We start from the raw sequence: 276,360 nt of genomic DNA, 5'->3' as shown, positions 1-276,360 counted from the left end.
CGGCCTTCTGTAACCAGAATCAACATATGGGGGATGGGGCTGAGGGGCAAGGGTTGCTAGGTGGTAGGTCTTTTCCCTCTTGGGGCTTGGTGGGGGCTGAAAGTAGCAAGCCCTCCACGCCCAAGGAGAACAGCGCTGACACAACTGGGGATCAAGGGAAGAGGAAGAGAAAGGGTTCACTCTCTTGCCAGGGACTTGGTTTTTAACTTTGTTCTTTTGTAGGATTCTGAAAGAAAACCAATAAAATGCATCTAAGCCGTCATTGCTGGTATCTAAAGAATGTCTGCTCGTAGCCCGGATGCCCTCCCCCTGAATCACGGGTTGTTTCTGCAATCATTCTGTTGCAATGTCACCCGTCACTTGACCTCTGTGAAACTTCACTTTATGCTCCTAAGAGTATGAGAGTGGAAAGGGCAAATAACATCTTAGTATTAGGAAAATAGCAGTGACATCATGGATCCCATGAAAGGGTCTCCATGATCCCCCAGGGTTCTTGAACCACCCTTAGAACTTTCCTTCCTGCTCTCCTTCCCATTGGCTAGAATGCCCACCTTAGTGGGCATGAGCCAGAGCCACCATCGCAGAGTAAAGCTGAGAGTTGAGGACTGGCAAAGCACTGAAGGTTATTTAGCATTCCTGACCCTACCCACTACTTGTCAGGGCCTGTCTCTCCCCCCTCCCCCAACAGCTGGTCATTTGAAGACCAAAGATATCTTCTATGAAGTTAGAACAGTTAACCTGAGATAGAGGTGTTGGCAAAAAACTTCTTTCCTGCTATTTAAGCCTTTGCAAGGCAGTCACTATCTAAGAAATACTCCTTAGTCTTTACCAACACCTCCCATAAAATTATTTTGGGAAAAAACATGGCTCCAGTGGAAATCAGATCCAGCTCAAAATATTCCTACGGCTTACCATACTGTTCAGGGGCGCCTGGCGGACTCAGTCGGTAGAGCATGCAACTCTTGATCTTAGGGTCATGAGCTTGAGCCCCACATTGGGTGTAGAGATTACTTAAAAACAAACAAGATAGGGCGCCTGGGTGGCTCAGATGGTTAAGCGTCTGCCTTCGGCTCAGGTCATGATCCCAGGGTCCTGGGATCGAGTCCCGCATCGGGCTCCCTGCTCCTTGGGAGCCTGCTTCTCCCTCTGCTTCTCTCTCTCTCTCTCTCTCTCTCTCTCTCTCCCCACCTCTGTCGCTCATGAATAAATAAATAAAATCATTAAAAAAAAAAAAAAGACTGCAACATCCTTAAAAAAAAAAAAAAAAAAAAAAAAACAAACAAGATATTCCTATGGCTTACAGTACTATTTAGAGTGAAAAACCAAAGGTCCTCTTTATGACCTCAAGGCCTCACAAGATCTAGCCCAGTTACCTCTCTGATCTCTTCTCTGATTACTCTCCAGCAAGTACATTCTGCTCCAGCCACACTATGTCTCGGGGACTTTGCATGTGCTGTCCCCTTTGCCTGAAATGGCCTCCCTACAGATCTCTATCTCACTTGCTTCCTTATCTTCTTCAGGTTCATCTTGCCTGACTACCTACTTAAAATTACCTCACCCTATCTCCCTTCCCTGCTATATTCTTCTTCTTGAAAGCACTAATCACAATCAAACATTCTATTGTTTACTTATTAGTTGTCTCTCCTCTCTAGAGTGTCAACAACAGTGAGAAGGGTCTTTGTTTTGTTCCCCAAATCCCCAGCCCTAGGTGCTCACTAAAGGTTTATTGAATGAATGGATGTGTGTTGCTGCAGAAGCTGGGAGAATGGTAAATAGAAACTGGAACCCAAAGTAGGGTTTATGGGTGCTGTGGGGGCTCTTCTATCTCTTTATTTTTTTTTTAAAGACTTTATTCATTTGAGAGAGAGAGAGAGACAGAGAGAGCACAAGCAAGGGGAGAGGCAGAGGGAGAGGGAGAAGCAGACTCCCTGCTGAGCTGGGAGCCCGACTCTCAGGACCTGAGCTGAAGGCCGATGCTTAACCATCTGAGCCACCAGGCACCCCAACCCCTCTCTCTTTATTTTTATCCTCTGCAGTGATTCCTCCTTTCCCTCCACTCCACTGGAAGCCTGCCTTCTCCAGCAGATTTCCTTAAACTGAAACATTCGGAGGTGGAGCCCCTCCTGGCCCCTTAGAAACAACCAGAGCAAGCTGGCTTCCTGGACTTCAGAGGAAGTTCACAGCAAGGCCTTTGGCCATATAGATAGTGTTAGGTTTTACTACCACCCCATTCTCAGGGGTAGTTGTGTATCAAATATTTCTGGAGAGGACTGAAACCCTAGTGATGACAACTGATGGCCTATGGAGGAGGTGACGTCAAGGTAGGGTGGTAAACTGTGATCAAATCCTATCGCAAAATCCATGATCTACACATAACATGGACATCAACTAAAGTTAAATGATTCTTGGATCCTGAAGAACAACAGGATCCCTGACAACTATTCTGAATCCACCTCTCATCCGCCTACTGCAGGGAGCAGCGGAGGAAGGAAGGTGAGGGTCAGCAGGCAAAGATCCGTCCCTCCGCCAAGTCCCGCCCTATCTTTGGCATGACCCCGCCCACGGCCGAACACCCTTGTTGTGGCCCCGCCCCATCCGTGGACATCCCTCGGCCTTCGTCCCGCCCCCTTACTCCGTTCCTCCGTCTCTCTATGGCCAGGACCACCACTGGCCCCGCCCCTTCCGGCCTGCCCTCGCCCCCCTCCCTTCACGTCCGGCCCCGCCCACTTCGTAGGTTTCTAAAGGCGCGCGCGAATCTTGTCAGGCTCTCGGCCGCTGAGCTCCGTGTGGGACTCCGAGGCCGGCGGGTGGCAGGTGCGGGAGGAGGCTGGTCGCCACGTCGGGGCAGGCGCTGGCGTTCTGCTCCCTTTCGTCAGTTCTCGAGGCTGAGGTCAGGAACCAGAGCGGCGGCCGGCGCAGCCCCGGGGCCATGGAGTCCCGGAGCCCCGGAGCCCCGGGCATGGCGGCCTCGGAGGCGGCGCCCGCTCTGGCTGAGGACGCGGGGTCGGCGCCCTGGGCGCAGCTGGACACCCCCGCCCGGTTCCTGCTGCAGGCGCTGCAGTCGGGGCCGGAGGGGGCGCGGCGCGGCCTGGGGCTGCTGCGGGCGCTGGGCAGTCGCGGCGAGGAACCCTTCTGCTGGGACCACGTCCTAGAGGCGCTGTGCCGGGAGGAGCCCGTCGTGGAGGGCCCGGACTGTCGCCTGGAGCTGTAAGTCGTCTGGTCGCGGGGCGCCACCCCACTTTTCTGGATGAGGAGACCACGACCCGGAGAGGTTCATTAGTTCCCCACAGCCAGGCGTCCCTGTCGCGCACCCTGGGCGGGGGGCATCCAACAGGCCTTCATTGAGGACCTACTGGGTGCGGCCGGAGCGGGTAGACATAGGCCTCCCGCCGCGTGTAAATGAATAACTAGAAGCGGGTGGACTCAAATCGCTTCCGATCATATAACTTTCTTCTCTAAGGAAATCGAACTCATACCTCCAGTGTAGGGATACTTAGGTATAACCGAGTGGACACAAGGGTAAAAATACGTACATTATAAAGTATACAAAGTAGAAATTTAAAACCTGGTGACTGAACAGACATCTGATGGAGTGGGTTTATAATGTCAAATTTTCAAAGCACAGTATACATTTTAGGGCAAAATCACTTTCCTTATGGATGGTGTTCTTGATCATTTATGGTCTTTGGGGTGACTCTGAACTTTATTTCTTATTTTTTTGGCCTCTTTATGTAACTGACAATTTCTCCTCAGAGCAGAAGGGTCAGCTCTGCCATTTTCTTATTTGGTGGGCTTCCGTTACTGGTATTCAGTTTCTTTCTTTCTTTCTTTCTTTTTTTTAGATTTTATGTATTTATTTGTGAGAGACAGGGAGAGAGAGGCAGAGGGAGAAGCAGGCTCCCCACAGAGCAGGGAGCCTGATGCTGGACTTGATCCCACAAACCTGGGATCATGACCTGAGCCAAAGGCAGACGCTTAACCGACTGAGCCACCCAGGCGCCCCATGGTATTCGGTTTCTTTTCAGTCATCCTTATCAGCCGTGTATGTCCATTTAGTGAGGTTGGTTTTGTTAAAGGACATAATGCAGTATCCATAAATGCATTTAATTATCATAATTAACGAAAATATACAAAGTTTAAAAAAAAGTGAGGTGCCCCCTTCAGCCTCTAGGGGGCTGAAGAGCCGGCTTTGCACTCTTGGATACCCCTCCCTCAGAATTAGGCTGGAGACTAGACTATGAAGGTCTAGTCTTCATACGTTAAGTTGTAATGCTTAATTTCTTACGTTTTAGATAAGGAGAAATGGAAATTCTAATATTGTCTTCCCACACCCCACTTTGAATTTCTTTCAAGAAATGGATCAGGAGAGGGGCACCTGGGTGGCTCAGTCAGTTGAGCATGGGGCTCTTGATCTCTGCTCAGGTCTTGATCTCAGGGTCCTGAGTTCAAGCCCCATACTGGGCTCCAGGCTGGGCGTGGAACCTACTTAAAGAGAGAAAGAGAGAGAGAGTGCTTTCTGCATCCCCAAATTGGAGGCCATAGAAATGTTTATCCAGCTGTATGCTTTTTTCTGGACAGAATAGGAGGAGGACTTAATCTAGGGTCCCTGGTTAGAACTTTATTTCAGGATAATTGGTTTCTTTCATAATCCCATGTATTTTATCTTATATATTTAACACTTATTCTGATAAGGGGTCCATGCACACAAAAATGTTAAAAGCCTTTGAAGTAGGGTCTTCCCCACCTCTGCACTTCTCAATATCCTCTACAACAAATTGGCTATCTTTTTGATTTTTGCTTTAGTTTTCTCTCTCACTTAGTGTTTGTTGTTCACAAAGAAATAAAAGTCAGATTTTTTTCTCTTTCACACATCCCAGGTGCCCCTTGTATGTGATGACAAGCAGCCCTGCAAAATCACATAGAGAAGAGCAGAGGCGTGATGGCAGGTGGGCTCGATGTACCCGTGACTTGCTTGCCACACCAGTAAGCCTCAGGTCACACAGCCTCTGGATTCTTGCGTTGCCAGCATGGCAGACGGCTGCATTGCTCTGTCCGCAGTAGCCTGGCTAACCTCTGGACACTTATTCTTGGAGAGTTTATTCATTCAGTAGATATGCACCCAGTCCCTGTGATGGACTGACGCTGTGCTGGGCACGGGACGTGCAGAAAGGAGAGTCTGCCTCTGCCTCTCAGGAACTCAGTGGGGTGAAAGGAATGGCAAAGCTAGACAGCTGTGACCTTGTAAGTTCCAGGGCATAGCCCAGGCGAGCACGGGCTGCAGAGTAAGCACTGCACAGCATCCTGGAGTACTACTACTACTACTACTACTACTATTATTTTTGTTTTGGGTCTTGGCCCATCCCATAGCACAGTCTTTTTTTTTAAAAATTTAATTTATTGGGGCGCCTGGGGGGCTCAGTCGTTAAGCGTCTGCCTTCGGCTCAGGTCATGATCCCAGGGTCCTGGGATCGAGCCCCGCATCGGGCTCCCTGCTCAGGGGGAAGCCTGCCTCTCCCTCTCCCACTCCCCCTGCTTGTGTTCCCTCTCTCGCAGTCTCTCTCTCTCTCTCTGTCAAACAATAAAATCTTTCCAAAAAGTTTTTTTAATTTATTTATCTTTTTAAGTAAGCTCAATGTGGGGCTTGAACTCAGGACCCTGAGATCACGAGACACATGCTCTAAGGGGTGCCTGGGTGGCTCAGTCAGGGAAGCTTGTGACTTGTGATCTTGGGGTTGTGAGTTTGAGCCCCATGTTGGGTGTAGAGTTTATTTTAAATAAATAAATAAAATCTTTTTTTTTAAAGATTTTATTTTATTTATTTGATAGAGAGAGCACAAGCAAGGGGAACGGCAGGCTGAGGGCGAGGGAGAAGCAGACCCCCTGCGGAGCAGGGAGCCCGATGCGGGGCTCGATCCCAGGACCCTGGGATCATGACCTGAGCGGAAGGCAGACGCTTAACGACTGAGCCACCCAGGCACCCCTAAATAAATAAATAAAATCTTAAAAAAAAAAAAAAAGTCAGATGCTCTACTGACCAAGGCAGCCAGGGGCCCCTGGAGTATTATTTTTATATAAAGTTGGGGAAGGGACTTTTTTTTAATGTAAAACAAGGATCTTTATAGAGTAGGTTTCTTTCTTTTTTTTTTTAAGATTTTATTTATTTATTTGTTGGGAGAGAGAGAGAGAGAGAGAGCACAGCACGGGGAGGGGCAGAGGGAGAAGGAGAAGCAGACTCCCTTTTGATCAGGGAGCCTGATATGGGACTCGATCCCAGGACCCTGGGATCATGACCCGAGCCGAAGGCAGACGCTTAAGGACTGAGCCACCCAGGTGCCCCTAGAGTAGGTTTCAGTGTGAATTTTTTGAGCTGAACTAAGTGTTGAAGAGCAGAGCCTAGCACAGAATACATGAATACATGCTCAACTTTAACAAAATGGAATTGTTAAAAAAAAAAAAATGGAATTGCTCAGAGAACTTTTGGCCGTTTAGCAATAGTAAAAGGAACTCAAACTGGCTTCACCACCGCAGCAAAACATACATGCTCAGTGAAGGCCTCATGCTGACCCCCTCCGTCCCCACTGCCCTGCAGGCACCGCCTCCTAGCCGCCCTGTCTGTCCATGGCCCTCCCACCTCTAGCTCTGCCCCGGCTGTCCTCTGCTCCTTCCAGCAAGATGCTCTTAACTGCTTCTCCTCCTCCTGCTACCAGGAGGCCACTGCTGCTGCGATTGCCCCCGTTATGCCAGAGGAACCTGATGTCTCTGCTGATGGCTGTCCGGCCCTCGCTGCCCGAGAGCAGCCTGCTCCCGGTGCTGCAGATTGCACAGCAAGCGCAACAAGCCGACGCCTGGCTCCGGGCCCTGGGGCAGTTGCTGCGGAGGGACCTGAGCGCCGGGGTAGCGGTTGAGGGAGCGGGCCCCCTGTCTACACACTGCCAGAGAGAGCTCCAGGGCCTGTGCGGGCGGCTGCGCCAGGGAGGCCGGAGGCTGCAGTTAGCCCAGGCTCCCGTTCCCGACGAGGAAGAGAAGGAGGGCCAGGACTCCCCGCGGCCTGGGAAACGCAGAAAGGGGCCAGAGGAAGAGCTTGCCAGTCCTGAGGGCCAGAGGGCCCCCAAAAGGTTCCGGCGTTTGGAAAGGGAAGGGGAAGGAGGTCAGGAGGAGGAGAGACGTGAACCTGAATCTTTGGAGACCCGGGCAGCTGGAGGAGGTGCCTCACCCATCAAGAACCAGCCTGTCAGAGCCGAGCCCAGGGAGGCTGGTCAGAGTCTGGAGGAGGCTCAGGGCCTAGCCGAGAATTTGGAGTTGCCCAAAGCTGTCCAGGTACTAGAGGGGGGGAGGTTGGGTTTAGAGTGATCCTCCAGGAGTGGAGGGGTTTATCCAGGGCAAAAGCTGGTTGGGAGACTATTTCCCAACTGGGATAACTGGAGTCCACGGAGCAGGGGTGGGATTAAGGGAGTAGTCTCTGCTCCCCAGACTCTGGGGAGGGGGTGGTGAGGAAGTTAGTGGAAAGGGAGGGTCCCTTGGCCTCAGTGATCTACAACACGAGGTTAAGGGATTGCCAGGCAAGAAGAGAAGGTCCAGAGCTGTCCTGTGGAGGGTGTGGAATCGTGCCAGCCTCCAGCCAGCCAGTCCTCCCAGCCCATTAGGGTGGGTGCAGGGAGGACAAGTCTAAGCAGCTGCATTTCCACGGGCCTTGTTGACTTTGAGTTCTTAAGCACCTCTCAAGGTTTAGGCTTCGTGTTCTTGACTCTCTTGAATCATCCTTGCCTGCTAGCTCCCACTGATCCGGGGCCTTCTTGGGAGAGGGGGCTAGGATGGCCTGGGGCCACACCGTGTTGGTAGGAACTTGGCAGTGACTGGGCTCTCCTCTGCAGGACCAGGTTCCCAGGCTGCAGCAGCTACTCAAGACCTTCGGGGAGGTACCTGGCCCCCGCTCACCGTTGCCCCCCGTCCACCTGCCACCTAGACCTCAGCCCTGCCCAGGGAAGCACAGACTGTTTGGACAGCGGGGGGTTGGAGTGGGGGTCTGAGGACAGTCACTGCAGGGGCTTGTCTTGGCCCAAGGACAGATACGTCATCTAACCCCAGACAAGTCCCTCTCCTCTGGTAGCATCCAGGCTCCTCATTCACCCATGCTGCCAGACAAAGGGGTGGTCTCTGACTCGTCACCAAGGGCTCTGCCAGCACGAACATGGGATTTGCCTTTCCAGGGGTCGGAGGGCGCCCCCCCGCCTGAGCTGCAGCTTCTCCATGAATGCAGTCCTAGCCAGGTGAGTCCAGAAAGACTGCCTGGCCCTGAGGGTACATCCCCTCTCCCCAGCCTTTTTCCATTTAAGTCTGTGTTTCCTTGCCTCATATGGGAATGGGGGGAGGGGATTTTGTTGGGGTTTTTGGCCCCTTGGGTAGGGGTCACCCTGTGTGTTCTCTTTTAGCCCTTGGATATTCACCACAGGGGTAGCTTTCCCTGCCTCACCTTACCTTGGAGTGTCCTTGCCCCACCCATTCTGCTGCCAGGTCAGCTTGAGACAGCCTAGCAGGGGCAGACTGAGTGCATCTGTGTCGTCCCTCCTACTTGGCAGATGGACCTGCTCTGTGCCCAGCTGCAGCTCCCGCAGCTCTCGGACCCAGCTCTCCTGCAGCTCTGCACCTGGCTCCTGTCCATTTCACCGGATCTTAGCCTTAGCAATGCGACCGTTCTGACCAAGAGCCTCTTCCTTAGACGGGTAGGTGTGTTGCGATACACTTGGCATGCTACGGACTATGGGGGAGAGAATCTGAGCCCTCAGAAGGGTGGCGCTTCGGAGAGCAGGTTCCCAACCTTGTAAGGCGTCTGGCTAGTCGAGGCAGCCTGGGGCAAGGGAAGGGCATGGACCTCTAGGCCATCTATCCACACAGCATCAAATTCCTCCCTTGTGGGCCCCAGACCCTCCCAGAAGCTGAAGGGATTTCGGAGCTGAGGAAGGAAGTTTTGTGTCTTTTCCAATGGGGGAATCCATGTGAGTTCTAGATAAAAGAACTTCTGTTTTTTCTTTGTAACATGTATCACCATCTTAAATACATGTCTGGTAAACATTTATTAAAAGGAAGAAGAAACGAATGGATTAATATTTTCCTCCCCGTTGGCTGTAGATTCTCTCCCTGACTTCCTCAGCCTCCCGCCTGCTCATGACTGCCCTGACCTCCTTCTGTGCCAAGTATGCCTATCCTGTCTGCAGAGCCCTTCTTGGCCCCATGCTCCAGGCCCCAGGAACAGGTAATTCTGGAACCAGCCCCAGGCCTGGTAGCTCTGCCCTCTGGGTTCCCAGCACCCTTCACTCCAGGGGACCTTGGCAGTTGTGTATTCAGTCAGTAAAGATACCTTGCTTCCCTGACGATGCCCCCCTATAATGAGCCAGGCGTTCTGTTCCATCCTCTCCTGCCATCTGCCCCCAGACCCCCCCACTCTGCTGTCCCCTCCCCAGGTCCAGCTCAAACAGAGTTATTGTGTTGCCTTCTGAAGGATGAGGCCCTGGAGCCAGACATGCAGCTTCTAATGCTGGGGTGAGTGTACAGGCCCCTACTCCCAGCCCCTCTCACTGGCCCAGCCTGCTCCTGGCATTCTGGAGCTGGAGCCGCCTGGGTAGCAGGTCCTCTGCCTGAAAGATGGGCAGCGGTCCAGCAGTGACTGCAACAGTCTCTCGCTGTGGCCCGAGCCTGGCTTGTGCCTTGCCCCCGTGGGCCTGTGCAAGTTGCCATCCCGGGACCCTGCGCAGGTGGTGCCGGGTTCCAGGCTTCTGGGCCAGGTGCCTTGGGGAGCACAGGGGAGAGGCTGGTGGTCACCCGAGCATGGTTAAGAGTTCCGGCTCTGGAGCCAGGCGGACAGGATTTCGAATCTCAGCCTTGCCCTGGGTCAATTCAAACAGCTTTCTCCATGTCTCTGAGCCTCTGGTTCCTCATATGAAAGATGGGGCTGATATTTACTCGGTAGGATTTTTCTAGATGTGTTTTTCTAGATTAAATGTGATAATGCATATAGACCTCAGCACAGTAGTTGGCCCCGAGTTGGTGCTCAAAAATTGTCATTAAATTGGTGTTCGATTTGGGTATTAAAACTGGGGAGTCAAGATCCAGACACGTAGAAACAAATGAGTAGCTAAGAGCCCACTGACACTAAAGTGAACTATAAAATGCTGACTCTCACATGAGAAGGGGACAGTCAGAACAGTCACGTCAGCCACCACTGATCGAGTCCTTTCTCTGTGCTTTACAGTCATTCTCTCAGTTAGTCTTCACCCAGTGCTGTGAGGTGGGTGCCGTGGCTGCCCTAGAGACGGAAAACCTGAAGCCCAGGGCTGTTAAGGGACATGGGCCAAAGGTCACAGAGCCAGCAAGTGATAAAGCCTGGGGTCAGACTCAAGGCTGTGCAGCCAAGAGGCCACACTGCTCCCGGGTGTGACACAGTCCCTTTCCACACGGGTAGAGGACTGCCCTAGCCCGGGAAGCACGGCTGGAGTGGCCGTCCCCGTGGGCCAGGCTCTGCCGTCTAGAAAGCCTTATGGGCCTCTCACTGCACCATCACCCTCTTCCCTGGGTCACCCTCACCTTCTGTACCCACGATGCACTCTCCACTCCTGCTTGCTTTTCAGGAAACCTTGGTGCACCTTACGCCAGATCCTTCGTGGTCTGCCCCAGGAGTCTTGGGCTGTAGCCTTCCAAGCACCGAGTGTGGACTGGCTACTGTGTGGCCGCCAACATGGGTCGGCGGGTGGGGGGGTGGGGCTCTGACTATTTGCTCTGATGGCTGGGGGATCTTGGCTGTCTCCGGGGCCTTGCTCTGCCTTGGGGGTAGGAGCAGTAGATACCCAGATGTGGGCTGTCCTCAGCGGGGCCTGTGCTTTTTGTAGACAGATCTTGGAGCTGCCCTGGAAAGAGGACACTTTCTTGGTGTTGCAGTCACTGCTGGAGCGGCAGGTGAGCAGGCTGCCTTGGGGAAGGGTGGCTGAGGACGTGCCGCAGTGCTGTGGACAGGCGTGGGCCTCCTGGGTTTCTGGTCCCTCCGGGGATGGAGGCAAGCGGAACAGCTGCCCTGCAGCAAGCTGGGCTCTTGACAGTGGGTGAGTCCTAGGGCTTGAAAGGCTAGTAGCCGAGAGCGGACTGCATGGTAGAGCCCAGCTCCGCTTCTTCCTAGCTGCGTGGCCTTGGGGAGGGACTGTGTGTGTGTGTGTGTGTGTGTGTGTGTGTGTGTGTGTGTGTGTGTGTGTGTCTGTGTGTGTGTGTGAAATTTTTTATTTTTATTTTATTTTATTTTATTTTATTTTATTTTATTTTATTTTATTTTATTTTATTTATTGGGAGAGAGGGAGCAAGTGAATGCAGGAGGGAGAGGGAGAGAGAATCTGAAGCAGACTCTATGCTGAGCACGAAGCCTGACAGGGGGCTCGATCCCATAATCCTGGGATCGTGACCTGAACAGAATTAAGAGTCAGATGCTTAACTGACTGAGCCACGAGGCACCCCAAATTTAATTTTATTTTTGAATAAATAAATAATAAACATATTCACAATTTTTTAAAAAGATTTTATTTATTTATTTGAGCGAGAAAGACAGAGATAGCACGAATGGGGAGGAGAGGGAGAAGCAAACTCCCCGTGGAGCAGGGAGCCTGACGCGGGACTCGATTCCAGCTCAATCCCAAGACTTTGGGATCATGATCTGAGCCGAAGGCAGACAGTTAACCAACTGAGCCACCCAGGCTCCCCTCACAAAATTTTTTTTAAGATTTTACTTATTTACTTGAGAGAGAGAGAGAGTGCATATGTGTGGGGGGGAACGGAGGAAGAGGGAGAGCCAGAATCCCAAGCAGACTCCCCACTCAGTGCAGAGCCCTACTCGGGGCTCAACCCCATCACCCTGAGATCATGACCTGAGCCGAAACCGAGAGTCAGATGCTTAACCGACTGAGGCACCCAGGTGCCTCTATGTTCACAAATTTTAAAGCTCAAAGGATATAGTGAAAAATGCCACCCCCTCCCCGCCATCCAGACTCCCCTCTCCAGGGCTAGTCAGTGTTAGTGGGTTTCAGGGGAACTCTCCCAGAGATGCTTTTATATGCAAGAACACGTGTTTAAGTTGACTTTTTGCCTACTTTTTTACGTAGATGGCAACACACCGAGCTCAGTGCTCTGTACTTTGCTTTTTTAACTTACAGTATATTTTTGCAATTTTGCCATATGACTACCTAAAGTTCCGCCTCATTTGTTTATAACTTAGGGAGCTGACCTAACCTCTTTACACCTGAGTTTTCCCCTCTACAAAAGGGGAGTGATGATAGTATATACTACACAAGGCCGGGGTGTGGTCGAAATGGTCATTGGTGTAAAATGCTCAGAACGGTGCCTGATACATAACAAGTATTTATTAAATTATTATTAAGGAGAGCTATTGTTATTATGCTGGCAGTACCCTGGGGACTCCTTGCGCCTTTATATCTTCAACCACCAAGGGAGGCTGAGACCTGTGCGCCAGGCTTTATGTGTATTATTTCATTTAATTCTTTACCATCTTTAGCGTTAGATATCATGAGCACCATTTTTACAGATGCAGAAACTGAGGCTTTGTTTGGTTATGTGACCTGTCCAGGGTTACTTAGTTAGAAAGTGGTAGAGGTCGGAATTGAATCCAGGGCCCTTTCTTCTCTTATCTCATCTCCCAATGTGTGCAGGTGGAGATGACCCCTGAAAAGTTCAGTGTGTTGATGGAGAAGCTCTGTAAAGAGGGGCCAGTGGCCACCACATCTGTGGCCTATGCCAAGCTCATGCTGACGGTGATGACCAAGTATCAGGCCAGTGTGAGTATTGGTAGGGCCATGAGGGCTGGTCCTGCTGCTCTGAGTATGCCACGAGTGCGTACGTCTAGATGTTTGCCAGGGAAGACACCCTGAGTGTTAGCCAGGGAAACTACAAGTTCAAGCCTTGGCGGGGAACGAGACTGCTTAGGAGTTCATTCATCCAGCCCACACTGCCATGAGCCAGATGCTGTATGGGGCCCTGAGGAATCAACAGTGTCCATAACACAGTCCCTGTCCTTGACTTGACACTCTCCACCGGTGCCAGGCTAGTGAGGCGGGAGAGAGATGATAACCAGATCAGCACAGTATCTGGAAGGAGCCAGGCGAGAGGTGTGTGCGGGGCATTTGGTTGCAGAGGGGGAGGAGGCGCAACTAAACCTTGTTTGTGGTTGGGAGTTCGGACAGGCTGCTCAGCTCTGAAAGGGTGAGTGGTGGCCAAGGGCCAAGGCTGAGGAAAGGGCATTCCAGGCAAAGGAAACAGTATAAGCGATGAGCGTCCAAGGGGATCTACGGGTAGTAGCTGAGGCCTAAAAACATGAGAGTGGTTGGTGGTAGGGGTGAGGTTAGACGTCAGAATTAAAACACTGAGAGCTGATACCACAGAGCCCCTGCTACGGCTTAGGCACTGTTCGAAGCCCTTTGCTTATGTTAACTTGTGTTGGCCCAATGATAAAATACTATTATTAGCTCCATTTTATAGATGAGGAAGTTGAAACCCAGAAAGATTAAAGTGACCTGCCCAAGGTCCCATGGCCAGGCCATGCTAGCATCTTATGGAAGACCCTGTAGGTTATGATGAGGAGCATGGACTTTATCTTGATGGTCAGGTGTTCTTGGCTGTTGGCTCTTTACCTTTTTTGGGGAGTCACAGTCCCATTTGATGACTTGATGAAAGCTATAGATCCTCCCAGAAAAATGAAAATCTGAACACACATCTAATGTGCAATTTCAGGAGGCTCCTGGATCCTCTGGAGACCCTGTAGGTCCTGGAAGAAGGGCCTCCAATATGAGACATTGGTAGTTATCCCAGGGACCCGCTGAAGCTTGAGTGACTTGGTCAGATTTGCATTTTATAAAGGAGTCTCTGGCATCTATAAGGAGTGGTGACTGGAGAGAAGATACATGGCAGAGACCTGTCAGGAGGTTGTAGTGGTAGGTCAGGGAAGAAATAGCAGGCCCCATAAGGAATGTGGCAGCCACAACGGAGTATCTCTGACCCTCAGTTTTCTCATCTGTATAACAGGAGGGTTGTGCAGATTACATGAAGTTATGTTTATAAAGTGTTGCTACGTAGTAAGCATCCAATAATTGTCATCTGTTATTAGTGTGGCTGACTTAGTAAGTTGAACAGTTAATATTTGACCCCAGGTCCACTTGAACACAAAGACCTTGTATAATCATGGTGAAGTAAAAGTAATGCATTTAGATATCTCCTCCATTGTCCTGGTGTCCTGATTCCTCTCTCTTTCCTCCTAAACAGTGCCGTGGGGCAGAGGGGAAAGGGGAAAGATCGGTTGCTGGAGTCCTGATATGATTCTTCCTTCTCCCCAGATCACTGAGATCCAGAGGCTGGGCCTGGCCACAGCCCTAGAGCTCAACACCACTTTCCTGAGGAAGTCCCTGAAGGCCGCCCTGAGACATCTGGCCCCCTGACCATGCACTAAGGGACCACACTCCTGGAGCTCCCTCACCAGCTGCCTGAAGGATACTTCTGCCCTCAGCACCTCATCCTGACCCCTTGCCTGGGGGTAAAGGCTGAGCCTGGCCAACCCAGGGGTCCGCTGCCTCCCTGTTCCAGGATGCAGAGAGGACATCTTGGCCTCCCAGCCAGCAGGGAAGGTCCTGGGCTAAGCAGCCTTGATGAGCTTTATTTCCAAGGGATGCTGACTTTGGGCTCACTCCTTGTCACTTTTACTTCAGACCGTGGGGACAGAAACTTTCTGAAAAGCCTCAGTAGGGTCAAAGCAGACCTAGGTAGATGAATGATGCTTCAGGATCCCTGAGGTAACCTGTGTCCTCAGCACAAATCTCTTGCGCTCAAGTGTATGTTATGACCCTCTGTGTTCCGACTTGGATAATTTATTAAAAAGCAGTTATTTAATAAAAAGCAGGAAGTTTTAATGTTTTCTTCAAAGCAACGGCTGCCTTCCTATGAACTCTGGGTATTTGTTGAAACCCAACAGACACCACCACCACCCACCCTACTCAGTGACAAGGGGCATCTTTTTCCTGGTGAAGGTGACAAAGTTCTCAAGTTCATTCATTCAGGTTCTTGGCGATGATGTGTGATACCACTCCCCTCAGCCCTATCAGAGCTGTCTGTTAAGTGGGTGAAGTGTGCACTGACCCCTGGGGAATAGGGCCTTGAAGGTGGGTGCAGCTGTCTGGAGTTGGAGAAGGTTTGTTCATAGTAAACACTTAACTGGGTAGGTGTGATTCAATCAGCTATCAGCTACCTTCCCAGCTCTTCCCCACTGCAGGCTTCGAGGGGCCGGGAACAGAACTTTCACGACATTTCCCTTCTCACGACTTCTCTGAAACCATGAGCCCCAGAGCAAGATGATTAGGGAGAGGTCAGGAGTAAAGCCTGCTTTTGAGACCCGAAGCAGATGCGGTGGGCAGAAAAGGGTGGAGGGACAAACATGCGGGAACTGCACGCTCTCAGCGGCCATCACGCTGCGGTGCCCAGGACCAGCCTCTTAAGTGGCCGGCAGTAGCAGGCGCCAATGGGGATGTTGTCCGCGTGCCACGGGGCGCCCGGGACCGCCGCACCTCCTCGCCTTGGAGCCAGTTTAGTTGTGCAGCGCGCGGCAGCGCCCTCTAGCGGCCGCGGACGGCGGCGCTCCCCGGGATTGAGCTACCCGGCCGGGCTCGGGAGGAAGCCACAGGAAAAGGCATCTCGCGAGAACAAGAGCCTTATTTGAGCGCATGCGCGAATGCAATTCCTTCTTTTCCGGTTACTGCGGCGCGAAGAATCATGAGGTGAGTGGCGCTGGGGGAGCCATCCGCCCCCATCCGCGATTCCTGGCACCCTGGTAAGGAGGGAGACTTGCGGGCTGAATCGGGGGTGGTCTTTCCCCCTGTTTCGCTGAGGGGCATTTCTCGCCGGGCGTCGTCCTGTAGTCCCCGGCCCCCGGTAGGGTATCTCTTCCTCGGGGCTTGCTTCATTGTTGCGCCCAAATCGCCCGACGTGGTGTCCGGAATCCCCCCGGGTGGGGTGCGTCTGGAGGCCCGAGGCTTCCGACCGCGCCGAAGCCTCCAGGTGCCGAGCGCTCGTCTTGCGTCCCTCCCGCAGCAGCAAAGTCTCCCGCGACACCCTGTACGAGGCGGTGCGGGAAGTCCTGCACGGGAACCAGCGCAAGCGCCGGAAGTAAGCCCGGGCTCGGGGGGCAGGGCGGCGGCGTGGAAGCCGCGGGCGTCCGCCTGACTTTGTCGCCTTCTCTAAGGTTTTTGGAGACGGTGGAACTGCAGATCAGTCTGAAGAACTATGACCCTCAGAAGGACAAACGCTTCTCGGGCACCGTCAGGTTGGCACCGCTCTGACCCCACCCAGCCCTCCGTGCGCCCCCGTGCCCGTCGCCACCCTCCAGGCTCCTGTTGAGCTTGAGACGGGCGGGCGCGGGTGGCACGGACGCGCCTGGGTAGTTCAGACCCCCTGCCCCGGGCAGGCGTGGCTGGACGGACCCCCACCCTGGGTCTTAAAATAAGAGGGGAGGCGTGGGGAGGCCTTGGCCGAGCCCGCCGGCTAGTTTGAGAAGCTACACTAGCTGTTGGTGAATGTGGACGTTCTGGGTAAGGCTCCGTGGCTGCAGCGGTCCCAGGCCCCTTCACCTGCTTTCGGAACCCCACGCTGGGCTTGACCTGTTCTGTCCCCCAAAACGCAGGCTTAAGTCCACTCCCCGCCCCAAGTTCTCCGTATGTGTTTTGGGGGATCAGCAGCACTGTGATGAGGCCAAGGCAGTGGATATTCCCCACATGGATATTGAGGCGCTGAAGAAACTCAACAAGAATAAGAAATTAGTTAAGAAGTTGGGTGAGTGTGCCTTAGGGTGGTTTTGTATTTGGGCAGACAGTTGTCATGGGAGTGGTACAAAAGTGGCGGTACTGCCATTTGGATTTTAAAATGATGGAAGAGGGTGCAGAGAATCATGATGGAAAAAGATTGCTGTGGTGGGTTAACTTGAGTGGTAGTTTTTAACCTTTTAAAGATTCTTTTTTATATTTGCTTTGAGGATTCTTTTTAAACAGGTGAGCTCCCCTAAGTTGACCAGTCAGGTGCTGGTATGTTCTGAAATAGGATTTCTACTTGAAACCCTCTCTCTCTTTTTTTCTCCATCTTTATCCTATGTGGTGGAAGCATTTCACAGATAGGAAACTGGTACCCTGGTTGTCCTGTAACTAGGAAGTAGGCAGGCAGGATTTGAACTCAAGGAGTCTTAACCAGTGTGTGCATTTACTATTGGAACATGAGGAGAGTGGGTCAGCCTGTCAGCTTCTGACACCAGGTTTCGTGTGAATGTTGGGCCAGTAAAAGTCTAGGGGATGGAGATAAGCTGGAATGAGGAGAGGATTAAAAAGACTTGGTACGTGGAGAAGAGGAGTAGAGTGTGGTGGTTAGAGGCCACTCTCGTGGTTGGTTAACGGAACTGTTTGGAGCTTGCCTTCAGGAGGCCAGATCCTAAGCATCCAATGGCTTCTTTTTACCAGCCAAGAAGTATGACGCCTTTTTGGCCTCAGAATCTCTGATCAAGCAGATTCCACGAATCCTGGGCCCAGGCCTGAATAAGGCTGGCAAGTTCCCTTCCTTGCTGACCCACAATGAAAACATGGTGGCCAAAGTGGATGAAGTGAAGTCCACCATCAAATTCCAGATGAAGAAGGTAAGGAGGTCTGACTGGGTTACATAGGTTAAGCCATGGTGGTGGTAGGCACCACCAGTCCTGAAGTTTACCCCGATTCTCCAAATGGGAGCCCTGGTTTGCCTTTCTTTGGATATTTAGGATGTGTGACAGTCACTGGGCAGAAATGAAGTTTTTCACATAGCCCTGGTCTTCCTGGCCTGGGGTCAGAGTATTGTTCGTAGGGTCCCTGGAGGGGTGGGGAGGGATGGGCCTGTAGATGTGCCTACTCTGATTCTTTTCCATCTAGCCACCAGCCTGATTTGACTTCACTCTTCCCGCAGGTGCTGTGTCTGGCAGTGGCTGTTGGCCATGTGAAGATGACAGATGACGAGCTTGTGTACAACATCCACTTAGCAGTCAATTTCCTGGTGTCCTTGCTCAAGAAGAATTGGCAGAACGTCCGGGCTTTATACATCAAGAGCACCATGGGCAAGCCCCAGCGCCTGTACTAAGGCACAGTTCAATAAATCCTAGTGCTACCCTTACCTGTCTGCCTGTGACTAGGGAGAGGGAGGTGCTTTGTGAGCTGACACTGCATGCCATAGCACTGTGCTGGTGACGGCAGTTTCTGGCACCCACTGATGGGTGGTCACATTCTCCATACTGCAAACCCGGAAGTACATCCTACCTACCTTCAAAGCCATGTGGTCTTATTTAGATCTCTTGGATACCTTATAACGTGATGGGCTGCTAACCAGGACTGAAGCTTTTCTGAACCCTAAGGGCAGATCTGGGCTAAGACTCCAGCTTCTAGTGCTCCCACTGCTTGCTAGTGGAAAGAGGGGGGGGAGGGGGAGGGTAGGACCTTCACATTTTGAGCACATTGACTCCGTTTTCAGCAGCATGCTTAACCTATGGCCTGAAGTTGCTTCTCTAACCGTGATTTCTTTCCGTGGGCTTCTTGTTTTAGCCCTCTAAATTGTGCATTTGAGCCGTTGGTAGGGATCACAATGTTCCAAATGGAGATTGGGTTCCTAGATTCTAAAAGATGGGAGGGGGCACAACCCTGATTTGCTTGTCTGACTCTAAATTAAATACTCTATTCAGGGTAGTAACTTACTGTGAGATGCTTAGGAAAACACAAGTAGGAGACCTATAAGATAATGTAATTGCCCCTGTTTTCTAGGAGAGTTTAGCAAATGGGTAGAATCAAGCTGTGGAAACTTAGGCCCTCTCCCCTCCAGGTAGGTAGGCTCTGCCCTCTTCCTGACCTGAGGCACTTCCCTGTTGGGTGTGGGTTTTGTTTTAAGATGTATTTGAGAAGGAGCAGGGGGGGAAGGGAGAAGACTCCGCACTGAGCAGGGAGGCTGATTGAGGGATCCCAGGACCCTGGGATCATGACCTTGAGCGAAAGGCAGACTGAGCCACCCAAGTGCCTCTTCCCTGTTGGAGTTCTTGCCTCCAGCACCAATTACTGGGAAGTTGGGTTTTGGTATGGGAAATCTCTCTGATTTGATTTTAAGTTAGTAATTTTGCTTAAAGGTAAAATGATTACAACCTAATCTTGGAATGAGTCTTGAATTTGGGTTCCAGGGTTAATAGGCGTAGTTTGCTCTTTGCTCTGCTCTATTAAAGCATTAGGAGGGATAAAATATCTATGCTTGTCAGACGACGTTCCAAACGGAGGGAAAAAAAGCTGTCGTATAAAACTAGCTGGGACCCAACTTTATGACGAGAAAGTTTATGCAGAGTGAAAGTGATTGGAAGTTACTATATCAGAATGTTGGCCATGCTTGGGCGCCTGGGTGGCTCGGTTAGGCGACTGCCTTCGGTTCAGATTGTGATCCTGGAGTCCCGGGATTGGGCTCCCTGCGCAGCAGGGAGTCTGCTTCTCCCTCTGACCCTCCCCCTCCCCATGCTCTATCTCATTCTCTACCCCTCAAAATCTTAAGAAAATGTTGGCCATGCTTAACTAGGGGAGAAAAATGGGATTTTCTGAAGTTCTACGATCTTTGTAATCGTAAGAAAAACCAAGGCAAAAAGGATATTTTGATGACTAGGGGAGTGTAATCAGAAATGGCATTTGTCCGGCCTCCACAGTGTGTACGCTTGGGCTGAGAGCCACAAGGCAGAAGCCTCAAGTCCTCAAAGTTTGCTAGGCTGGGCCCCAGCTCCATGGCAAGCACCCAGTCCTGAGGGCCTCGGTGGGCAGGGGGTCTGAGCCCGAGACCAGAGAGACGTTTCTGTTCCACCAGGAGCCACGCTGTCCTGACAGCTGTGGAGCGAAGAGTTTTAGAGGCGGGTTTCTCACTTCCCATGTCTACTCAACTGTGTAGTGGGTGCAAGAAGGCTGCCCCATGATTGCCTGCGGGCAGAACCCCTCCCACTCCCTGAGTTTGAATATCCCAGTTCTCCATTCAGGAGGACTGTGAGCCTGTTGAGTGTTCTCAAAACGGTTTCCTCATCTGAAAGTGCAGATGATTGCGCCTACCTAAAAGCAGGACCACATTCAAAGCGTTACCGTGCTTTGTGCGGTGCCAGGCTCTTAGCGCTCAAAACAGCAGCTGTGAAACGGCAATCACGTGAAGCTACAGACAGACGGGTTCCAGCCCCAGCGCACAAATATCTGCTTGTCTGACTCACTTGGGTTTAGGTGCTGAGGAATGGGGAGAACAAGGTGGCTTCAAAATTAGTCACGCCTTCCTGTTTGAAATGAGCCAAGGATTAAACATTTTTTAATAGTTTTGGAAACTCGAGGGGAGGGCAAGTGGGCGTTTTACAAATACTTGGGAACTTGAGTCTTCCTGGACTATTGATTTGAGTCACGTGGATTTAAATCAGACCCATTCTATCAAGCCTTACGCACTGGGGTGGGAATCCTTAAAAATCCACTATATTAAGCAAATGCTGACTCACTGCTTTCTGCTGGGCTGTGGGGAATCTGTAGGTTCCCTGCTCTCCAGAGGCCCACAGCACCACAAGAAAGAGGAGCGGGCAGCAGAAGGGAAAGCAAAGGGAAAACGTGTGGAGGCCGGCTGATTCCACTGTGAATGAAGTTGGCTCTCTAACGAAGTCCCAGCCTCTGGGATGATTAGTCTTAAGGCTTAGTGTGCACCTGAGTTAGAATTCAGGGTTCAGCTATCTGGAGAGCCCCAGTTCTCAGGTATTTGTGCTACAGGGAAATAAAGAGCCCCTGTGAAACATCAGAATGGTGCCTAGGCCTTGAGTGTGGCGTTGACCACAAAAATGGCATTCCTCCCTCTTCCTTGGGAACCTCAGAACAGGAACAGGGCAGGAAAGACAGAACTACAGTCCCGGTCTTTGAGGTCCAGCCATCTTGGCCCTTCCGTAGAGCTTCCCACAGAACCCGGAGCAGGGGAGAGCCACTTCTAGGAGAGGGCCCTAGGCTTTGGGCTCAACAAGATTTACCTTCTTATTCTGGTTCTTTCCTTACTTTGGAACCTTGAAACTAGTCATCACCGACCTCTGGCTCTGTTACATTGGGGAGGGGGGGCGCAGTGGTGGGGCAGGGTGGAGTGGGGTCGGGGGAGACAAGCAAGGAGGCCAGCCATATTCCACTTGAGCTTTCTGCATGAGACCTACAAGATTCTAAAAGAAATTACCCGAAGGCTGTTTACTCTGGGAGAGTGAAGGCAACAATGCACGTGATGATGCCTCAAGCACCCAAATAGACTGAATTACCTGTTAGCCCAGAGATTGGATTTTGCATCCAGTCTTAGGCCTGGCACATGGTGGGTCCTTCATAAACCACTTTCTGACTCCAGGACCCCCACCTACCTGCGTGAGGGCTCCAGGCACCGTCCCCATCCCGCAAGTGACAGCCTGGGGTCCATCCAATGTTGTGGACTAAGACAAAAGGCTACCTGATGATTTAAATAGTCTACCACGTGCATGGGCTTGGGGAGTCAGGCTGACCAGATTCAAATCATGGTGTAGCCAGTGACCAGCTCGGTGAAGAGAACATTTAACTTCAGTCTGTTTCCCCATCTGCAAACCTGGATCAGAATGATCTAGAAAACAAGAGATTCTAGAGTAGGGTTGCCAGATGTAGCAAATGAAAATACAGGACGCTCATTTAAATCTGAACTTCAGACAAACAACGCATGTCACCTCCCCCTACCCCTCCCGTGGCGCCTGCAGTATGAGCACAAGCCGGCTCAGAGAGGAGAGCAGGGCTCTCCCAGGCAGACAAGAGCAGGTTGGAATCTGGCTTCCCCTGCTAGCAGCCATCCCCTTAGGAGAACACTCATCCTCCTTGAGGCTCTCTTCTCTGCTCTCGAGGATAGGACAGTGAGAACCAGTAGCAGCCATCATGAAGACTGGGGAGTTAGCAGGGGCTCCATGTCAGCAGTTGTGTGACCTTGGGCACGTCACTTCAAAGAGACAACTGAACCTAGGCCAGCACTGGGCACATTTCAGCACTCAACTCACGGCAGGAAGGGGTCAGAAAAAGGGAGTCTGCAAAGCTGTTATGGGATCTTTGAATCAGACCTATTTTGAGTGTGGGTATGGTGTGGGCCCCGCCCCAGCAGAGATGGGGGGGGGGGTGACACATCAGGACCTAACCTAGCGGGAGCACCCACACGAAGCTAATCCAACCCGGAGAGGTCTGCCACACACTAGTTACACAACTAACCCACAAACAAATAACTTTAATTTTTTTCTTTTTTTTTTTTTTTTTTTTGGAGCAGGAGCCGGGCCTTGAGGACCCCTGCCCCAGCCCCGCGCCACGTTTACAATATAACCCATCACAGCTGGATTTAAAAAATACACAAAAAAATATAATATACATTATAAAACCTAGGTTGGGTTTGGAAGTGGCCTGAGCAATATGCAAACTGTGAAGACCTTCAGGAAGCTCAGGGGCGGGCGGTGTAAGGAAGGGAAGGGGCACAGTACTTCATATGAAACTTGTCAATGCCCAGAGGCGGCTGGTAGACAGGCCAAGCTGGCTGAGGACTCTGGGTGTTGGGGAGGAGCAGCAGGGGAAAGGTGAACCTTCAGTCCCAGAACTGGCTCTGGGGAGCTGCTACTCCAGGCCTGAGAGACTGGAGGTGGACAGAAACGTAAGGGAGTGGTGCCCACCGAGGGCTCACCAAACCCAAATCTTGGGCATTTGAAAACATCAAATCCTTCTGCTACCCCTTGTCCCTGGGACACTGGTCTGCCCAGAGGCTGGGACTCCCATCTTCCTACTTGACCCTCCAAGCTATTTTGGAGCCTGCCCCTGGGGGCCTTCTCCCATCAGGAAGGTGCTGAGGGGCTCAGGCCCTGGATGTGGGCCGGAGCAGCTTGGAGGAGGCCAGCACAGGGGCTCCCGAGGCCCTGGCTGCACTGTGGGCTGACAGAGGGCACCTAACAGGTGCCAAGCACCTGCTGCTCCTCTTTTCTTGCCTGGTCAGAAGCAGCTGCTCCCCTGGGAGGAGGCCCCCAACCTGGCTGGCCCCAGCCCCCAGTACAGACAATCTCTTCCAACCCCCTGCGGCTGGCCCCCCACTCCAGGGAGGCAGTGTATACCTGGGCTCTGGGGACAGGCAGCCCCGGATGAGAATTCCAACTCTGCCCCCCTTGCATGGGTCCCTCAACTTCTCAGAGTTTCAGCCCATCATGAGACACCAAGACCCACGCTTGCCTTGCACGGTCTGAGAGAGGCGACAGGCACACAGAGGGCCTGGCACCAGGCCTGGCACACTGCAGGTGCAAGAAAAAGCGTGGGCCCCGTCTCTCCTTCTCACCCTAACCCCCAACTTGACACTCTCCTTCCTGGGGCCTCTGCACTCTCACCCCTTCGATCTCCATTCTACCCTCCCCTGCTGGCCACACATGCCTGAGCCCGAAGGGGTCAGATCCGCTCACTGGAGGCTGGGCAGAGCTGGGTGATGGTTCAGCGTCCGGGGCAGGCTGCCCCACCACAGAGCCCTCCTCTCTTCTCCCACAGTTAAAGCGCAGAACAGTGGCAGGGAGTGTGTGTGCTGGGGGTAGGTGGGGAGGCCTCCTGGGTCCAGGGCCTGAGGCCTGGTAGGCGAATGAGTCCTCAATCCAGACCTCCAGAGCGGGGGGGGGCCAGGCAGGTGTGTGGAAAAGATGCTTGTCCTGGATCCTGGTGCTGGGGGCCGACGGTGGCCTAGTCTTTGACGAGCTTGTAGACATGGTGCTGGGCCCCGTGCTCGCTGGTGGAGACTTCAAAGACGAAAGCAATGACAAGCAGGGTCTCCTGGGAGTCCCGGCTCGTGACCACCTGGGGGCCAGGCAGGAGGATGCAAGGGGTCAGGCGGCACAGGGCCACAGGGGGACAGGGGCTGAGAAGACCCTTTTCCTTTCTGGACAGCAGTCTCCTCACCTGAGCCATGGGGCTGGCCACCCCCACTTTGAGGCCCCGTGCCCCCCACGCGCCCTGCTGCCCCTTCCCCCCCACCTGCAGGATGGTGAAGTTCTCCAGGACGCTGTTCATCATGTACTTCTCTGGCAGGTGCTTCAGCTTGTGGATGAAGTTGATCATGTACTCGCACATGGGGGAGCGGTGGATGCGGTACACGAAGCGCCCATTCTCCAGCCTGGCGTACTCCGTCTGCACACAGCCGCGGGGAAGGTGTCACCCCACGTGCCTGCTCCCGGCCCCTCTGTGCCACCCTGGGCCCCCACTCACCTCTACCTTCTCCACCACCTGCTTGCCAAAGGAGCACACCTTGGTGGAGACGCTGATGGTCATGCTATCGGCCGAGCTATACTGAGAGCTGACCCCATAGAAGGCTCCGGGGCCCTCCTGGATGGTGCTGTTGAGGTCGGCCTGCAGGGGGGGTGGAGGGGGAGCCAGGGTGGCGTCAGGTGTGGGCAGAGGCCAGGGGGAGCCTTCCCGCCACGCCAAATCAGTGTTTCGCCGCAGGACCCATCCCCAGCATCCTGCCCACGGGCCACAGGGTCCCCGGTGGGCGGGGTGGGCCCAGGTGCGCTGCACATGCTGGGGAGGGGGTGGTCGGGAGCAGAGAGGGCAGCTCACCCAGAACTTGACAAGGAAGAAGGCGTTAGGGGGTCCCTTCTCATAGAGTTCCTTCAGTCCACCCTTCTTCTCAGGGAACTTGTCATAGATCTGACGCACGTCGACGGCCTCCAGCGGCGGGTCTGAGAAGGCAGGGTTCGTCTGGCCGATGTGCACAAATAGGTGTTTGCTGTACTGTGGGGAGGGCCCAGTACGGGGTCAGGGGAGCACTCAGGACACGACTGCCCTGGGGCTTCCCAAGCCCAGGCCCCTGAGCCGCGGCCCTGAACCCCAGGCTTGCGCAAACCCCCACCCCCACCCCCACCGCCAGGCACGTTACCGTGTCGGGGTCTCGCTGCACCTCCATGAAGGCCGAATACTCGAGGAGCCGCAGCCGGGAGGAGGCGATGGTGCGGTCCTGCCACACGGGCACAGAGGCAGCAGCTGGGGGGAGCGGGGTCAGGGGCTCGTAACCTGGGAGGGCGAGATGGACCCTCATCTGCATGGGCGTGTGCGCATGCTTACGTACGGAGCTGCCCCCCAGCTGCACGGCGCCACTGGGTGAACTGGAAAATGGCGCCCCTTTCGGGGAGGAACACAGGCTGGATTTTGAGCCCTCTGCCACATCCCCTTGTACAGTGTACCACCTGCACGACTGTGCAGGGTGGCCGCAGGAGCATACATGGGGGGTGGTGGTTTATGTCACTATTAATGTGTGTCCAAACAAAATACAGATGAGTAAAAAGGGAAAAATAATAATTATCCCGAATCCCAATACCTAGACAGAGTGATACTCCGTTAAGATTTTGGTATATTTCCGTAGACGAATTTTATAAATATATATCAATGTAGTATCTTCATTGGTGTGTACAACACTGTGAAAGGTAAGGGGCCTGTTCGCGGCCTTCCCAATCCCCTATAGACGCCACCCACTTCTCCCTCCCAAAGACAGGCACAGCCTTGGGCGCCTGCTCTTCTGAGCAGTGGTGCGGGTGTGGAGGGGCAGAGGGGCGGCGGCGGCGGTCTCGTGTGGGGAACTTACTGCTGAGCGTGGGCGGCAGGGGCGGCTGGATGGGGTAGGCTGGCTGTGCAAAGGGCTTGATGCTGCGGACAGGAACACAGCCTGGTTAGAGGGTCACCCCCCCAGCCCCACCTTCCACCTGGTCCCGTCACTTGGGAGTGTCATCTGGTCTCAACAGGGAGCCACCCCGCCTTTCTGCCAAAGGCCCAGAAATGCACGCCGGCAAGCAAACTCACCCACTTTGGGTTTTCTCCACATTTGAGCTTTTATGAAACCCTGCTGCATCTCACAACTGAGGTGCACGCTTCATGTGGCCTTTCAACCCCACCCTGAGAGCTGCTCATTAAACTGAGGGTGTGTCTGTGGATGAAAGTCCTCTCAGAGCCCAGGGAACCCAGCAGCCTCGACTTCCCCACGTGCCGACCCAGAGACTGACCGACAGCAACGGAGGGAGAAGTAACTGAAGGGCGGGCAGACAGACAAGTGGATGAGGAGGCTGATGAATGGACAGACGCACAGCTCTTACTGGCGCTCTCCATCCTCTATTTCTGAATTAAAACGTGCCTCAGCTGTTGCTGGCGCCTGGCTCATAGGGGAAGTCCCAGCGGCCGCCAGGGCCCAGGGTGGGAGAGGGCTGCACCTCGATACTCACTCCTGAGAGGGTCCAGGCTGCTGTCCCAGGAGAGGGGGGCTGCTCCAGAACTGCAGGGAGGGGACAAAGCCCAGCGGCCCCTCAGCACCCACCACCGCCGCCACCGCCCAGCCCCGAAGGCACTCCCTCACCTCAGCTCCCCCAACCCAGGCCCCCAGTACCCGTGAGGAAGTGGAGAAAACGCCTTGGGGCAGAGGGGAGGGCGGGCTGAACTTGTTCTGTAGGACGCTGGCGGAGACGATCTGGGCGGATGACATGGATGCCATGCTCTGGAGGGCCTTGTCCTTGGAGACCTGGTCCTGGGGAGGGGAGAGGCCGCATGGGGACGGGCCAGGTCAGAGACGGGGCTGGGGCTTGCCTCCCCTCAGGGCCCCTCCCAGGCCCTCAGGGGTCTGTTGTGTGGGCTCGGGAGAGTCTCAGCCCCTGCCTGGGCCTGTCCTCCTAAGAGGACCTCACTTCTCTGAGTCCGGTCCACGGTAAGAAATTATTTTATTCCATAACCCAGTATATACCTGAGCACTTCCCCTTATGTTGTGTGGCACGCGCTCTCCTATTTCCTAGTCTGTTTCATCAGTGGTTCTCAAAGTATGGTCCGTGGACCAACGGCACCAGCATCACTGGAAGCTTGTTAGAAATGCAAAGTCTCGGGCCCCAGCCCAGACCCACTGATTCAGAAACTCGGGGGGTGAAGCCCAGAAATCTGTCTTCACCAGCCCTCCCGGCGATTCTGATGCACGCTAAAGTTTGAGAACCACTACATCTCATTTTTAAACAATGTCAGCTGCCAACCTATTAAATTAATTTCACAATTCATAATTTGGAAATCCTGTGTTAGATGTTCTCCCCCCTCCCACATCGTCCCCCAGGGGAGGGAGGGGCAGGCTACTTACCAGGTTCATGGCCTGTGAAGGAGAGGGAAGGTAGATTAGAAAAGGCACACGTGACGGTGATGCAGGGGGGGGGGACGCGCCCTTTCACCCCTCTCCACTCAACGGCCACCTGGCTCTCGGGTCTGAGGAACCCAGGGGAGCTCAGAGGCAGCTGTGGACCCTCCCACAATCCCACTGCTACCCAGGGGGAGGGCTTCTTAGCTGGGGGTGCCCTGCAAAGGGCAGGATGAGGGAGGGCAGGCTGGAGACCTAGAGGGTGGACCACGCTGTCGCCCCTGGGGTCTGTCCGCGTCCTCTGGAGCTGTGATATAGGCACGGGGGCCTGGAGCGGGAGGCCTAGTCTGCTGCACAGCCGGGAAGCAGGTAGAAGACACGGCCTACAGGGGCCCTGAGCCCCATGCTCTGAGACCCTCAGCCGCGGAGCAGCCAAGATTGGGCATCCAGTGCAAGGGGCAGCCAGGCCCACCACCACAGCTCTGCCAGCCGATGCGCCCGTGTCTCCTCCCTGCCCACCTGAAGGCCCCGTGCAATTAACAAGCAGCAATCAGGAGGAAGGAGAAAAAGGAAAAGGAAGAAGAAGAGAGGTGGGCCCTAGTGGCCCCCAGATGGTCTTCCTCTCCCTCACTGTAGGGCTGGCTGTCCCCCTGGGCTTCTGCTTAGTCTCCAGGGGCTGTGGCCCTCTGTAGCCCGAAGCGGCCTTTGGGCTTCATGCCGCTCTTTGTGTTTGAGACACCCTCCGCCCCACCAGAGCCCTTCAGCCGCCTCTCTGCCCTGCGCTCAGAACACAGTAGGGCCAGGCCAAGTGGCAGGGGACCCCCTACCTTCAGCTTGGACTGAATCTCTCGAGATTTCCGCCTGGCTAGAACCTGCAAGTGGCTAGAGACCTGTAGAAAGAGAGAGAAAGGGAGAAAAAGAGCAGAAAGGGCAGAAGAGGCAAGAACAGAGCTTTAGCCAGAAGAGAGGCACAGTGGGGCCAGAGAGGCGGCCGCGGCAGAGGCCTGAGCCGTGCAGAGAGAGGTAGAGGCGCCGAGGAGGGACTGGAGGCCCTGGTCAGGCGCCCAACGTACCTTGATGCCAACCTGGTACTCCCGCACCTTCTTCCGAGCTAGAACCTGTATGTGGCTGGACACCTAGGGGCCGCCCCGCGCCCCGCCAGAGAGGAAAACACAGACAGTGAGGAGGCACGGCATGGGGTGGCCGGGGGCAAGGAGCATCCCAGCCCTCGTCTCTGGGAACAAATGGAAGCAAGGGGGAGCTATGGGGCCCTTGTGAACAGACATCCCTGAGCCCTGCCAATTCTCTGCTCTCTTCTTGGCCCTATTTTGATCAAGAGCCTACTAAGTAGCCTTCAGGACCACCATGTACAGTTGTATAGGTTGTTCACTGCATAAGAGGATCTAACCCAGTAAGGGCTAAACTCCAGCCCAAGCTGTGCTGCTCAAGTTATGTGCCCTGGTGCTGAGCTGCTTCTAACCCAGAGGAAGGGTATCTTTTTATTTTTCCAAAACGGGTGACTTTTTCCTGACTGATATCCTCAGAAGAGACACCTTTTCTTTTTTTTTTTTTTTTTAAGATTTCTTTATTTATTCAAGTAATCCCAACACCCAATGTGGGGCTCGAACTCACAACCCCGAGATTAAAAGTAGCATGCTCGGGGCGCCTGGGTGGCTTAAGTGTCTGCCTTCGGCCCAGGTCATGATCCCAGGCTCCTGGGATCAAGTCCTGCATCGGGCTCCTTGCTCAGCAGAGAGCCTGCTTCTCCCTCTCCCTCTGCCTGCCGCTCCCCTTGCTTGTGCTCTCTCTCTCTCACTACCTCCCTCTCTCTGTGTCAAATAAATAACTAAATAAAATCTTAAAAAAAAAAAAAGTCGCATGCTCTAGCGACTGAGCCAGCCAGGCGCCAGAGACACTTTTCTCTGATTGGCATCACCAATGGCCATAATGCCCGTGCTGGCCATCAGAGCATACATCGGGGCCAGGTCCTCTACAAAAGCGCTCCCCGCACCACTGCCTAAGTCCTCGTGTCACCCCAACAGCTTGCCAGCCTATCAGACCAGGCCTGGCCCTGTTCCTGTTCTGCTCATTCAGCTTCTTCCCCCAACATGCCTTCCTTCCCCCTGGACTAATATACGGCAGGACACACACACACACGCACGCACACACACACGCGCGCACACACACACACACACACAAGGTAGATGCTGTTAATAGCAGTTCTTCTCTAGCACATTGTCAAAGGTCTGACCCTTAAGCCTCAGAGAACCTAACTGTCCCTATTTTCCCCACGAAACAGAAGGGGACACATGGATCCCCGAGGCTGCTGCACACTCATGATCCACAGTGGCTGTGGGCTTTCTTTGCAGGTTGTTTTCCCCCCACAAAGACGCAGTTTCTTTTTCTTTTTAATCATAGACCGAAAGTTACTGTGTATGTGATGCCCCGGAGCCCCCTGCTAGTTGGTGAGGACCCAGGAGGATGTGCCCCATACCGCCTCATCGGGCACCGGAATCAGATGTCTGTCCAGCAAGATCACCCATCACTTCAGATCATGACATTTATTGAGTTGCTATGACCGTTCTCAGCATTTTACATGTACCTCCTCTGACCCTTACTAAGAAGTCAGTACTAACATTATCCCTCAAGTTACAGATGAAACCAGCACACAGAGAAGTTAAGCAGTTTATCCAAGGTCACACAGCTGGGGGATGGAGCTGGGATTTGAACCTAGGTGGCCTGACTCCCGAGCCTACTTGCTCCACCACCAAGCTACGCTCCCAGGATTCTTCTGACCCTTAGCACAGAGGACCACTGCCAAATGGCCAAGTCTGTGACAGCTGAAAGTCACATGGGACTTAATCCTAATGTAATATTTAGCTGTTTTTCCAGTATGGAAGCATCGCACTTGCTATTATTGCTGTATGTATCTGTAAAATCCCTAACACTGCATTTTTTTTTAACCAAAAGTAAAACAGAAACCCTTCCCTGTCACCTGGTTGCTCTTTGTACCACATAAAGACATGCTTTGCCCTCACAAACATAGGATGGGTCTGTCTGTCTTACCTACCTACCTACCTACCCAATTTTTCTTAAGGCTTTATTTTTTTAAGTAATCTCTACACCCAGTGTGGGGCTCAAACTCATGACCCTTAGATCAAGAGTCGTCCACTTTACCAACTGAGCCGGCCGGCACCCTGGCTTTCTGTTTATTAAGACGTAACAATAATCACAAGGGCAGCGGCACGTTCTTCTATAAGCGCTTACTCTGTTCTAAAGCGTCTTCACGTATTAGCTAATTTAATGGCCGAGGACCAGAAGCTGAGGGGCAAAGCACCCCTTGCCCGCAGGGAGGGGTGAGGGTATTTGTACCTGGAGGTTTGACTCGTCAGCCCTCCTCCTACAGTCCCAAGCACCAGGGAACAGGGCCCCTGTCTGTGGGGTTCCCCTGGGTAGCCCCAGTGCCTAGCACACAGTAGTAGCTCAAGGATTCGCTCACTGCGGGGCGCCTGGGCGGCTCAGTCGTTAAGTGACGGCCTTCGGCTCAGGTCATGATCCCAGGGTCCTGGGATCGAGCCCCGCATCGGGCTCCCTGCTCGGTGGGAAGCCTGCTTCTCCGGCTCCCACTCCCCCTACTTGTGTTCCCTCTCTCGCTGTCTCTCTCTCTCTGTCAAACAAACAAACAAATAAACAGAATTCGCTCACTGAATAAACCTGTCCCACATGAACTGGCCCCGGAAGAGAGGTTCATAAATGCCTGAGCAAATGGGGGAGGCTCCTGCTCCCACACTGAGGGGGTGGACTCAGAACCTGCCTTTGAGACGGCGGGATGGGACACGGCGCCTCTGTCATCTGCACAAATGGGGATCTGGGGAGGTGGGTGCAAGGTCCAAACCCCAGCAGACAGGGAGGCTGGGAGAGCCGAGGATCAGAAGCAGCTTCCGGTCCTCCCATCTCTGCACCCAGCCTGCCTCTCTCCCGGGCACCCTGCACGTCAGCCACCCCAACCAGCGCCCTTTCTGGGTTCCCTCCCGGGACCGGAAGCCGCCCAGTCATCTCTCCATGCTCCCACCGCCGCTGGGGACCTCCGTTCCTGCCTCTGCCCGGCCCTCCCTCATCCATGGCCCAGCTGCTCCAGGGCCAACATTCCTTGACAGATGCCACCCGCCACTCCCTGTTCTAGTTCCTTCCATGGCACCCAGCTGCCCCGAGGGGAAACCTGTCCCTCAGGCCTCGGGCCAACCTCCCTCCCTGTCCTCAGCTCTCCCCACCCCTCTCTCCACCCACCACACTGCTGACGGATGGCTCTTTCCTGCCCAGTGGGTTCAATCCTGGATCCACCACCTACCAGCTGAGTGACCTTGAGGAAGTTACTTAACTTCCCCCTGCCTCCGTGTTTTCATCTGGAAGACGGAGATAATTATTAGACCTACCTCCTGAGGTTGCTGTGAGGGATACACAGATTCATAGAACGTAAGCCCCGTGTGGGTTCCCAGGGATTCTATGTACGTCCGACTTCCTCGGCCTGCAAGAACCTCTCCCCTTTTCTCTGCCGGGCTAAGCCCCGAATTCCTCCTTAAAAACGCATCTTGGGTGTTAACCTCCTCCAGAAAGCCTTGGCAGCCCCTTCCCGCCTTGCCCTGCCGGGTCCAGCTTCGACCCCTGGCCGACAGCACACACTCACCCTTGGCTGGGCCACGCCGCCCTGCTCTGCCCTCGTGGGTCATTGCCACCGGTCGGTCGGGGCACCACTCCGGGCCGTGACCACGCCAGGCTGCAGGTGCCCACCTCTGGTCACTGAACCCAAGGCCCCGGGTGGGGTGGTGGCTGGTCGCAGAGGGCAGTGCCCCTTTCTCTACGACCGCGGGAAGAGCAGCCCGGGGAGCGTGAGGTCCCTCGGGAGAGGAAGGGGCACAGGGAGGGGCTGAAGGGGGCCGCTGAGGGAGAACGTGCCGTGGGCAGACGGCATGGAGCACGCATCCTCTCCCCACCTGTTTTCTCGTCCGAGTCTTCCCGGTCCTCAATTTAATGTAGCGTGCAATCAACTCATTTCGACCTGGAGTGGGGTGAGAGAAGGGTGAAGAGTTGGCCAAGGGGGGCACCCGGTGGCTGCAGGCCCCCCCGCCCCCCGCTGCGAAACACACAGGCCTCTCCCCCAACCCTGCTCTTCTGCCCCCTCTTCACCCCAAGGGGCACACGCAGGCAGGCAAGGGGTGGCGGGGAGCCCCAGGGCCTGGGGGGCTGCTGGTTGGGGGAGGTGTGAGTAGGGGGCAGCAGGGTGGGAGGGGACGAGGTCAGGGGGCCCAACAGGTTTCCCTGCACACAGACGGGGCAGGTGTGGCCACGGGGCAGCAGGGCAGCTGGACCGCTCACCCCTACCCCACTCCTAGCCCTACCCCTAGCCCCGGCAGCACCTCCTTCCTCCCCGTGCGTGACGCCAGTTCCAAATCTTTAAGTGTAAGTGTTCACGTGTGAGCGAGGCCCGCCGCGGGCGGCACCCGGCCCCGCACACGTCCTCATGTGAGTCTGGAAGGTGGTTTCCCAACCCAGCTATCCTTGCCATAAGGGGAGACCCTGGACAAGTCCCCTCCCCTCCCTGGCGAAATGGGCAGGAAGGACCCAGGGGTCTCCAGCACACCCCCCCCAACGGATGGCCCGTGTTGGGATGTCCCCAAGCCCAACACTGTGTCCCTGAGCCTGTCACCCTCATGTCCCAGGTTACCAGTGTCTCTCCTGCCCTGTGAGATGCTGACAGATGCTGAGCCAATACCTTCCATCCCCCCCAGGCCAGGCCCCCAGCCCCACAACCCCACAACCTCCCCAGAAGGGCCACATTCTCCAGATTCCTCTTCCATGACAGAACCGGCCCCACTGCTCCTCCCTTCCTGCCTGCCCCCCTCCACCCCACTCCCTCCGCCCTGTCTAAACATACCCTGTGGGGCTGCCCCAGCCATCTGGGAGGTAGCCGTGGGGGAAGCACCCTGGGACATCTGCCTGCCCGGTGCGCGAGGGGGCTCCGGGGCAAGGGGCGGGCGTGGCACAGTGGCTGGGGACAGGGGACACGGCAGCCCTTACCACTTGGCCCAGCTGTCTCCTTCCCGCACCCTGCCATGGTACTGGCCGCTGGGATGGGATGGGCCGAGGGCCTGCCTCACTCAGCCATAGGCTGTCAGGGAGGGTTGGAGGGAGCTGGAAAGGAGCCAGGCCCAGAAGGGTTGAGTTATCCCAAAAATGCAGCTCTGGGAGAGCCCTCTCAGGGCTGGACAAGAGGGGGACACTCCCTTCTGGAGGCAGGAGATGGGCAAGGTAGCAGAGAGCGGGCCAGGAGAGCAGGAGAGACTTGGCGGCGTGGCGGGGGGCGGGGGGGAATGGTTGAAGGGTCTGAGGAACGAAGGAGTCCCCTTGTCTCTCCAGCCCTCTTCCTAACACAGGCCCTTGTCACAGCTGGGCCTTCCCCACCCCCCCCATACCCATGCACTGGACGGAACTCGCCAGTAGGACACCCCGGGTCTCACCCCTTGGGCTTCCCCACACGTCGGGGAGGGGGGGGGGACCCTCTCCCAGGACTGGCCTGGAGCACCCAGCACTGACCCAGTTTCCTGTGTCCACTGAGTCACCCTGAAACCCGCAGGCCAGCAGGGGGAGGAGAGGAGGAGCAGACGGGGGTGTCGAGGTGTGGGCCCCAATCTGGTGGAGGGGGCAAGCCTGGCTTGTTTATGAGGAGGATCCAGACACACAGGCTCACACGCCCAGACTCGCCCGTGGCGGGCTGGCGGGCTCGCAGGACTTCGCCAAACCGGTTGGGTGAGGGGGCAGAGAGCGGGGGGCGGGGCCTGGGAGGGCCAGGCCGCCTCCCCTAGTCCCGTCCAGTGTCCCCGTGTCTCCCCACACGCACCGTACATCTTGCCCTCGTCTGACAGGATGATTTTGCGGCGGCCGCAGGGCGGGTAGATGGCCAGGGCCTCCTGGAAGCTCTGCTCGATGTCGGGGCTCCACACGCCCTCCGCGTCGTTGTCCAGCCCCTTGTCCAGGCCCTCGGGCCCGTCCTCCCGGGCCTCCCCGGGGCTGCTGCTGGCATTCCAGCTGCTGGACGCTATCGTGCTGGTTGCTCTGGGCTCTGGGCCTGAGCCCACTGGGCAGCCGGAGCCTGCGGGGCAGGCACAGACGGGTTAGGAGATCGGAGCCATCTCCCACCCAGGGGCAGGGCCTGGGGGGAGGTGGGGTATGCTTACTCAGTGCTGTGCAGCCTTAAATGAGCTACCTCACCTCTCTGAGCTTCGGTCCCATAAGATGAGGGAAAAGGTCTCCTTGAGGTCTTGAGGGTTAAAATTAAATGAGATCACGACAAAGGACCAACCACAATGCCTGGCTCATAACACTCAAGACATAGGACCGGTGGTGATCAGTAACAACAATAACACCTCATATCTACAAGGCACTTTTGTGGGCAAAAAGCACGTTCATACTCACTCAATCCCCAAAACTAAGGCAGGGAGGGCGAGGAGTGATACCCATTATTCAGATGGGACACTGAGGTTCACGGTCATGCCGCGATGAGAGGGGCAGGGGGCCTGCTGGGTGTTTCTGCAGTTTCTGCAGCTCCTCCTCCTGCCATCGGCAGCCCCCAACTGGGGACCTTCACCCTCCTCGTTCTCCCCCCAGCCTCAGCGCAACCCTGCTGAAGACCCGCTGTGGGAGGGGAAGGGCCCTGGACCTAGGAAGGGTGTGGTTTTGACTTCCCTAAAAGATAACTCCCAGGAGCACGGCCAAGGAACCTAAACATGGGGCAGGGACCGCCCCAGGAATCGCAAGGAGGGAGCGATGCTGGTTGGCAAGGGAGCAGCTGAGAAGGTGCCTGGCCCACAGCCTTGCTCAACCCCACCGGCTCCTCCATCCCACTTCCTGTTCCTGCACCTCCCGGCCCCACAGCGGCCCGTAAACCACCCACATGCCTGCCCCTGCCCTGGCCTACATCGCAGATGGGCCAGGACTCTGTAAACTCTGAGTTCCCTGCACACGCCAGGCTGGGTTATTAACTGAGACCACACCCGGCAGTCCCCCCAACACACACAGCTCCGAGGCTCATCCCTAACCCCCTTCAGCCTCAGACTCTGCATGCTCAATGTCGAGGGAGCCTCGGAGCCCAAGATGGCTAGATTCAGAGACTTTGCTCTGGTCTGCAGGGAAAGCTGGGGTGGGGTAGGGGGTAGGTAGGGTGGAGGGGGTGGGAGACCCCTCTGAAGCTGGGGAAGGGAATTCTTTCCCCTCAGACAAGAATTCCGGGCCCTAGGGTGCCTGGGTGGCTCAGTTGGTTAAGCAACTGCCTTCGGCTCAGGTCATGATCCTGGAGTCCCGGGATCGAGTCCCGCATCGGGCTCCCTGCTCAGCGGGGAGTCTGTCTCTCCCTCTGACCTTCTTCTCTCTCATGCTCTCTCTCTACCATTCTCTCTCTCTCTCTCAATAAATAAATAAAAAAAATCTTTAAAAAAAAAAAAAAAAGAATTCCGGGCCCTGCCAAACGGGTCGGGGCCCTCTGTGTGGGGCCACCTGTTTGTCTGGGGAGGCTCGAAGAGGGTCGCTAGTGGCATGGGATGGGGAGGGCCGCGGGGGCCCAAACGTCAGATGGAAACAGTCAAGGCTACTACTGTAATGAGAGCACCTGCCATATGGCAGGCCCTGTTCTGGGATTCTGTACACGTTGACTCATTTAATCCTCACAATAACCTATGCGGCAGAGACTATTATTAGTCTCACCTTATAGATGCGGAAACCAGAGAACAGAGAGGTTAAGCAACTTGTCAGACACACAGCTCGGAAGGGCTAGAGCCGGGTTCAGAGCCTGGGCAATCTGGCTTCAGTCTCCTAACCCAGGGGATGAAGCTGAGAAGCCTCACCACCTGGAGTGAGAAAGGAGGCCCAGCTGTCATGGCAACTACCCTGAGCCCGCCTAGTGGGGGTCCAGCCCAGGGGCCTCCCCTCAAGCCCAAGTGGCTGGAGCAGCTTCAAGGACACCCCCAGGGCTGTCGCCCTCGCTGTGAGGCCTCCCAGACCACGAGGAATAGCTCTCCCGCACCAGAGGGCAGCCCAGGCGAGGAGAAGCCGTGCTCCTGACCAGGGAAAAGGGGCCACACTCCTCTACTCCCAGCCCACTCTCCCCCCGCCCAGGAAGCTGTAGCCCCATCCCCTCCTTAACTCCTGAGGCCAAGTTCTTGGAATACAGATGTGAGGGGGCAGAGACTCTGGGGGCCCAGTGGCTCCCATATTGAGGTAGTTGAGATGCAGGGCCTCCCCCGAGATCCGACACTGCCCCAGGCTGTCAGAGCGGAGGCAGAAGAGGGGCTACGGTGCTCTAAGACCCCTCCCAACAGAGTCCTCAACCCATGTCCCCCCCACCCAGTCCTTTCCTGAGGTCTCCCTCAGAGCAGCAGGGGCCCTACGCCTGGGGGGCCCTGGCAGCCCCAGACTTTTCAAAGCAACTTCCCCGCCTCCCCCAAGTCCCTGCCCGCCTCCCCTCTTCCAGGCGGTGGCCCCCCCCTTCTCGGGGTGATGTCAGCCCCGCCCCGCCCCCCGCAGGAGCACTGTGGCCAAATATGGCGAACGCAGCAGTGCTTGGGAGCTGGGACAGACTGGGGGGGCGGGGCGGCGGCCCCAGGCTGGGACCGCTGGCAGCTGGGGAGGGGGAGGGGAGCCCAGGGGGCGGCTGCAAGGACGAGTCAAGGAGACTAGTGGGACCACCGTCCCTCCCCCTGGCCTGCAGGCACATGCAAGACTCACTTTCTAGGAACACTCCTGCGGGCAGAGGCACCAACACAGGGGCCCACAGGTGACCCCGCCACCCCACACAGCCATGCACAGGAGCCCACGTGTGCAGGTATGCTGTGTGGGTGCCCGGATGAGGACTTCCGTGCCCCGGGGCCCAGGCGCCCCCGTGGGCAGCGGCACCAGGCAGGGGGCTGAGCGGGGGTCCCTATCCCACTGTGGCGCTCAGGAGTCGGCGCTGGCTGCCCTGGTCTTCCCAGTTACTGCTGTGGGACGACCGAGACTGGTGCGCGCCCACCCTCTTCTCCTTAGACCCTCACACCACGGGGGACCCAGCGTGGGGGCCGCGGGCTCTTCAGGCAGCTGCCGGCTGGCCTGGGCGAATGCGGGGGTCGGGCGCCGTGCCCGGGGCAGGGCATCATCCCCGCTGTCCAGAACCTCTGTGTGCTGGGCTCTGCCGCTGAGAGGGGTGCCGGGGAGGGGGAGCCAAGTGAGGGGCGCGGGGGTGGAGCCTGGGGTGGGGTGAGGAGAGGGGGACGGACCCTGACAGGCAGGTAAGTAAACAGACAAGGGAGACAGGAGAGTCCCAGAGAAGAAGAGACAAAGCCCCCACAGAACCTTGGAGTGAGACCCAGAGAAGGAGAGATCCAGAGAGGAGGCAGGCCGGCAGAACGGGGAGGGGGGGAGGGGGGGGGGGGGAGAGAGAGAGAGTTGGATCCAGAGACGGTTGGGGCAGGAATCATGACTGACAGACCCAGACAGACAGAGACCAAGATCCGGAGAGACGGAGGCACACAGCTGAGGGAGGGGGTAAAAGGGGCAGGAAGGGGGAAGATCAATAAACTCAGAGTCAGGCAGTGGTGGCGGGGGAGCGAGAGAGCAAGAGATAGAGAGAGAGGGACAGAGAGAGAGAGAGAATGTATGTGCATATGAGCCGACAACAGAGCCCAGAGTTCAGGACAGACCTAGAAGGCAGCGGTGTCAGGGAAGCCATTGCTGGGGGCCAGGGTCAGCCACAACAGGGCCATGTCCAGGACACCCCACTCCTGTCCCATCTGTTCTGACTCTTCAAGACCACCTCCTATCTCCCTCCACAGTGGCCCGTTATTACCACAGGCTGCCCACCCCCTGCGGCCCACTCTGCCTCCACCCTCCGTCCGACCAGCCATTCCTGCTTCCCCTCTTTGAGGGCCCTCAGCCTTCTGAGGTCAGAAGGGTCCTCTGGGTGGTGGCAGGGATGGGAGCTAGGAGGCTGGGTGAGCAGGCTTTGGGGCCCGGGGTGGGGGAGATAAGGGGCCTCTCGCTGCCCACTCCCCACCCTGGGGTCAGACTGCTGGAATAACTGGCTGGACAGCTCCGGTGATGGGAGGCCAGGGCTGGGCAGCTGCAGAGGCCCTAGGCCCCCGCCCCCCACCCTCAGGCCCTGCAGCCTCCAGACCACCCGGCCCTACTCCTCCCTTCCAAGGGATAGGAGGAGACTGGCCTGACACTTGGGCTCCCCCAGCCCTCTGCCCTGGATGGGGATGCACACAAGGCCAGTCAAGGTAGGTGGGTGTCGTCCCCAAGTCCCCCTGCTACCCTCCCTTCCGAACCAGCCCCACTGGGAGGACAAACTGAGCCCAGGGACCCTCGTGGGTCTAGTGGCCAGCAGCTGTCCACCCCTGCAGGACCACAGCCCCCCAAGTGCTGTCACGTGGAGCCAGAACACCACTCAAAAGGCAGGAAGATTAGTGAAGTCAGCAGTTGCATCCCAAATCTCCCGCCCCCAAACCTGGGCTGGGCTGACCTTCGGGGGGTGGGCAGGGGGGGGCCCGAGGATGGGGAGGGCAGCTGATGAGGGCTAAGGGAACCTCCCCACCCCCTCTGCCTTTCCCTTCTTCCTTCTCACCCGCCCCCACAGCGGGGCCAGCTGTTCTCCAGCTGCCAGAGGCTCCCACCCTAGAAGTAGCCCTGCTCCGGTTGGGACTGGAGAGGGGGCAGGAGGGGGATGGTGTCTGCCTCCAGCATAAGGACCCCCGAGGGACCCTGCCAAGTGGCCACACCCTGCCAGGCTGGGGAGGGAGTACCCTCCTCCCTGGAGCAGGGTAGAGATTTGTTACAGGAGGAAGCAATTTGCAGAGCCCACTAGGAGGGAGGTGGGGAGGCCTCCTCCCCTCTCTCCCGCTTATTAATGTGCTTCCAATTTGGGAATCAGGACTCTCTGCACCCACCCACCCCCACTACTCAGGGCACAGGCTTCCTGGGGACCAGAGGGGGCAGGCCGTCCATAGCTCATCCGCACTGTCACCCCCCCCCCCCACCGCAACCAGGGTAAGGACAGAGGGAGGTAGAGTCTCGGAGCCCTCAAACCTCCGCAGAAGCAGAGAGACTTCCCTTTGCCCCTACTCTAGGACCCTGTCCTGTCTCATCTTTTTTTTTTTTTAAACTCGGTAATCTCTGTGCCCAATGTGGGACTCGAACCCACGACCCCGCGATCAAGAGTGGCACACTCCACCAACTGAGCCAGCCAGGCGTCCCTTCTCCTTTTGTCTCACTCCAGCGAAGGCCTGGTATCCAGCTTGGGGGTGGGGGGCGGCAGCCAATGGGTAACTTGGTTAGGTGGGTTTCACAGTTGTTCGCGGACGCGCCCGAGGGTCTTGCCTCAGCGGCCTGTGCCCTGGCCCCTGGTACGCTGCGTCACCCGCTGAGCTGCCACCAGTCATTCGGCCGACCCCCGCCCCCAACGACTACAAGAGTCACAGTGTCCTCTACAAACACCCAGGCTTCCTCGTGGCCCTCCCCGCTCACACACACACGCCCTTGCCCAGCCAGCGTCCCGCACACATTCATGGTGACCTGCACCCCTATCCTGTTCCTTCTTAAACTTTCTATTGTGGTAACACACACATTACATCCAACTTATCATTTTAACCATTTTTAAGCGCATCATTCAGTGCCGTTAAGTATTTTCCTCCTTTGTTTTTAACGGTTATCTTTTACACCATCCTCCGCATGGACACGCCAGGCATCAGGGTCATGGGCCCCCAAATTTGACACACAGTGTCTCCCGAGCATGCCTGGCCCAGCCCTGATGGCGGCCACCCACACTGTCCTCTGGTCTCAGCAACCGTAGAGAGTGCCCACCCACAGAGGCATCTGGGTCACACCCCACAGGTCCCCCGACGTGCGGGGCTGCACAGGCAGGGCCTGGAGCTCAGGCTCCCCCACTCGGCTTCTCACACAGCTGCTCAGCAGCGTGTCACCATGCTTTCTCCTCACACGCGCCACATACTGTCCTAGTTTTACAGTGTCATGTACAGTTGCACATGCAGCCCATCAGAGTTCCTACAAACCCGAGGCCACCTCATGTGCTGTTCACACACACACACACACACACACACACACACACGGTCACACCACAGTACCGTACGTCACGCAGAATGGCACCCGTTCTGCTTCTGACACACACAGCATCCAACAATCGCAGTGTCTCTCACACACGCAGAGCATGTGGATCCCCTCAGAGTCAGACCCAGGCTCAAGCTCCTGGTCTTTCAGAAATCATGTCCCCTGCGATGGCCACTCACACACAGACCATGTGTACAGCTTCTTTCACTCGCTCACTCACACACTCACACACACACACACACACACACACACACAGAGGACGTCACTCATGGTGGCTCCCACGTACATACAGTGTCGGTCACACACATCGGTGTTATAAAGTCACGGGCAGTGTCACAGTTTCTCTCCTGTGCAAGTCCAGCCTCACATGCAGTTACACAAACTGGTTTTAGCTGGTTCTGTCACACACGCACCCCCCCCCACATGCAGTGTCACCCACGCAGAATGTCCCACTCAGTTTCTGTCTCACACACGTCCAGCGTCACACACGGTTGCACTCTCATTTCCCTCTATCACTTCCTGTCCTTTCGGGCCTGGCAGGGAGCACAGGAAACAATCAGCACTCTAGGAAACCTCAAGGGCTGACTGTGGGGACCTGTGCAGGGACAGGGATTCTCTGGCCTCCAGCCTCCTGTGGGACCCTGCGAGGACAGGTGAAGTCCGTTCCCCTCTCGGGTTCTCCCCTGAGGGGCAGCACCTCTCCTGCAGACAAGCCCAGGCTGGCACAACACCAGGACAGAGGTGAGGGCAGGGCAAGGCCTTGAGGATGGGGCTGAGTGTGATCTGCTGACCTCTGACCACAGAGGCTCCTGCCATGGCCCCAGGGCTGCCCCAGACGCCCATGGAGACCTGGACCCCACAGGTTCTGCAGCCCCCACGTGGGAAGAGACCGTGGCCTCCTAGCTACCACCACAAAAAGTTGCAACATTTAGAGTCCTCATGGCTCCCCAGCAACCTGGGGTCTGGCACCCCAGATCCCTTCCCCACTCTCCTCACCGTGGGTGGACCCCTCCGCTCCTCATCCCTTCCTAAGTGAGGAGGTGGACAGGATTGATAGCTTCGGTTCCCTTCCAGCTTCCACACTGAGCCCTTTGGGGGGTCTGGGAGTCAGGCAGAGGGGCAGGCCATCCACGTGGGCTCTCAACACAATTCACCCCGGCCAGCCTTGCCAGACCCCCGGGCCACTTCAGAGGGCAAGTTCCCCGAGCTCCACCTGGCTTCCCTGTCCCTTGACGCCTGCTGCCTGCAACCTTTTCAGCCACACTCTCCTGGCTAACATACTCCTCAGTCGCCTCCTGGTTCGTCCTCACGTTCTTCCTTAGATCACTGATCACCCACTCACCTCTCCAGACCTCACCAGGTTCACAGTCCATAATGGAAGGAGGAAGGCCCACTGACTAGAAGACTGAGACTCTGGAAGGAGCTCAGAGACAAGGGACCCGAGAAGTCATTTATTCTGAGCAGGGAAACTGAGGCCCAAGATGACACAGGTGGTTAAAGGCCCAGCTGGGACCAGATCTCTTATTTCTTGACCTCCTCTTTGAGATGTCCCCTTCTGGTTCTAATATTTCCTCAACTGGCGGAATACAAAGGGTCCACAATCCTGAGTGTGAGGGTGGGAGCACAGAGACAGAGATATGGGGACACACACACACACACACACACACACACACACACACACACACAGCTCTGTCCTGCCAATCACTGACCATCCTACTGAGCCAGTCCCCAGCCCCAGTGCACCAATTAGCATTAATTATTGTTCCCTCCCTAGGGAGGTGGGGGAAGGCTCATGAAGTTGAGAATCCCATTGGCTCTTAGCCTCTCCCTGAGGAGGGGGCATCCAGGACCCCTGAAGTCACCCTCACCAGCCAGCCTGTTCCTGGAAGATACATCTGTCCATTCCCTGCCCACAGGGTGAGCAGGGATCCAGCAGACTGCAGAACCATGTCCTGGAATGACACCCTCCTGGGTGAGGGTCTTGGAAAAGGAGCTACAAGAATCTGGAAGGGAGGAGCACATAATCCCCCTAAATGTCCAACTTTGAGGGGACTTTGGATTTCCTCTTTGCTCCAGGCTGCCCCTGACATTCTAGCCAAGGAGGTGTCCCGGCCCCCTGCACTGGGGTGAAACATGTATGCACAGAACCAGGCCACAGGAGACAAGATACACAGAGACGCCATGGGTTCCAGCCCCTAAAGCTGTGTCCAGTTCCTACCCTCATCCCCTGCTTTCCTGGACTACAAGCCCAGGCCTGACCTGGTTCTGCCTCTACCTGGAGAGAGAGAAAGCACAGAGGGTGGTGCCCCCTGAGAAGCCCTCCCCCAAGGCCTCATTCCCTCTTGTCCAGAAAGAATCTCTGAGCCCTGGAACAGGGCAACTCTCCCAAAAAGGTGAGAGTGGGGTCTCAATGACACTGCCCTGGGGCCTGGCTAGCTGAAAACCAGATGCAGACAGGCACTCCTGGCCCTCCCTCCCCAGGCAGGAGTAAAGGGCATGACAGACAATAGTGGTGGTGGTAGTGGTGGGGACAAGCCTCCTTCAAACCCTCTAAAGTCTAAACAAGGGCTCTAAGGAAGTGTAGCGAAAATAAGGCCCCAAAGCCAGCCCTCTTTGGAGCCAGGCTCCTAGAGCCCTGGTCTGGAACTCCGAACCTCCACCCCAACAGAGGCGGCATAACTGGAAGGAGCTTAAGCCCCTGCCTCTCAGGGGGCACACGCCCAGGGCGCGCAGCTCTGCTCCCAGACACACTCCACAATCCAGCGCAGCCACAGGCACCGCGCGCTGGAGCCGGCCTGGGCGCCGGGAGGCCCGGCCCGAGGCCTGCGTGGAGCGGCGGCCGGGCCGGCTTCGAGAAGAGAGCGAGCCGGGAGTCCAAAGGGCGGCGGGGCCCGCGACTGGGAGTCCCGGGGAGAATCTTCCCGGTGGCAGGGCCCCGAAACCATGCGGCTCCCAGACCCCTGCCTCGACACCCCAAAAGCGTAAGTTGGGACAGGCGATGGCACCGGGGACAATCTCCCGGCTCCCCGACCTCCCCCGACCAACTCGTCCGGGTCGCGGGGGGGGGGGGGGGGTGGGTGGGTGGGGGTGGGAGGGGTGGGCGGGGCTTCCCGGAGAGCTTTTCCCCCCCCTTCCCTCTAAACTTCCCGGCACCCAGATCTGGGGCTCAGGCTCAAGCTGGACAATAGCTCGGGGACCCAGCCCCCCTCGAGGACCCCCCCCAAATCCAGAACCAGCCAACCAAACCACCTCTCCCAGCAGGGCCTCCTCCCGGCGTCCGCCCGGCTTACCTGGTCCGAGCTCGGGGGGGCGCTCCGGCCGGGCCGCTCCGCCGGGCCCGAAGGAGCTGAGAGGGGGGCCGGGGAAGGGGGGTCTTGGGGAGGGGGCTGGCCGGAATGTGCGGAATGAGCCGGGCTGGAGCGGGAGGCGCCGGGCGCGGAGGAGGGAGCGAGCGGGACGGAAAGTTTGTGTTGAGGAGCCGGGGCGGGGGGTGGGGGCTGAGGGGAAGGAGGGGGCGGGGCGCGCAGGGGGGCGGGCACCGGCCGGGAGGGGCGGGGCCGCGCGGGGCCGCCCCCCGTCGGCTCTCGGGCTGCCCACCCCGCGGCTTCGCGAACCGCGGCTGCTCCCGGCCTTCCCGCGCCTAGGCGCTCCCCTCCTCGCCTGCCTGTGCCACGCTCCCAACCGCTCCCTGCACGCCGGGCCTTTCTCCACCTCTCCAGGACCCCACCGCAATTTGGGGCTCAGGCCTGGGCGGGCCCGAGGGCGGAGCTCCCGCCTAGCCGGCTGGACTCCCGTCGGGGTGCCGCGTCACGAGGAGCCCCGCGGAGCCGGAGCGCACGGGCCTTGGGGCTCCCTACCCACACACCCCCCCCCACCCCAGTCCCGAGCCGCCGAGGCGGAGCGCCCTTTCGCGCCCGAGAGCCCGCCCCCAACTCCCGAGGCCCCAGACCCCGCCCCGCCCTGGCGACTGCGCCCGCCCTGCCCGGACCCGGTTTGTCTGGTTCTCCCCGAGAGGCTTGTTTCTCGAATTTCTCCCTTTCCCCTCTTCCCGGACCTCCGGGGCCCTCCCTCTCGGCCCGGGGCCCCCGCGGGGGGCGTCTCGACACCACGAGCCCGCCGAGTTTCGGTAGGACCCGCGCTGGGCGCGGGGGAGGGGACGGCGGGAGCGCCCCGGGCCTGGGCGGGAGCGGGGTTGGGGGTTGGGGAGGCAGGCCTCCAGCCCGCCCTCCGGACCTCTCCCGCGCTCCGGACCCCTCCCGCCGCCTCGTTCTCGGCACGCGCTGAAGAACCACTGCTTGCCGGGTCTGGGACGCGGCTTTATTGGGGTCTTCCTCCCGCATCACCTACCCCCTCTTCCGAGCCCGCCCCACTCCTCGATCCCGGAGGGGGTTAAAACAACACTGACTACTGCTCCTGGACAGGAAGTGACTGGGGCGCGGGGCGGGGAAGGGGGGCGGTTGGTGAAGCGGCTCAGGCTAGCTCCGCGACCAGATGTGCGGCTGCCGACTCCAGATGTTCTTCATCTCTGTGGGACCGCAGTCTGAGCTCCTCCCCTGCCTCGGCCTGTGCGGGGCTGGGGAGTGGATGGAGGTCACTCGGAGACAGTGAGGGGTCAGCCCCGGACAAGAGAGGAGTCTTCAGTGGGGGCTTTGGCGAATGGACCCTGCAAGCCTCCACTGAATCCTTTCCCCCACCCTTGGCGGGCGCCGGGGGCTGCTGGGGTCACTCGCAGGCCAGCTTCCCGTCGAAACTGGAGAGGGCGATGGCGAAGGCCTGCAGGGCGCACAGCGGGTACCGGTAATCTAGGGTGAAGGCGTCCTCGGCCACGCGCCCGAACTGCAGTACGATGTAGTCGGCTATAGACACAGACCGGTGGGGGGGGGGGGGCAAGATCTCCTGGGGTCCCAGTCCTGGCAGACAGTGACCTCAACTTTGGGAGAAGTCTCCCTCCTTTGCATTGGGGCCCTAATCCTCAGCTACCATCTCAATTATTCACCCTCCACCCATCCACCCCTTCTTATCTGGCCCAACCGGCCCCACCTGACGCTTGACCAGCCTTCTGACTTGACTGTAAGCCCCTGAGGGCAGGGATCCTGCCTTATCTTCTGCCACCCAGGGCTATGTGTAGGACAGGCACTTAAATATAGGAACCTGTCACGCTTCCCCCTGCCTCGAATCCTTTTCCAATGGCTCTGGCCTCATTCCTTCTTCCCATCCCCAGCCCCCAAGTCCCATCTTAGACTGCCAGGCTCTCTCCCTTCACTAGCCCCCCGAGTCCCTACCTTATCAAGTGGCTCCACTCAGCCCCATCCCCTCTCTGGTCCAGGTTCCCAGCCCCAGTCCCAAACACCTCCCCCAGCATCCATAGGGACAGGAAGTTGCTAAAAATACCCCTGATCTCGGCAGACCAGGCTCCACCAGAAATGTGATCTGGAGAGCAGTTTTCCAAGGCCTTGGGACAGGTGACACTGGGGACACATCCCTAGGATGGAGTGGGGGATGGAGAAGTTGCTCAGTGTCAGCCAATCCTGGGAACCCGGAGTCCCTTGGAAGGTATCTTTCCATCCCAAACTTCCTCACCCTAGTGGGAACCTCTCCCCCGGGGCCAATTAACAGGGACATTTTTACTTAATTGTGTTCTGGGCATATCTTGTTTCCCTAACTCCTTGAGGGCAGGCCTTTGACCTTACTTGAGAGAGGACAATAGAGCAGGCATTGAGAGATGCTTGATTAATATTCCCTAGCCCTGCAAGGCGGCCATCTTGAAGGGGTTGGGAGCTGGGGCCCTGGAGCCAGACCACCTGGGTTCTTGTGCCAACTCTACCTCTTACAGCTGTACTACCTTGGGCAATTTACTTAACCTCTCTATGCCTCAATTTTCTCATCTGCCAAGTAGGGACAATAATAATACCTTCCTCAGGTTTTGGAGGGGCAGGGTTGTTGCAAAGATTTAATGATTCAGTATCTGTAAAGTTCAGAGAATAGTGCCTAGCACCTAGAAAGCCCTGCGTGTCTGTGAAATAAATTTTGATGGCCAGTGGGACCTCCTGGAGCCGCTGAGAGACTTTGGGGAAGGCGCCGCCCTCTCTGAGCCTCAGCAGCCTCTTTGACCACGTAGAGGTTGGGCTATCAGTGGTTCTCAAGCTCCAGCAGATTAACTCTCCCTTCAACACAGTCTTACCCAGATATCCCAGTATCTACCCCTGGCTCTGGTCAGTGCTAGAAAGAAGGCCTGGGACAGTAACCCCCGAGACACCTGCTTGGAATACCTGAGGGTCCTGGGAACAAGCTGTCAGTGCCCCTGCAGGAGGGAGTGACTTTCCTGGATGTTCTGGCTCCAGTGAGAAAGGACAGCTTTGTGTGTGTGTGTGTGTGTGTGTGTGTGTGTGTGTGTGTGTGAAAAGAGAGAGAGAGAGGTGGTGGGGAAAGGCCTGAGGGAGGGTCAGGGTCCTGGAGGTGGTGGGGAACAGCTCGGCTTGGGCCCTCAAATACTCACGGTCATCGGCGTGGACTATTTGGAAGTTCTTGACTGAAGCTTGTGTGACTCGACCTTGGAAGTTGAGGGTGTAGGAGCCGCTGTCTTCGTTCCAAACAGGTGGCTTGTTGTGCAGCTCGATGAGGCTCTCCAGTGTTTTGTTCTGCCAGCGCACCAGCAACCCATCGCTGGCCTGGGGTGCCAAAGGGGAGTGTTAGGGAGGGGACAGTTAGGGGTGGCTGAGATATCTCAGGACCGAGGGGAAGGGGCCTGGGGACCTGTGCATGCCTTTGCGTGTGTGTGCTAGTGTGCAGCCTGGACACGGACATCCATTCGGGGCATCCTTGACCAAGGACCAAGCAGCTTGGTCTCTGTGGTATCCTTGTGGGCAGGGTGGACCTCTGTGAGAATGGGTCTCGCCATGGGACGCCAAAGTGGAGGGTTGGGAAGTAGCATCTGGCACACAGTAGGTGCTCTGTGCCCTTGGCACCCAAGGGGTCCTCGGAACAGCCACATGCTGGCACCTGATCATAAGGATGCACTAGACATGCTGTGATCGACACGGAGCTCGCAGTTGTGTTTGGGGAGACAGACAGGTAAACAGTGGTTAAAATAAGATGTCCCAGAAGAGAGTTTCTCAGAGGAAGGAGTGATGCCTATGTGATAGCGCTCTTGAGATACTTCTTTCCTGAGTTCCCTTGGCACTGGTCACATTCGTGGCTTAGAGTGAGTCTGCACAAGATCATGTCCTCCGAGAAGCCTCCCTGATCCCATGTCTGATTTAGACGTCTTAGCTCGGAGTCTCCCTCCATGACACCTGCTCTTACTGTTTCTCCCACTACACTGTAATGGGCAGAATTAGACACTTAAAGGACAGCTATTGTATTTTATTGACTGCTCTGTGCCTCAGTTTCCTTCACAACAGGGTCTTGTGAGGATTAAAGCAGTTTATAGTGCATGGCGTGTTATTCAGATCAGTTCCTGGCCCAGCGTACATGCTCAATAAATGTCGGATTGTTCTGATGGTTCCTGTTTGCTGATTTTGGATCTTCAGTGCCTGGCTTTAATGAACGACCGTAGAATGAATGGACGGTGAAATGATGAAGAGTTACCCGGAGCAGCCCTGGGGAGTTCTCACCAAGCCCAGACACACTCGGGAGGCCCTGCCTCTGGAGCATTTACGTGTTTAGTCTGGGCCTGGAAGGAGCAGCTGTGCGACCCGCGGCTCCTCGAGTCTAACAGCCTTCCGTGCCTCGAGCCCCGCGGGTTGGCCAGGCCTCTGATTATGGTGTGACTTGCCAGCATGGAAGGATGTGTGATCAGCTGACGGGTGTTATTTTTCCTTGTAAATGAGTAAAGTGACATCACTGAGGGTATGGAGCACACCAGTCATCCTGTCTGTGCAGTCCCAGGCTCACTGACCTGTGGTGCGAGCGACTGACACTGAAGGAGGCCACCTCTCCCCGGCGCATCTCTCCGTCTTACCCTAGACCTCACACACACACACACAAGCAACGTTTGCTTTTTAAAATAGAAGGCAAATCAAGTCACTCCCGAGAACCCTGCTGTGGCTTCCTGTTTCTCTGAGTACAAACCAGTTATACAGGCCCTATCTGAGACTCAACTCACCTCTTACGGCAAACCCACCGGGCATCATCCTGCCTCAGGGCATTTGCACTGGCTCTTCCCTCTGCCTGGATGCTCTTTCCCTAGATATCTGTAGGCTTGCTCCCTCACCTCCTTCATGTCTTTGCTTAAACGTCACCTTCTCAATGAGGCCCACTCCGACTTTTTCTTTCTTCCATACCACTTGTCACTTTCTAACATTCTACACAATTTACTTATTTGTCACAATTGTCTACAGTCCGTCTCCTCCGCTGGAATGTCAGCTTCAGGAGGGCAGATCTTTTTTACTCACTGATGTCTTCCAGTTGCCTAGAATAATACTCAGCACTCATACGCTGAATGTGTATAGTAAAATATACACAATATACAATTCATTCAGTGAATGAATATATGAATGGATGATTTGGCGTACACTGGGGAAAAAAAAAAAACACCTCATTGTATTGGTTTCAAGTGAATTCAATTACAAAACCCCCTGATTCATCCCATGAGTTTCCAGAATGAATTTGTGACACAGGATGATGAATGTGCCCAGGAAGTTGGGTATGGGCAACCTGAGCCCCTGTCCCTCAGCTCCCCAGGAGTGGGTCATGAATGGATCACATGGGAACAGGACCCTCAGGGGGAGGCGTCAGGGAGGTGCTGGGCTCACATTTCGCGGCCGGATGGGGACCCTCTCGTTGTCCATATTCATGCCAGGAATGATGACCGTCATGCGCCGGGGACCCCGGAAGCCCAGCACGTTGGTTTCCTGGGAGGGAGATACCTGTTAGGCCGGTCCCTGCGAAGGGGAGGGTCCTGTCGTGGGTGGGGGGGCTGGGGGGGGTGTTCTCACATAGATCACAGCTGCCAGTTCCTGCCGAAGGCTCCCCACGTTAGTGCTGCCTCCTCCACGGTGCGGGTTCTGCCCGTTGTCAAAGACGGTAAAGCGGTTGCCCAGGAGATTGGACCTGCAAGCAGGGTAGAGCTGGGGGCAAGGCTGGGGGCATTCCACAGCCCTGCTCCAAGACCCTTCCTCATAGCCAGGCAGTTTGGAGAGCTTCCTATGTCAAGGGTGTGGGTGTCTTAGGGCAGAACAAGTCTTGTCCCCTGCCCCAGGCACCCTTCATGAGGTCTTTTAGAGGCTGGATCTGGAAGGACACTAGGCAACCTTCAGATCTCAGCTCTACCTCTTACTGACCCTAGGCAGGCTGAACTCTCTGAGCCTCAACATCCCCCTCTGTAAAGTGGGCCTAATAACAGTATTTACCACTTGGTCAATAAGGGGACTACATGGATTCATATTTGGAAGTTAGAACAATGCCTGACCCATAGATAGGCCTTACATAAGTGTTTCTTAAATACATAAATATAAGAAATAAGGCCTGACTCGGGGGTCCCCCTTCCCCTTACCTCTCAGATGCGCAGTGAGGATTAGATGAGATATATGGGGAGACACAGCACGGGGGAGATGCTCGATATTTGTCTATTCATTCACTTAGTAAATGTTTTATTGAGTCGCTATTATGTACCAGGTGCTGGGAATTCAACCATGAATGAGACAGGCATGGTCCCTGTCCTCAGGGACCCTTATGACCTATGTCAAGTGAGGTCCCTGGTCCAGCAGCACGGGCATCACCTGGGGGCTTGTTAGAAATGAAGACCCTTGCCCCACACCCAGACCCACTGGGCCATTTTGACAACGCTTCCAAGTGATCTGTGCACATTCAAGTGTGGGAAGCCCTGGGGCAGGGGACATTTCTAGAGCGCCCGATGTGGTGGACACTGCCAGGCAGAGGGAGACGGAAGTGACTCGCCATGGTCTCTTGCGGCCCTGGGCCTCCCAGCCCCACCTCAGCTTCCCAATGAAATTCTCCCCTCCTCGGGACAGATTGGTGGGGTCGCTGGAGATGAGGTAATTGGCCGTCTTGCTACGTTTCCGCTTCCTGCCGGCCAGGAGGAACACCTGGGGAGAGGGGGAGACGGGTGAAGGAAGGAGGTGAGTGGGGGGAAAGGGAAGGCCTGTTGGCTTTGGACTCCGCCCGCCCCCCACCCCCACCCCCCAGTTTGGCTCTAGCTCTCCCCTTCCAGCCTGGATCCTGGCACCCGCACTCTCTCTCGCCTGCTGCCTCCCCGCTACCCACCTTCTTCTCTGTGTCCAGGTGCAGGAAGTAGGAGGGATACAAGCCCCGATCCATGCCTTTCTTGTCCCGGGTCAGCCTGCAGCGCACTGTCCGGTGCTGAGGGGCAGGCCGGAGCACAAACTCCTGGGGTTCATCCACTTCTATGGGTGGGGATGGGGCTCTCTCCTCCTTCTGAGTCGGGGCAGAGCGTGTATCAGCCCTGGAGCCCTGGCTCCCCTGCCCTCAGCAGATCCCCAGTGCCGGGACACAGGGCAGGCAGGACAACTCACCGCTTTCTGTGTGGGAAGAGAACGGACAGGCCAGCTACAGTGGGCTGGGCCCCTCGCCTCCCCCGCAGCGCAGCCGGCCCATGCTAGGCAGCTCCGTGGAGCTCGGTGCTTTATTATTATTTTGCTTCGCTTTGTGGTTAAGAGCCTGGGATCTGGAGCCAGACAGCTTGGGTTCAAATCCTGGTTCCACCGCTAACTCTGTCACGTTTAACTTGAACCACCCTGTGACTCCGTTTTCTCCTCTGAGCAATGCAGAGGTTGGGGCTGGATTCCCCGGGAGAGACCTTACTTAATTTATATATTTAACAAACACTCATAAAGTCTACCAGTGTGCCGGGCATAGCTCTAAGTATCTTCCAAATACTAACTAATTTAATTCTCTCAGGTAACTACCGAAGTAATTGTCCAATTTTACTGAAGAAGTTGAGGCTCAGAGAGGTTAAGCAACTTGCCCGAGTTCACACAGCTAGTAAGAGGTGGAACTGGGCTTAAAATGGTGCCAGAGCCAGAGCCTTAGAAAGACCTTCCTTCGTGTGGACACTGTGTCAACAGGTGAACTGAGGTGGGGCCAAAGGTATGAACTGCTGTGTTAAAGAAGTATTAGCTACTGCTATTATTACCGTGTATGGTAAATACCAATGACTGTAGTAGCCAGCCTCTTAGATGAGCCCCAGTGATCCCTGCCTCCTGGTGTTTACACCTGGTGTGGTCTCCTTCCACATCGTATCAGAGTTTGGTCTTTTTGACCAATGGAATAGAGCCCAAGTGATGGGGGGAGGGGTCACTTCTCAGGCCAGGTCATAAGAGATATTGTGGCTTCTCCTTGCTGTCTCCCTTGGGCCACTCTTGAGCCCTGGGGGAAGTAGGCTGCCATGTCATTAGACCACTCAAGCCGCCCTATGGAGAGGGCTCCAGCCAAGAACCATGACAGTGAACCATTCTAGAAGTGAATCCTGTATTTCCAACCAAGCTTTCCAAGTGACCGCAGACCCAGCTGACGTCTTGACTGCATTCTCGGAACAGACCCGGAGCCAGAAGTACCTTGCTAGGCCCCTCCTAGATTCCTGACTCGTAGAAACTAAGAAAAGAAATGTTTGTTGTTTTAAGGCACTACGTTTTGGGGGTAGTTTGTCAGACTGCGATACCGAGGTAAGACAATGAATGAATAAATAAGCTTATCTTGCTCATGGAAAAACTCCGAATCACCGTTCGGTTGCATTCCACACTAGGTGGCCTAGGCCTGACCTGGTGACTGCCCCTTTGGATCTGGTACCCTCTGCCCTCACATGTTCTATCCCTCCTAAGAGGGGGAGCCAAGATCGTAACCCCAACTTTCCCACTAGGGAAGAGAGGGGACTGCCAGCCTGGGTGTATGCTATATGAGAGCTACAAAGAATCCCTGATACGCTGCGGTTGGCCATTTTTGCCGAGGGCAGGTTTGGACTGCATGTGAGGTGAGGCTGGTGTCGGCGAGCAGGCCCTTAGCCTGCGGGCAAGGGAGCATCTCTTCTCCACTCCGGGCTGCTCCAGAAGAAACTTGGGAAACGCAAGACTATGTTTGGAATGTGATGTGGAGAAAGCCAGAGCTTATTCAAACATTTCCACGGCTGTAAATTTCTAGGGCCTACTGTATTGAAGGTGGCACTGCGGTTACATTCCGCGTGGGAGATAAGAAACTGGCCTTGAGTTTATATATCGGTATTTGGTGATGTTGGCTAATGTGAGTCAGTCCCCCCAAGACCTGACCACTCCTGAACAAACTAATAAACCCACATGGCTTAGACCCCGGCTCTGCCCTCAGGGTGATCTCTTCACTTGTGGAAACCAATTTCCCAGCAAGACTTTCATCACTTTCTCTCTCCAGTTAGGCCCCCTCTCCTGCTCACCCCAGCTTGTGCATGTTGGTGCCTGAGTCCTAGTTGTGAGGAAGAGCAATATTCAAAATAGTTAACAGCCTGTTCTGCCCCTGGAGACTGCCTGGTCTGTCCGAATGGACCCCGGTGGGCCTGGAGGAGGGTTCTGGAGGCACCTGTCTGCCAGTGTTAACTCTTCAGCTGCCGGAAGGTTGGGCCATCCCAGATTCGGTAGCAGAAAGCACTTGGGGCCCCAGACCAGTAGCGTGAAAATATTTTAACAACGCACACCGTCAGTGAGCACACTCTGCCCGCGTGTTCTCCCTCTCTGGTACAGAAGATGGGTGTCTCTTCGCGTGGCGGCTTTGTGAGCATCTCTGGCTGGGGCTGCTGGTCAGGCCGCAGAGGGGAGGGCTTGGAGCCCAGATAACATCAGGCCCGCAGGGGGCCAATCCCGGCCCTAATGACCCCTCTAGTGACCCCTCAACCGCCTTCTCTGTTCTCACAAGCCTGGTGCCCTTTGTCCTCCTATCCTGTCATCAGAGAGGGAGCCAAGATTCTAACCCCCGGGCCCCCTCTCCCCACGAGGTTCCATACTCTAGTCGCCCAAGCCCAGGCCCCTGCCCCGCTCCCTGAAGGGGCCTCGTCCCCCTTCCCCTCCGGATCCCAACCTTTTTGCCTTTTCCTTTCGCTTTGCCCTTCTGGTTGCTGTTCTTCGTCCCCACGGCTGCCACTTCCTCCTCCTCCTGGTCCTCCTTCCTCTGCTCTTCTGGGCCTTTGGAAGTGCCTGGCACGGAGGGGGTACAAGCCTGTGAATCCCTGACCCTGTGGAGCACTTCGAACACCCATGTCTTACTTGGACCCTCCCCACAACCACGGGAGAGTACTCCCATATTACTATGTTCAGAGACTCAGAAAGGCTCACGTACCTGCCTGAGGCCACACAGCTATTTAAGTGGGGAGCAAGATGCCCCTCAAGCCTTCTGACTCCAGAGCTCTCTCCTCACCCTACCCAGCACTCGGGTTCCCCACCCCCCAGGACGGCTTCTAGACGTCATGGCACCAGAGGCCACAGCCACCCACCTTTCTTCTTCGGAGTTTTCTCAGCTGGCGCTTCTTCCCCAACCAGAAACATGGCCGCTGGAGTCTTCTTTCTCACCCTGGCCGGGCTCCCTGAGGGGTCCTTGTCAGCCTCCCCAGACCCTGTGTGGGTGGATGTGCAGGAGTCACACGCCACCACACCCAGAGTCCCCTGTTCCTCCAGAGACCAGTCTCACCTTCCTTCTTCGTCTTTCTCATCTTGGGCCCCTCCCCTGCTGGCGCCTCCTTCTTCTTAATGCGCAGAGGTTTGGCTGGGGCGACAGGGCTTCCCGAGTCCCCTGGAAATGGAGGTAGGGGTTAGACAGAGAAGAGCCTGTTGGGGCTGAAGGCCACTTTCCAACCCACTCATCATTTCTTCAGTCCCCAGGGAGGCTGAAGACCTGACAAGGGCCCAGAGTCTGTCTTCTGCTCGTTGCGTTTTATTTTATTTTATTTTATTTTTAAGATTTTATTTATTTATTTGAGAGAGAGAGAGAATGAGAGAGAGAGAGAGAGAGAGAGAGAGAGCACATGAGATGGGGGAGGGTCAGAAGGAGAAGCAGATTCCCCAAAGAGCAGGGAGCCCGATGCGGGACTCCAGGATCATGACCTGAGCTGAAGGCAGTCAGTCAGTCAACTGCGCCACCCAGGTGCCCTGCTTGTTGCATTTTAATCCTGAGTCCATAAAGGGCTGGACAAACACCAGCAGCTTAATAGGCATTACAGAATGAATGAATGAATGATTGAATAAATGAATGCCGGGACTTCTAACTGAGCCTCTAATTCCTAGCTCCCACCCCATCTCCCCAGAAAACCTCCTCTGGCAGGTGCTACAGACAGCGTTCTCTCCCTCCCACAGAGGCCCAGGGTCCTAGCTACCTGTCCCCATTTAGACCAGCCTGCAGTACCTGTAGGGCGAGGTGCCCAGGGCAGAGAGCCATGATAGCATTTATGTCATTGACTGATTTTTACCGTAATGGCTTTGATACTTTTATGAAAATTATAACAATAATACATATTGAGTAAAAAACAAAAAAAACAAAAACACTAAAAACTCACTAAACTAAAATCCTCTGTCCTACCTGGCTCACAGAGCTCCCTGGACAGGCAGTGGTGGGGATGGTGGGGGGCGGGGGCAGCACATATTGATCTATGTACTTAAGGACCGTCAAGGGGAAGACACCAGAGAAAGACACCCTTGCGTCCAGGCACTGGTAACCTTCTGATGGCTCAGCTCTCGCCGATCACTGAGGCCTCCCAGCCCCTGAAGGACAGGGCTAGTTTTCCGAGTCTGTGTGGTCCCTCTGTACCTTCAACACTCACCCTTCTGAACCTGGGCCTTAGCCTTCCTCTCCTTGACCCCGGCAGAAGTCTTCTCTTTAGGAACCTTCTTGGGTGGCAGAGGGATTTTCTCTTTGTTTGCCTCTGCCTCTTCTTCCTCTTCGTGGTCCTCCTTGGATTCCTCTTCATCCTCTGTAGGGAGAAGCTCCTCATAAGGGGGGGGGCCAGCGTGGGCCCCGTTATCTGGAAGCCTGGTCCCCCCAGATTGCTGAGAAGTGGTAAATGAGGGGGGCTAGGAGGCTCCCCTTCTGGAACAGGAACAGGAACGAGAGGAGAAACACAGTTCTGGCACCTTCCTCAAACCCTGGAGGTGATTCCAAGGTGTTCGGGGGAGTGAGCTGGGGTTGGGGGAATGCGAGGGGCTTGGCAATCCTGTTCTGGGGGAAATGCCCTTCTCTGTAGGGCCCTCCCCCCCGCCCCGGGACCCTTACCTCCTCACACACTCCTGCCTGTCTTGCAGTCCCTCCACCCCTCATCACCGCACCTGCACTGTTTCTCCCCCTCAGCTTCTTCTTCTTTTTTTTTTTTTTAAGATTTTTTTATTTATTTGACACAGAAAGACACAGCGAGAGAGGGAACACAAGCAGGTGGAGCAGGAGAGGGAGAAGCAGGCTTCCCGCGGAGCAGGGAGCCCGATGCGAGGCCCGATGCGGGGCCCGATGCGGGGCCCGATCCCAGGATCCCGGGATCATGACCTGAGCCGAAGGCAGACGCTTAACGACTGAGCCACCCAGGCGCCCCTCTCCCCCTCCGCATCTTCCTGGCCTTGTCGGTTTCTGACCTCCAGCCAGACCCATCTGGGCTACCTCTGGCCCCTAGCTGTAGTTGAAGGCAAAACTCTTAACCGCTCCGTGCCTCAGTTTCCCCATCCGGAAAACGGAGTAAAGAACAAGAGAATAAAGTGGGTTGTTTTGGTTCAAAGAGAAGGCCGGAGAAAGAGAGGCTCTTTTCCCGAGTTTTCCGTCTCCCTGTCGCGGTTCCCGTGCGGGCCCTTCGCGCCTTCTCTCCAGCGCCCCCCTCCCGCCCCCTCCCCCCCCGTCCCCTCCCCCCCCCCCTCCCCCCCCCCCCCGTCCAGCTCCGGCCCCGTCTCACCGTCCACTGCGTCCGGGGCTCGCGCTACCAGGAAGGTTTCCCGCGGGTCGCGCTTGGCCTCAGGGTCCCTGAGGAACTTGGCGTAGACCGTGTGCGGCGGCCGGGCCTCCGGCGGCTTCGAAGCCGGCTCCTCCCGCGGCTTCCCCCTCCGCCCGGCTGAGCCGAGAGGCTGGGGTCAGGCAGGGCCCGACCCCCCGCTCCGACGGCGCCTGAGCCCCGGACGCTGCCCCTCTCGGGCTCCTTTCCGTGGGGGTCTCCCCTGGGCGCTCTTGCCACCTCCGACACCCCTCCCCTGGCTTTCATCCATCCCTCCCAGCCCCCAGCCCGTTCTAGCCCGGCCCGCTCCCACCCCTCCAGTTCCCCGCCCCTCGCTGTCCCCACCCCCAGGACTCCAGGATTCAGCCGCACCCCTCCCGGGCCCCTCACCCTGGGGGGCGCCCCCGGGCTCGGCCACCCGCCCGCCGCCAGGTCTCCGGGGCTTGGATCCCTTAGGGCCCGGGGACTCGGGAGCCTCCGTCTTCTTCTTCAACTTGTGCCCCTTGGCGGGTCGCTGCGGAGTGGGGGTCAAGAGTAGGGAGAGGAAGGAAAGGGGGGCTCGGAGGGCTGCCCATGACCCTCTAATCCCTTGAGCCGCCAGAAATAACCGCGGATTATCGGGAGGGGAACAGCAGCCTTCTTCTTGGGGTGGGAACGGTGACCCCTCCCATGCATCATGGCCACGTCCAAGGCCCCAAAGTCCCAATTCCTCCCGCGGACATCCCATGCCCCGAAACACCCTTTTCCTCAAAAGAAAAAAAAAAAGCAAAACTACAAGGAAGCAACCCCCCAGACAATGCCGAGGGGGGCGCGTCCCACTCTCAGATCCCCTTCCCTGCGTGGGTTTACACGCAATGGGGGGGGTTCTCCCTGCCTCTTTCCAAGCAGGGGTGACATACCTGCTTGGGGCGCTGCTGGACCTCGGGGCTCTGGCCTTCCTCTTCATGTCCGCTGAGGGTAGCAGAGCAATCAGTCTGTCTTCCTCCCCTTTTCTGCCCCTCCCCAACCCCTCCACCTGGGACCCCCCAGGGCTCAGGAAGGTTGAGGTGAGGTGGTGGGGGGGGCGCTTCCGGACCTGTCCGAGGCCCACACCTCTCGGAGGGTGTCGTCCTGCAGCGGCATGGTGCATTCGCCTATCCGCACCCCCTTCTCTGGCCACCCTGCAGCTCTAGGAGTCTCCCTGCCCTCCCCGGCTAATCCAGGCTCAACTTCACCCCACCTCCCGCTGGCTCAAGAGGGTGGCAGCACTGTGGGAGGTGCTCCTCTCCTGCCCACGACACACACCCCCCCCAGGTCCAGCCCACTGAGGGAAGAGGCTGACTCCCCAGTTCTCAGACCACCAGCGGCCTGAAGGACCCATCACTGTGCCAGCCCCACCCTCCCCCACCCAGCTTCCGGTCCGAGGTGCCAATTTGTAATTTGTCAGCGGTCAGTGGGGTGTGGGAAGAAAATATTAGATCAGATCCTGTATTTATCTTTATTTTTCATAAAAAATAAGAACTAGGGTTGACTGATATTTAGTATATATGGATTGACAGAAGCATGTGTATTATACAGTACTTTATTAAGAAACATGCCTAATTATGGGTGTACACTTAAAATTCTTTTTTTTTTTTTTTTTTTTTACTGATAGGGAACATGCTTTTTTAAAAGTTTAGAGACCAAGGATATAGTTTTGTTTTGTTTTGTTTAAATAATCTCTTAAATGCCCAAGGTGGGGCTCAAATTCATGACCCCACTCACTACCCACTCATGACCCAGAGATCAAGAGTCATGGGCTCTACCGACTGAGCCAGCCGGATGCCCCCCCCACCAAGGATATAGTGTTGATGTGATTAATATGGGAGACGTTTGGTTAAATGCTGAGGAAGCCCAGAGGAGGGGGTCTCACTCAGCTGTCCTGGAGGCTTCCTGAAAAGCCTGATCTAAAATTTAAAAGATGATGAACAGGAGTTCCACAGGCAAAAATAAAAGTGGGATGGGTTACCTAGAAAGGGAACAAGGTACAGGCCTAGAAGTTGGAAATAGCCAGGTGTGTTCAAAGGTTTAGCGCTAGGAGGCAGGCAGTCATCTTACCCATGGGTCAGCCCTGAGCCCGCGACCTGAGCTCTGTCACTTAAGGGCTGAACACCCTTGGGTGACTTACTTAGCCCCTCTGAGCCTCCGTTTCCTCATTTATAAAATGGGCTCAACCCAGTAAGGATATTGTTCAGATTCATTGAGATGAGGGGCGCCTGGGTGGCTCAGTAGGTTAAGCATCCGACTCTTGGTTTCGGCTCGGGTCGTGATCTCAGGGTCGTGAGTTCGAGCCCTGCATCCCGGCAGATTCAGCGAGATGACAGGTGGAAAAGAGCATGCAGTGGGGGGGGGGGGGGGCGTGCCTGGGTGGGTCAGTCGTTAAGCGGCTGCCTCTGGCTCAGGTCAGGATCCCAGGGTCTGGGGATCGAGCCCCGCTCCGTGGGAAGCCTGCTTCTCTCTCCCTCCCTCTCCCTCTGCTTGTGTTCCCTCCCTCGCTGTCTCTCTCTGTCAAATAAATAAATAAAATCTTAAAAAAAAAGCATGCAGTGGGCACTCAGTAATTGGTAATTAATTATGTGTCCCTTTTCACTGAACTCCCACTTCATCCCTGTCTCCTCAGCATTTACAACACCACTTGATCCCTGAGTGGGGTTCATTTTTTCAATGAGTTAATGAGCACATCTTTAATTTCACTCAATCCTCACAAGAGTCCAGTGAGATAGGCAGGGTAGAGATGGCTATCTCCATTTTGTAGACAGACAAAATGAGGCTTGGGGAGGTGACGTGAGCGCTTGGGGAGTGCTCAGGGCCAGCCAGATGGTCAGGTTGCTTGGTGTGTGAATCCAGATCTGACTCCTGTCAGAGCTTTACCCCCTAACCCTTGCATGTTTTATGCAGTCACAAGGATTAGAGATGGAGTATGAATGAAACTGTCAGGCTTTTTGTTTTTCACTTGCTTGGTCCACCTGATCCAGATTTGCCCTAATCAGTCTTCCTAAAATACCACTTCTTCAGTTGACACCTTTGCTCAAAAACATTCATTGGCTTCCTATTGCCTAAGGATCAAATTGAAATGTGCTGGGTTGGCGTTCAAGGCTCCCCCTGGTCTGCCTTTCTAACTGCAGGGCTATCCCCAGCCCTACTACTCATCCAGCCACATAGGCTTGCGTACAGCCTTTACGTTCTCTCTCCTCCATGCCTTTGCTCAAGCCTCTTCCACGAAACCTGTCCCGCCCTCAAGTCCCCATCTCCACAATTCCTCGGTCCGCATTGGCCTCTGAATGCATAGTAATAATAATAATAATAATAATAATAATAATAGCATTTATTGACCACCTACTGTATGTCAGTCTCCTTGCTCCCCTTCTCTCTCCACCCTCACAATAACGTTTATGAGGCAGACATTAGCACACTGATATCAAAGGTGGGGAAGCTCATGGCTGAGAGTTGGTCAATATTTCCAGAGCACCGACTTTGTGCCAGACAGTATACTAAGCCCTGGTCATACAGTGTGACTCTTGATCTTGGGGTCATGCGTTGGAGCCCCATGTTGGGGGTAGAGTTTACTTAATAAAAAAATACTAAAATAAGTTGAGACCTAAAGGCTTTCAGAGACTAGGAATGAGAAACTTCCAGGCATAAGGCACAGCTTATGCAAAAATTTCCAGGCAGCAAATCACTTTGCACAACGGAGCAGGGGCGCCCCTCGACCGGGCCCCAAGACCAGCCCTTTAGAGGGTTCCTGAGGATCTCAAACCCCAGGCAAATACATGACTGAGAACAGGAGGGCACCTGGGGCTCAGGGTTGATCTGACCAGGCAAACTGGAAACTGAAATATCCGCATTCTAACGGGGGGTGGGGGGTTGGGGGGGTGGCTCAGGGAATGCCTCACTTCTTGCCCCCTGTTCTCCAAACCAGAGGTGTCTGCACTGGACCGAACGTGGGCTGGGTGACGGGCCAGGTCAGAGGACACGACTTCGGAGTGTGGGCCCATGTGAACAGCAGGAGCTCTCAAGTGAAAGAAAAGATCAATTCATTTCTCAGACCTCTCCTCTCAGGTTGCATGGATGTGATAGATACTTGCATAACAAAGTGTCCATTTTAGGGATGCCTGGGTGGCTCAGTGGGTTGAGTGTCCGCCTTTGGCTCAGGTCATGATCCCTGGGTCCTGAGATCGAGTCCCACATCAGGCTCCTTGCTCCACGGGAAGCCTGCTTCTCCCTCTCCCACTCCCCCTGCTTGTGTTCCCCCTCTCACTGTGTCTCTCTCTGTCAAATAAATAAATAAAATCTTTAAAAATAAAATAAAAAAGATTTCTCTTTTTAAGTTAATTTTATTTAAAACAATTTTTTTATTCATTTATTTTAGAGAGAGAGAGAGAGAGAGCAAACAGAGGGAGGGGCAAAGGGAGGGAGGGACAGAATCTCAAGCAGACTCCATGCTGAGTGGGGAGCCTGACACGGGGCTTGATCTCATGACCCTGCGATCATGACCTGATCTGAAATCCAGAGTCTGGCGCTTAACCAACTGAGCTACCTAGGTGCCCCTAAAAAGGTGTTTTTTTGTTTTTTGTTTTTTACTTTTTTTATAGTTACTTTTTAGGAGAATGTATTCATATTTTGTATGCTTTGAATGCAATTATATATTTTTTAAAGATTTTATTTATTTATTTATTTGACAGAGAGAGAGAGCACAAGCAGGGGGAGTGGCAGAGGGAGAAGCAGGCTCCCCACCGAATAGAGAGCCGGACATGGGGCTCTATCCCAGGACCCTGAGATCACAACCTGAGCCAAAGGCAGATACTTAACTGACTGAGCCACCCAGGTGCCTGTAATTATATTTTTTAAAATCCTTTGAGAATTAATGCAGGTCCAGATCATGAGAGGAACAGAAAGTAGCAAAGTGGAACTCAGAAAAGAATGAATGGAAACTTCTAGGTCTCAGTGATGCTAGATTTGGTGAGCACGTGTGGGGAATTTAGAGACAGTATAAATAAACGGTCAGATTTGGGTCAGGCCGGGATTTAGGATTGAGCATCAAGATTTTGGTTAAAATGAGGGTTGGGGGGCGCCTGGGTGGCTCAGTTGGTTGGGCATCTGCCTTTGGCTCAGGTCATGGTCCCAGAACCCTGGGATCCAGCCCCAAGTTGGGCTCCAGTGGAGAGCCTGCTTTTCCCTCTCCCTCTACCCCTCCCCCTGCTTGTGCTCACTCTCTCTCTTTCTCTCTCTCTCTCTCTGTCAAATCAATCAATCAATCAATCAAATCTTAAAAAAAAATAAAATGAGGGTCAGTTTAGGGAATCCGATCGGGAATACAGATAACTTCTAATACCTTCTGATCTAACACCATTGCAACAGGCCTTTCTCCAAAGAAAAACAGGCTCGAGGCTCCATAATTACACCTTGTTTTGGTCTAAAAATGACAGTTCTTAGCTTGATCACTGGCATTAGTCACCAGATCCAATTCCACATGAATTTTAGCTGTTGTCTAAAATTAAATCTACTTTTTTTTTCTTTTAAGATTTTTTTTATTTATTCATTCGAGACACAGAGATACAGAGAGAGAGAGAGCAAGGGGAGAAGCAGAGGAAGGGGAAGAAGCAGGCCCCCCGCTGAGCAGGGAGCCTGATGCAGGGCTCGATCCCAGGACCCCGGGATCATGACCTGAGCCGAAGGCAGACGCTTAACCATCTGAGCCACCCAGGTGCCCCTAAATCTACTTTTTGTTTTGTTTTGTTTTTTTAAGTAGGCTCCACACCCAGCGAGGAGCCCAACACGGGCTTGAACCCACGACCCTGCGATCAAGACCTGAGCTGAGATCAAGAGTCGGGCGCTTAACCGACTGAGCCACCCAGGCGCCCCTAAAATTAAATCCACTTTAGAAGACAGGGATTCGCCATCACCACTAGCTGGGATGCTGGTAAATAGTGACTGCTACCATGCGCCAGGCACAGTTCATCCTCACAGTCTGCTTGCCTGTCTACAGCTCAGAGAAGTTAAGTGACTTGCCCAAGTAACTTGGAGCCATACCGTTGACCAAGCGCCCACTCTGTGCCCGAAATTTACTTGTGTTCTCTCTAGTCCCTGAGGAAACTTTGAAAGGTGGGCGGGCACCTCGTTTCACCTATGGCCCTGTTTTCTAGCCAGTAAAGTGGTGACAATAATTGTATGTGACATTAGGGAAGTTTGGAGAATTGAATGGACTGATACATGCAGGTGCTTAGCACAGTGCTGAGCCCAGAGCAGGTGTCCTGTTGATGTCAGCTGCGTGTCGTTTTACCTTCATTTCACAGATGAACCAAAGGGAGGCCCAAGTCTCTGAGGGGCTCAAACCCAGGGCTCCCTGGGTCAGCGTATATGGTGCAGTGGTAAAAAGAGGGGATCTTGGGAAAGTCTGAAGCAGTGGTTGAGAGCTAGAGATTTTGCCCAGAAACAGACTCAGAGTCCTGCTTCACCACCTCCCAGCTGGGTGACCTTGGGCAAGCTTGCCCTCTGGCTTCAAGTATCTTGCCCCCAGCCTCAATTTCTTGATCTGACAAGATAGATGTATACCTGGAAAGGATCCATTCAGGTGGGCTTATCAGAAACCTGGGAACCCCACTGCCTGAACGTGTGTCCAGACTCTGGCAAAAAAGAAAATGGGTCTGAGCTTTGAAATGGCCAGTTTCTGCCAGATTTACTTTTTATTTTATTTTATTACTCTTTAAAAAGGTTTATTTGTTTATTTGACAGAGAGAGAGAGACAGCAAGAGAGGGAACACAAGCAGGAGGAGTGGGAGAGGGAGAGGTCAGGACCCCGGGATCATGACCGGAGCCGAAGGCAGACGCTTAACCGACTGAGCCACCCACGAGTCCCTGCCAGCTTTATTTTGTTGAGGTTGTCTGGGGCTGCTTTCAACCACCAAGTTTCTGTTGGTGTCATGTGGCTCCTGGCAGACTGTTCCACAAGGAAGTTCCTCTCAGTGGACCCTAGACTTCCAGTGCCAGGGTCCTAGCCTTAGCCTTGCTTTTTGGATAAGGGAATGGAGGCTCAGAAAGGTTAAGTCACTGTCCTGGGTCTCACAGGTGGGCTGTGAGTGAGCAGGATGCACACCAGCCATCGGAGCTCAGAGCCCTAGAATAGCACTGCGGTGGCCCACAGAGGAGCTTCTGGATTGTTTGCTGAATGAAGCCCTAGGTGCCTACTGGGTGCTGGCTGCAGAAGCTGAAAATGGGAGTTTTTATCAGCATGGAGCTCACAGCCTGAGGGAGGAGTGTTGCTTGGGGTGGGGGGCAGAGACAATGAAACAGGGCACTGATGTCTGCTCTGGAAAGTCTAGTGTGACAATGATGTTATCGGGGGACTTCATGGCGTTTCGCAGAATCAGTGTGCCTCTGGGCTGGAATCGCTCTGCGGGTCATGCAGCGTGGCCCCCAGCAGAATCAGCAGTCCTCTTATACTCGCCGTCTCCCGCCTTTGCTTGCACACACCCAGACACAGGTTGCTCACTGCCTTCCAAAGCCACATGGGGACAGGAGAGCAGATTCACTTCTGTCCACTCACCCCCGCGCACCAGGTGCAGGAGAGCCATCGGAGAAAGGGACTGACTGACTCAAGAGACAGATGAGGGCTGGAGTCAGAGGGATGCACAGCAGGGCAGGCAGGCTGTTGTGGCACAGAATGAGGGCTCCTTCAATAACTATGCATCGAGCCCACACTGTGTGCCAGGCACTGTTCTGGGTACTCGACATATGGCAGCGAACAAAATACATTAACTCCCTGCCCTCATAATGCTGACATTCTAATCTATTATGCAGTGTGTTAGAAGGTGATACGGGGCACCTGTGTGCCTTAGTCGGTGAAGCGTCCGACTCTTGATTTTGGCTCAGGTCATGATCTCCGGGTCGTGAGATCGAGACCCACATCGGGTTCTGTGCTGGGTCCATGTGGAGATTAAGAGTCCCTCTCTCCCTCTATAAAAAAAAAAGAAAGAAAGAAAGAAAAAAGGAGGAAGGTGATACATACTGTGCAGAAAATAAAAGCAGAAAAGGGGGAGAAAGTATAAAAGTATGAGGGGAGCGAGGGTTGCATGTTACAACAGAGTGATTGGGAAAGGTATCACTGAGAAGGTGACATCTGAATAAAGATCTGAAGAGGTGACAGGTGAGCTGCATCAGTATCTCAGGGCAGAGCATTCCAGACAGATGAAACAGCAAGTGCAAAGGCCCTGAGGTAGGAATGTGCTCAGCCACATTTGAGGAACAGTAAGGCTGCAAGAGAGTGGGGAAAGGGGAGAGCAATAGACAAGATCATAGAGATACTTGGGGTGAAATGGGGGCCAGAGAGCAAGGGAATTAAGGTAACATTGGGCTCTACTTGGTGATAACCGGGGAACATTGGAGGGTTTTGAGTAAATTTTAATAAGACCACACTTATTAACATTCTGGAGGGCTGGGGAGGCAAGGAGGCCAGCAGTTCTCCAGGCAGTGACCAGGTGAGAAGGTGGGGGACATGACGGGCTACCTGGCTCATTGCATTTGGGATTAAGGGGTCAGGGTGAAATCAGGCTTTGGCGTGAGCAACTGAAGGGGTGGAGATTCCATTAACTAGGATGAGAAGGACCTTGGAGAGTCATGTGTGGGAAGTCGGGAGTCTAGTGTTGGATGTGTTCAGTTTAAAGTGCCAATTGAGGGGCACCTGGGTGGCTCAGTCAGTTAAGTGTCTGCTTTCAGCTCATGATCCTGGAGTCCCGGGATTGAGCCCCACTCAGTCTCCCCGCTTGGGGAGTCTGCTTCTGTCTCTCTCTCTCTCTCGCTCGCTCTCTCTCTCTCTCTCTCAAATAAATAAACTAAATTCTTAAAAAAAAAAATGAAGTGCCAATGGAAGGGTGCCTGGCTGGCTCAGTTGGAAGAGCATGTGACTCTTGGTCTCAAGGTCATGAGTTCGAGCCCCAGGTTGGGGGTAGAGATCACGCAAATGAATACATAAAAATTAAAAAAAAATAAAGTGCCAATTGGATGTGCACGTGTGATGTCACAGGGCAGCTGAACATAGGGTCTGGGCTAGAGAGAGAACATTAGGAGTCATCAGCCCTGCGTATCATAGTTACAGGCAAACACCTGGCTGGGATGGCTGAGGGAATGAGTGAAGATAGAACAGAGGGGTACTGAGGACTGAGCACAGGGGCACCATAATGTTAGAAGATGCCAGGAAGTGAGGGGGGAACAGCCAAGGGGCCTGAGAAGGAGAAGCCAGGGAGGGAGGAGGAAATGCCAGAGTGTGAGACGAGGAGCAAGCAACCGTGTCAGGTGCGGCTGAGAGGGAGGGCGACCATGTAATTTATTGTCCAAGCCCACACACTTGGGAGTAGAGGCGAGGCTCTTCCAAATCACACTGGAGCGACAGACATAAACCAGGGCCAGCCCTGGGTAGGTGGCAGGAATGGCCACGGTAGGTGAGCAAGGAAGCTGGTTGCTGGCCGTCCCTACCCTGGAGGTTGCTGGTGGCGTAGGCAAGGGCATTGCTGGAGGAGTGGGGTGGGGGCAGCGAAAGCCTGCTTGGAGTGAGTGGGAAGAGAGAAAATGAGGGGGGCCGGGGGAGCAGAGAAATGGGGTGGTGGTTAGTGGGGGAGCTGATTCGAGCAGGAGGTGTTTTAAGTTGGGAGAAATATTTGTAAGCTAAACGGAGAGGGAAAGTTGACAGACCCCCTAGTGGATGTAGTTTCTGGTGAGGTTGAAAGGTGGTGGGAGTTGGGGGGCCAGAGGGAGTGAGCTGGGTCAGAGAGTGGGGGGATGAGATGGAGATCCTCAGGGTCAGCGGTGACACAGTGATGATATGCTCCAGTAGTGGAGGGCAAGTTGAGGACAAGAACAGAGAGGAAAGGAGGCCAAGGGACAGAGAGGCTGGGCTGGGCACTGGAAGGGTTTACTTGGATATGGAAACCACCAAGAATTACAACAGGGACATGCAAGAGAGTCAGTGAGGCAGAACCAAATCTTCAAAGAATGGTGTAGTCTGGTGATAGGAGATTCAAAACTGCAGTCCTTCTTAGGACTAGGGAGGGACAGATAATGGTCTGGGAACATCTACTTGTCCTTCAATATGTCTTCTTCCTTAATAATAAACCTCTGATTTGTAGCTAAGCGTAAGGACACCCAGAAAAAGACATTTCCTAGCTTTCTTGCAGCCAGGTGGCCATGGGGTCAAATTCTGGCCATTGAGAGGTAAGTGGAAGTGTGCTTGCCACTGCCTCAAAGTGTTCTTTACAAGAGGGGTGCACCATTCTTGGTTATTTTTTCCTTCCCACTGGCTGGAGCTCTCGCAGCCATCTTGGACCATGAGGTAACTTTGAGAGCTATGACTGTGGAGCAACCAGCTAGGAGCCTTGATTTGAGAGAGAAAAGAAAAGAAACTCATCTTGTTTAAGTCACTGTGACATGGAGATTTTATTTAATTTTTTTTTAAGTATTTATTTGAGAGAGAGAGAGCATGAGCAGGGGAAGGATGGGGCAAGGGCAGGGGGGGAAGGGCAGAGGGACAAGCAGACTCCCAGCTAAGCACAGATGCCAGGCGCAGGGCTCAATCCTAGGACCCTGAGATCAGGACCTGAGCCAAAGTCAGATGCTTAATCGACTGAGCCATCCAGGGACCCCAACATGGAGACTGTTACTTGTAATTAAACCTAATGCTAATGGCTACAAGTGGAAAGTTACGTGTTGGTCATAGTGAAAATGACATTTAGTGCTAGTGGGTATTGGCGGGTGCTAAGAAGCTTTTGAAAGTTGTTGAACAGGATATGGGCTGACGGGAACTGGACATCCAGAAAGGCTGTAGAGATTAAGTTAGAACACACACAGGAGACAGCTGCAGTGAGGATGTATAGTTAAGACTTGGCTCAATGACAGCATCTGAAGGACTGGGTCTGGACCTCAGGTTTTAGGAAGATTGGCATTAGTTTAACCGGCAGTTTAGGGACTTGATCACGGTGACAGTCAGGTTGGGGTGAGGTTTAGGGCTGAAGTTTATATCAGGGTTGGATTTCAGGTCAGAAATAGGAAGAGTGCAAGGGTGGGCTTCGGTGTCACTGGAAGGTGTCTGGCACACTCAGAAATGGGCATGTAGGGATTCTGGGATATGGCTGGTGCTAGGGTTAGCGTTTGATGCCGTGGCTCTCAGGCGGGGCATTTAGAAATGTGGGGGCTGTTTTAAGTTGTCGCAATGACTGGGAAGGTTGCTCATGGTGTTTATTTTTGTTTATTTTATTTTATTTTAAAGATTTTATTTATTTATTAGAGAGAGTGAGCAAGCAGGGCGAGGGGCAGAGGGAGAGGGAGAAGCAGACTCCCCGCTGAGCAGGGAGCCCTACACGGGACTCAATCCCAGGACCTCTGGATCCTGACCTGAGCCGAAGGCAGACGCTTAACCGACTGAGCCACCCAGGTGCCCTATTTTATTTTATTTTTTTAAAAGATTTTATTTATTTATTTGTGAGAGAGAGAGAGCGCAAGCAGGGGAGGGGCAGAGGGAGAGGGAAAGAGAATCTCAGGCAGTCTCTGTGCGGAGTTCGGATGGAGCCTGACGTGGGGCTTGATCTCACACCCCTGAGAGACCATGACATGAGCCGAAATCGAGTCGGCTGCTTAACCGACTGAGCCCCCCTGGTGCCCCATTCATGCTGTTTAGAGGCAGGAGCTGGAGGTGATAGATGTCCTGGAACGTGGGAAACAGACACAGGGGTCCTGCCCCAAATGTCCTGCCCTCTGGGGAAACACTGAAGCAGGCAAAGCAATGTGGGGAAGAAGGGGAAGCCGAGCAGCATTAGGTTTGAATCTGCTCTGCCACGTTCTTCCCTGGGTGAATGGAAGCCCTCAGTTTCCCCGTCTATTGAATGGGATGATGATAGAGGCCTCACAGGTAATGAAGTTTGCAGATGGCCCAGCCCAGGGCTGGCCCAAGGGGAGATCAACTGGGAGAGACGGATATCCTTAGAGCTCGGGGCCAAGCTGAAGGCAAATCTTGTAAAACTGAAGCTCAGTCTGGGTTTGGGTTACTTTGCGGGCCATGGTGCCCAACCATGGCTGTAAATTGGAATCATTCAGTGTTCTTTTTTTTTTTTTAAGTTAAATTTTTTTTGGGTAATCTCTACACCCAAGATGGGGCTCGAACTCATGATCCTGAGATCAAGAGTTGCATGCTCTTCCAACTGAGCCCGCTGGGCGCCCCCATTCAGGAGTTTTTACAAAAATGCTGATGGTTGGATTTGCCTCCCAGAAATTCTGAGTTAATTAGTATGCAGTGGGGCTTGGGAAGTAGGCATTTTAAAAGTTTCTTAAGATAATCAGAGCCTTCTGTGGGGCCTGAATTTCTCACTCTTTAAATGAATCATCTTAGTCAAGTAGTGGTTCTCAATGTGGGGTCCCTGGACCAGCAGCATCAGCATGACTTGGGAACCAGCATACAGGAAATGCAAATTCTCAGAACTTACCACTGACCATCAGCAGCTGGGGCCCCGGGGGATGGGTGTGGGTAGCAATCAGGGCACACCTCTGGGGGATTCTCATGCTCACTAAAATTGGAGAACCACTGCAAAACCGCACTGTCTCCAGGAGGCCCTCAAGAAAAGACTGATGTTGCTTCACCCTTGGGCAGTTCTCCACACTTCCTGAATCATGGAGCCATGGCTCCCGAGCTGTGGATGGCAAGCTCCATGAGGTAAGGGACTTTGAACATCCTGTTCACAGCTGTCTCTCCAGGGCCTGGCCCAGAGCCCGTGTTGAGTAACTGAATGAGGAGGGAGAGAGAGAAGGATCTGTGAACAGGGAGGGGAGACAACTGCCTTTCTCTTCTTCTCTTGGTTCCGCAAAATGTGAGCCTAATGTCTTCTGTGTTTACAGATACAGATTTCTGGCACAAATGGGCGCTCAAATGCCTGCGAGGCCACCTGGCACTCAGGGGCAGAGGTGTGGGGGCGCTCCAGCCCAGGGGTGGGGGGAGGCACACCACCGGCTAGCACCTGTCCCAAGTCCGTCTGTGTGTCCCCAGTGTGGTGCTTGACAGTGGCCTGGGTGCAGTACTCAGCAGGCAATATATGACATTTGTCCTCTTTTCTTTGACTTTTTATTTTGAAATAATTTCAAACTTACACATACATTGCAAGACCCGTCTAACGCACTCTGGAACACCCTTGGCCTAAAGACCCCATCTGAGTTTTGCTAACTGCCTGCATAATGGCCTTTACGGGCCCAGGACCAGGCTTGGCATGGGTTCTTCCGTCTCCCTAGTCCTCTCCGAGCTGTGAGGGCTTGGGGGGGTGGGGTGGGGTGGGGATATTGCTATCTGTGATCCTCACTTTCAAATCCTGTGATTGGAGAGTTGCCTTCGGGACCCAACCTCTGACGTAAGAAGCCACTCCTTGAACATCAGCTCAGCTGAATCCCCAGGGGCCCTGGGGGTGAGCCAGGACTAAGAACCAACCCAAAGCCAGGCAGGACTTGGCTTGATTGGCCCTTTAACTGGCCAGCTGGGAGCATTCTCATCTCAGGCAGCCGGACCCAGGGGTTCAAAAGGTGTCCTCCAGTCTCACCCTCTCTGCTTTGCCCTGATGTGGTAGGAAAGGTGACCTCTGGTGTCTCCCCATCACATCAGTTCCCCCTGAGTGGGGACCGGACTGGCTCCACGTGGATCACCTGCTTCCCCCTCTGATGACTTGATTTCATTCAAGAGGATGGGGTACTCGGACTTGCCAGTTCGAGTCTTGGGCCCACCTGGGGGCGGAGTTCTCTGTAATTGCTAGCCCACCCCCAAGAGAAAATGGTCGTGCTAAAAGGAAAAGGAGGGGTTCTGCTACTTCTGATCAGTCCGCATGGGGAGCCGTTGTTAGAGTCAGGAATGATAATAGTCCTAGTGGTATTATAGCTGCTGGCTTAGCCGCAGTCTTTGTAACATTTATTGAGAGTTTGCTGGGTTCCGGGCACTGTGCTAAGTGCTTTATCTAGATAGCTGGCTTAATACAACCACTTTATGTGATAGATGCTACTTTCATACACGTTTTCCATATGAGGCAACTTCGCAGAGAGGCACAGTTACTCAAGGTCACACAGTGGTATGCAGCAGACCCAGGGGTCCCACATCCACAGGCCTCGCTCCAGAGGAGGTGTTGGCGCACACAGGAACACACCCTCCTCCATCCTCGGCTGGGGGCTGTCCCAAGGCGCACGTGTCCTCCAGAGCAACTGTGAGCCCCAAGGGAGCAGAACACCTCCACGCAGATTGCTTATCAGAAGTCCAGAGCCTAGAGCAAAGCCGGCAGGAGCAGAAAACAGAATGGGTGAGTTCATAGCAGTGGTTCTCCACTACAATACTTACTGGACCTTCACAAAACCCCCAGTGGTCAAGCCACACCCCAGACCAATTAACCAGTATCTCTGGGGTGGGGCTCAGGCTTCAGTATTTTTTTTTTTTTGTAAAGATTTTATTTATTTGAGAGAGAGAGAGACAGAGAGACAGAGAGAGAGCATGAGCAGAGGGCAGGGGCAGCGGGAGAAGCAGGCTTCCCGCTGAGCAGGGAGCCCAGCTGGACTGGGGACTCCATCCCAGCACCTTGGGATCATGACCTGAACTGAAGGCAGATGCTTAACCTACTGAGCCACCCAGGCGCCCCAGGCTTCAGTACTTTACAAGGCTTCCCCGGTGAGTTCAATGTCCAGCCAAGGTGAAGAACCATTAGTTTAGAGGCCTTCTGGCTTAATGGAAATAGCTGTGGGTTAAGATCTATCCGGGTTTGAGAGACTTGGCCCCATCATGGCAAGCTGTGGGACGTTGTGCCAGCCACTTAGCTTCTCTGAGCTTAATTTCCTCATGTGTGGAAGAAGATCTGTGAAAAAGACAGCATGGGGATTGTCAGGGCTTAATGAGATGTCCGTAAAGCCCATAGCACAGAGCTGGCACTCAGCTCCAACCTTACTAGTAAGGAGTGGGCAGAACAGACCAGGTCATGGCCTCTTGCAGGATCAGACCTATGCAGGACCACCCAAAAAGGCAGAGGGATGCCAACGACTCACCATCACTAGGATGAGGCTGTGGAATAGACTTTAGGGGCTTTGGGGACCCACGGACTCCAGGTTCTCCCACCTTGAGTTTCTGTCCTCACTGAGGGCCTTGAGGCTTCCAAATGGGGTGAGCCTGAGAAGGAGTGGGCAGGCTGGAGTTGGGGCAGAAAAGAGGACATGGTTGTGCAAGTGCACTGACTCAGCCCCACCACTAGGTGGCGACAGGAACCCACCCACTGGGGGAGGACACGCGCCAGGAGAGGAAGACTGAAGAGCACAATAAATACTAGAGGACTTTTTTGTTTTGTTATGTTGTGTTGTGGTTTTTTGTTTTTTTTTGTTTGTTTTTTTTTTTGAGTACTAGGTATGCTAAAGTCTCATTTTCTTTCATTTCTATTTACTTCGTGCAACAGTCCTGTGGTAGGCACCATTATCCTCCTTTAGCAGGTGAAGAAATGGAGGTGGTCCTGCTAACTGGCCACTAGGAATTAAACCCAGTCAGTCTGACTCCAGATACTAGTCTCTTAACCACTGAGGTCGTAGAAGGTCAGAGCTGCGAGGGCCTTTGGACATTCTCGGGTCTTGTGACTCCGAAACCTTTTTGATGATAAAAATGACCTGAGGCTCTTTTAGAAAAATTTCAAATTCCTGGCCCAGACCAGGCACTGAGTTAGAACGTCCCAGGAAAAGAGGCGTGGGAATATGTGTGGTTAACAAGAGTCCCTGTTTGGAAACCTGGATCTGTTCTCAGGGGAAAGTGACCTGTTGAAGGTCACATGGTCAGTCTCCTCCAAGCTCCTAATACCCTGAAATCCAAAAGCCAGGTCACCCCCTAAAAAAAATAAGACAATATACCATGTGATCCAGCAATTCCACTTCTGGGTATATCCCCAAAAGAACTGAAAGCAGGGACTTGAAGAAATATCTGAACACCCATGTTCACAGCAGCATTACTCACAATAGCTAAAAGGTGGGAGCCACCCAAGTGTCCATCAACAGAGGAATGAATAAGCAAATGTGATCTACATATACAATTAAATATTATTCCGTCTTAAAAAGGAAGGGAATTCTCTCACAGGCTATGACATGGATGAACTTTGAGGACGTTATGCTAAGTACAATAAGCCCGTCACACAGACAAAGACGGTATGATTCTACTTATATGAAGTACATAGAGGAGTCAAATTCACAGAGGCAGAAAGTAGTAAGACGGTTTCCAGGAGCTGGGGGGAGAGGGGTATGGGGAGTTCGTGCTTAACAGGTACACAGTTTGGGAGGATGAAAAGGGTTCTGGAGATGGATGGTGGTAATGGTTGCGTAATAATATATACTTAATATCATTGAACCGCACATTAAAAAATGGTTAGGATGGTTGATTTTTATGTGTATTTTACCACGGTAAAAAAAAATACTGGAAAAAAAAATGACCACAATCTGTGCCAGCCCTGGAAGGTGATAGCAAGGAGGAGCCAGAAGATAAATATGATTTCCTTTATCTTTTTTTTTAAAATTAAGTTTATTTAAGCAATCTCTACAACCAACATGGGGCTGGAACTCACGACCCTGAGACCAAGAGTCCCATGCTTTTCCAACTGAGCCAACCAGGCGCCTCAATTTCCTTTATCTTTTGAATGATTTTGTGAATAAATACTGCATGGACATTGAGGAACACTGTCAAATCACCTCTCTCTTCAAAAAGGATTGTACTGGAGCGCTTGGGCAGCTCAGTCGGTTAAGGGTAGGACTCTCGATTTCAATTCAGGTCATGATCTCAGGGTCGTGAGATTGAGCCCGGAGTGGGGCTCCATGCTGGGTGTAGAGTCTGCTTAAGATTCTCTCCCTCCCTCTCCCTCGGCCCCTCCCCTGCCTCTCTCTCAATAAAATAAAATAAAATAATAAAAAATAAAATAAAATAAAATAAAATAAAATAATAAAATAAAATAAAATAAAATAAAATAAAATAAAATAAAATAAAATAAAAAAAAATAAAATAAAATAAATAAAATAAAATAAAATAAAATAAAATAAAATAAAATAAAATAAAATAAAATAAAATATAAAATAAAATAAAATAAAATAAAATAAAATAAAAAAATAAAATAAAATAAAATAAAATAAAATAAAATAAATAAAATAAATAAAATAAAAAAGATTGTACTAAAAATGTATGAATATATTTTTTCCCAAAGTGTCACCAACTTTGGGTTTTATAATTTTCCTTGTTTTCTTTCTCTTTTTTTAATAATAAGCGTGGAGCCCAATGTGGGGCTTGAGATCAAGACCTGAGCTGAGATCAAGAGTCAGATGTTTAACCGACTGAGCCACTCAGGTGCCTCTCTCGCTCTCTCTTTTTATTTTTGGATGAGAGATGGTATTTCACTATTGTTTAAATTTGAATGAAAACTTATTAGATATTAAGTGGAAGGTCCAAAATTTACCAGTGTCATTGACAGCCTCAGAATGATTTTCCCCAAAATGTTAATTGCCAATTTATTATACTAAATAAAACAAATCCGTGTTTATTGTTAAAGTGAATCAATAAAATGACTACATCTGTGATGCAGAGGGGAAGGTGGCTCCTGCTTATTCAGGAAATCCAGGTTCTCAGATGGAGGCTCTCAAGGCAGGGGGATGGAGCTGGGGACCAAGTATGTAAAAACTCCCACTCGTTTTGCTGCACCACAAGCTCCCAGTGGCTATTATGTGACATCGAGGTCCCTCAACTTGTGGTAGGACAATGGTGAGGGAGAGGCTGAGCAGGGATGTTCCCTCGCCCCTGGCCCGCCACAGTGTCCTATAATCTCCAGGCCGATTTCTCTTCCAACTCTCTTCTCTTCCTAAAGAAGACCGATTCTTCCATGTGGGAAAAGTGGCTAAAAAATCTGTGTATGGAGGAGGAGCCTTGGTTTATTATTATTATTATTATTCGGTAGGAGATGGAGATTGAAATGAGCAGGACAGAATAGCTTCAGGGCATGAGGAATGAGGGAAGAGAGGAAAAGGGATTTTAATTAATTAGTGTAGCTGTGAACTATGTATCTGAATCCCTTTGAAGTCCTTTGAGAAGCGTGACTAAGGAATGAAATTGCTTGTTAATTACTTTAGGCTATTGGGTTATATCTTGGGTCAGATACTGTTCTGAGGCTGAACCACATGGGACTGTGTTTTCTTAGGGTTCCACCTTTATTAATGAAGACCAGGACCTGAGTTCTCAAGCCTCCAACACCCTGACCTTCCTGCCACCCACTGCCAGGGCCACACCCTGGACCCTGTCATCACCCGAAACTGCTCCACCTCCGGAATTACAATTCAGACATCCCACTCTCTGATGACGGTCTTCCCACACCCCACCTACTACCCTTTGCTCACTTTCTTCCACCACACCTCTCCTTTGACCCCACTGGGACTTCCAGCCCATCGATCCCAATTCTGCCCTCAACCATCTTTTCCCTTTCCTCTTGGTAATGGAACCTACTTTTTCCTTGGAGGAAAATTCTTTTATATACAGCTGAGACTGTCTCTACCCTCCTCAGCTCCAGGGGCAGGCATATCTGGGCAATCATATTTCAGACCCCTGGCCAACAGCAGTTGGTCATGTGATGCTGGTCAGTCCAGGGAGAGCCAACCCCAGGACTGTTGCTGAGAGTCCAGAGAAGGGGACATTTTCTTTCTGCTCAGGTGGCTCAGTGGGCAGGACATAGCCTGGACAGGCCGGGGGTCTTCCTGGGGATGAGAGCCTGCACAATAGTAAGAAAAATTGAGCAAAGAGAGGAGGTTTCTAATAATCTTGTTGGAGTATCTGGCACTAGCCATTCCTGAAACTACCTTGGGTTTTTCAGATAATGAATCAATATCTAAGATTTGTAAGTCAGGGTTGGATTGTATCACTAGAAACAGACCTGTTATAGTGCTGCTTCCACTAGCCTCTAGATCAGGGGTTCCTAAACATGGTTGCTCATCAGAATCATGTGTGGAGATTTTCTTCCCTTAAAACCTTTATGTGAAGGGGGCGCCTGGGTGGCTCAGTCAGTTAAGTGTCTGCCTTCAGCTCAGGTCATGATCCTGGAGTCCTGGGATCGAGTCCCGCATCGGGCTCCCTGCTCAACAGAGAGTCTGCTTCTCCCTCTGCTCCTTACCCCGCTTGTGCTCTCTCTCAAATAAATAAAGGAAATCTTTAAAACAAAACAAAACAAAACAAAAAACCTAAAACCTTTACACGAAGGATAACAAAGATACAGAAAAATGCATAAAACATAAATGTACAAGTTAATGCATTATTATAAAGCCAACTCCCATGTAACTTCTTCTATATAAAAAAATAGAACATTGTTAGACTCCAAAAGCCTCAGCCCCTTCCTCCGGTCAGAGGGAACCACCACCCTGACTTCTATGGCAATCACTTCCTAGCTTCCTGTGACCCTTTTCAGCCTGAGTATGCTTCCTGTTGGAGGAGGTAATCAAGAGGACATGACCATTGGTTGACCCTTGAGCTAGACTCAGGTAATCGGAGGCTCCTCATCCCCCCACGCCCCCTCCTTGGAATATGTTCTACCTGCCATTCCCATAGTGGGAGCCATTTTCAAGGACATAGTCTTGAGAGAATAAGGTGGTACTGAGACTGTCTGGATATATACTTTGAACATTTGGCAGGTGGATGTTGCCACCACAGACAAGCCTTTGTGGCCAGGGGTGGCCTCTTTCTTGGGTCTCTCCTTGCCCTCCGTAAACAGGGGCCAGTTTTCAAACTAACACTTCCCTAAACACTGTCGTGTAGTTTTGCCTGTTTTAGAGTGTTATATAAATGGAATTATTTATTAATCTTAATGAAGCCAAATTTGTCAGACTTTTCCTTTAAGGCTGGTGCTTTTGTGTCATGAAAAGAAATCTGTCACCCCCCCCAAGGTTTTCACCCTAATTATTTTCTTTCACCCTCTATCATCTTTTATAATCTTTATTGTTCTGCTCTCCATATTGAGGACAACAACCCACCTGGGATTTATTTATTTATGGTGTGAAGTAAGGGTCGTTTCGTTTTTACCTCATATGAACACCCACTCCATTTACTGAAAAGGCTCATGCACATCCTTTCAGTGCCACATGAATCACAACCCAAGTGTCCATATTGATGTCAGTCTTTTCCTCGTCTGTCTGTCCTGGTACAAATACCACCCTCTCCTCATCACTGTACTTGTATAAAAAGTCTTGATTTTCAGTAGAGCAATATTTCCATGTTGTTCTTCTTTAGGAAGCTATTCTTAGCCCTTTCATTTCCATATGTATTTTAGAATCAACCTGTCATGCTCTACAGAAAAACAAAAATACAAAAGCAAAAAAACAAAAAACAAAACCCGTGGGGATTTTTATTTGATTGCATTGAATCTGTAGATGAAAACATTGTTTAACATCGAGTCTTCCAATCTTTGTTCTCTTTTTAAGATGAACATGTCAGGCGGCACCTGGGTGACTCAGTGGATTAAGTGTCTGCCTTCAGCTCAGGTCATGATCCCAGAGTCCCAGATCAAGCCCCAGGTCTGGCTCCCCGCTCAGCAGGGAGTCTGCTTCTCCCTCTCCCTCTGCCCGCTTGTGCACGCTCTCTCTCTCTTGCTCACTCTCTCTCAAATAAATAAATAAATAAATAATATTTTTTAAAAAGATGCACATGTTAGGAAGAGAAGATATAGGATGGGGGGCACCTAAAGTAATTTCTCTTTTTTGGGGGGGGTCCTGATTTATTGAGATATAACTGACATTTAACACAAATCATGTAAGTTTAAGTGTATAGGTGTTGATTTGATGCATTTATATATTGCAAGATGATTACTACTGTAAATTAGCTGACATCTGCGTCCTGCCACATAATTACCATTTCTTTTTTGTGGTGAGAACATTTAAGATCTCCTCTTTAACTTATTTTTTTAAAGATTTTATTTTTTTTAAGATTGTATTTATTTTTGCAAGAGATTTTATATATATATGTTAAATACAGTATTATTAGCTATAATCACCATGCTGTACATTAGAGCCCTAGAATTTGTTAATCTTATAACTGGAAGTCTGTGCCCTGGAAGTTTGTCTTCCAATCCTGAAACACGGAAATATTTATATGTGTGTGTAAATATGTACTCATGTGTGCACTCACACATAAATTTGTCTACAGAATTTAACATTTTTTTAAAAGATTTTATTTATTTATTTGACAGAGAGACACAGCGAGAGCAGGAGCACAAGCAGGGGGAGTGGGAGAGGGAGAAGCAGGCTCCCTGCGGAGCAGGGAGCCCAATGTGGGGCTCGATCCCAGGACCCTGGGATCATGACCCGAGCCACCCAGGCACCCCTTATTTACAGAATTTAAAATTGTTTTCTCTATAATGCTTTTTTGCCCATCTTTTTTAGATTTATCACTAAATAATTGCTATATATATATATATATTTAAAGATTTTATTTATTTGAGAGAGAGAGCACAAGTGGGGGAAGGGGCAGAGAGAGAGGGAAAAGCAGACTCCCCGCTGAGCAGGGAGCCTGATGCGGGACTCGATCCCAGGACCCTGGGATCATGACCTGAGCCGAGGGCAGATGCTCAACTGACTGAGCCACCCAGGCACCCCAATAATTGCTATATTTTTTAATGCCATTGAAGGGGCTTAAAGTTCGGGTTCTTTGGCTCAAATTTTGGAGAGCCTGAGTAGTTCTGGGGGGGCCCAGATGTGAATTTTGAAAAAGCTGCCCAGGTGATTCTGATGGGTGGCCAGACTTGGGAACATGGATGTTGTCTGGGACTCCGCTCATTGTCTCTTTCCAGCCCTGTTCAGCCCCCTCCCCGCTCCAGCTGGCCCAGTCCCAGAGGCCTTTGGCAGCATGCAAGTCTCTCTCTGGGAGTAACCCTTGAGCCCTGCAGGTCCTACCATCTCTCTTTACTCCCATGCAGAAAGTTCCATGCACTTTCCAAAGGCGTTGTCTACACTGTGATTTCAACTTTTTAGGCTTGCATACTCCTTTAATAAATTTGAAAAACCATGTAGCCCCTCACACATTTTTTTAAAGATTTATTTATTTATTTATTTATTTGAAGCGGGGAGGGGCAGAGAGAAACTTAAGTAGACTCTGCACTGTGTGGAGTCCCACGTGGGGCTCTATCCCACGACCCTGAGATCACGACCTGAGCCAAAACCAAGAGTCGGTCCCTTAACCAATGGTGCCACCCAGATGCCCCCCTCCCACATTTTTGACATCTAATTCAGACCAACCTTACCCACCCCTGAGTCCTTCTGGTCTACCAGGCTGGCTCTTCCTTTCATCCTGTCATTCTCTGCCACCCCTGCAAGGCGGCTTCTGGTGCCTGCCTGCCACTAAAGCTGTTCTACTCAAGGTCACTCAGTCGTGAGGACAGTTTCAGTCTTTCTCTTCCCTGCCTTCCCTGCAGCATTTGGCACCCTCTCTCCCTGAGTGCCCACGACACCACACTTTCCTGGGCCACCCCCCCCCACCCCACAATGAGCTCCTTACTGTGTTGAGTGATTGAAGGGAACAAGCAGGGAGAGAGCACCTGAAAGGGAGGGTGCCTGAGTAGTTTCCTTAGCTCCAGCCTCTTTGTTTCCCACAAAGCCTCTCCCATCCCAAGACCTGCCAATCATACCCACATATACAACTTTTTCCCCCCACAATGAAGAAAATAGCATTGATCACTGTAAAACTTTAAGCTCACTGGAAAGACAAAGAAAGACATTTAAAATCACCTGAAATCCCCCTACCCTGAGAAAATTCACTATCATAATGCTGGTGCCCGTCTGTCTGCCCCCCTATGCATTTATATGCACCCACAAGTGTTAGTTTGCAGAAAGTTGGCAAAAATAGTTATTATCCTAGATGCCCTTTTTTAAAAAAAATGTTTTTCCTTATTTATTCATTTTACCTTTCCTTCCCTGGAAAATCAGTGTTACATTCTGGTGTATGTCCTTTGAGACTTTCCACTTGTTGATAGAATCACACATAAAAACACTGGAACATATACAGGATTATTTTTGTTACTATTTTTATATAAAAACGTGACCATGTTTTACATGCATCTTTTCTTCTTATTTAACTTAACCCCTAGCATCAATTAGAATAGCATTAACTTACCTCTTTTAATGTCTGTATAATATTCCACAGCATGAATGCACCATTTATTCATTCATTGCCCCATTAAAAAGCATTCCACCATACACAAAATAAACTCAACATGGATAAAGACCTAAATGTGAAACATAAAACCATAGAAATCCTAGAAGAGAGCACAGGCAGTAATTTCTCTGACATTGGCCATAGCAACATATTTCCAGTTATGTCTCCTGAGGCAAGGGGAATAAAAGCAAAAATAAGTAAGTGGAACTTCATCAAAATAAAGAGTTCTGCACAGCAAAGGAAACAATCAACAAAACTAAAAGACAAATTACTGAATGGGAGAAAATATCTGCAAACAACATATCCAATAAAAGGTTAGTATCCAACATATATAAAGAACTTATACAACTCAACACCAAAAAACCCAAATAATCCAATTAAAAAATGGGCAGAAGATATGAACAGACTTTTCTCCAAAGAAGACATCCAAGGAGTGCCTGGGGGGCTCAGTGGGTTGAGTGTCTGCCTTCGGCTGAGGTCATGATGCCAGGGTCCTGGGATAGAGCTCCACACCAGGGTCCTGGGATAGAGCTCCACATCAGGCTCCCTGCTAAGCAGGGAGCATGCTTCTCTCTCTCCCTCTGCAGCTCCCCCTGCTTGTGCTCTCTCTTTTGCTTGCTCTCTCTCTAATAAATAAATAAAATCTTAAAGAAAGGAAGACATCCAGATGGCCAACAGACACATGAAAAGATGTTCATCATCATTAATCATCAGGGAAATGCAAATCCAAACCACAATGAGATATCACCTGCACATGTCAGAATGGCTAAAATAAACACAAGAAACAACAAATGTTGGCAAGGATGTGGAGAAAGGGGAACCCTCTTACACTGCTGGTGGGAATGCAAACTGGTGCAGCTGCTGTGGAAAACAGTATGGAGGTTCCTCAAAAAATTAAAAATAGAACTACCCAAGACCCAGCAATTGCACTACTGGGTATTTATCCAAAGAATACGAAAACACTAATTTGAAAGGTTATATGCACCCCTATGTTTATAGCAGCATTGTTTACAATAGCCAGGATAAAGAAACAACCCAAGTGACCACTGACAGATGAATGGTTAAAGAAGTTGTGGTGGATACACACAATGGAATATTACTCAGCCATAAAAAGAATGAAATCTTGCCATTTGCAACAACATGGATGGAGCTAGAGAGCATAATGTTAAGTGAAATAAGTCAGTCAGAGAAAGACAAAGACCATGTAATTTCACTCATATGTGGAATTTAAAAATAAAAGAAATGAACAAAGGGAAAAAAGAGAGAGAGAGACAAACCAAAAAACAGACTCTTAACTACAGAGAAACTGATGGTTTGGGGAGGTGGGGGGGGTGGGAGAAACAGGTAAAGGGGGTGACAAGCACTAAGTAATATACAGAACGGTTGAATCACTGTTATACACCTAAAACTAATATTACACTGTATGTTAACTATAATGGAATTAAAATTAAAAACTTAATAAAAATAAAATTAAAAGCATTCCATTTATTTACCAGGTTTGTCTTGTTTTGTTTGCACCACTATGACTAATACTACAATGAATATTCTTGCATATATTCCTCCTTATGTGCCCTGGCTTTTATTTTTAAGGGGTTTTACTTTAATTCGGGTGTGAATTGCTGGATTAAAGAGTGTGCCTATTAGATACTTTTAATAGATATTTCCAGATTGTTTTCCAAAAAGACTGCAATGAAACATGTTTTCACCAGCAATAAATGAGAACAGAGCCAGCTCCCCCATTTCACCGCAAACAATAGTATCACTTGTATTTTTATTTTTGGTTATCTGTGGGGATTAAGCGATAGTATATTCTTACTTCAATTCACATTTCCCTGACAATTAGTAAGACATCTTTTTATATGCGTATTAGACACTTGGATTTGCTCTTTTGTGAACTATTTTTATCCTTTTTTTCCCAGTGGATTTTTTTAAAACATTTTATTTATTTATTTATTTATTTGAGAGAACAGAGTGAGTGAGAGAGAACATGAGTGAGGGGGGAGGGGCAGAGGCAGAGGGAGAAGCAGACTCCCCGCTGAGCAGGGAGCCCGATGCAGGGCTCGATCCCAGGACCCTGAGATCATGACCTGAGCCAAAGGCAGACACTTAACTGATTGAGCCACCCAGGTGCGCCTGGATTGTCTTTTACTTAACAGTTTGTAGGAGCTCTTTGTATAATATAGATATTAACTTGTCTCTCACATGGATTTCAAGTGGCTTCCTCTTCTATTAACACCTTTTGACTTTAGGGAAGGTGTCTTTTGCCATAAACAATTTATAGTTTTTATGTGATTAAATGTGTACATTTTCTCTCATGGCTTTTGGCTGTCTGGTCTGGTTTAAAAAGTCTTTCAGATATATATTTTATATATTTTGCATATAGTTTACATGTATGGTGTTAAGCCATCTGAAATTTATTTTTTATTTGATTACACTGAGAGGTAGGGTTTCTAGCTCATTTTCTTCCTGGTGAGAGACCTGCCGCGTCAGCATCACTTAGTATATAAAGTACATTCTTTTCTCACTGACTGGAAATTCCACCATTGTTGTACATGAAATCAAATCTGTATTGGGATCTGTTCTTATGCTCTCTTCTGTTTCCCTGAATTTTTCATCACTTTCTTGACCATTCTTGGAAATGCGTCGGCAGGAGTCAGAGTTCTGGACAAGCTGGTGCAGGACTGTTTCTGCATTGAGTGTTTATAGAGCCTTCTCTGGCCCCTGCTTTGCTCCCTGACAGCTTAGACAGCCCCTCAAGCCCGCCAGTGCTCCGCGGCAGACACCAGAACTAATCTCCTTATGCCCTTATCCCTGTTTACGTCCTGGTCAGCCTCCTCCCTGAATCTAATCCCCATCTGGCCCTGCTCCCCTTCTCTCATGCTGTCTCCCACCCCCTAACTACAGACACCCTCTCCCGAGCTTCCTTGACTTCGGGCATGGGAAGGGCCTTAGGGTTTGTCTTCTGTGAACAGTTTCCTTCCCCTCCTAGCTCTTCTGGAAAACACGCTCTCCCTGAGGACACTGCTTCCCCTACCACAAGCTCAAAGGGTGGCCGTTCTCTCTCTCGCTCCTTCTGCCCGCCCCCACCCCCAGGGCTGGGAGGTAGAGTCAGTGACCTCCTTGCTCCACTTCCAGAATATGACCCTTCCCTCTCCCCACAAAACTCTCTGCTTTAGGTCTCATGCTGTTTGACAATACTGTTGTCGCAGATGACCTACAGAGCCCTGGTCACTCTCAGACACCACTCCAGCCATAATGCTGGACGTGACGTGTTCAGGGTCCACATAGACGGTCCTTTCGATCCCCTGGCTTCTCAGTCTCCCGACTTCTTTCTACCTGCACCTGGCCTCAGCATCTCCCCCGTGGTCACAATGCGGCTTTGCTGTCACCACCCATAGGCCTCTCACCCTGGCTCTTTGCTGGCTCCACTTGAGATCCACGCTGCCGGCAGGCTCTCTCCACCCCCCCCCCCCCGCACCGGTTTTCACCTCCATTGCTTCGGGCCCCCCCCTTCGCCCAGTTTGTAGTTTGCCGTTTGGTCAGAGATGGCCTTTCTGTCGCAGTCCTGGATTTGTCCATGAGATCACTTACCTGAGACTCGGGGGGATGGGGGAATGTGTGTCACAGTTATCTATTCCTGTATGACTTAGTGGCCTAAAACAATGACCGTTTTCTTTGCTCATGATTCTGTGGGTCAGTGATTTGGCTCTGCTCAGTGGGGTGATTCTTTTGCTGGTCACCCCTGGGGTCATTCATGCTGTGGCGGTCCTCTGGTGGCATGGCCGCGGCTGGAGGAATGCCCCAGGACAGCGGGCCTGTTGGTACTGGCCATCATCTGGGACTGGCTCTGTGCGTGGCCTCTTGTTCCCCAAGAGGTCCACCCTGGCCCCTTCCCCTGGCAGCTCAGGGCAGCAGGAGAGGGGTAGTGGAAGCAGCAAGCCTCGGGGGATCTGGCCTCAGAGCACCCACAAAATCGTGTCTGCTATCTTCTGTTGGTCACAGCACATCACAAGGCCAATCCAGATTTGGGGGAGTTGCAGTAAAGTCATATTGCAAAGGGGTGTGCGTACAGAGAGTGGAGGGACATGTGGCCGTTTTATTCTGCAATCTACCACACTATGTTAGCTTGGGCAGCTGGGAGAGGAGTTAGCAGCTTGCTTGGCTGATTGACTAAACCTTGCACTCCATGATGGCCTCCATTCAGTGAGGTTGAGCTGGAATCATGTAGAAGGAATCTGAAAGTATAGGAAGGGGGAAAAAGGGAATGGATTTGTCACACGTGACCCACACATCCCCTCCTCACACACTGCAGCTCCTAAGAAGTCCCAGAGGACACACCTGCCATGAAGGTGCCAGGAATACAGTAGCAGGGGGAGGACCAGCATCCTCAAGGAGCCCGTGCTGGCTGTTTTCTGTTAACCAGGAGTAGTGGGGGTAAGACCCACCCCTGAGATGGGCTCCCACATTTCAGTAGGAAAGCTGGAGTCCTGGACGAGGAGAGGCCAAGTGGCAGCATTCGGCCCCCAGAGACATACTGGGCACCAGAGAATGGCAACTGGGACGTTTCGCCCTGTATGGGTTCTGACGGTGGCTAATTGGCTATGGTGTCCCTAGGAATAAAATAAATGGGCAGCCTATTAAAATATTTCTTGATCTTTAGAGCAGAAACATGACAGGTCAGGTAGCCAGAAACCTGACTTAGTTTCCACAGTGATGGTCACAGTCTGGAGCTAAGGCAGATCATTGACTCAGAGCCCCTGGGTTGAACTGAGCCGGCGTCCTCTTGAGACAGGATCTTGCAAAACCCCATAAGCATGCAGTATAAATCTCTGAAGCTTTCCTCAAAGGGCTCTGCAGCCATTTACTAAGGTAACTGTGTCTTGGGGAAAGGGACATTCTCAGACTCTTTGGAGATGACTAGATGCTGGCTTTGAGTGGTCATTAATTCCTGGGAACCAAAAGAGCCAGAAGGGGCTTAAATGGAATTTTGACTCATGTCTAAATCACAGTGAGCCAAGCAAGACCACTGACCTTTCCTGTCGTTATTTCCTTGGTTTTCTGAATGATTGCTTGGCCAGTGACAGAATCCTCACATTGGCTCTCAGAACCATGGACTAAAGGCTATTATGGTTTGAAGGACCACAGGAAGGATCCCAGAACTTTGCCTCCCTACTCAGATAGTAAACAAAAAGCCATGTTGCATACTTGAGGAAGCTGCAGGGATGATGCTACTTATGGTTTCTTTTCTTTTCTTTCTTTCTTTTCTCTCTTTCTTTGAGGGGGGGAAGGCCACAGGGAGAGAGAGAATCTCAAGCAGATTCCACACTGAGGACAGAGCCCGACATGGGGCTTGATCTCACGACCCTGAGATCATGACCTGAGCTGAAATCAAGAGTCGGATGCTCAACCGACTGAGCCACCCATCAGGCTCCCTGAAGATGCTACTTATGACACACCCCCATTTATCTCACCTGTTTGGCTTGTGCATCCTCAGAAAGGATGAATACTTACCATCTACATCAGCGTGGATGGAACTGGAGGGTATTATGCTGAGTGAAATAAGTCAACCAGAGAAAGACAATTATCATATGGTTTCACTTATATGTGGAACATAAGAAATGGGGCAGAGGACTGTAGGGGAAGGGAGGGAAAACAGAATGGGAAGTCATCAGAGAGAGAAAAACCATGAGAGACTCTTGGCTATGGGAAACAGACTGAGGATTGCTGGAGGGGAGCTGGGTGTGGGGGGATGTGGTAACTGCGTGATGGGCATTAAGGAGGGCATGTGATGTGATGAGCACTGGGTGTTATATGCAACTGATGAATTATTGAACTCTACATCTGAAACTAATGATGCACTGTATGTTGGCTAATTGAATTTAAATTAAAAAAATTTTAAAAAGATGAATGTTGCATACCTTGTACTGCCCATGCCTAAAAGTGAGGCCCAATGCTTTGTGGGTCCTTTTGGATTTGGGAGGCATTATGCTTTGAATTGCATTTCTCAAAAAGATACATTGATGTCCTAACCCCCAACACCTCAGAATGTGACCTCATTTGGAAATAGGGTCTTTGCAGATGTAATCAAGTTAAAATTAAGGCCATTAGGGTGGGCCCTAACTTAACATGACTATTTTTTTTAAAGATTTATTTATTTATTTGAGAGAGAGTGAGTGAGAGCATGAGTGGGGGGAGGGGCAGAGGGAGAGGGAGAGAGAATCTCCAGCAGACTGCCCGCTGAGCGCGGAGCCCAACTCGGGGATTGATCCCACAACCCATGAGATCACGACCTGAGCCAAAATCATGAATCGGACACTCAGCTGAATGAGCCACCTAGGCGCGCCCCCCCGCCCCATGACAGGTGTTTATATAAGACGAAAATGTGAAAACACAGACACACAGGGAGAACATTATGTTCTGGCAGAGATAGAGATTACAGTGATGTGTCTATAAGCCAAGGAACACCAAGGTTGGCTGGGAACCACCAGAAGCTGGGAGAAAGGCTTGGGATAGATCCTCCCCTAGACCGTTTGAGAGAGTATGACCCTGCTGACACCTTGGTTTCAGACTTCCACCCTCTAGAACTGTAAGAAAATACATTTCTGTGGTTTTAAGCCCTTTGTGTTTGTGATAATCTGTTACAGTGGCCCTAGGAAACAAACATAGGAAGCAGCATATATCACATGTGAGTGCGCAACTCTGACCCATTCACTGAGTTTTGAGTGGGTTCCATGGAGGGGCAGTGCAAGTGGCCCCATCACTTGGGTCTTATGACCCAAGGGGTCGAACGACAGTTGAAGTATCTATGGCAGATAGGAGCCACTGGGAAGCCCTAAAGAAGAGTTTCAGCCCACACATAGAAGCTTTTGGAGCAGTTCCATGCCCTCGTCTGCAGAGAACTCCTTTCCTTTTGACTTAGCTCCAAGCTTGCTACTAGGCGTTGGTAGAGACCATGGGACATCACATGGCCATATAATCTGAGGTGCCTATTAGATACTGGGTATTATCTGACCCGCCAAGTTATAAGGCAGACATCTTGAAATATTGGGGTTCATCTTACAGGATGAACTGCTTTGAAGAAACACCCAGAATAGACAGATCTAGAAATCAAAGGGTGGGAGTGTAAGTAGTTCCTGTCATAATTACATCTCATAATCTATTCATACATTGTTTGCTTCCTATTCCTGCAACTCTGAGCTCTGCTGGTTTAAAAGTCATGATTCCTGGTAGAGGAATGCTTCCACCATGAGGCACAAGGTTGAGTTCATTGATCTGGAACCTGACACTGCCTGGTCATTTGGTGCTCCTCATGGCACTGAACCAACAGGCAAAGGAAGTGTCTACTCTACTTGCTGGAATGATCGAATCTGATAACCAAGGAAAAATAGGGTCACTATTACACAATGAGGTCAGAACTATGTCTAGAATCTGGGGTGTTCTCTGGGGTGTCTCTTAGTATTTTTACATGCCCAAGTAGAAGTTAATGGAAAACAACAACATAACAACACAAGATAGGACCCCTGAGAATTCATATCCTTTGAGAATTAAATAAAGTCTTACTCCATCAAATAAAGAATTCAGTCAACTGAGGTGCTAGCTCAAGGCAAAGAGAACATGGAGTGGAGAAGGGAAGAAAGAAGTGATTAAGATCACTTGTGGTGAATCACAAAAACAAGAATGTATGAGTTGGGTACACTTTCTTGCTTGCGTGTTAGGCGCAGACATACATGCATACAATCAGTTTTCAAGGGCCGTCATAACAAAGCTGCAGGCTGGCTGCCTTAAAAAAAAAAAAAAAAAAAACAATAGAAATCTAGTCTCTCACCGTTCGGAAGGTGGAAGTCTGAAATCAAGGTATAGGCAGGATCGTGTTCTCTCAAAGGCTCTAGGGAAGGAAGCTTTCTTGCCCCTTCCGGCTTTTGGTAGCTCCCGGCAGTTCTTGGCGTGCCTTGGGCTTGTAGACCCATCACTTCAATCTTTGCCCCCTGCCAGAACATGGTATTCTCCCCGGGTCTGTATCTTCACAAGACATTTTCCTCTTCTCGTAAGAACATGTCATTTTAGATTGGGCCCCATCCTAATAATCTCACCTTAATTTGAATACATTTGTAAAGACCAGATTTCTAAATGAGGTCCCATTCTAAGATACTTTTCCCTCTTTCTTTGACTGCCCTTTTTAGTTTATATAAAGATTGCAATGGGTGGTTAATCTTACCGTTTAGTCTGTAGGCTATAGAAGAGTCAGCTGGAACTGTGCTTGCCTCTAGGGGTAATTAATGTCATCTAGAGATGGCTGTAGGGACTCTGTATATCCTATCCCCTTTTGAGGGAAAGGGTGAGAGGGTCTTCATTTTCTGAAGGATGGTCGCATCTATCGTGTTAGCATAAGGCTGTTTAGTTGTTACACAGAAGTTCAAATACAGGTAGTGGGGTGGATATGGATGCTGGGTAGGGGAAAGGGTGGATCCGTGTGGATCGTCACTGTCTTTCCCCGGCTCATCCACCCTTCCATATTTCGCTCGGACTTGCTGGAGCAGGAACTCTTCTGCGTTTCTCCTCTGTCAGTTGGCTTCCTGCGCACTTCTGCCAGCAGGGGGCACTAGAGGAAGACCCGAGAGCCAGAGCTGGGCGTGGCCGGCGCTCGTCTTGGGCCCCATCTGCTCTGCACCAGCAACCGGCACATCACCCCGGGCAGCAATAGTTGGCTTCAGCCCCCAGCTTGATTTGGGAGGCCCAGTTCCGGCCTCTCCATAGCCCCTTGGTATATACGCCCCGTGACACAGCATCTCTCCTCGGCAGTCTGAGCCCCAGTTCTGGGAGGCTCCTCCCCTGAGCTGTCCAGATGGTAGCACAGCTGGACACCGCCTCTCCTCAGAGGTCAGACCCTCACTTCCAAAAGGTCCCCCCACCCCACCCCTGCTCCAAGCTTATCGGATCTTCCTGTTGCTCCCTCACCTCTTCCAATGGGCATTACTTTCTGGAGTAACACATCGTCTGTAGGACCTCAGTGTCCCATGTTTGCTTTTCTACCTCTTTTGCATTCTCTCTCTTAAAATAACTAGTGAAGTATCTGTTTTCTTGGCTGGACTCTGATAGGGATGATTTCTAAATAAGGTGAGGGAGGAGATATCAACTTTTTTGTTTGAAAATCAGACGTCAAGGACCCTGATTTATAAATTTTTGCATACCCACAGGACTGAATGAGGACCCCTACAAATATTCAGTAAATGGTGGAGTAATGAATAATGAATGAATCGATGTGTCTATAAAAGATATCCATGTCCTGGGGCACCTGAGTGGCTCAGTTGGTTGGGCATCCTGATTTTGGCTCAGGTCATGATCTCTGGGTCTTGAGATCAAACCTGGGGCCGGCTCCCGGCTCAGCCAAGAGTCTGCTTGGGATTCTCTCTCTCTCTCTCCCTCTCTCTCTGCCCCTCTCCATCACGCCGGTGCGTGCTCTCTCTCTCAGATAATAAATAAATAAATAAATAAATAAATAAATAAATCTTAAAAAAAAAAAAGATTCATGTCCTAAACTGTGGAGCCTGTGAATGTTTCCTTCTACAGGGTAAAAAAAAAGGGGGGGTTCTTTGCAGATATGATGATTAAAGATTTTGAACTGGGGAGATTATCCTAGATTATTGGGGTTGCTCTAAATGCAAACACCTGTATATTCTTATAAGAGGGATGCGAAGACGATTCGGTAGAGAGAGGAAAAGGTGATGTGCAGTTGGAGCAAAGGCAGATTTTAAGAGGCTGGCCTGGAAGATTGGCGCGATAAGCCAAGGAGAGCTGGCAGCCCCTGGCACCTGGCAGGGACATGAAACAGAGTCTCCTCTAGAGCCTCTGGAACTGTAGGAGAGTGAGTTTCTGTCTTTTTACACCATCTGGTTGTGGAAATTTGTTACAGCAGCCCCAGGAAACGAATCCGTGAATGTTGGATTGGATCCAATTGTTCTTTGGGGCACAGAATGCAAAAAGCCACTGCCGAGGCATTTAGAGCAAGGATGAAAGAAGAGGGAGAGACACAGAGCCGCAGAAGGACATGGGAGAGGACTTTCCTAAGGAAAAAAGTCCTTCTCGTGTCACATCCCAGTGGCTTAATCAGACATGTCAGTGTCCTGTCTTTGTTCCATCTGGACCCCTCATTTTCAACTCTCTGATTTATTTCATATTCTAACCCACCTACTCCCTAAAAGGATTTGAAGGGGTTTACTGTAAAAGATAGCTCTAAGTAAATGTAAAATGAGAAGAACTGAAATCACATTATAGGCATCATCATTCATTCATTCATTCATTCTTCAATCTTGGACTCATTTAAAATATTCTACACACCAAATTAATCTTCTCAGCACTGTGCTTGATTTGATAAAGATGTTCCTTATGAGGCAGGATCAAGATAGACAGAAAGTATGAAAATAGAATGAACCTAAGCAGCTTGCTGTTTGGGCTCAGCATGGCTAAGAAACAGGGTTATGGGCCAAACATCAGCCTGCCCATGTTCTAGTCCCCACTGTGCTGCTTGTCTGTCTACTGGGTCTCAGTTTCCTCTGATAGCCTGGGTACCTGAGTGACTATATGGAAGAAGTCTGGCTGTTCACCTGCTTAGTACTCTTACATTACACACAAAGAAATTTCTATTGTGTAAGCCTTATGGATTTCGGGGTCTGTTTGTGGTAGCCGCTGGCCTGTCTTATTAATATAACATTCTCGGGCCATAGGTTCATCAGTTACTGGAGATAGGATGCACTGCCGATGGGGCCTGTAATACTGGGACATAAGAAATATATATGTGATCTTCCTCCTGTTTCCTCTTCCTCCTTTAATTTCCTAAGAGGTAAGAACAATAGGAGCATCATTTGTTATAATATTTAGTCTTCTCTCCTTGGTTCCCTGAAAGGACTCCAGAGCTATAAAGGCAAAAAGGAGTGTCTTATTATTCGTAACAAACCCCTTCAATCACACCTGACTTTATGTTAAGGAGGTGACTTTTGGAAAGCCTCTAAGGATGGGGGGCTGGTTGCCGGGGGAACCAACCGCTGATTAGAGGACTGGAACTTTCAGTCCATCCCCTTGACCTGGGGGAGGGGCTAGAGATTGAGGTCAATCACCAGTGGCCCATAATTTAATCAATCATGCCTTTGTTATGCAGCCTCCATAAAAACCCAAAAGGGTGGGGGCTCAGAGAGCTTCCTGGTTGGTGAATGAATTGGAGGTGCTGGAAGAGAGGTGCTCTAAGAGGCCATGGAAGCTCCACACCCCTTCCTGCTGTGCCCTGCCCTATGCATCTCTCCCACCTGGCTGTTCTTGAGTTATATGCTTTTATAATAAACTTGCCGTCTAGTAAGTATATGTTTTCCCGAGTTCCATAGGCCACTCTAGCAAATTAAACTGGGGGGCGGGGCGGTTATGGGAGCTTCTGGTTTATAGTCCATTGGTCAGAATATAAATGACACCCGGGACTTCCGGTTGGTGTCTGATGTTGGGGTGGGGAGTAGTCTTGTAGACTGAGCCTTAACCTGGGGCATCTGATGCTATCTCTAGGGAGATAGTGTCGGAATTGAGTTAAACTATAGGACACCCAGCTCCTGTCTCAGAATTCCTCGATGTGTGGAAAACACCCACACTCTGTTATCAGAAGCGGTGTTTTTAACAGAGTAGTGTGAGTAGCAGAAGAAACACAGGAGCGAGGCGCCTGGGTGGCTCAGTCGTTAAGCGTCTGCCTTTGGCTCAGGTCACCCGCATCGGGCTCTCTGCTCAGTGGGAAGCCTGCTTCTCCCTTTTCCCCACTCCCCCTGCCTGTGTTCCCTCTCTCTCTGTCAAATAAGTAAATAAAATCTTAAAAAAAAGAAGAAGAAAAAAGACAGGAGGAAGTGAGTTTTTCCTTTACTTTGAGTCATTTTGGCTTAGAGCAGGGCTAGACAAGTCACTGAGCCAAATCCAGCCTGCCATCTGTTTTTGTTTTTGTTTTTGTTTTGGTTAGTGTTGTTGTTCCTTTATTTTTCTTTTAAAATTACTTATTTATTTTTTTTTAATAATCTCTATACTCAATGACAGGCCTGAACTCATGACCCCAAGATCAAGAGTCACATGCTCTTTGGACTGAGCCAACCAGGTGCCCCTTTTTTGTTTTTGTTTTTAAATTCAATTTTATTTTTTAAATAGATTTTATAAGCACATGGTAGAACATTCAAAAGATAAAAATAAATATACCTTTGAAAGTAATTTCCTCTTTTCCTATCCCCAGCTACTCTGTTTCTCTCCTTAGATGCAGCCATTGTTACTGGTGGACTCTTGTCGTCTGCTAGAGATGTTGAGATTTTGTGCATCTGAGTGTGTATTGCCTAATCCAAGGTCATTACAATTCACCTGTACGTTTTCTTCTATAACTCAGTTCCATAGTTTTAGCTGCCATGTTTAGGTCTTTGATCCATTTTGAGTTAATTTTTTAAAAATGATTTTATTTATTTGACAGAGAAAGAGAGAGCAAGTGTGCACAAGCACGGGGAGAGGGAGAGGGAGAAGCAGACTCCACGCTGAGCAGGGAGCCAAACACCGGGCTCTAACCCAGGATCCCGAGATCATGACCCAGGCCGAAGGCAGACACTTAACCGATTGAGCCATGCAGGTGCCCCAAGTCTTGCACTTTTTTCACTAAATTTACTCCTAAGTATTTTATCCTTTCTGATGCTTTTGTGAATGGAATTGTTTTCTTAATTTCATTTTCATTTTTGGATTGTTCATTGCTAAGTGTATAGAAATACAACGTGTTCATAAGGGATGTTGGTGTGTAGTTGTCTTTTCTTGTAGTGTCTTGTTTGGATTTGGTATCAGGGTTATGCTGGCCCCAGAATGAGGTAGGAAGTACTCCCTGATCAATTTTTTGGAGAAGTATGCAAAGGATTGGTATTAGTTCTTGTTTAAATGTTTGCTAGAGGGGCGCCTGGGTGGCTCAGTCAGTTGAGCAGCTGCCTTCGGCTCGGGTCATGATCCCATGGTTCTGGGATCGGGCCCCACATCGGGCTCCATGCTCAGCGGGAAGCCTGCTTCTCCCCTGCCTGCTGTTCCCCCTGCTTGGGCTTGCTCTCTGTCTCTCTGTCTCTCTGCCTCTTGCTCTCTCTGTGTCAAATAAATAAATAATAATTTTAAAAAAATGTTTGCTAGAATTTACCAGTGAAGTATCAGACCCAGGACTTTTCTTTGTTGGGAGATATTTTTTTAGATATGATTTACTTATTACAACATTGTATTGGTTTTAGGTGTCCAACATAATCATTTGATTTATGTGTATATTGTGAAATCATTACCATCATTAGTTTAGTATCACCACACATTACAAATTTTTTTCTTGTGATGAGAACTTTTAAGATTTATTCCTAGTGCCTTTCAAATATACAATTCAGTACTGTTAACTATAGTCATCAAGCTGTACTTGAATCCCCAAGACCTGTTTATCTTATAGATGGAAGTCTGTACCTATTGACCCCCTTCATCAATTTCACTCATCCCCCGGCCCCAGCCTGTAGCAACCACCAATCTCTTCTCTATCACTATGGGCTTGTTTGTCTTTTAGATTCTCTATATAAGTAAGGTCATATAGCATTTGTCTTTCCCTATCTGATCTATTTGACTTAGCATAATGTTCTCAAGGTTGATCAGTGTTGTTACAAATGGCAAGATTTCCTTCTTTTACATGGCTGAATAATATTCCAGTGTGTGTGTGTGTGTGCATGAACTTATTTACTTATATATATGCTAAACTCGTACACACACACGGAATTTTTAAAAAATATTTATTTGAGGGTGCCTGGGTGGCTCAGTTGGTTAAGCCTCTGCCTTTGGCTCAGGTCATGATCCCAGGGTCCCGGGATCGAGTTCCACATCGGGCTCCCTGCTCAGCAGGGAGTCTGCTTCTCCCTCTGACCCTCTTCCCTCTCGTGAGCTCTATCTTTCATTCTCTCTCTCTCAAATAAATAAATAAAATCTTTAAAAAAATATTTATTTGAGAGAGAGAGTGCAAGCGAGCCAGAGAGTAGAAGCAGGGGGAGCAGCAGAGGGAGAGGGAGAAGCAGGCTCCCCGCTGAGCAGGGAGCCCGATGTGGGACTAGATCCCAGGACCTTGGGATCATGACCTGAGCTGAAGGCAGTTGGTTAACCAACTGAGCCACCAGATGCCCCAACACCAAATATATTTTTTTAATATTTTATTTATTAATTTGAGAGAGAGAGAGAGAGAGAGAGCGAGAAAGCACACACATCGGGGAGAGAGAGAAGCAGGCTCCCCGTTGAGCAGGTAGCCCGATGAGGGACTCGATCCCAGGACCTTGGGATCATGACCTGAGCCAAAGGCAGCCGCTTAACCCACTGAGCCACCCAGGCACCCCTAACACCAAATATTTTTTAAAAAGATTTTATTTTTCAGTAATCTCTACACCCATCAGGGAGCTTGAACTCACAACCCTGAGATCAAAAGTTGCATGCTCCATGGACTGAGCCAGCCAGGTGCCCCCCTCTCCATATTTTATTTATTCATTCATTTTTCAGTGGACACTTAGGTTGCTTCCATGTCTTGGGTATTGCAAATAATGCTGCAGTGAATACGAGACAGAGATTTTCTCTCCTTTGGGTAAATACCCAGGAGTAGAATTTGCTGGATCATAGTAGTTCTACTTAATTTGGGGGGGGATCCCCATACTGTTTTTCTTTTTTCTTTTTCTTAAGATTTTATTTATTTGTCAGAGGGAGAGAGAGAGAGAGAGAGTGATCAAGCGCAAGCAGGGGGAGTGGCAGGCAGAGGGAGAAGCAGGCTCCCCGCTGAGCAAGGAGCCCGATGCGGGACTGGATCCCAGGACTCTGGGATCATGACCTGAGCCAAAGGCAGATGCTTAACAGACTGAGCCACCTAGTCCCGCATAGTGTTTTTCATAGTGGGTGTACAAATTTACATTCCCAACAACAGTGCACGAGGTTTCTCTTTTCTCTCCATCCTCATCAACACATATTCTCTCAACTTTTTGATAATAGTCATTATGATGGGTGTGAGGTGCTATCTCTTTGTGATTTTGATTTGCATTTCCCTGATGATGAGTGATGTCAAGCATCTTTTCATATATCTGTTGTACATCTATCTGTCTTCTTTGGAAAAAGTGTGTTCAGAGCCCCTGCCCATTTTTCAATTGGATTGTTTGGGGTTTTTGCTATTGAGCTATATGAGTCCTTTACATATTTTGGGTATTAGCCCACTTAGCACATATACGATTTGCAAACATTTTCTCCCATTTGGTAGGTTGCCTTTTCATTTCGTTGATGTTTTCTTTGCTGTGCAGTCACGTTTTAGGTTGTTATAGTCCCATTTAGTTTGTTTCTTCTTTTATTGCTTTTGTTTTTGGTTTCAAATTCCAAAAATAATTTTGAGACCAATGTCAGAGAGGGTTTCCTCTATTTTTTCTTCTAGTATTTTTATGGTTTCAGGTCTTACATTCAAGTCTTTAATCCATTTTGAGTTAATTTTTGTGCCTGGTGTAAGATAGTGGTCTAGTTTCATTTTTTGCATGTGGCCGTCCAGTGTGCCCAGCACCATTTATTGAAGAGACTGTCCTTTCTCCATTGTATATTCTAGCACCTTTGCACACCTATGTGTTAGTTTATATCTAGGCTCTCTGTTTTGCTTCATTGATCTAAGTGTGTGTTTCTGTGCCAATACCATACTGTTTTGACTGCTATAGCTTTGTAATGTAGTTTGAAATCCAGGACTGTGATACCTACAGCTTTGTTCTTTCTCAAGTTTGCTTTGGCTATTTGGGGTCTTGTGTGGTTCCATACAAATTTTTGGGTTGTTTGTTATATTTCTGTGAAAAATGCCATTGGAATTTTGATAGGGATTATGTTGAACCTGCAGATTGCTTTGGCTAGTATGGACATTTTAACAACATTTTTCCATTCCAAGAGCATTGGATATCTTTCTATTTATTTGTGAGTTCATCAGTGTCTTAGTTTTCAAAGTACAGGTCTTTTACCTTCTTGGTTAAATCTATTTCTCAGTATTTTATAATTTTTTGACACAATTATAAATGGCATTGTTCTCATAGTTTTTCCTTCTGGTAGCTCATTATTAGATGTAGAAATGCAAGAAATTTTTGTATATTGATTTTGTATCTTGAAAGTTTACTGTATTTGTTTATTCTGGGTTTTTGTTCTGGTGGCATCTTTAGGGTATTTTTATATCATGTCATCTGCAAATGGTGACAGTTTTACTTCTTCCTTTCTGATTTGGTTGCCTTTTATTTATTTTTCTTTACCTAATTGCTCTGGCTCCCCACTCAGAATTTGCTTGTCTCTCTTCCCTTGCTTCTCCCCCTGTTCACGTGCTCTCTGTCTCTCAAATAAATGAATAAATAAAATCTTAAAAACAAAAGTTTGATTATAATGTGTCTTGGTATGGGTCTCTTAGAGTTCATCTTATTTGGAATTCATTGAGCTTTTTGGATGTTTATGTTCTGCATTTCATTAAATTTAGGAAGTTTTCATCCATTATTTCTTCTAATATTCTCTTTGCCCCTTTCTCTCTCTTCTGGACTGTCATGTTGTGTATGTTGGTCTACTTGATGGTGTCCCATAGGTCCCTTAGGCTTTGTTCATCTTTCTTTCTGTTCCTTGGCCTCAATAATTTCCATTGTCCTGTCTTAAAGTTCACTGATTCTTTCTTCTACTTTGAATCTATCTAGTGTATTTTTCATTTCCATTACTGTCCTTTTCCAGTCCAGAATTTTCTTTTTTATTTCTTTTTAAGTTTTCTATCTTTTTATTGATGTTTATATATTATTTTCTTGATTTTCTCCATATGTTCCTTGAGTTCTTTGAGCATCTATAAGAAAGTTATTTTAAAATCATTGTGGTATATTTGCCACCAGAACTTTTTCAGGGAAAAATTCTGTTGAATTCTTATTTTTTTGAATGGACCATACTTTGCTGTTTCTTTGTATGCCTTTGGATTTTTTTGTTGTTGAATACTGGCCATTTGAATCAAATACTGTGCTATTAATTCTGGAAATCAGTACCCTTTCCCCTTTCCAGGGTTTGATATTTTTGCTACTGTTTTTATTGTTTTTTTCTGATTGTTGTAGGCTGTCACTGTGCTGCTGATCACCCTTAGTGTCCTCTCAGGTCCTTTTTCAGCCTATCCCTGGGCATTTTTGGTCACTTTCTTTCTTTCTTTCTTTCTTTCTTTTTTTCTTTCTTTCTTTCTTTCTTTCTTTCTTTCTTTCTTTCTTTCTTTCTTTCTTTCTATCTTTCTTTCTTTCTTTCTTTCTTTCTTAAGATTTTATTTATTTATTTGACAGAGAGGGAGAGAGAACAGGCAGGGGGGTGGCAGGCAGAGGGAGAAGCAGACTCCCCAACTGAGTGGGGAGCCTGATGTGTGACTAGATCCCGGGACCCTGGGATCATGACCCAAGCCAAAGGCAGACATTTAACTAACTGAGCCGCCCAGGCACCCCTCTAATTTTCCCTGTATATGCAATTGTTTGAAAGTCCTAATCTTTAAAATCTGCTCCCAAAGGGAGAAATAGTGAAACATAAGGGATAAGGGGAAAGTGTGTTGGCCCTTTAAATATTCTTGGCAGTCACCTGACCTAGAGAGGGAGGGGCTTGCACAATTGGGGGAGATGTAGCAACAATGGCTGTCTGCCTCTTTGTCCGTACTTCTATAATCAGAAGGAGCAATCATCAGTTAGTACATAGATACCTCTATTTGGAGGATAGGGTCCTTTTTGCCCTCCCTAGCTTCCACAGGTCTTGTGCAGCTGCTCAAGATAATCTGTACAGCTTCCAGCCACGTGACTGTGGGAAAGAGATAGGTAGCTGTGATAAGAGCTGAAATTTAATGAAATTAACTGCAATTTGTCATCCATATCTTTTCCTGTAAGTTGCTAGCCTTCCATAGATTCCAGAGTTCCAAAATGTTACATCAGACAGTTCGGCCAATGCAATTGTTGTGTATGTAGGGAGACCTATTCCTGGTGCTTTCTACTCTGCCCCATATTCTCCAGAATCCTCTTGAGTTTTTAGTGCTTTAATTTGCCCCTAGGGCCATCTCCTACTCTCCCACTCTGAAGTAACTTTGGAAACTAACAGACTGCATTCACAGTGGAAACCAGCAACATGGCAGCCATTGAAGGGAGAAGAATGTGGGTAGAGCTACTTCTCATCCTCATTCTCACAGGATTATCATTATTTGACCAGTCGAGTGACTCCTTGGAAGACCCCACCTCTACGGCTATCTGTATTTGACCTGATTCAGAGTTCACCCAATGCATAAAGCCTTTTCCTGGTGCAGGTTGTGGTGAGTGTGTTTGTTAAAAAAAAAAAAAAAAAATATATATATATATATACACACATGTATATATACATATACATATATATATATAGGCAATTAAAAAAAAACACTTTGTGGCTTCCTGAGGCACTGGACAGTGGTTGGAACACATGATAGGTGATCTAGAAATATTAATAGGCAAAGCTGGGAAGTGAGATGTCTATAGGGGTCTTGAAAAGCTCTGAGATATTCCTGGGAATCTGGAAGGCCACATGCATTTATTTGTAGGATTGTGAGCATACCCAAAGCTAAATGCATGCTAAGGAAACACCTCAGAAGGTCCTAAACTCCCACCTTTGTCTGACTTTGAGTCTTCATGTAAGGAGGCAGTAACAGCTAAGGCAGAATTGTCAGCTGCCGGGTTGATTTTTGAAGCCATGCCCTGATTTTAACATGGAACTCCTTGACAAAGGCTGGGAGACTTGTTGATTTCGTGTGATTAAGAAAATCTCTGTGCAATCATTTGCTGACCAATAAGCTAACCAAGAAGTGACTTCAGTGGCCACATACAACAAAGAACACAGACTTTACATCATCAGTTCAGAAACATCACCTAACAAACAACAACAACCTCAACAAACAATTATAACAAACTGTAGGGGAGGGCGAGAATCTGATTTCCAGAATTGCCACATTACACTATTGAACATGTCCATTTTTCAATAAAAAATTATGAGACATGGAAAGTAACAAGCAAGTATGGCCCATATACAGAACAAAAGCAATCATTAGAGATCATTCCTGAAGTTCAGACATTGAACCTACTGGAAAAAAAAAGACTTCACATAGATTATTTTATATATGATTAAAGAACTGAAGAAAACCATTTCTAAAGCTCTGAATGAAGGGTGGGAGAAATGGGTGAAGGGGGTCAGAGGATACAAACTTCCGGTTATGAAGTAAGTCATGGGATGTAATGTACAGCATGGAGACTATAGTTAATGCTGTGTCACGTATTTGAAAATTGCTGACAGGGCAGATCTTAAAAGTTCTTATCAGAAGATGAATGATGGAGAGGGTGGTGTATATATACAGTGGGATATTACTCAGCCATAAAAAAGAACGAAATCTTGCCATTTGCAACGACATGGATGGAGCTAGTGAGTGTTATGCTAAGCAAAATAAGCCAGTCAGAAAAAGGCAAATGCCATATGATTTCACTCATATGTGGAATTTAAGAAACAAAACCAACTAGCAAAGGGAAAAAGAGAGAGAGAGAGAGAGAGGCAAACTAAGAAACAGACTCTTTTTTTTTTTTAAGATTTTATTTATTTGACAGAGAGACAAAGCGAGAGAGGGAACACAAGCAGGGGGAGTGGGAGAGGGAGAAGCAGGCTTCCCGTGGAGCAGGGAGCCCGATGCGGGGCTCGATCCCAGGACCCTGGGATCATGACCTGAGCCGAAGGCAGACGCTTAATGACTAAGCCACCCAGGCGCCCCCAAGAAACAGACTCTTAACTATAGAGAACTGATGGTTACCAGAGGGGAGGTGGGGGTGGGGGCATGGATGAAACAGGTGATGGGGATTAAGGAGTTCACTTGTGATGAGCACCAGGTGATGTATGGAAGTGTTGAATCACTATATTGTGCACCTGAAACTAATATTACACTGTATGTTAACTAACTGGAATTTGAATAAAAGCATTAAAAAAAAGTTCTTATTACAAGGAAAAATTGTAACTACGTATGGGGACAGATGTTACCTGGACTTAATGTCTACATTCTGGGAGCTTCCATGCACCCTCCAGTCTTGCCACTTTCCTGGCATCTCCACATGTTCATTTCTCTACATGGTTGTGATTGACTAAGTCACTGGTCATTGGCTGATTCAACCTCCAGCCCCTCTACCTTCCCTGGAGGTCGGGGGTGTGATGGAAAGTTCCAACCCTCTAATCACATGGCTGGTCTTCCTGGCAACCAGCCCCTGTCCTCAAGTGGGGTCCAAAAATCACTGCTGTTAAAAACAAGACACTCAGCTTAACTTTATGGCTCTGAAGCATTTTCAGGAACTGTGGATGAAGACCAAATATATCTGAGAAATATATTTTGGTTACCTGAATGACCAAATATGTATTTTTAATAAATCATTATATGGCAGTCAATATTAATCTGAACTCTATTATATATTACGATATTAATTGTAATCCCTATGGCAACCACTAAGTAAATAATATATATATTTTATATATATAATGAGAATCAAAATGTTATATATATTCATTTTAATTCATATATATGGGAATTAAAATGTTACATTAGAAAACTGTTATTTAACACAAATAGGCAGTGATAGAGGAATAGAGAAAAAGTCAAGATGTCAAGACATCAAGACATACAGAGAACAAAGAGCAATATGTAAATCCTATCTTATTTGTAATTATATTAAGTGTAAATAGATTAGGCAGTCAAGTTGAAAGAGATTGGCAGAATGAATTTGAAAACATGTTTTAACTAAAAGCTGTCTATAAGAGACTCACTTTAGATGCAAAGACACAAATAAGTTGAAGATAAATGGATGGGAAGAAGCTATATCATGCAAATAAAAAAACAAAAAAGGGTTGGAGTGGCTCTGCAAATATCAGCCAAAAGAGACTTTAGGACAAAAATTAGAGATAAGAATGTTATTTTATAAATGATAAATGGGTCAATTGATCAAGAAAACAAAATAATTATAAACATATATGTCTCAGAGCCTCAATATACATGAAGCAAAACCTGACAGAATTGAAGGGAGAAATAGCCAATTCAACAACAATAGTTGGAAACATCAACATCCCACTTTCAATAATGGATAGAACAACTGGATAGAAGATCAATGTGGAAATAGAAGACTTGAACAACAATATAAACCATCTAGACCCAACAGATCTTTCTCAAACAAGCCATCCAAGAATAGCAGAACACACATTATTCTCAAGTGTAATGGAACATTCTCTGGGATTGACCATATGTTAGGTCATAAGACAAGCCTCAATAAATTTAAAATGTGAAACCATACAGAGTATGTTCTGACCACAATGGAATGAAATCAGAAATTAATACCAGAAGGAAATTTGGAAGATTCACAAATATGTGGAAATTAAAAAACATAATCCTAAATAACCCATGAGTCAAAGAAGACATCACATGGGAAATTAGAAAATACTCTGAGGTAAATGAAAACAAAAATGCAAAATGCCAAAGCATCCTTCCAGAATGCAGTGAAAGTGATGCTGAGAGGGAGATTTATAGCTGTGAGTGCCTATAGGAAAAAAGAAAGATCTCAAATCCATAACCTAACTTTCTACCCTAAGAAACTATAAAAAGAAGATCAAGCAAAACCCAAAACAAGCAGAAGGATTAAAATAATAAGGATTAGAATGAAAGTCAATAAAATAGAGACTAGAAAAACAAGAAAGAAAATCAAGGCAACCAAAAGTTGCGTTTTAAAAAGATCAACAAAATTGACGAGGCTAATTTCTGCAAACATGCTATTTCAATTATCTATTGCTGCATTACAAACTACCCCAAAACACTGACTTAAAAGAGACAAGCATTTATTTGCCCCCAATTCTATATTCTAGACAGGGTTTAGGGGCCATGATGCAGCTCTGCTCCACATGGTAAGTAATCCAGAAGCTCAGCCGGGGCTGTCCCTTCCAAGATGGCCCACTCCCAAGGCTGGTCGTCGGTGCTGACTGTTGGCTGGGGCTGTAGATCCCTTGAAAGTGGGCCTTTCCCTGTGACAACTCAGGCTTCCTTACAGCACAGCAACGGGGTTCCAAGGAGTGTTTCAAAGAGTAAAGGTGGAAATGGCAGATCTCTTAAAGACCAGCCTTGAACGTCACATAGAATCACTGGCGACACATTCTGTTGATCAAAACATGTCTCCGAGCCCCTGATGGAAAGGGAGGGGAATAGATTTGACTCTGTGGGAAGAGTGGCAAAGAAACTGGAGGCACCTTTAATCCACTACATATGGCTCACCTGTGTGATTCCTCACTCAGCCCTTCTTCGGTTGTTCATTAGGACTCAAGCAGACGCAGGGAGGTTCTTGCTACCAGCCTGTGATCTGTTCCAGCTGCTGCAAACAAGAGATTTTGTTTTTGCACCAGAGGGCGTGCTCCTCACTCTCAAGGCATGTATTTTGCTGCTTCTCACATTTGCAAGTGTGCGTATGACAGTGTGAAACGAGGTTGCATGGGACAGAGAGATCACAAACACACTCTGGAGCCACATGGCCTAGGTTTGAATTCTGCCTCTGCCATCTATACTGTGTGACCTGGGACTGTCAATCTTCCTGAGCCTCAGCTTCACTGTAAAATGCTGTGTAAGTATTTGCTACTGCTGTGTTATTACTATTAGTTTTTTAAGATTGTACTTATTTATTTGAGAGAAAGAGAGAGCATGAGCGGAGGGGAAAGGCAGAGGGAGAGGGACAAGCTGGCTCCCCGTGATGCAGGGAGCCCGAAGCAGGGCTCGATCCCAGGACCCTGAGATCATGACCTGAGCTGAAGGCAGATCCTTCACCAACTGAGCCACCCAGGCATCCCTGTGTTATTAATATTACAAAGGCATCCTCTGCCATCTTTCTTTAATCCCTTTGCTTGATTGCTGCTGCTTTTTGTGCTCCCTCTGTTGTACCTCAGGATTTCAGGTGGCTCCCAGGTTCATTGGCAAAGGACGTTATGTTTCTCTATCTCCTTTTCCATGTTGCTCCTAGGTGAGTTCTCTCTTTTAAAAAAATAAAATAAATATAGTTGACATACATTATTACATTAGTTTCAGGTGCACAACGTGGTGATTCAACATTTATATATGTTACGAAACAATCACCATGATAAATCTAGTTATCTATCACCCTACAAAGTTATTACAGGCTTATCTTGGAGATATGGGTTCAGTTCACAATAGAGCAAATATCCCAATAAAGCAAGCCAAATGAATTTTTTTGGTTTCCCAGTGTCTATAAAAGTTATGTTTACAATATACTGTAGTCTTGTAAGCACACAGTAACATTGTGTCTAACAAAATCTACATGCTTTAAATAAAAAAAATACTTTATTGCCAAAAAATGAAAACCAGCATATGAGATTTCAGCAGGTTGTAATCTTTTTGCTGGGGCAGGTCCTGCTTCCAAGTTGATGGCTGCCAACTGATAAGGGTGGTGGTGGCTGGAGGCTGGGGTGGCTGTTGTCTTAAAACAACAATGAAGTTTCTCGCACTGATGGACTCTCCCTTTCATGAACAGTTTTTCTGTAGTAGCCAATGCTGTTTGATAGCATTTTACCTACAGGAGAACTTCAGAACTCCTTTAAAATCAGAGTCTGTCCTCTCACATCCTGCTGCTGCTTTATCAACTACGTTCACGGAATATTCTAAATCCTTTGGTATCATTTCAACAATGGAGTCTCTTCACAGCACCTTCACCAGGAGTAGATTCCATCTCAAGAAACCACTTTCTTTGCTCGTCCGTAAGAAGCAACTCCTCGTCCGTTCAAGTTAGATCACAAGGTTGCAGCAACTCAGTCCCAACTTCAGACTCCACTTCTGATTCTAGTTCTCTTGCTATTTCCACCACATCTGCTGGTACTTCCTCCTCTGAAGTCTTGAATCCCTCATAGTCCTCCGTGAGGGTTGGAATCAACTTCTTCCAAACTCTTGTTCATGTTGTTATTTTGATCTCTTAGCATGAACCATAAATGTTCTTAATGGCATCTAGAATGGCGAATCCTTTCCAGAAGGTTTTCAATGGACTTTGCCCAGATCCATCAGAGGAATTGCTAGCAGGCAGCTCTAGCCTTATGAAGTGTATTTCTTAAATAGTAAGACTTGCAAGTTAAAATGACTCTTTGATCCATGGTCTGTGGAATGGGTGTTGTGTTAGCAGCATGAAAACATTCATCTCATTGTCCATCTCCATCAGAGCTCTTGGGTGACAAGGGACACTGTCAATGCACAGTCATATTTTGAAAGGAATCTTTTCTTAGCAGTAGATCCCAACAGTGGGCTTAAAATGTATCATTAAACCATGTTGGAAACAGATGTGCTCTCACCCAGGCTTTATTGTTCTATTTATAGTGCACAGGCAGAGTTGAGGTAGCATAATTCTTAAAGGCCCTTAAAGGATTTTCAGAATGGTCATTGAACACTGGCTTCAACTTTAAGTCACCAGCTGCCCCTAACCAGAGAGTCACTCTGTCCTTTGAAACTTGGAAGCCAGGCACTGACCTCTCTAACTATGAAAGTCCTAGATGGCATTTTCTTCCAATAGAAGGCTGTTTCATCTTACACTGAATATCTGTTGTTTCATGTAGCCCCCACCACGGATGATCTGAGCAAGATCTCCTGGAGAACTCGCTGCAGCTTCTCCACCAGCACCTGCTGCTCCCCCTTGCACTTTTGTGTTAATGAGATGGCTTCTTTCCTTAACCCTCATGAACCCACCTCTGCTCGCTTCACACTTTTCTCCTGCGGCTTCCCCACCTCTCTCAGCCTTCAGAGAATTGAAGAGAGCAAGGACCTTGCTCTGAGACAGGCTTTGGCTTAAGGGAAGGTTGTGACTGGCTTGTTCTTCTATCCAGACCACTCAAACGTTCTCCATATCAGCAGTAAGGCTGTTTCGCTTTCTTGTCATGCGTGCGTTCACTGGAGTAGAACTTTTAATTGCCTTTAAGAACTTTTCCTTTGCATTCACATCTTGGCTAACTGGTTCTAGAGGCCTAGCTTTTGGCCTGTTTCGGCTTTTGACATGCCTTCCTCACTAAGCTTAATCTTTGCTAGCTTTCCACTTAAAGTAAGGAACATGTGACTCTTCCTTTCATTTGAAACCTACGAGGCCTTTGTAGGGTTAGTAATTGGCCGAACTTCAATATTGTTGTGTCTCTGGGAATAGGGAGGCCCGAGGAGAGGGACTAGCTGGTTGGCACTCAAAACCCACACAGTTTGGGTTACGTTTCTCATCTTCCTTCGGTGAGCACAGTTGGTGGGGCCCCCAAACAGTTATAATAGTCACATCAGAGATCACTGATTACAGATCATCCTAACAAATACAAGGAAAAAGTTTGAAATCTTCTGAGAATTACCAAAATTGACAGAGACAGAACAGCAACACATGTTGTTGGAAAAATGGCACCAATAAACAAACCAGAAAATCAGAAAACCCTGATAACTACAGACACCAAAGTAGGAGAAAGGAGAAGGCCTGGGGACCAGATGATCTAGTGGTGAGAGGCCTCAAGCCAAGCTGTGTCTCTGTTTTTATTGTGAGTTTAATCAATACACCACATGCAAGGCAAGGAGTTCATGAAGTACATGGCCACTACGGGCGCCTGTATTTTAAACATTTACTCCCTAGATGAGAACCTTGAGCCACAGTAAGAATCTGGCCGCTTTCAGCCAAAAAGCTTCAAAGGAGGCCCAGCGTTCCAGGCACTCATCCTTTGCTTTTCAATTAGTCTCTTCCAGGGAGGCATATACAAGTCAGGTTTTATCTATCCAGGTACTGAATCGCCACATCATCCCAGGACCCTGAGATCATGACCCGAGCTGAAGGCAGACCTCAACTGACTGAGCGACCCAGGCACCCGTATTTGTATTATCTTTAATTTCCTTCATCCTTGTCTTTGGAGTTTACAGAGTACTGGTCTTTTCTCTGCTTTTCCCTCTGCCCCTCACCCTGCTCATGCTCTCTCAAATAAAAAGAAATCTTAGAAAAATAAATAAAATTTGAAAAAAAATAAGATTTTATTTATTTGAGAGCGAGAGGGAGAGAGCATGAGTGGGGGTAGGCAGAAGGAGAAGCAGGCTCCCCGCTGAGCAGGGAGCCCGACACAGGGCTCGATCCTAGGGTCCTGAGATCATGACCTGAACCAAAGGCAGACACCTAACCAACTGAGCCACCCAGGCACCCCGATGGGATTGTTTTCTTAATTTCTTTTTCTGCTACTTCAATGATTATGTAGAAATGCAACAGATTTCTGTGTATTAATTTTGTATCCTGCAACTTTTCTGAATTCATTCATTAGTTCTAATAGTTTTTTTGGTGGAGTGTTTAATGTTTTCTGTATATAGTATCATGTCATCTGCAAATAGTGACAGTTTTACTTCTTTACCAATGGATTCCTTTTGCTTCTTTTTGTTGTCTGATTGCTGCAACTAAAATTCCAATATTTTGAATAAAAGTGGTGAGAATTGATATCCTTGTTTAGTTCCTAATTTTAGAGGAAAAACTTTCAGCTTTTCACCATTGAGTATGATGTTAGCTGTGGGTTTGTCTGTATAGCGTTTATTATGTTGAGATATGTGCCCTTGATACCCATTTTTTTTTGAGTTTTTATCATAAATGGATGTTGAGTTTTGTCAAATGCTTTCTTCTGCATTTATTGAGATAATCTTATGATTTTTATTCTTCATGTTATTCAGTGTATCCTGTTGTTTGATTAGCAGATATGGAACCGTCCTTGCATCCTTGGAATAAATCTTACCTGATCATGGTGTATGACCCTTTAAATATATTTTTGAATTTGGTTTGCTAATATTTTGTTGAGGACTTTGGCATCTATGGTCATCAAGGGTATTGACCTGTAATTTTCTTCTTATCTGATGTCTTTGGTTTTAGTGTCTGGAAATTCTAGCCTCATAGAATGAATTTGGAAGCATTCTTTCACAGTGTTTTTGGAATAGTTTGAGGATGGGTATTAATTCTTCTTTAAATGTTTGGTAGAATCCACCTGTAAAGCCATCTGGTCCTGGACTTTTATTTGTTATGAGTTTTTTGATTACCAGTTCAATTTCATTACTAGTAATTGGTGCATTTAGATTTTCTATTTCTTCCTGATTCTGTCTTGGAAGATCATATATTTCTAGGAATTTATCCATTTCTTTTAAGTTGTCCAATTTGTTGGTGTGTAATTGTTCATAGTGGTCTCTTATAATCCTTTGTATTTCTGTGGGGTTGGTTGTAACTTCTCTTTCTTTTCTGATTTTACTTATTTGGGCCCTCTGTCTTTTTTTTCTTAAAGAATCTGGCTAAAGGTTTATCAGTATTTTCAAAGAACAAGCTCTTAGTTTATACTTCCTCTCTTTTACTAACTTTAGGCTTTTTTCCCTTCTTTTTCTAGTTCCTTTAGATGTAAGGTTTTCTTGCTTCATGAGTTTGGCTTGTGCCGTAAACTTCCCCCTTAGAACTGCTTTAGCTGTGTGTCAAAGATTTGGAACTGTCGTGTTTCCATCCTTTCTTGTCTCCAGGTATTTTTTTATTTCCTCTTCGATTTCTTCTTTGACCTGTTGGTTGTTTTGTAGCATGTTGATTAGCCTCCACATGTTTGTTTCTTCTCCACCCCCCCTTTTTTTTTCTTATAATTGATTTCTAGTTTCCTACTGCTGTGGTCAGAAAAGATGCTTGCTGTGATTTCAAACTTTTTAAATTTATTAAGACTTGTCTTTTGGCCTAACGTGATTTGTCATGAAAAATGTTCCACGTGCAATTGAAAAGAATGTGTCTATTCCTTTGTTTTTGGATGGAATGTCAGTATATATCTATTAAGTCCATCTGGTCTAATGTGTCATTGAAAGCCACTGTTTACTTACTGGTTTTCTGTCTGGATGATCTATCCATTGATGTAAGCAGTGTATCCCCTACTATTATTGTATTATTATTAATTTCTCTTTTTATGTTTTTTAATATTTGCTTTTTATATTTAGGTCCTCCTATGTTGCGTATATAGATTTTTTGGGGGTGTATAAGTATTTACAATTATTCTATCTTCTTGTTGGGTTGATATCTTTAGTAGTATGTAATGCCCTTTTTTGTCTCCTGTTACAGTCTTTGCTTTAAAGTCTATTTTGTCTGGGGCGCCTGGGTGGCTCAGATGGTTAAGCATCTGCCTTCGGCTCAGGTCATGATCCCAGGGTCCTGGGATCGAGTCCCGCATCAGGCTCCCTGCTCCTTGGGAGCCTGCTTCTCCCTCTGCCTCTCTCTCTCTCTCTCTCTCTCTCTCTCTGTCTCTCATGAATAAATAAATAAAATCTTAAGGTCTATTTTGTCTGATATAAGTATTTCTACCCCACCTTTCTTTTTCCATTTGTATGAATATATTTTTCCATCCTTTTACTTTTAGTTTATGTGTCTTTAGGTCTGCAGTGAGTATCTTGTAGGCAACATATAAATGGGTCTTATTTTTATCTATTCAGTCACTCTATGTCTATTGATTGGAGTATTTAGTCCATTTATATTTAAAGTAATTATCAACAGGCATGTACTTATTACCATTTTGTCCATTGTTTTCTGTTTTTTCTCCTCTTGATCTCTTCCCTTGTGATTTGATAACTGTCTTTGGTATTATGTCTGGATTCCTTTCTCTTTATTTTGTTGTTTATCTGTTGTAAGTTTTTGGGTTTTGGTTACCATGAGGTTCATATATAACGTCTTATGTATGTAGCAGTATTTTAAGTTGATGGTCACTTCAGTTTAAATACGTTTTATTTTTTTTAAAGATTTTTTAAAAGATTTATTTATTTGACAGAGAGAGACACAGCAAGAGAGGGAACACAGCAGGAGGAGTGGGAGAGGGAGAAGCAGGCTTCCCACTGAGCAGGGAGCCCGATGCGGGGCTCGATCCCAGGACCCTGGGATCATGCCCTGAGCCGAAGGCAGACGCTCAACAACAGCCACCCAGGCGCCCTGGTTTAAATACGTTTTAAAGCACATTTTTACTCCCCAGCTCTATGTTTTAAGTATATGATATCATATTTTATATGTTTTTATTTTGTATATCACTTATTATTGCAGATATTGTTGATTTTACTACTTTTGTTTTTTAACCTTCATACTATCTTTGTAAGTAGTGAATCCATTACCTTTACCATATGTTTGCTTTTACCAGTGAGATTTCTCCTTTCATAATTTTTTTACTTTGAGCTATGACCTTTTCTTTTCCACTTGAAGAGGTCCCTTTATCATTTCTTATAAGGTCGGCTTTGTGGATGAACTTCCTTAACTTTTGTTGTTTGGGAAACTTTTCCCTTCAGTTCTGAATAATAACCTTGACAAGCAGGGTATTCTTAGTTGTAGATTTTTTTCCTTTTAGCACTTTGAATATATCTACTGGCTATAAAATTTCTGCTGAAGAATCAGCTGCTACTCTTATGGGTGTTTCCTTGTATGTAACTAGTTGCTTTTCTGTTGCTTGTTTTTTTTTAAGATTTTATTTATTTATTTATTTAGAAAGCATGAGTGGGGAGAGGGACAGAGGGGAGAGAAAGAGAGAATCTCAGACTCCATGCTGAGTGTGGAGCCCAATACAGAACTCAGTCTCATGACCCTAAGATCATGACCTGAGCTGAAATCAAGAGGCAGATGCTTAGCCAACTGAGCCACCCAGGCAGTCCCCTTTCTGCTGCTGTTTTTAAGAATCTTTGGTTTTAATTTTTGACGTTTTTAAAATTTAAATTCAACTAGCCAACATATAGTACATCATTAGTTTCAGATGTAGTGTTCAGTAATTCATCAGTTGCTGTAACACCCCGTGCTCAACTGTATAGTCAACTAATTCTTTTTTTTTTTTTTTAAGATTTTATTTGACAGAGAGATATAGTGAGAGCAGGAACACAAGCAGGGGGAGTGGGAGAGGGAGAAGCAGGCTTCCTGTGGAGCAGGGAGCCCGATGTGGGGCTCGATCCCAGGACCCCGGGATCATGACCTGAGCCAAAGGCAGACGCCTAGCAACTAAGCCACCCAGGTGCCCCTATAGTCAACTAATTCTTGACATTTAAATTATTATGTGTCTTGGTGTGGACATCATTTTGGGGGCTCTCTGTGATTCATGAACTTGGATTACTATTTCCATTTCCAGGTTAGGGAATTTTTCAGCTATTATTTCTTCAAATACATTGTCTTCCTCCCATTCTCTTTCTTCTTCTCTTGGGACACCTGAAATGTGAATGTTATGTTGTCCCAAAGGACGCTTATTACCCTCCTCATTTTAAAAAAAATTCTTTTTGCTATTTTGCTTGAATGATTTTCAGTACCCTGTGTTCCAGATCCCTATTCTGTTCTTCTGCATCATCTAATCTACTATTGATTCCCTCTACTGTATTTTTCATTTCAGTTATTGTATTCTTTAATGCTGATTTGTTCCTTTTTATATTTTCTCTCTTTGACAGTTTTCACTTTGTTCATAATTCTCCTGAGTTTGGTGAGCATTTTTATGACCATTACTTTGAACTCTTTATCAGGTAGCTTGCTTATCTCCATTTTATTTAGTTCTTTTTTATAAAAAAAAAATTATTCTTTCATTTAAAACATATTTCTGTTTCCTCATTTTGCCTGTGTTCTGTGTTTGTTTCTATGTATTAAATAGACCAGGTATGTCTACTGGTCTTTAAGGAGTGGCCTTATTTGGAAGGCATCCTGTGGGATTCAGAATGCAATACTCCTGGTTACAAGAACCAGGCTTTCCAGAGGTGTCCCTGTGTGGGCTGAGGTGTGACTGCTGCCAGCACGCTGGGGTGGGGCTGCTGCAGCCTGGCTGGCTTTAAGGACCACCTGTGACTCTTACAGTTGCACTGGTGGGTGGTGCTTGTCCTTCCCTGGGGCAGGGACCACTTTGGTGGTGCACCTGTCCTGACCATCTTCTGGGTTTGGCAGGGCAGCAGCTGCTTTGGTGGAACACGGTTCCTGGCTATGGCTGTTTCGTGGGTGTAGTGGATCAGTAGCTGCTGCAGTGGGGCTCTGGTCATTACTGAGGCCATCTGCTGGGTGTGTCAGGATATGATCTTCTTTGCAGGAAAGGGACTGCTTGGATGCGTGTGATAGGCAGGGTGTGTCTACAGGAGAACACTTGGGTGGAGTGAGTCCACAGGAGAGGGAGCAGTGCTAGTAATATAGATGGAGAGTGTTAGAACAAGCATCCACTGGCATCAGCCAGCTAGGCGGAAGGATGGCAAGAAAAATGTTTCCCACTAGTGCTTCTGTTCCTGGGGAAAGTTCCTACAGCTCCCTGTCCCTCTGGTATATACCCTAAGATTATTCAGTAAATCTCCTTCCCATTTGTCCTGGGCACTTTTCAAACTGCTGCTTCTGCAGTCCTGGAATGAGTGTTTCTGTGTGGGCCCCTTAAGAGTGGTTTCTGTTTCCTGTAGCCCTCTGGCTTTCCTGGAGTTAAGCCCTGCTGATTTTTCAAAGCTAGATGTTATGGGGGCTCATCTTCTCGTGCAGGTCCTCAGGGTTGGTGGTGGGGAGATGAGCTGAGGTTCCTCATGCTCCACCATCTTGATCAGGATCTCCAGTGCTTTTCTTACATATGATGTCTTGCTTCCATTTATTTCCACCTTCATTCAGTTAACAGCTTGCAAAGCAAATCATTGTAAACATCTGGGAAGTGGGACCAGAGGTTGGCATGTTCTTCAGTCCCCTGTTGCCTGCATACGGGCCAGATGCCTACTCCTTTCCCTCAGCTCACTGGTGATGTGACTGGACTGTGCTTATGGGAGTTTTGAGAGGAGGGAGGAAAATGGTCTTTTTATTCTACTATGGTTGAACCAGTCCAACAAAACAATTTTGAAGAAGAATAAAACTAAGCTTGCTCCACCAGCTATCAAGACTTACTATCAGGCTGTGGTAATTAAAACCATGACACACACACACACACACACACACACACACACACACACACACACACACACACACACACACACACACACACTGGATTGACAGCCTAGAAAGAAATCTAAGGCTGTGGTAATTAAAACCATGACACACACACACACACACACACACACACACACACACACACACACACACACACACACACACACACACACACACACACACACACACACACACACACACACACACACACACACACACACACACTGGATTGACAGCCTAGAAAGAAATCTAACACATATAGGAGTTTGACTGTGACTGAGGTGCCATTACAAACCATGAAGGAAAGGATGGACTAAGCAATAAATGCTACTGAAAAGCTAATGTTAGATCCTTACCTCACATCACACAAAATACATTTTAGGATTAAATACCACATGTTCACCTCTCCCCTACTCTAAAGCTCCTCTAAAATGACAGTAAAGGAATTTTTCTTTTTTTAGAGAGACAGAGAGGAGAGAGAGTGGGGAGTGAGAGAGAGAGAGAATCTTAAGCAGGCTCCACACCCAGGGTGGAGCCCAACATGGTGCTCAATCTCATGACCCTGAGATCATGACCTGAGCTGAAATCAAGAGCTGGACACTTAACCAACTGAGCCACCCAGGTGCCCCAGCAGTGAAGGAATTTTTAAAAGCATAAACCCAAAAGGATGAAGAGATGGAAAGTGGATGGCTGAATGGTAGCTGAATTAGCAACAGAGAAAGGTGCACCTACATTTGTGGAGATTTAAGCCAGGAAGAAGAAAGGAGGTTTGGAACACAGAACTCCGGGGAGGCTAAGAAATTTGAAGTGGCAGTTGTTTCTGAAGGGGGTGATTCAGCATGGGGCCAAGAGAAGGATTAGATGAGAGTTTTTAAGAGACCACCCCATCCCCCAGTGCAGCCAGGCAGCTGTCCCTCCTCCTTCCAGGGAGAAAACTGGACCCTTGTTTGTCAAGGTTGTGCCATACCTGCTCTGGACTTGGTGGATGGAGGCAACCTCAGAGCCAGCTGAGGATGGAGGGCAGTAACAGTTTTGAGGAGATGGGATGTACCAAGTGCTGACATCAGGGCCCTTGCCTCATTTAGCTCTGAGAACAGGGACAGCTGGACTTCCACTCCCCAAATAGGAAGTGGGAAAATCCTTCCCTGGAGAAATGGACCAGCTCAAGAGGAAAGAGCTGTAGAGACTTCCATATAGGGGTTCCCAACAGTCTTTCATATGAAAAGATGCTCTGCCTCACCTGTAATCAGGAAAATGCAAATCAAAACAAAAATGCAGGGTGCCTGGTTGGCTCAGTCGGTTGAGCGTCCGACTCTTGATTTTGGCTCAGGTTGTGAATTCAGGGTCGTGGGACCGAGCCCCTTGTTGGGCTCTGCGCTGGGTGGGGAGTCTGCTTGAGATTCTCTTTCTCCCTCTCCCTCTGCCCCTCCCCCTGCTCATGCTCAATAAATAATAAACAAATAAACAAATAAATCTTTTAAAAAATGAGATATAATGTCCCATAAGATGGGCAAACATTAAGGCGTGCTAAAACCAAATGTTGGAAATATTTAGGGAAACCTGAACTTGTACACACACTAGTGGGTGGATCAACTTAGTACAACTACTTGGGAAGCTGTTCATTAATACCTAGTAAAGTTGCAGGTGCCCATAACCTATACAAACTTTCAGTGTGGATACAGAAAGGCAGGAACACAAGGCTATGCTTTGTGGCAGTTTGTAATATCAAAACCATGGAAACAACCTAATCTGCTCCAGGAATGGGAATAAATAAATACATAGTTTACACCAGGGGGTAGTATGAGAGTTAAAATCATGTAGGGGAGAAAAAAAAAAAAATAAATGAAATCATGTAGGGGAGGAAAAATTTTCCCTTTCTTTCTAGGTTCTTTGGCTGGTCTCATTAATTTGACATAAGGCAGATTAACAGGATAAAAACCAATTTCATTTCGTATGTATGGAAGCTTCATAAAAATATGAGTCAAAGAAATGACCAAAGCAGAAAGCTTTTATGCCTTTCAGACAAAGAAACAATAAATTTGTCTAGAATTGACTGAACAGATTAGTTTGGGTTGGGGCAGTAAATTGATGAAGTAAGACAATTTGTATAGCCCTTCTTAGCCCTTATTTTCCAGTATCTGCTAATGAATGCCTTCTACCCTCCTGGTGCAGGAAGGGCACCTTCCTTCCTTCCTTCCTTCCTTCCCTCCTTCCCTTCCTTCCCTTCCCTTCCCTTCCTTCCTTCCTTCCTTCCTTCCTTCCTTCCTTCCTTCCTTCCTTCCTTCCTTTCTCTCTCTCTCTCTTTCATTCTTTTAGATTTGAAAAATTTATTTGTCAGAGAGACAGAACACACATGCACAAGCAGGGGCAGCCTCAGGCAGAGGGAGAGGGAGAAGCAGGCTCCCATGGAGCAGGGAGCCTGATGTGGGGGTTGATCCCAGGACCCTGGGACCATGACCTGAGCAAATGCAGACGCTTAACAACTGAGCCACCCAGGCGTCCCTAAAAGTATAATTTTCCACCAGGTTCTTAACTGGAAGCATAGGTAATGCTTCTGACTTAAGCAGGAAAGGATTCATGGGAGGATACTGAGGGGTTGACTGAGTCTCCAAGAGAAGCCGGAGAAGCAGGGTCCAGAACTGAAGCCTGTGGCAGCAGCTGAGCCTCAGGTGCCCTCGTGGGCACTGCCCTCACTGTCGGGGCGGGGGTGGGTCCCAGATCCCAGGGTCCCATCCTGCCCCTAGCTGCAAGCCTGCAGGCCAGCTGGGAGGGTGGAAAGCTGGTCCTTTAGCCTTTATGGTGGGGGGGGACTCTTCCTCCTCCTTGGAGGGGGTTTCCAACACTGAGCCACCAAAAGAATGACAAATGGCCACATCCCTATCTTTCGCATACAACTTAAAAACACCCAAAACCATAGCCTCGGTTGTTTGGAGGTAAAGATTCAGTGAAAGTCAGAAATTATTGGTGGGGTTGGAGTTGGTTAACTCCAGGGTAATAGGTGCCTCTGAGGAAAAGATATGGGCCTTCAGTTGGATCTGAGGCTTTTTTTTTAAGGATTTTGTTTATTTATTTGAGAGAGAGAGAGAGGGAGAGTGAGCAAGCATGAGCAGGGGGAGGGGCAGAGGCAGAAGCAGAAGAGGGAGCCCAATGTGGGGCTTGATCCCAGGACCCCAAGATCATGACCTAAGCCCAAGGCAGACGCTCAACCAACTGAGCCACCCAGGTGCCCCAAAATATTTTATTTCTTAAAACTAAAACCTCTGAAGCAAAGATGGTAAAGATGTTAAAACCTGTTTATGCTTGATGGTGGGTTACAGGGACATTATTATTTTCCACACTCATCTGTATGTTACAAATATTTTCTAATTAAAGTGACTTCAATAAATTAAAAGTACATGTCGACAACTCAGGTCTCTTGCAGAGGTCTCCCCATATATAACTGTTGAAATGCAAATGCACCCTGCACCTGCAATGGGGAGTGGACAGTTTTGCTCGTTAGCACCCACCTACGTTACTGTGTTTCCCTCGAGGGGGTGTAGCCTCCTCCCCTGAGAGCTGGCAAGCCTGCTCGGTGGAAATTGTGAGGCCGAGTAAGGCTTGGCCTCGTGCTCTTCACTGGGAAGGAGTGATTCATGTCATGACTGAAATCCTCGGCCCTAGATTATGCCTCCCAAGGAATTATCTGGTTTGGAAGATTTGAGACAAACCTGAAGGGAGAACAAAAGTCTCAGAAAAGTTGGAAAGATTTTGGAAAAAAAAAAATTTCAGACACTGATTCTACTCTGGCCGTAGAAGTGAGTTAATATGTCTTTTTCTACATGTAATTTTTTAAAAATTGAGTTATAATGGACATATAACATTGTACAAGTTTCAGGTGTCCATTCCAGTGGATTTAATACCTTTATATTTTGCAATATGATTACCACCATAGTGTTAGCTGACACCTCTATCACATCACATAATTATCCTGTGTGTGTGTGTGTGTGTGTGTGTGTGTGTGTGTGTAGTGAAGACATTTATGATCCAGTCTCTTACTCGAATTTGAATTTGAAGTACATCATACAGTATTGTTGACTATAATCACTATGCTGTGCATTCGATCTCCAAAACTTACTCATCTTCTGGTTGTAAATATGTACTTTTTAACATCTCCGTGACTCTACCCTCCCCCCCAGGCCCTGGTAATCACCGTTCTACCCTGTTTCTATAAATTTGACTTTTTAAAATTCCACATGAGTGAGATCATACAACATTTGTCTTTCTTTATCTGACTTATCTCACTTAGCATAAAGCCCTCAAGGTCCGTCCATGTTGTTGCAAATGGCAGGCTCTTCTTTCTTATAGCTGAATAATATTCTATAGTGTATGTATACCCCATCATCTTTATCCGTTTATCCATTGATAGACCCTTAGGTTGTTTCCATGTCTTGGTTATTGTGAATAATGCTGCATCCAAAAATAATTTTTAATAACAGGAAATCAATTTATTCCTGTCCCTCCCCACCCAAGTAAATAGTTAGCAAATATGTAAAGACTATGGGCTTGAAAGGACACCAAATTGTTAGCCTGCCAGCATTATCATCTGTCCTAATTTGGTCTTTAACATAGTTTCTAGACTATAATGTGAGCTTAAGAAGTGTTAGCTATTATTCCTCAACAGCAAAAAAGCAAATAACCGGAATTAAAAATGGACAAAGGACTCAGATAGACATTTCTCCAGAGATGATACACAAAAGGCTAGCAAGCACATGGAAAAATGCTCAACATCCCTCATCATCTGGGAAATGCAATCTCAAAACCACAATGAGACATCACCTCACACACATTAGGATGGCTACTAATCAAAACCACAGAAAATGACAAATCTTGGCGAGGATTGGAACCCTTACTGTTGGAGGGAATGCAAACTGGTGCAGCCTCAATGAAAAACAGTATAATAATTCCTCAAAAAATTAAAACTAGAGTTACCATATGATCCAGCGAACCCACTGCTGGGTCTGTATTCAAAAAAAATTGAAAGAGAATTGCAAAGAGATATTTGCACACCCATGTCCATAGCAGCTTTGCTCACAATCGCCAAAAGGTAGAAGCAACAAAAGTGTCCATCGATGGATGAATAGATAAACAAAATGTGGTTGAGGCATACAATGGAGTATTATTCAGCTTTCAAAAGGAAGGAAATTCTGACATCTGCTACAACATGGAAGAAGCTGGAGAACATTTTGCTAAGTGAAATAAGCCAGACACAAAGAGATAAATGCTGCATGGTTCTGGGTGTATGGGGTATGTAGAGTAGTCAAATTTATAGAAGCAGAAAGTGGAATGGTGGTTGCCAGGGCCTGGGGGAGGGGAATGGAGAGTTGTTGGCTGATGGGTATAGAGCTTGCGTGCAAGATGAAAAAGTTCTTGGGGCGCCTGGTTGGCTCAGTAGGTTAAGCGCCTGACTCTTGATTTTGGCTCAGGTCATGATCTCAGGGTCGTGAGATTGAGCCCCGTGTGGGGCTCTGCACTGGGTGTGGAGCCTGCTTAAGATTCCCGCCCCTGCCCCTGCCCCTCCCTGCAACTCGCATGCGTACATGTGCACACGCTCGCTCGCTCTCTCAAAAAAAGAAAATAGACCCAAGGGCGTAGCTATTCCCTGCTCCCCAGACTTCTGCTCGGAGCACGTTTTAAGAGAAGGCACTATGCTAAGGAGAAGTTTGATTCTGCCCACAAGATGGGGCCCAGGGCAAGAAGGCTGGTGTGGCTCAGGGTGGGACTGGGAGTATTCCACATCAGGGCACGTTTTGCAGCCCAGAGGCCCTGAAAGGAGCATGGAGAGGGAACGGTGGTCAGCCTGGGGGAGCACGGCAGAAGGGCATGTGCCTATAGTGGGTCTGGACGTCAGCTGTGGGGTGAGCCCTGGCTGGACTTGGCCTCTACCCAGGCTCTGCATGAACAGGAAAGCTGGAGAGGCAGAATTAAGCCTCCCACTCTTTCCCCCAGGTTTTGAAGGTATCAGTAGCGGATGGCAGATGCTCCGCAGTGGTCCAGCCTCATTTCCTCTTGTGAGCTGCTCAAGCGCAAGGGGCCCTCTCTTCCCCTCGGTATCTCCTGCACGTGGAACAGTACCCAGACGGGCCATAAATGTTGGGGGCTGGCAGCTGGGCTGACAAGGGAACCAGGGCGAGGGGGGCTGGTCCTCTAAATATTTCTAAGGGAAACACTCCATATTTTTTCTTTCTTTTTTTTTATTGTGTTAAAGTACTCATAACATAAAATTTACCATCTTAATCATATTAAAGTATACACTTCAGTGACATTAAATACATCCACATTGTACAGCCAGCGCCACCATCCATCCCCTAAGTCCTTTTTGTTTTTTAAAGATTTTTAAAAAATTTTATTTATTAGAGAGAGAGAGAGCACAGCAGGGGGAGTGGCAGAGGGAGAGGGAGAAGCTGAGCAGGGAGCCCGGGATCATGACTTGAGCGGAAGGCAGACGCTTAACCGACTGAGCCACCCAGTAAGTCTTTTTATCTTGTAAATTGAAACTCTAAAACCTACTAACCAACAACTCCCCATCTCCCCTCACCCCAGCCCTTGGCAACCACCATTACAACTTCTGTCTTTATGATTTTGACTACTCTAGATGCCTCATATAAATAAAATCATACAGTATTTGTCTTTTTGTGACTGGCTTGTCTCCCTTCACATAATGTCCTCAACTTTTATCCATGTAGGAGTATATGTCAGGATTTCCTTCCTTTGTTAAGGTTGAATAACATCCCGTTGTGTGTAGAGACCACATTTTGCTTACCCATTCATTTACCAATGGGTGCTTGGGTTGCTTCCATGTGTTCACTCTTTTGAATAATGCTGCTGTGAACTTGGGTGTACAAATCTCTCTTCAAGATTCTGCTTTCAGTTCTTTTGGGGTTATACCTGCAAGTGGGATCCCTGGATCATATGGTAGCTCTACTTTTGATTTTTTGAGGAACCGCCCTCCTGTTTTCCACAGTGGCTGCCCTGTTTTATATTCCTACCAATAGTGTTTTATATTCCCACCAACAGTGGGAATATCCCCGCCAACACTGTTTTCCATTGTTGTTGTTTTCTTAAATTGTAGCCATCCTAATGGGTGTAAGGTGGTATCTGGTGGTTGTGATTTATATTTCCCTATATAAAGATGCTGAGCATCTTTTCATGCATTTCATGGCCGTCTGTGTATTATCTCTGGGGCAATGTCTGTTCAATTCCTTTGCCTATTTAAAAAAAATATTTCTTTATTTGACAGAGAGAGAGCACACAAGCAGGAGGAGTGGCAGGCAGAGGGAGAGGGAGAAGCAGTCTTCCCGCCAAGCATGGAGCCTGACATGGGGCTTGATCCCAGGACCCAGGGATCATGACCAGAGCTGAAGGCAGATGCTTAACTGACTGAGCCACCCAGGTGCCCCAACCTATTTTTTTTTAATATTTTATTTATTCATTTGAGAGAGAGAGTGAGAGAGGGAGAGAGAGCATGAGCAGGGGGAGGGGCAGAGGCAGAGGGAGAAGCAGGCTCCCCTGACGTGGGCCTTGATCCCAGGACCTGGAGATCAGGACCTGAGCTGAAGGCAGACCCTTAACCATCTGAGCCACCCAGGCGCCCCTCCTTTGCCTATTTTAAGTCAGTTGCTTGTTTTTTTCTTGTTTTTGTCGTCGAGTTTTGGGAGTTCTCTATATAGTCTGGATATTAATCCCTTACAGAGTTATGATTTGCAAATACCTTCTCCTGTTCTGTGAGTCGCCTTTCCAATCTGTTTATAGTGTGTTTTTTTCCTTAATTTTTCTTCTCCCCCCGTTTGTATTGAGATATAATTAACACACAGCACTGTGTAAGTTTAAGGTGTACAGCTGATGACTTTCACATAATGTGAAGTGATTGCCACCGTAAGTTTTGCTAACACCCATTATCTCATATAGATTAAAAAAAAATATTCCTTTTCCTTGTGATGAGAACTCTTAGGAACTACTCTTTTAACAACTTCCGAATATACCATACAGCAGTGGTACCTGGAATCATCATGTGGTGCATTACATCCCTAGGACTGATTGATCTTTTAATTGGAAGTTTGTGCCTTCTGACCACTTTCATCCACTTTCCCCATCCCTGCCTCTGCTAACCACAAATCCGATCTCTTTTTCTATGATTTGGTTTTTTGGTTTGTGTTTGTTTTTAAGATTCCACATATAAGAGAGATGATACAGTGTTTGTCTTTTTCTGACTTATTTCACTTTCTCAAGGTTCATCTGTGTTGTCACAATGGCAGGAGTTCCTTCTTTTTTAATGTCTGAATAATATTCCACTGTGTGTGTGTGTGTGTGTGTGTGTGTGTGTGTACATACTATTTTTTTATTGATGGACACTTAAGTTCTTTTCATGTCTTGGCTATTGTAAATAATGCAATGAACATGGGGGTGCACATGTCTCTTTGATGTAGTGTTATCATTTCCTTAAGATATATTTCTAGAGGTGATATTGCTGGATCATATAGTAGTACTATTTTAAATGTTTCTGGGCAACCTCCATATTTTTCTCCATACTGGCCACACCAATTTACAATCCCATCAACAGTACAGAAGGGTTCCCTTGTCTCCAAATCCTTGCCAGTGTTTGCTATCTCTTATCTTTTTGATGACAGCCATTCTAACAATCTCATTATAGTTTTGACTTGCATTTCTTTGATAATAGGAATGTTGAGCACCTTTTCTTGGTACTTGTTGGCTATTTATATGTCTTCTTTGAAAAAGTGTCTATTCAGGTCCTTTGCTAATTTTTAACTGGATTATTTTTTTGTTTGGGGTTTGTGGTTTTTGGTGGGTTTTTGTTGTTTTGCTATTGAGTTGTATGAGTTCTTTTTATATTTTGGATGTTAACCCTTTATTAGAGACATAATTTGCAAATATTTTTTCTCATTCCGTAGGTTGTAGTTTCATTTTGTTGATAATTTCTTTTGCTGTGCAGAAGCTTTTTGGTTTGATGTAGTCCCACTTGTTGATTTTTCATTTGTTGCTTGTGCTTTAAGTGTCATATCCAAAAAATCATTGCCAAGATCCATGTCAAGGAGCTTCTTTTCTGTGTTTTCTAACAAGAGATTTATGGTTTCTGATCTGACATTTAAGTCTTTGATTCATTTCATTGTGAGTGCTATGAGACAGGGGTCTAATTTCACTCTTTTCCTTGGGAATATGCAATTTTATTGAAGAGACTGTGTCTTCTCCACTGAGTGTTCTTGGCTCCCTTGTCAAATATTAGTTGACCATATAATGCGTGGATTTATTTCTGGGCTCTTGATCCTGTCCCATTGGTATATGTGTGTATTTCATGCCAGTACCACCCTGTTTTGATTACTATAACTTTATAATATAACTTGAAATCCAGAAGTGTGATGCTCCAGCTTTGTTCTTCATCAGGATTGTTTTGGCTATTGGGGGTCTTTTGTGGTTCCATATACATTTTAGGATTGTTATTTATATACATCTGTAAAAAAAATGCTATTGGAATCTTGATAGGGATTGCATTGAATCTATAAACAACTTGGGTAGTACAGACATTTTAATGAGATTAATTCTTTTTGAGAGACCAAAATATTTTTAAAATTTTTAAAATTTTAATTGAAATGTAGTTGACATACAGTATATTAGTTTCAGGTGTACAACGTAATTATTTGACATTCTATACATTACGAAATGCTCACCATAATAAGTGTGGTTACTGTCTGTCCCCATACAAAGTTATTGCAATATCACTGACTGTATTCACTATGATTTTCATCCCTGTGACTTATTTATTTCATAACTGGAAGTTGGTACCTCTTAATTTCTTCATCTATTTTTCCCATTCCTCCCACACCCCACCCCTCCAGCAACCATCAGCTCTCTGAATTAATGAGTCTGTTTCTGTTTTTTTGTTAGTTTTTTAATTCTATATTTAAGCGAAATCACATGGTATTTGTCTTTCTCTGACTTACTTCACTTAGTATAATACCTTTGGGTCCATCCAGGTTGTCACAAATGGCAAGCTTTCATTTTTTATAGCTGAGTTATATTCCATTGTGTGTGTGTGTGTGTGTATATATAACTTCTTTATCCATTCATTTCTCAGTGGACACTAGGTTGCTTCCATATCTCGGCTACTGTAAATAATACTGCAGTACACATAGGGGGCATATGTCTCTTTGGATTGGTGTTTTTGTTTTCTTTGAGTAAATACGCAGAAGTAGAATTACTGGATTATATGATATTTGTTTTTAATTTTTTGAGGAAACATCATACGTTTTCCCTAGTGGCTACGCCAATTTACATTCCCCCTAACAGAGCATGAGGGTTCCCTTTTCTCCACATCCTTGCCAGCACTTGTTATTTCTTGTCTTTGTGATGATAGCCTTTCTGACGGGTGTGAGGTGAGCGCTCATTGTGATTTTGATTTGCATCTCCCTAGTGGTTAGTGATGTTGAGCATCTTTTCATGTGTCTCTTGGCCATCTGTCTGGCTTTTTGGAAAAATGTCTACTTAGGCCCTTAGCCCATTTTTAAAAATTTTTTAAATTTTTAAAAAAGGTTTTATTTATTTGAGAGAGAGCTAGAGAGAGAGAGTGTGCACAACAGCAGGGAGCGTGACACAGGGCTCAATCCCAGGACCCTGGGATCATGACTTGAGCCAAAGGCAGATGCTTAACCGACTGTGCCACCCAGGTGGCCCCCCCATTTTTTAATTGGATTGATTTTTAATTGGATTGATTTTTTTTGTTGCGTTATATTAGTTATTTATATATTTTGGATATTAAATCTTATTAGGTATGATATTTGCAAATTCTCATGTTCAGTAGGTAGATTTTGTTTTGTTGATGGTTTCCTTCACTGTGCAAAAGCTTTTTAGTTTGATGTAATCCCAATTGTTTATTTTTGCTTTTGTTGCCCTTGCTGGAAAAGACAGGTCCAAAGTTACACTGCTAAGACTGATGTCAAAGAGCTTACTGCTGCGGCACCCGGGTAGCTCAGTCGGTTAAGTGGCTGACTCTTGGTTTCAGCTCAGGTCATGATCTCAGGGTCTTGAGCCCCTCGTCAGGCTCCCTACTCAGTGGGGAGTCTGCTTCTTTCCCTCTCCCTCTGCCCCCTCCACCGCTCGTTCTCTCTCTCTCTCAAATAAATTAAATAAATCTTAAAAAAAAAAAAAGAGTTTACTGCCTATGTTTTTTGTTTTTGTTTTTTTTTTTAGTTTTAAGGTTTCAGGTTTTACATTAACCCATTTTGAGTTTATTTTTGTATATAATGTAAGAAAGTGGTCTAATTTCATGCTTTTTCATGTAACTGTCCAGTTTCCCCATCACCATTTATCAAAAAGACTCTTTTCCCCATTGTATGTTCTTGCCTCCTTTGTCATAGATTAATTGCCCATATAAGTGTGGGTTCTTTATTCTGTTCCACTGATGTTTGTGTCTGTTTTTCTGTCAGTACCATATACTGTTTTGGTTACTATAACTACGTTGTAGTATAGTTTGAAATGTGGGATGTGATACCTGCAGCTTTGTTTTTTCTCAAGATTGCTTGCATATTCAGGGTCTCTTGTGGTTCCATACAAATTTTAGGATTGTTATTTTTACTTCTGTAAATAAATGCCATTGGAATCTTGATAGGGATTGCATTGACTCTAGATGGCTTAGGTCGTGTGGACATTTTAATGATGTTAATCCTTCCAATCCATGAACCCAGGATACCTTTCCATTTATTTGTGTCTTCTTCAATTTCTTTTCTCAACATCTTACAGTTTTCGGTGTACAGATCTTCTATCTCCTTGATTAAATTTATTCATAAGAATTTATTGTTTTTGGACTATTGTAAATGGGATTGTTTTCATTTTTCTTTCATTTTTAAATTCTATTTAATTAACATATAGTGTATTATTAGTTTCAGGGGTAGAATTTAGTGATTCATCAGTTGCACAGAACATCCAGCGCTCATCACATCACATGCCCATCACCCACTTACCCCATCCCCCACCCCCCTCCCCTCCAGCAACCCTCAGTTTGTTTCCTATAGTTAAGAGTCTCTTATGGTTGGTCTTCCTCTCTCTGTTTTCATCTTATTTTATTTTTCCTTCCCTTCCCCTATGTTCATCTGGTTTGTTTCTTAAATTTCACATGAGTGAAATCATATAGGACTTGTCTTTCTCTGACTGACTTATTTCACTTAGTATAATACCCTCTAGTTCCAAATCATTGCAAATGGCAAGATTTCATTCTTTTTGTTGGCTGAGTGATATTCCATTATATATGTATACACACACACACACTTCTTTATCCATTAAGCTGTGGATGGATACCTGTTTTTTTCTTATTAAGATAATTTGTTGTTAGTGTATAGAAACACTATTGATTTTTTTAAGATTTTTTATTTATTTATTTGAGAGAGAGAATGAGAGATAGAGATCACGAGAGGGAAGAGGGTCAGAGGGAGAAGCAGACTCCCTGCTGAGCAAGGAGCCCGATGTGGGACTCGATCCTGGGACTCCAGGATCATGACCTGAGCCGAAGGCAGTCGCTTAACCAACTGAGCCACCCAGGCGCCCCTATTGATTTTTTTTTTATGTTAATCTTGTGTCCTGCAACTTTACTGAATTAGTTGATTAGATCTAACAGTTTTTGGTGGAGTCTTGAGGGTTTTTTATATATAAAATCATGCCATCTGCAAACAGAGACAATTTTACTTTTTCCTTTCCAATTCTAATGCCTTTTTCCTTTTTCTTTTTTAAAAAATTTTATCTACTTATTTGAGAGAGAGAGAGAGAGAACACATGAGCTGGTGGGGAGGCAGGAGAGGGACAAGCAGACTCCATGCTGAGCAGGGAGCCTGTCGTGGGCCTTGATCCCAGGACCCTGGGATCATGACCTGAGCTGAAGGCAGATGCTTAATTGACTGAGCCACCCAGGTGCTTGCTTTTTTCCTTTTTCTTGTCTGATTGCCCTGGCCAGGACTTCCAGTACTATGTTGAATAGGAGTGGTGAGAGTGGAACTCTGTCTTATTCTTTTATTTTCCCCAAAGTAAAAAATTATTTTATTATTTTATTTTTATTTTTTATTATTATGTTAATCACCATACATTACATCATTAGTTTTTGATGTAGTGTTCCATGATTCATTGTTTGTGCATAACACCCAGTGCTCCACGCAGAACGTGCCCTCTTTAATACCCATCACCAGGCTAACCCATCCCCCCACCCCCTCCCCTCTAGAACCCTCAGTTTGTTTTTCAGAGTCCATCGTCTCTCATGGTTCGTCTCCCCCTCCGACTTCTCCCCCTTCATTCTTCCCCTCCTGCTATCTTCTTCTTCTTTTTTTTTTTAACATATAATGTATTATTGAACTCTGTCTTATTCTTGATCTTAAAGAAAAAGCAGTCAACCTTTCACTATTAAGTATGTTAGCTGTGGGTTTTTCATATATGGCTTTTTATTAGGTTGAGGTACTTTCCTCCTATACCTAAGTTGTAGAGTTTATCATGAAAGGATGTTGAATTTTGTCAAATGCTTTTTCTGTGTCTATCATTCTATTAATGTGATGTATCACATTGATTGATTTGTGTATGTTGAACCATTCTTGCATCCTGGGGTAAATTCCAGTTGATTATGGTGAGTGACCTTTTTAATGTGCTGCTTAATTTGATTTGCTAATATTGTTTTGAATATTTTTGTGTCTATGTTCATTGGGAATATTGGCCTGTAGTTTTCTTTTTTTTTTTTTTTTAAAGATTTTGTTTATTTATTTGACAGAGAGAGACACAACGAGAAAGGGAACACAAGCAGGGGGAGTGGGAGAAGGAGAAGCAGGCTTCCCACGGAGCGGGGAGCCTGATGCGGGGCTCGATCCCAGGACCCCGGGATCATGACCTGAGCCAAAGGGAGACGCTTAACGACTGAGCCACCCAGGCACTCCTGTAGTTTTCTTTTCTTGTAGTGGCCTTGTCTGGCTTTGGTATCACAATAATGCTGGCTTTGTAAAATGAATTTGGGAGTGTTACTTCCTCTTTGGTTTTTTTTTTTTTTTTTTTGGAAGAGTTGAGAAGGATTGTTGTTAATTTTTCTTAAACGTTTGGTAGAATTCACCAGTGAAGCCACGTGGTCCTGATCTTTAATCGGGAGATTTTTGATTACTGAGGAATTTCCTTACTCGTAATTGATCTGTACTGATTTTCTATTTCTTCTTGATTCAGTTTTGGCAGATTGTATATTTCTAGGAAGTTACTCATTTCTTCTAGGTTGTCCAATTTGTTGGCCTATAATTTTCATAGTAATCTCTTATGATCCTTTGTATTTCTGTAGAATTGGTAGTAATGTCCTCGTGTTCACTTCTGATATTTGTAGTTTGAGTCTTCTCTCCTTTTTAAAGTCTTATCTTGCTGAATGTTTGTCAACTTTGTTTATATTTAAAGATAAATAAGTTTTGGTTTCATTGATTTTTTTGGTATTGTTTTTCTATTGTCTATTTCATTTATCCCTGCTCTCATCTTTATTATTTCCCTACTTCTGCTAGCTTTGGTTTTAGTTTCTTGTTTTTTGATATGTGTTTATAGCTATAAATATTTTGAGTACCACTTTCATTGTGTCCCAAAAGCTTTGGTATGTTGTGTTTTCATTTTCATTCATCTCTAAGTATTTCTCATTTCCCTTGTGATTTCTTTGATTTCTGGGTTGTTTAAAAGTGTGTTTTTTCCACAGTTTTGTGAATTTCCCAGTTTTCTTTGTTATTTCTTTTTTTTAAGACTTTATTTATTTATTCGAGAGAGAGAGGACTCACAAGCATGTGCATGAGCAGGGGAAAAGCAGAGGGAGAGGAAGAAGCAGGCTCCCCGCTGAGCAGGGAGCTGGTTGTGGGACTTGATTCCAGGACCTGAGCCGAAGGCAGACGTGTAACCGACTGAGCCTCTCAGGTGCCCCTTGTTATTGATTTTGGTTAGAGAAAGTACTTTCTATGACATTTATTGTTTTAAATTTATTGAGACTTAATTTGTGGCCTAATATGTAGTCTATCCTGGAGAATGTTCCATGTGCACTTGAGAGGAATTCATATCCTGTTGTTGGGTGGATTCTGAATGTATGTGTTAGATCTAGATGGTTTATTGTGTTAAGTCCTTTTTTCCTTATTTTTTTTTTGTCTGGTTGTTCTATCCATTCTTGTGAGTGGGGTATTGAAGTCTTTAACTGTTAACGAGAACGTCTGTTTTTGCTTCACATATTTTGATGGTCTCTCATTAGGCACAAAACTTTTATAGTTGTTATATCTTTTTTTTTAAGATTTATTTATTTATTTTAGAGACAGAGTGGGGAGAGGTTCAAAGGGAGAGGGAGAATCTTCAAGCAGGCTACCTGCTGAGCATGGAGCCCAGTGTGGGGCTCGATCTCACAATTCTGAGATCATGACCTGAGCCGAAATTGAGAGTTGGATGCTTAACCCACTGAGCCACCCGGGCGCCCCTAGTTGTTAGATTTTCTTGATATAGTGAAACTTCTATATAATGTCCTTCTTTGTCTCTTATAATCTTTTTTTTATTTTAAGTCTATTTTTTCCTAGTATTAGTATAGCCCTCTTGCTCTTTTTTGGTTATTATTTGCATGGAATATAGTTTTCCATCCTTTCATTTTCAACCTGTTTTTTTCTCTGGATTTCAAGCGAGTTTCTTGTTGGCAGCATATAGTTGCATCATGTGTTTTCATCCACTCTGCCAATCTCTGTCTTTTGATTGAGGAGTTTAATTCATTTCCATTTAAAGTGATTCCTGATAAGGATGGACTTACTTATCATTGTGCTGTTTGTTTTCTATATGCCTTATAGCTTTTCTGCCTTTTATTTCTTCAATTCCTGTTTTCTTTTGTGTTTGATTTTTTGCTGTTTGAAGAGATTTTATTTATTTATTTGAGAGAGAGCGAGCAGGGGGGAGGAGCGGAGGGGGAGGGGGGGAAAGAATCTCATGCAGACTCTGTGCTGAGTGCGGAGCCCCACAGGGGGCTTGATCCCACAACCCTGAGATCATGACCTGAGCTGAAACAAGAGTCGGACACCCAACTGACTAAGCCATCCAGGCCCCCGATTTTTTTCTTTTTGTAGTGAAATATTCAAATTTCTGACTTCCTCTTTTGTAGATTCCATAGCTATTTTCTTTTTGGTTACTGCGGGGATTACATCTAACATGAAGTTATAATATTCTAACTTGAATGTATAGCAGCTTAACTTCAGTAACATGCAAAAATTGCTCCATTAGAGCTCCGTCCCCAACCCTTCTGGCTGTTGATGCCACAAATTACGTTACATTTAAATTAATTAAAATTACATCTTTATACACTGTGTGCCCCAACACATAAAGTAATCATTCCTTTAAGTGTATTAGTCTCCCAAATTATGTGGAAAACAAGATTTGGAGTTACATACCAAAGTTACGGTAATACAAACTTTTATATTAATAATTGTTTTCTCTCTTTAAATGTATTATTCTCTTAAATCATGTAGAAAACAAAAAGTACTGTCACTAACCACTGTTATAATAATACTAGCTTTTAAGTATATTTACTTTTAATGAGAACTGTACTTCACATGGGTCATGGTATTGTGTCCTTTCATTTCACCTTGCTGGGATTCTCTTGAGCCTATCTTTCAAGGCAGGTCTCAGTGATCACCAGCTCCCCCAGCTTTTGTTTATCTGTGAATATCTCAATTTCTCCTTCATTTTTGAAAGACAGTTTTGCCAGAGACAGGACCCTTCATTGACTTTTTTCTTCTTTGTCCACTTTGAATATATTGGCCAAATGTCTTCTGGCCTCCAAATTTTCTGATGAGAAATCTGCAGATAATCTTATTGAGTCTCCCTTGTATGTGATGATTTGCTTCTCTTGCTGTTTTCAAGATTCGCTCTTTGTCTTTTGCTTTTGAAAGAATGATTATAATGTGTCTAGCTGTGGGTCCCTTTGAGTTCATCTAACTTAGAATTGGTTGAAATTTGTGGATTTTTATGTTCGTGTGTTGCACTAGATTTAGGAAGTTTTCTTCTAAATTTAGGAAGTCATGATTTCTTCTACAATTCTCTTTGTCCCCCTTTCTCTCTCTCCTCCTTCTAGGACTCCAGTGATATGTATATTGGTCCCCCTGATGGTGTCCCACAGGTCGATTACACTCTGTCTGCTTTTCTTCAATCCTTTTTCTTTCTGTCCCTCAGCCTTGATCATTTCCATTGCCCTATCTTAAAGTTTGTGAATTCTTTCTTCTGCCTGCTCAACTCTGCCTTTGCATCTGTCTAGTGCATTTTTCATGTCAATTATTGTGCTTCTTTATGCCAAAATTTTTGTTTTATGTTTCCTCTTTATTGATATTTCCATTTTTGTTCAGTTTTCTTGACTTTCTCCACATCTTCCTTTAATTTTTTGAGCATCTTGAAAACTGTTTCAAAGTCTTTGTGTAATATAGCTTCCATTGTTTTTCAGGACAGATTCTGTTGATTTTTTTTCCTTTGAATGGACCAGATGTTCCTGTTTTTTTGTATGCCTTGTGGTTTTTTTTTTTATTGAACACTAGCATTTGAATCTAATAATGTGGTATTAACTCTGGAAATCAGTTTCTCCCCCTTCCCCAGTATTTGCTGCTTGTTATTGGTTTTATGTTTAATTGTTGTAGGCTGTCTCTGTGCTGAGGATCAAACTGAGTGGCAAATGTAATGTCTTTTTAAGGTCTTTTCTGAGCCTTTCCCTAGGCATGTGCTGTCACTTGCTAATTGCCCCCAAAATGCACACTTGTTTCTGAATGTTCTAGTCTTTAATGACTGCTTCTCAAAAGGGGAAAAGGGGAAAAATGAAGAGGGTGGGCAAAAAGGTTGCTGACCCTTTAAATCTCCCTGGAAGTCACTTTAGCCAGAGTGGAAAGAGCTTGCAAAAATGGGGGGTAGGTGAAACGATGCTGCCCACCTCTTTGCACCTCAGTGATCACAAGCAGGAATCAGCAGAGTGTGATCCCCAATATTCAGGGACAGAGTGCTTTTTGCTGTGGAGGCTGCTCCAGAAAAACCTGCAGAGCTGCCTGCTTGGCTGGCAGTGGTGGATGGATAAACTGCTATGGTGCTAAGACTTGAAATTGAGTGAAATTGACTACAACTTACCACATGCTTTCCTTAGTTCGTTGCCTTTGGTCTTCAACAGACCCCAGAGTTGCAAAATAGTGTGGGGAGAGATTCCTGGTGCTTCCTACTCTGCCATCTTCCCAGAATCTTCCTCCATTTGATCTGTTCAAGCTGAACTCGAGTTATCAGTGTGACTGGAGGTAGATTTAAAATCAGCATAGCCTGAATATCACAGACCTATTTTGCACTTATGCCCCCCACCCCCTGGCTCTACTCAAGTTGCTGCTGGTTCACCACTTCAAGGAATTCTACACCAAAATCAGGTTGTAGGAATTGCTAGGAAACCATGTGGTTCTGGCCTCCACATTATCAAGACAAGTAACAGGAATGAAGGGCCACTGAGATCGAGGGGTGGGGCTGCTTTATGAAAAAGGACAGGAAACCAATTTATTGAGCATCTACTGTGTGCTACATTGGCAATGGTGTACTAGGTGCTGAGATGGTGAGGAGTCAAGGAATAAGTGAGTTCCTGGATCCTTCAGTGGTGGTCACGTGAATATTGTGTGTCCAGGCCAATGTCACTTTTAGGAAGACTTTGGTGTCTGTAAGAGGGTGAGAGTATACATGTAGGCTAAAATTTTTAGGCTGATGGGATCAGCAATTCTGTGTGAAAAGGTAGCTGTGAGCAGACATCAGGTAAGTTAGTAGAGCAACTAGAATTGGACATGGCATCCCCAAATACCAATCATTGGCTCCTTGTTCTTCCCACCTTACCTCCTTGGTCAGATATTTTTGAAGAGATAATTTTAAAGCCAAGTCACAGCAAGGAGTTATCTTATGAAAACACATGATCCAAAGCAGACCCAGGCCAGAAATACTACCTAAAGAAAGGCTTAGACACTTAGTGTATTTGTAATGTGTCAATGAAGCCCAGTTTGAAATACATTCCTTCCTTGCATAGTTTTGGGTAGGGACCACATGATCTTGTAAGAGAACTGGAAGGTGGAAACAGTGCAGCATATTCTTTTTATATTTGGAAGGCCTGTGGGGGTAGGGGGTTTAAGTTCCTGGCAGAGCAAAGCACTCGGTGACTAGTAATCAGCACCAGTGTTAGCCTGTGGCTGCAGGACAGCTCTTCCTATGCACTATTCTTAGCAGCTGATACCTCCCCTACCCTTGTCCATGCCTGGCCATCACTGAAGATTTTACTATTTGGCCTTGATTATGTTAAAAAGGTGTGGTCCTGCCAAGCATGAATATTTAAGTGTCTGCTCATAATGAGCAGAGTGGAAAGGAAAACCTTTTGCCTTTTCTTGCTCCAACCGGACTCCAAGGTGGTGGGCTGTGAGGTTCTAATACCTAGAGAAGAGAATCTGAAAAAGAAGAACCCAAATGCCGAAATTCCTTCCCTCAACCCAGAGCATTTTTTTTTTTAATGGTTTACACAGAGTTTTATTCCGGTAACTTACTACAGTGGGGGATCAGATGGAGGATGTTCCACGGCAGCTACATAGTTATTCTTTGCAAGGTCCAGACCTTAGTTCACAGATTTTACAGAGTGAGGGGACATGCTGAAGGGCACTGTAGTGAGACTAGAGTGTTCATATGCACCTCAGAGGGCTTACATGGACCTGACAGCTAACTCTGAATTAGATCTTGTGGTACCACCTGTGTATTAGGAAGGAAAAGATGATGGTCTCTAACATTCATGGGAGGCCAAAACAAGCCTCCCCCCAACCTGGCCTTGGTGGGCATTTCTAAGGGATGTTATTAACCTCCAAGGGACCTGGAACACACAGCCCCAAGAGAGGTTTCTGAGCAAACATGAACAAGAGGGAGGGCTAAAGATGAAGTCAGTATTGTCAGTACTCCTATCCCAGATCATTGAAAATACTTGTAAAATATCATTTTAGTAACTGTAGAATACGCCCCGGATTGTAATGCTTCATTATATCCAATCCCCTTTTATGTACATTGGCTTCCTAGTAACATCTTATGACTAAATATTTACATACATCTTAAATTACTTCCTTAGAATAAATTACCAGCAGAATTTCTGGAGCTGGATAAAGGGCATTTTACCCATACACTTAATTTTTTTTTAATCTTGAATAATTTTAGATTTATAGAAGAGCTGCAAAGATAGTATGGAAAGTTCTGTGTACCCTTTGGCCAGCTTCACCGGAGCATTCTTTAAAAAAGCAAAACATGCCCATCCTTTACATACTAGCACACTTCCCGTATTTTTACTCCAAAGTAGAATTATGAGGCCTATGGCTCTGCTGCCATTTCGGGTTTACCAAATGCTTGGGGATTTTGAAGAACTACCAATAGCCCATTCTGGTGGTCAAGAGATCACGCTGCAGACTAGAAAAAGACCTACTTTAGAACGGGGTGAGGGCATCTGTTGACCTGGATGACTGTGGGCGGCGACTTCATCCTTCCGGGTCCTACCCCATTTGGTTCCTCCAGGAATTCCTGTGCTGGGGACTATGCTCTGGTTGTCCCATCTATAGGTAGCGGCTAGCCCCAACGGGATGCTGACAAAGATCCTCCTGGGAGTTACCTTCTGCGATGTCCCTTTTCGTCAGTGTATTACTAAGGTCACACATGTACATGATGTGCAATTATAGATTGAGATTGAGATAAATTATGCAAACAGCCGTGACGAAATCATTGAGCCTTCTCGGTAACCTGTCCCTACCTCCCCTCCAAATGTCAGCCACTTGTGAGAAAAATACAAAAGGAAGCACTGAGTAAGGGTCCCTGAAAACTTTCACAAGCCATGAGACAATGTCCTTTTACATACACTTTTGTCAGTCATTGCTATTCAAATACGTAAGCAGCCAGTTGATGGAAATAATATACAGCTAGGTCAGGGGATTCGGAGTTTTGGGATTTTGACTAAACAGCTCAAATTCAATGTATTTTGTCATGAATGTCGGTGAGTATCCCAGGGTTGCCAGTTTCAGAGAATATATCCTAAGGCACCATGCCAAAAAGGCTGAACAAGTATGGACAAAGCTCTTCACTGATACTCCTCATGCTCTGGAGTGGACACAGGCTGCCTTGAATTACCCAAGGTCACAAATTTACAGCTGGGAAACTTTCTCTGGCTACCCTTAATACCCCTAGTATGATCGTTATTTATTTGCTTAGGAAAAAAACATGCAAATAAAGGGCATTATTTCATCACCAGATAACTTAGCTGCAAAGGGGTAGGAGAATCCAAACCTGGAGATGAAGCAAGACATTTAGAGGGAATAAAAGGTAAAGTGTCTGGAGCCTGCACTGGCCGGTGTGCAGATGCCAGTAGTAAGTCCTACTAGAGGCTCGCCACCAGCCCAGATCCGTGTCACCTTTCTTTTCCAGTATATGTGGCCTGTCCTTAAGGCCTTCAGGGTATGTAACCATGAGTATCTGATGAAATATGCTACTTAAGAAAGAGAAAATGAGGGTGCCTGGGTGGCTCAGTTGGTTAAGCGACTGCCTTTGGCTCAGGTCATGATCCTGGAGTCCTGGGATTGAGTCCCACATCGGGCTCCCTGCTCAGCAGGGAGTCTGCTTCTCCCTCTGCCCCTCCCCCCCATGTGCTCTCTCTCTCATTCTCTCTCTCAAATAAATAAAATCTTAAAAAAAAAAAAAAGAAAATGCATGCTGAACCCAGGATGTCACCTGCCACGTGCTTATGTTTTACGTATTTACCAGAGGGCACAATTCAATCTCTTCATTTCCCAAACTGAACCTACCTTACAGTGAAAATGGTGGAATACCCACTGGCTGATGAGAAAACAAATTCCTCTTGTTTTTCTGATGATTTGGTTCATCCGAACAAAGGTGCATCATTCCTTTACCCCAATGCTGACTTCAAGCTGTGCCTCACAGCGAGGAGGACAATACCGTCTCCAGCCAATTTTCTGAGGTTGCATTTCTTCAGCTTGGCCCCCACCCTAGTTTTCCAGCCAAAACAACTTTTCCTGAGGACTATTTAAGCAAAACCCAAGAATAATGGGAAATCACATTTGGTTGTTTATTTAAGGAACACAAAAAAGTGCATCTGAATGACTTTTTTTTTTAAAACCAAGTTTTTAATTCATCATATGCTGCCTCAGCACTCCAAATGCAGTCTGAAAGGTGGTTCAAAGACCTCTGCTGGTTTCTAGACAAATTAAGATTACTGAATTTGACACGAGACTACATGAAGTTTCTTCTCCTCGAGTGGTGACGGGCACCTCACCACGGTGTGCTCAGAACCACCCGCACACCCCAGGCCTCCCCCCGCCCCCCGCGCGCTCTTGTCCGCTCCCCCCGCCCCGCCTGCCCGGGGAACCCACAACACACACCTGGGACACGACTGGCTGGGATAATCTAAGGTTTGGAATTTTTTTTTTGTTACCAGCAAAAAGCTAACTGGCCTTTTTAGGATCAAATCTCAGTATTGGCCTCATTGGAGTCATGCTCTAGTCAACAGAGCTACAAATACTAAAGAGTCAAGCAAACAAAGCAAAATCAACTTCTGCTTTTCATGTTTCCTAGGTGAGATTGGGGCTTTTTAAAGAAATCTCACGAAAAAAGACAAAAATGAGAAAAGGATTCTAGTTGTCAGAGGAGAAACAATTTAATTCCATTTGTTTCACAGAGAAGAAAACTGGTATAAATGGAAAGGATTTTATTTTTAGGTTTTGATGTGGGTCCTAACCTAACAATGAAAATGTTTTGCTAAAACCACCGTAAAAGTAAAAAACTAGTAACTGCCAGTGTTCTTTAGGATTTTACAAAGTGAGATGTTCCAGGCTGGAGCTACTGTTTCCTTCGGTTGCAAACACGTGCCCACAAGTGCTTCTCAGGCCGTGGGGAGAGAAAGCCACGCGCAGTCTCGCTTACCCGTAAGGACCAAGATTCCGCTACGTGTATGTATTTTAAGACTTGCCCTGATTCAATGCCCCGGGACTGGAGCTTTTAGGCGAGATGTGCCTGCACAGGAAGCGGTTTTCAATTCTTTTTCACAGCTCACACCAGAACGAAGAAGCCATCGGCAGGAGAAGAAAGCTACTGTGTGCCAAACCTGGGAGGACACCCTTCGTGTACAAGAACACCACCTTATTTTTTCAACTCTACAGATACTGTTTTTAAAAATCAAGCTACTTAGTAGTAAAAAGTCAAATTTTTTTTTGCATGATAGAGGAGTGTAAATAAAGTTTCATAAACCAGTATACATGTTTATGAGCCAGTAATTTTTAAAAGACAAAAAAAAAAAAAAAAAAAAACAACCCTGTGTGGATCCTAAATGGATATGTAAATGAATCCACTCCAGGTCAGCGATATTATAAGAACCAGTCTTAAATTCTTAATAGCAAGGGTTAGAATGGAAATAAGAAACGGAACAGAAGGAAGGCTAGCAGGCACTACTGTACTCAACATTACTTCCTACAAGGGACAGAGCAGGGGAAGGGCACAATTCTGATCGCTTTTTTCACATTTCAGCATCTCAGAACTTCATCAAAAGCAGGGGAAGGCTAATCTAGAAACTCCCTCTGCTCATTATCATTGCTGAAGAGCGTTTTGGGAAGGACAGACTCCCTCCTCCAGGGCCAGGCTGGGTGCAGGAGAGACCCGTTCTCCCAAGCAGGCTGGCTTGGGGGGGCGCGTGGCTAAGTCAGCAAGCAAGTGACCTCTGAGGTTCTGGCTTCCGAGTCTGGGCTGCTGAGGGCCTGAGGGGCTTCGAGACCCCTCTCCCCATGGGTTCTGTTGGGTAAAAACGCTAGCACTTCAGTCATTTAAAATACAAAATCTCCTCCTCCTCTCCCCACCCAACTGTAGGAAAGGAGAAAGTCATTAGGCATTTATTTTTAGGTTTCTGCGGTGCTACTGAAGTTCAATCAGATGTAAAACCTAACAGACAGCCCCAAATTATCAGGATTATCTCAAGGGACCCTGAATTAGATACTAAAAGTTGACAGAAACTGCAATGAGCTGGCCTTAGCTGTTGGCTCAGGCTTGCCACGCCAACAGTCATTTCCGTTTTGTCCCACCTGGAGGGGTCCCACGCCACCCCCTCAAGGAGAGCGCTGGGCAGCAGCAGGGTGGCTGTTTTCTGGGAAGCTACTGGTTTTGCCATTTGCTTCCAGACTCACACAGACTCTAGCAAACTTGACATTAAACACTGGTTAGTCCTGAGTTGGGTGAAAGCCCGTGAAGGAGGGGCCAAGTTCATCAGGGCTCTTCCCTCCTTTGCGTGGGGTCATACGTGGCCTCCAGCTTTTTCTTCCATCGCTTGACCTTCTGTTTCTTTTTCATTGGTGACCCCTTCTAAAGTCTTCTTGCCCATGGCTTTACTGGCCTCTTCCTGAGGAAGAGATAAGAAATCAAGAGGGTCAGAGGAAAAAAGAACTGAAACATTCACACAATCCCTGGCTCCTCCTGACTGTCGGCTGGGTCTTAGGCAGGAGGGCATTACGAGGACTCCCCCGGGCCGGCCTGACTGGGTAAGTGAGGGCAGTGCTGCCAACAGTGAAGAGTGGGGAGCTTTCACTTTCCGTCGGTGAGCAGGATTACCTTGCCACAGGGAGGGCCGAGACAAGAGGGCTGGGGAGTGGAGGGTGAACTCAGGACCAGAAGACAACTCTGCTGGAAGGGAGAGGCTGATGAAATAAAGAGCACGGTGTGGGGGCATTCCCATCACCACCCATTTCCCAGGAACATGGCAAGTCTCAACAAAGAAATATTATCTGAAAAAATACTTGATGTGTTTGATTTTTAAAAACCAGCAAACTTTAGTATGTCTCTAGGGAACTTACTTTTCTCTTCTCTTCCATGGACATGTCAGTGCCTCATAGCTCTGTACGTCTGGCGAGTAGAACAGCCCTATTCTACTTCTGGATCCAAACCAGCCTCAGATTGGATCAGAAATCATTCTGCCCATTCTTATTCCTCTTGGGTTGTCTACCTGCCCTGTGCCCTATGCTTAGCCTTCTTGACACAAAAATCAAAGGCGCAAGGTTAGTTTTTGATGTACCTAAGGGCAAGGTGGTTCGGTGCATACCTTTGCATCCTGCTCTGCAAACTTCTTGAACATGTTGGCGTATATCCTGCGATCCCGCTCGTTGTGCTCCTTAGCCTTCTTCTGGCACATGGAGATCTGCAGTCGTGCAGCCTTATTCTGGGGATTAACTTCCAGCACTTTCTCAAAGTCGCCCTTGGCCGACTCAAACTCGTTCATGAGCAGCTGGGCTTCCCCCCTCCTGTACAAGCCCTTCTCGTTGGCACTGTCTAGTCCAAGGGCCTAGGGACAGATGGTCTACATTTTAGAAAGCATGAATACAACTTGTGGACATTTCAAAGAAATTCATTATTTAAATAACTTACCAAAGCTTTCTGGCCAAGGTGACTGGAGAAAGTGTATTGAAGAGATGAGGCTCAAGGTAATTAAATACTATTGATCAAAATACAACTAACTATACCTAAGTGAACTTCAGTGTTTAATGCAATTTCTATAAAGATCCCAAGGGGTCTTAGCAGGGGCCTCTTGAGAAGTTCATTTTAAAAATTCAATGGAAGAAGTAAATGGCCAGAATGGCTGAGAAAATTTTGGGAAAAAAAATGAAAGGGAACTTGACCTACCACAGGAAAAGAAAACACTACGAAACCACTGAAGTTAAAAGTTTGATTGCTAGTCTGTGGGCAAATACAGTTCAGTGGAACAAAGCATTCAGAAACAGATTCATGGGTATGTATATAAAAAGATTTAACAGGAACAAAGATGGGGAAGTAAATCAGGGAAAGGATTAAGTCTGCAATAAATTGGGGCCGAGACTGGCTATGAACATGGAAAATAAGAATTAAACTTTTATCTCATATCAAAACACAAAATATTCTAGGCCAACTATACTTACATGCAACCTCCCCTATCAAAATATAACAGGGTTATTTTTAATTAGTTTTTTAAAAAGCACACCTAGTTAGAGTAGGTTTTGCAAATACTGAACAGAATTATTTTTCAGATTCGACAGAGTAAGTATTAAAACTTTCCTTACAAGTGAGAACAAGGTTCTTATTGCCAAAGGTTAACAGTAATTATGTACAGACTGCCTCAATTAATTTAAATCAGATAATCTAGTTGAAGGATGTTAATAGGCAATTCACAGAAGAAATGCAAATGGCTAATAATGAAAGGATGTACGATTTCTTTAGTAACCAAGAAATAAAAATGAAAAGAATTTTTTGTTGCCAATAATAATGAGAAAGAAACACGGATAATATTCAATAATCCTAATTTTTGACTGTTATTTCCATACCTGGAAATTTAGCCTGTGGAAACAATCCCAAAAGTATATAGAAGTGGCCTGTATATATCCTCTATGTAAGCAGTTGCAAGTCTGTCATATACTTCAGTCCTGAAAGGCTTAAGTCTGTTCTTACTACATCGAACCTGAGGAGTTATTATGTCCAATCCAATACCAAATACCATAGTACCATAGATTTAAGGAAGGTCATGGATGGTAAGAACTTTTTTTTTTTTTTTTAAAGTAGGCTTCATGCCCAGTGTGGAGCCCAATGTGGGGCTTGAACTCATGACCCTGAGATCAAGACCTGAGCTGAGATCGGGAGTTAGACACTTAACTCACTGAGCCACCCAGGCACCCCAATTTTAACAAAACTTACTCATAACGTATTTATAGTCTATGCATCAGAAAAGCCTCACTGGGGGATGCCTGGGTGGCTCAGTCAGTGAAGCATCTGATTGTTGATTTAGGCTCAGGCCATGATCTCAGGGTTGTGGGATTGAGCCCCATGTCAGGCTCCTCGCTCAGTGGCGACTCTGCTGGAGATTCTCTCTCTGCCCCTCCCCTCCCCTACTCTCTTGTGTGCGTGTGCACTCTCTCCCTCTAAAAGAAATAAATCTTAAAAAAAACAAATCTGACTGTAATCACAATCTTTCTGAATTTCCCAATTCATAATGAAAAACAAATAATCCCAAGTAAACAAATGAATGTAACAAAGCAAAATGAAAAGCCCTCCACCCCTTGGCTAAGATGAAGTAAAAGACGACCAAGTATGAAGATGGAGAAAAAGATCTGGAACATCTAAAGTCCAGTCCACACGCACACACTCTTTACCTTATCACAGCATTCCACAGCTTTGGTGTATTCTCTAAGCTTCAGGTAACACATGGCCAGGTTCAGGAAGGCAGCAAGCAGAAACGACTCAGAAGCTTTAGACTCCTTTTCTGATAAGCCATATTCCATCTCTAACCAGGATACGATCTTCCCATATTGAATCACTGCCTGCATGTACTTGCCTCCCTGGGAGAAAAAAAGCTAGTCATTATTTCTTGTACAGGCTCTGGAGGGGAGTACAAAAGAAATGTGAGCTCAGGCCTCCCTGAGGAAACCAAATCCTCCAAATGAAACAATCCCCTCATGCTAACCATGGTATTTGATCACTTCTTTTTGCTCTTAGGAGGTGGCCATCCAGGCCCCTCTTTCGTCCTCTCTGCAGTGCCAGCGGCCTCTGAACTGGTTCAGGGCAGCGCACTATACAATGCTGTCCTCTAGCACGTGCCACCTCACCCTTTTCAGAGGGGACAGTTCTTCTGGCAGGAGGGCGTCAAGGCTTCGGGTTACAATCTTTGGTGCTAGGATTTATCAGACTTTCAAAAGGCTGGTGAGTAGTTTTAGACTCTATCACTAGTTTACTTGAAGGGGAAGTTACTTTTCCCTTTTCTCCTGACCATCAGCACTCCACAGTAGAGACTAAGTGCTGGCAAGCGCCAGTCGCAAACACGGCAAATCTTAGTTATCTAAAGCAGGAGTTGCCAAACTTCTGTAACGGGGCAGATAATAAACATTTTAGGCTTTGCAGGCCAAACAATCTCTGTTGCAACTCGGTCAACAGTAGTGCAAAAGCAGCTATAGACAGTATATAAATACGCTTGATCCCTGAAAAACACAGGGGTTGGGGGTGTGACTCCCCGTGCAGTTGAAGAGCTGCGTATAACTTATTTTTAAATGATTTACTTATTTTTTCATTTTTTTCATCATAACAAGTACACTCTTTCATCCCCAGCACCTGTTTGCCCCATCCTCTCCCTTCCCACCCCTCTAGTAACTATCAGTTTGTTCTCTACAGTTAAGTCTGTTTCTTGGTTTTTCTCCCCCCGCTTCCTCATTTGTTTTGTTTCTTAAATTCCACATGAGTGAAATCATATGGTATTTGTCTTTCTCTGACAGACTTATTTCACTTAGCATTACACTGCCTAGCTCCATCCATGTTGTTGCAAATGGCAAGATTTCACTCTTTTTATGGATGAATAACATTCTATTATATATTTACACCATATCTTCTTTATCCATCATGTGTTTGATGAACACTCGGGCTGCTTCCATATCTTAGCTATTGTAAATAATGATGCAATTAACATAGGGGTGCATGTATCCCTTTGATTTAGTGTTTTTGTATTTTTTGGGTAAATACCCACTAGCATGATTATTGGATCCTAGCGCAGTTCTACTTTTAACTTTTTGAGGAAGCTCTATACTGGTTTTCACAGTAGCTGCATGAGTTTGCATTCCCACCAACAGTGCAAGAGGGTCCCTTTTTCTCTGCGTCCTCGCCAACATCTGTTGTTTCTTGTGTTGTTGATTTTAGCCATTCTGACAGGTGTGAGGTGATATCTCATTGTGGTTTTGATTTGCATTTCCCTGATGATGAGTGTGTGTATAGCTTCTGACTCCCCCAAAACTTAAGTCTACTGTTGACTGGAAGTCTTATTGATAACAGACAATTGATCAACACATTTTACCTGTTATTTGTATTCTATATGGTATTCTTACTATAAAGTAAGCTTGAAACAAGAAAATGTTATTCAGAAAACCATAAGAAAAAATACTTTTACGATATTGTACAGCATTTATTGAGGAAAAAAAAAAGTCTGTATGTAATTGGACCGATACAGTTCAAGCCCATGTTGTTCAAGGGTTGCTTGTAAATGTGTGTGGCTGTGTCCTGGTAGAATCTTACTAAAACAGGGTGAAGTTTGCTGACCTCTGATCTACAATGTTTCCATACACAGTTGAATAGCATACAACATAAATAACTATAAAACATAAATCACATAGATGTCAGCCAGCTAACTATATGAGAAGTATCTTTTTATCATATTTTCGCTCTAACCTGATAAGTAGAATTTTAACAATTATGACTAACAACTGTGTAGTTAATTCATGTGAATTAACTATATATATACACTCCACACAAGAAACTATGGGGCTGAGACAATGTGTTTATCGGCATTTTAAGATGAAAGAAGTGACAGCTGGTAAATACATAAATAAAATGGGAGTCCAGGTGAGGAATCTCCTCTGAAGGATTTGACAATAAGACTGAAAACAGAGGACACATCCTACTAGATGGCAGAATTGTAGCCAGATCCCTGAAGATATTAGATCCAATGTCCAACCCAGGAACAGTGTTAAGATCACGTCACTAGGACTTAACACAGTCAAAGCAGTGTATACACCTCAATGTAGAGGTGTTTCCCCACATGCACTCCAAAGGTCACCCAATGACTAAGAAGAGAGAAACCCAGACCAGATCTATGAGAATGTTCCTGTTACAAAAGACCTCAAGTGGCTGGCGCAAGAAAGGAGCTCCACTTGTAGAAAGAAGCCCTACTGCTGGTTTTTGGTGATGAGGATGGGGCAGACCTGTTCCAAGTGGAAGGCCTAAGTCTGAATGAAAGGAAAGCTACATCCCCCCACTGAACATCCTGCATCACAAATGACTTGTTTAGGGAAGAGAAGACTTATAGAACTCACAGGTTCTGCGACAGAAGGGCAGTAAAGAAATTTCTGCAGTGTTTTGAGGGAAAGCGTACTAAAATCAAAGTCTATTATCCTCTCTGCCTCAGAAATTTGTGATACAGTTACTTATAAGAATATGAAATCCAGGCCCTTTTATAACAAACACTGACAGTTTTGAGGAAATTATATTGTGCGTGCTATGGACTGAACTGTGTGTCCCCTGTGCCCCCAATTCATATGGTGAAGGCCTGACTCCAATGTGATGATATTTGGAAATGGGGCCTTTGGGAAATAATCAGGTTTAGATGGGGTCCTAAGGGTGGAGCCCTCATGATGGACTTAATCGATTCCCTTTTAAGAGACCAGAGAATTTCCTCTCTCTCTCCCCTGCCGCAAGCACCTAGAACAGGTCAAGGACACAGCAAGAACACAGCCATCTGGAACCCAAGGACAGTACTCTCACAAGACACCAACCCTGCTGGCACCTTGATCTTAGACTTCCAGTCTCCAGAACCGTGAGAAATAAACTCCTGTTGTTTACATCACCCAGTCCTGGAGATGTTATTATGGCAGCCCAAGGTAATGGAGACAACAGAGCCTGAGGCCCATTACTCCTTTTTGAGGCACTACAAAAAAGAAAGTCCTCAAGAGTTTCAGGGTTTGTCATTTCTTTCTTTCCCTGTCTTTTCTCTTGCTGGATGGTGAGCAATTTGAGGACAGGAATCATGTCTTATCCCTTTGGAATATCCAACGATACATAGCACAAAGAAGCCCTTAGTGAAGGTTTGCTGAAGAAATATTAAAGTCAAAGATACAACTATGGAATCAAAACTTTATCATTGGGAGAAATTGAGAAGTGGGTAGAAACGAAAGGTATCATTTTATTTAGATTAGGTAAGGAGACAGGTATTTTCTCTGTTCTGCCTAGTTGCTTCTTCTTCCTTCTTCTCAAATGTACCTGTTACCTTTTCTGTATATCTCCTAATGTACTGTTATAGGGAAAGAAAAAAGCCAGGGAGGACAATGACCCAGATCTTATAATAATGGTAAGTTCTGGGGCGCCTGGGTGGCTCAGCTGGTTAAGCATCTGCCTTTGGCTCAGGTTGTGATCCTAGGGTCCTGGGATCGAGCCCCACGTTGGGCTCCCTGCTCAGCCGGGGAGCCTGATTCTCCCTTTGCCCGTCCCCTTGCTTGTGCTCTCTCCTGTTCTTTCTCTCAAATGAATAAAAAATAATAATAATAATGGTAGCTTCTAAATAATCAGAATGGTGGAGGGCTATGGTTTCAAAAAACAAGCAAACACAAAAAGGACAACAGACTTTGTAATAGTTCCTTTACATTTATGCAGCATTTTAATTTCTTGAAAACTCTTTCATCTGTATCATAATTTTATTTAGAGCTCAACTTCCAATGAACAGAAATCTTGTTTTGTGGTATTTCTGCTTCTAATGTACTAAAACAAGAGTTTTCAGCTGGGCGTGATTCTGCTCCCTGGGTGCATCTGGCAATGTTTCAAGACTTTTTTTTCGTTGTCACAACTGCAAGGAGTATACGTGCTACTGGCATCTAGTGGGCACAAGCCAGGGCTGCCGCTACACATCCTATAATGCGCAGGACAGCCTCTCACCAAAGGGGAACTACACAGCCCCCGATGTCAATAGTGCCACGGCTGAGAAATCCTGTACTAAATGAACAAAGGGAGGAGAAAGAAGGCAGGGTGGACACTTCCTTAGGAGTTTTTTTTAAAACCTAAAATCCTAGAGTTATGGATGACTTGTTTCTAAATTACAGCATTGGTTTCTTGGTTCAGCAAAGTCAAAACACGGCAAAGCCTGGTTTGTCTGAAAGGGGTTCGGTGGTTGACCGATGATCCTTAACTAGCTTGCTCGAGAAATACTTTTTTCTCAAGGAGCACAAGGGGGAGCGAGAGCCCCGTATCACTGCAGCGTCCTCAGACTTCTTAGCACTCCGTCTCTAAGTCAGAAAAGAGAAACACTAACCAAGTACCATAGTTAATGCTCCTGTCCTGCAGAATACTATCAGCTCTGAGGGCAAAAATCAGGTCTGTTTAATTGGCCTGCACAATGCCTGGCATCATGGTATGTTGTTCTCTGTTAATTATTTTCAGAGCCAAATGGAAAGAGTCTTCTGCCTTTCTTCTCTTTAGTGTTCAGAGGTTGATATGAGGAGTTTACAATCTAAACAGCAAAATGATTCCCATTTTAAAACGGAGTACGATTCAACCCTTTACTAAGCGGAGAATTTACCCACTTATGTGTGAACCAAACCCGCAGGTCAATGAAAATGGAGCTGTAATGTACAAGATGGCATGAAGTGTAGATTTTTACTTCACCCCATCTCTGCTCTCACCCACACATCTGGACTCTGTGCATGTGCTCAATGTGCCAAGTCAAACACTCTGGAAAGATGAGGCCTGGGAGGGCAGAGTGGCAGATTGAAACCTGCCCTGAAATTTTAAAAGGGGATGTGTACAGGAAACTATCTACCTACCATTTTGAAGTCTTACATCTAAAACTAGGATCACTGCTGGGATCTTTTACCTACAATTATGAAGGTGCCTCCAGGGAAGTCTCTAGTAGTACAGAATGTTCAGAGACATTCTGGGAGAAAAGTCTTAGGTCAGGGGCTTTGAACCTTACATTAATTTTCCCCCAACAGACTAATGTTTTGACAGATTTTGTCTATCAAATTGCATGTTAAAAATAATATGTTCCATATGTGTGACTGCTGATCCAGATTTTACCCAAAGATCAGTAATTTTAAGAGGGTTCATAATATTATGAAATACAGAAATCACTACTGCAATTGTGATGCTTAGATGCGACAAAGTTAAGTAACTGTATTAGACATGGAAGCACGGCTTTCTGCTACTGATCACTAATTCTGGCCATCTCTCTCTACATGTGTTCAGGACACAGATATATGACATGTGGCTCTACCACATTACTTCATTACCAATAATGTTCCCTAAAGTTCTGAGTCATTAGCAACCAATTAGAGCTTCTGAAGAGCTGAGCTGTTTTACTACACAGAGTTGATATAATTCTAGTCAAATGCCAAAAGCCCCAACTACCCCCCCATCACCAAACTATTAATATTCTATTTAGAAGTTTGGGAAATAAAATACAGTAAGGAATTTTACAGACTCCAGGTATATAGGAAACACATTTAGGACGTGTCCTGAGGGATTTTACAAAAAATATTTTATTCTAGCATATTGTGTATTTGAGTCTACAAATAACTCCTGTGGAATCTTACTTGAATAGCTTAGAAGTATCCAATATATTTCAGTTAGAATTAAAAAAAAAATCAAACTTGCTCTCAAGAGTTTTGAAACTCACAGAACTTTAGGGCTGGAAAGAAATTTGGGTATCATCTAATCTAACTCCTTTTTTTTTTTTTAAGATTTTATTTATTTGTCAGAGAGAATGCACAAGCAGGGGGAGCGGCAGAGGGAGAAGCAGGCTCCCCACTGAACAAGGAGCCCAGTGCAGGACTTGATCCCAGGACCCTGGGATCATGACCTGAGCCAAAGGCAGACGCTTAACCGACCAAGCCACCCAGGCGTCTCATCATCACTTTTTTAAGATTTTATTTATTTGAGAGAGAGAAAGTAAGCAAGGAGAGGAGTAGAAAGAGAGGGATAAGCAGACTCCCCGATGAGCACAGAGCCTGACACAGAGATCGAGCCCGTGACCCTGAGATCACAACCTGAGCTGATATCAAAGAGATGCCCAATCGACTGAACCATCCAGGCACCCCTAACTCCATCACCTTTCACACACAAAAGTAAACTCTTTGCACGTTACACAGCTTTAAACCATTTGGAGCCATAAAGCCTGGTTTTCCCAATTTGGAGCTCATTCCACTATTCCCCAAAGCTTTCTGGTGATCCACACATATTACTTTAGTATATATGATAGTTATAAATAAATATAAATAATTATGTATTATCTATACCAACAGATTTCAAATGTGTTTAGCTATAACCCACAGCAAGAAATGTTTTCAATTATGATCCAGTACCCACTGACACACAACTGAACAGATTTTATGAAACAAAAGTTATCTTTACTACATAATGCAATACATTTCCACTGAATTGGTATCATGACCCAATAATGCGTCCGTTCTCACAGTCTGAAAAACCACCACCACACATGTTGTCCCCTGGCTGTGTGAATTCTGTTTTGATTATATAGTCTTACATAATTCTCTAGCTGTTTCATGGGGGCTAACACGGCTTCCCCTCCCTCCAGACAAGGTTGTCCGTGCAATAGCAAGTCCCACAGCAGATGCTCCATAAAGACTTGCTGAAGGACATTTATGCATCACTGTTTTAGACTGTTGAAAACATCATCCAAATTTTGTTCATGGATGGCAGTGGCAAGAAGAAAAACAAGAAACCTTGACAAAACTCCATTCTTTCGCTCTCTTTCTAAATCCTTTCTGCTGGACACGGAGAAGGTACTTGGTTGGGGGCGGGTAAGCAATAGGCAGAACATTCTGATTAGAACTGAATAAAGTGCTGTTTTTCTCTTATATCTGGGGCTTTAAGATCTAAGTGAGGAAGTAACACATTCCTAGATGTAACAAGAAAGGGCTTTAGAGAAGCAATCAATAACAAATATCATTCAGGAGTTTCTCAAGATTCCTCATAAAATCAAGTGTGGCAGGGATCATCTTGGCCACTAGAAGAAATGAATTTTCTCCTCCTGTCGGGTTTCTTCTGGAATCTGTGCAAGTTCTCTTTCCTTTTGTCATGTGCCTTAGTGACTTGATTGAGACAGTGGAAAGGAAAATGATGTGAAACTTATCTCCACAAATTCTCACTTGCTAACAATTATCCTATCCATTCTTTGTTTCATTCCACAAACGCTTGTTGAGTGCCAACTACGTACCAAGCAAGATGCCTTAGGTTTGGGTGATACGGTGGTGGGTGGGCAAGCCAGACCTGGCCTGCCTTTATGGAGAGTTACAATCTAGAGTAGAATGTGTAAAAGAGGCATCTGTATTCTTTTTGTCACATTAATCCATTCTTTCTCACCATTTCTAATACTGAAAATGACAGACCTGTAAAAATTCAGACTTACTCTTACCCAAAAGGGTGCTGATATAATTCAGAGGAGGGAATATCAGCACAATTCAGTGACAACTTGAATAAATTCTTTGAGATAGAAAAGACTGTACAAGGACTCACACACCTTGAAGTACACAGTTCCCTTCTCTTTAACAATGGCAGCCTGCTCCAATTTTTCTTTGGTGTCCATCTCCCAGGATTCTTTGGCCTGTTGTGTAAATTTGTAACAAGGGTTAGATGAACAGAGAAGGAAAAAGCATCAGCAAATGCATGTAAGAACACACAGCAGCTACTTCTAGGATACCCAAGCCTCAAAACGCACTGGCTTTTAAAACTGTGCGCCAGTGCCCATTCATTGCTAGGCTAGAACTCACCTTCCATGATGACCAAGCTGCAGTTTGACCCGTGCTGCCCAAGAAGGAAGAGCAGGCAAAAACACAGTAAGGAGCCTAAGCTGTGGTGTGCTGTTAAAGAGCGCATCTTCGGAGTTATGAGGTGAGGACACACAACAAAACCCCGTGTCCCTCATCTCCCTCCCGCAAACTTCACCAGTAAACTACCATTACAATTTCAGCAAGTTGTTTCTCTCAAGCCTCAGTGTTTCAAATTCTAAAATGGGAACACTACTGTAGTCAAGTCACAGCTTGACAGTATATTCACAAAGAATTTTTTAAATGCCGGGTCACGTCGTCCCTTCTCTACTGAAACAACTAAAGCTTCCAAAACTGTGTCAACTTGCAGATGGATACCTGGGGGATTTCAAGTAAAACATAACTGGGAGGGTAAAGCTGATGCAGAAATATTTCAAAGGATTTCATGATCATTTGCTGTTTTGTATAGTGTATATTATTACTCTCCACCATTAGAGATAGGAATCCAGAGACAACTGCACTTTTGGGATGAATAGCTGGACTTAAAGGGAGCATCAAGCGTCAACAGAACAATCTGGGATCCTTAGGGAAAATGACAGTGGCTGTGTCAGTGCTACTTCCTACACAGGAATTACAAAACTTCAGTGGGTAACTGTAAAATTCTCTCTATTCAAAAAACAATTAGTGATGTATTCCCGCTGCCACCCGCCCCACCGAGTGAATAATGAGAGTTACCAGTCTTTCTGGCAACCCTATGTTGCTTCTAACAATTTAGCTCTATTATTTAAAAATCTAGTAACAAGGGCCCTCTGCATTTTTTATACAGAGTTCAGCCTTTATGGAGTATAAATATATTCTTAATACTACGAGGCGGAGAATTCAAATGTTGCTTCCGACAACATCCCACTTTCACATGGTTTCAAATAGAGAGCAGTGTTTCCTGGAACACGGTCTCAGCAAGAAGCACGCGCCGGCTCCTCACAGCACACAACAGTGGGAATGTGCCGTAAGAGGCATCGTCCACTGAGCTGTGGATTACTTGATTAAAATGGAAATAGGAAAGCCAAAGGTCTAAGTAACCATATGCTAAAGATGATTTTCTCTCTCTTTAATAAAAAAAAACCATTGTGCTATGAAGGCAGCTTTGGAGGATCAGAGCTGAGCTGGCAGGCCTTCAGCAGAGGTAACTGAACAAAACGCGATGGTCATGACAAGAGCGTAATATGTTTGTTTGGGGGAACATGGAGTACGAGGCGTATGGTCAGGAACGTCACTGTTGGGGGAGAAGCCCGAAGCAGTCCTGCCCTGACTTTCCTGGCCCAAAGTTACAGCCCCACAGGACAATGATTTCCTTACTAAGTCTAATAAAATATAAACAGTCGCATCCAGTCTACAGCTTAATGTATAGAACATGGAGGTAGCTCTGCGGGAATAAAAAAAGGCATACAGAATGCAGTTCTTGAAGTTCTCCGGGGAGAGTGGGGCCTTGGTGATGCAGAGGTGATGTGATGGCATGCCTAGCACAGACATCCGCTTCGTGTGTGTCTGGTGAAGCTGCTGCTCGGAGCCTCCAGAAGGAGGCCTGAGACAGAAACATGCTCCAGGAGGGATGCTGCTTCTGGAACCCAAGGCAACTGACAAGCTCTCTCTTTTTTAGGCTTGGACAGGTAGGAAAAGAAAAGGCCAGAGGTCAGCAGGTTTGTCTCTTGTATCTCTTGTCACAGAGCCTGGTGGCCCACGAAGCCTTGCATTTTGGATCATAACTTCCTCTTCGGGCTCCTGGGTGGCTCAGTTGGTTGGGCGACTGACTGCCTTCAGCTCAGGTCATGATCCTGGAGTCCCGGGATTGAGTCCCACATTGGGTTTCCTGCTCAGCGGGGAGTCTGCTTCTCCCTCTGACCCTCTTCCCTCTCGTGCTTTCTATCTGTCATTCTCTCTCTCTCTCAAATAAATAAATAAAATCTTAAAAAAAAAATAACTTCCTCTCCATGACTCCAAGAAGGGTACGATCCATTCAGCATCGGAAAACTGCGCCCCACTCCCCCAAGGAGCTGCTTGGCAGAACGTGAACCTTTTTGTCTTCAACCCAGGAAAGAAAGTACAGAAAGAACAAGTCTAGGAACAAATAAGGGAATAAGCCTTGGATTCTACCCAAAAAAGTTAAAAAAAAAAAAAAAAAAAAAGGCTGACATGTAGGAACAAAATAAGAACACCAAGCTCCTTAGTGGTGTATCAGCTGTGCGCTATCAGCTCTCCCATACTCGGGGAGCAGTGTCAAAGACAAGAGACAAACTTCGTCCTGAAAAGCACAACATATGAATAAATACCATCTATCCACACCACCTAATAATATAAGAGAGTCATTTACAGGAAGTGGATGCTGAAGAAATCTACCATGATTGCAGAGAAGTTGGTATTTTCTCACCTTTTCGAAGCTCTTAAGTGTCACTTCATATATAAGCTCAGCATTAGGTTCAATGCCAAATTTAGGCTTCCCTGCCTCTCCAAAACCATATCTGAAATGGAGAGTAAGAAAACAAAACTTTAAAAGAACTGATGTATTTCCAGGCACTTCCTTTGGCATTCTGAGGCGTCACGTTAGCACAGAGCTCACGTCTGCACACTACACACATCAGGGACCCTGAAGACAAACCAGCTGTGGATCAGAAGCTATAGTGCCAAGTATCACTGATCACTGCTGTGGCTTTAAAGGAACACGGCTAGATTTCATTTTCTGTTCTCCTTCACCATCATATGTAATGTTAACACCTGTACTCCTTGGGAAAGCTTGCTTGATGGGATTTTAAATGTCATTGCCTTTTTCTCTGCTTGATGTAGTACCTAGTTCTTTCTATAAAATAGCCATTGTTTGGTCATCAGGACTTTGCCTTGAAGCCTTATCAGCAGGACAGAAACGAGAGGCACCGTGACTGCTACAGCGCTGTTTATTAGCGGCTCCATTTTAATACGCTTTTAACTTTAAAGTGCAGTCTCCTTCCAGTAGTATCACTTGCAGTCAGATAAATGGGGGGTGGGGGTGGGGAAGGCTCACACATCAGGAAGGAAATTCATCCTCCCAATATTTCTGCAAGACACTTAAAAAGCACACGGGAACACACAAATGAGAGAACAAATACATCATCGAAAAGAACAGCCCTAGCAAGCTCTAACACCTCATCCAGAGACATGCTCTCGGAGCTCTGTGGCTATCACACTGTCAACTCTACACCTGTTAGCCAAAACTTACTGAAGAAAATGACTGAGAGTATATAAATTGTTTTTCTCTTTTTATTTTCTTTCAGATCACTGAAGGTCTTTAAACAAACCCAGAGCATTCAAGAAGCACACATCTCCTAGAATGGAAGTTCCGGTGGTGGTTTGTCTGTCTGGTCCAATGGTTTCCCAGCATTCATTTCACCCAGCATATTATGAAAGTGTTCACTGGAATATATTCTGTTCCCATCTGTTTCAAGGCCAAACTACTCTTGAGTATGTGGAATGGTACTGCAAGATAACTTAGTAAACCCAAACTTTCAGGCTATGGGTTGAAGGATGCCAAAAACAGGTAGATGCTACACTACCTCCCATTTTCCCTGGGGGCAAAACAACTAGAAGAGGGAACACTCCTATCCTGCTGCTTACACCACTTTCTTTACCCCATGCCTGAACTTTTCAGGAAGAAAATGCTTACTCACCTCCACTATTACACAAGAAAATGAAAGCTGGAGCCAGAGAGAGGCACCGAGATACAAAGAGAGTCGGTAGGAATGGGGTGTGGTAGTTTTAATAGCAGGGCAAAAGGTATCTTCAGCAAAGAAATCAAAGAGGACATAATTACCAGTGGCTGATTTTAGGCAGTCATGACTAGTTTTCTACTTCAAGCTGTTAGACTTACAGATCTCCTATTTGGTTTCTACCATCTGGTAAATAACGGAACATTCCTTTTTTTTTTTTTTTAAAGATTTTATTTATTTATTTGAGAGAGAGACAGAGATAGTGAGAAGAGAGCACAAGCAGGGAGCCTGATGCGGGGCTCGATCCCAGGACCCTGAGCCGAAGGCAGACGCTTAATGACTGAGCCACCGAGGCGCCCCAATAACAGAACATTCCTTAACTGTTGGGAACTAGGTAGGTAGGTGAGTTCTTGCTGATCATGTTTACTGACAGCATGTGGTATTTGGAGCCCTGTGCTAAACAGGTACAAACCCAATAGATGGTCTGACACTTGCCTTAGGCCAGTGACTCTCGGCAGGGGTGATTTTAATCCACCCCCCAAGAGGGACATTTGGTAATGTCTAGAGATTTGGGATTTGCCACAACCACCGGGGTGCTACCAGAATTTAGTGGGTAGAACATCCTATAACGCACAGAAGAGCCCCCACAATCAAGAAATATCTGGCCCAAAATGTCGACAGTGCTGAGGATAAGACAAGCTGCCTTAGAGGAACTCATGAATCAAAGTCCCAAGGCTAGGGGTGGAGGATGTAGAGTGTTCAAATGAAGAGACGCTGTCAAGATTTATGTGGAGCATACCATCCTGGGGAGGCGTAAGACCACACCAAACTGTTTTGGGAGCACCTAGCCTGACTTCCAAGTTATACAGAGAGTTGTCTGACTTATGCTAGAATGGCCTGGGCAAGGAAGGACCCAGGACACACAAATTCATCTGACTGAAAAGAATGCCACAAATGGAATTCCAGGACTTAGCCCAGCGACAAACTGGGCTACAGGAACAGAAGGTATCTGGTATTAATGTTCTGGATTTAACAGTTGCCTGCAGACAGCAGAGATACAAAACGTGACTATTAATGACCATTAAGGCTTTATGCGCATACAAGAAGTACTTGTACCACAAGTGCTTACCAACTGCTTCATTTTTACAGATGAAGAAACTGAGGCTCAGAGAGACTCTCTCTTCCACAGAGTCACACAAAGAGGCAGCAGCAGAGTCAGGATTTAAATTCAGACTCTGTGTCCCCAGAAAACTGTTTATTTTTTAACCTGAACTGCCTCATTTAATTATACATTATGGCTCTTGGCAGCCTGTGTTTTTGTCTCGGGTTGGTACAGGACAGAAACATAAGGAAAGGGAGGAAAAAAATTATAACTAGCCATACCTTACCTAAAATGAACACAATATAAAAGTATTAAACAGTATTAAACACAATATAAAAGATACTGTTCTGTTGGGAAGAAAGAAAAATTGATTCTGTGGAAGTGTTTTATGAATTTATTATGAAAACATCCTACCAAGGTGTCTGTCAGAGTCACAGAGGTGTGCCCTGAACATCTTCTAGAGAATGAAATGCGGATGACGCAAGAGAACTATAGAGCGTGAATGTGCGGCAGCCACAGTTACAGCGAAACTCAGATGCAGTATTCTGTGGTGTGTGGGGATCTGAGCAAGACAGGCAAACCCACTGAAGGCAATCACATGCACCTGGTGTGGGGATGTCTACCTGTATGGATAGTATTACACAGTGCACGTATGGATAGCCTCACACTGCAGAGTGTGCACTTTATATAACTCCGCAACACACTAACCAGTATCTTGAAGAGAAAAGAACATGTTTCTAACTGTGCTGAATTATTTCTATGAAGCGTATGAAAAAAACTTTCATACCTAGAAACTTTTGAAAACTTGCTTACTTTTATGACTGAAAAGATCTGAAAAATCTACCCTATGTTAAAACAGGGTTTCCTTTTTCTTGTGGTCTGAGGGTAAAATGGAATAGAAAAATAGTCACCACAGTAGCAATAACAGCTAACACACTGAGAGTTTATATGTGTCAGGCACTCTGCAAAGTGCCACTTTATGTGCATTACCCCATTCAGACCTCCACAACTTTATGCGGTAGATCTTGTTATCCCCATTTTACGGAAGGGGAAACTGAGGCTTGCACAAGTGGACACAGCTGGTAAGGTACATAGTGGGGGGTATTAACCATTAATGACACAACAAACAATTTAAATGTGCAAGGAACTATTTGCACGAATAAATGTAAGGATGATTTCTGTACCTCTTTGCCATTAAACTTGATACAGCTGCCCGCCCTGTTAGCTAGCTCAAAATATAATGAACTGATTCATATAATCTATGCTTGCACATATGCAGAATTATCCTCAAGGAGCTTAAATCTGAAAGCACACAATGGACATAAATACCACTCTCTTTATCTGAGTCTAGAACTATAATTTTAGAAAGCTGGAGTAAAAATAATTAGATATTACCTGGATATGGAGGAGACAGCCTTCTCTACGCTCTACTCAAGTAAAAAATAGTTCCTTCTAGAATGAGAGAAATAAGTTCACCTGAGGGTAAATGTAAATAAAACACACTAAAACAGGAATATAGTAGTGGAAAAAGGATGACAGAGAAAAAGAAGGTATGAAATAAAAGGTGCCTCCATGAAGGCTCTAAAAGGGGTCAAGGTGTAGAGCATTTGTAGGCCTGGCCAAACCCTCACTTGGGGAATAGAATTAGGGCTCACGTATGAGGGCAAAGGTGAATATGCCATTGGATTACTCCCGAGGCTCCACAAAGGCAAGCAACTGTACAAAAGGCTGACTGTACCTATGGGTAAGTGCAGGCCATCCAGATTCTCAAGAACTCAGAATCCTAGGAACTGAAATCCAAGGAGCCAGAGAGGGAGGAGACTCCAGATAAGCAGATGCACTTTCATGCAAACAGAATCAAAACACCCTGGTTTCTCTCAAGGGTCCATGTCTCAAGATAGAAGGGTCAGATTCGTGGTATAATTTTAGGTCTAAAAATAATACCAAACATGTTTTCACAAGAAAGACTGTTAGTGTCTGATAGTTCTAAGCTGGGAAGTGCTAATGGATATCCTTATGATGGGAAAAATTTAGGCAAAAATGAGTCATCTCCGCTGCCTTTAGATCCAGGAAGAATATTTTTTTTTTCAGAGACTCTGTATAAGAACAGGTGGCACAAATTCAAGTGGTAATAAATCATCCAAATGTTTCTTCTACTTCCAACCCTCACATGTTTTACTGCCTTCCACCTAATTTAGAGAAAAGGAAAAGAGGGGGGCAGGAGAATCAGGTGAGACAGACCAACAGCTTCCTGTCTTGGCAATATGGCAGGCAAAACAAATAAATGGCAAAACTTACCTGTCAGTCCTATCCTTGACACACAATAATCAAGTAAACAGGCTCACAGATCTTTGTGATATTATATGGCCCATTAATTCACTCCACGACTAACTGTAGCCTGATTTAATTGTTTCCACTGTTAGCATTAACTTCATTGAAAACACTAAAATGTTGACTGAAAAAGCAAGTGTATACCTGTTCTTTTTTTTAATTGAAGTATAGTTGAGTACAATGTTATATCAGTTTCAGGCATATAGCACAGTGATTTGACAATTCTACATATTACCCTATGCTCACCAAGATAAATACAGTCATCATCCATTAGCATGTAATATTAGCACAATATTATTTACTATATTCTCTATGCTGTACCTTCCATCTCTGTGACTTATTTTATAACCATAAGTTTGTACCTCTTAGTTCCCCCTTCGCCTACTTCACCTACCCCCCCACAAACCCTCTGGTAACCACCAGTTTGTTCTCTGTATTTATGATTCTGTTTCTGTTTTGTTTGTTTTTTTTTTTAGATTCCACATATAAGTGAAGTCATATGGTATTTTTCTCAGTCTGACTTTTCTCACTTAGCGTAATGCCCTCTAGATCCATCCATGTTGTCACAAATATAAAACACTGATGAAAGAAACTGAAGAGGACACAAATGGAAAGATATACCATGCCTATGGATTGGAAGTATTAATATTGTTAAAATATCCATACTACCCAAAGCAATCTATAGAGTCAATGCAATCTCCATCAAGATACCAATAGTATTTTTCACAGAACTAGAACAATTAATCTTAAAATTTATAAGGAACCACATAAGACCCTGCATAGCCAAAGCAATCTTGAGAAAGAAGAACAAAGGTGAAGGCAGCACACTCCCAGACTTCAAGATACACTACAAAACTGCAGTAATCCAAACAGTATGATACTGGCACAAAACAGACACAGAGGTCAATGGAACAAGACAGACAGCCCAGAAATAAATCCACACTTATTTGGTCAATTAATCTATGCCAGAGGAGGCAAGACTATATAATGGGGAGAAGATGGTCTCTTCAGTAAATGGTGTGGGGAAAACTGAAGAGCTACATGCAAAAGAATGAAAGTAGACCACCTTCTTATCTCTCTCTCTCTCTTTCACACACACACACACACACACACACACCTCTCTCTCTCTCTTTCACACACACACACACACACACACACACACACACACACACACACACACACACACACACACACACACACACACATCCCTGTCCTTTAGATCACTGCGTACTGACTGGTATGCTGCTTACCGTGGTCCAAGATATAAAATACATTGTTCTTCCCGTTGCATTTTCTCCAGGGCTTTGTCAATTCCAATTGGAATGTCATGGTCTTCTCCTTCCCCAACAATGAATACCACATCTCTGCAATCAAACATCCTTCCATCATAGCGGCCTTCCAGGTGGACTGAGGGAGAGGAGACAGGTCAGTCAATAAGGCTGTTCGGCAGGACTGGCTAATTTAGAGAAGTGATAAATGATTATGTCCCCTTTCTCATTTCATCTAGAGACACATGGGGTATGTCCTGTTGACACTTTGTCTACCCAGTCTGAAAATTTAAGAGCAATCTTATTTCTAAGTTTATACTTGTAATTACCAGCAACTGTATCAATAAGATAGCTTGTGGGGCGGGGGGGCAACTGGGTGGCTCAGTCTGTTAAGGGTCCAACTCTTGATTTCGGCTCAGGTCATGGTCTCAGGGTTCTGGGATGGAGCCCGACGGTAAGTCAGCTTGAGGATTCCCTCTCGCCCTCTCCCTCTGCCCCCCACCCACACTCCAAAATAAATAAATAAATCTTTAAAAAAAAATAGATAGCTTAGTGGACAATAAAACAAAGCAGAAACACAGGTTTAATTTAAACCTACTACATGGCAGAGATTTCCTCACCTGTAACACAGGATCAAGATAGTTAATAGATAATTATCAAGGTGCCACAAATTTAAGTTCAAGTATATAATGACTTAAACATTTATAGCTACATTTTGACTTCAGATGCTTGGGAAAAAAACAATGAAATGACTATTTCCCCAAAGATAAACAAAGGTTAACTGAATAAAGAAGTGCTTTTTTCTTAAGAGTCCTAATCTCATTCACAAATATATTTGAGTAAAACCGGAAAACCCACAGCCGACATCATCAATAACTGTATCAGAGCTATACCCCTTAGTGCAGGGATAACTGTAAAGTGTGACGGAATCATTAGTCTACTATAATTTCACAAATCAAATTATTTAGCCATCTCTTCTGAAATGTTAAGAGGTCAATTTCTTGGGGCCTTATTTCCTATTCCACTTAAACTCACTCAGCTCATTCCCAGGGTTATTTCATATTAGATAAGGAGCTTTTGTTTCTTCAAGACAAAATAGGAAAAATGCATATAGATATGTATATTTTTCTTGATCCATTACTTTTTTTTTAGGATAAGCAACTCTCTGAATCATTCCAACTATTTTTCATATGGAAGATATTCATCTTCTTCCATTTGGGTCTTTGACTCAGTAAGAAAAACGGATGGCTCACGCAATAGCACAGCAGTCACCAAGCAATGTAATAACTGGTCTTTCCTAAGAATATTCTTTATTCTAACTTCTGTAATGTAATGGCCTAGATTCAAATGTAACAATTTCCTAAAATGCTTCTTTTCTAACACCAGTTTCTCTAACTTTAACTTGTTTTAGAGAGACAAAAATTACTCATTCTGTTATACTTGTTTCATGAGACAATTATTAGTTTCCAAACACAAATTCAATTCCAACTTACTCTACTTTTGAATTACACGATCTCAAAGGTCCTCTGAAGCTCTACAATTCTATGAATCTATGACCCAGTGATACAGTTCTCGATATAGACCAGAAACCAGCTTGAAAACTAATTCCTGCAGTTAATTATTTGATCAGGTTACCTTTAAGCCCAGGCCTGAAAAATTAGAGAAACCCTGAAAAGTAAACAGCGGTGGTATAGACATCAAGAGCCACAATGTCACATGGACATTTATACTTTAAAGCTCTCTATCCTGGGGCGCCTGGGTGGCTCAGTCGGCTAAGCGTCTGCCTTCAGCTCAGGTCATGATCCCAGGATCCTGGGATCAAGCCCCACACTGGGCTCGCTGCTCAGCAGGGAGCCTGCTTCTCCCTCCCGCTCTGCCTGCTGCTATGCCTCCTTGTGATCTCTTTCTCTCTGTCAAATAAATAAAATCTTAAAAAAAAAAAAATAAAGCTCTCTATCCTTTTCTGATTTACTAGGATTGAGACCATCCTGATGTGCTTCCATCGAAGATACAGGATTGGTGTCCAAGAAGCTTGGGCCAAATTAGAGAGAGGCATGACTCTCTAAACAAGGGCAAGAAATACACTGGCTCTCAGGGTACAGTTGATACACAGGAATTTTGCTCTATGCCCCATAGTCATAAATGTAGATGATCCTATTACAGTCACTTTTGGAATGCTTTAGATAAAATAAAAATCAGCTGATAGCACATTGAAAATTCTTTTGAATTAGAAAATTTTTTCAGATTTTTAAAAAAATTTATTTATTTGACAGAGAGAGGGACAGTGAGAGAGGGAACACAAGCAGGGGGAGTAGGAGAGGGAGAAGCAGACTTCCCACTGAACAGGGAGCCCGATGCGGGGCTCAATCCTAGGACCCTGGGATCATGACCTGAGCCGAAGGCAGATGCTTAATGACTTAGCCACTCAGGTGCCCCAGAAAATATTTTCAAAGTAAGTTCAGCTTCATTATTTTCAGAAACATCTAGAGAGGTTCTGCAGGGTGTCTAAGGCTTAAGATATTTTTACTAAAATAAATAAAAGCTGATATTGCTAAAGGAATTGAGAGTTCTGAAAAGTTTATGCTCTTAAATATTTTAAAATCTGCCCAAGAAATTTGATGTAGACTAATGCGATGATACTTTCATGAAGAAAAAAAAAACTGCTGAGCAAAGTGAATTTCAGCTCATGAACTGAGGAATATTCTCAAGTATTGAGACTTACTATCCTAGTACTTCACAACTCAGCTGACAGATTCTTCTCTCTGAGGTTTATTGTTAGAAGTATCTTCCTCCCTAAAGGAGAGTACATTTAGTCGGGGAGGAAACTATCAGTACATTCATTGTGGTTTTTGGTTGATCAAGTTTGAATGTGTTTTCAAAACAGGAAATCCAGAGACTCTGCAAAGGATTCCTGCCTGTGTGTCAGTTTCCTAGGCTAGTTTTCAGCTTGATTCATATACTTGATGTTAAAATTATATAAATAATTTCAGAAGTTCTCTTTACATGGGACAACCCATCATATTAGGGGGAAAAAGATTGGCTACTAATAAATGTGTTAGGAAAGAGAAGTGAAGCAAGAAAGCCAACAAAAGGGTTCAAATTATAAGGAAGGCAAGCAAACGATAACGAAAGAGGCTGGTGTTAAGACAGACAGTAAATGACAGAACTAGTGTTTATGGCTATCTGGTAGGAAGGTAAAAATCTGCAATAACTCTCGTACTTACTACTTTATATATGGACTAATCTTTTTTCCTGGTAAATCTAACTCTTCTAACTTGGACCTGAACACTACCTACAGTACCATCAAATCTTCAACTGATACATGCACACACACATACACACCAGTTCATACGTACCTATAAAACCACCGCCTTTTCATCTGGAACGTCAGAGTAAGAGAAGGCATCACAGGCACAGAGTATATAGCCCATTGATTCTTTACATCTACAAGTAGCAAAGGCTATCTCTCTGCTAACTGGTTTCTAAACTCGGAACACTGGTGTGACAAGTTCTACGAGACTGCTGACAAGAGCTCACACACCACCCTGGAGCCACAGAAACCCCACGACCACCACAGCAGGGGCCCCCTTCTTGGTGACAGATGCAAACATGCCTGGCTCCTACAGGTCCAGGGCTCAGGGTTTTTTTTTTTTTTTTTTTTAATTGTCTCAACAATCGATACCAAAGAAAACCGTGGCAACTCTGGCTAAGGAAGACCTGTGGTTGCTTTTGACCTTGCATCTCTTAGTGCAAATACTCACTTAATAAATATTTAATAATAACCATCATGACTCACTGGGAGCTCGGCCTCTAGGGCTCAGGAGGTCTGTTGCTAATTCCAACCAGCATGATTTACGGGAAGTAAATGATCTATGACGTGCCCAAAGAGAATAAAAGTACATACAGGATGCTTCTACTTAGGGCTTTTTTGGTAGAGGAAAAAAAAAAAAAACACAGAAAGGAACAACATTTTCTCTTGACTTAAAGTCTATGTAACTTGGAGGGGGGAGGTCCTCCAAACACCATGAAGTCAAACCAAATGAAATTACCCGAGCTTTGCTGCGCAATCCGAGTGTAACCACATCAAGTAAGCCGGGTCTGCTGCAAAACATCACTTAAACTGGAGCTCTGACTTATTGTTCTCTTACTGCCCTAGAGCAATTTTGTTTTGAAGAGCACAGAACACCCTGTTCTGAATGTGGCTGGCACATGAACTCGATGTGCTGACAGCAATTTGTACTCCGATTAAAATAGGGGGGAAAAGGAAAGAGAGTGTACTGCAGTAACAAAAACCGGAATGCAAGAACCCAAAAACTGTAGAATTTGTATTTTAGGAAGCAAAACTGAGAAGGAGGCTCCATAACCCTAAAAAAAGTGCCATAAATGCTCCAGCCTAAAGACGTTAGCTCTGTTAAGTGTCTGTTTTTCCCTTTTCTAATTATAGTAGCTGGTGTCTGATAGCTTTGCACTCATTCCCAAAACAATTACTGGGTCATGGGGATCTGAATGGGAATGTTGTAACGGCATTACTACTAGACAAGACCAGTCATTTGGCCAGAGAAAACCAGGTTTTGACAGGTTACTCCCACATGGCAAGGGTTTTTTCTGCGGCCTAATTCATGCCAAATGAGTTTCTCTCTGCCTGCCTAATAGAGCAGAATATCCAAGAGACAGCGGATTCTTAATGACCCCCTGAAAAGGCAAATCAGGAAACAGAGATGGATTTCTAAAATCAGGAGAGGCATATTAATCACCGATTAGAAGAGAAACTGTCCCCATCAAGCAGGGTGGTCAAATTCCCCCCAACCAGCATCCTTCCTCCTCTGCAGCACTTCATACCGTGAGAGGTGACCAAATGCCACTGTGCAACTGCTGACAGAACCGAGGGGCAGACGCTGAGGGCGGGCATGCGCCCTGGCTACTTGACTAGAATTCATGCAAATGGATGACAGATGATAGGTCTTAGTCTCAACAGGAAGCAAACGCACAGCAATAAATTCTACACCAACACAAGTCCGCATCACTCCTCTCTTTACACCCGGTGAGCACTTTAGTCAGACCTGGATTCCAGTCCCCTTCTGCCACTTACCAGCTGTGGCTTTGGGCAAGGTCATCTAAATGATCTGAAGCTCAGTCGCCTCATCCACAAAAGAGGGAAAACAATACTAGCTAACTAGTAGTTGCGGAGAGGATTAAATCAGGGCCCGAATGAAAGCTTTGAGCCCAGCACCCGGCATTCGTTCACTCTGTCAGGGTATCTACTATGTGAGGACACTGTGATATGTGTGGATACACAGAGATGAACTCAATGGAAGTTAGCTATGATTATCTGCCTGCAATCAGTGGTAAATTATACCAGATTAAACATGTTTTAGAACTCTGGTTGAAGAAACCACTTAGTGCTCCACAGAGAGCACTGTCGCAGTATGAATAAAACTCAGAGTAGGGAGGCAAAGGCAATGTCTTACCCTTCTTTTGTACATCACAGTGCCTAACACACAGTTCAAGGCCAGAAAGTAAATTTTATTTAACAATTAATTTGGGGTGCCTGGGTGGCTCAGTTGGTTAAGCGACTGCCTTCGGCTCAGGTCATGATCCTGGAGTCCCGGGATCGAGTCCCACATCGGGCTCCCTGCTCAGCAGGGAGTCTGCTTCTCCCTCTGACCCTCTTCCCTCTCGTGCTATCTCTCATTCTCTTTCTCTCAAATAAATAAATAAAATCTTTAAAAAAAAAGTTAATTTGAAAACAGGGCATTAAGGAAAATGGTAGTAATTTTCACTCATTTATGGGAATTTTCCTTTTGAATATTAGTCAGTACTATTTTTAATAAATTCCAAGAGCTATTTAAATTTTTTACTGATATGGAGCTTCTGTCTTTTAATACTATTTTAAAATAAATGATGCATTGGCTGGATTTTTTTAAATAACAAAAAGGAGTATTTTCTACTAAGATTTTACTCTACTTGAAGACTTGAAGCTGCCTTTTTAGAAGGAGCTACATAAATTCAAGATATTTGAAAGAATAAAGAATAAAGGCCATTTTAGACCAAGTGCCACACTATATTACTTTGTGAAAACGTATAATAAAGTGGTTTCAAGAATTTGCTCTCTCTTACTAGACAAAATTTACCAGGACATTCACAAATAATTCAAAAGCATGTAAAAAACAAAACCAAAAAAACCTCATAGTTCTATCAGATCTCAACATGGGCATACCTGAAATCATTCCTCTATTTCCAATTTTTGGTACCATTTGGTTTTTGATATTTATTTACTGACAGAAAGAGAGAGAGAGAATGAGCATGTGAGGGAGGGGGGATGGTGATGGAGAGGCAGAGGGAGAGGGGGAGAAGGAATCTCAAGCAGTCTCCATGCCCAGCGTGAGCCTGATGCAGGGCTCACTCACATCACCATGAGATCATGACATGAGCCGAAATCAAGAGTAGGACACTTAATCGACTGAGCCACCCAGGCACCCCAAGAAAATCATTTTCGACAATTTTGCCTCCCCTCTCCATTTCCCATCTGCACCGCATTGTGTTAAAATGACCCAGAACCTAGTTCCAGATTGTTAAACTATTATTACTTTTAACATTATAGTTTTGCCGTATCTGGGATCTGTCAAGATAAATGCATCCAACTTCACTGACACATTATGGAAATTACTTTTTTGCTCACTAATGTTGCTTATGCCTTGAAGTCTTCACTTCTTGGCTTTATTTTTTGTGATATTTTAGTATATCCTACAGTATTTTTTTCAAAAAGGGCATGAGTCTGCATATTCCAAAAAGTTGATTTGGTTCTTTTACTTAAAGGTATGAACAGAGTATACAACTCCAGGTTCAAAATACTCATAGTCGCAATGCTCAGAGCATTGTCATGTAGTATTTAGTGTCATGAATAAGTCTGATGTCATTCTGATTCTCATTCCTTTGCATAGAGCTTGTTCCTCCGTGGAAAAGTTCAAAATTTTCTTTTAAGTTGTGGAATTAAGAAATTTCACCAGAATGTATCTAGGTGAAAAAGCACTGTTTACTGCTGTAGGCCCCTCTCAACTGGCCCTTTCAACTCCTAGGGCTCTTCTATCTTCTCTAGGAAATTTCTTCTATCACATGTTTGATTAGATTCAATTGGTCTATCTTTGATTTTTCAATCCTATCTTCTTTCTTCCACCTTTCATATCTTTGGGTTTTCTTGCTCTATGTTCTGAGAGATCCTAGACTACCTTTCTTTTATCACCAATTCAGAATTCTGGGACTGCCCATTTTGCCTTTCAACCCTTCCTCTGAGTTCCAATTTTGACAATAATTTTCTTAATTTCCAGAAACTTTATCTTCATTTTCCTTTTTCAGAGAAGCTGGTTTTTTGACTTGTGAATTTAATGTCCTGTTAAGTATCTCTGAAGATAGTAATAAGTATTTTATTTTTTAAAAAAAGATTTTTAATTTATTTGAGAGAGAGTGTGTGTGCGTGTTCGCATGGGGGTGGGGGGAGGAGGAGCAGAGGGAGAGGGACAAACAGACCTCTGTGCTGAGTACTGAGCCCAACATGGGGCTTGATTCCAGGACCCTGAGATCATGGCCTAAGCTGAAATCAAGAGTTGGACGCTTAACTGACTGAGCCACCCAGGCGGCCCAGTAATAATAAATATTTTAAAAGTTCTCTTCTATTTCTTCTTAGTCTATCTTGGTACTTCTTTTTCTCATGGGTACTTGCTGATGTTTCTTTGTTATCTGGTCATATTATAAAGGAAGGATGCAGAAAGATCAAATGATTGTCGATAACTGGCAGTTTTTCTAAGTGATTAGATATATTTCCATGGTAGGCTTTTCCCCAAAGGGGTGGGCTGATTGTGGAAATCTATGGGTGGAGATTCCAGAAATATTTACCAAGCATTTACTATGAGCAGAGCACAATGTGCCCATGGAGGCTGGGGATACCTTTCCCCAGTGGTGATATATGAAAAAGTCTTACTTCAGGAGCAAAACACTTGAGTCTATTTACTAATGTGCAGAGCTATTTCACTTTTCTTCCCCTTCAAATCTGCTTTAAACATTCAAAGATACTTTATGTCCTCATTCTCTAGTGCAAGTCCTAACACATGGAGTCTTCTGAGGCAGATCCCTATTTTATTTTAAGAAATCCAGCCTTACCGACTTTAGCCCGGGAGCAAAGACACAGCCAGACCCTAGAGTAATTCTCAATCCTTGGTTGCAAATTAGAATCACCCAGGGAGTTTAAAAATGTGTGCCTAGAGTTCCAGCCTGTGACATTTAAGATTCTTATTTAATTGGTCTGGGCATCAGGATTTTAAAAGCTCCCCAGGTAATTCTAAATTCAGCCAAAGTTGAGTACTACTACTAAAGCTTACTGCCCCAGCTGTTCCATATTGTTTTAAAACAACCCTGATGATTGCCCCATAGCCTGCTTTGGCTCCCTTGTACCAGCTGACTGTGAGCTTAGAGTTCTGCCCAAGTTTGTTGAGAAGAATGGTATGTACCTCTGCAGAGATCTTCTCTACACCTGTTTTGAGTTGGGTTTCCTGAGTCTAGTTTCCATCAGTCCAATTTTATCTTCCAGATAAATTTATATATTCCAGAAATTCTTCATAATTTCTGATCCACTTCTTGTATTCTCCCTATTTTCCAACACGACTGTGGATTTTTTTTTTTTTTTAAGATTTTATTTATTTGACAGAGAGATAGAGAGCACAAGTAGGCAGAGCGCAGGCAGAGGGAAAGGGAGAAGCAGGCTCCCCCGTGGAGCAGGGAACCCAATGTGGGGCAGGGAACCCAATGTGGGGCTCGATCCCAGGACCCTAAGATCATGACCTGAGCTGAAGGCAGACGCTTAACCAAACGAGCAAAGTAGGCACCCCCGACTATGGATTTCTTACCCTTTTTAAAAATCATTCTCTAAACCCCTTGCCCATGTCTTAAGAATTCAGAGGGATCTGGATAGGGAAGGGAGGTGAGAAGGAAGGGTATTCCACCAAACAATCCTGCAGATGGCTCTGCTGAAATGTTCATCTTTGAAAACACTGACGAATGTCTGCATTTTTTGCGTTTAAATGTGGTTGAAGGCACTGTGAGGCAAGAGAGCCACATACAGCCAGCATTTTGATGTGTCTAAGCACTGAAGTTAACAAATCAAAAAATGGGAAAGACAGGGGACTTGGGGAAGGAGGAGCAGTAGCCATTTAGAGCCTTATGTCAGTCAGATTAGATTTCTAAGAAAGCAAAGCTTAAAGGTAACAATGTAGCTACTGCTGGTAACTGAATTATCAGTCATCATCCCAATGTCAATTAGACTACCTTAGAGCACTGTGACTTTTTTTTTAATGGAAAAAGAACAAACTTGAATAAAACTTACAAGATGGTCATCTTAAATGATCTAAGAAAAAGCACACTGGAACAGAATCTAAAAATTGATCAAATTATTAGGATCCTGACAGAGGGTGGCTCAGTCAGTTAAGCGTCTGCCTTCAGCTCAGGTCATGATCCCAGGGTCCTGGGATCCAGCCCTGAGTTGGGCTCCCAGCTCAGCGGTGCTTCGCCCTTTCCCTCTGCCCCCTTGCCCCCCCCAACCCCGGCTTGTGCTCTCTCTCACTCTCTTTCTCTAATAAATAAAATCTTTAAAAAAATTCTTTGAGGAAGAATAAATCCTGTCAACTAATGTAAGTTTTCTCCTCTTCCACATACAAAATAATTAAAAGGAAGCAAAAGATCACAATTCAGTAAAAGCCTTTGGTTTCAGTCCATCAATTTATTATTCAAAAACCAAACAAATATCTTGGAGAAACAGTATTTAGATACAATTAGTATTAAGAAGCTATAGAATTACTTTGAAGACTGTTAACAACAAAGACAAATTAATCATGGGTTCTAGGTCAACCCTGGTAGAGCCAAAAGGATTTGCTGATGACCTGAATGTAGGATATAAGATAAAGAGTCAAGGATTTCCTTCCTTAAATCTGTTTTCAGGAAGCAAATTATATAAGTGGAATACAGAAGGCAGAAAAAAGAAATTAAATGTCCTGTACTAGGCACCTTTCTACATTTAACTGTCACAACAACCTATTGTGTGGGTGTAAAAGATTATTATTCCTGTTTTACAGATGACAAATCTGGATGCCCAAGGTAGTCAAGTAACTTGTCTAAAGTCATAAGAATATCAAGTAGTGATTCTAAGATTCAAAATCCAAGTCTATCACTTCCAAAGCCTGTGTGCCCCTCCCCTGACTACTCATTGTATCTTTACACAGAAGTGACAGGCACTCTGTAACTCCTGTGTCTCTAATGATATATTATACGATGGATCATCATTGTCTCCTATTCTCTTCCACTGCAGAACTGGCTTTAGTTCTGGGATTTCTTCCTGGCTTTGAATCTAAGTGTACAGGTGATGCTATCAGAAAAGGCAAACTGGTAAAGACCAAGAAGACTTCCAAAATAATAAGGTGATTGTGGTTTCGGACAGAGACCACTTTTAAGTCAACTCTCTGTCTTCCTCCCACACACGGTGAACTTGTTTCAAAAAGGGAAAGCAGGACACCTTACCCTTGATAAGTAAAAATACATTTTTATAAAACTGATTTGTTCCAGAAAAAAACAAAAAGGGCTTTTGGGAGAAAAAGTAAAAATAAACCATTTACTCTAAAATTTCCCAAGAAAGTACAATCCTAGCAAGATGAGAGACAAAAATCAGTCATTATCCTTTCGTAAGATATTTGGAAACAGGAAACGTAAAATGAGATAAAGAATTATTCAAATATTTTTAAAAATCCACTGATAGTATGTTAAGGGAAGGGGATATAAGAGAAAAAATACAGGTACCTGTTCATTTCTGCAGAAGAAATACAAGAAGTATAAGCCAGGAACTAATGTGACTGGTGACGGATGAAAGTAGGTAGGAAGGAAGGTGGAAATGGGAACACGTTAGTACAGATGAGGGGGGGGAAACACTTCTGTGTATATCTTTTTGTATAGTTTGGAATCATGGTAATGTTTCATCCACCCCAAACACAAATAAATAGTTAACATCAACCAGTGTGTGTGGAACACAAACATAACAAATGAACGAACTGCATTATAAAGGAATAGCATAACTACACTGAAGGGAGTGAGGAAAAAGAACTAACCTAAGTTGGAAAGCAGTGTTTTCGATGTATGCTCTAAGGCTCATGACTAAAGGAACTATAAACAAATATTTCCTATATTTAGCAAGTTTGTTTTTCACAGGGTGTGGGTTAGCAATTCTAAAACTACTTTCTCTACAAACTACAATTAAGCAAATAAATATATTGTGGATAATGAGAGTGAGGTTTCTCACTGCTGGAGAAAGCAGTTTTAAATAAGCAAAGGGAGAAGGTAAGAATGAATCTGTGGTGTTGGACTGGAACTGGAAGTGTTAGTATGTACTCATAGTTTGTAATATATATACACAGACTAATAAAGAATACATATAGTTGTGTATATATGCATATTGAGGCACATATATTTCCTAGCTCTGTCTGCTTAAGAGGTTCTAGAAGCAATAACATTCCATAGTGTGAGTATACCTAGCACCCGGATCTTGCTTTTTAAATACCATTCTCTAATAAAACAAATCAGAGCTCCTTGGAGAAATGACTGATTCCAGTTCCGGGGCAAGGAAGTTACAAAATGAGCCTAGAGCATCTTGTACCAAAAGTAAGGAAGTACTGGGGCGCCTGGGTGGCTCAGTTGGTTAAGTCTCCAACTGTTGGTTTCAGCTAGGGTCATGGTCTCGGGGTTGTGGGACTGAGCCCTGGGTTGGGCTCCGCATTCAGCATGGAGTCGGCTTGGGATTATCTCCCTCTGCCCCACCCCCTTGCTTGCTCTCTCTAAAATAAATAAAATCTTTTTTAAAAATAATTTTTGAAAAGACTTTATTTATTCACTTAGAGAGAGAGAGAATGAGTCAGGGGAGAGGTAGAAGCAGACTTCCCACTGAGCAGGAAGCCTGACATGGGGCTCAATCCCAGGACCCGGAGAGCATGACCTGAGCTGAAGGTAGACGCTTAACCATCTGAGGCGTCCAGGCGCCCCATAAGTAAAATCTTAAAAAAAAAAAAAAAGTAGGGAAGTGCTTAAAAACCAAAGGAGGTACGTTGAAAAGAACCTTCTAATGGCCAAACTTGGGACAATTTGAGCAACAAATAAGAATAGCAATGAAGGGGCGCCTGGGTGGCTCAGTCGTTAAGCGTCTGCCTTCAGCTCAGGTCATGATCCCAGGGTCCTGGGATCGAGCCCCGCATCGGGCTCCCTGCTCCGCAGGAAGTCTGCTTCTCCCTCTCCCACTCCCCCTGTTTGTGTTCCCTCTCTCGCTGTCTCTCTCTCTGTCAAATAAATAAATAAAATCTTTAAAAAAAAAAAAAAAAAGAATAGCAAAGAGGGCGCCTGGGTGGCTCAGTCATTGAGCGTCTACCTTTGGCTCAGGTCATGATTCCAGGGTCCTGGGATCAAGCCCCACATCGGGCTCCCTGCTCAGTGGGAAGCCTGTTTCTCCCTCTCCCACTCTCCCTGCTTGTGTTCCTTCTCTTGCTTTGTCTCTCTGTGTCAAATAAATAAATAAACTTAAAAAAAAACTTTTAAAAAAGAATAGCAATGAATAATAACCTACAGAATAAAATAAATTCCTATGAGTCCATACTATTATAAATAACTGAATAAATAGGGGAGGAGAGGCAGCTCTTCCTCATAGCAGAATTCCAATTAAATTGTAGAAGAACAATGGAAATAGAAAATCACCATTAGGCAAATACTACAGTAATAACTGCTGCATACAAAAATCATTCATGGAAAAAAAAATCATTCATGGACACTAAAATCAGCATGTGAAGGTGTGATGTAAAAGAAGATCTCTGCATGGTCTTCTAGTAGTTCTCTCCCAATGAGATACTTAGTAAGGCAAAAATAGGAACTTTACAAAGGAGAAACATAGCAGACCCCAAATTAACCAAGGCACCCAAGTTAATATCATCACTATCATGTACCTCCTGATAATGATGAACTGAGAAGGGCACATCACCACTTATGTGGTATTTTTCAAAAAATGTGTAACTTCAGTTTAATGAAACAAACCCAAATTGAAGTAAATTCTATAACCAGCCAGCTGTCTTCAAAAGTGTTAAAGTCATGAAAATCACAGAAAGACTGATCAACTGTCACAGACTGGAGAGACTACTATTAGAGGGACTAAATACAATGGTGGATCCTGAATCTGACCAAGGACCAGAAAAAGAACATCAGTGTGGGAACTGATGAAACTCACATAAAATCTGCAAAACAGTTAATAGTATTGCACCAAGGTCAATTTCCTGGCTTTGACAGAGGTACTGTGTTGAGGGAAGATGTGAACATTAGGGGAAGCTGGGTGAAGCATATAAGAGAATTCTCTGTACTAGTTTCACAGTTTGTAAGTTGAAAATTATTTTAAAACAGAAAGCTCCCACTGAAATACTAGATAATAAAGACTCCCACTGAAACTACTACTAAAAGCAAGATCTGATTTAATTTAGCCTGCCCCAAAGTTAACTCCGCAGTGGTGGCTTTGTGGCACTGTCTATAATTGGGAAAAAATCTTCCTTTTGTTTTGGTTGCCAAAAACCTCCAGTTTAAAAATACACATTATAAATTGCTGAATTTCAGGAGCTACTATATCATAGGGAAAAAAATATTTCTGTAAATGTTTGAAAATTTTCATAATAAAAAATTAAAATGTATGTTCTAGATAACCTTTTACGTACTTGCCAAAGATAATTTTCTATCATCCCTGTAACTTTCATAAACATTTAGAATTCTGTCATGGAATGTTCAGGGCTAGTAGGACCTTAGAAATCAATACATCTACCCCTGTGTCACTGGAAAGGAAGAAACTTAACACCCAGAGAGGCAACGGCTAGGTAGAGTCAGCTGAAGCCAGAATCCTCGTCCTCACTCCTGGTCTAGGTATTTCTCCAACATCTGAGTTCCTCTTCATTTATTCCAAAACTTACCACGAATGATAGCTACCTAAACACTTCAACTGCAATAGTACAGTAATACTATTTATAATTGTATCCAACTAAATGAGTAACTCAATTTGAACTAATCTGCCAGACTCACAGAAATGAAACATGGGTCTCAAATAGTATATGCAACAGTAAAGATAAGAAAATCAACCATTCTAGTTTACGGTTCCAAATGAGCTCTTCACTTTAAATAGGCCTTTTATCAGAATTCACATTGCCATCCTTGTTTGGTGCTTTGATTGTTTTCTTAGTGGAAGTACTTTTCCATGTTTTTCTCACAACTCTCTTTTTTAAAGTACTTCAGCTCAGTGAGTGGCATCTTTCAAACATCTATCCACGCAGAGAGCATCTACCGAACACCAAATGTGTGTAAGGCACTGTAGGTGATGCTGGAAACAAAAAGATGAAGAAAGATTCTGGTCCTCAAGTTGTATACCAGGGGAAGGGGCAAACACTGATTATAGTATAGGGTACATGATGACAAACAGGGTACATGATGGTATACAGAATGTGCTCTGGGAGGGAGGAGGAGTGATCAGGTATCTCAGTCCTCAGTAGTATCCTTACTCCCAACTTAGCAAATGAAAAAATGGAAGAGCTTTAAGTCATTCAATAAATGGCAAAGCAGAACTTGAACCCCGATCTCCTAGAATAGAATGAACACTATTATCCAATTTTGATCTAACTAAAATGAACTTTTTCTTCTTGAGGAAAGCCAGCGAAATGGGTTTGATAGCTCTGAAGTGCACTGCAATCTAACTGCTCTGTTTAGTTAACTCCGTAACCTTGGGCAATTTATGTAACTTCCCTGAACTCATTTTTCTCACCTGGGGATAATAAATCTTATCTTGTAAGGTTATTGTCAGAAATAAATGAATAAATATGTAAGGCAGCTAACATAGTCGCTGGCACACAAAGGAGTCCATAGACTTGGACTTGATGGATGGGATTACCTTTTATTCACTTTCTGGGTCTACAGAAGCTGGCACAGTACCTGGCATGGACATGTTGGATGAATATTTACCAAATAAAGTCACTATTAAATAAATGTTGAGTTTAAAACTATTCTTGGGCTTGGGGGCGCCTGGGTGGCTCAGCTGGTTAAGCGTCTGCCTTCGGCTCAGGTCATGATCCCAGGGTCCTGGGATCGAGCCCCGCATCGGGCTCCCTGCTCAGCAGGAAGCCTGCTTCTCCCTCTCCCACTCCCCCTGCTTGTGTTCCCTCTCTCGCTGTGTCTCTCTCTCTGCCAAATAAATAAAATCTTAAAAAATAATAATAATAATAATAAAAAACCCTAAAACCATTCTTGGGCTATATGCAATTGTTTATTACTATAAACAGATTTTTAGAAAGAAATCTCCATTTTATCCCCATAGATAGAACCCAACTTTTAAGGACTAAGTATTGCTATCACAGCAATACTTACTTTCAACTGTTGCTCCTTCGTTTGGGTTTGAATATCCTTCTCCTTTCTGTTTGATTCTTCGGATAATGCCTCCATCTTCAAATAAATCCTCTCCTTTGAAATCAAGCAGCTCAATCTAGAAAGGAAAAAAGGATTTGGCTGAGAAAAGACCAAACAGAGCCAACTTAATATACTTAAAGACAAGGGCAACCAATTTTCCTTTCATTCTACAAAATAAAACTCTTTTATATTTATCTATGCATCTCAGTTATTGGGAGAGTAGGAAAAAAGGAAGACTGCACTTTCAATAGCTGGAAAGAGCCTTCACGTAGCGATAATGTCTAGGACTGCATCCTGTGGGGTTGCAGCGCAAAGACAGACAGGAAATACTAGGAAACCTGCCTTGTGGGCACAAAGCCAGAGCTACAAGGTGCTGGCCCAGAACTGTTTTGTCTGACTCTAAAGGCCACCACCTTTCCACCCCAGATTCATGGAATTCCCTTTTTAAATGTAAAAATAAATCTTACGAATCAGGCCTAAGACCAAGTAAAGGTGTTTTTTACCTAGTTATGATGTTTCAGGCATTTCCTCCCTTAATTTTTTTTTAAATTAGATTTGGATAAATATATGTAATTCAACACAGGATGAATAACATTATCACCACTTACTGCTTCTAATGAAGAAGTGAGATCTGTGACAAATAGTAAACCTGTTTAATATGAAAATATCTTACAGTTTGGTTTAGGTACATTTCAACACTTACCTCCCACATTTCCAACCTCTCTTCTGGTCAATTTTGAGTATGTTATACTCACCCCACTGACCAGAATCTTTATTTCTTAAGCCTGGTGTCTTTTGTTTATTTGGATATGACCTTTCTGTGCCAGAAACACGTTTCTAAGAAAGCACTGGCACACACCCCTTGGGTTTGTGGGAAACAATTCAAGAAGCCAAGCTCCAAAATAAATAAGTTGGATCTGATTCTCAATAGCAAGCCTAGCTCCCTGTTCCACTGCCTGTTTGTTGCTTCAGAGCCAGCACTATAGTAGAACAGATGCTAACAAGGCAACATCACACACAAACTTACTTCAAAAAAGAGAGTTGCATTTGAGGGAATTTTGGGGAGACTGCCTGCTGAGCCATATGCATATTCTGGTTTGCAGAGTAAATGGCAGATCTCTCCTTTCTTCATGGTAGCCACCCCAATGTCCCATGCCTTGATGACTTGGCCTAAAAGAAAGAAAAATGTGGTTGAAACCTATAGGCCATATTTAAAGATACTGAACTCTCATAAAACACAAGTTCAAACAAATTTCCTATTCTTTTTACATTACACACTCAATAAGTAGTGGCTACGAAAGAAGCTGGTAAAAGCTACCCACTAAGAAATAAATTGTGATTTTTGAGGGTGATCAGAGTAGATTCCCTGCTGAGAAGGATGAAAGTAGATACTACTAATTGCTCAAAGACTGAATCTTTGAAATGTAGCTGGGTTGCAGTTGTTGCTTAATTTATAATTTCAACTATGAAAATAGGGCATTTTTCTAGGTATAGATGGAACAAAAATAGTATGGAGTAAAATGGAATTTGTCCTAAGGAAGCTTATAATTTAGTTGGGTAGACAAAAACAACAAACAGCTGGAAAAGTATAAATTGCATAAAAGGTCCATGAAAGATGTCTTCTCAAAATTTAGAAAAAAGAAAAGTTTTGTTTTGCTTTTTTAAACAAAATGATTATGTGTTCTTTTGTCAAATCACAAGAATTACTGAACTCAGAACTTTTTTCCTACTTCCGGGAAACTAAAAGTTGAGTTTACTCCTCAACTGTAGAACTGCATTAGCTTATGTAATTGGGCTTTTTTTTCTGTTTTATTTGACAAAGAGAGAGCGAGCACAGGCCGAGAGAGCGGAAGGCAGGGGGAGAGGGAGAAGCAGGCTCCATCCCAGGCCCCTGAGATCATGACCTGAGCTGAAGGCAGATGTTTAACTGACTGAGCCACCCAGGCGCCCCTAGCCTATATAATTGTACTTATGTATTACAACAAGCAGTCTCAAATCCTTTGGGAAACAATGAAAAATGTAGGTGATCTAAAGGGATAAAATACAAAAATGAGGTACAATGTCAATCAAAAACTTAAGGACTGACAGCAAATTCAGGTAAATAATGAATCTCAGTGGGAGTGAGTTTTAAAAAAAGCTATTTTCCTGAACTGAGAGTGGATGATAGGATATTAGAATAAGGGGAACTCTATACTGAAGTAGGTAAGTAGAGATGGATTAAGCATTCGTGACTTACGACTACAGCATGTCTTCATTAAGTATTATAATTTTTCAAAAGGTCAGATACTTATTTTAGTTAAAAATTTGTAAGTTATATATGCCTATTATTTAAGCACACACGAGAGAAAGATATGAAGTGAAAGGGTATCCATTCCCTCAAGAAGCCACTGTTGTTCCTTTTATATCCTTCCGGTGTGTGCTGTCACTTTTAAAAAAATTTAAGACACAAATGACAGCATATTTTACATTCAATTCGGCTTTTCATTTAACATATATCTTGGGGCACCGGTGTGGCTCAGTCAGTTGGGTGGCCAACTCTTGGTTTTGGCTCAGGTCATGATCTCAGAGTTGTGAGATGGAGCTCTGAGTCGAGCTCCACACTGGGCATGGAGCCTGCTTGGGATTCTCTCTCTGCCCCTCCCAAAATAATATATATCTTGATCTTTCTCCATCAGTAGAAAGGAGGATATGCATTTTAGAGGTTAAAAGTGCAACCTGTTTTAACCTCAAACTATCTGGATTCAAATACCAGGTCTGACCCTTACAAGTGATGCACAAATTATTTAACCACTGTGCCTCAGTTTCTCATCTGCAAAATATAGATAATAATAGTGCCTGCCATACAGTTGTTATAAGAATTATTAGATAAAATATGTCAAATGCATAGCATGGTGCCTGGCTTAATAAAGAACAGCAATCATTATCGGGGTGCTCAGTCAGTAGAGCATGTGACTCCTGATCTCGGGGTTGTGAGTTCAAGCCCCATGTTGGGTGTAGAGCCTACTTATAAAAATAATAATAAAAGAACATCATCATCATCATAAATACAAACAGGTCTCCCTCATTCTAAATGGCAGCATAATATGCTAGTCACTCTCCTATTGAGAAACATATTAACAACAGTATTTTAAATAAGGATATTTGTCCATATATGACTGTCTACTTTATGCAACTATATTTGGAGGGTAAATTCCTAGAAATGCAAAGGTGATGTGCATTTTCAATTTGATAGACATATTGCCCAAATGCTTCCAAAATGGCTATTAACAATTTATATGTTCACACATGGTTCTACTGTGAAAACAGTCCAGAATCATCAGGCAAAATGTAAAGTCTGCTACTGATAGGTTGGCTTTCCTGTCACTGATTCTCTTCAAAGACTGCTAGGTTTTAGAGGGGGCCCTCAAGAACATTTTTTTTTTTTTTTTTTACTATCAACTCTGATACTTTAAGACATACTCCTTCAGGAAATCTTCATATTGTGGGGGTTACTACCGTACATTTGTTCAAAGCATTTAGCCTTCCCCGATTAAAAAAACATACAAAACAAACAAAAATAATAATATATATTCATCATAGAACACCTGGAAAATATAGAAAAGCATAGAGAACAAAATTTAAAACCTCTGAAATCCTAGCATCTGGGGTAAACTGTCAATTTCCTGGTTCATTTCCTTCCAAATTATGTATGTACGCTTTGTTTGCACTTAAAATTTTTACATATTCATTCTTAAAATTCTGGTCATAATTTATTTGGTTTTGTGATTTGCTCTTTACATTTCATACTATATGAGCATTTTTCTTGTTAAAAGACTATCTGAAAAATTACTTTTGATAACTATATACTATTTTACCTTTTGATTATAATTTCATCATTTCCATTAATAAACACTTAGGTTCTTTCTCCTTTTTTTACTATTATAAAGTTTTAATGAACAATTTTGCACCTAAATCTTCATTCATGTAGGTTTTTTTTTTTTTTGCATAGTAAAAGCCTGTTACCTGACAATCAGAACTATAGTTGGTAGGTTAATTTAAAATGTTGCTTCGAGGGGCGCCTGGGTGGCTCAGTTGGTTGGGCGACTGCCTTCAGCTCAGGTCATGATCCTGGAGTCCCTGGATCGAGTCCCACATCGGGCTCCCTGCTCGGCAGGGAGTCTGCTTCTCCCTCTGACCCTCCCCCCTCTCATGTGCTCTCTCTCTCTCAAATAAAATCTTAAAAAAAATAATAAAATAAAATGTTCCTTCGAGTGAGGAATCAAAAAAAGAACATATACATACCTCAAACATTTTTTTACCTTAAAACATATCAAAGTATATTAATTCACTAATCTTTGTTACAAGTCCAACTCCTTGTCTGTGAATGTGGCTCTGGTGGTAAAGAGTTCCACATCATCTTTACTGTATACATCACACTTACGATATATCATTTCAATTTGCAATGTGGGTTTAACTTCTGAGAACCAGAAGATACTTGTAAAGCAATCAGTACAAAGAACCTTTCTGATAAAAATGTGTTCTGAATGGCCTACTTGTTTTTGCCTTTTACCCACCCCTAATTCAACAGCAATTCAAAAAATGTTTTTAGCAATTCACCTTAGTCTTTCCAAAAATGTTCAAGTTTTCATTGAAATAATCCCTCTTTCATTAACTAATACAAGTGTTTTATATATGATCCAATTAAATTCTATAATTACAAAAAGCACAATGGATATAAACAGGTTTCAACTGATTCTTACTAAGAGGAAGAAAAAAGCAGCCCCTAACATCTGGAAACTGCTTGACATTGACAGCTAGGCCTTAATGATGTCTGAAGCAGGCTTGGGGAAAGCTAGGCCATGCTATTCTCCTGTTGGACATAAACAATCTCACAAAACATCAACATCAGACAAGGTCACTCTGAGACCATGAAAAAGTGAGACAAAACAAAAACACTTCAAAATTTTGTCTGGACAAAAAATAAGGTCATTGTGCAACCTACAAAATACCAAACATCCCCCTCTCCTGGCTGACAGGAGTGACTGCTGCTTCTCCAGCAGGTGTAGCTTCAGTCTCTGTCTATTCAGCCTGCCTCCTAGATAAGATTAAGATATCCAAAGAATCAGCCCACATCCTAACAATATCCCATCCAGAGCAAAGACCCTCTTCCTTATATAAGCCCAAATCCTATAATAAATCCTTTTTAACACTCCTACTGAAAGCAGAGTGTAGGACCACATCACAGAATAGGAAAACAGCAGTATCACTCAACATATTTGCAAACAGAATGAAGAGCATAATTAGTCTGGAGTTGGTTAAGCAAGCTTCTACCATACTTCCTTAGGTTCAATTCCCAGAAGCAGAATTATGGGGTCAAAGCATAAACATTTTAAGATTCTTAATCTTTAGGATCTTTTGATCTTTAGGATCATAACTATAGGTATGATACACCAAGAATACAGAATTTGTTCTTACACTTGATCTGGACTTCAATTTTATTAGCTCAAACACAATTTATCAATTTCAGGAGTCCTATTTCATTTCTAACAATATCTGAAGTAAAAATATATATTTAAACAAATGTATAATGTAGCTATCCCTAAGTTTAAATGCTTTCTATATATACCTAACTATAGGTAATTGGAAGTTTAAAAGTATACAAAAAGCCCAGTATAAAAGCAATGAACTGTACTTTTTTCTTCCTTCTGCCAAGTGTAATCAAAGAATACATTTTAAAATACAAAATTTTGGGTGCCTGGGTGGCCAGATGGTTAAGTGTCTGCCTTTGGCTCAGGTCATGATCCCAGGGTTCTGGGACCAAGTCCTGCCTCAGGCTCCCTGCTCAGTGGGGAGCCTGCTTCTCCCTCTGCCTCTGCCTCTCTGTGTCTCTCATGAATAAATAAAATCTTTAAAAAAATAAAAATAAAATACAAAATTTTAGGGCGCCTGGATGGGTCAAGTAAGTTAAGTGTCCGACTCTTGATTTCAGCTCATGATCTCAGGGTCCTGGGATTGATCCCCGCATCAGGCTCCCTGCTCAGTGGGAAGCCTGTTTCTCCCTCTCCCACTCCCCCTGCCTGTGCTTGTGCTCTGTCAAAAAAATAAATAACATCTTAAAAAAAAGCATAAAACTTCATAGGTTCAATGTAGGTTCATCAATTTTAACAAGTGTAGCACTCTGGTGGGGTATGTTAAGAGGGGAGGGGAGGATATGCATGTGTGAGGATGGGGCATATATGGGAACTCTGTACCTTCGGCTCAATTTTACTGTGAACCTAAAAGTGCTCTAAAAACAAAGTCTATTAAAAAATCATATTAACACATTTTAATGGAAGCAACCCAAGTGTCCACTGATAGATGAATGCATAAAGATGTAGATAAAGATATATACACATATACACAATGGAATATTACTCAGTTACAAAAAAGAATGAAATCTTGCCATTTGAGACAACATGGATGGATCTAGACGGTATAATGCTAAGTGAAATAAGTCCGTCAGCGGGGCACGGGGGTGGCTCAGTCGGTTAAGTGTCCGACTCTTGATTTTGGCTCAGGTCATGATCTCAGGGTTGTGGAGTCAAGCGCCGTGTTGGGCTCTGCACTGGGTGTGGAGCCTGCTTAAGATTCTCTCCTCTCCCTGCCCCAACCCCCTCTCTCCGCCTCTCTAAAAAAAGAAGTCAGTCAAAGACAAACACCGTATGATTTCACTCCTATGTGGAATTTAATAAAACAAATAAAGAAAAAAGACAGACAATAAAAACAAAACAAAACATCAAAACCAGACTCTTGAATATAGAGAACAAACTGGTAGTTACCAGAAGGAAGGTGGGTGGGGGCATGGGTGAAACAGGTGAGGGGACTAAGAGCACACTTACCACGATGAGCACTGAACGTACGGAACTGTTCAATCACTACACTGTACACCTGACACTAATGTAACACTGTATGTTAATTATACTGGAATTCAAATAAATAGATTTATAAAATAAAGAAACAATTTAAAAATCATATAACACATTTTAAAATATAACACTTTAATTTAATCATGGAATACTTCCATCCACAATAAAAACACAAAACAATGTTAGAACATTCTAACTTTATTGATTTAAAACATTTTAAAAATTGCGGTAAAATACCTACAAAATTTACCACCACAACCATTTTTAAGTGTGCAAATCAGTACTGTTAAGTATATTCACATTGTTGTACAACCAGTCTCTACAACTTTTTCATCTTGCAACGCTAAAACTCTATCCATTAAACAACTTCCCATTTCCTCCTGCCCCAAGCCCCTGCAAGACTTTTATTCTATTATTTCTGTGAATTTGATTACTCCAGATTCATCTAGATGTAAGTGGAATCATATAGTATTGTCTTTTTCCCCCCAGATTTTATTTTTAAGCAATCTCTACACCCAACGTGGGACTCGAATTTACAACCCTGAGATCAAGAGTCACATGTTCTACCAACTGAGCCAGGAAGACTTCCCATATAGTATTTGCTTTTTCATGACTGGCTTTTTTCACTTGGTGTCCTCAAATTTCTCTTTTTTTTTTATTTAAAGATTTTATTTATTTATTTGACACAGAGAGAGAGAGAGAGCACAAGCAAGGGGAGTGGCAGAGGGAGAAGCAGGCCCTGCTGAGCAGCCCAATAAGGGGCTCAATCCCAGAATCCTGGGATCATGAGCTGAGCTGAAGGCAGCCGCTTAACTGACTGAGCCACCCAGGTGCCCCTGTGTCCTCAAGTTTCATCAGTGTTGTCACGTGTCAGAGTTCCCTCCCTTTTAAGGCTGAATAATATTCCTCTGTGAGTGCGAGAGAGAGAGAGAGAGAGAGAGAGAGAGAGAGTGTGTGTGTGTGTGTGTGTGTGTGAGAGAGAGAGAGAGAGAGAGAGAGAGAGAGAGAGAGAGAGAGAGAGACAAATTATCCATCATCTAGACATAAGCACTTGGGCTGCTTCCATCTTTTGGCTATAATGAATAATGCTGCTACAAACATGAGAATGGAAGTCTCTTTTTTTTTTTTTTCTAAGATTTTATTATTTATTTGTGAGCTAGAAAGAGCACAAGCAGGGGGAGGAGCAGAGGCAGAGGAAGAAGCAGGCTCCCCACTGAGCAGGGAGCCCGATGCGGGGCTTGATCCCAGGACCCTGGGAGCACGACCTGAGCTGAAGGCAGACACTTAACCGACTGAGCCACCCAGGTGCCCGCACTGCAGTTTTTACTTATATTTCCCTAATGATTGGTGACGTTAAGCATCTTTTCATACGTTAGTAGGCCATTTATATATCTTTGGGAAAATGTGTAAGTTCTTTGCCCATTTTCTAACAGTTTATTTGGGGTTTTTCCACTGTTGTTGAATTGCAAGAGTTCATTATGTATTCTGGATATTAACCCCTTGTCAGATATGTGACACTCTTCTATCCCTTAAGTTGCTTCTTCACTCTGTTATTATATCCTTTGAAGCAGTTTTTAATTTTGATGTCCAATTTATGTATTTTTTTGTTGCCTGTTGCTTTTGGTGTCACATCCAAAAAATCATTGCCAAATACAATCTCATGAAGCTTTTCCTCTAAGTTTTCTTCTAAAAAAATATAATTTTTGGTCTTGTATTATGTCTTTGATCCATTTTTTAGTTCATTTGTGTATATGGTGTAAAGGTTACAACTTTTCTCTTTTGCATTTGAATATCAAGCTTTCCCAACATCATTTATTTAAAAGACTGTCCTTTATTGATTGGTTCATGTAAGTTTTAAATGTATGCATGCATTTGAAATATGAGCATACTTAAAATACTACAGGATGAAAGAAAAACACTTCTTCATATGGGAATAGAAAAGGAGGACAAAAAAGATAAAATGTGTTCATTGTAAAAAGGTTTCCTTTCGAAACATAAAAGTATAAGCCTTTCCTTTCAAAACACTTAAGTATAAGGCTAGTCACTAATAAGTTTCAGATAATTAAAAACGCCTCTGATTCATTCCTGCTTTACCTTCATTGAAGGATTTCCAGGACTTAGTAGCAATGTGGGCTCACTATTTTAACGGTGTATATTTTGCTAATATTTTCTATTAAAAAAAGAAAATGCCATATCATTATAATATTGAGAACATTTTCCTTTTTTCATACTAGATAAAGCAACTTAGTCTTCCTATTTTTTCCTCTTATGAATTGTTTTAGCCTTATTTTAAAATGTCTTATAAAAGGGCTCTGATAATCATCTCTACTTCTTACCAAAAGTATCCAATTATGAATTGAATTAATTTACATTTTAAGATTCTTTTAAAGTGTTCATGTCTTGTTATATTCATTTTTGCCATTTCTCTAATTACTAAGAAAACTGATCCCAGGATGATATCTCTCCATTCTCATGGCTTTATATTTTTAAAAATAGAGAGAGAAAATGGATATGGTAGCATAATCTGTCCTGGGATAGACTCATTAAGACTAATATCAACTCTGCCAGGTTAAGCTGTTAGATACCTGAAGGCAGGAGTCATGTCTTGATTATTTTCTATTTCCCAAAGAACTGTAACACCGTATTATACTCAATAAAGGAACAGAGTCCATGCTATAATTCTAATTTAAATGGAGTCAGAAATTTATTAGCTTCCCCCAGTTTACTCTTACCCTGCTTAAATCAGCTTCTCCCTAATATATACTCAGTAATGGAAATCAAAAGCATTCCTCTTCCTCTATTGGAAAGTACCAGGTAAAGCCAAAAAAAAGTACTTTCTCAAAGTTTGCTATCTTTCTGGCTCACACTTTTGGAGAGGGTTAGGAAAATTAAATATTTTGGCCTAAAAGCCTTCCTTCCAAATCCTGAATGCTTCTAAACTGACGTAAACAACAACAAAACAGATCTTAACGTATTTAAGCAGGAGCAAGAGTAACAATAGAAATTTAAAAGGAGCACATGGCTAAACCACACACAACCCACAGGAAGTTCGCACAGGTACCCATTACTAGTAGTACTTTACTAGTTGTAAAAGGACAAGGCTTAAACTGCATGGAAAAAAACCACAATTTAAAAAAAAAAAAACCTTTCAAAATAGGAATTCAGCCCATAATATCAAGCATGTAATAGCAAAAATTTTGCTTTTGATAAATCTCATTAACTCTATCATTCCTGTAAGAAAAGTGTCTGGTGTACAGCAGGCACTCAGGAAATTCTGCTGGACCAGGACCTACTTTGTTTTTGTACCTGGTTTGAGGTAGTTTTAAACCTTAAGATCTAATATAACTTGAAAGAGATTGCTTGGGTTTGAATCGTGGCCCTACCACTTTATTGTATAACTTTGGGTTAATTGCTCCATCTCCCTGACCATGGTTTCCTCATATGTAAACAACAACAACAAAAGAACCAGAACCAAATGAAAACAAAAATGGCTAATTATGGTAGGCACCTAAACGATAAAAAAAAATTAGCAAAGTGGATTTCATCAAAATTAAAAACTTTTGTTCCTATAAAGGGCAATTAAAATGAAAAGGCAAGCCAAACACTGTGAGAACACACTTGCAATAATCTGATAAAGTGCTTGTTGTTTTGAACACAATTCAATAAATAGACAGGCAACTGATTTTTTTAAACTGTCAAAAATAACAGATACTTCACAAAATATACAAATGCCCACTAAGCAGAGGAAAAGATACCCTCAATATCACTAGTGAAATGCAAATGATGACCAAAATGAGATACCATTTCACGGCCATTAGAATGGCTACAGTTAAAAAGACTGACTACACTAAGAGCTGGCAAGGATACGAAAAACTTAAACTGTCATGCAGTGCTGGTGCAAATGCAAAATGGTATGGCAACATTTTATAAACATATACTTACTATATGACCAGTAAGTCCATTCTTGGGCATTTACCCAAAATACATGAAAACATACACCCTCACAAAGACACGAATGTGAATGTTCATAAAAACAATGTTCATAATAGCCCCAAACTCCAATGTCCAATTTTTTTTTTAAGATTTTATTTGTCAGAGAGAGAGAGAAAGCGCACAAGGAGGGAGAGTGGCAGGCAAAGGGACAAAGAAGCAGGCTCCCCGCTGAGCAAGGAGCCCAATGAGGGCCTCCATCCCAGGACCCTGGGATCATGACCTGAGCCAAAGGCAGACGCTTAACCAACAGGCAGGCATCCCTCCAGTGTCCAATTTCTGAATGGGTGAACAAATTTCCATACTGTGGAATACTACTTGGCAATTCAACATTCATGAATCTCAAAATCATTATGGTAAGTGAAACAGATAAAGTACCAAAAATGACATGATTCCATTTATATCAAATTCTAGAAAAGGCAGAAGTAGAGTAACAGAAACCAGATTGGTGACTGCATGGGGCCCAGAGTCTGGGAAGGACAGAGACTGCAAAAGGACATGAGAAAACTTCTCAGGATGAGGAAACTGGTCTATATTTTGATTGCGGTGGCAGTTATACAACTATTACCAAAATTCATCAAGTTGTACCTTTCTTAAAAAGGTAAATTTTATATAGGCAAATACGACCTCAAAAAAAACTCAACTGTCAGAACAAACATTAATATGATTGTCACCTAACCAATACTAAATAGATTGTACAAAGAATCTAAAAAATAATAATAGGATTGGTGTGAGGATTAAATGAGAAAATGCACATAAGGCCCTTAGCCTGGCATTGCAAGCACTTAAAAAGTATTAGCTATTAGTCTTTCAACATATATTTTCTCCCTCTTACTCTGATATGCTAATGACTAACTAAATTAACAACTGGTTTTACTAGTGATCATGGGTCATCATGCAGGAAAGAAGATTATATTAATGTTACAGACAGACTGCTGATATTACTTCATTACAGTTTAATCTCAATAGTAAGAGGGAAGTATAAGTATGTGAAGAATCCAAAATGACTGGTTTCTTTGTTTCTCTTCTCAAATTTGGGGGAAGAATGTAACAGGAGTTTTACCTTCATAATTCCCAGCCATGTCTGTCACATACCAAGAACACCAAAAACAACTTCATTGAAGCAGCCCTCTCTAAGAAATCACTAGACCTTGATAAGGGCAGGTGGGGGAGGGGCAGAGCCTTAGAGTGCTTGGATTTACTTTGAAGAACTAAAAGAAATAATTCTTTCATCCTCCAAATCTATCCCTTCCCAATTTTAGTGATAATATATTTGTTGGAGGGAGGGAGGGGGGAAGAAACAGAACTTCTACCATGGAAGTATATTGGAAAATCCTGAGTCCTTATTTCAACTTCTTTTAAAATGAGTTATGAACACAGTTCTAGGAATTCAGAACATGTAAGATTTAGTTAAGAAAACCCAATGAGGGAAACCACCATCTCTTCATTCTAATTTGTGTTACATATTCTGAAGTAGTAATAATCGGTTCTCTTAGACAGATTCAGTTTTGTCTTTCCAGACTTTCTGGGGCTAAAAAAGATGGTTAAGCATTATTTCAAAGAATTTGTATGCAGGCATACATAGTAAATAGAGTTAACACCCAAACTGCTATAGTACAGTTTTTGCCTTTCCACTAGAAAGCCAATAATCCTAACACTGTAACAACAGTAATAAACATGTGAGTGCTTACTATGTGCTAAGCAATGGTGTGCAATATCTTACTTACTCTTCAATATACAACAGTATATATTATCATTATTGTGACTTTACAAATGAGGAAAGTAAGGCACAGAGTTTAACAGATGGCACAGAAAGAGCAATAGACACATATACACAAAACCTATAAGTAAAGCTCAAGTGTATGTGGATGTATATATGTACATATATATGGTATGTGTATTTTTATGGCAATTTTTTACAGATAAGCACTCATAATTCTATTTTAAATACTGAAGTCACAAAAGAATCCCTAAATTAGTGTGACTTTCCACTGAAACATTTTTATTTATTTATTTATTTATTTGACAGAGAGAGAGAGAGAGAGAGAGAGAGAGAGAGAGAGAGAGACAGCGAGGGAAAACAAGAAGCAGGGGGAGTGGGAAAGGGAGAAGCAGGTTTCCTGCTGAGCAGAGAGCCTGATGCGGGGCTTGATCCCAGGACCCTGGAATCATGACCTGAGCCGAAGGCAGAAGCTTAACGACTGAGCCACCCAGGCGCCCCCCCCCTCAATGAAACATTTCTATTTATTCCCTTGGGAGAGGTGAATTTTAAGAGATCAAGAGAGCTCAATATACAATATGCTACAGTCCATTTATATTATTTTTCTTCAGTTTGATGAAGCAGCTACTGCTATAACATAGGCATAAAGCTGTAAACGGCCTAACCAATGCTTCTTGCTTTACAGTCACCCGAGCACATTATGCTACCGAACTTTTACCCAAGTATATTGCTCTATTCTCATATTTCTAATTATCATCTTAAGGGGGCCTCTAAAGGTTCTCTCATTATTTTGGTTTTTAGTCTTTTACACAGTTTTTGTCCCTGTACTCTTTACAGAAGGTACAAGAATGGAATCATAGCCAGGATTAATCTTAAAGCTTTTCCATAGGAACACTCCTACACTGTTGGTGGGAATGCAAGCTGGTGTAGCTACTCTGGAAAACAGTATGGAGGTTCCTCAAAAAGTTGAAAATAGAGCTACCTTATAACCCCACAATTGCACTACTGGGTATTAACCCCAAAGATACAAATGTAATGATCAGAAGGGGTACCTGCACCCCAATGTTTATAGCAGCGATGTCTACAATAGCCAAACTATGAAAAGAGCATACATGTCCATCAACAAATGAATGGATAAAGAAGATATGGTATACACACACACACACACACACACACACACACACACACACGGAATATTATGCAGCCATCAAAAAAAACCCCCCCAAAAAACGAAATCTTGCCATTTGCAACGACATGGATGGAACTAGAGGGTATTATGCCAAGCGAAGTAAGTCAATCAGAGAAAGACACCTATCATATGATCTCACTGATATGAGGAATTTGAGAAACAAGACAGAGGATCATAGGGGAAGGGAGGGAAAAATGAGACAAGGTGAAACCAGAGAGGGAGACAAACAATAAGCGACTCTTACTCTCAGGAAACACAGGGCTGCTGGAGTGGAGGGGGGTGGGAGGGATGGGGTGGCTGGGTGATGGACATTGGGGAAGGTATGTGCTATGGTGAGCACTGTGAATTGTATAAGACTGAGGTATCACAGACCTGTACCCCCGAAACCAATAATACATTATATGTTAATAAAAAAAAAAGAAAAATATGAGCAAATAAAAAAAAATAAAGCTTTCCATAGATGTCTCCTTTTTAGAAGAGCAGGGAAGGTTAGGTGGCTTACTCATGTTAAAATGACACAGGAAAGAGTGAAAACAGGAACCCGTGGCTTCCTAACACCCAGGTGGATGCTTTTCTCCCCATGAGACCACACTCTCTAGATAGGTGTGTCATAGGTAGCAAGTCAACTGGAAGTCACCTATTTTATCTCGGCTCAAAATTCAGGAAACATAAAAGACTCATTCATCATAGGGCAGTTTATTAAGAATATGTGGGTAGAGAAGAAGGTAGCGTAAAGTTCCTAGCAATTTCTTTATTATTAGCAATTCTTAGGTCTACTTGCAAAGACAGCTGCTGAGAGAAGGTGTGTTATCTTAAATCCATCAACTTCTTCAAGAAAGAAATTCAAAGGGTAGAGTAAGAATCTGGGGGGCGGGGTAGTGGGAACAACGATGTCTAAGACGTCTGATGAGGCCATTTACTCTGAGATCATCTCAATTAAATACTGATGCCACAGCCATGCTGTGGCACTGAAGGTTCACATCCCTAAATCAACAAAAAGACAAATTCTAATTAAACTGTCAACATTATCTGCTTTATCAAGAAAGAGAATCTGTATTTGATTTTGATTGGTATCATAATGAAACACAAGATTAATCTCACGTGACCACTAACTCACTAAAGACCTAACGGAGAAGGGAGCAGTGGCACAGCCAGCACCAGAGCGTGGCGAGAGTACAGTTGGACAGGAAGCAGAAGTCGCCATGACCAATGCCTATGAGTACCAGGAAGGGAGAGGAGAAGAGAGGCAGAAAGGGTTTAACTCCATAGTTCCTCATCTGCTGTTTCCTTTCCCAGATCCATGCTTAGTTAACAATTCATCTCAGATGGTACAATCAGAAAAAGAAAGGGATTATCGTCCACACTGAGCCATGATGGTGGATGGGGGATTACTCCTTTTCTCTCACACTCAATCTGGGAACGAACTAGAAGTCTATTATATCTATAGCAGATATGAATAAAAAAAATTGGTAATTTAGCCACTAACTTTCTTTTTTTTAAAAAATATTTTATTTATTTATTTGACAGAGAGAGAGAGAGAGAACACAAGCAGGGGGATGGCAGGCAGAGGGAGAGGGAGGAGCAGGCTTCCCGCTGAGCATGGAGCCTGACACGGGGCTCAGTCCCAGTACGCTGGGATCATGACCTGAGCCGAAGGCAGACACTTAACCAACTGAGCCACCCAGGCGCCCCTAGCCACTAATTTTCAACAAGCCACATGGCCCACAAAGTTCAATTTGATGTATGGGCTATTATTCTCCTTACAAGACTAAAAAAAAAAAAACAAACAAACAAACTAAATTAACTAAAGACATTTAAAAGCATTTGAAAATAAATTAGTATAAATCACATTTAAGACCTGAAAATAGTAGTTCTCAGGCTTTTTTCCTCAGGACCCTCGTTACACCTTAAAAACTGAGGACCCTAAGGAACTTCTGTTTATCTATTGATATTTACCACATTAAAATTAAAGAAAATCATTATTTACCAAATTCATTGAAAAATAGTAATAACCTCATTATATGTTAACACAAGTTATTTTTATGAAAACTGTATTTTAAAAAATTTATTAGTGAGAATGGTATTGTTTTATAAATTTACAAGTGTAAAATGTGTCTAACTTAATAAAAGACAACTAGATTCTCATACCTACTTTTGCATTCATCTGTTGCAATTCTGGTTTAAGTCTGCAGAAAAAATCCAAACCCACAAAGATAGATTGGAAAAGGTAGGAGTACTTTAATAGCCTTTTCAGATAATTATGAATATAATTATCTGATATGACATCAAAGCTGGACAAGTGGTAGTTTCATAAAGGTTAGCTGCAATGTGGAATCCGAAAGCATATCAATGAACTCTTCATATCATATTACATTAAAATCCACTGGTCTAGCTTGCGCAATGAACGGATCTTTTAGTCATGCATGATTTTGTAACATCTAGTATTGGGAAAATACTGGTTCACTGAATTACAAAGATCTTCCAAATGTTAACACATTTCATTATATAATATTTTTAAAATCACATTCATTAAAACTCATTGATCTCATCAGAAGTCTTTTAAGTTTTGGAAAGCTGCCAAGTTCACAGTGGCAGATACACATTTCCCAAAACTGTAATTTTCATTTGAAAACTCGGTGGTAAGGAATATTGTCAGTTGTTTTCCTTTGAAGTGACAGGCTCACTTCATTCACTTTTAAGAACATTACCTGCCAAATACCAAATAATCAAGTCTAAATAACAACAGTTTGCCCTTTCAAATAAAAATGTACTCAAGTTAAGTGCACAAGTGCTTCTCCATGAGATAACCACTACACTTGGGTATGCAGAAATGCTCAAGGTGTGCTTCCTATCTGTCACAAAACAGCAAAACAATGTGAAACTCAAGGATTAGGATTTAATAAAATTACTATTTTTTACACTTTGTCAAGGACATTAAGTGAAACTGGCTTCCCTTCTTCTTCTTCTTTACACAGTGAATGAGGGCAGCGAAGCATAAATGATTACTGGTAGAGTTTGGTGCTGCACCTAGATTAGTGCCAGGGCACCAGCAGCCTCTACCACTGCAGCTTGGGCACCTTCCATGCAAGTGTCAACACAGTAAAAATATAAACAACATCTTAGTATTATTAAGAAAACAATTTTGACATTATGGACCCCCTAAAAAATCCACTAGCTCCTATATGGGATCGACTAGCTCCTATATGATATAAATGGCAATAAATCCAAGCAAAACACAACTCAAAAATACCATCTCTTACCTTTGCCAAGACTAAAGACAAATGGCTCATTTCTATCATGACTGGAATCAAACTTCTTTCCATTTGACAATTTCCCTTTGTAATGGACATAAACTTTGTCTCCAATCATTGGTGTTTCCTCACTATTCCCCACTCTTTTGACAATCTAGAAAAGACAAACATCAAGAAAAAGGTGCTGATTTTATTCTAATCAGAGAATAAAAAGGTTGCACAGTCCATTCCACAATACCCAGGCAGATTTACAAATAATGACGTCCTTTCTAAAGGCTTCCTTCCCAGTTCCCTCAATAACCCTGTTAGAAAACTGTCCTGTACTACTCTCAATCTTTAATGCTATATTTAATTATTCCCTCAAAATAACATAATAAGGGGCACCTGGGTGGCTCAGTCATTAAGTGTCGGCCTTCGGCTCAGGTCATGATCCCAGGGTCCTGGGACCAAGCCCCGCATCGGGCTCCCTGCTCCGCGGGAAGCCTGCTTCTCCCTCTCCCATTCCCCCTGCTTGTGTTCCTTCTCTCACTGTGTCTCTCTCTGTCAAATAAATAAACAAAATCTTTAAAAAAAAAACCATAATAATATAACCAATAGATCCTGCTTCATGCTTTAACACTAAAATCTCTCAAAACACAGAACTAGTTCATACACAAACTGAATTAGACCAAAAAGATTAGTGGACTTTTAAAACCATTCAAAAAGAAGTCTAAAGCAAAGTTACAAAGGTGAGATTTTATTTACTTCCCTCCTTTGCTAAAAACATTACCTTTTGATTAGATTCCACTAGTTTGGTTTAATTTAAAAAGCTCAATTTTCTGGTAGAACAGATTATACTTCTTATTATATGACAAATATTTAATGTGTAAAAACAGTATCACTGCATAGTTTGATATGATACTGAATAACTTGTTTTCTAGTAAAGCAAATGCCAAAAAAGCTCCAGGCTGAAAAACAGTTAGCTGTCATAAAATCCAGTATATTTATTTTGTTGTTGGCAGAGCAGACCACTAATGCAGTTGGTCAGTTCTGGGAAAAGAAAATCAGATCCAGGCATGTGGTGCTTTAATTTATTCTGTCAATCACCTATGCCATATTAATCATTTTTATTAGATAACAGAGGATGGTAGCTAATATCCAAGAAACATCATTTTAGGGCAAGAGTCTGAATTTTTATACAAAGAATCCAATTATTCACTCCTAAATTCTTTAAGATGTATCCTCCCAGCCCCATCCTCATATTACCACATAAACACCATAAACTTATATTCTACAACTTTCTTAGTTCAAAAGTCCAGACATTCTTTACAGGAAAAGAATCATTACTGCAACTCCACCAAAAACCTGTTAGAACTAATCAATGAGTTCAGTAAAGTGAGAGGATACAAAATCAACACACAGAAATCAGTTGTTTCTATATACTGGTAACAAGGAAATAACTGAAAAAGAAATAAAAAAAACAATCTCAGAAATGCAAATCAAACCCACAAGATACCACCTCACCTGTCAGAATGGCTATGATCAAAAAGACAAGAAATAGTAAATGCTGGTAAGGTTGTAGGGAAAAGAGAACACATGTACTCGTGGTGGGAATGTAACTGGTGTAGCCATTGTGGAAAACAGTGTGAAGTTCCTCAAAAAATTAAAAATAGAACTACCATATGATCCAGCAATTCCACTTCTGGTATTTCTCCAAGGAAAATGTTCAAAAAGATATATGTACCACCATGTTCAGTGAAGCACTATTTACAACACTTAAGCTATGCAAACAACCTCAGTGTCCACAGATAGATGAGTGGATAAAGAAAATGTGGTACATATATACACAGTGAAATGTTAATTCAGCCACAAAAAAGAATGAAATCTTGCCATCTGTGACAACATGGAAGGACCTTGAGAGCATTATGCTAAGTGATAGGGAAATACAAATCCTGTATGATCTCACTTATATGTGGAATCTAAAAAAGCTGAACTCACAAAAACAGAGAGTAGAATGTTAGTTGCTAGGGGCTCTGGACTGGGAAAAATGGAAGATGTGAAGAGTTACCTTAAGGAGATACTTTAAGGATACAATCTAGTCTCAATTCATTTTAAAAATATAAGCTCCACAATATAATTTTACCCTCCTGAGCTAGTCATTGACTTCCCAGATATGACTTGGTCTTAAAAAATAATAATATGCAAACAATGAATCATGGAACACTACAACAAAAACTGATGATATACTGTGACTATGTATGTGACTAACAAAAATTTTTTTAAATAAAATAAAAATAATAAAAATATTTTTTATATTTTATTTTTAATATTTTATATTTATATATATAAGAGAGATTACTATAGATGAGGCACTGTGCTAAATGCTTTATATAATCCCAATAACTGTATGAGGTAGGTAGTAGTGTTCCAATATTACAAATGAGGAAATTTCATCACAGAGAGGTTAACTAAATTGCCTTAGGTCACACAGTTAGTAGACCTACTTAATCTTAACCAAAAGCCCCACAGTGAAACCCATGATTTAAAGGACTTACAATCTCAAAATGTTTCTTACAAGCCTAAAAATCTTCTCAGATTTACTCCCTGGAACAAAGCAGGGCTGGAGGGAGGTTAGGGACTGTGTTCTGTCTGGGTACACTGAAAAGGTGCACAAGAAGGACTCAAATAGAGCAGGGAGATGCTGAGGACAGCCTGCAAAAATATCTACTGTCTCCAGAAGCATCCTGGAGTGTGGGAGAAGTGATTCATATAGGTACAGGTTGAAAGGCCCTCTGAAAGAAGACAGCATGATACAAATCTAGGGCATAAAGCCCCTCTTTCTGGAGTTGAAAGTCTCCAAAATTCGGCTTGGCATGTGGGAAGCTAACAGTAAAACATGTATATTCAGAAGATCCAGGCACAGAAAAAAAGCTTCATATAAGCAAGATTACACAAAACAAACTAAAAAATTCTCATTTGCTGCTGCTGACACAAGGAGATATTAAAACTCAGCTTAGTGGTAATATTTAGAATGTGTAAGCTAATCTTTCAGCAAGAAAAAAATTACACAAAACTTATATGAATAACAACAGTGTAGGAGAAATAATGACTTAATATGACTAAAATCATTTAACCTTGCTCAGCTCCAGTTTACTTACTTACATGGAATACCAATATACACCTTCCATAAATAAAATGGAAGAGTCAAGAGGGGCTGATTGTCTCACAAAACCACTGTGAGACACAAAAACACACATGTAGAAATGATTAATTACAGAGTGAAAAATATAGTGTGTTTTAAGGAGGAAAGCTAATTCAAAAGTAAGATATATTCTCTGATGAAACCTCAAAAAATATCTTCACTGCACAAACAACAATCTGTATGTAAAAACAAATCCTTCTGAACGTTGCAAGTCAGCTTTTCTTTTTCCTCTAATAAGTCTCAAATTGAATTGTCACCAGCTAGCTTTAGTATACTTAAATATTATGTTAAAATAATAAACCATGTGTACACTCTGAGAACTGGGAGATACAGCCTTTTAGAGTCACACAACTTGGATCTGGACCCCAGACCTGCACTTATTTACTCTGTTGGGCCTCAGTTTCACCATCTATAATCTGGGATTAAAAACAAACCTCAAGTCATGAAGATGGAAAACTGAGAACTTGGCTGTAGTGTTTAACACTTAGTAAGCCCCAAAAAACATTATCCACCTCCACCTCCAGCCAAAAGAAACAAAGAAAGATTTTTATAAATAATCCTTCCAAATAGCAAATTTCCCTGCATGTCATTCATCCTTGTAACCTCACCTTTAATACTCCTCTATCTTTTTTAGAGGTGATATCCTCTCCACGTTCAGCCACAGCTGCTGCTGGGTTTTCTCCATTGTTCTTGGCACCTTCATCAGTAGTCATGGTCTTTTATAAGTTAGAAAACCTGCTGAGAAGAAATGTATTTTAGCTAGGAAAAATACCATTGCTTTAAGCATCTGAAAATGCCGTAGGAATGGGCTATCCCTGATCTAAGGTTTACATAGGGCCAATGAGGTTAAACACTGAACATGAAAACAAAAAATGTGCCATGAGCATGTATTGATACCATGAGGCATGTACATAAAACATCATCCAACTCTACAGTTTCCCATCCAGCGATGGTCCCAAATTAGAGGGCAGTACAAGTCAGGTTTGGTAGTGATTATATTCCTTAACATGATTACACCCTGAGAAGCAGTAATTTTAGAACTTTGAAAATGTCTTTTTCCTATAGTGATATTCTTGACAGAAAATTAAGAACTTATCAGGTGATGTGATTTAAAAAATGACAATATACAGGGGTGCTCAGTCACTGAACTTCCGACTCTTGATTTCGGCTCAGGTTGTAATCTCATGGGTCCTGTGATTGAGCCCCGAGTTGGGCTCTGCACTCAGAGGGGAATCTCCTTGAAGATCTTCTCCCTCTGCCCCTCCCGTCACTCATGCACACTTGCCCTATTACACATTCTCTCTCTCTAAAATAAATAAATAAATCTTTTAAAAAAGGGGGGGCAATATATCATAGTGGTAAATAGAACAGGTGTTAGAAAGTGATGACCCCCGTCTGAGCCTTAGCTCCAGCAGTATCTCACACCCACAAACTTAATCTTGCTGAGCCTTAATTTCAAGTCTGTAAAAGGGAGAGAGTGCATTGTTCACAGAGTTCCTGTGAGGCATTAATGAGATAATGTATGTGAAAAGATTAGCACAGAATCATAACTTAAAGATGTAAGCATTTATCATGCTTCTCATTGGGTCCTCTTCAGGGCTACATTTTTCATCTCTTGCTCAAAATATCTATAGAATGAGGTTCTTCCCTGGCATGGCATTCGAGGCCCTTCACAATCTGATCCTAACCTATCTTTCACAGGTCTAGCTTCCACTCCTTTCTTTTACTTTATTTCATGCAGCTCATGCTCTAGTCAAACCAGAGCAATTCCTCAGCCATAACAAGCCCTCTGCTTTCCCATCTCCATGCTTTTGGTCACTCTTTTTCTTCCCCTCCAAACACTCTTCCCTCTCAAATTCTTGCTCCATCATACCAATCTTGACCCCATACTTGGAAGTTGTCTGCACTTTTCTGTGCTTCCTGAGCTCTTCCCTTGATGTGCTGTCTATCATATATTTATAAGACACATTTGCTGGATTTAAAAGATCCTTGAGAGCAAGGGCCACGCTTTGTTCATATTTATATCCCCTAGAATGCCTCCACCTTTCAGACTGCTAAAACAAAACAAGCAAGGAATTTGGAGCTCCTTACAAGCTGTTTGATGTTGGCTACCTTTAACTTCTCTAAGCCTTTCTCCCCCACCTGTGTAACTGGAATAATAACATCTACTTTCACAGAGTGATCTTCTGGATTAAATGGTATAATGTGTATTTTTAGAAGTATACATTCCAATGTTAGCTCTTACTATCAGTCACCCAAATGACAGACACTTTTTCATGCAAGGCAAACCAAACCAAAGGGCCAATCAACAGATGCAACAAAACACATCTCAGTGGCTGCTGCAATTATTAATTCCACACTGCTCTCCTGGTTGAGCAGGGAAAGTCAAGAATTAATCACTTCTACAGCTATTCCATATTAAACTAATAATAATGGATAAAGCTCCCTAAAGTCAATATATAATAATAATATCCTGCAGTGTTTTAACTCATTTCCAATTGACCTAAATTTACTTCAGTCAACAAAGACACAAATCAAATTCTGCTGTGCCCAAAAATCTTCAAAGAGAACACCAAAGACCAGGAGCTAAGCCCCTTTGCTTTATTTTCTAGTACAGTTTATACCAAACACAAAAGATCCAAATGCTTGGCTCAAGATAAGGGAGAGGCCAGAACAAAGCATTCTCAAACAACAACAGAAATTAAGTACCCAGCTGTATGTGATGCTAGGATAGATAATTAGGAAAATTACATGCATAGGGTTGGTTCCCAGCTTCTAGTAACCAACTGCTTATGATAGACTTCTCTAATGCATGGAGACTTGTAGAAGGCACCTCCAAAACAGAGGGGAAAATATCTTTTAAATATTTGGGGAGTCATGAATCATATTCCCGGAAAAATACATTGACACAAAAAAGTTTCCTGGGCCTCACAGATAAACTGACATCCATCAATAGCCCCCTGGCAAAACCTTGAATTAAATCAATGTGCAAATTAAAATGACCAGGTGGAAGGTTATTAGGGAGCAGGACAGCCACACAGTCTCAAAGCATGAACCTACAGATTACTTAGTAAAGGAAAAGTGCTTTCCGATGAAGTGATCTGAGAGGCACCCCTTAGCACGAGTGGTCTGCATCATGACCAAGCTGTGCATTACCCAAAATAATACACATGGCTATCCCGGTGCCTCCTGATGTGATGGAATGGGAAGTACACGTGTAATAGTCCTACCAAAAGTATTTAACCTGAAACTAATCAAGAAGAAAAGATAAAATCATTTGTGCAATATTGTATAAGACCACTGGCCTAGACGTCTCAAAATGTTAATGTTATGAAAGATCCCTCACCCCAAAAAAGATAGGGGGCCTGTCCTAGTCTAAAGGAGACTAAAGAGATACAACAACCAAATGTGATGTGTGATCTTTGGCTGGATCCTGGATTAGGGGGATGAAAATGTTATAAAAGCACATTTTTGGGAGAATTAGAAAGACTTAAAAAATAAGACTGTACATTAGATTATTATTACTTTGTAACATTAACTTTCTAGAGTGTGGTACAGTATCGTGGTTTTACATAGAATAATACCCTCATTCCTAGGAGACAAATCCTGAACTATTTAGAGGTGAGGTGTCATGATGTCTGTTACTTACTTTCAAATCATTTAAGAGAGTGTGTGTGTGTGCAAGCACAAATACCACAAAAAAAATAAAAGTTTTGAGGAAGGATGACTACCAACCACATGTCCAAAGACAGTGCCTTTCTTTTTAATGCTTATCAATTGGGGATCAGCTACATTTTTAAATGAAAATACTGTCAATCAAAAAATAGCTCAGTCGGTTAAGTGTCCGACTCTTGATCTCAGCTTAGGTCATGATCTCAGGGTCGTGAGATCAAACCCTGCATCAGGCTGTGTGCTCAGCCAGGAGTTTGCCTGAGATCCTCTCCTTCTCTCTCTCTGTCTTCCCCCCAACCCCCAACACAGCTCACATGCATCGCTCCATCAAATAAATAAATAAATAAATTTTTTTAAAGCCATTTCTTTTGGTTCTAATCCTACCCTTTGGAAACAATAGCCTGGTAAAATTCAACTTGTAAATTGATTTGCTAACTTTATAAGTCTCATTTGATAAAGGAATTTGCTCTTCATATTTGGTTCTAACACTTTAAGGGATTTAAGTAATCTTCGTAATCTCAGACAATGGTTCTGAGCAGTATGGAGTATATGAAAAGGGGTAGCATAATTAAAACACAAAAATAAAACAGTAAAATGCTTTTCAACTTTCAAAGGCAAGATAAATCTGGAAGAATAAAGAAATAAACTGAATTTTCCAAGTTTCTTCCATTAATTCCAGTTATGTCCTTTGGCGTACAGATCTTTATAAGCAAACAAAAATTTTTAAAAACCTTTTTCCTTGATCTAGTGTTATATGAAAAAAGGCAGTAAGATGAGACAATTCCCAAAAACCTGCAAGACACACTGAGAAAGTTTCACTTTTTTCATAAGTGAGCCTTTTCTTCTTTCCCCTACTCTAGGTTTATTCTGGATTTAAAATCACTATGTAGCTATGGATATTAATCTATGATAAAGCTCACTGTTCTGAACTGTCCAAAGGGGGGAAACTGCTACCCAGTACATCAGAGAGGGAACACACAGTTCTGTTATGGACATGCCAGATAAGCAGGCACTCTCCAAAGTGCAAGTCAGCAAACACCTGAGACATAACTGAAAAATGAGAATACGCTTAAAATTTCACCAACAGTGTACTGAAAAATTCAGTTAATGTAACTAAAAATGAGAAATCATTTTAAAGGGTTATCCATTAATTCCCCATGTGTATTTCTCACCGTGTTATTCTCTGTTAAAATACAGATCACTTGTATCAGATTATCCTACTCTCTAACAGGAGAGTTTTCAGAAAGAAGACAAAAAGGGAATATAGGACCTGGATGCTTTGTTAGCAGCACAGAAAATGACAGTAGCACTCTTTCTAAGTAACACAGATGCCTGGGCCATAAAGGCTTTCACAGCCTCCTAAAACTAAAACACAAGAGGAAGAAAACACACAAGACACATACCCTAGGACTTGTAACTAAATGCAATAATCTATCTTAATTTAAAAAACACCCATGTAAGGATGAACCGGAAAGCCCTCATTGACTTTCAACCCCACGCCTCTGTCAAAACATTCAAATCCAGTAACACATGGGAGTGTCAAGATAAGTTATCTATTTGTAGACAAGACATGCATACAAAAGAGATAAATATGTACGCAGAGGAAACGAGATCACAGAAGAGGACAGACTACACATGGATATGAAGCTGCACTCTACATTTAGCCATATACCTTCCCCCAGTTAACTTCCTTCCTCCACACTGGGGTGGGGAAGAAGAAGATGATGAATAATACTCCCACACATGCCCATACATTTTTTTTCTCCAAAAAAGGAACCTGTAAAAAGATGTACAAATGGCCAATAAGCACATGAAAAGATGCTCAACATCAGTTTTTAGGGAAATGCAAATCAAAATCTCAATGAGATATGTAAGGGGGAAAACTTTCCCTTTCTTCCCTTCCAGGTTCTTTCCCTGGTCTAATAATTAAATTGACATAAGACAGATTAACAAGAAAAAAACCCCAAATTTTTACCTTTGGGAACCCCAAAGATATGAAGTTCCCAGACACGCAAGCAACTGAGGTTTATAAGCCATCCTGAGCTAAGGAGAAGGCGGTGAGGGACTGGGACTTCAAAGGGGAGGAAGACCATTCACAGATGATGGGAGGAGCAAACGTTTGGTCAACAAATGTTTGCCCTGCCAGGCAGATAAGTCTTTTTTATATAAACAGTCATCTCTGGTATTAGCTCTCATCCAGGTACAGGCCCTCACTCTAAATTCTTTTAGGCAGTTAAGAGAGAGGTAAAAAGAAAAAATAAAATAATAAATAAATCTCTTCTTGAGTCTGTTAGACCTCAACTGCCTTCAGCTCAAAAGAGTCCCCATGCCAAAGGGGCATATTTGAGGATCACCACCTTCTGCTCCCCCTTAGATACCTTCACACCCATTAGAATAGCTATTTTCAAAAAACGGAAAATGACAAATGTTTGGGGAGAATGTAGAGAAACTGGAACCCTCATGCATTGCTGGTGGGAATATAAAATGGTATACCCTCTGTGGTTCATCAAAATGTTCCACACAGAATTACCATTATAATCCAGCTGTTCCACTCCCGGACATATACCCAAAATAACTGAAAGCAGAGACTTGTATAGCAATCTTCATAGCAACACGATTCACAATAGCCAAAAGGTGGAAACAATCCAAGTGTCCATAAACAAGATATGGTACATGTACATATATGTATGATTAAAATATTCAGCCATAAAAATAAAATGCTGACACGTGCTACAACACATGGATAAACCTTAAAAACATTAAGCTAAGTGAAATAAACCAGACACAAAAGGGCAAATATTATAGGACTCTACTTTTTTTTAATATTTTATTTATTTATTTGTCAGAGACAGAGCACAAGCAGGGGGAGCGGCAGGCAGAGCAGGGAGAGGGAGAAGCAAGCTCCCTGCTGAGCAAGAGGCCTGACACAGGACTCGATCCCAGGACCCCAGGACCATGACCTGAGCCGAAGGCGGACGCCCAGCAGACTGAGCCACCCAGGCACCCCTAGGACTCTACTTATATGAGGTATCTAGAGTAGGCAACTTCATAGAGACAGAAAAGTAGAATAGAGATTACTAGGGGCTGGAGAAAGGGAGTATGGACAGTTGTTTAATGGGTGCAGAGTTTCTGTTTGGGAAGGTGAAAAAGTTCTGGAGAACAAAAGTGGTAGTAATTGCACAATAGTGTAAATGTACTCACTGTCACTGCACTGTACATTTAATACTGGTAAAAAACTGTAAATTTTATGTTACATACATTTAAGCACAATTAAAAAAAAAAGAGGGGGTCTGGGTGGCTCAGTCAGCTAAGCTTCTGCCTTCAACTCTGGTCATAATCTTGGAGTCCTGGATAACCTCAGAGTCCTGGGATGGAGGCTCGTGTGCGGCTCCCTGCTCAGCGGGGAGCTTACTTCTCCCTCTGCCCCTCCCACCCCCCCCCTCATGCATTCTAATAAATAAATAAAATCTTAAAAAAAAAAAAAAAAGAAATCTGAGGCCAGAGCAGACAGAAATTAACAGAACGGTCAGCCAGACTTAACTCTTTGATCCTTCTACTTTCCCCTTAACTGAAGGTGCCTTGCTCATTTCTAGGGTACATCCACAGTGTACATCCAAAGTGCTGAGCCCAGCCTCCAGCAGGGCCTGCTGCATCAATTCTTCAGGTACCGAAGGCTCAGATGTCCAGTGGAGAAGACAGGAAAGAGAATCCTCAACGGAATTACCACTTTATAGCTACAAACGACATCCCCCTTTATTCTCTCTCTTAGATATATACAATGCTTTGCTATACTCGCTTTCTCAGTTCAAGTAGTTACTGAAGAAAGCAAAGTTAACAGACCAAATTTATAATTACTTCTGTCACTGACTACTTGGATGGATTACTATTCTCAATATTATATTAGTATTAAAAACCTAAAAAATATTAGACCATCCCAAATGCCAAAGGTTGAAAGACTACTAAATTATCAACTTTCTCCAAGAGGGCCCTGGAATTACAGACAAATTTGTAAATCTCTGAGCTGGAAAACAAGAAAAGGTATGTCACTGAACTAGAAGGGAGAAGGGATCAGACTGAAGGAGAAGACAAAGAGGCGCAAGTTGCCTTTCTAAACATCAACTCTAAGAACAGCTCTTCCCAAGGGAGCCTGGGGTCAGCATCAACAAAAGTAGGAGCGGGCCAGAGAAATTAAGTAGAGAACCACGTCTGGGGAAGAGAGCAGAAGCGGTGTTTGGGTCAGTTAGCCCAGGTAGGTTTCCTTCCCTCCCTAGTGCACAAGGTGGATCCCATTCTAGGATATAAGGATTTTCTTTATTCTTGGGGTTCAGACTTATCACCAGGATATATTGTGGTATTTGTCTTCTTTCCTTAATTCCTGCAGGGGCCCTTGATATCCTGGTCTTTAATTGCTGAAGATGAGTCTTTGCGGATCTCAGGGCAGTTTCAACTTTTATTTCTTTTCCTTCTTCAGTGTCTGTCCTCTACCTCAAAGTCTTACTAGACAGACTGTACACATCTTGGTTTTATCCTTTAGATCTCTTAGGCATGTTTCTAAACATGGAATAAACATGAGAATCACCTGGGAAGCTTTAAAAAGCCACTGATGCCTGCACCCCACTCCCAGAGAATCTGTATTTAATTGGTTTGTGGTGGAGCCAGGGCCTCAGTGGGTTTTTTAAAATTGATTTATTTGAGAGAGAGAGGAAGAGAGAGAGCACACATGAGTGGAAGGGCCAGAAGGAGAGGGAGAGAATCTCAAGCAGACTCCACGCTAAGTGTGGAGCCTAACTCAGGGCTCTATCTCACGACCCTGAGATCATGACCTGAGCTGAACCCAAGAGTTGGACGCTCAACTGACTGAGGCACCCCAGCGCCCCAAGGGCATCAGTGTTCTTAAAAAGTATCTCAGATGATTCTAATGTGCACAAAAGGTTAAGAAACATTGGAGTTTCTCTTAGAATCCATCATTGGCTTTTTGCTCTATATTCTAAGAGATTTTCTTTGATGGAATTTCTAGATCACCATTTGGTGATCAAAGGATCTTTTAAAGCAATGTTTTTGATTTTTGTATACTCTTATTATCTGATTGCACATTTTTCTTACATGTCTTTATTTTGTGGCTACAATTACTTCTCAAATATTTAGAGATTCTACTTAGAATAAAATGGGACATCTATGAATAAGTATTTGGCAAATTTTTTTTTATTTTGTGGGGGGGAAATTGCTGATTAGGTGTATCCCCTAGGATCTCCCATAGGCACTGGGCAGTGGTAAAGGTTTAAAGGTTAAAAAACAGAAATAAGAGAAAGACAGCATATTGTGAGTTACAAGTTAAGTAGAAGGGGACTGTATAAAGATGCAAAAGTGACAGGTGAGCCATTTGATAGCTGCACTAGGCTTACAATGGGAAAAGGTGAAATGATTTAGGTAAAAGGGAAATAGAGAGCAAAGGCTTAAAAAGAAGGTCCAGAAAGACTTAAATACATAGGGGAAAGAGTCAAGTGTAGATTTGTTCATCAATTAAACACTTATAGATTACTCAAGTTACCACTAAGTTAACGGCAGGGCTAAATAAAAGTATGCTAAAGTTTTTCCTCAATAGAACAGTCATGGGAGTGTTTAAATAAAATTTGGCAAATTCATACTACAAAAATATAATGAAGTCTTTGAAAAGGATAAGATAAATCTAGACAGTAGAGAATCATTTAGTTAAGAGTCTAAACACCGAAAACATCCAAACAGCTGAATTAAGATTTTGTAAATGCTCATGCACTGAAAATACCATTGTAATAAATGAAGTGTATTGTTATGGTGCACAGTGCCCAGGGATGACTTGGTCCTCTGGGCTGCTAGAAAAAAAAAAAAAGCCAGTTGATAACATCACAGGGGGATAATACATGTGACAGTGTGCTATATTGTAATTACACGCAGCAATCAACCATGGTTCCCAGCTGTTTGTAGATTTTGGTGTGTGCAATCATTTTACAGCACTGGATTACAAATTATGCAAATATTACATACCTAATTTTTATCATTGTTTTTTCTTAGAGTTAAGATAGCTAAACTCTGGAAATATAATAAAGAACAGGTAAGGTCTTAGTTATTTCAGATAAAATAACCTTTTAATAATGACATGAAAAGATGGAAAGATGTCCAAGATGTACTATTAAGCAAATGGTGAGTGGCAATCTGTAAAATGACCTTATTTTCAGAAGGAAAATAGTGTATATGTGTGTGTGTATTGCTTATATATAAAAAAAGTTTGGAAAGATAACTACTATCAAAACAGCCAGTAAAGATAACTCTGGAGAATGAGATCTGGGAGGAGGGGGAGTAGGAAGGAATTTTCACTTCTTAAATTTTATTTTAGGTCATTTAAATAGTTTAACAATAAGCACATATTACTTTCATGATTTTTTTTAAACTTAGGACAAAAAGATCAAACACTTCATGGTTCCACTCATCAGGACTTTTTTTTTTTTTTTAAGATTTTATTTCTTTATTTGACACACAGAGAGCACAAGCAAACAGAGTGGCAGGCAGAGGGAGAGGGAGAAGCAGGCTCTCCACGGAGCAGGGAGCCCAACGTGGGGCTTGATCCCAGGATGCTGGGGTCATGACCTGAGCCGAAGGCAGATGCCCAATTAACTGAGCCACCCAGGCACCCCAGGAATTTTTTTTTTAATAAATTGCTAAGGTTAATTTAAAACCACTGAAATTTCTTTAAAAAAAATTTTAAAAAAAAGATTTTATTGGGGCACCTGGGTGGCTCAGTCGTTAAGCGTCTGCCTTAGGCTCAGGTCATGATCCCGGGGTCCTGGGATCAAGCCCCACATAGGGTTCCCTGCTCGGCGGGAAGCCTGCTTCTCCCTCCCCCACTCCCCCTGCTTGTGTTCCCTCTCTGGCTGTGTCTCACTCTGTCAAATAAATAAATAAATCTTTAAAAAAAAAAAAAGATTTTTGTTTTTATTTGAGAGAAAGACAGCAAGAGAGAGAGCATGAGTGGGGTGAGGGGCAGAGGGAGAAGCAGACTCCCCACCAAGCAGGGAGCCTGATGCAGGGCTCGATCTCAGGACCCTGAGATCATGACCTGAGCCAAAGGCAGATGCTCCACCGACTGAGCCACCCAGGCGCCCCTCATCAGGACTTTTCATTTTACTGTTCAATTTAATTCAAACATTTTGGAGTGCCTTCAATGTAGAGGAAGAAAACTGGTTGAGCAAAAAGTGTTTGTGAGATATCCAGAGGACAGTCAGAGAGACAAGGCCTGAGCTCAGGAGAGAAGTCTGGATGTTTGTTGGGGAGTTACCAGACTCTATGTGGAAATTAAGATAAAAGTATACAGCAATTACTACTAAGTAAATAAAACCAAACTTCTCAAATTTCTAATGTCTAAGCCTCACTTCTGATTACTAGGACTCTTAGCAATACAGCTGAACAGTTTAAAAACTACAAACCATCCCTGAAGCAGCCAGCAATACTACCAATGGATAGATTAAAAAGCTCTCTCAGCACTTCGAAAGCACTAGTCCTCTCATTCCTTTAATACCATACCACTATTCAAATAAAATTATTTACTGCTCTTTTATCTCCTCAGGTAAGCATCTGAATCTTTCTCTGGTACTTTCTTGACTTCACGCATTGCCTCATGGCTGTCACTAGCTGTAGCCTGCTCCAAGCCAAGTCATGACACCCCTTAGTTCAAAGGTACATCTGATAGATATCACTAGTAAGAGTTATGGTAGAGACTGCCAGTACTTTTCAAGTCTCTTTTTCTCCACTTCTTCCTTATTAATAAAACCTCTATTTTTTAACAGGACACAAAGCTTCCCAGAATAAAGCTTCAGTGTCCTACCCTGCAGCTAAGTATGGCCATGTAACTAAATTCAGGCCACTGGGAGATAAGGTAAATATATCCCTAAAGGAACAGTGGCCAGAACATTGTACACACACCACTGAGCTAAAAGCTGAAAGATAAGGAGCCATTCAACAAATAGCTACTGAATACCTACTATGTGCCGCTGTTCTAGGCAATGGAGAAGGCACAACAGAAAACATTTTCTATCTCCTCAGAACTTACATTCTGGTAAGGGTAAAGACAGGAGTAAGACTCTATTACTTTGTTTTGAACACGTTTGCTCATGTTTTTGATAGAAAAATCTAATTTCTACCTGTATCACAGTGGTAGATTATCAATGTGGGTTGACTCATAGGGTCAAACAGTTTGCTTCCAAGTGTTCTAATGATTTCTAAGAATAAGACAACAAGGTAACACATGACAAAGGTCTATAAACACTACAGGCAGGTCTATAGGTAGACAATGTGTCTTATTGATTTTTTGTACCTCTACCACCTAGTGTAAGTGAATGGAGTAAAAGAGGCACTCAACAGACACTGAACTGTGATTTTCAAAAGCAGTCAATATAAAAATGGTAAAATATCAGACACTAGAGTAAGGAATCAGTGCTTAACTATCATTACCAGTTGACTACATTCCTTCTCCAAATCTACTCTGAAAAATCTAGAGACTTACACTGTACCTGAGTGTTCAACTACAAAAAGTAAAAATAATATTCTGTTCTAATAAAACCCTGGCAAAGGAGCAAGACGGCGGAGGAGTAGGAGACCTGGATTTCGTCTGGTCTCAGGAAGTCAGCTGAATAGGGATCAAACCATTCTGAACACCTACGAACTCAACAGGAGATCGAAGAGGAGAGTAGCAACAACTCTCTGAACAGAGAAGCGACCACTTTCTGGAAGGTAGGATGTGCGGAGACGTGAATCCGAGGCGATATTCGGGAGGATAGACGGTGGGGGAGGGGCCGCCGTCGGCCGCTTCTGGCAAGTGCTAGAGCCGCGCAGCACAAAATCGGAACTGTTAGAAGTCGGCTCCGCTGAGGGACGTCGCTGCAGTGGCTAAGCAGGGGGTGGAATCCTCCCGGGACAGTGTGGTCTCAGGACCCTTGGGGTCACAGAAAGACCGGGGGTGCCTGATTGCGGCAGAGCTCCCAGGTATCGGAGCGGGGAAGCCGGCTGCAGAGACGGAGCTGAGGCGCGGGCTCTCAGCTCGGGTTGCCATAAACTGTGATCCGCGGCCCAGTCGGGCCACTGCTACTCCAGCAGGGACCCCACAAGCGGCAGAGCTGGGGAGACTCCCCTTCCTTCCCAGGGAGGAGCGGCGCGGGGAGCGCACCGCAGGGATCTGCTGGGTTTGGAGACTCCACACGGGGTCGGGTGCCAGAGATAGCAACCCTGGGTCACAGGCCGGGTGAGCACAGAGTGCAGCCGGAGACCAGGGAGACGGGAGTTTCTGCTTTTCTCTGGGGGCGCACTGAGGAGCGGGGCCCCGAGTTCTCAGCTCCTCCGGGTGGAGACTGGGAGGCCACCATTTTTGCCCTGGTCCTCCAAAGCTGTACCGAGAGCTTGCAGGGAACAAAAGCTCCTGAGAGCAAACCCGAGCAGCTTCCTTAGCCTGGACCGACAAGGGCGGGGCAATTCAGCCTCCGGCAAAGACATTTGGAAACCACGGCAACAGGCCCCTCCCCCAGAAGATCAGCACGAACAGCCAGCAAGCCAAGACCAAGTTTACCGATCAAGGAGGATCAAGGAGAACGGGAGAACTCCCGCGCTAGGGGAATACTGCACATAGAATTCATGGCTTTTTTTTTTACCATAATTCATTAGCTCATCAAAGTTAATTTTTGTTGACTGTTTTTTTATTTATTTTTTTCCCTTTTTCAACCAACATCTTATCAATCTCTTTTTTTAAAAAAAAAACCATTTTTTATCTTTCATTTTTAGAGTCATATTTTATCCCTTCATAGTAGTTACCCTTATTTTTGGCATATATATATATAAGTTGTTCTCTCTTTAAAATTTTGAGATACAGTTTCTTCTAACAGATCAAAATATACCCTAAATCACTAGTGTATGGCTTTGTTCTAGTCTCCTGCCTGATCACATTCTCTCCCTTTTTCCTTTTTTTTTTTTCTTAAATCTTCTTTCCTTCTTCAAACAACTTCTTATCTTATCAAGTCCTTTTATAAAATATTTTATAATTTTCATCTTTACAGTCATCTTCCATCCCTTCATTGTATCAACCCTTATTTTGTACATATATGTCTTTCTTCCTTTAAAATTTTAGGAGGCACTTTTTTCTAACAGACCAAAATACGCCCAAAATCTAGTGTGTGGCACTGATCTATGCACCAGCCTGATCATATTTGATCATATTCTGTTTTTTTTTGTATTGTTCTGTTTTTGTTTTTATCTTTTTTTTTCTTTTCTCTTTCTTTTTTCTTTCTTTCCCTTTCTTTTCCCCTGGTTTCAGGTCTTTTCTGATTTGTATACAGTATATTTGCTGGGGACGTTGTAAACCTGTTAGCATTTTGTTCTCTCATTCATCTATTTTCCTCTGGACAAAATGACAAGATGAAAAAAATCACCTCAGCAAAAAGAACAAGAGGTAGTACCGTCAGCCAGGGACCTACTCAATACAGACATTAGTACGATGTCAGACCTAGAGTTCAGAATCATGACTTTAAAGATACTAGCTGGGCTTGAAAAAAGCGTGGAAGTTATTAGAGAAACCCTTTCTGTAGAAATAATAGAACTAAAATCTAACCAAGTCGAAATCAAAAAGGCTATTGATGAGGTACAATCAAAAATGGGGGCACTAAATGCTAGGATAAATGAGGCAGAAGAGAGAATCAGTGATATAGAAGACCAAATGATGGAAAATAAAGAGGCTGAGAAAAAGAGAGAGAAACAACTACAGGATCACGAGGGCAGAATTCAAGAGATAAGTGATACGATAAGACGAAACAACATTAGAATAATTGGGATCCCAGAAGAAGAAGAGAGAGAGAGAGGGGCAGAAGGTATATTGGAGCAAATAATAGCAGAGAACTTCCCTAATGTGAGGAAGGAAACAGGCATCAAAATCCAGGAGGCACAGAGAACCCCTCTCAAAATCAATAAAAATAGGTCAACACCCCGACATCTAATAGTAAAACTTACGAGTCTCAGAGACAAAGAGAAAATCCTGAAAGCAGCTCAGGAGAAGAGATATGTAACCTACAATGGTAGAAACATTAGATTGGCAACAGACCTATCCACAGAGACCTGGCAGGCCAAAAAGAACTGGCAAGATATCTTCAGAGCACTAAACGAGAAAAATATGCAGCCAAGAATACTATATCCAGCTAGGCTGTCATTGAAAATAGAAGGAGAGATAAAAAGCTTCCAGAACAAACAAAAACTAAAGGAATTTGCAAACACGAAACCAGCCCTCCAAGAAATATTGAAAGGGGTCCTCTAAGCAAAGAGAGAGCCTAAAAGCAGCAAAGATCAGAAAGGAACACAGACAACATACAGTTAACAGTCACCTTACAGGCAAAACAATGGCACTAAATTCATACCTTTCAATAGTTACCCTGAATGTAAATGGGCTAAATGCCCCAATCAAAAGACACAGGCTATCAGATTGGATTAAAAAACAAGACCCATCCATATGCTGTCTGCAAGAGACTCATTTTAGACCCAAAGACACCCCCAGATTGAAAGTGAGGGGGTGGAAAACCATTTACCATGCTAATGGACACCAAAAGAAAGCTGGGGTGGCAATCCTTATATCAGACAAACTAGATTTTAAAACAAAGACTGTAATAAGAGATGAGGAAGGACACTATATCCTACTTAAAAGGTCTATCCAACAAGAAGATCTAACAATTGTAAATATCTATGCCCCGAACATGGGAGCAGCCAATTATATAAGGCAATTAATAACAAAAGCAAAGAAACACATTGACAACAATACAATAATAGTGGGGGACTTTAACATCCCCCTGACTGAAATGGACAGATCATCTAAGCAAAAGATCAACAAGGAAATAAAGACTTTAAATGACACACTGGACCAAATGGACTTCACAGACATATTCAGAACATTCCATCCCAAAGCAATGGAATACACATTCTTCTCTAGTGCCCATGGAACATTCTCCAGAATTGATCACATCCTAGGTCACAAATCAGGTCTCAACCAGTACCAAAAGATTGGGATCATTCCCCTGCATATTTTCAGACCACAATGCTTTGAAACTAGAACTCAATTAAGAGGAAAGTCGGAAAGAACTCAAATACATGGAGGCTAAAGAGCATCCTACTAAAGAATGAATGGGTCAACCAGGAAATTAAAGAAGAATTAAAAAAATTCATGGAAACCAATGAAAATGAAAACACAACTGTTCAAAATCTTTGGGATACAGCAAAGGCAGTCCTGAGAGGAAAGTATATAGCAATACAAGCCTTTCTCAAGAAACAAGAAAGGTCTCAAATACACAACCTAACCCTACACCTAAAGGAGCTGGAGAAAGAACAGCAAATAAAGCCTAAACCCAGCAGGAGAAGAGAAATAATAAAGATCAGAGCAGAAATCAATGAACTAGAAACCAAAAGAACAGTAGAACAGATCAATGAAACTAGGAGCTGGTTCTTTGAAAGAATTAACAAGATTGATAAACCCCTGGCCAGAATTATCAAAAAGAAAAGAGAAATGACCCAAATCAACAAAATCATGAATGAAAGAGGAGAGATCACAACCAACACCAAAGAAATACAAACAATTATAAGAACATATTATGAGCAACTCTATGCCAGCAAATTAGATAACCTGGAAGAAATGGGTGCATTCCTAGAGATGTATCAACTACCAAAATTGAACCAGGAAGAAATAGAAAGCCTGAACAGACCTATAACCACTAAGGAAATTGAAGCAGTCATCAAAAATCTCCCAAGAAACAAAAGCCCAGGGCCAGATGGCTTCCCAGCGGAATTCTATCAGACATTTAAAGAAGAATTAATACCTATTCTCCTGAAACTGTTCCAAAAAATAGAAACGGAAGGAAAACTTCCGAACTCATTTTATGAGGCCAGCATTACCTTGATCCCAAAACCAGACAAAGACCCCATCAAAAAGAATTACAGACCAATATCCTTGATGAACATGGATGCAAAAATTCTCACCAAAATACTAGCCAATAGGATCCAACAGTACCTTAAAAGGATTATTCACCACGACCAAGTGGGGTTTATCCCTGGGCTGCAAGGCTGGTTCAACATTCACAAATCAATCAACGTGATACGATACATTAACAAAAGAAAGAACAAGAATCATATGATCCTCTCAACAGATGCAGAAAAAGCATTTGACAAAGTACAGCATCCTTTCTTGATAAAAACTCTTCAGAGTATAGGGTTAGAGGGTACATACCTCAATATCATAAAAACCATCTATGAAAAACCTACAGCGAATATCATTCTCAATGGGGAAAGGCGGAGAGCTTTTCCCCTAAGGTCAGGAACGCGGCAGGGATGTCCACTCTCACCACTGCTATTCAACATAGTATTAGAAGTCCTAGCCACAGCAATTAGACAACAAAAAGAAATCAAAGGCATCCAAATCGGCAAAGAGGAAGTCAAACTCTCACTCTTTGCAGATGATATGATACTGTATGTGGAAAACCCAAAAGACTCCACCCCAAAACTGCTAGAACTCATCCAGGAATTCAGTAAAGTAGCAGGATATAAAATCAATGCACAGAAATCAGTGGCATTCCTATACACCAACAACAAGACAGAAGAGAGACAAATCAAGGAGTCAATCCCATTTACAATTGCACCCAAAACCATTAGATATCTAGGAATAAATTTAACCAAAGAGGCAAAGGATCTGTACTCCGAAAACTGTAAAATACTCATGAAAGAAATTGAAGAAGACACAAAGAAATGGACAAACGTTCCATGCTCATGGATTGGGAGAACCAACATTGTGAAGATGTCAATGCTACCTAGAGCAATCTACACATTCAATGCAATCCCCATCAAAATACCATCCACTTTTTTCAAAGAAATGGAACAAATAATCCTAAAATTTGTGTGGAACCAGAAGAGACCCCGAATAGCCAGAGGAGTGTTGAAAAAGAAAAGCAAAGCTGGCGGCATCACAATTCCGGACTTCCAGCTCTATTACAAAGCTGTCATCATCAAGACAGTATGGTACTGGCACAAAAACAGACACATAGATCAATGGAACAGAATCGAGAGCCCAGAAATGGACCCTCAACTCTATGGTCAACTTATCTTTGACAAAGCAGGAAAGAATGTCCAATGGCAAAAAGACAGTCTCTTCAACAAATGGTGTTGGGAAAATTGGACAGCCACATGCAGAAGAATGAAACTGGACCATTTCCTTACACCACACACAAAAATAGACTCCAAATGGTTGAAAGACCTAAACGTGAGACAGGAGTCCATCAAAATCGTAAAGGAGAACACAGGTAGCAACCTCTTCGACCTCAGCCGCAGCAACTTCTTCCTAGAAACATCGCCAAAGGCACGGGAAGCCAGGGCGAAAATGAACTATTGGGATTTCATCAAGATAAAAAGCTTTTGCACAGCAAAAGAAACAGTCCACAAAACCAAAAGACAACCCACAGAATGGGAGAAAATACTTGCAAATGACGTATCAGATAAAGGGCTAGTATCCAAAATCTATAAAGAACTTACCAAACTCAACACCCAAAGAACAAATAATCCAATCAAGAAATGGGCAGAAGACATGAACAGACATTTTTCCAAAGAAGACATCCAAATGGCCAACAGGCACATGAAAAAAGTGCTCAACATCACTCGGGCATCAGGGAAATCCAAATCAAAACCTCAATGAGATACCACCTCACACCAGTCAGAATGGCTAAAATTAACAAGTCAGGGAACGACAGATGTTGGCGGGGATGTGGAGAAAGGGGAACCCTCCTACATTGTTGGTGGGAATGCAAGCTGGTGCAACCACTCTGGAAAACAGTATGGAGGTTCATCAAATAGTTGAAATTAGAGCTACCATTCGATCCAGCAATCGCACTACTGGGTATTTACCACAAAGATACAAATGTAGGGACCCGAAGGGGTACGTGCACCCCAATGTTTATAGCAGCAAAGTCCACAATAGCCAAACTGTGGAAAAGAGCCAAGATGTCCAACGACAGATGAATGGATAAAGAAGATGTGGTATATATACACCATGGAATATTATGCAGCCATCAAAAGGAATGAGATCTTGCCATTTGCAACGACGTGGATGGAACTGGAGGGTGTTATGCTTAGTGAAATAAGTCAATCAGAGAAAGACATGTATCATATGACCTCACTGATATGAGGAATTCTTAATCTCAGGAAACAAACTGAGTGTTACTGGAGTGGTTGGGGGTGGGAGGGATGGGGTGGCTGGGTGATAGACATTGGGAGGGTATGTGCTACGGTGAGCACTGTGAATTGTGCAAGACTGTTGAATCACAGATCTGTACTTCTGAAACAAATAATGCAACATATATTAAGAAAAAAGAAAAAGAAGATAACAGGAGAGGAAGAATGAAGGGGAGTTAAGTCAGAGGGGGAGATGAACCATGAGAGACAATGGACTCTGAAAAACAAACTGAGGGTTCTAGAGGGGAGGAGGGTAGGGGGATGGGTTAGCCTGGTGATGGGTATTGAGGAGGGCACGTTCTGCATGGAGCACTGGGTGTTATGAACAAACAATGAATCATGGAACACTGCATCAAAAACTAATGATGTAATGTATGGTGATTAACATAACAATAAAAAAATTAAAAAAAAAATAAAGTGAATTAGGAAACAACTAGAGGAGCTTATTAGCTGTTTACCCATAAGCGAGATACTTGATATCATGGAGGTTCAGTTCATCTTCTTTAAAATGGTCTAATGCATAACCACTTATCAAAAACCCTCAAGGAAAGTTGTGTTCTAGAATTCAGGATTTCTTATATTAGAAACATACTATGGTGATGGACACTGGGGAGGCTATATGCTATGGTGAGTGCTGTGAATTGTGTAAGACGGATGAATCACAGATCTATACTCTTGAAACAAATACTACATGATATGTAAGAAAAAAAAAAAACCAAAAAAAAACACACAAAACCCTGGCAAAATTAGTGTTATCTCTGAAGTGCATTATAAGTATATTGGCTGTACATACATACACACAGCAGATTTATCTTATTAATTCTATCAGTTTGGCTTAAACAGGGGCCAGTCAAGAACAGAAGAGTACACCCAGCTGCCAATCTCTGAGGATACATTAAATCACAACTGGAGAAAGAGATGTTTAGAGAGCTGGAATGCAGAGAGAAGAAACCTAGGATAAAAGTTCTGTATTATATTGTATCCTCTTATAGTACTATCTTATTAATAAAACACTGTAATATAGGGGCGCCTGGGAGCTCAGTCGGTTAAACATCTGCCTTCGGCTCAGGTCATGATCTCAGGGTCCTGGGATCGAGCCCCACATCAGGCTCCCTGCTCAGCGGGGATCCTGCTTCTTTCTCTCTCTCTTTCCCTCTGCCCCACCTCCCCCCCCCCCAACCCGGTTGGTTGTCTGTCTCTCTCAAATAAAAAAATAAATAAATAAATAAAGCACTGTAATATAAATTAAGCAGATTTAAGACATGGCTTTAATATTCTTTCCAAAGGTCCATTATGTCCAAGAGAAAAACTGTATGAGAACAGCATTTTGGGTCTGTGAACAAAACCTATGGAGAAGGAACAAAAACCTTGGCTACCTTAAATGCCCACCATAAAAGTGTGGAAGGAGAACAGCAACTGAGGACACAGAAGGGAACGAGTGCTGCTCTTGGGTTTGACGTCTAGAGGCCTCTGTCCAGGCACTGGGTTTTGAGAACGACTGGATCTTCCTTTATAGGAGAGATGCAGTGTTTGGGGAGAAGTCTGGAGAAAGAATCTATAACACTGTAACAGATCCTAGGCCAGAATAAGGAAAATTTTGGGGCACCTGGGTGGCTCAGTCGTTAAGCATCTGCCTTCGGCTCAGGTCATGATCCCAGTGTCCTGGGATCAAGCCCCACATCGGGCTCCTTGTTCCGCGGGGGAGTCCGCTTCTTCTCCCTCTCCCACTCCCCCGCTTGTGTTCCCTCTTTTGCTGTGTCTCTCTGTCAAACAAATAAATAAAATCTTAAAAAAAGAAAAAAGAATAAGGAAAATTTATTATTTTTTTTGGTAAAGATTTTATCTATTTGTCAGAGAGAGAGAGAGCGAGAGCGCGTGCACAAGCAGAGGGAGAGGCAGGCAGAGGGAGAGGCAGGCTCCCTGCTGAGCAAGGAGCCCGAAGCAGGGCTCGATCCCAGGACCCTGGGATCATGACCTCAGCCAAAGGCAGACATTTAACCAACTGATCCACCCAGGTGTCCTGGAAAATTATTTTTGATGTGTCCCCACCATCTCCCAAACCCCTCCATTTGAGCCACTGAGTTGGTACCTTCCCCCATATGCATGTTAAGTTACTGACCAGTGAAGTTTGTTAATGTGACGTATTCCATCTCTTAAGGATCAGGTTCTTAGGGCCTTCCAAGGTGACAAAATAATCCCACAATTAATCTTGTCACTAGACAAAGATTCGTCTATCTAAGTAAACACCCTCTTCCAACAAGTGACTCAGATATTTCACAATTCCAGAACAAATTTCTAAGGGTATCTATGATAGAACACAAACCATGCTTGAATTTAAGCTCCGCTCTATTGGTAACTAGCTATGGAATCTTTGGCTGTTTCTTAGTTTCTCCATCTGTAAATTTCAGGAGGTCAGACTAGAATGATATCTAAGATTTATTTCAACTCTAATATTTTATATTTAGAATTACTTTTTAATGAATAAATACACATTTTACTTTATGGGAAAATGAGATTTGAAATGTGGAAGGGAAAACAATTCCCAAGGAATGGAAAAAGTTATTTTGGTGTTTCAGAGTTCACTTTCCATTACAACGCTCTGGCAAAACACTATTAATTCTGAGCTTTACCACCCTGGATACTGTATTTGTATTTTATACCTGCAGTAACAAATTACCACAAATTTAAACCGCTTAGGTAATACACATTTATTATCTTACAGTTCTGGAGTCAGAAATAGAGCTCTCTGCGCAAAAAAATCAAGGTGTTAGTAGGGCTGCATTCCTTCTAGAGACTCTATTTCCTTGCTTTTTTCCAGATTCTAGAAGCCACCCACATTCCTCGGCTCATGGATCCTTCCTCTATTTTCAAAACAGCAATACTGTATGTCTCTGATCACTCTTCTGCGGTCACATCTCCCTCTTGACCACAGCCAGGGAAGTTTCTCTGCTTTCTTACTTTTTTTTTTTTTTTGGTGAAAAAAATTTAATTTAGATTTAGCCAGCTGGACTCAGTTTAGATGATTCCAATTTTGTTGGCAACATCCAAAGCATCATAGTCAGGAGCCAGTCGAACATATGCCTTCTTCTCTCCATCAGGCCTGATCAAGGTGTTGACCTTGGCCACGTCAATGTCGTAGAGCTTCTTCACAGCCTGTTTGATCTGGTGCTTATTGGCCTTGACATCCACAATGAACACAAGTGTGTTGTTGTCTTCTATTTTTTTCATGGCTGACTCAGTGGTCAGGGGGAACTTGATGATGGCATAGTGATCAAGCTTGTTTCTCCTGGGGGCACTCTTTCGAGGATATTTGGGCTGCCTCCGCAGACGCAGTGTCTTGGGTCGTCGGAACGTAGGTGACGTGCGGATTTTCTTTTTTTTGTGACTGTGGACGCCTTTCAGCACTGCTTTCTTGGCCTTCAAAGCCTTTGCTTTGGCTTCGGCTTTGGAGGGGCAGGGGCTTCCTTCTTAGCCTTCGGCGCCATCTTCGTAAAAAGGGCTGCTTTCTTAAATTTCTTAAGAACCTCTGTGATTATGTTGGGCCCATCTGTATAATCCAGGATAATCTCCCCATCTCAAAGTCTTTAATCACATCTGCAAAGTCCCTTCTACTGTGTAAGGTAACATATTAACAATTTCCAGAGATTAGGATGTGGACATATTTGAAGGGCCATTATTTACATACATACCTAGTCATCAAATCAAAATCCTAAGAATTTCTCCCAATCCTAGAATTCTGTTGATTTCCTCCATTTTATCTTTAGGGTTCTTGTAACATTCTTTCCTATCTATTTATCATCCAGTTGAACAATGTTCTAATCTGAAAATAAAATTAAATCTAACATTTGATATGTATCATTCTGAAAATTCCTTTATAATTTCACAAAGCCCAAGCTGGAACATTTACTACAGTTTTTCAGTTTTGTGATAAGTTAAAAACTATAAGTGAACTTGATAATACACAATGCATGTTTTCCCATCTCAAACTTAATCACTGAAAAATTATTCAAAAAATTGAGTCCCTCATGTGGTCCTGAAATTTGAGCAGCAAAATATAAACACTGAAGAACACTCAAGTACAATTTAAAAACAGTAGTGACATATACTCTACAATAAAATGCACATATTTGGGGGCACCTGGGTGGCTCAGTCGGTTGAGCGGCTCAGGTCATGATCCCAGGGTCCTGGGATGGAGCCCAGCATCAGGCTCCCCGCTCAGCGGGGAACCTGCTTCTCCCTCTGCCTGCCACTCCCCCTGCTTGTGCTATTAAATAAATAAATAAAATCTTTAAAAAAATAATAAATAAATTGCACATATATAAAGTATACAACTTGGTAAGTTTTGACATATGTATATAGATCTATAAAGCCATCACTACAATCAAGAAAATGGACATATCTGTCACCCCCAAATTTTTTCTTGTGTACTTTTAAGACTTTATTTATTTGAGAGAGACAGCAAGAGTATGGGGTGGGGTGGGATATACAGGGAGAGGGAGAAGCAGGGAGCCTGATGCGGGGCTCGATCCCAGGACCCCAGGATCATGACCTGAGCTGAAGAGAGATGCCTAACCGACTGAGCCACCCAGGCACCCCTCTTGAGTACTTTTTTTTTTTAAAGATTTTATTTATTCATTTGAGAGAGAGATTATGAGAGAGAGAGAGAGCATGAGAGGGAAGAGGGTCAGAGGGAGAAGCAGACTCCCTGCTGAGCAGGGAGCCCGATGTGGGACTCGATCCCGGGACTCCAGGATCATGACCTGAGCTGAAAGCAGTCGCTTAACCAACTGAGCCACCCAGGCGCCCCCCTCTTGAGTACTTTTATAATTCATTCCTCTCAAGCTCGGTCTCCAGACAACCTCTGATCTGCTTTTTGAATAGTTTGTATTTTACAGAATTTCATATAAGTGGAAACACGTCTCTTTTTAATTTTGAATTAACTTTGTTTTTTGAACGATTTTATTTGAGAGAGAGAGAGAGCGTGCCGTCCACACCAGAGCAGGCGGAGGGGCAGAAGGAAGAGGGAGAAACAGACTCCCCTGCTGAATGCGGAGCCCGACAAGGAACTTTATACCTGGACCCTGAGATCATGATCTGAGCTGAATAAGATGCTTAACCAACTGAGCCACCCAGGGACCCCTATTCTGAATAACTTTTATATATGATGAAAAGTATGGATTAAAGTATGATTCAGTTTTTTTGTATAGGAGTATCAAATTGTTCCATTTTGAAAAGGACTATTCTTTTTCCATTAATTTCCTTGGCACCATGCTCAAAAATTAACTGACCATATTTTTTTCTGGACTGTCTGTTCTGTGGATCTATTTGTTTATCTTTACATCAATACCACTGTTTTGATTATTATAGGTATAAGTTTTAGAAATCAGATAGTGTTAAATCCTCTTCTTCATCAAAATTGTTTTGGTTACTCTAGGACCTTCATTTCCATATGAATTTTTAAAACCAGCTTATCAGTTTCTACAAATTGCCTGCTGGGATTCTGATTGGGATTGTACCGAATCTACATTTTTAGAGAGAATTGACAATACTGAGTCTTCCAATCCTTGAACATAATAGCTCTTCATTTACTTAGGTTTTATTTTTTCTCAGTAATATTTCATAGTTTCCAGTATTAGACATCTTACACATCTTGTACACAATTTATCCCTAGGTATTAATTTTTAAAATTTTACTATAAATGGTATTCTTTTAAATTTCAACTTCTGACTATTTATTTGCTAGCATACAGAAATACAATTGACTTTTCTATATTGATCTTGTATCCCTGCAACTTTGTTAATGCACTTAATTGTTCTGGAAGCATTTATTTTTATTTTTTCTTTTTTAGAAATCCTAGGGAGAGGTTCCTGGGTGGCTCAGTTGGTTAACCGTCTGCCTTCGGCTCAGGTCATGACCTCAGGGTCCTGGGATCGAGCCCTGCATCAGGCTCCCTGCTCAGCGGGAAGCCTGCTTCTCCCTCTCCCTCTGCCTCTGCTCTGCCTGCTTGTGTTCTCTGTCAAATAAATAAATAAAATCTTAAAAAAAAAAAAAAAAATCCTAGGGAATCATATCATCTCTAAATAAAGAGTTTACTCTTTTCTTTCAATCTAGAGGTCATTTATTTCTTTTCTTGCCTGACTGCACTGGGTAGAACCTCTGGTACAAGGTTTTAATAGAAGTGGTGACAGTGAATATTTTTTCTTGTTCTTGATCTTAGAGGGAAAAGATTCAGTCTTTCAGTCTGAAGTATAATTTCAGCTATTTGGTTTCTCATAGATGCTCTTTATCAGATTCAGGAAGTTTCCTTTTTTCCCTAGTTTATTGAGAGTTTTTATCAGCAATGCAAGTTGGATTTTGTTAAATGCTTTTCTGTATCTAATGAGTTAATCTTTTTTCCCCTCCTTTTTCTTTGTTAATGTGTAATGTGGTACACAGTACTCCCCCACTGCAGGAGATATAACAACCTAAGACCCCCAGTGGATGCCTGAAACTACAAATAGTAGCAAATGCTATATTTACTATGTTTTTTCCTATACTTACATATTTGTGATAAAGATTAATTTATAAATTAGGCACAGTAAGAGATTAATGACATAATAATAAACTAGAACAATTATAACATATTATAATAAAAAGTTATATAAATGTGGTCTCTCTCTCTCTCAAAATATCTTTGTTAAAAGATTATTTGACAGAGAGAGACAGTGAGAGAGGGAACACAAGCAGGGGGAGTGGGAGAGGGAGAAGCAGGCCTCCTGCTGAGCAGGGAGCCCGATGCAGGGCTCAATCCAGGACCCTGGGATCATGACCTGAGCCGAAGGCAGACACTTAACAACTGAGTCACCCAGGCACCCCTCAAAATATCTTAATTGAACTGTACTCACCCTTCTTGTGAAGATGTGAGATGATAATATGCCTACACAATGAGAGGAAGGGAGGTGAATGATATAGGTATTGTGACATAGTGTTAAGCTACTACTGACCTTCTAAGGATATTAGGAGAATCATAGGCTACTGGACCGCAGTTGACCACAGGTAACTAAACCATAGGAAGTGAAACCATAGGAAGTGAAACCACAAATAATGAGGGATTACTGTTTGCATTCCTGGGACAAATCCCATTTGGTCATTGTACTTTATCCATCTTACATGTTGTTGGGGTCAATTTGCTAAAATTTTGTTAAGAATTTTATGACTGTGCTCATAAGGAATATTGGTCTATAGTTTTTTTCTTGCAATATATTTGAATGGATGGATTTATTTATTATTTATTTTATTTTTTAAGTAATCTCTACACCCAATGTGGGGCTTGAACTTACAACTCTGAGATCAAGAGTCACATGCTCTACCAACTGAGCTAGCTAGGCACCACTGTCTGGTTTTAATATCAAGATAATACCAGTATCACAGAGTAAGTTCAGCAGTATTCTCTCCTCAATTTTATGGAGGAATTTGTGTAAAACTGGTATTATGACTTCTTAAAATGTTTGGTAGAGTTTATCAGGGAAGTCACCTGGGTCCAGAACTTTATTTGGGGGAATATAAAGTCCTTAATACATAAAGGATTATTCAGGTTGTTTCTTCTTGATTAAGCACTGGTATTTTGTCTTTTAAGGAATCTGCCCATTTCATCTAACTGTCTAATATACTGGCATAAAGTAATTAGTATCACTGTCTTATTTATCCTTTTAATACCTATAGGATCTGCAGCTTTGCCAACTCTTCTGTTCCTGATTTTGGTGACTTGTGTCTTCTCTTTCCTGACCCATTAGGCTGGAGGCTTATCAATTTTACTGGTCTTCTCAAAGAGCCAGCTTTTGATTTCATTGACTTTCTACTGTTTCATTGGTTTTGGCTTTTCTCATTAACTCATTTCTTCTGCTTATTTTGGGTTTAATTTTCTCTTCTTTTTCTAGTTTCTTAAGGTGGAGGCTCAACACACTGATTTGCAACCTTACTTTTTCTCTAACACAGGCATATAATGTTAAGAATTTTCCTCTGAGCACTTTCATTAACTACTTCCCACAAATTTTGATACACTGTTTTCATTTCCACTCAGTACAAAATACTTTCTAAATTCAACTTTGATTTTTTTTCCTTTGACCCATAAATTTCTTAAAGATGTATTAGTTTATAAATATTTAGGGGTTTTCCAGATAGTTTTCTGTTATCAATTTTAAATTTAATTCTCTTTTGGTCAGATGACTTACTTTTTATGATGCAAGTAACTTTAAATTTATTGACACTATTTCAGGGACCAAAATGTGGTCTCTACTAGTAAATGTTCTCTGTGCAATTGAACAAAATGTGCATTCTGCTGTACTGGGTAGAAGTCAAATAAATGTCAATTAGGTCAATTGGGTGACAGTGTTTAAATCTTCTAAATTGTTAACTGACATTTTGTCTCGTTCTACCAGTTGAGAGGTAAGGTACTGAAATCCCCAACTGTAATGTGGATTTGTTTCTCCTTTCAGTTCTGTCAGTTTATGATTCATGTATTTTGAAGCTTTTTAGGTATATGAATATTTAGGGACTATAAATTCTACTTTTTGAACTGCCCCTTTATCACTATGAAATGATCTTCTTTATTCCTGGTAATATTTTTTGCTCTAAAATCTAGTTTGTCTGAAATTAATATAGTTATTCCAACTTTCTTGACTAGTATTAGCATGGAATATCCTTTGCAAACCTTTTACTTTTAGCCTATTTGGGATCTTAATACGAACAGTAGGTTTCTTGTAGGCAGCATACAGGTTGAGTCTTGCTTTTTCACCCCAGCTACTAAGTTCTGCCTTTTAACTGTGTTGTTTAGGTCATTTATAGTTAATGTGATTATTAATATAGACTGGTGTAAACTTAACATTTTGCTATTTGTTTTCTATTTGTACATCTGTGTTTGTCCCCTTTCCTCTTTCTTTCTTCGGATCTCTGAACTTATAGTTTTTTCAAATCTGGAAAACTTTGGCCATTGTTTCTTCAAAAATTCTTTCTGCACCTCTCCTCTCAAGACTACGATTACATGTATATTCAACCACCTGAAGTTGTCTCATAGCTCACTGATTTTTTTTCCCAGTCTTTATTTCCTTTAGTTTGATTTATACTGGTTTGGCTTCAAATTTACTCTTTTCTCCTGCACTAATTTGCTGTAAATCTCATAAAGTATATTTTTCATCTTACACATTGTAGTTTTCATATTTAGATGTTCAATTGGGTCTTTAAAATATATTACATACCTGTATTTGACATTCTCAATCTTTCCAGTAATACCCTGAACATATAGAATATAGTCATAATAAATGTTTTAATGTCTTTGTCCACTAATTTCTATCATCTGTGTCTCTGTTTTGACTTATTAATTTTCCTCCTCAGGGGCTGTATTTTTCTGCTTCATTCCAAGTCTGATATTTTTTATTGGAAGCCAAATGTGAATTTTACCTTGGTGAGTACTAAATATTTTTGCATAATTATAAATATTAAGCTTTGTTCTGGGATGCAGTTAAACTACTTCGAAATAGCTTGATCCTTCTGAGGTCTGTTTTTAAGCTTTGTCAGAAGGGACCAGAGCAGTCTTTAGTTTAAGGCATTTGCCCCACCGCTGAGGCAATACCTTTCTGAGTATTCTACCCAATATCCTATGACTTATATTTTCTTCTTTGGCTGTTGGGAACACAAACTGAGAAAGAATCAGAGATTGTTCCCTATAATCCTTTTGGGTGGTTCTTTCTTGGCTTTGGGTAGCTTCCATAAAATACACGCGCTGATCAGCACTCATCTGAAGATTTAAGAGGGACTTTGCAGACCTATGGAGTTCTCTCTTTGTGCAGCTCTTTCCTTTCCTAACTGCAACCACCCTGGCCTCCTCTGACTCCAGCTCGGTCTCTTTAACTCAAGGTAACAGCTGAGCTGCCCCCTCCTTACACTGCAGCCTGGAAACTCTCTCCATATAGTAAGCTAGGATAATTGTAGGGCTCATCTGTTTCTGGTTTCTTGGTGATCATTGTCTTGTGCTGCTTCTTGTTCAGTGTTTGAAACTTCATATATTTTTTCTGGGGTTTTTGTTTGTTATGTGATTACAGCCAAGAGAGTAAATCAATCTCTCTTAATTCATCTTGGCCAGAAGCACAAGTCCATGAGTACACAAGCCAGAAGAAGGAGACACAGTAAAAAAAAAAAAAAAACAAAAAACACACAAGTATTATGAATGGAGTTTCAAGTGGGAGAAAAGGTCTTTGATAAAATAAACACTGTTTAGAACAAATTTTGAGTCTGAAATTTGAAGGGTATAGGTTTTCCATGACATTAAAAAAGTCAAAGCCCACAACTGATAATCTACCTCCAAAAATGGCAGGTACTTTTTGAAAAAAATGGAGTCAAAACTATGGTTTTGGGTTTATTTCTGGAAATCTGGATAACTGCAGTCTTTTTTCCTTTAATCTATATAAGAAACAATTGTTTTAAACCTTACAAGAATGAAAAAAGTGTGACTTCACATTTCTGAAGGCCATTAATATACCACAATTTTTAAAAATTGAAATTAAGAACTGTTTTTCCCCTTCTTTTGATTAATTCAACTGAAAACTATACAGTAAAAATCACCTTAATACTTCAAAGTCATGCCACAAAAGTTGGTTTGTGATTGACATTAATCTTTAGTGTGTTTATAAAACATGCTTTTGTTTTACAACAAACCTCAAATGGACACCTATTATATGCAAAATCTATAAAGTATCTCAACATACTGAGATTTTAATATTGCTTAAACTGGAAAGAAAACCCCCAAACTATTTAGAACACACACACACACACACACAAACACTGTAGCAGCACTTACAAACAACATATGAACAGCAGTCTGTCACCAAGCCACATGGCTTAATTCTCTGTGTATCTATTTAAACTTCTAACTAGCCCTAGCACCACTTGCAGATATCCACCCTTAAAAAGCATACGGTATCATAAGAAAACAACATATACAGATACAAAAAAACTGACAGAACACAAGAGGGGCAGAGAAAACTATTAAAGAGTGCTGCTTGGATGGCTTCCTTTCTCCCCCTCTTATTTTCCATCAAAGTGGCTTCTGTGGCTCAGATTGCATTATCTGGCTCCTTGCCCTCATGCTACTCAGCTGCCATTCATTCCAGTTATCAATGGCAATTATGACATTTGGGACTCTGACAAACCAGCCAGAGTCCCAAAATTTCATCTAAAGGTTCTGAGTGAAGTCCTAAGCTGGAGTGTAAGGGAGGGCTTTTAATGGAGAGTGAAAAGGCAGAGAATAAACTGAAGGAAGCTAACTGGAGAGATAAAGGAGGATCAAGAAGCTGGAATACTAAATTTGAGACAGGCTCATTTCTAGCCATAATCTTATATTCTCACCTTCACACACTCTTCCTGGAAAGCTAGGTAACTTGAATTTGTATCTACAGAGCTAAAAGCTGCCTCTTGAGTTAAAAACTTATTCTATTAGACATAACTTTGTTAAAATTGTAAAATTTAACACAGTTATATATTACAGAAAGTTTGGGGAATAAAGAAAGGCAAAAAGAACTTACCACAATCCCAATATTACAACGTTAAGGGTAGTTTTTTTTTCTTAATGGACATTATTTTTTAGAACAGTTGTAGGTTCACAGCAAAACTGAGTAAATTAGCCAAAACAACCTTGAAAAGAAAAAAGTTGAGAGGATTCACACTTCACGGTTCCAAAACTTACTACAAAGCTACAATAATCAAAACTGTGTGGTACTAGGATAAGGAAAGATACAGATCAGTGGACTAGAACTGAGAGCTGAGAAATAAACTTTTACATTTATGTTTAACTGATAGTCAAAATGGCTGCCATGATAATTCAATGGGGGAAATAATAGTCTTTTCAACAAATGGCGCTGGGACAACTGGATTTCCACAAGCAAAAGATTACAAAGTTTCATACCCTACCTCACACTGTATATAAAAAGTAACTCAAATGGATCAATGACTGCAACATAAGAGCTAAAACTACCTCCTAGAAAAAAGCACAGGGATTGTAAATCTTCACTGACCTTTGATTAGGTAATGGTTTCTTATGTGAAACAAAGTACAAGCAACAACAAAAAAACTGATAAATGAGACCTCTTAAAAATTAAAAACATCTGTGCTTCCAAGAACACCATGAAGAAAGTGAAAAGAAATCACAAAGGATGGGATGAAAATTTTGCAAATCACGTATCTGGTAATGGAACTGTTATCTAGAATATATTAACAACTTGGAGTCAGGAGAGACAGGAAAGAAAGAATAGGAGGATCCTGAACTCACCTCCTATCGAGGACATACAGAGGCAACAACTACTTGTGATAAAACTCACTCTGAAAGCGACCTAAAGACTGGCAGAACAGTCTTCCACAGCTAAAGACATAAGAAGACCACAACAAGATGGGGAGGTGGGAGAGACACCTGGGTGGCTCAGTTAGTTAAGCATCTGCCTTTGGCTCAGGTCATGATCCCAAAGTCCTGGGATTGAGCCCTGCATCAGCTCCCTGCTCAGTGGAGAGTCTGTTTGTCCCTCTCCCTCTGCCCCTCCCCCAACTCAGGGCACATGCCCTGTCTCAAATAAATAAATAATCTTTAAATAAAAAAGGGGGAGAGAGAGAGAGAAGAGGAGAAAGGGCAGAGACATAGTTGGTGAACCAAAATCAGGGGCGCTTATTTCTGGGAGAGCCACAAGGCTATAGCAAATGGAGACTCCACTGTTAAAGGGCCAGGGCACTACTACCACCCAGTCCAAGACCCAGGACAGAAGCAGAGTCAGGAAAGTGCCTAGTACCTGGGTTTTAAGTGAAGGAGATTTACTGACTAATTTTGGAATGTGTATTGGAGGGGACAGGAATCTGCAGGAACTTTCTTGGAAAATGGAAATGCTAGAGGGCGCCACTTTTCTTGCCCTCCTTCAACCTAGCTGGCCGGACACTTGTGGGAGACTGTTCTGGCACTCTCTACCTACCCTGCAAGCATGCTTGGCTTGCTTGGCTCCCACCCCATCATACCTGGGGGGCAGTCTCAGTAGCGACCAACATTCCCCTGGGGCAAGTACTGCTCTGTCATACCTGGCAGGCAGCTCTAATTGGGAGGTATCCCTCCAAGCACACCTGCAGACTCCTGCCCTGAAGAGCGAGGGAACCAGCCCCACCCACCAGCATGCCCATACTAGCCACAGTGGGGTCTCTTAGCTAGCCATGGGAATAAAAGAGGGGCAAGCCCTGCCCACCAGTGTACCCAGAGGAAGAAGCCAGTCATTGCAGATAACAGGGCTGAGGGCAGGCGCCTGGGTGGCTCAGATGGTTACGCGTCTGCCTTCGGCTCAGGTCACGATCCCAGAGTCCTGGGATCGAGTCCCGCATCAGGCTCCCTGCTCCTTGGGAGCCTGCTTCTCCCTCTGCCTCTCTCTCTCTCTCTCTCTCTGTGTCTCTCATGAATAAATAAATAAAATCTTTAAAAAAAAAAAAAAACAGCGCTGAAGGCTGGCCCCACCCACTAGCATGTCCCCAAAAGCTACAGCTGGGCCACTCAGCAGCCATGCAGGGGGTAAACCCTGCCCACCAGTGCCCCCGCCAGAGGATGCAGCCTGTCATTGCTGACAGCCAAGCTGAGGGTCAGCCATGTCCACCAGTGATGAAGAATAATTGGAAGGCAGGCAGGCAGGGACAAAGGCCCTGCCCTAAGAGGAAACCACCCTTAAAAGGATTTTACACCGCCCTGGAAGGAGCCCTCTACCCTTTCCCATTGTGATAGATAGGTGAAAAAAATCTGACTGAATGACAGGGGCAGGGAGGGTTAATCAGACTGAAATAGCTCGCCAACAAGCCCATAAAACCCCTAGACCTAGAAACTTTGGTGGCAACCCTTTCAGGTCCCCTCCCTCCTTGGGACCTTTGTACTATGACTTTGCTATCCCTCAATAAATTACTCAATAAACGTTGCTTTGCTGCCCACCACTCTGTCTGGTCTACCTCTTCATTCTTTGAAGTGGTGTGACCAAGAACCGAGGGCACTGATGGAGAAAAAAATCTGCAACACCAGCATGCCTACAGGAGAGTACATGCAGCCAACACAGGGGACACTCTTGGAACACCTGGTTATGGTGACCAGGGGGGACCACACTACTGGATACCACAGGCTGTCTTCTACATAAGACCACTACTTTCAGACCAGGAGATGTAACTGACCTACCTAATACATAGAAACACAGATTCAGACAAAATGAAGGGACAGAGGAATATGTTCAAAATGAGAGAACAGACAAAACCAAAATTAAAGAGCTCAAAGTAATGGTCATAAAGAGATTCACCAGGCTTGAGAAAAGAGTGAATGAAGTAAGTGAGAACTTCAACAACAGAATAGAAAATATAAAAAAGAACCAGTCAGAGCTGAAGAATACAATAATTGAAATGAAAAAATACATTAGAGGGAATCAACAGATTAAAAGATGCAGAAGAGGGGCGCCTGGGTGGCTCAGTTGGTTAAGCACCTGCCCTTGGCTCAGGTCATGATCCCGGCATCCTGGGATCGAGCCCCGCATCTGTCTCTGTGCTTAGTAGGGAGCCTGCTTCTCCCTCTCCCTCTGCCTGCCTGTCTGCCTGCTTGTGATGTCAAATAAATAAATAAAATCATAATAAATAAATAAATAAATAAATAAGAGATGTATAAGAATGGATCAGAGATTTGGAAGACAGAAAAGTGGAAAACAATAAAGCTTAACAGTGAAAATGAAAAAGAATTTTTTAAAAAATGAGGATTAGTAACAGGAATTCTGCAAAAATGTCAAACATATCAGCATTCACATTATAGGGGTCCAAGGAGGAGAAGACAATGAGAAAGGGGTAGAAAACTTACTAAAACACATAATAGCTAAGAACTTTCCTAACCTGGGAAAAGAAACAGACATCCAAGTCCAGGAATAAAAGAGCACCCCAAACAAGATGAACCCAAAGAGATCCATACCAAGATACATAATACTTAAAATGGCAAAAGTTAAAGAAAATCTTAAAAGCAGCAATAGAAAAGCAAACAGTTACATACAAGGGAAACTCCATAAGGCTGTCAGCTGATTTCCCAGCACAAAATTTGCAGGCCAGAAGGGGATGGGACATGATATATTCAAAATGCTGAAAGGATAAAACCTAAAAACAAAAATATTCTACCTGGCAAGGTTATAATTCAGAACTGAAGGAGAAATAGTTTCCTAGACAACAAAAGTTAAAGGTGTTCATCATTACTAAATCAACCTTACAAGAAATGTTAAAGGGAATTAATTGGAAAAGAAAAGGCCATAAATAAAATTATGAAAGGAAAAAAGTTTCACTGGTAAAAGCAAACATACATTAAAAGGTAGTAGTAGATCTGGGTGGGGGATGGGATAACTGGGTGATGGGCATTAAGGAGGGCATGTGACATAATGAACCCTGGGTGTTATACGCAACCGATGAATCAATCACTGAACTCTACCTCTGAAACTAATAATACACTGTATGTTAAGTAATTGGATTTAAATAAAAATATCTTTAAAGTCCATAAAAAAGGTAGATCACTTATAAAAATAGTATGAAGGTTAAAAGATAAAATTAGCAAAATTATAAAAAGATGTAAAACATTACATACATAAAACTTGGAGGAGGGGGCGCCTGGGTGGTTCAGTTGGTTGAGCAACTGCCTTCGGCTCAGGTCATGATCCTGGAGTCCTGGGATCGAGTCCTACATCGGGCTCTCTGCTCCGCAGGGAGTCTGCTTCTCCCTCTGACCCTCCCCCCACTCATGCGCTCTCTCTCTCTCTCTCTCTCAAATTTAAAAAATCTTAAAAAAAACTTGGAGGAGGAAGTAAAAATGTAGTGCTTTTAGAATGTGTTCAAACTTAAGTGACCATCAACTTAATAACACCGCCATATACATAAATTGCTATATATGAACCTCATGGTAACCACAAACCAAAAACCTGGAATATATACACAAAAAGTAAAGAAATCCAAACCTAACACCCAAAGAAAGTCATTAAATCACAAAGGAAGAGACCAAAAGAAGAAATGAACAGAGAACTATAAAAACAACCAAAAAACAATGGATAAAAATGGCAATAAGTACATACCCATCAGTAACTTTAAATGTAAATGGACTAAATGCTCCAATCAAAAGAAATAGGGTGACAGAATGGATAAACAAGATCCATTTATATGCTTCCTAAAAGAGACTCACTTCAGACCCAAGAAAAACAGAGACTGAAAGTGATATAAAGATATTCCATGCAAATGGAAGTGCGGGGCGGGGGGGAAGCTCAGATAGCAATATTTGTATCAAACAAAATAGTCTTTGAAACAAAGACTGTAACAAGAGACAAAGAGCATTACATAATGATAAAGGGGTCATTCCAACAAGAGGATGTAACAATTGTAAATATCTATGCACCACACATAGGAGCACCTAAATATATGAAACAAATATTAACAGAAACAAAGAGAGAAATTGACAGGAATACAATAACAGTACATTTTAACACCCCACTTATATCAATAGATAGATCATCCAGACAAAAAGACCAGTAAGTAAACAGTGACTTTGAACAACACATTAGACCAGATGGACTTAACAGATACATACAAAACATTCCATCCAAAAGCAGCAGAATACACATTCTTTTCAAGTACACATGGAACATTTCCAGGATAGATCACATGTTAGGCCACAAAACAAGTCTCAATAAATTTAAGAAGACTGAAATCATATAAGCATCTTTTCCAACCACAACAGTATGAAACTAGAAATCAATTACAAGAAGAAAACTGGAAAAAAACACAAACATGGGGAGACTAAAATACATGCTACAACCAACCAAGGGATCAAATGAAATCAAGGAGGAAAAATAAAAAATACCTGGAGACAAATGAAAATGGAAACAATGGTTCAAAATTTTTGGGATGCAGCAAAAGCAGTTCTTAGAGGGAAGTTTATTAGTGATATAGGCCTCCCTCAAGAAACAAGAAAAATCTCAAATATACAATCTAACCTTGCACCAAAATGAGCAAAAAAAAAAGAACAAAGACCAAAGTTATAAGAAGGAAGAAAACAATAAAGATCAGAGTGGAAATAAACGAAATATAGACTAAAAAAACAGAAAAGATCAAGGAAACTAAGCTGGTTCATTGAAAAGATAAACATAATCGACAAACCTTTAGTCAGATTCTTGAAGAAAAAAATGAGAGAACCAAAATAAATAAAATCAGAAATGAAAGAGAAGTTACAAATGAGACCACAAAAAATACAAAGGATTATAAGACACTACAATGAAAAATTATAGGCCAACAAACTGAACAACCTAGAAGAAATGGATAAATTCCTAGAAATATAGTCTTCCAAGGCTGAGTCAAGAAGAAACAGAAAATCTGAACAGACCAATTATTAGGAACAAAATTCAATCAATAATCAACAAACTCCCCACAAACAGAAAGAAGTCCGGGACCAGGTGGCTTCACAAGTGAACTCTACCCGAACACATATAGGTTATAGTATCTATCCTTCTCAAACTATTCCAAAAAAAACAGAAGAGGAAGTAATGCTTTCAGATTCATTCTACAAGGCCAGCATTACCCTGATGCCAAACCAGACAAAGACACTACCCCACCCCCGAAAAACTTACAGACTAATATCCCTGACAAACATAAATGTAAAAATCTTCAACATAATATTAGCAAACCGAATTTGAAAACACATTAAAAGGATCATTCACCACTATCAAGTGGGATTTAATCTAGCAATGCAGGATGGTTCAATATCTGCAAATCAATCATCGTGGTACACCATGTAAAAAAATGAAGAATAAAAATTAAGATCGTCTCAATAGATACATTAGTATTTGACAAAATTCAACACATCCATTCATGATAGAAACTCTCAACAACATGGGTACAGAAGAAATATACCTCAACATAATAAAGGCCATACAAACCCACAGCTAACATCATACTCAATTTCCTCCTAAGGTCAGGAACAAGACAGGGATGCCCACTCTCACCACTTTTACTCTCTGTAGTACTGGAAGTCCTAGCCACAGTAATTAGACATGAAAAAGAAATAAAAAGCATCCAAATTGGTAAGAAAGAAGTTAAACTGTCATTATTTGCAGATGACATGATACTATATATAGAACCCTATCGGACGCCTGGGTGGCTCAGTTGGTTGAGTGTCTGCCTTCGGCTTGGGTCATGGTCTCAGGGTCCTGGGATCGAGTCCCACACTGGGCTCCTTGCTCAGCAGGGAGCCTGCTTCTCCCTCTGCCTGCTGCTCCCTCTGCTTTACTCTCTCTCTCTCTGACAAATAAAATCTTTAAAAAAAAACAAAAGGGGCGCCTGGGTGGCTCAGTTGGTTGGGCGACTGCCTTCGGCTCAGGTCATGATCCTGGAGTCCTGGGATCGAGTCCCACATCGGGCTCCCCGCTCAGCGGGAAGTCTGCTTCTCCCTCTGACCCTCTTCCCTCTCGTGCTCTCTGTCTCTCATTCTCTCTCTCAAATAAATATAAAAATAAAAAAAATAAAAATAAAAATAAAAATAAAAAAAATAAAAATAAAAACAAAAGAAGAAAGAAAACCCTAAAGACTCCACCAAAAAAACTATTTGAATAAATGAACTCAGTAAAATTACAAGATACAAAAATCAACATAGGAAATCTGTTGTGTTTCTATATACTAATAACTATCAGAAAAAGAAATTAAGAAAATAAATACATCAAAAATAACAATATACCTAGGAATAAATTTAACCAAGGAGGTGGGAGATCTGTACTCTGAAAACTATAAGACAATGATGAAGGAAATTAAAGATGGCACAAATAAATAAAAAGATATACCATGCTCACAGATTGGAAGAATTGATACTGTTAAAATATCCAGGAGCAGCTGGGTGGTTAAGTTAAGTGTCCGACTCTTGATTCTGGCTCAGGTCATGACCTCAGGGTCCTGAGATCAAGCCCTGCATCAGGCTCCATGCTCAGTGCAGAGTCTGCTTGTCCCTCTCCCTCCTGCCCCCTTGCTCTCAGTATCTCTCTTTCTCTCAAATAAAAATCTTAAAAAATTTAAAAAATTGGGCGCCTGGGTGACTCAGTCGGTTAAGTGGCTGCCTTCAGCTCAGGCCATGATCCTGGGGTCCTGGGATCGAGCCCCGTGTCGGGGCTCCCTGCTTAGTGGGGAGCCTGCTTCTCCCTCTCCTTCTACTGCTCCCCCCTGCTTGTGCTCTCTCACTCTCTCTGTCAAATAAATAAATAAAATCTTTAAAAAAACAAATAAAATAAATAAAATGTCCATACAACCCAAAGCAATCCACAGATTCAATACAATCCCTATCAAAATACCAACAGCATTTCCCACAAAACTAGAATAATCCTAAAATGTGTATGGAACCACAAGAGACCCCAAATAGCCAAAGCAATCTTGAGCAAGGAACAAATCTGGAGGTATCATAGTCCCAGATTTCAAGGCTATACTACAAATCTACAGTAATCAAAATAGTATGGTACTGTCACAAAAAGAGACACATAGATCAATGGAACAGGATAGAACGCCCAGAAATAAACCCAAGGTTATACGGTAAAATTAATCTATGACAAAAAAGGCAAAAATATACAGTGGGGAAAAGATAGTGCCTTCAATAAATGGTGTTGAGAAAACTGGACAGCTACATGCAAAAGAATGAAACTGGACCACCTTTTTACACAACACACAAAAATAAACTCAAAATGTATCAAAGACCTAAACATAAGACCTGAAACCATAAAACATCTAAAAGAAAACATAGGCAGTAAACACTTGGACATCAGCCTTAGCAATATTTTTTTGTATAGGTCTCCCCAGGAAAGGAAAACAAAGGCAAAAACAAACAACTGGGACATCAAACTAAAAAGCTTTTTCATGGTGAAGGAAAGTATCAACAAAACAAAAAGGCAACCTGCTGAATGGGAGAAAATATTTGCAGATAATAAATCCAATAAGAGGTTAATATGCAAAATATATAAAGAACTCCTACAACTCAACACCAAAAAACCAAACTGGACATGAATAGATATTTTTCCAGAGATGATATACAAGTGGCCAACAGGTACATGAAAAGATGCTCAACATCACGTATCAGGGAAAGTCAAATCACAACCACAATGAGATATCACCTAACACCTGTTAGAATGGCTATTACCAAAAAGACAAAAAACAACAATTATTGGCAATGATGTGGAGAAAAGGGAACCTCCTTGCATTAGTTGTTGGGAATGTAAATTGGTGCAGCCACTACAGAAAACAGTATGGAGGTTCCTCAAAAAATTGAAAGTTAGAAATACCATATGACCTAGTAAGTCCATTTCTGGGTATTTGTTCAAAGAAAACAAAAACACTAATTCAAAAACATACAGGCACCCGTATGTTTATTACAGCATTACTTTACAATAGGCAAGATATGGAAGCAACCTGAGTCTCTATCAATAGATGAATGACTCAAGAAAATGTAGTGTATATACACAATGGAATGTTACTCAGCCATAAAAAGAGTGAAATCATACATTCGCAACAACACGTATGGACCTAGAGGGTATTATGCTAAATAAGTCAGACAGAAAAATACCACGTTTTCACATATATAGAAACTAAAAAACAAAACAAATGGAAACAAATTCATAAATATAGAAAAAAGAAACCTGATGGCTACAAGTGGGGAGGGGGCTGGAGAGAGGCAAAATAAGTGAAAAAGATTAAGAGGGGCAAACTTCCAGTTACAAATTAGTCACAGGGATGAAAAGTATAGCATAGGGAATATAGTCAATAATACTATAACTTTATATCGTGATAGATAACACTTGTCATGGTGAGCATTTCATAATGTAGTTTAACTGTCAAATCACTATACTGTACACCTGAAACTAATATGTCAACAATACTTCAATAAAAAATCTATGACTCATTAATAAAGAAAATAAATAACCCAATTAAAAAATGGGCAGGGGCTCAGTCAGTGGAGCATGTGACTCTTGATCTAAGAGTTGTGAGTTCAAACCCCACACGGGGCACAGAGATTACTTAAAAAATAAAATCTTAAGGGGCGCCCTTAAGGGTCGCTCAGTCGGTTAAGCGTCCAACTCTTGATTTCAGCTCAGGTCATGATCTCAGGGTCGTGGGTTCCACACTCAGTGGGGAGTCTGCTTGAGATTCTTTCTCTCCCTCTGCCCCTCCACCTCTCTCTCTAAAATAAATCTTTTAAATAAACAAATCTTTGAAAAAAATGGGCAAAGTATTCAAATAGACATTACTCCAAAGAAGATATACAAATAGCAAACAATCACATGAAAAGAGGCTGAACACATCACTAGTCACTAGGGAAATGCAAACCAAAGCCACAATGAGATACCACTCCACACCCACCAGGATGGCTATTAAGAAAAGGAGAGATCACAACAAGTATTGACAAAGATGTGGAAAAAGTAGAACCCTCACACATTGCTAGTAGGAGTGTAAAATGGTGCAGCTGCTTTGGAAAATAGTGTGGCAGTTCCTCTAAAAGGTAAAGTTATCATTTGATCAATTCCAAGAAAAATGAAAACATATGTCCACACAAAAACTTGTGCATCAATGTTCATAACAGCATTATTCATAATAGCCAAAGAGTAGAAACAATCCAAATGTCCATTAACTATTGAATGGGTAAACAAAATGTACAACTCATTATTATTCAGCAATGAAAAGCAATGAAGTACTGATAACATGCTACATGAATGAACCTTGAAAGTATTATGCTAAATCAGACTGAGACACAAAATACCATATATTGTATGATTCCATTTATATGAACTGTCCGTAAATCCATAGAGACAGAAAGGAGACTGGTGGTTACCTAGGGTAATGGTAGAAGCAGGAGTGACTGCTAATGGGTGTGTGATTTCTTTTGGGGGTGATAAAATGCTCTTAAGTGGGATAATGGTAATAACTGCACAATTCTGTAAATATAGTGGAAACCACTGAGTTATACACCTTAAAGAGGTGAATACCATGCTATGTGAATTTTCCGTCAATAAAGCTATTAGAAAAATTACTCTATTGAATAGATGGACAATAATTCCTAACATACATTGTTTCCAATGTATCTATTCTACATAACATGCTGTGAACATTTTTGTGCCTAGGCTATTAATATAATTAAGAGTATGGATTCTTGGGGTGCCTTGCAGGCTCAGTTGGTAGAGTGTGCAACTCTTGATCTCAGGGTTGTGGGGTCAAGCCCCATGTTGGGTATAGAGATTACTTAAAGATACAATCTTAAAAAAAAAAAAGAGTACAGATTCTTTAAAGACTTATTTATTTTAGAGAGAGATAGAGAGCACACGCACACACACAAGCAGGAGGGGCAGAGGGACAGGGAGAGAATCTCAAGCAGACTCCCCACTGAGCATGGAGCCCGACACAGGGCTGGATGCCATGACTCCGAGATCATGACCTGAGCGGAAATCGAGTCAGACGCTTAACCAATTGAGCCACCCAGGCATATGGATTCTTAAACACACTGCTTCAGTGAGAATCTTGGCTTGACAACATAGCAGCTACATGAGTGCTGCTTGGGCAAGTCGCTCAACTACTTTGTGCAATTTCCCCATCTATCATATGAAGTAATAGTAGTCACACCTCTTGGAATTCTGAGAATTAAATTAAGTAAGGGCTTTGCATGGTGTCTGTCACACAGTAAACTTTCAACATTAGTAGTTATAATTGCCACTCTGGTTTGTATTATTTTCTCTCTTTTTTAGGTTTTTCTTTTTTTAATTGAGATACTACTTACAAAAATATGGGACACTTCACTAATTTGTACATCATCCTTGCACAGGGGCCATGCTAACCTTCTCTGTATCGTTCCAATTCTAGTACACGTGCTGCCGAAGCAAGCACTGTATTATTTTTTTTTTAAAGATTTTATTTATTTATTTGACAGAGAGAGAGACAGCGAGAGAGGGAACACAAGCAGGGGGAGTGGAAAAGGGAGAAGCAGGCTTCCCGCCGAGCAAAGAGCCCGATGCGGGGCTTGATCCCAGGACCCTGAGATCATGACCTGAGCCGAAGGCAGTCGCTTAACCAACTGAGCCACCCAGGCGCCCCACACTGTATTATTTTCTTAAGATGATTTCTGGAAGTGGTGTCACTGGGTCAAAACCCATAAAACATTTATGTGTCTGAATACATTTTGCCAACCTACATTTTAAAGGGGGTGCACTAATTTTTGGCGCCAAGAGTAAATATAGGAGAGAACCATGGTAGTCATGCCATCATCAACATTATGTTACAGTAAATTTTTGTTTTTTAATTTAACAGATGTCTCAACTTTGCTTGTGGTTCTGAGCATCTTGAAACCTGACAGTTTTCTAGTTGTCCTATGAATCCTGTATACCTCAAGTACCTACCAAATGTGATATCTGCCCAAGACCCTACCCTGGGAGCCACAATGGAACCTAAAATGAGTAACGCCAAGGATTTTGTGTGAGGCAAAGCAAAGAAACATTTCAATTCAAGATAACTGTGATTAAGTATGAGAAAGCTACAAAGTATCTATAAGGGTAGGGAAAAGATGGCAGTTTATAAAGCAGGGAAAAGAGGCAGTGTTCCAGCTCGTTCTTGAAGGATGGACATTAATTTCAACTGGCAAGGGTGTGGCAAGAGTAAAATCAAGGCTGGTAAAAGAACACAGCACACAGCACATTCCAGGACTGTGGCTTGAGTAGAAAGTTGCTGGGGGGGGGGGGAGAAGGGGGAGAGAACAAGGCACAGGGTGCTCTAGGAGCACAAAAAGGACCCTCTAAAACACAGCCAATGACTCCGTGAGCTGAGAGGGAGGGTTTCTCACAGGGTAAAGAGCATGCAGAAAGACACAAAGATGTAAATCATCATGACCCAGCCAAGGAACCACATGTAATCCAATTTGGCTAAAGTGGAGGGGACATGTGGAAAGGATGCAGATGATGCTAAATAAATAGGCAGAAGCTGACTGTGAAGGACTTTGTGTGCCAGAATAAAGCATTTGAACTTTATTCCAAAGGAAATAGAGAAGAGAAGCATTCTTAAGGAAAGAAGTGACAATCAGACTAGCTCAAAAAAATTTACTCTGGCAACCCTCCAACAGCTTCCCAGCTCACACAGAATAAAATCCAAAGTCCTTCTTATATTAACACCCTACGTGCTGGTCAGTGGCTATCTCTGAAATTATTTTCCTATTGCTTCTCTTCTCACTTACTCTGTTTCTGCCTCAACAGCCTTCTCAGGGCTTTTGCACTTGCTGTCCCCTCTGCTTGGAACTCTCACCCTACCCCCACCCCGAGACACAAAGTTTGCTCCCTCACTTCCTTCAGGTCTCTGTTCCAATACTTTCTTATCAGAGAGGCCTTCCCTGTTACCCAATATAAAAGAACAAGAAACGACAGCAATCAGCCCTACCATTTTTTCCCCTCCACTTACCACGTGGTACATACGTTTACTTGTCTATTGCTTGTCTCTCCTTACTAGAATATAAGTTCCATGTTGGAGCCTCTCTCAATAACCCTATGCTATAGGAACTGTTATTGCCATTTCCAGATGGTGAAATTAAGAGGCACAATATTGCTAGTGAACAGAGGAACCAGGTAGAATGACTCCTGAGCTTGCAACTCTAACCCTTTCACGTAGTGTCAGAGGTCCTGACTTTGATACTATATCATCTCCCGTGAATTGGCTCCATTCTGACAAGTACTATGACAGTAAAAAAGCTGAATTCACACTATGTCCTAAAAAGATATGGATTCTTACCATTGGTTATTAGCCACGTTTCAAAAGCCAGGAAACATTTTTTTAAATGATTAAACTGCACAAGGTAATCTGGACTTTATCCAGCAATAAAGCTGTATTTTTTTCTTGTTTAGGACCCAGAGATATTAAAGCAAGATGAAAACATTTTATGAAACTAAAAAGAACATAGCATATGACACCAAAACTACTTTTCCAAGACCCTTTTTCAAGTAGAATATTAACTTTAGGAATAAGATCAACTCCATCTTTAAGATGATTATTACCATTTTCTGGGTATCGCTACCAAAGGAAGAACACAGTATGTACCAAAGGAAGAACACAGTATGTACCCGGAAAACATCAAGAAAATATTGTATCATATGCAGATACATACCCTGATTCTTTCCCTACTCCTCACATTACTAATTTCTTCTTTCCCTGATTCTTCCAACCCATCTCCAATTATTGAGAATACCCCTTCCCAAATGTTGTTCTCAATCAACACCTTTTCCCATCAGCTACTTCATACCAGAACTTACCACTCTTAATTCTAGCCACTACCTCTATTATAACCAAATCTAGTTATAATTCCTCTTTCTTCCCTTCTGCAGTTTTTGATCTCTAATTGCCTAACCATAAATACTTTGGTACCCCCTTTTATATCCCCACCTTTTTAAAGAAAATCAACTTTTTCAAAATTGGCCCATTCTCTATTTACTTCATTAATCTGTATCATCGGGCTATTCTCCTAGGTTTACAACTTTAACATATTTTTTCTCCATTTTATCAGCAGGACCTGCCAACTGTTCACTGTGTTTCCTACTACCTTAGTTTCCAAATTCGTATCTATCACCGTATTCAGGGTTTTCTTCATTGCCTTCCGGAATTACCACAGTTCTCCAGCTGACCTACTTACTCCTACTTCCAGACTATTCACTCACTTCCATTCATTCTATACATAAGGCCAGTAAAGCCTCTCCCACACAGTACTTTCCCAATTCAAGGACTTCTAAATAGCTCCCCAGCACAACAAATCCAAACTTATCAAACCAGCACTCAGGGCCTTCTACCCCCTCGGAACATCACTAATAAATGTTTATCTTAAACATTCTAAGACAAAACCCGAGAAAACCAACATCTTGATCTCACTTATCTGATTCAGTGCAATGCACACTACAGGTTTCTAGACAATACAGACCACTATCTTCCACTTGACTTCAACTAATTACAGAAGACAATGGGAATATATTAATCTATCATCTTCTAAACATCTCAAATTACTATGGAAAGGATTCATTTTCCCAAAAGTTGAACTCTTTTAATCAGCAAAATGAAAATGTGTACAGTTATCAGAAAATAACACCATATCCCTAGTAAAACTTCAAAGTAGTAAAATATTTTGAACGTGAATTTGCCAATATCTATAAAAAGCTTAAGTGCAAAATATCCTTTAGCCCAGCAATACTTCCAGGAAATTACCTGTAGATACTCTCACAGAAGAAAAATTATATGCAGGATATTAAACACAATATAATTGTAATAGTGTAAAAAAAACAGGACACATACACACACAAAATAAAAAATTAAAAAAAAAAATAGGACACAACTAAAACTTCCTTACTGGGCTTTTCTTTTTTAAGTAGGCTCCATGCTCAGCATGGAGCCCAAACCCACGACCTCAAGATCAAGACCTGAACTGAGATCAAGAGTTGGATGCTCAATGGACTGAGCCACTCAGGCGTCCCCTCTTACCGGACTATTATTATATATCCCCACAATGGAATATTATGCAGCAACTAAAAATAAAGAAGCAGCTGTATATGAATTGATATGGAAAGATGTTTAAGAATGATCTGAAGGGAGGAAAAAAAGCAAGTCACAAAACAGAATGTACATTACTATTCTATTTGTGTAAAGGAAATGCATATATTTGTAAATGCAAGAAAATACCTAAAAAGAAATAGTGAGAAACCACTAATAGCTAACTCTGAAATGGGATTCATAGGAAGAAACAAGGGATTTTTCACTTTTTGGGGTATATAATGTGTGTGTAGGTACATACATATATATCCTTTTCTTCATTGAAGTACGGTTGGACATACAATATTAGTTTCAGTGTACAATACAGTGATTTGTTATTTACATACATTATGAAATGCTCACCATAATGAGTAGTTACCACCTGTTACCATAGAAAGTTACTACAATGTTATTGACTATATTCTCTATGCTGTACTTTACATCCCCTGATTTATTTTATAAGTTCGTACCTCTTAATCCCCTTCAACTATTTCATCCATCCTCCTACCCTCCCCCTTCTGGTAACTACCAGTTTGTTCACTGTATTTATGAGTCTGTTTGTTTTGTTTACAGATTCCACCTAAGTGAAATCAAAGGTATGTATCTTTCTCTAACGTCACATAATACCCTCTAGGTCCATCCACGTTGTTGCAAATGGCAAGATTTCATCCTTTTTTTTGGCTGAGTAATATTCATGTGTATTACACCTTCTTTATCCATTCATCTATCGATGGACATTTAGGTTGCTTCCATATTTTGGCTACTGTAAATAATGCTTCAGTGAACACAGGGGTGCATGTATCTTTTTGAATCATACATAGCTTTTTTAAAAAAAATAATCCTATCAAATTTTCACTTAAAAAGAGAAAGAAAGGGGCACCTGGGTGGCTCAGTCGGTTAAGCATCTGCCTTCAGCTCAGGTCATGATTCCAGCCTCCTGGGATCAAGTCCAGCATCGGTCTCCCTGCTCAGCAGGGACACTGCTTCTCCTCTGCCTCTGCCTCTCTCTCTGTCTCTCATGAATAAATAAATAAAATCTTAAAAAAAAAAAAAGAAAAAAGGGTGCCTGGGTGGCTCAGTCTGTTATGCCTTCGATTCTTGATTTTGGCTCAGGTCATGATCTCAGGGTCGTGAGATTGAGCACTGGCTTCATGCTGGGCATGGAGCCTGCCTAAGATTCTTTCTTTCCCTCTCCCTCTGACCCTTGGCCCCCCCCAAAAAAAGAAAAAAAAAAAAACAACAGACCAGACTTTAAAAAAAAAAATTATCTATTTGAGAGAGAGAGAAACAGAGAGAGAGAGAGAGAGAGAGAGAGAGAGAACACAAGCATGTGAGCTTGGGTGGTGGGGAGGGGCAGAGGGGGAAGAGAACCTTAAGTAGACTCCATGCCCAGCATGGAGCCTGACTGCGGGGCTCAATCTCAGGACCCTGAGATCATAACCAACTGTGTCACCCAGGTGCCCCCAAAAACCAGACTCTTAAATACAGAGAACTGGTGGTTGCCAGAGGGGTGGGGGGGGGAGATGGGTGAAATAGATGAAAGGGATTAAGAGGTACAAAATTCCAGTTACAAAATAAATCAGTCATGAAGATGAAAAGTACAGCATAGAGAATATAGTCAATAATACTGCAATAACTTGTATGGTGACAGATGGTGACTACACTTATCATGGAGAGCACTGAGTAATGCAATGAATTGTTGAATCAACATATTGTACACCTGAGGGGCACCTGGGCAGCTCAGTCGGTTAGGTGGTCAACTCATGACTTCAGCTCAGGTCATGGACTCAGTGCCAAGCCTGCTTGAGATTCTGCTTGAGATTCCCTCTGCCCCTTCACCCACACATGCTCTCCTGAGCACGCACGGGTGCTCTCTTTCTCTCTCTCTCAAATCCATAAAATCTTAAAAAATATACATAGTACACCTAAAACTAATAGAACATTGCATGTCAATTATACTTCAATAATAAAGAAATTTTAAAAAGAAAGAAAAGGCTGTGCATAGCAAAGACTCTTAATTTTGGATGAATATAACTGATCTTGATCATCCACAGTGCAGGTAATAGGAGCTACTCAAAATGCTTAATGAAAAACTCATCCATTCATTCAAGAATCATTTATGGAACACTTACTATGTGGCAAGCACTGTGCCTGACGATATGGACATAATGGTGAACAAGAAAAACCTACACCAGGTTCTCAAAGAGCTAATAAAGGACTTTTGGTCTCTATTTTTCCCCATTTCCCCAGTAAAAGCCACTCTGACTTCCAGGTATCAGTTCTCATTACACCCACGGTTCACCATAAAATAGATACAAATTAATAGGTTAATTATATCAAACAAAAACGAAGGCTTTAAAAAATGGACTCTTATTCTCATCATAATTAATTTTAAAAGTTATCAGAAGCACAATTTGCAGAGAGAACAGTTCAACAAGCACACTTTCAAATAAATAAGAAGTAACCTATATGCTAAATGAAGTTTAAAGGAAATTAAGAACATCTGAAGAGGGAAAAAATAGGAAATATTAATTTTCTCCACTAATTTATACATGTTCACTAAATTTTTGTACAATGAACATACACTACATAAGAAGTGCTATAATATAACAGTAATATATATGAGAAGAAGAAGAATAGTAAGTTCTTGTTCTTGGAAAACTGTCTATTGCAACAACAGAGCAGCTACAACATGAAGTTCAACTTCCTATCCTTCCATCCTCCTCTGTGGTCTGGCCTTCTTGAGACAACTTGTTTTGTCAGCCCCAAGTCCATTCCCCCCTCCCCCACTGCCCCACCCTCCCGCTTCTGCTAGAAAACAGCATTCTGGAACTTTTTCCACTGGGGGAGCCACTGCTCACCTCCTGGAGTGGAACCAATAATCCCCAATCTCTGCCAAGTCATTGCTTTCTATCCCCTTGGCTGCCACATAGTTCAGAGATGAACCTATGACCCTAACAGATACAAACCAAAATCAATCCTGAAAATCCAGAGGCTAATTTTAATGAGACTATTATTGATCACAATCACAGACATAGAATGCAGCTAAAATTCCTAAAAAGAACATTGTAATAAATAGAATTCTCATTTAATGTGGCAGTGAAATAGTCATTAGTTACCTCTTTTGTTGAAATATACAACAAAACAGCAACAAAAATATAATATTCAAAAAATTCCCAATTCTAAGATTTAAAACTTCCTACTTATCTCAAACAGTAAGAATGTTGAATCCATATAAATCACATCCTGTTAAAATAGGTAAGTATAGAAAGAGAAAATACAGGTTACCAGGCATATACATTAATCACATCTCCTCTGACAAAAATTTAAAAATAAGTTCAAAAATAAAGGTTCCCTATGCACAGTATTTTATGAGGCACCTAAAATGCCACAATACCTGGAAAAAAAACTTCCACACATTTAACTTTTTAAGTAATTTTAATTATTTTCAACACTAAGAAAACTACAGAATATATTAATAAATTATAGGGAAACAAAGTTCAATTCAAAATGAGAAAATAAAACTTAAGCCATCAGAACTTCCTAAGAGTAATATGGGCTACCTTGTAACATGGAGACCTCCCCTTCCCAAAAACTAAACTAAAACCAAAACTGCAAGTCTCTGAAAATATGACATTCTTAAAGAATGTGATGGGTGTGCCAGCTGTTTTACTTCTTGAAAGCATATAGTTGAACACATATAATACTCTGTTGCATTTTTCTCTAGCATTGCACAACTTTCCTGGCCTACGATGCACATACTGCATCTATTACCATATTTAAGCATCTGACAGCATTGTTTTAAGAATCCACAATACTCATCTTCAACTAAACTCATATATAAATGTTTTAGTCTTCAAATGTCCATGGATTTCAGCAGTTAAGTATCATATATGTTTTTTCCACAAAGTCTCAATACATTTCCTGAACTTTTAGCTTTCAGTTTCCTGTTCGTCAATGGCTACAACTCTAGAGGCAATACATAAACACACCCAGCCATGGTATTTCCACTTTGACAACAGTGGATGAACTTAATATGACCAAACATAACTACAGTGCATATAAATGGTACATGACAGTTAACACAGCAATAACAGGAATTCAATAATTTATAAAAATGGAAATATAAATCATATTACTGATATAAGAATATTACAAAACCAACAGTCTCAATGTATAAGAACTGCAGGGCTGCTACCTAAAGAATCCTCCAAATACAAAACAAGTTGCAGATCATAAAAGAGGAAAAAAAATCCCTTCTCCCTTCAAAAAAATGAAGACAGGAAAAAAGAAACCAAACCATGGAAAATATAAGTAAGTGATCTGATACAAAGCTTTGAGGACATGGAAAAAAATTTTTGTATACACTTGTGGATTATACAATTCAACTTCACAGTATTTGAAAATGATAAAGAAAAGTTATTATTTCAGTAAAAATGGATCTAGCCCAGAAGCCTACTTTCTTTGAAGGAATATAGCAGAATAAGCAGAGGTTGCTGGGGGCATTTTTATGTAACCCATGCCTTTTTCTTTCTGTAATCATGGGAAAGAATACAGAACATTATTACCAGGTGCAAAATGATTTTATGATAAAATTATGCTTAAAGTGACTAAAAAGTATACCATGCAAATTTTCCAAATACAGGAAAGTCATCTTGCCAAAGTTAAAACTAAAACAATACACTTCAAGGGAAAAAAAATAGTGTGATAATGATTTATTTGATGGCTAGGAACAGACATTATTTATATATGAGAAAAAATTACTCTGTAAAAAGGGAGTATTTATAGAGCATTGAGAGTGATCAGAAACTAAGCTTATGGCTTTATAGATCTTCCACCACACTGCATCCACCCAGGAAAACAGTGAAGAAAACAGTGTTTTCTTAAGATTTTATTTATTTATTTGAAAGAGAGAGAGTGAGTGAGAGAGAGCATGAGCAGGGGGAGGGGGATAAGCAGACTCCCCTGCTGAGCAGGGAGCCCGATGCGAGGCAGGGCTCAATCCCAGGACCCTGGGACATGACCTGAGCCAAAGGCAGATGCTTAACCGGCTGAGCCACCCAGGCACCCGAAGAACAATGTTTAAATAAGTTTCTCACCATGATGTGTGGCATATACTAAAATGTCAGAAGCTAGAGAAGATGTAGACTACTGTAATAGAAGTATAGGGTTAGAAGCTGTGAGGTGAAAGTACAATAGCTCCCAACTCTTCATGCTAATCTTACCAGCACATCAATCTGTAAAATGAAACGAAAAGCCCGTTTTTTGAGAAAGCTATTTATGATTACAACACTATTATATCTATAATTTACAACTCTAAAAATGAAAGAAAGAAACCCTTTTCTCCTTAAGGCAGATTTTGGAGTCTTGGTTTCAAATATTACTCTAAGAATAGTAATGCTAACCAAAAAAAAGGAAAAAAAGAATGCTCATCCAAGAATGTAATCATGGGCTTCTCATTAAGAAGTGTGAATTACTATCCCATTTTTCCTGGTGGTAAAATTATTTTTTATCTTGGTTTTTAATAGTAATAGTAGAAAAATTGGGCGCCTGGGTGGCTCAGTCGTTAAGCGTCTGCCTTCGGCTCAGGTCATGACCCAGTGTCCTGGGATCGAGCCCGGAATCTGGCTCCCTGCTCCATGGGGGGCCTGCTTCTCCCTCTCCCACTCCCCCTGCTTGTGTTCCCTCTCTTGCTTTGTCTCTCTCTGTCAAATAAATAAATAAAATCTTTAAAAAAAAGAAAAAATTATCAATAGTACTACTGTAATTTCCCCCCAGATGGCTGAGAATCACACTAGGCATGACAGTAAAAAATAGCCCTACTTTAGCTCTAAAAGGTGCAGGCCTGCTCAGTAATTAGCTGTGGATCTTGAACATATGACTTTACTTCCTCTGGACCTCAATGTCCTCATCTGCAAGGCAAGACGGCTGGACTAGAGGTTATTTCCCTCCCTTCCTCTGTCTCCCTGGCTCTTTCCACTTTACGGCTTTAGTGATTTAGGAACTAGCCTGGGGTTTCTGAGGACAGAGAGAAAAATCTGGAGAAAAGGAATAAGGATAATGTAAACAACTAGAATATGGAGAGAAAAAAAGTCAAAAACTCATGTTTATAAAAAGAAATGGACAAATGGTTCAGGATAGAAGATTATGAGTTTCACTGTCAAAATTAATTTGAATACTAGTTTCAGTTATATTGAAAGCAGAAAAGAAAGTGAGAAATGCCAGAGATACAGATTTAAACATTATCTGTAACACACAAGAATGCCTCCCAAATAACCCAAGAAATCCTCCCCACATTCCCTCAGTACATACAGAAAAGATCTCATAATACCTGGCTTGATCATTCATAATTCTGCCCAAACATAATCACTAACTATTTTCCCACAGGTTATTCCCCTCAGCCAATTTGGCTTCATCATTTCAAACAAACCTAGAATACCATCCCTTCATTATCACTCAATGTTCTTTCTGAAATGCATTCTCTCTTCTCTCAACTTATACTAATTAATTTATCATGCTCTAACCATGTTTGAAGCACCATTCTCAGTGCTCGGTATATATCAGCTCATTTAATTCTCTCAACAATCCTAGGAGGGAGGTCAAGTAAATTGCTTAAGATGACACAGCAGCAGAGCTAGGATTCTGACACGGACAGTCTGGCTCCAAGGAACCTGTCCTCTTAACTTGCTAACTAGTGCTTCAAAGCACAGATCAAGTTCTGTCACCTTTCTGAAGTTCTCAGCTGCTTAGCAATTATTCCTGCCTCTTGAGTCCTTAAGTAAACCACTCATTTACCACTTACCATTAGTTATTTATCTTTTGTGCACATATTCTATCTTTTCTAAGAACAGGCTCTTGTCTCATTTATTCTGTAACAACACTATTTAGAACCTAAGAGAACCTAGTATCTGAAACACAAAAGTGCTTATTAATGAAACTGTAACGACATTTAGTATTTATTGGAGCCACATAGGAGGCTCTGGGCTAAGTGCCTTTATATGTACAGTCTCATTTAATCCTCACAACTGCCCATCCTCAATATTGCAAGTGAGGAAATGAGGCTCAGAGAAGCTATGTATGCTGTTCAATATCACACAGTGGTAGTGATGGTCTTACTTAAGAGACTGTACCACAGGGTGGCTGGGTGATAAGACATTGGGTAGGGTAGGTGCTATGGTGAGCGCTGTGAATTGTGCAAGACTGTTGAATCACAGATCTGTACCTCTGAAACAAATAATGCAAGATATGTTAAGAAAAAAGAAAAAGAAGAGAGCAGGAGGGGAAGAATGAAGGGGTGTAAGTCGGAGCGGGAGATGAACCATGAGAGACGATGGACTCTGAAAAACAAACTGAGGGTTCTAGAGGGGAGGGGGGTGGGGGGATGGGTTAGCCTGGTGACGGGTATGAAGGAGGGCACGTTCTGCGTGGAGCACTGGGTGTTATGCACAAACAATGAATCATGGAACACTACATCAAGAACTAATGATGTAATGTATGGTGATTAACATAACAATAACAAAATTTAAAAAATAAAATAAAAAAAGAGACTGTACCACACTCTTAATCTGCAGTCTACCACAGAACACCTTGAAGAATCAGTCCTAACCACAAATGAGTTCAACTTATGCTTACTATGCAGCATGACCCTGAACACTAAGGATTCAGGACCAGAGGTACAGCTGCTGCCCTCAGGAAACTTGTAGTAGAGCAGGACTTCGGGACCAAACTCTCCTATCCCTGGCAGAGTCACCATCATCGACTTAAATATTTTAACTTATATTTTAAATCAAAATATCAGAATAATCCTGGGAGACTCTCTTCCACACCACTCATTCTCCCTTCAGGCTCCCTCACTCCCTTTATGCTCGGACTTCTCTAAGCTTTTGTATTATAGAGTTAGAAAGGTTCCGTTAATCCTAACAACCATTAGGATATCTAAATTTAATTTAGGGATAACTCAGACTCAAGGGCATATTTGATAAATTTCATGCCCATAATGAAATATGAGCGGTGAAGAACAGCTAGAAAAAAAGCAGTAGCAAAATGCAGTGAAACGAGGGATATGAAAGTCACACTGTAAAGGAAAGAAAAACCAATAAAAGAAAATGGACACAAATAGAAGGTAGAAAGTAAGAGGCCAGCATAAATTCAGTGGAGAAACATAGATAAATAACACTAAAATCTAATCCATTTTAGGAATTCTGACTCCTTTATTCCTTTTCCTAACGTCTAAAGGAAATAGAAAAAAAATATATAAAACAACTGAAAAATCACTTACTGGAAACAGTATATAGGGTTTTTTTCCTGAGAGACCATTCATTTTAGAATTTCAAAGCTGCAAAGAAACCTTAAAATACTACCTAATTCAACCCACTCATTTTACAATTAAAATAAGGCTCAGAAAGGTTGATTTTAATTTGCCCAAGATCATATAGCTACTGAATCTCACCCCAATGTCTACTCCTACCAGACTAGGCTTCCTAGAAATCTATTTTACTACTCCATTTTCCACTCTTAATAACTATTAAATTAGTTTCTGCATAAGCATCTCAGAATCCACATACTATTCCTAATTCCCTCAGAAGAAAATAACCAGATATTACAGATTATGTAAAGCAATACGGAATTTTATTCTTTTATTCCCAAAGTCAGTAATCTCAAATTGGGTCCTGGTTCTTACCAGGAGGAGATTCAAACATTTCCCAGAAAGGCAGAGGAAAAAAGATCTCCAGAAGCTGACCAAAAGCAAGCCAAGTTGATAAACTACAATTCATTTGGAAAGGAATCAGACGCAAGACCCCTGGAGGCTGGATGACAGCTAGTGGGAAATATAATGGATATAACTTATTTTCCCATTTCTATTTTATATCCTCTTAACTAACCATAGGTTCCTATCTTTCTGACAAACGTCAATTCCAGGAGCCTGTAAAGAAAAGAAATGAAGAGGGGCGCCTGAGTGGCTCAGTTGGTTAAGCGACTGCCTTTGGCTCAGGTCATGATCCTGGAGTCCCGGGATCGAGTCCCGCATCGGGCTCCCTGCTCAGCAGGGAGTCTGCTTCTCCCTCTGACCCTCCCCCCTCTCATGCTCTACCTCATTCTCTCTCTCAAATAAATAAAATCTTTAAAAAATAAAAAATTAAAAAAAAAGAAAAGAAATGAAGAGAGTATCATGTCACTTTCAGCAAAGGTGGCTTTTAGACAGGAACTATCTTGGCCAGGAAATATGGCAAGGGGAGTAAGTTTTAAGGTAAACCCATAGTGCTCACTTCGGCAGCACATATACTAAAAATAAGGTAAACCCATAGACTGGTGCATTTAGCCTTAAAAACAGCAGGAAGTCCTGAAAATGTGTTATATACACTTAGAATTTCCTCCACCGCAAAGCACTTCAAGATATTCTGGGCTGGAAGGAACTCATCCTGGGCCATTTCTGTGGTCTACTGAAGTTTGCTGCTTACACACTGCCTCTCCTCGATAAACTGGGCCCTGCCAGCCACTGTACTCCAGGTTATCTGAGCTGAGTGATTTTGAAGTCTTATATAGAACCTCAGTTTAAATACAGTGAACACCTAGGCCTTAAAAATGATGTCTTGGCCTACAGAAGGCTGACTGAAGCTTTCTGGAAGGGAAGAAAGTGCCTTAGTTTACCTTAGGAACATAGCTCACTTTTCATATATATGAAGTTCATTATAGATTAGGTATAATCTCCTGTTTTAACATGTTAACCAAATTAGGATTATTGTACTGAAAATGAAAAGGACAAAAAGATAAAAAGAATCATTATAAAGTTAGAAACAAACTGTTTTAGTGACTCAATTGAGCTTAGGAAGTTTAAGAGTAAAAATGACCAACAAGATTAATGAAGTTTTTTTTTTTTTTTAAGATTCTATTTCTTTATTTGACAGAGAGATAGAGAGAGAACATGAGCAGGGGGAGCAGCAGAGGGAGAGGGAGAAGCAGGCCCCCCACCAAGCAGGGGGAGCCCGATGTGGGGCTTGATCCCAGGACTCCGGGATCATGACCTGAGCCGAAGGCAGCCGCTTAACCAACTGAGTCACCCAGGCGCCCCAAGATTAATGAAGTTTTTGACAGCTGAAGAGGAAAACTGGGAAGAGCTTTTCAGCTAGGGGTGAGGGGAGGGGGTGTTGGGTGTGGAGCTGCTACAGAGATGGTATTTAAACATATTTAGTTTCAAGACATAGGTGAAAATTTAGGCCTCAAGTTTAGACGGAAGATACAGATTTGTGGTCTAGAAAGCAGAGTAATGATTAAGTTTTTAGAGAAAGAGCTGGTTATGGAAAAACATTTAAAACAACAGCATTCCTCAGATAATACACTTTGAAGATAACCTAACCTTCCAGATGAATAATACTTATCATACAGATATGGAATATTTGTACTGCTTTGTTCTAAATGAAAAGCTAAAAAATTAATTTTTTTTTCTCAGGCTATGAATTGACAGAAAAAAGCTAAGGATTAAAACAGCTTCATAACTACTATTTGTCCAAAGTCTTCTGAAGTTTCTCTATTTGTAACAAAACTTTTGGAAAAAACAGAGAGAAAAATCTGATGCACCAATACTACTACTATTTTACAATAGTGGTGAGAACTTAAAAGTACATTAACCAAAATGCTGATAATTAATAAATCTGGAGAACAGGTCTATGGAAGTTCATACTAGTCTCCCCAGTTCTGTGTAGCTTAAAATTTCCATAATAAAAAAATCTAAAAAGCCTACCTACAGATATTTTAAAAATTCCTTTTTTTTTTTTTTGAGAGTGCGTGAGCACAAGTTGGGGGAGGGGCCAGAAACGGGGAGAAAGAATCCCAAGCAGGCTCCACCCCCAGCGGAGCCCAAGGTGGGGCTCGACCCCATTACCCTGAGATCATGACCTGAGCCAAAAATCAAGTGTCAGATGCTTGCCTGACTGAGGCACCTGGACACCCCAGATATCTTAAAAATTCTATCTGGGGATGCCTGGGTGGCTGTTAGTTAAGCATCTGCCTTCAGTTCAGGTCATGATCTCAGGGTCCTGGGAACAAGTTCTGCACCAGGCTCTCTGCTCAGCGGGGAGCCTGCTTCTCCCTCTGTCTGCTGCTCCCCCTGCTTGTGCTCTCTCCCTCTCTCTTTCCCCTCTCCCTCTGACAAATAAATAAATAAATAAATAAATATTTTAAAAAAAATTCTCTCTGTAGTTAAGACTTGACAGCTCATAACAAAATTCTAACAGGCAAAATCTTTTCTTTGTTACGTTAATCACCATACATTACATCATTAGTTTTTGATGTAGTGTTCCATGATTCACTGTTTGCGTATAACACCCAGTGCTCTATTCAGTACGTGCCCTCTTTAATACCCATCACCCGGCTGGGGCACCTGGGTGGCTCAGTCGTTAAGCGTCTGCCTTCGGCTCAGGTCATGATCCCTGGGTCCTGGGATTGAGCCCCGCATAGGGCTCCCTGCTCGGCGGGAAGCCTGCTTCTCCCTCTCCCACTCCCCCTGCTTCTGTTTCCTCTCTTGCTGTGTCTCCTCTGTCAAACAAATAAATAAAATCTTTAAAAAAAAAAAAAAATACCCATCACCAGGCTAACCCATCCCCCCCCCCCCCCCCTCTAGAACCCTGTTTGTTTCTCAGAGTCCATAGTCTCCCATGATTCTTCTCCCCCTCCGATTTCCATCCCTTCATTTTTCCCTTCCTGCTATCTTTTTTTTTTTAAACATATAATGTATTATTTGTTTCAGAAGTACAAAATCTTTTCAAATAATGTTTTATTCATTCTCAAGAGACCAATGAAATTTGATGTGTATGAAAGGGAGAAAAGATCCTGTGTCATTTTAGAGGAATAGAAGTATGTTCATTAAATGGAAAAAATCCTCTTATCCATGTTGGTTGATGTTGGGACATTTGTTATTTTTCTCTTCAATGAACTTAGAATTTTTGTCAAAGAAAATATATAGTCCATGTAAACATACGGTTTTGGTTAGTAAAGGCAAAATAAACATTTATCCCCAGTATCAATGATTAATTTGTTGAACGTGATTAGGTGTAGTATTATTTCAAACATCTTACACTCTAGTAAATAATCAAATAAACAACTTTTTTATGGAGATGCAAAAAAAAGGAAAAAGATTAAAAAACAAAACCAATATCCATAAATTATACCTAACCCTAAACTGCAAAAAAACCCCCACATATTTAAAATTATATAAACTAATAAGTAGAGGGGGAAAGTTGAATGTTTTTAACAACGATAACAGTTTAAGCTAGGATTTAAATGGATATAATTTAAAACCTATCACTCTACTAAACTATGACAGTGCTGCAACTAATAGAGAACAAATTGACTGCTTAGATTTACCACTCACTGATAAACAAGAATAGTATATATGGTTTGCAAGCACATATCTTTCCTCCCTATGATAAAGAGCACCACCCAAAAAATGATAACTAGATTTGTTTGCCTCTTCTTCATCTGTAAGTTCCAAGACAATAAAAACTATACATGTCTGTGCAAAACATAGCACACTGTAGGTGTGCAACTCTTCAAACAGGAATAATCACCACCTTCAATTCCCGGAAAGCTATTGCTAGCTATCAGTCTCATTCCCTGGGTGACGTGCATAGGATAACAAAATCAAGCAGGGCTTCCTTGCTGGCAGTTCTGCCTTGAATCATTTTCAGAACCTTATTTCTTCTAACAAAATATGTCATCAGGAAACTTCAGAGAGAAGCAGCATAAATACATATACGTAAAGACAAAAGAGACTGTCAGCAATTCTCTTTTTCTCCATCATTATGAAAATACTGAAGTCTGAATTCAGGTATTTCACTTTTTGCAGATAACAAGATCACTGTCCTCTTCAACAAATTGTTGTAGTTTTCCTCATTAAAGTAAAAATTACATACCGTAAAATGCCCAGATCTTAAGTAGTCAGCTCAGTAAGTTTGAACAAGTGCATACACCAACAACTGGTGAATCTGGATGTTCCTTGTACTAGGTCTTGCAATTTTTCTGTAAGTTAAAAATTATATGAAAATAAAAAGTTACCCAACCAGTGTACACTTGAATTACTATTACCTAAGTCAAGCTACAGAATACTTCTATCTCCCCCAGAAAGTTCCCTTTTGCCCCTTTCCAGTCAACCACAACCCTTACCCAGAAACCACTGTCCTGATTTCTATCACCACACCTAAAGTTTTGCCTGTTCTTATATTTTTCATAAATGGCATCATTTGTACATATTTGTGCCTGGCTTCTCTTGCTCTGAATAACATTTCGGAGATTCATTTATGTTGTGTGAAGCAGCAATTCATTCCTATTGTGAAAAAAGCTGCTATGAACATTTTACATCAATCTTTTTGTGAACGTGTACTTTATTCCCCTTAAAGCAGTAAGATTTTATTTAAAAAGGGGAGGGTTCCCACATATAAATAAGCCTGTAAAGTCATATAGTACAGATAGATGGACTGATTGCACATAGAGCAAAAATATATAGTTATATAAAATACAAAAAAAAATAGGTATTTTATCTGTGTGTGTGTGTGTGTGTGTGTGTGTGTGTAAATGAATAGATTCTGAGAAGTCCACCTGGAACCGACAAAGGTATTTTTTAAAAACTTATAAAGTTCAGAGTGAAAATAAATCTAAGATGGGAAAGCTGTCCATTTAATTTTCTTAATAAGTATTATGTTTTTAACCTAAGAATAATTTAAAAGAGAAACAGATTTCTCTCCATATAAGTTACCCTGTTCTGCTTCAGTGAAATACCTTCTTCTCATAATAAATTCCCTCCCCAAACTAGAACTTCAAAACATTGTTACCTCCACTACGTAATAATTTTTTATGCCAAGGATAAAACCCAAATATGTGCTAAAATTACAAGTTTTTATCTATTGTCTTGCTTTAAAAAAAGTTACATAGGAAATAATCCATTGGCTAATACTTAACATGGTAAAGACCATTCCATCTTCATTGAGACTATATTCTGAAAGGACTCAATCTCTAGGATGTTTCTCCATCCCCAAAAGTGATTTACTGCAGCATTAAGTCTATGACAAACACATCTTGACTTTGAAATTCCACTGTGTAATTTTCAGCTGAAAGTAGAGGAGATTCTTTAATTTCCACAGGTAGTAATTAAGGAACATACATACAAATCTGATTTTGGAAGATCAATCTGAAATTCCCATGCTTTTGATAATCATGATCATTTTCAGGGAATAGAATGGCTCTCATTTAACAGCACCGATAAATTGCCAAGAGGAGGCAGAATGAACAAATGGTTCTAGAAATTTACCACTGCTTGCTTTAGGAAGGGTTTGCAACTAGAAAAGGAGGAAACAACCCTCTTCTAAAGGTGCTCGATCGTTGTTCATCTTTTATTCCTCCTCTCCCAAATGAGCAACTTCAAGAACACACAATTCTAATGTACTATATTTTTAATCTTAAAAAACATTCTTAGCATTGGATTTCCCTAACTTTGCAGATGTGTATTATTTACTTAACCCATTACTCACTCTGAAAATACATCACTTTTATTTTTCTAATAATTGTACCATTTTCTAAAAGAACAAGGAAAACAGCCTCGATTAACTGTTACAAAAACGACACAGCTCTAAACAGCTACAACCCCCAACTTTCATTATCTTTTTCCTGTTTTAGAGAATTACAATCTTATTCTTATTTTTAAAGTGTTTTTCTTCCAGACCAAGAGTAGGAAACAGATACAGCAAATGTGCAGACCCCATACTCCCTCTGGTGGTCCTTCACTCTCATTAACTAGATGTTTTCCAAAAGACTAGAAGTAAATACTAAATTAAGCATAAAATGAACTTGTTCCATTTAAGGATTATAGTCTTACATGTTTAAGTTTCAGCTGAGTACAGGCCAATTCTTTTCATAACAAACTGTGAGATACAAGTTATTTTGAGTACTTGAATTTTAGTGTTTCAAATATTGCTAAAATATCCTTAGTAACCTGTTATACAGATTAGTTACAGGGTGCATAAGGCCCATAATAGGCTCTTTTGACAGAAGAGTCTTTTACTTGGTATGTATCTTTTTTGCAAGTTAAATCACACTTCAGTGGCTACTGTTTTTAAATCAATAGTTATTTGCATACCAACAACCAATCTCCTATGTGTGTAGATTTAATTTTCTTTACACTTTGGGGATATATTATTGGAAGTTAAAAATGCACTGTAGATTCTTTCTCCTTCCTTGGCCATCTTGGCAACTACTCTTGGTTGGGGGCTGCCCGGCACCTAAGGCAAGAAGATGGTGGCTGCACAGAAGAAAGTCACTGGAGTCGATTATCTCTAGGCTCTAACTCAATGTAAGTGGACAGTACATGATGGGGTACAAGCAGACAAATGATCAGACACAGCCAAGCAAAACTGGTCATCCTAGCCAACAACTGCCTGCCTTGAGGAAATCTGAAATAGAGTACTAGGTCACATTGGCCAAAACTGGTGTCCATCACTAAAGTGGCAATAATATTGAATTGGGCACAGCATGTGGGAAATACTACAGAGTATGCACACTGGCTATCACTGATCCAGGCGATTCTGATATCATTAGGAGCATGCCAGAAAAGACTGGTAAAAAGTAAATCATGCAAAATTTTTCTTTAATAAAACTGGCCAGAGATCATTTAAAAAAAAATGCACTGTAGAAAATTCAGAAATGTACAATAAACCAAAATCTAATTATTAATCAGCTAGGTTAAAAAGTTCAAATAGTTTCAGGGTGCCTGGCTGGCTCTGTCGGTGGAGCATGTGACTCTTGATCTAGAGGTTGTGGGTTTGAGCACCACATTGAGTGTACAGATTACCTTAAAAAATTCTTAAAAAAGATTAAAAAATAAAAGTTCAAATAGAATCATAAAATGTCCATATTTAGTTGTTCAGTATTAAATTATTACAGAATTTGGTTGCCAAAATATGTACAATATAGTTTTTCTTGGGGTGCCTGGGTGGCTCAGTCAGTTAAGCATCTGCCTTCGCTCTGGTCATGATCCCAGGGTCCTGGGATTGAGTCCCAGTCAGGCTCCCTGTTCCATGGGAGGCTGCTTCTCCCTCTGCCTCTCTCTCTCTCATGAATAAATAAAATCTTTAAAAATATATATGTACAGATTTTTTTCTTTAGGAATGTGAAAAATTATAGTAAAGGCCTGTACGAGATATCCTTGGTATAACATGCATATTACTGTCAAAGCCATATTCATGTCTAAAAGTGTCAACTCATTTATCCTCAAATTAGCTACTTTAATAAATGCCCTTGTTTTTTGTGGCTTTATTCATTCAAAAATATTTGCCTACCCCCAAACTCAAAAGGAACCACACCTGAGGATAAATGACTTAAACACACTCACGATGTTTATTGTGTAGATGTAAGAATTCAACTTATGCTTAATTTTGAAACTGAAATGTGGTTGATAATTTTATGATATGGTCTACCACAAGTTAAAGTGAACAAAAAAACCCAGTAAAATATCTAAAAACTGAATTTGAAAATGGGTCTTTAATTAAAAGACATTTTTATAAAGTCCCTAAAATATGCTTTTGTGTAAATAAAACTATGAAATATAAATTTAATTTATCATATGTAGTATATTTAAACATTACCTTAGGATAAAGATTATAATACTTATTATACATAGTAAATTACATATAGCAGTTAAAACTAATATATTCCTATACACTTTAAAGAACAATTACTTAAATCATCCAAAACAATGAGGAGCCCCAGACTTACAAGATTCCTTACAACTATTTATACAGAATAAAACCCACTCTACAGGACGAGTCACTGTTCGACCAATCTACCCTGAGCATCAAAAAGACAACTCAGTTTTAACAGCAATAACTTTTTCTATAGCTACAGAAAGAGGATGTTCTTTCTTCTAGACTGAGTCATTCTAAGAAAACCTTTAAGAAACTAAAAAACCCAAAATATGTGTTCTTTCCAACCCAAGAATAAACAGAAAATCAAAGATCTAATTAGTTGCCTGATCCAATATTTTAAGTTTTTCATGTTGAACTGGTTAAATTATGTTTAAAAAAAGAAATTCACCTAAAATTACCATAACTAAAAAAAATTAAAGATCAGAAAAATATTTGTTTTGTAAATGTTGGAAAGACAAAGACTTCATAATATTTAAGCCTGTTGTTTTTAGAGATATAAAACATTTTCTAAAGACCCATCTTTGATTTTGTTTTAAAAATCCCAGTCACAACTAGCCTACTGGTTAAAGGGTTCAGCTTTAAATGGTGTTACTAATTAGCTTGGTAAATAGGTAAAATCACAATTCAGTGAAATACTACTAAGGTAGCATAATTAAATCAAAATTATAACTTTGTTCCTAAGAAGTTACACTTCTGTTAAATATAAATCATCCCCAATGGATATAAAAGACACATTAGAAAAAAATTAAGCTAAATCAAGTGTTATAAGTAAATTTAAATATGTATAAACTACATTTTAAAAATAGTTGTTATATATTATTTTTAAATGTATTTTTTCTGTAGGTGCCCTACATTGGTCAGGGCCATAACTGTAGATTAAGTGGAGGTCAGTTGGGAGAGAGACGAAGAGAAAATGGTAAGTGAAAGTATGACAAATAAAGATTTCCCAAAAAGAATAAAAAATTTTTCAAGTGTATCCTTGAATTTTGATTCAAACACTAAGAGAAAAAGCTACTTACTTTAATTCTCTAAAGTAAAAACCCTCGGGGGGGGGGCAGAATTCCATAGACTATTTAAAAAATACTTAACTGAAATATGCCTTAACTTTTCCTTGTCCACAATTTAACAAAATGGTAAGACAATGAAAATAAAACACTCCTGTCTACCCTCAGCGAGGCAAAGAAAGCTCCCATTCATACTAAGCCTTATTCACTGGAAAACATACTCCTGAAAAGTAAATCCAAAACCACGAGCTCAAACTACTTCATGCAGAATTTACTGAATGGCGGCCAAACGCTGTACACGCTGTCCTGAACCACACTGAAGGATATCTAGAGTTCTGCATTCCCCATTTACTAACTTTGTACCTTACCATGCTTTCGCCACCACTGCAGAAACCCATTTTTTTAAATTAAGACTACAATGTTCCTCCAAGGCTCGTCCAAGGAAAGAAGGCAATTAATCTGCACGCTGACCCCTCAAAGTGTTGTTTTTAATCAGTACTGGGTTTGACTCCTATACTGTCGCGAGCACACCTTTTCAGGCATCAGTGGAAGGAGTTCTAACGTTCTACGAGTGAACTGAAAAATGAGCCCTAAATCAAGTTTTAACTGGCTTTCACCTGGCACGAGAATAATCACCTGTTAGAACGGCGCTGCACTGGCACCCTCCAAGAGCGGCCGAGAACCGGGATGCTGTATCCCAGTCACTCGTCCCATGGCGGCAGGTGAAGGCGGAGAACACGCATCCACACCCACCGCCCGGGGAGCGCAAACCGAAAGCGAAGAGCGCAGCAGTGGGACACTCCGTTATCCTCGCCCGCCACCGGCCCCGCCAGGTGTGCGCGGCTCCATCGCGCCCGCGGCGTCCCGGCGCACGGCTCACCCCGGCTCGACTTCGCCCGCCGCCCGGGCCCCAGAAGGCGAAGTTTCTCTCCCGCCCCGCGGCCGCTGCTGCTCACGCGCCGCCCGGCTCTCGGCGGGTCCCACAAGCCTGCTCCGGGCGGTCGCGGTCACAGGCGCCGGGCCTCGGGCGAGTCGGGGGCCGCCGACGGGAGCCGGAGCCGGGACCTGTCACCTCGGGCGGGGAAAACAAAAGCCGGGTGAGGACGAGCGGGCGCGACCGGCCTCGCCTCCGCAAGGGGGAGCGCGGCGGGGGCGGGGAGCAGCTCTCGCGGGCCGCCCGAGTCCGCGCCTCCCGTAGGGAGCACCGGCCCCGAGGGCCGGCGGGGCGCACAGGGCCCCGCAGTTGGGCTAGAGGCAGCCAGCGCGCTCGCCTCGAGGCTTCCCCGGCACCGCTCGCCCCGAAGCACCGCTCCGGGGGCTGGGAAACCGTGCGTGAGGGGGCGGCCGAAGCGGCGCGGCGGGCCCCCGGACCGCAAAGGAGGGAATTCGGTTCCCGGGGCGCCGCAGCCGCCCGGCCCCATCCCTGCGGCCATGGCGCCGGTACCTGTCGCCGTGGTTGCTCCTCGGCCCCGGTCTCTCTCTGCCTCACCCCGCGCGCCGCTCGGCCCCAGCCCGCCCAGCAGGCCCGTCCGCGCGCTGGACCGCCGCCGCCCGAGACTGGCAGCGCCCGCGAACCGGCCCGAATCCCCGGGCAGCGCCCGGCGCGGTCCCGCCCCCCGCCGGCCGCAGGGACCCGCCTTCCATAGGGCCCCGGGGCTGTCAGTCCGCCCCCAAAAGGCGCGCGGGCTGTCTCTCCGCCTGTCCGGATTGGTGGCCGCGCGCCGTCCATGCAAATGAGACCCCGCCCCCGTCCATTTGCACCTCCGCCTTAGTGTAAACTCCGCCTCTCCACGCCAGCCCACGTGTCTGGCCCTTGGCCTTTGTGGGGCCGGAGGGAAGGGATAGGGGAAACTGACCGACGCCCCCTCACACCATCTCTCACCTCCAGAGAAACTCATGCCTAAACAAGCTAGTTGACTTCACATCTGAATCGTACCTCTGAAAACTCTGCCCTCCGGTCTGTTTACCCGGCCTGACCGTCAGAGGATGGAGAAGGGTAGGCCGGGCTGTTTGTGTCAGGTAAGCAGACTAGGTTAGCGCCAGGAAGTCAAAGATGCCCAGTTGAGCCTGAGGAAATCCCATCTTAAGAACGAGTTTAGCACGTAGCATTTCCCATGGACACTAAGTGACTGTGAAGACCGTGCTTGGCCGTGGCTTTCTGCCTTTCAAGCATGAGATACGAGGCAACTGAAACGCCAAAGGGCCTTAAAAAAAAAATGTTTGTGTTTTCTGATCCCCCTTTCCCACCCCACCCCTGTCATCCGCAAAGGGCAGACCTGCTGAGCAAACTCCAATTCAGGAGGGGCCAAACTCCTCCAGCCAGAAGGCTGGCTGCCTCTGAGTAGTTCCTCATAGAGATTCAGGAGAGGGGCTTGAGCTGGCTGCACCTAGGCTTTAGGGGATAACTAAATCAATCCCCTCACTTTTGAGGAAACAAACTAAAGTCCCATAGGTATGGAACTTAACAGTCACCTTTGGAAACCTGATATCTCATAACCAGATCAGAAACCACATCTCTTATCTCCAAATCTGCTCTCTGCATTATGTCATGTTGGTCATTTAGGTATTTCTGAACAGCCTCTTCAACAAATCATCATCCCCGCCTTCAGGAGGTGGTGCCTGCAGAAAGGACAGATAGAACCAACACTGAAACCTCCTCAAGGGCAAGGGCCCTGACTTAATGCCAAAAGTTTCCCTTTTTACCAGATGGCACTGCAACAATTTATTCATACATTAATTCAACAAGACATTGGTGATTAAATCCAAACCCAACCTTTTATCCTTCAATGATTTGTTCTAAAAGTTTCCAACACCAATTGACTAAGAATCTACTAATAGGGGCGCCTGGGTGGCTCCGTTAAGCATGGGACTCTTGGTTTTGGCTCAGGTCATGATCTCAGGGTTGTGAGATTGAGCCCCCTGTCCGCTCTAGGCTCAGCACAGAGTCCGCTTGTTCCTCTCCTTCTGCTCCGCCCCCTGCTCTTGCGCATGCGCTCTCTCAAATAATTATTTTTTTTTAAAGACTCTACTAATAGCAAGTGCTGTGTGCAGAGTATACAAAGGCGAGAAGACACTGTCCTACCCCTTGAAGGCTTTAGCCAAGGAGATAGTAACATCCACATTACCTGTCAGTACCACTTAGGTTACAGTGGACAGCTCCAAGGAAGGAGCAATTGGCTCTTCCTGGGAAAGGCAGGGAAGGCGTCATCGAAGAGGTGACACTAGAGCTCAGTCCTAAAAGATGGAGTCTTCAAAGATGGTGTTTGCCAGAGGGAGGGATGTGGAAGAGGAAGGAAGGGAATTCCCGGACTGCAGAGGATGGCGTGAGCAAAAAGCACACAGACCTGGAAAAGCCTGGTAATTGAGGGAACAGCAAGGAGCAATATGGGCAAATCTGCAGGGCTGTGTGGTCATGTCACATGCTCTGGGACCAGGCTCTTCCAGGAGTAAGACAGAAAGGTCCCGGAGGCTGCCAGGCTGTGTTGTAACACACCGCAGCAAACAACAACAGGCCCTGTAGATACAGCTGCAGGCTTTTTTTTCTCGGCCAGAGTCTGTGGGGAACAGTCAGTTCCACAGTTCTGATGGCAGCCTGGCTGGCCCCACCCACTCTCTCTCAGAAAACCACTTCGGTCACTGCACTTGCCCTCCTTGGCATTTGAAAACACGTGTGGCTTGCAATTTCCCCAAACACTGCTGCCCTTCAGAACTCAAAGATAACGTGGGCTATGGCTGCAGACACCTGGGTGCGGGACGGACAGCCCTTTCCTAATGCACAGAACGGTTCTTTGCAGGGCCTGTTACCAAGGCTGGCTTCAGGGGCGTGTGACCTGCGCTTGGTTTCATGCTCTGCTGTCACTGTCTTGAAATTCTTAATAATTTTTCAGCATTGCATTTTCATTTTGTGCCGGGACCTGCAAATTTTGTAGCCGTTCCTCCCTGTCCCTGTTAGTGCCCCTGGGAATGTTGTGACCCTGCTCCAACCGTATCTCATTTTTAAAGCACTTAGCGTTCACTAGGTTTATTCACGTGCACTGTATCACTTGATTCTCACAATGACAATGTGGGGTAGGCCTGTAGTCCTATTTATTAGCCAAAAAAAATGAAATTTGGCAACCTTCTACAGGTAGCGCACCAGGGAGTGGCAAAGCTTGTACACAAGCCCTATTCCATCAGCTATGGAGCTACCTTTACGTTGGTTTCAGAATCCTTTCAAAGGCAGATTTGTACAGGAAGGATATCTAGGGGTTGTAAGCTCTACACCCAACATGGGGCTTGAACTCACGACCCTGGGATCAAGAGTCATATGCTCTAGGAACTGAGCCAGCCAGGCACCCCAAGGATGCACTGTTTTAAGAGTCAGAACACATGGTGGAGTGAATATATGTCATTTCATGGCTGCTTATCGCATCTGCATAATTTTTCATTAATTTTGAAAGAAATTCAGCCATTGTATGTTCACTGTTTCTGTACTTCTTTCCTTCTGAGCCCCCAGTTGAAATACCTATTAGAGCTTCTCACTACATCCCTTTCTTTTACTTTTTCTATCTTTTGTCCTTCAATGCTTTGTTCTAAAAGTTTCTTGTGACTATTTTTCACTTCACTAATTCTGTCTTCAGCTTTTTAAAAAATTCTCCTCTTGGGGCGCCTGACATAAAACTCTTGATCTCAGGATGATGAGTTCAAGCCCCATGTTGAGCATGGAGTCTACTTTAAAAAAAAAAAAATTCTCGGGGCACCTCGGTGGCTCAGTCATTAAGCATCTGCCTCCGGCTCAGGTCATGACCCCAGGGTCCTGGGATCAAGCCCCACATCGGGCTCTCTGCTCGGTGAGGAGCCTGCTTCTCCCTCTCCCACTCCCCCTGCTTGTGTTCCCTCTCTCGCTGTCTCTCTCTCTGTCAAATAAGTAAATAAAATCTTAAAAAATAAATAAATTAAAATTTTAAAAATTCTCCTTTTAACCCCATCCATCAAGCTCTTAATTTTTTTTGTCTTTTTGTGTTTTTTTAGTTCTAAAATGTCTATTTGAGTCTTTTTCAGATCTGCTATGTCACTTCTTATATCTCTTTGTGACTTGCTATAATTTTCCAAGTCTCAGCTTTCCTCTCCTTAAAAAGAGAAAGTGTAGTTGTTTTATGCCTTGTGTCTGTTAATTTCAATCTAGAGACCCTGTGGGTCTGCTTCAATTGTCAGTTTTTACTACTGGTTCTTCCTCATGTTGTTTTATCTCTTCACGTACCTGGTTATATTTTGGACATTGTATTTGAAAAAATCATTTGAGGCCACAATAACAATATCTTCCTCCCAAAAGGATTTCCATTGTTTCTAGAAGCATTTGGGGACACTAGCAAGCTAGGATCACCTTAACTCAATTTCAGGGCTTTTGATTTTTCCCAGATGACTTGAAGCTGGACGACAGTCTGTGGGAGGGTTTGTTTATTTATGGTTCCTCCTTACCCAGTGTTGCAGTTCTTTTAGGTTCTAGTCAAAAGATTGGGAGTTGTTTTAGTTATATATTGTTTCACAGCAAACTATCCCAAAATTTAGCAGTTTAAAACAGATGTCAGTGGACTTTTTCTTAAAGGGCCAGATGGTAAATATTTTAGATTTGCAGGCCATATGGTCTCTGTTACAACTACTCAACTCTGTCATTATAGTTCAAATTAGCCATAGACCATACATGAATGAATGGAATGGCTGTGTTCCAATAAAACTTTATTTACAAAGCCAGGCAGCCATTCCCAATCTGATAAAAAGCATTGGTGAAAAACCCACAACTAATACCGTGCTTAATGGTGAAAGACTAGATACCCTCTCCAAGAAAAAGACAAGGAACAAGACACGGATGTCTACTCTTGCCACTTCTATTTAATATTGTATTGGAGGTTTCAGCCAGATGATTAAGCAATAAACGGAAAGTAAAAGGCATCCAGATTGGAAAGGAAGAAATAAAACTACTACATCTACTCACAGATGACATGATCTTGTGAATAGAAAATACTAAAGAGGGGTGCCTGGGTGGCTCAGTCTGTTAAGTGCCCGACTCTTGATTTCAGCTCAGGTCATGGTCTCAAGGTCCTGAGATAGAGCTCTGTGTTGGGCTCTGTGCTCAGCAGGGAGTCTGCTTCTCTCCCTCTCTGCCTCCCCTAGCTCACACTCTCACACTCATTCTCCCTCTCTCTAAAATAAATAAATAATCTTTTTTAAAAAGAAAAAATAAAAACTTAAAAAAAAAAGAAAAAGAAAATACTAAGGAATCCACTTAAAAACTGTTAGAACTAATAAGTGAATTCAGGGGCACCTGGCTGGCTCAGTCAGTAGAATATGTGACTCTTGATCTTGGGGTTGTGAGTTTGAGCCCCATGTTGGGTGTAGAGCTTACTTAAAAAAATAATAAGTGAATTCAGCAAGTTTGTAGGAAACAAGATCAGTAATAAAAATCAATTATATTTCTATACACTTTCAGTGAACAATGCAAAAATGAAATTAAGAAAAAATTTCACTTATAATAGCATAAAAAAGAATAAAACACTGGGGCGCCTGGCTGGTTCAGTCCTGGTAGAGCATGCAACTCTTGATCTTGGGGTCATTAATTCAAGCCCCATGTTGGTTATAGAGATTACTTAAAAATAAAATCTTGGGGAGTCTGGGTGGCTCAGTTGGTTGGGCGTCTGCCTTTGGCTCAGGTCATGAACTTGGGGTCCTGGGATTGAGCCCCACATTGGGTTCCCTGCTCAGCCAGGAGCCTGCTTCTTCCTCTCCCTCTGCCCCTCCCCCTGCTAGTGCTTGCTCTCTCAAATAGATAAAATCTTAAAAAACTTTAAAATTAATTAATTAATTCATAAAATCTTAAATAATAATAATAAAATAAGAATAAATTTAACAAAAGAAGTGCCAAAATTATACTCTGAAAACTACAAAACGTTGTCAAAAGAAATTAAAGAAGACCTGTATAATCGGAAAAACATTCTATGTCCATGCGTCAAAAGACTTAACATTGTTAGGATGGGAACACTTCCCAAATTATCTACAAATTCAATGCAATCCCATCAGAGTCCCATCTGACTTCTGTATAGAAATCAACAAGTTGATTCTAAAATTCATACAGTGATACAAGGCACCCAGAATAGCCAAAACAGTATTTAAAAAGAAAAATGGGGTGCCTGGGTGGCTCAGCTGGTTGAGTGTCCGACTCTTGATTTCGGTTCCAGTTGTGATCTCGGGGTTGTGGGACTGAGCCCTGAGTCAGACTCCCCCACTCAGTGGGGAGTCTGCTTCTCTCTCCCTATCCCCATGTCCCTCCACCTGCATCCTTTCTCTCTCTCTCTCTCATAAATAGATAAATCTTTTTTAAAAAAGAAAAAGAAAAACAAGGGGCGCTTGGTTGGTTCAGTCAGTAGAGCATGTAACTCTTGTTTTCAAGGTTTTGAGTTTGAGCCCCATGTTGGGTATAGAGATTATTTTAAAATAAAATCTTTAATAATAAATACATAATAAACAAACACATAAATAAAAAGAAGAACAAGGGGCACCTAGCTGGTTCAGTCGGTAGGGCATGTGACTCTTGATCTTGGGGTTGTGAGTTCAAGCCCCACGTTGGGTGTGGAGCTTACTTAAAAAAAATAAGTAAATAGAAAAATCAGAAGGACTCACATTTCCTGATTTCAAAATGTATTACAAAGCAACAGTAACTAATACTTGGTACTGGTACAAGGATAGACATTTAGATCAATGAAAGAGAATTGAGAGTCCAGAAATAAACCCACACATCTGTGGTCAACTGATTTTCAACAAGGGTACTAAGCATTGGTGAGCAGGTGGAGAAATTGGAAGCCTTGTGCATCACCAGTGGGAATGTAAAATAATACAAGTTCTATGGAAAACAGTTTGGCACTTCCTAAAATGTTAAACATCTAATTAGCATATGACCCAGCAATTCAACTCCTGGATATATACCCAAAAGAACTGCAAACAGGGACTCAAACAGATACTTGTACACCAATATATATATTAGCATCATTCGTAATAGCCAAAAAGTCTAGCAACTGATAATCAAAACTGCCCAAATGTCTATCAACTGATGAACAGATAAACAAAAATGTGGTACATCCATACAATAGAATATTATTTAGCCATTAAAAATGGCTTCTGATAGAAGATATGATATGGATGATCCTCAAAGACGTTACACTAAGTTAAAAAGCTAATCACAAAAGACTATGTATTAAATGATGCCGTTCACATGAGATGTCCAGAACAGAGAAGACAGAAGACTGGAAGTAGACTGGTGACTGCTAAGGACTGGGAGTGTAGGGGAAGGAAGGATAGGAAGATCATAGGGAAAGGGTACAGGGTTTCTTTTTGAGGTGGTAAAAATGTTCTAAGGTTGTGTGGTAGTTGCATATATATGTGAATGTACTAAAGACCACTGAGTTGCATACTTAAAATGGGCAAATTAGGGGTGCCTGGGTGGCTCAGTCAGTTAAGCATCTGCCTTGAGCTCAGGTCATGACCCCAGGGCCCTGGGATTGAGCCCCACAGTGGGCTCCCTGCTCAGTGGGAAGTCTGCTTCTCCTTCTCCCTCTGTCCCTCCCCCCTGCTTGTGCGTTCTCTCGCTCTCTCTCTCTCAAATAAATAAAATATTTTTTTAAAAAAATGAGTAAATTATATGGTATGTGAATTCACTGTATTTCAATAAAGCTGTTTAAAAAAAAAAGAAAGAAAAGGCAGCCATCTGTGGGCCATAGTTTGCTTACTCCTGACTTAAAACAATAACTATTCTGGGGGGCACCTGGGTGGCTCAGTCAGTTAAGCAACTGACTCTTGTTTCAGCTCAGGTCATGATCTCAGGGTCATGAGATCAAGCCCCACATCGGGCTCTGTGCTTAATGAGGAGTCTGCTTGGGACTCGGCTCTCCCTCTCCCCTTGCCCCTCCCCCCTCAAATAAATAAATATTTTTTAAAAATAAAATTAAAATTGGGGTGCCTGGGTAGCTCAGTCATTAAGCGTCTGCCTTCAGCGCAGGTCATAATCCCAGGGTCCTGGGATCGAGCCCCGCATCGGGCTCCCTGCTCGGCGGGAAGCCTGCTTCTCCTTCTCCCACTCCCCCTGCTTGTGTTCCCTCTCTCGCTGTGTCTCTGCCAAATAAATACATAAAATCTTTAAAGATAAAAATAAATAAAATTAAAGTTAAAAAAATTAAAAAAAACTATTTAGTTGCTCACGATCCTGCAGTTTGGAGCAGGGACAACGGGTCTCTGTGTGGCATCAGCTGGGGCAGCGTGATCAGTCCTGAATGATCTACTTCCAAGATGGCCTTACTCACGTGGGAGGGCAAGTGGGGCCTCAGCTGGGGTGTTGCCGAGGGCCCTGGGTTCCTCTCCACATGGTCTCTCCATGAGGCTAGTATGTCACGGTACGGTTGTCTCAAGATAACAACTTTTACATAGTGACTGGTTTCCTCTAAAGGGCAAATGTGGAAGCTGCCAGGCCTTCTAAACAACGGTGTCATTTGCACCATGTTATGTTGGTGAAAGCAGGTCACAGGCCAGTCCAAATTCAAGGGGAGGGAACTAATAATGATGTGAGTACAGATAATATGGTTTCCTGGGGGCCACCAAATATCAACCTATCAGTCTGCCCTCTGTCCCCTAATGTTTCATTTTCTCCCCTATGCAAAATATACTCACCACCCCTTAATCCCCCAAAATCTCAACTCATTGCTCTACCAGGATTGGGTTCAAGGTCCATAATTTCATCATCTAAATCAAGTCTAGGTTTGAATGAGATTTCTTAAGTGATCCTCCTCTGGACCTGACAACCTTTGAACTAAAGACACAAGTGACCTGCTCACCACAGGAAATGGTGAGGCAGAGAAAGGAAAATCCTAAAATACATTCCTATTCAAAAAGGAGGAACTGGCAGACCCATAGCAGCCACAAGTCCATAGTAATTCTGAAATCCAGCTGGCTACACATCACCAATTCCTTAGATAGCTCCCATTTCTTATGGTAGTTGGACTTAATACATGGCAACTGGCTTCCCCCAGAGTCAAAATATGAAAGCCGTCTTCTCAAGGCTTCAACCAGACCAGGTACAACATTGCTTCCATCACATTCTATTGGGTAAAATGGGTCATGGAGCCAGCCCAGAGTCAAGGGGAGTACACGGAGCATGAATACCCATAGCCATGGTTCACTGGGGATTATCAAAGTAATAGTCTACCACAGGGGTGGTTTATCAGAGCCTCCAATCTTGGTAAGCCCTGCATTCCAATTTTGTACCCCTAATCCTAATAAGCTTTCGAAAGCACAGCTCAACCTCTCTGGTGACTCAAATTGGCAAACGCCTGTGGACAAAAGCAGCCCCAAGTGCTGGACTCACTTCTCTGCTTGGGTTGCCAGCTTTAATAAATAAAAATACAGGATATCCAGTTAAACTTGAATTTCAAATAAAATAAACCATTTTTTAGTATGAGTATTTCACAAGTATGGCATGGGCACACTTTTGCTAAAAAATAATTTGTTGTTTATCTGAAATTCAAATTTGACTGGGATATACACTAAAAAAAAATATTTGTTGGTTATCTGAAATTCAAATATAACTGCAACTCCTGTATTTTATTTGGCAACTCTGATTTCTCTGCATTCCTATCTTTTCATGTATCTTGGTTCAGTAATTCCCCACTATCTTGTTAGATTTTTGATGCTTTTAAGATTGAAAAATATTTTGGGATGCCTGGGTGGCTCAGTTGGCTAAGTGTCTGCCTTTGGCTCAGGTCATGATCCCAGGGTCCTGGGATCGAGTCCTGCATCGGTCTCCTTGCTCAGCAGGGAGCCTGCTTCTCCCTCTGTCTGCCAGTCCCCCTGTTTGTGCTCTCTCTCTCTCTCTTCCTCTCTGACAAATAAATAAAATCTTAAAAAAAATTTTTTTTTTAATATTTTATGATTTAAAAATCTAGCAGAGGCAGTTGTCTTTGACAGGAGGATTGGTCCATATTCTAAGTGGCTTTTCTCTATTTGGGAGAATTCCCCTATTATGAGTTTTGTCCTCAACCTGGAAGTCAGAACTCAAATTCCCAGGCTCCCTGGCAACTAGAACATGGACATGTAACCTAACTCTACCAATCACACACCCAAGGGAGACTTCAATTTGGAAGTGCAGAACATGAGGCTTGCTGAAGGGCTCCTACTTTTTGTTGGACAGCTGGCTATAAAAAAATTCAATTTTTAAAAATGAGGCAAACCTATGTATGCTGTAGAAGAGATTGTTGGTCATCCCCCAATATCCATTCTCCTCAGGGCGCCTGGGTGGCTCAGTCGGTTAAGCCTCTGCCTTTGGCTCAGGTCGTGATCTCAGGGTCCTGGGATCAAGCCCCGCATTGGGTTCCCTGCTCAGTGGGGAGTCTGCTAATCCCTCTCCTTCTGCCCCTCCCACCAGCTCATGCTCTCTCTTGCTCTTAAATAAACAAAATCTTTAAAAAAAAAAAAAACATCTAGGGCGCCTGGGTGGCTCAGTCGTTAAGCGTTTGCCTTCAGCTCAGGTCATGATCCCAGGGTCCTGGGATCGGGTCCCGCGTCGGGCTCCCTGCTTGGTGGGAGGTCTGCTTCTCCCTCTCCCACTGCCCCTGCTTGTGTTCCCTCTCTCGCTGTGTCTCTCTCTGTCGGATAAAAAAAATCTTTAAAAAAATAAAATTAAAATTAAAAAATTAAAAAAATTAAAAACATAATAAAAAAATAAAAAATAAAAAAAAAACATCTATTCCCCTCATCTGATTTTCAAATGGTACATGGCTACCTGGAATAAAGAATGTTTCCCAGGGGCACCTGGCTGGCTCAGTTGGTAGAGTTTCTGAGCCTTGATCTCAGGGTCATGAGTTCAAGCCCAACATTGGGCATGGAGCCCACTTAAAAGAAAAAAAAAATGTTTCCAAGCCTCCCTTACAGCTAGAGGTGTCCCTATGTTCCAGCCAATGAGAGTTGAACAGAAATGTCATAGGAAGTAGCCCTAATGGGAGGAAGCATGTCCCTCTCTTTCCTTTTCTCTTTCTGCTGGCTAGATGCAGACGCAATGGGTGGAGCTCAGACAGCCATTTTGGAGCACGAAGTAGAGCCCCATGCTGAGGATGTCATAGCAAAAGGCAGAAGGAATCTGATCATTGCCGGGTCCTAGTGTTGCCTGGATACTTCTAGATTTTATTAATGAGAGATAATCCAATGTCTAATCTTATAAGGCACTGATATTTTCAATTTTCTGTCACTCCCAGCTGAATATAGTCTTAAATGATACATGTATTGATATGGAATGATTTCTAAGATAAACTGTTAAGTGAAAAAAGCAAGGTGCAGAGCGATGCATGCAGTATGGTGCTATTTTGGGGAAAAATGCAAATAGATATACCTAGTTTGTATATGAGCAGCCTTTTCCGGAAGGATATACTGTTTGAATTTTCTCTATGTGCAAATATTACTTATTCCAAAGCTAACTTAAAAAAAAATAAAAAATCTAGGGGCGCCTGGGTGGCTCATTTGTTAAGCGTCTGCCTTCAGCTCAGGTCATGATCCCAGGGTCCCGGGATCCAGCCCTGCATCGGGCTCACTGCTCAGCTGGGAGCCTGCTTCTCCCTCTCCCACTCCCCCTGCTTGTGTGCCCTCTCTCGCGGTGTCTCTCTCTCAAATAAACTCTTTAAACAAAAAATAAAATAAATAAAAAATCTAAAACTAGTTAATAACGTGAAATGTTTTACACTTTTAAACCACAGTAATTTGGTGAAAGGGTCAATTTTCCTCTTCTTTCTGTTTTTCTATATTTTTAGATTTCTAAGCATATTTACATGCAAAATTGAATAAGCCCCAGACAATACAAATAATTTACGTTTTAAATATTTGTATTTTGTTGCTGTGCATACGCTTTAATTCCCAGGACCTCAAAGGCCAATATGCTGAATGCATATTTTGGACTTCAAAGCCATTCAGCAATAAATACTGAACATCTACTATCTATCAGGCACTGTTCTAGGTAAATAACACACACAAGATGCCTTTGTTCATGGAGTTAAGGTTTTCATGGGGCAGAGGACAAGTAGACAAATAAGATTCTTTTAGATAGTGCTCACTACTACAAAGAACACAAACAGGGTAAATGGGGCAAAAAGTGCTGAGGACACCATTAGAGAGGATGATGAAAGACTTCGAGGAAGTGACATCTGTGCTGAGACCTGAGTGATGAGAAGGGGTCAGTTATGGAAACTTCAAGAGAATGAGAATTCCAGGAAAGGGGCCTAGAGCATGGGAGAAACAGAGAGATGGGTGGAGCAGCTGGGGAGAAGTGTGCAGGCAGGAGGAATGGTTCCAGATGGACTTGGAGGGGTGGGCATATGTGTACCTCAGGGAGAGACCATTATACGCCTAACCAGAATTGCTAAAATTAAAAAAGACCAACAACACCAAGAGCTGGCAAAGATGTAGAACAACTGGAATTCTCACACCTTGCTGGTGGGAACCATACGCTTCCACTTTGAAACACAGTTTGGCAGTTTCTTTTGAAGTTAAACCTCTGCTTACCAGGGCACCCCAGTGGCTCAGTCAGTTAGGCAGCTGACTCTTGTTCTCAGCACAGGTCTTGATCTCAGGGTCGTGAGTTCAAGTTCTGCACCGGGCTCCATGATTGGTGTGGAGACTACTTAAATAAAAAACAAAACCGAAAACATAAACTTGCCATATAACGCACCATTTCTGCTCCCAAGAGAAAAACATGTTCACAAAAAGTTGTAGAAAGAATGTTCACAGCAACTTTTTCACAATAGCCCCAAACTATAACAACCATAATCTTCATCAACAGGAGAATGAGTGAACAAATTGCGGGGTAGCCATACAATGGAACACAGTATCACAAGGAAAATGAACAGATTACTAATAGGAGCAAAAACACAGACAAATCTTGTGCTTTTATGTGGAGTGAAAGAAGCCGGAAGGACAAAGAGTCCATACTGGGTGATTCCTTGTATTTGAAATTCTAGGAAATGCCAATCTAATCCAAAGCAGCAGAAGCAGAAGGCAGATTTGGGGCTCCTTGGGCCAGGTGGGGATAGATCGATTGCAAAAAGGAACAAAGAAACTTCTATTTTTTTAATTTTTATTTTTTTTATTTTTTTAAAAAGATTTTATTTATTTGAGAGAGAGATACACAGTGAGAGAGGGAACACAAGCAGGGGGAGTGGGAGACGGAGAAGCAGGCTTCCCGCCGAGCAGGGAGCCTGATGCGGGGCTCGATCCCAGGACCCCAGGACCATGACCTGAGCCGAAGGCAGATGCTTAACGACTGAGCTACCCAGGGGCCCCAACAAGGAAACTTTAGACTGATGAAAATGATCTATATTGTGATAGAGGTTACACAAGTAAACACATTTGTCAAAATTCATCAAACGATGCACCTACATAGATACACTGCATTGTATGTAAATTCCACCTCAGTAAAGTTGACCTAACCCACACACACAAGGTGTGTGCTTATTTATTAGCCCAGTATATTATCTGTCTGTTTCTCTCTGTATTTTCTAGGAAGTAGCTTGCAAGTAATAATTTCTCACCTGCTCAGTTGTTTTTTCCCCTACCCCTAACCTCAAAGAGAAGTGTGACACCCAGAACTTCTAACTTTTGAGGCTGACTTCATCACCTCAGCCCTCACCACAGAAATGTTCATCTGCATTTTATAGAGAACAGAGGTCCAGCGTGGTTAAGTCAGCACGAGTGATTTCCCAGATGTCCTCTTTGGTGAATTTGGGGGAGTCCCTCAAAGCCCCCAAAGAGTTTCTTTCCTCTGCCAGCTGATGCCTGAAATTCATGGTCCGAGTGTCATCCTCTAGGCATCAGGACTTTAGGAGCCTGGGAAGGGAGGTGGCCCCAGTTTTGCTGACTTCAGTCCCCAGTGAATGTTCCATTCAACAAACAGGCCCCATGGAGACTGGGGACACAGAGGTGAGTGACATCCACGCCCTGCCACTGAAGCATCTACAGTAGTGGCTGAGCGGTCTTGGTACAGTGGGACTGAGACGGCCTGGAACTTGCTGGAAACACAGACTCCTGAGTTCCTGGGAGATTCTTACCTGGGTGGGGCCCTGTTAGCAAACTCCCGGGTGGTCCAGTGCAGACCATCTTTGAGAAACGGTGGCTGGGACAGAAGAAATACTGAAACCATTTAGAATAAGCTGAAATTGTTCCAAAGTTGACGAATGCACCACAGCAGTACAAACACATGAGAAATCTCACCGCGGCACAACTTGTTAAAAAACAAAAGCCAAAAAACAAAAACACAGCGATCGAGGGAAACTCTTGGTTCCTGGGGTTTAAGAGAAAGCTTTTGCAAGGTGGAAGGTGTTGGCAGAAAGTCCCAGAAATGGGTGAGAAGGGCATGATAGGGGGGAAGGTGAACCTAAGAGTTCAAAGAGAACTGTCAAGGCCCTCTCAGTTTGCAACCAATTGGGCCTGGCATGGGGAAGGGGCCCACACTCTGTTTTTTTTTTTTCAGCGAGAGAGGGAACACAACCCGGGGGAGGGGGGGAGGGAGAGGGAGAAGCAGACTCCCCGCTGAGCAAGGAGTCTGATGAGGCTTGATCCCAAGACCCCGGGATGATGACCAGAGCCAAAGGCAGACGCTTAACGACTGAGCCACCCGGGCTCTGTTTTATAAGCTAATCCCTTCTCCACCTGCCCCTTTGCTGGGAAGAGCCAGATTTGTATCCTATCCTAACCTAGTTCTCAGAGATCTTTGGGCTGTCACTGCATAGCTGGATGCTGCTCTAACCCCGGTCGTGCAAACAGCCAAAGGTATTTCCCAAGCCTGGGTACATGCAGGACTAGGAGCTGGCTGCCCCAGAGGAGACACAGAGGCACCAATGCCTACTCTCCAGGGACCTAGTTCTGATGCCTGGAACCTGGCTGACACTCAAACTGAAATTGGCCTTGTGCCGTGTGCCCTGTGAACTCCCAGAAAGCATTTACTCAGGTTTCTTTGCAGCTTTGCTCCCCTGTCCAGGCCCAACAGGCACAGATCAGAACTAATCGTATCCCAAGAAACCAGTGTATCAGCCTAGTGGGCCTATGTGGGCAGGGGCAAAAAGAGGGGGAGACTGGCTCAGGCCATTTGGTGGATGAGGAGGGTATTGCTTAGGTCAACAGGAACCACACCTGTGGGGAGATCTCTGGGACTAGAGAGAGGTGGCATTGAAGGCCAAATCCTGTGGCCTAAAAGAGGGATAACCCACTGAGATTTGCATTGTTAGGAAGATCCTTGGCTACAGTATTCATTTTAGCTAATGTCTACCAGGCACTTATTGGAAGCTGGACCATGTTCTAGATGTTTTACGTGTCTTCACTAATTTGATCTTCAAAAACAACCTAAGGAAATTGTAGCACAGAGAGTCAAATGATCTGCCAAGCCAGCAAGTAGCAGAGCTCCACCACCTTTCAGAAGTGAGCGTAGGGAGACTGAAGATGTTGGTTGGTTGGGTGGCGAACCTAGTGAGCTAGACTGTAGCATCAGCGCATTCTCCTGCCCTGGGGATTCTCATTTGAGCTTTTCCCCAGGTTTGAATGCTTAATTTACATATGGGACAGAAAATGAAAATTAAAAAAATCAACCACTTGTCCAAAAATGTACAGTCAACCAGGGTGAACATGAAGGCAATTTCAGCCTCTTGCCACCCCACTAAGTGATGGTTACCTACCGGCCTGGTGGTCTCACCTCCCACCACATCCTCTCTTGCCCCCTGCTTGGCTGCCCAACTCTTCCTACCACCAAACCTGGGGGTCCAAAAGTTCTCTGGACTTCCATGCCCTTCTCCCTTCTCTCCAATTATCAAAATCTTTCAAGACTCAGTCCAAATCTCACCTCTTACAGAAAGCCCTCACAGACATCCCTGGTTGGAACAACTCTGTCCCTGGCCTGGGTACAGAGATAGGATGTTCTTCCAGCATCGGCCATAATTCACTTGGCATTAGGTCACTTCTCAGTGGATCTGTCTCCCTGGCGACTTAAGCATAGAGATTGCTCAGTATGTAGCTGACACCTGCCTGTGTCATGGGCAGGAGGTCATGGTAAGCAGGTCATTAGAAGGTCTTGAGGACCTCTCTCTTCACTGACTTGAAAAAACTTAGGCTTGGAGATCCATATAAATTCCATGTAAAAGGCAAGAAGATAAAATGAAAATAGGATGTATGGGATTATACTCTCAAAATATATTTTTAAAATTTTTTTCTATGTCCTATGAAATAAAATAGCTTTGGCATAGCAGACATCATCTTACATGAATGAAGATGAGCCCTACTTCTTCATTTCATTACATTGTAATGAGTTCATTTATTCATTCATTCATTCATCAAACATTAACTGAATCTGGTTGCTCAAAATCTATGTAAGTTAGTTGGCAAATATTTAAGACAGTGAGTGAGGCAGTGTAGTGCAGGGCTGAACTGTACGGACTCTTCGGCTGAACTGGCTGTGTATAAATCCCACTCTACCACTTATTAGGCATGCCACTTTACTTGTTTTTAATTTTTTAAAGATTTTATTTTTGCATGAGAGAAAGAGCGCATGCGCACAAGTGGGGGGAGGGGCAGTAGGAGAAGTAGGCTCCCCACTGGTGGACTCTGATCCCAGGACCCCAGGATCATGACCTATAAGCCAAAGGGAGACACTTAACCAACTGAGTCGCCCAGGAGCCCAGGCATTCCACTTTAGGTAAAGAAGTCACTTAAACTCTCCGTGTATCAGTTTTCCTGCCTATAAGATGGAAATGATAATTACAGTACCTATCAAGGTTGTAAGGATAAAATGAGCTAATGTATATTAATATATATAATTATCTGTTTACATGTAATATATGTCGGTCAGAATTGTGCCTGCTATGTAGAAATGTTGGCTTTTAAGTCATTATTGTCAGCATTATGTTAAAATGTGGGGGGTTTTGGTGTTTTTTTTGTTTTGTTTTGTTTTATTTTAGAAAGGGGGGTGAGGGGCAGAGGGAGAGGCAGAGAGAGAATCTCAAGCAGGCTGCACGCCTAGTGTGGAGCCTGATGCAGGGCTTGATCCCACGACCTTGAGATCATGACCTGAGCCAAAATCAAAAGTCAGACGCTTAACTGACTGAGCCATCCAGGCATCCCTAAAATGTGTTCTAATAGAGAATGAGAAAGACCCCCTCAGTCTAGAAAGATGAGGAGGTCCATGCTAGGTCAAGGAGGGGATGGGCATTCCAGGCAACAGGAACAGCACATACAAAGGCTCAGATGCGTACACCAGCATGGCCAGTTAGGGGAACTGGGAGGCTGGGACCTAATGGGCAGTGGAGGGCAGGCTGAGAGATGCAGGGGTCTTGCATGCTGTGCACGAATGTCAGGCATTTAGACCTTTGTTCTGATGGTGATGGTGAACCAGCTGTGTGTCTGAGGCAGCTGGTTCTGGCAGCAGAGTGAGGGATGATATAAGGCTGGAGGTGGGACCTCCCTCCCCCAACTAGAAGCCCCGGGAGGGAGGTGGTAAGAAATCCTGAAGCTGTGGGAGTGAGAAAGGAGAGAATGCATGAGAAGGATGGAACAAGAATTACCCTGGGGATGGGGGACTGACTGGATGGGGTAGGAGAGGACAGATCTGGGGCAGGCCCCCAGTTCCACTCTCCGGGTTGTTCCACCCGCGTGGTGGTTCCATGAGACCCAGGCACACGTGCACTCTTAGAAGACAGTTGCTGTGTCTTACTCATTTCTGTATCCACCCCCTCACCCTCCCCAGCACCGCGCCGGGCCCATGTTGTATGCTCAGGGACAGTAGCCGAATTGGGTGTCACCGAATCCAAGCTCGCTCCCTGCCCAACCCCTAGATTGGGTAATTGTGTCAAACGCAACCACTCCACCTCACCATTCTCTGGGTTACTGCTGTGCTGCCCTGGAGGCGGCCAAGAGAAGCCCCCCCTTCCACTTGAGGGGGGCCAGCCTGCCTGGGACCCTGCTGTCAGCCCCAGAGCTGCCACATCAACCTTGGGACTGGGCCCTCTGCAGAGCCTTCCTACCTCTCTGCAGGAAGAGACTATGAGCCTAAGGCTCCTGCAGCATCGGGAAGAATGGATGGAATGGAAGCAAGAGCCTGACAGTGGAAGCAATGAGATCAGCCTCAGCCTCAAGTCTCCGGTCCCCCAAAACGATGGCTCCTTGAAGACATCTGTTCGCAGAAGCGATGGAAACCTTACCCCCCGCCCATCCCCGTCAGCCAGCCAAGCGAGGTGCTGCCCAGAGCGAACCCACACACCTCGGCTACCTATAGTAAGAGAAATTAAGACAAAAGAGCCTAGTTTGAGATAAATCCGAGGCAGCCAGGAGCCAACAATGGAGCACTGTCCTCACCGCACATTGCCTTGGAGGATCCTCAGCTGGCAAGTATGAGCTGGCTCACCTGAGCGCTGAAGGTGGAGAGGAGCCCCACATCATGGGAGAGAGCGTGTGTGCACCCAAGGCGCATGAGGGCACCACTGCCTGCCCACGCACCCACTCGTATTACCCGTGTACACACCCGTGTCTATGCACGGGGACCCCTGTGTGCGGCTGCGTGTGCCCATGTGCGCATGCGCAATGAATGTGCATGCGTGCGCCGTGCCGCCCAGGGAAGGGGCCGGGGAGCAGGGGGAGCAGAGGGGTACATCTTTGCAAAGTTGCTAGTCTGTCTGTGGGCGGGTAGGTAGGAGTGGGTTTGGGTGTGGTTGTGGGAACAGGAGCCGTATGTTTGTTGTGAGGGAGGATTTCTTCCCAGGTGTTTGTGAAGGAGGCCGGGACAGATGAGGTGGGGCAGCCGTTCTTCCGGCAGAGGCCCTGGCTGTCCTCGTTCTTCCTGGGGTCACCTCCCAGGGTGGCTACCTTTGCCGGAAGTGCCCCAGTTTCATGCCCCAGGTTGGGCTGATCTGCCTAGCAGGAAAGCACAATCTCTTTGAGGCCCTGAGGAAGGATGAGCTCCATCTCGGAAAGTTGAAAGGGGCACGTGGAAGTGGGGCTTGGTGGGGGGGAGGCAGCAGGAATTCACCCCACTCCTCCAGGGGTGGCTGACAAAAACAGCTACCTTCCCGGCGGCAGAGGCCCTGCCCTAGGACAGGAGGGTTGCAGCATGAGGGAGGCTCTGTCTGTTCTGGTAGCGGAGACATACGGGAGACCACTCAGTGGATCCCAAATGCTGTGGGGGACTTCAGGGTGCCGCGTGTGAATTAGGTCATAGATGACTGGGAGAATATCAGAGGAAGGGAGGGGGAGGGAAAGGGGCATTCCAGGAGGCTGAGAAACCCCAGCGGAGGCACTGAGGTGGGGAAATGCAGGGTACATTCAAGAAAGCGAGAAAACAAGAACTGAAGGAAATGTAAAGCTCCTCTGGAGGCTGCCTTCCTCCAGAACATGGGAGAAAACCGGGGCCCAGAGAGAGGAAGTGCTTCTAAGACCTAGAAGCAGAAATGAGGTCTCCTGACTTCCAGGTCAGTGCTCTTTCTGCTACTCCAGAAAGCTTGTGGGGAAGAAAGCCAGGGAGTCAGGCTGTTGATTTTGCTTCCTTCGCTTTCTCATCCCCAGTAGGGAGGCCTGAGTCAAGGGTCCCTGTTCTTCGCCTCCCTCTGTCAGAAGCTTGCTGTGTGATGTGGCACGAGTCACTTTGCCTCTCTGAGCCCTTCATCTCCAGGCAAGGTGGAAGGCCTTGCCTCAACCGGGAATGCTACCTTTCACTCCCTGTGAGCTGACATTTATCTTGGTCATCCTCCTTTCTTCAGTGCCAAGCAGAAGCTCAAGTAAGTGTTTTTAAATGAAGGGAAGAAGGAACAACGAGCTCCATGACTCTGGTACCACCCTACCTCGAAAGCTTCAGCCTCTTCCTGGGCAGGACATAGGGTGAAGGAGGCCCAAATCAAAAAGACAGTGAAAGGGAAGGCAGGAGAGATCAGTAACATAGCGGCACGGAGGCCCTGACTACTCCCCGTCTCTGGGCAGATGCCCTTGAGAGCGCCTTGGCCTTGAAGAAAACTGCTGTGGTGAGGGGGCTGGAGGAGGGGCAAGGACCTCACGCAGAACAAGGGGGTGGATGGACCCAGGGGGAGCCCTGGCAGGCCTCTCCCTCCCTCACTCCTGCTCTCCCCACTCACTGCCTCTCTGCTCAGAGAAGTGTCCCCAGACCTCCTATTCCAATCCTGAGAAACAGTTGGGCTGGCCCTAGAATCTCCCGTTTCCCATGCCAGTGATTCCTTAGTTTTTTCAAATAGAAATACCCCTTCTATTCTGAGATCCCCCTTTCATGTTAAAGATTGTATTGCCCACTTCCTTCTTCTATGATAGCAGCTGTATTTCTTTCAACCTTGTAAAACACAAATGTGGGTGCAGACACAAAACCAACCTATGGTGTAGAAATCAGATAGAGGTTGCCCCCGGGGGTGGGGACTGGCTAGGAGGGGGTCCCAGGCAGTATAGGGGTATGGAAAATGTTCAAAATCTTGATCTAGGTGACGGTTGCACAGGTCTTGTCAAAATTCATCAGGCTGTAAACTTAAGATTTGTGCTCCTACTGTATGTAGATTATACCTCAATAAAGTAATGCTAGCATCTAGAAGACACACATACTTGAGGTGCCTGGCTTGCTTAGTCAGTAGATCATGGGACTCTTGATCTCAGGGTGGTGAGTTCAAGCCCCACATTGGGTGTGGAGCCTAGTTAAAAAAAATTTTTTTTAATTAAAAGACACTCATACAGAGAAAAATATAGAACAGACATGCTCAGTTTAATGAATTATAAAGCAAGCACCCGTGTAAACACCACCCAGAATGCCTGATGTCCCCCTGTAGTCCACAGTACTGCCTGGAACCAAGTGGCTCCCCTTGGGCCCCAGCACCCACAGACTGGGCATCTTGGCTGCAGACACCATTCCTGCTCCCCAGATGTATAGGGACACAGAGACAGAGATGGGGTGGAACCCGTGGGCTTTGGAACCTAGAATTTCCCATCAGTACAACCCCAAGCTTGACTATAGCTCCTGTTCTGGTGAGCTGAAGGAACAGAAAACACACCCATTTCCCCTTTCTGGGAGGGGGGGTTTCCGTACTGGCCTCCCCAGGCCA

At 44.3% G+C, this 276,360-nt stretch overlaps 5 protein-coding genes, 1 non-coding gene and 1 pseudogene across 17 annotated transcripts; 2 read left to right on the top strand and 5 right to left on the bottom strand.

Moving 5' to 3' along the window:
• The first annotated feature begins 2,753 nt into the window (after nt 1-2,753).
• FANCE (FA complementation group E) lies at nt 2,754-15,583 on the top strand. Of its 6 annotated transcripts, none has more exons than XR_003521416.1 (11): nt 2,754-3,207; nt 4,878-4,946; nt 6,708-7,317; nt 7,872-7,916; nt 8,208-8,267; nt 8,577-8,720; nt 9,127-9,250; nt 9,459-9,537; nt 10,885-10,947; nt 12,699-12,824; nt 14,376-14,395. XR_003521416.1 is itself a non-coding variant. In XM_027602088.1 (11 exons), the coding sequence occupies exons 1-11, from the start codon at nt 2,930-2,932 to the stop codon at nt 14,475-14,477; spliced, it is 1,704 nt and encodes a 567-aa protein (XP_027457889.1). In that variant the 5' UTR covers nt 2,754-2,929; the 3' UTR covers nt 14,478-15,583. The 6 variants fall into 6 exon arrangements, 3 of the variants coding, with proteins under 3 accessions (XP_027457889.1, XP_027457891.1, XP_027457890.1); XM_027602088.1 differs by having other exon boundaries at nt 10,881-10,947; nt 14,376-15,583; XR_003521417.1 differs by lacking the exon at nt 14,376-14,395 and having other exon boundaries at nt 9,081-9,250; nt 10,881-10,947; nt 12,699-12,763.
• A 138-nt stretch (nt 15,584-15,721) lies between these two features.
• RPL10A (ribosomal protein L10a) lies at nt 15,722-18,210 on the top strand. Of its 2 annotated transcripts, none has more exons than XM_027602092.1 (6): nt 15,722-15,806; nt 16,120-16,194; nt 16,271-16,351; nt 16,709-16,857; nt 17,532-17,704; nt 18,007-18,210. In XM_027602092.1, the coding sequence occupies exons 1-6, from the start codon at nt 15,802-15,804 to the stop codon at nt 18,175-18,177; spliced, it is 654 nt and encodes a 217-aa protein (XP_027457893.1). In that variant the 5' UTR covers nt 15,722-15,801; the 3' UTR covers nt 18,178-18,210. The 2 variants fall into 2 exon arrangements, with proteins under 2 accessions (XP_027457893.1, XP_027457892.1); XM_027602091.1 differs by having other exon boundaries at nt 15,738-15,859.
• Nucleotides 18,211-22,318: 4,108 nt separating this feature from the next.
• TEAD3 (TEA domain transcription factor 3) lies at nt 22,319-44,172 on the bottom strand (the record flags this gene model as incomplete). Its single annotated transcript, XM_035728342.1, has 13 exons — nt 22,319-23,924; nt 24,102-24,254; nt 24,333-24,473; nt 24,684-24,857; nt 25,003-25,136; nt 25,705-25,766; nt 26,336-26,385; nt 26,497-26,634; nt 27,226-27,237; nt 28,047-28,109; nt 32,211-32,275; nt 34,115-34,366; nt 43,656-44,172. Coding segments are annotated over 13 exons (1,875 nt in total), but the record flags the coding sequence as incomplete, so codon positions are not given.
• Nucleotides 44,173-44,366: 194 nt separating this feature from the next.
• Nucleotides 44,367-57,470, bottom strand: TULP1 (TUB like protein 1). The gene is made up of 15 exons (XM_027602606.2): nt 57,336-57,470; nt 57,160-57,211; nt 56,687-56,774; nt 56,225-56,380; nt 55,115-55,264; nt 53,989-54,090; nt 53,795-53,914; nt 53,383-53,498; nt 50,859-50,864; nt 50,590-50,760; nt 50,299-50,411; nt 49,302-49,416; nt 49,119-49,217; nt 46,862-47,033; nt 44,367-45,221 (listed from the first exon to the last, which is right to left on the bottom strand). Exons 1-15 carry the CDS (start codon nt 57,380-57,382, stop codon nt 45,088-45,090), a joined length of 1,641 nt encoding a protein of 546 aa, XP_027458407.1. The 5' UTR covers nt 57,383-57,470; the 3' UTR covers nt 44,367-45,087.
• A 76,132-nt stretch (nt 57,471-133,602) lies between these two features.
• FKBP5 (FKBP prolyl isomerase 5) lies at nt 133,603-255,826 on the bottom strand. Of its 6 annotated transcripts, none has more exons than XM_027603958.2 (12): nt 255,681-255,826; nt 249,453-249,558; nt 191,616-191,745; nt 187,836-187,980; nt 171,820-171,962; nt 170,754-170,868; nt 155,277-155,433; nt 149,285-149,375; nt 146,613-146,696; nt 138,703-138,888; nt 136,629-136,868; nt 133,603-135,932 (listed from the first exon to the last, which is right to left on the bottom strand). In XM_027603958.2, the coding sequence occupies exons 3-12, from the start codon at nt 191,718-191,720 to the stop codon at nt 135,828-135,830; spliced, it is 1,371 nt and encodes a 456-aa protein (XP_027459759.1). In that variant the 5' UTR covers nt 191,721-191,745; nt 249,453-249,558; nt 255,681-255,826; the 3' UTR covers nt 133,603-135,827. The 6 variants fall into 6 exon arrangements, with proteins under 6 accessions (XP_027459759.1, XP_027459754.1, XP_027459760.1 ...); XM_027603953.2 differs by having other exon boundaries at nt 191,616-191,742; XM_027603959.2 differs by lacking the exon at nt 255,681-255,826 and adding an exon at nt 254,873-255,069.
• Nucleotides 212,916-213,443, bottom strand: LOC113927799 (annotated as a pseudogene).
• Nucleotides 232,775-232,881, bottom strand: LOC113928105. The gene has a single exon (XR_003521789.1). It is a non-coding gene; the product is annotated as a U6 spliceosomal RNA (small nuclear RNA).
• Nucleotides 255,827-276,360: the final 20,534 nt, after the last annotated feature.

The sequence above is a fragment of the Zalophus californianus genome, chromosome 7, assembly GCF_009762305.2.
Source record: "Zalophus californianus isolate mZalCal1 chromosome 7, mZalCal1.pri.v2, whole genome shotgun sequence".
Lineage (NCBI taxonomy): Eukaryota > Metazoa > Chordata > Mammalia > Carnivora > Otariidae > Zalophus > Zalophus californianus.
Note: the sequence above shows the minus strand (reverse complement) of the source record. Positions and strands in the feature narration are given on the sequence as shown.

What these genes read in the sequence shown, in the direction of transcription:
- FANCE (XM_027602088.1), top strand. Translation starts at nt 2,930, where the DNA reads ATGGAGTCCCGGAGCCCCGGAGCCCCGGGCATGGCGGCCTCGGAGGCG. An exon ending in GAGCAGAGGCGTGATGGCAG is followed by an intron (nt 4,947 to 6,707) that starts GTGGGCTCGATG and finishes TCCTGCTACCAG; the next exon opens with GAGGCCACTGCTGCTGCGAT. An exon ending in GCTCCAGGCCCCAGGAACAG is followed by an intron (nt 9,251 to 9,458) that starts GTAATTCTGGAA and finishes TCCCCTCCCCAG; the next exon opens with GTCCAGCTCAAACAGAGTTA.
- RPL10A (XM_027602091.1), top strand. Translation starts at nt 15,753, where the DNA reads ATGCGCGAATGCAATTCCTTCTTTTCCGGTTACTGCGGCGCGAAGAAT. An exon ending in CCGCGATTCCTGGCACCCTG is followed by an intron (nt 15,860 to 16,119) that starts GTAAGGAGGGAG and finishes TCCCTCCCGCAG; the next exon opens with CAGCAAAGTCTCCCGCGACA. An exon ending in CGCTTCTCGGGCACCGTCAG is followed by an intron (nt 16,352 to 16,708) that starts GTTGGCACCGCT and finishes CCCAAAACGCAG; the next exon opens with GCTTAAGTCCACTCCCCGCC.
- TULP1 (XM_027602606.2), bottom strand. Translation starts at nt 57,382, where the DNA reads ATGCCGCTGCAGGACGACACCCTCCGAGAGGTGTGGGCCTCGGACAG. An exon ending in TCCAGCAGCGCCCCAAGCAG is followed by an intron (nt 56,775 to 57,159) that starts GTATGTCACCCC and finishes CCCACTCCGCAG; the next exon opens with CGACCCGCCAAGGGGCACAA. An exon ending in AATTTCATTGGGAAGCTGAG is followed by an intron (nt 49,417 to 50,298) that starts GTGGGGCTGGGA and finishes CCCTGCTTGCAG; the next exon opens with GTCCAATCTCCTGGGCAACC.
- FKBP5 (XM_027603958.2), bottom strand. Translation starts at nt 191,720, where the DNA reads ATGACTACTGATGAAGGTGCCAAGAACAATGGAGAAAACCCAGCAGCA. An exon ending in AGGGAACTGTGTACTTCAAG is followed by an intron (nt 138,889 to 146,612) that starts GTGTGTGAGTCC and finishes TTTTTCTCCCAG; the next exon opens with GGAGGCAAGTACATGCAGGC. An exon ending in TTGCAGAGCAGGATGCAAAG is followed by an intron (nt 135,933 to 136,628) that starts GTATGCACCGAA and finishes TCTCTTCCTCAG; the next exon opens with GAAGAGGCCAGTAAAGCCAT.